The sequence below is a fragment of the Anolis carolinensis genome, chromosome 3, assembly GCF_035594765.1.
Source record: "Anolis carolinensis isolate JA03-04 chromosome 3, rAnoCar3.1.pri, whole genome shotgun sequence".
In the NCBI taxonomy this organism is placed as follows: Eukaryota; Metazoa; Chordata; class Lepidosauria; order Squamata; family Dactyloidae; genus Anolis; species Anolis carolinensis.
Genome location: NC_085843.1, coordinates 253,822,862 through 254,111,219, shown reverse-complemented (window position 1 = coordinate 254,111,219; position 288,358 = coordinate 253,822,862). Strand labels below are relative to the sequence as shown.

Genomic DNA, 288,358 nt, shown 5'->3' with positions numbered 1-288,358 from the left:
GGAGGGCTGAAGTTTGCCCATGCCTGCCTTGAACCGTCTCTGCCAAAGAGGGGCTGGTGCCTCACCCAACTACAACTCCCAGGATCCCATATCCTTGAGTCATAGCAGTTCAAGCGGTGTCAGATTGAATTAATTCTACAATATATATTGAGAGAACCCAAGTCTGCAAATTGGAGCTGGCCAGCTGCAGGAAAAAAGAGGGAAATCTTGGAGTGAAACAGACTGAAATTATTATCAGGTGGATGCAGCCAGTGTTTTATATACCCATAGTCCTTCCAGGCACCTACACTGAGCCTCCCATCTTTGCATTTCCAAAATACTCCAAAACCACCCCCAATAATAATAACAATAATAATAATAATAATAATAATAATAATAATAATAATAATAATAATAATAATAATAATAATAATGGCTTTTTTATATTCCACTCTGTCTCCCCAGGGGGACTCAGGGCAGATTCCAACATACAAAAAGGCAAACTTTCGATGCCTAAATAAAATAAACACCAACTAAATATTCCAGAATAACCCCACATGTGAATTTAAAATTAGAACCTAACATCAATAAATTAAACAAAACGTAATCAAACAAAATTATATAGCGACATATAACCTAAACATAAAACACCCACATTGATTTACAGAAGCCAACCAAAGTTCACAGATCATATGGGTTGATTGTGTGGCCAGTGGTGACTGCTGAGCCAATATGGCCTAACAAGGCCTGAATACGTACAACCATAGTTCTCAACCAGAGGTCTGCTAGGGATCTCTCATTATCTACCCATGGGTGGCTGAGACAGTGGGACCTTGAATTTCTGGTTGTTCAATGTCCACATATTTTTTCAGTGCACAAAATTATTTGAAATATTGTGTATAAAATTATCTCCAGGCAATGTAAATAAAACGTAAATGAATTCTGTGCTTAGACTTGGGCCCCATTTCTGAGATTTCTCGTGATGTACCTATAGGCCATACAGGTATTCCAAATCCTGCCTCCCAAGACATCTCATTCTATACATATATGTAATTCTAGGTATTCCAAAATCCCAAACACTTTCTGGTCCCAAGCATTCTGGATAAGGAATACTCAACCTGCAATTCTACCTTGTGTTCATACTATGTCTATTGCAGAGGTACAATGAAAGCGGCACTCAATCTCTATAACCAGCCTCTATCTGATTTTAGTCTGTTCTGTCTCATTTAAATCAGGGTGCATCTACACTGTCTAATTGATACAGCCTGACATCAATTTAACTGTCTCAATGCTGTGGGATTTTGGGATATGTGGTTTTACAAGGTCTTCTGCTTTTTTTTTTTTTTCAAAGGGTGCTTGTGCTTGAAACTACAACACCCATTATTCCATTGAGCCATGGTGATGTGAAACTGCATTCATTACACAGTGTAGATGCATTCTCTTTTATCATTAATGATAGTGATGTGGCTGTTAATGATGTATAGGAGCCAAAGTGGTGAGGCATCAGACTTTTGGAAATCGTAAAGTCTTCTTTCTTTTTGGTGCCTAGTTTTAGCTGCTCACAGGGGTCAGAACGGGTAAGTATACCTGGGTGGGATTTCCCCTGAGAGAGTGCCAGAGATCGCAGGGCATTTAGGAAATCCTCCTGCAGCCAGAGGTGATAATACCGGACTGGATGTCATTACTCAACTTCCTGTGTTGTTTTGTCATTTTTCTTAGGTGTCTCCCGACAAAGGACTCCGGCTGCTCAGAGTTAAAAGGCACTGTGCAGCTGTTCCATCTGCGTGTTTTTTCCTTAATAGGTTTTCTCCGCTAAGAAAAAAGAAGAAGAAACAAAGGAAGGGCTGCAAACTGAAAATATTATCACCTGGCATTCCATGAACAAGGCATTGTGATTGTACAGAAAAAGCCCAGTCTAGAAAGAAGCGTGGAGAACTCATTGAGGACAAAAAAGACACCTATTTATTTATTTATTGACTGCTCATTTTTCCAAGGACTTAAATGTAAAGCAAAAATTTTAAGTGCAGATGAAAACTGGGTACTAATAAAATAAAAGCACGGTGCCTTCCAGCATGAGGAACATAGATAGGGTTCCTGGCACCATCAATCAAAAGAGATTATTTGAAATTGCTGACCAAAAGGTAGGTGATTCGAATCCAGGGAGCAGGGTGAGCTCCCACTGTTAGCCCCAGCTTCTGCCAACCTAGCAGTTCGAAAACATGCACATGTGAGTAGATCAATAGGTACCGCTCCGGCGGGGAGGTAATGGCACTCCATGCAGTCATGCCGGCCACATGACCTTGGAGGTGTCTACGGACAACGGCAGCTCTTCAGCTTAGAAATGGAGATGAGCACCAACCCCCAGAATCGGACACGACTCGACTTAATGTCAGGGGAAAACCTTTACCTATTCTGGTTCAGTTCGTTTGGCATGGCATTTCTTTTCCTCATTAAAATTATTCTGTAACAAGGAAAAAAAATATAAGCAGCAAGGAAAAATAGGTAAACTACCAGTGCAATATGTTTGGGAATATAAAGTTTCTATAAAGTTTCATAAAGGAGCCAGGATATTTGCATAATTTTAAAAACTTTGATATGATAGAATATTGATAGAATATTCCTTATATAATTTACCCTATGCTTCTAAACTGAAGTGTCTATGGCAGGCATGGGCAAACTTGGGCCCTTCAGGGGTTTTGGACTCCAACTCCCACCATTCCTAACAGCCTCAGGCCCCTTCCTTTTCCCCCTCAGCCGCTTAAGCAGCTGAGGGGGGAAAGGAAAGGGCCTGAGGCTGTTAGGAATGGTGGGATTTGGAGTCCAAAACCCCTGGAGGGCCCAAGTTTGCCCATACCTGGTCTATGGTATATAGCTTTCTATTCTGTTGCCAGCAAATACAAGTAAAAATTATATGGCACCTTAAGGATGAAACAATTTTATTTGGCACAGAAAAACAACAGAGATCCTTGTGGCACATTAAAGGCTAACACATTTTATTTCAGCATACGCTTCCATGAGCTCAGGCAGCAATCCATGAAAACATATGCCAAATAAAATGCTATTATTCTGATATGTTGCAAGACTTTTACCTGTATTTGCTGTCAACAGAGTATCAAGGCTGCACTTCTGGAATGCGCAAGATATTTTAATGTAAGCTTACACGGTAAATTACATAGGGTGCATTTCTTGGTTAGACACAGCTGTTCGTTAACATGTATGGTCCAGTCCCAAAAATCATGTCTCTTGGCTAGGAATCTACACAATTTCTATTCAGGTGTGAATAACCATAATTTCAAGTGTAATAGGATGAAAGAGCCAAAGTGAAGCAGGACCACACTTACAAGGCATTCTTGTGTACATCTTACACAGAAGCAAGTGCTACTATATTGAGTGTGACTTGTTCACAAAGAAATGGAGATTTTAATGTGAGTAAGTGGATCTCCTTCCATTGTTGTTTACAGTACTTTAAAGGAGTAAGTCCCAGGCCCCTTCTACACAGACAGGAAGTGAAGACTCAGACAATCCTGTTCAAAGCAACTAATGTGGATTTTTTTTCATGTCAGGAGCGACTTGAGAAACTGCAAGTCGCTTTTGGTGTGAGAGAATTGGCCGTCTGCAAGGATGTTGCCCAGGGGACACCCAGATGTTTTTTGAAGTTTTCCATCCTTGTGGGAGGCTACTCTCATGTCCACTCGTGGAGCTGGAGCTGACAGAGGGAACTTATTCGCACTCTCCCTGGTTGGATTCGAACTGGCAACCTTCAGGTCAGCAACCCAACCTTCAAGTAGGCAGTGTTGCCGGCACAAGGCTTTAATCAATTACACCACCGGGGAACTCCTTTATGTTGATTATCTACCTTGAAATTCTGGCAGTGTAGTTATTTTTTCCCCTGAGTAAATATGCATGGGTTTGTGCTGTAAAGCTGCCAATTTTTATGGAAGTAGGAAGACTATGAAAGAGATATTTAATTCCTTCCCATCCCTTCCATGCTGTTTTCCCAATTTCTTATCATTTCTGTACCATTTCCCCACAATGCTGGCATTAACTGTAATCCAAGCATCCAGTCCTTAACACACACACACACACACACAACTCTTTTATTCATGGCAGGACTAACACTTGTTTGAGAAGAAATGATTTTGGTCAGCAAAAAGGAATGTTCAGTCTTTCTTCAGTCCAAGCTGAATCCCTCTTGGATCTGTTTAAACATTTTTAATAGATTCAGATATGGACCTCCAATGAAGTAAGTTATTTGGCCCCAATAGTCAAAGCAAAATGAATTGCAAGTAATGTCATCATCTTTTGAAAACTGTATAGCAGCAGCAAGAGACAGATTCAGATTGGCACTAGAGTGCCATGTGAAATGGAGGTCAATCCTTGGAATCATAGAGTTGGAAGAGACCTCATGGGCCATCCAGTCCAAACTCCTGCCAAGAAGCAGAAAAATCAGATTCAAAGCACCCCCTAAAGATGGCCATCCAGCCTCTGCTTAAAAGCCTCCAAAGAAAGAGCCTCCACCACACTCAAGGGCAGAGAGTTCCACTGCTGAACAGCTCTCACAGTGAGGAAGTTCTTCCTAATGTTCAGGTGGAATCTCCTTTTCTGTAGTTTGAAGCCATTGTTCCACGTCCTAGTCTCCAGGGCAGCAGAAAACGTGCTTGCTCCCTCCTCCCTATGACTTCCCCTCACATATTTATACATGGTCATTGTGTCACCTCTCAGCCTTAGTTGCCAGGATGCCATTTTCCTAATAAATATTCCTAACATTTGGAGCTGTGAGCTGTGAGTTTTCCTTCTCTTGGAGTAAATAGCATCTTCAAGAGCATTCTCCTTCAGACGACACCAAAAGGCTAAGGGTTACATTGCCACTAAGATGGCACCAGCTCAAATCAGGGGTCATATAACATAACTCTATGCAAAGGGATGCCCCATTGGACCATGGTAGTTCATAAGCCACCAACTGCTGGTCCCTCCTGAGTTTCCAGGGGAGAAAAGAAAAATAGTTGTAGTCAATGGGCACAAATACTGGAAAAAAATAATTGCCAATACCCTACACAAGATTGCACTGATGTACCAGATATTCAACCAAAATGAGGCAAGGGATTCTATTTATGGATTGCTGTGAGTTTTCTGGGCTGTGTGGCCATGTTCCAGAACAATTTCTCCTGAAGTTTTGCCCACATCTATGGCATCCTCAGAACAAAAGAACTCAGAAAACAGAGGAATACAGACAGGAAACAATCAGGGCCAGCTAATACCTCCCAAGAAAGGATTTCCCCAATCAGGAAGCAAACAGGCTTTGATGCTGCAAGGCTATTCAATGCTAATCAAGCTGGTCACGTGCAACATTTACACTTACCTCAAGCAGATAAGAGTTCTTTCTCCCAACCTGGACATTCCACAGATATAGAAACCCCACTTGACTAGTTTCCAACAAACCTCACAACCTCTGAGGATAACTGCCATAGATATGGGCGAAACATCGGGAGAGAATGCTTCTGGAACATATTTGGGAGCATGTTGAAGTCTCTTTCTTTGGACCTTTTTAATCAGAGGCTGGATGGCCATCTGTCGGGAATGCTTGGATTGTATTTTCCTATATGGCAAAGGGTTAGACTGGGTGGTTTTTGTGGTCTCTTTCACCTCTATGTATCTATGTCACTGTGCTCTCCCAAAAACAAAGGTTAAAATACATCAGATTTTGTAGCTGTCCTTTTTCATTGTCCCTCTTCTTAACCCCTCTTTCTATGCTGTGCTTATTGGGAAATTTCCATAATTATAAACAGATATGTGTTTGACTTCAAGTCATCCGTCAACTTATGGTGATCCCATGAATAGGGTTTCTAAGGCAAGGGATATTCAGAGCTGGTTTTGCCAGTTCATTCTTCTGAAATATAGACTTTGCTTGCTGATCTCCCATCCAATTACTAACCAGAGATTACCCCTTTTAGCTTCCAATATAGGGTGCTTAGGCTTTACAGATAAACATCTAAGATCACTATAAAGCAAAATGTATGCCTTGGGTAAGCAGTATTCTGCCTGGGTTGCTGAAAAAGAATATTGATTCACAGTAGATTGTTTTGTATTGAAAACAGATTTTGAGAAGCAGTGGCAGAGAAATATTCTGTGTATCCAACTCAATTGAGCCCATCTGACCACTTGCAAGGCATTTCTTCCACCTAGAATTCTTCTTCCCTTTCATTACTGTAAAATTGCTTTGAAACTCTTCCTTAATCAGCTCATGAACTAGCGGCCACGCTTCCTCTACTATACAGAAAAAAGTTACATTCATCCCTCATGTAATAAGCATTGAATGCATTCACATTTAGTAGCGTAAGATGCAAATTTGTGCTCTGCAAACAATGAGATCAGATATTCCCTTCCCATCTGCATTTCTAACAGCCTTTGCGTGCATTTCAAAAGTAGTATCTGCTGTCTGGCAGTTTCTGAATTCTGTTTAACTAGAAGGTGGTTTTAGATGCAGCTGCTCTCGTGGCATCACCTTGCCTTTTTCACTTAATTTTACATTGACTTTGCATCACTGCTTGTAATTCACTCTTGTTTTTTTAATCATTTCTTCTGGCTTCATCAAAAACAATCTATTAAAGCAGAAAAAGACATAAAGGGCACAGTATCTTTCCATTACTAGCATGAGATACTGTGTATCTGAACAAATCCTAACACAATATTGGTTCCACAAAGAAAGTGAACTGAAACTACGATTGCATTGAATTTTTAACACAAGAATTCACAGAGGTCAAATACCGTATCTCCTTTAGTTTGCTAATCCTCAAAACAGATGTTCTGTTTTTTCCCTTCTCAGGAAAAACTACTCAATGACTTTGTTACATCTGGCAAGTCTTCCTCCATCTTTTCTTACCCGTGTATATTCCTAGAAGCAACAACTACCAAGAAATAATTATCTACAGCTGAATCCTATACATATCTTATTCAGATGTCCCACTGTACCCAATGGGACTTATTCTACATAAGTGTATATGGGGCTGCAACACAATATTACAAAGAGACACATCTTTACTTGGTGTAATTAACTCCTGCTTGTCGGTTTAACCTATGATATAATAGTTACTGGTTATCTATCCACCTGTTTTTCCTCAAGGAAAAAAGTTCTTCTTGTGTCTTATTCAGATACATTAGTTTGTTGATCACACAGAAACATCAAAAACTGCTTTATACCAAATCAAAACATAGTTCTATCTGTTGTTGTTTATTTGTTCAGTCGCTTCCGACTCTTTGTGACCTCATAGACTCTCACACACCAGAGCTTCCTGTCAGCTGTCACCACCCCAGCTCCTTCAAGGTCAACCCAGTCACTTCAAGGATACCATCCATCATCTTGCCCTTGGTCAGCCTCTCTTCCTTTTTCCTTCCGTTTTCCCCAGCATCATTCTCTTCTCCAAGCTTATAATAATAATAATAATAATAATAATAATAATAATAATAATAATAATAATAATAATAATAACTTTATTTTTATACCCCGCCCCATCTCCCCGAAGGGACTCGGGGCGGCTTACATGGGGCCAGGCCCGATAAAACAAACAAAACAGTAACAAAGCAATAAAACAATTATCCCAGTAAAAAACATCAACATCAATAAAAACAATCATTAAAATCAACAAGCAGGCTACAGTGTTAAAAACAGGAGACTAATTCGTAGATCCCAGGCGAAATGCAGAGTGATACGAAATGGGAAAAGGAAATTTCACAGTTGGACAATAAAGTGCGGTATAAAATGGCAAGACAACAACAATGGGACTATTATGGAGTTGACAGATAGATCAATCCAGCAACAACTAAACATCGAAGGCCTTTTGAAACAGCCAGGTTTTTAAGCTCTTCCGGAAGGAGAGGAGGGTAGGGGCCTACCTGATCTCTCTAGGTAGAGAGTTCCAAAGCCGGGGGGCCACGACGGAGAAGGCCCTCTCTCTCGCCCCCACCAACTGTGACTGTGAGGGTGGTGGGAGCGAGAGAAGGGCCTCCCCCGACGAGCGAAGAGAACGTGTGGGTTCATAGAGGGAGATGCGGTCTCTAAGGTAGGTGGGTCCCAAACCGTTTAGGGCTTTGTAGGTAAGAACCTGCACCTTGAATTGGGCCTGGAAAGTAAATGGCAGCCAGTGAAGCTCCTTAAACAGAGGCGTTGAACGCGTCCTGTAATTCACTCCGGTTAGCTTTCCTGTCTTCTCATGATGTGGCCAAAATACTTCATCTTTGCCTCTAATATCCTTCCCTCCAGTGAGCAGCCGGGCATTATTTCCTGGAGGATGGACTGGTTGGATCTCCTTGCAGTCCAAGGCACGCTCAGAATTTTCCTCCAACACCAGAGTTCAAAAGCGTCTATCTTCCTTCGCTCAGCCTTCCTTATGGTCCAGCTCTCGCATCCATAGGTTGCTACAGGGAATACCATTGCTTTAACTATACAACCTTTCCTGCCAGTGTGATGTCTCTACTCTTCACTATTTATCTATGTTGATCATTGCTCTCCTTCCAAGACGTAAACATCTTCTGATTTCCTGGCTGCAGTCTGCGTCTGCATCTTTGCACCTAAGTTCTACCTAACTTAGTATTATCTGCAATAACTGGCAGGAACTGTATGTGGTTTCAGACAACAGTCTTTGCCAGACCAGTGTTGTTTGGTGAGTTCCATGTTACTGATACAGTAAATCCATTCTGGATTGTAGTCTGAACTTTAAAAGAGCTATCAAGAATACTGAATCTGTTTTTGGGATTCAGTTTAGAACATTGATGGTTTAATGTTTGGAATAAATTCCAGAGCAGATCCACTGCACCACTGACATGGAAACCATCACTACTACTCAAGGTGGCAAGAATGAACTCTGGAAGTGAAACTTTCTCCATCTGCTTCTGAGCTATTTCCCTTCCCCTGAAAATATTTGTGATTATGAATGTGTTAAAGCTTGCTGGGGACTCATTAGGTCACCCATTGAAACAGGTTCAAGCCTAATCATGAGAAGACAAAGCCCTTTGAGTAGGTAATTTTTTAACTAAATGAATGGAGCAAGAATAGTCCCAGATGAAACTTTTATTCATGGCAAAGATTGTTCTCCAATTTATTTGCTGTGGAAGGCTTCACTTACTGGATTGTTGGAGCCTCCGGTGGCATAGTGGGTTAAAGCCTCGTGACTTGAAGGTTGGGTTGCTGATCCAAAGGCAACCAGGTTTAAATCCAACCCGGGGGAGAGCGTGGATGAGCTCCTTCTATCAGCTCCAGCTCCATGCAGGGACATGAGAGAAGCCTCCCTCAAGGATGGTCAAAAAATCAAAACATCCAGTTATCCCCTGGGCAACATCCTTGCAGACAGCCAATTCTCTCATACCAGAAGTTACTTGCAGTTTCTCAAGTCGCTCCTGACACACACAAAAAATTGGATTGTTGTTCCCTGCCTTGCTTCAGCCATTAAATTGTCATGAATGTATACATGGTCAATGTCGTGAGCCAAGGTGATGGGTCGCACTGAGGGTGGGCTGAGGGGTAATTTTATCGTGGATGGTGGGTTGTCCATGTATGTGTATTTGTATATGTTTGTAATGTGTATTGTGGTTGTATTACAATTTTAAAATTAAAATCTATTATTTAAAAAAATGAATGTATACATGATCACTGAGGCCCCTTCTAGACTTCCATATAACCCAGATTATCAAAGCAGATAATCCACATTATCTGCTTTGAACTGGATTATATGAGTCTACAGTGCCATATAATCCAGTTCAAAGATGATAATCTGGATTTTATATAGCGGTGTAGAAGGGGCGTGAGAAGCTGCCTTGATCAAGGCAGGAAAAGAAAAGCCCCTATAGATATTACAAAGTGTTACAGCTTCACAAGTGTCATGTCAGACTGTCGTAATTTTCTGCCTGTCCTAAAACATACTTCGAGTCTGACACTCCACTTCCTTCTCCTACTCTGTAGTAGTGGGGAGCAAAATTTCATAGTCTTCTTGTACAATGTTTTATTTGCATGAACAAATGCTCTTTAGCAATAATTGGGCACTCACAAAAAGAATGCAAGTACACAAATAGTTATAAAAGCATTCATCAAGGTGGATGGGTCAAGGAATAAATGGGCCCAGAAACTTAATATTACAGCAAACTGCAATGGCGGCTCTAGGTTTAAAAGTGAGAAATAACAACCTACTATTGAATACTTAATGTATGGTTCCACTGGGACCATGCATTAAGTATTCACTGGGATACTCAAAGCACAGGACTATCCTGTTCTTGTTATCCAATAACAAAACAGATGAAACTTTTAATGCACCACTGCCCTGCTCATTCATTGATTCTTATGGGAGCTTCAGACAACGTCAACCTTCCTTTGAAGCCCTCATATTGATATTCCACTGCTGCTTGCATCTTTTTTCCTTTTGGCAGAAAAAATTCATTGAAGAGCAAAAAAGATAATATGGGTGAGCAGTGCTTTCTAATTGCTATTGCTAGGAGTTTTCCATCTAGAATCACAACCTAAAATCTAGATAGAGCTTCAGAAGGTGGCAATTTGAATAGCATTCCTATTGCCATTATTAATCTTCCCTTGGAAAATGTAGCCTGTGGTACACATTCAGTATCTCTCAGGGTCCTTTCTGTTTGGCTATAGAGACTACAATTGGTTTCCAACAGGCCTGGCCAGTATCCTGTGGAAACAATCCCTAGAAATCTAAGAAAAAAGCAAGGCTTGATGGCCAGCTGCCAGGCTGGCTAGAAGATTTTGGCAATCATGATTGAAAACATAACTTTTCTAAGTGGTAAACATGGATTGATAAGCAGTAAATCAAATGTATGTGGAGAGGGGAGGATGTGACAGAACCTTCAGCACTTTTCAACTCGATAGGATTGGACTGTTAATCAGCAACCAGACAGACAGACAGACAAGAGATAGATAGATAGATAGATAGATAGATAGATAGATAGATAGATAGATAGATAGATAGATAGATAGATAGATAGATAGATAGATAGATAGACAGACAGACAGACAGACAGACAGACAGACAGACAGACAGACAGACAGGCAGGCAGGCAGAAGGATGTGAGCTGGAAATATTCAAATCCTAAAGTACCTAAATGGAAATTTTAAATTTTGGCCTGATGGGAGTAGTCCTTACCATCATTATCTTTATCTCCTCCAGTCCTTTGCTACTACTAGTCCTGACTTGTCTCTTTCAGTCTTGTGTCCAGTCTTTACTCCTTGGCTTTGCTCCTGCCTAGCTTTGTATGTATTTCTGGCTCAGATTCAACAAACTCATTAGCTTTCAAGAACAACCTCATTTTCCTTGTATAAATGCATTTTTGCTCAGCCGTAGCACATTGCAAAAGTCTGGTTTCTACTGAATTAACAGCTAGCTAGCTGCAAAATGTAATGGAGCTGTTCCTTATAGCTGTTATCAGTCTTCACATTTTAACCATCGTCTTTGTTTTTGTTTTGTTTTTTAAAAAAAAGTGCCATTACAACATATTGAGATATACTCTGTTTTCAGTTCTGAATCATGTTATCCATTCTGCATGAAACCATGTGGAGGTAACAACTCTATCAAAGAGAATTAAGTGGGAAATTCAGATTTGAACTTCAGCCGATATGACTCTGAAGCTCTCACCATCTGCCTCCCTCTGGTGTTGAAATTGTACTTGCCACTTTCTTGCAAACCGAGAGCTTTCTGCTCTGTTTGACGCACTGTTCAAGATACATTTTAAAAAATCCATGAGGCTGCTGTCTCATTACTATGACCTTTGTAACTTCCTGCAACACAGGAGATAGTTGTATTCAAGCTTCCTGAGAAACTACCATCAAATGAAGACATGTTAAAGTGCAATTCCAGAACATTTGCTCTGAAGTAACTCCCAGTGTGTTCAGGGGAGGTTTGCTCTCTAGTAAATGCCTAAGAATATTGCCTTGTGCTGCTTTCTCACAGAAGCAGTTATATAACACTTGTTTGAAAGTTAGAAGAACTGATCAATAAGGTCTTTTTCAGTAGACTGGTATTTCCCCTGTGTTCACTATGTTATACTTTTATTTTATCCCCCCCCCCCCTAAAATCCTAGAGTTGGAAGAGATCACAGGAACCAGCCAGTTCAATCCCCTGCCGTGCAGGAATACACAATAAAAGCACCCTTGACAGATGCCCATTCAGCCTATGCTTTAAAACCTTCATAGAAGGAGACTCCACCATGCTCCCAGACAGTGTGTGCCATTGTCAAATAGCTCTACCATCAGGAAGTTCTTCCTAATACTTAGGTGGAATCCTTTTTCCTGCAATTTGAATCCATTGCTCTATGTCCTAGCCTCCAGTCTTAATGCACATTCATGATCAACCTTATACGAATTCATATACCTTATATCAGCCTTCCCCAATCTGGTGCTGTCCAGATGTGAGTGATTACAGGTTCCATCTTTCCCTGCACAGTCATTGCTAACTGGGGCTGATGGAGATGTGGTTGATCGCTATAGAAGGACACAAGGCTGAGGAAAACTGTTGAATCCATTCCCTTATATTTTCCTAGAAAAGAGATGAGAGGGCAAGCTGTGGTCACCAGGTGAAAACACCTAGTCTGTAAGATTGTTCATTATGCAGTCTCCAAGAATTCATCTGCCCTGGAAGCTAGGTTGCATCAACACTGTAAAATTAATGCAGTTTGACACAACCTTGGCAGACGCAGCTGTACTCTTTGGCAGAGAAGGCTAAAAGATCTTGTAAAACTGCAGCTCCCATGATTTTATAGCACCGAGACATGGCATTTAAAATGCTAAAACACTGCATTAATTCTACAATGTAGATCAGGCATAGGCAAACTTCTGCCTTCCAGGTGTTTTGGACTTCAACTCCCACAATTCCTAATAGCCTACCATCTGTTAGGAATTGTGGGAGTTGAAGTCCAAAACACCTGGAGGGCCAAAGTTTGCCCATGCTTGGTATAGATGCACCCCTAGAGTTAGGTTGTCAATTATTTTCTGGCTTATTATCTTGCTCTTGGTTCTGTAATTAATATGTATCAATAAGTGTGACTGTATAATCCAGTACACATACATAGTAAGCTCACTTTTTCAGTATGGATTACTTTGCAACCCAAATTCAACCATCCACACGCTATTACAAATGAGGAAGGCAATGTAAATTTAGTGGAAAAATCCACAGAAATTGTGTGTGTGTGACTAAGGAAACCATGTAGTTTGACTGGGGAGGGGCAACCCTTTTTAGTGGTTAAACTGGACATAAAGGTAAAGGCAAAGGTTTCCCCTGACGTTAAGTCCAGTCATGTCTGACTCTGGGGGTTGGTGCTCATCTCCATTTCTAAGCCAAAGAGCCGGCATTGTCCGTAGACACCTCCAAGGTCATGTGGCCGGCATGACTGCATGGAGCACTGTTACCTTCCCACCGGAGCGGTACCCATTGATCTACTCACATTGGCACGTTTTTGAACTGCTAGGTTGGCAGAAGCTGGAGCTAACAGTGGGCACTCACTCCACTCCCGGGATTTGAACCTGGGATCTTTCGGTCTGCAAGTTCAGCAGCTCAGTGCTTTAACACACTTCGCCACCGGGGCTCCCTGAGTAGCCCACTGTTTATTTATGGTCGCCTACAAATGGTAAATGTCCCATCTTCCCACCATGGTGAATTGGAAAGAAGTTTGACCAAGTTCATTGTCTTAATGGATTCCAAGTTATGGAAACCTGTTACAGATGTAGACCAGGCATGGACAAACTAAGGCCCGGGCAACGGATGCAGCCCCCTGGGTGCTTACCTCAGCCCTCCCTCATTTTCCCTGTCCTCTTGGCAGAAGCACATGGTGATTTCCTATGTCCTTATGCCAAAAAGATGGGGGAGGAGGGCACGTTACAGCTGAGAGCCCTTTGGAGCTCTCTGCCACTGTGTGTCTCATCCTCCTCCACCTAGTGTGTGCCCGGCCCCCTCCCTCCTGGTCCGGCCCTCCTGGCCAGCCCCACAATGCGGCCCCAGGGCAAAAGGTTTGCCCATGCCTGATGTAGACAGATATGCAAAGTGAGCACAAGGCAGCATTTCACAGTTTTAGCATCGAAAGATGTCCCATAGTTGTTTCCCCCATCTAGGATGTTTTCTTCTAAGGAGAGTTTTACCATTGCATTATTAGTTACTTCCAAATACTATAACTGGATGTTTACAGGAATGTAATCTAATAACAATCTAAAAAGAATGTAACCAGGATAATTATTGGGTAATGTTGCTGTGATCAACCAGTGACTTTAAAAAATCCACCAAACATATCATGGGGTACATGTAATTACTGTGAATGTTTTGAACAAATATGTCTACCATAAATATTCAAGAAGCAGGGAAAATGGGTTGCATTTGTTAGATAAATTATTAACTAGGAATTTTTAATTTGGTATTAAAATGTGCTAAGAACTGGGGAGTGTGTGATTGGAACATAGGTGAAAATATCAGTTTAATTTTTTGCTCGAAAATCAGATGGAAAATATTCCCTAAACAACTGAAGCATTTGACTCCATTTTAAAAATGCGTAAAAGGTATTTGGTAAACTATGCTTGCTAGTATAAATATGGACATCTGTAGCGAAAGCCTTCTCTAAGGGATGTTTTTACAAGAAGCTGGATTCAGCAACACAGCTGACGACATGCAGAAAGAGGTGAAGGCAGTACGATAAACAGAAGTTAGCTTTCTTTTACAGAACAGGTAGCCCCAGCGGCGAAATCTAGCAGCACTGCCAAGTCCATTGTAAAAAAGCTCAGTATCTGCAGGTGACAGAAATTAATTCCCTAAACACCATCACTATGAACAAATGAAACAATATAGCAAGATTTCTTGCAAGGCATCCCATCCCTGAGAGCTGGGCTTTTGAGGATGTGTTTAAAAAGGAAAGCTCTTCCCTGCCATGGAAATGTTATTTTGCAGCTTTATGGAACTAGTTGAAGATTATGAAATATTCTGCATATTAAGTTTGCTCTATAAACCAGCATGTTAAGTTGAAATGAGCCTGGAAGAGGCCTTGCAGTGTTATTTTTTAAAAGCTACCACATTAGCTTCGGAAAAGGGTAATTTGTTCTTGTTTCTCACTGACCACCTACAAGAGCTTGGAGGTAATAGGGAAAAAGTTACTGTCATTTTCTTTGCTCATTAGTTTTACATAAAGAGAGATATTATTACTTTTTGGCAGTAATGAAACAAAGTAGTGGCAATAGGTTTTAGAGGAGTGGGTCACAATACACTGGCCAACACACATTTTGGTGCTTCAAATATTAGATCTGGTTCTGGGTATATTTGATCACCTGATTCCAAAAATAGCACCAGTTTTCCCCTATGAGCTCTAGTTTTTGAGATACAGAACATATGCCATATACTAGTCTTCATCTGCTCACTCATAGAAAATCATGATAACAATATCTCAGAAACTAGAGCTGATACAGTCTTTCAAATGCAGTTTTCTGAATCGGTGCCCCCAAATAACCCCAGAAAAGACCTAAACCTAAGACACCAAGAAAAGGGGCTTTTTCGACTATGTATCCTTGTTGTATCACTGATTTTCAATTAGGTAAGATAGTAGGGAAGATATAACACTGAATACCATTGAATTTTCCAAGATCAGATTTCAATCTGGAACAGGAAAAGCTCACTTCCAAATTGCCAAAAACCACACGGTGACACTTTTGTGGGAGAGGCACAGGCCCTCCAGGGAGCAAGGGAGCAAATGAGTCTGGAGTGACATGGGACCGGCTTTGATGGAAAAGTAGAAGGCTTTGCTACTTTGCTCCTGTCATTGCAGGCATGGCTTGTAATTCAAAGAATTCAGTTCTGCTGTGACCACAGCTGCACAACTGGGCTGTATCTTCATGGTGACTGAAAATAGATTCTGTTCCCTCTGGTGTCAAATTGGTTCTGCAGCTGCATATCTGGTTCAGTGAAGGATAAACATTTCTTCTCATTTGCCCTTTACATTTTTTCCAGGACTAATGGCATTTTCAATACAAACAGATTTAAAATCTGTCAAATCAGAGGGTTATTTTTTAGGGTTGTTGTGTGTTTTCCGGGCTATATGGCCATGTTGCAGAGGCATTCTCCCCTGACATTTTGCCCACATCTATGGCAGGCATCCTCAGAAGTTGTGAGTCACAACCTAGTAGCAACAAACTTTTTGGCAGTAATGAAACAAAGTGGTGGCAGTAGGTGAGTCACAACCTCTGAGGATGCCTGCCATAGATGTGGGTGAAACGTCAGGAGAGAATGCTTCTGGAACATGGCCATACAGCCCGGAAAACACACAACAACCCTGTGATTCCGGCCATGAAAGCCTTCGACAACACGTTATTTTTTATGTTTCTGGTGGCCTTTTAGACCAAAATCAATATGTTTCAATGCTCTGGTCTAAAGATGTGACTATTGGGCTTCTCACGATGGGACAAATGTCTCAGGAGGTTGCATTGTTTGTTGCTACTAGTTTTAAGAGTTTGAAAAATATCCAAATTATGTTCATCTCTCAATTTTTTTAATTTCCAGTACCAACTGCAATATTTTATTCTCTCCCTCAAGTGAGTTGTTTTTCAATTAAACTGAATGGAACTAAACATTCTCATTTCCTCCTCTCTCTCTCCTCTCTCTAAAGATTTATTCAGGGTTGTAGTTTTTCAGAAGAATTAGTGCAAAATCAGTTTTGCACCATGGCAGTACAGTATAACTCTAAATAAAGTAAGTCAAAGAGGAGAAAATTTGCCCTTCCAACCATACAAAGACATCAAAAACCACACCCTGATTGATATCCTGTTATGGAGTTGTGACATCATAACCTAGCTTACCACCTTGTAACTTTTTTCCTGTTCACATTTATGATTGTGGCACTATTTCCACAATGTCAAATGCCCCCTAAAAGCCACTTAACATTCAGGAAGCTGCTGGAATGTCCAGAATTTGTGAACCCTTTTCTTTAGCAGAGAATAACCTTTACAACAAGAATCAAAAAAGCATTCCTATTTACATCAAAGAATATAGGGTAACTTGAACAGCAGGGATTCTACCCATTCTGCAAATATGGTAACTTTAGTGATCTTCACAAAATGGTCTCTTAATTCTACAATTGTACTATAAAACTAGAAGTTAAATTTTAAATTATTTCCCCTAATATTTGTATCTCTAACTGGCAGGCAGGAATAATAATATAGACTATTTGTGTTGTCGAAGGCTTTCATGGCCGGGATCACAGGGTTGTTGTATGTCTTTCGGGCTGTATGGCCATGTTCCAGAAGTATTCTCTCCTGACGTTTCGCCCACATTGGTGGCAGACATCTTCAGAGGTTGTGAGGTATGGATAAACTAGGCAAGGAAAGGAAAATATATATATATCTGTGGAGAGTCCAGGGTGTGGCAAGAGTCCTTTGTCACTGGGAAGCCAGCATTAATGTTTCAGTTAATTACCCTAATTAGCATTGGAAAGGTTTGTTTGTAATAAGCAACACTAAACAGTACTATGACCCTAATTTGTGGGGAGGAGGGGATTCCCTTCACTTAGACAAACTTGTGGTTGTGAGAAGCTCGGCCTCTCATTGAACATCGAGAAAACCAAAGTGTTCTTCCAGCCAATCCCTCTGTAATACCAGAAATAAAGATTAATGGTGTATATTAGAAAATGTTGGCCATTTCGGCTACCTTGGCAGCCACCTCTCCACAAAAGTCACCACTGACACTGAAATACAACACCGCCTGAGCTCTGCAAGTGTAGCATTCTTCCAAATAAAGCAGAGAGTGTTTGAGGATCGGGACATCCATAGGGACACCAAGGTGCCAATAAAGCTATTACTATCCCAACGTTGTTATATGCCCGTGAAATGTGGACAGTCTACAGACGTCGCACTCAACTCCTGGAATGATTCCACCAGCGTTGCCTTCGAAAAATCCTGCAACTTTCTTGGGAAGACAGGCGGACAAATGTCAGCATGTTGGAAGAAGCAAAGACCACCAGCATTGAAGCTATGCTCCTACGCCATCAACTCCACTGGACTGGCCACGTTGTTTGAATGCCTGATCACCATCTCCCAAAGCAGTTGCTCTACTCCGAACTCAAGAACAGGAAACAGAATGTTGGTGGGCAGGAAAAAAGATTTAAAGATGGGCTTAAAGCTAACCTCAAAACTGTAACATAGACACTGAGAACTGGGAAGCCCTGGCTCTTGAGTGTTCTGATTGGAGGTCAGCTGTGACCAGCAGTCCAGTGGAATTTGAAGAGGAATGAATGGAGGCCGAAAGGGAGAAACGTATCAAGAGGAAGGTGCATCAAACCAACCCTGGCCAGGACTGCCTTCCAACTGGAAACAGATGCCCTCACTGTGGAAGAACATGCAGGTCAAGAATAGGTCTCCACAGTGTAAATGCTCTGCCCTGCTGGATCTGTGACAACAAATCAAGCAACAGGGATTTTGGACTTCAACTTTCACAACTTCTAACAGTCAGTAGGCTGTTAGGAATTGTGGGAGTTGAAGTCCAAAACACCATGAGAGCCAAAGTTTGCCCATGCCTGGTGCAAACCCATTGCATTGAAGTTGCTCGCCTCTTTTTAAATACATAGCATGCATTTAATTGCTTTAATTTTAATGACACTTGTATTTTTAATTTCCCTAGTATGAAAAAAAAACATTTAGTTGCATCTGTTTTAGCTTCTGTGAGTCAAATGGAATCCCAGACTGAGAAAAGGGTAGGATACTAGTGAGAATAAGAATTGTCATAGTAGTAGTAAAGTCCAAAAGATGTCAGGGCATTAAAGGTTAAAATCAACATTTTAAAATTTGTCATGGAAATAAACACCAGACCTGTGAATACAGTACTTTGCTGCAAAGAGTCACATTTTATTGATTTCTTGTCTATACTATATTTCTTTCAGGGCATTCATGGTTTTTTTAGGTTTAAAAGTACAGATTAAGTTATAAAAGGTAAAGTACAGAGTGGACTCAGGTCAATGTTGGCCTCTTCTGGAGCATGTGAGATAAGCTCACAGGGCTAAGCTTTCTGACTTCAACCTTCCCCTCAGGGCAAAGGAGTCTTTAAGAAACCTCTTGAACGTTTGGGGAAATACAGGATGAGAGACCCAGGCCATTAGAGGTCAGCTGGACACAATTCTGTCTAATCCAGATACAGAGTGCATAAACACCGTAGAATTAATGCAGTTTGAAATACTTTAACTTCCATGACTGAATACTATGAAATCATGGGAGTTGTAATTTGGGAAGGCACCAGTACTCTTTAACAGAGAAGGCTAAAGACCCATAAAACGATGACTCCCATATTCCATAACACTGAAGCATGGCAGTTAAAGTGGTGTCAAACTTCATTACTTCTACAGTATAGATGCACCCATAGTGTTATGATTGAGCCTCGTGGCTCTGTTTCTGACAGGCGTGGGCGTAAGACTCCTCGAGAGTCGGATACTCTCGAGGAGCGAGAGAGAAAAAGACTGCGAGACATATTTGCAGCACCATCTGACGAAGAGTCTTTCGAAGGGTTCACGGAGAGAATGGAGGAAGGGCTGGTTAGCTCAGAGGAGGATGAGATGGATTGGACTCGGGTGAGGGAGGAATTGGGTGCCACTGGCCATGATGGGACAGAAGATGAATGGGGACCTTCAGGATTAGACCCATGGCTTAGCTGGAGGGATGGGACGGGATCCACAGCTGGAGATGCTGTTGGGCGTAGTCAGAGGTGTTCCAGCTCTGACGAGGAAAGTGATGAGGAAACGCCCGGGTTAAGGAGGACAGCTGACAGTGATGAAGATTTGTAACTGGCATAAAATGGGGCTTGGGAGCAATTGCAAATTGCGTCGGGCAAGGTAATCTGGGCAAACGCTTGGGATCCGTGTGTGTGTGGGACGCTTCCCTGAAGACTTGTGTGCTTTCCTGTGCTGAGACCTTGACCTTCCGTCGTCTTTCTGACGGACGCCATCTCCTGCTTTGAGAACCCGGACTGAACTGACCACGGCTTGTCTTCCCCCCTTCTTGGACTTGGAAAAACTACAAACGTCTGCTTCTGGCTTTGATCTTCGGAACGGAACTGGTCTACTCTACTGCTAAAATCCCTGGCTGCGTCTGCTCGTGTTGGAGATCCTGTCTGCTGTGTGTGTGTGTGGGAGCGACGCAAGTTACTCTAAACTCAGTGTTGGCAGCAGAGAGGAATCTGCTGCCAATTAGTTGCATTCCTTGTATCTTTTGTTCCTTGCCTTTCGTTTTGTTTATACCCAGGCTGAAGAAAGCAGTTTGTTTTTACCCGGATTAAACTCCGGTTTAATCCGGTTTACCTTTTGAACATTTACTTTTGTCCCTTTTTGCTCCTAAAGGCAAAAATTGCCTGGCCCTTGTGTTTTTACGGGCATTTTTGAGTTCTGTAATCTAATAAACTCTGTTACTTTGAATCTTGTGGCGTTCTGTCCTTGACAGATTGCCCGACGCCCATAAAAAGTTTATTGCAGCAATAAACCCGTCAGGAAGACGATGGATGAGTTAAGAGCCAAAGTAGACCAATTGCAAACGGCCTTTACCGTAAGCCAAACAGCTTTTGCTGTGAAAGGACATGTTTTGACTCCTGAACGCTTTGACGGAACCAGGTGCAAGTTGCCAACCTTTTTGGCACAAGTGGAGCTTTATTTTTCTCAGCTCAGTGCTCATGCTTTTCCTACTGACACTAGCAAGGTGGCTTTTATTTTGAGTTTGTTGACCGGTCCCGCAGGACAATGGGCCACTAATTTAATTTTGGGAAATGACCCAGTCAAGGACAATTTAAATAATTTCAAAAAATTGTTAACTGATACTTTTGGGGATCCTCTCCGCACGGAGAACGCTGGGTGGGCTCTGTATCGGTTGAAACAGGGAAAGGGGACTGTTTTGGATTACTTAAATAAGTTTAACCTGTATCGCCACCAGCTGGATTGGGGGGAAAATGCATTCATGCTTTTATTTACTGCCGGGTTAAGTGATATGCTCCAGGATGAATTAGCACGCTTGGAGCCGGCTGAAAGCTGGGACGCCTTAGTAGCTAAGGTGCTGCGTTTAGACGCAAGGTTCGAGGCTCGTAAACACTCAAAAGCAATGTGTGCGCCACCCATGCATGTAACCAGGGCACCTGTGGTGATGGGGGAAGAGCCCATGGAGCTTGGGGTCTTTAAAAAGCTGTCTACAGAGGAAAAGAGCCGTAGGAGGCAGCTGGGCTTGTGTTTGTACTGTGGGAATGCTGGGCATTTTGCCAAAAATTGTAATGTGAAACCTTCCCAGCTTTCGGGAAAAGGCCAGCCCTAGTGCGACGTGAGTCCAACGCACTAGGGCTCCTCAAGCAGTCAACTGAGGGGAGGAAGCATGTTTTCGTACCCATTACATTATCTGTTGGGGGAAGGGAACTTGTTTCTACTCTGGCACTGCTGGACTCAGGAGCTACAGTCTCCTATGTAGATATTGAGTTTGCTAAGAAGCATGGCATTCCTAAAGTGCGCAAGGCATGCGACGTGTGGGTGGAAGGAGCAGATGGGAGACTGCTGGAGACTGGGGTGGTTAACCAGGAAACCTCAGCAGTAACGTGGGAGGTGCAGGGAGTAACGGGAACGTTTGTGTGGGATATTACGAGCTTGCCTAGATATGATGTGATCCTGGGGATGGATTGGCTAGCTGTAGTAAACCCACAAGTGGATTGGGCAACACGTAAAGTGATCTTAAAGAGGCAGGATTGTTGCACTCTAAACGTTACTCATGCTGATATGGAGGGAGTGCCTGCTGAGTATGGGGAGTTCTCTGATGTATTTTGTAAAAGAGAAGCGGACAAATTACCACCGCACAGGCCATATGATTGCGCCATCAAGTTGGCAGAAGGTGCGAAACTGCCAGCAGGGAGGCTGTATGCCTTGACTGTACCGGAAAGGCAAGCTTTGCGGGAGTTTCTAGATGAAAATTTAGCCAAGGGGTTTATTCGCCCATCTAGTTCTCCAACTGCGGCACCAGTATTCTTTGTAGCCAAAAAGACTGGGGAACTTAGGCTGGTCTGCGACTATCGGATCCTAAACAAATACACCATTCGGGATAGGTACCCGCTCCCTTTAATCTCGGAACTGTTATCAAGGGTGCAAGGGGCTAAGGTCTTTACCAAGCTTGACCTGCGGGGGGCCTATAACCTAATCCGTATACGGGAAGGGGATGAATGGAAGACGGCATTTAACACGTGTTTCGGATGCCACGAGTTCCGAGTCATGCCTTTTGGGCTTTGTAATGCTCCTGCGGTCTTCCAGAGGTTCATGAACGATGTGTTCAGGGACCTAATTGACCAATTTTTAGTGATTTATTTGGATGATATCTTGATTTTTTCTAAGGACGAGAAAGAACATCGTCAACATGTCAAGCAGGTTCTGCACCGACTGCGGGCTAATGGGCTTTTCGCCAAAGCTTCCAAGTGCGTCTTTCATGTGCCTGAAGTGGAGTTCCTAGGTCATGTAGTGTCAGGTAGGGAACTTAAAATGGACCCACATAAGGTTGACGCCGTCAACTCATGGCAGGAGCTGAAGACTAAGAAGGATGTACAAAGGTTTTTAGGTTTTGCTAATTACTACCGGGAGTTTATTCCGAATTTTGCAAAGCTCACGGTACCTTTGACGCAGCTTCTGCGCAAGAAACAGCCATTTGTGTGGGGGCGGGAAGCTCACGAGGCGTTTCTACAACTTAAGTCTAGTTTTCAATCGGACAACATACTAACCCATCCTGATGTTGACAAACCGTTCGTGGTAGAAGCGGACGCTTCTAGCTACGCGTTGGGGGCTGTATTGTCTCAGAAGGATTCCTCAGGGACCTTGCGTCCCTGTGGATTTTACTCGCGGCAACTAACACCTTTCGAGCAGAACTATACCATATGGGAGAAGGAGTTGTTGGCGATTAAGGTGGCGTTTGAGGTGTGGCGGCACTGGCTTGAAGGGGCACAGCACCAGATCGTGGTCAGATCTGATCACAAGAACTTAGAGCACTTGCAAACAGCAAAGAAGTTAAACCAGCGTCAAATCCGATGGGCTTTGTTTTTCTCCAGGTTTAACTTCAAGGTGCAGTTCGTAGAGGGGAAGGCAAACTTGCGGGCCGATGCTTTATCCCGCAAGCCGGAGTTTAAGACCAATGAGCAGGTTGTATGTCAGACCATCTTGCCTACTGCCTCTCTGTGTGTTGTAGATAATGAGCTCGGGTTACATGATCAGATCCTTGAGGCTCAGAGGGATGATGTGTGGACACAGGAGCAACTGATGCTGCTCTCAGCAGGTAACCGTACCATACTGCCGCATCTACAAGATCAAGACGGAGTATTGGTACGCAGGGGGCAGGTCTACGTACCAGTGGGGGCCCTCAGGTTGGAGGTGATTAGAGCCCACCATGACGAACCCATGGCTGGGCACTTTGGCAGATTCAAGACCGTGCAGCTCATTACCAGGAGCTATTGGTGGCCAAAGATGCGGCAAGACATTCTGCGCTTTTGTGACAGCTGCGCCGTTTGTCAGCAGAGTAAGACGCCTGTTGGGCGCCCTAGAGGGTTGTTGTCGTCTTTACCTGTTCCGGACAGGCCATGGCAAATCATTTCCATGGATTTTATTTCAGATTTGCCTAAGTCTGGGGGTTATACTTGTATTTGGGTGGTGGTGGATTTATTTAGTAAACTGGCTCATTTTATTCCTTGTTCAACCATTCCGGCGGCCCCTACGTTGGCCTTACTATTTACTAAGCACATCTATCGTTTGCACGGAGCACCCGAGGTGATTATTTCAGATAGGGCTCCGCAATTTGTGTCACGCTTTTGGAAACATTTCCATGAGTGTTTGGGGACTAAGTTAAACGTTTCTTCAGCCTTTCATCCGCAAACGGATGGACAGTCGGAACGGGTTAATGGGCTCTTAGAGCAATATCTGCGTTGTTTTTGTTTAGATCAACCCACGGCTTGGGTGAAGTGGCTACCGGTGGCGGAATTTGCTTACAACAATGCGGTGCACACATCTAGTCAGCATACGCCGTTTGAGCTAACTTATGGTTTTCACCCACGGGGAGGTGTGGCGCCGTCGACCAATGTGGTCTCTTCGGACCCTGTGTACCGCTCTACGGAAATGGCGGCATTGCATGATGTTGCCCGTCGCTTACTGTTGGAAGCTAAGGCAACGCAGAAGACTCAGGCTGACCGCCACAGGCAGGCAGGGGAGGAGTTGGAAGAAGGGGATTTGGTGTGGTTATCTTCCAAACATATTAAACAGGCTGGGGGAAAGTTTGCGCCTCGGTATTTGGGTCCCTTTCCTATCGTTAAAAAGATTTCTTCTGTTGCGTTTCGTTTGCGTTTACCGTCTAGTTTAAAGGTCCATCCAGTCTTTCATCGTTCGCTGTTGAAACTTGATACCTCTAGTCGTCGTGGTGCTATAGCGGAGGGTATCACTGCCACTTCTCCGCCATCGGGGGAGGAGGCCTTTGTGAGAGGGGATAGTGTTATGATTGAGCCTCGTGGCTCTGTTTCTGACAGGCGTGGGCGTAAGACTCCTCGAGAGTCGGATACTCTCGAGGAGCGAGAGAGAAAAAGACTGCGAGACATATTTGCAGCACCATCTGACGAAGAGTCTTTCGAAGGGTTCACGGAGAGAATGGAGGAAGGGCTGGTTAGCTCAGAGGAGGATGAGATGGATTGGACTCGGGTGAGGGAGGAATTGGGTGCCACTGGCCATGATGGGACAGAAGATGAATGGGGACCTTCAGGATTAGACCCATGGCTTAGCTGGAGGGATGGGACGGGATCCACAGCTGGAGATGCTGTTGGGCGTAGTCAGAGGTGTTCCAGCTCTGACGAGGAAAGTGATGAGGAAACGCCCGGGTTAAGGAGGACAGCTGACAGTGATGAAGATTTGTAACTGGCATAAAATGGGGCTTGGGAGCAATTGCAAATTGCGTCGGGCAAGGTAATCTGGGCAAACGCTTGGGATCCGTGTGTGTGTGGGACGCTTCCCTGAAGACTTGTGTGCTTTCCTGTGCTGAGACCTTGACCTTCCGTCGTCTTTCTGACGGACGCCATCTCCTGCTTTGAGAACCCGGACTGAACTGACCACGGCTTGTCTTCCCCCCTTCTTGGACTTGGAAAAACTACAAACGTCTGCTTCTGGCTTTGATCTTCGGAACGGAACTGGTCTACTCTACTGCTAAAATCCCTGGCTGCGTCTGCTCGTGTTGGAGATCCTGTCTGCTGTGTGTGTGTGTGGGAGCGACGCAAGTTACTCTAAACTCAGTGTTGGCAGCAGAGAGGAATCTGCTGCCAATTAGTTGCATTCCTTGTATCTTTTGTTCCTTGCCTTTCGTTTTGTTTATACCCAGGCTGAAGAAAGCAGTTTGTTTTTACCCGGATTAAACTCCGGTTTAATCCGGTTTACCTTTTGAACATTTACTTTTGTCCCTTTTTGCTCCTAAAGGCAAAAATTGCCTGGCCCTTGTGTTTTTACGGGCATTTTTGAGTTCTGTAATCTAATAAACTCTGTTACTTTGAATCTTGTGGCGTTCTGTCCTTGACACATAGTGAGGTAATTGCCACAGGCATCAGATATTGGGGCAGCATTATCTGGGCTGTTCCACTGGACATCCCCTCCATCTTTTTTCTGGAAGGTAGTAGTTTGTACTGCAGATCAGCTAAATCAACTTGCTTAACTTTGTTGGCAGGGCCAAAGCCAGAAAAAAATTCTGGGATGGGGGAGTTGAAACTTTTTTTTAGCAAATCATGAAGAGTAGTTCCATAACGCAAAATAATTTAGAAATCAAGCTCCATCAATAAACTTCAGTGGACACTCAAAACAGATAAACTTCAGTGGACACTCATGTGGTTTTGGTTAACCAGTTAAAATTCATGAGTAAACCAGGTTTTTTAAAAAAAAACCTGAAATATTTAAGGGGGGGATTGAACCCCTAACTTGGCTACAGACCTGTTTGAGGGATATAATGCTAATGTACTGTGAGTCTTGGAACCAGAGTAATTTGTCAACTGGTTTGTTTCTGTTCTTGGAATGAAGACTACTGAGCAACATCTTGTCCTTTGCCTTCAGCAACAGGGCTAGTCTTGCTATTGTTAATCATCTTCGGTGCAAACTATTCCTCTGGATCACTGGTTCCCAATCTTAGGGCCTCCAAGTGATTTGGACTTCAACTCCCAGAAATCCCAGCCACCTTACCAGCTGTTAGAATCTGTGGGAGCCGAAGTCCAAAACACCTGGAAGCCCAAAGGTTGGGAACCACTGCTTTGGATGGCGATGAAGGAAAGAATTTGCTCTGTGCAACATCTGTTGATCTTTCCCCTAAAATTGACATTTATATAGTTTACATATAGTTTACGAAGTTGGTCCCTTACACAAAAAATGACTAACTTGGTTTGCAAGATATTTCTTTCTTCAAAATAAAGCTCAGCTTCAGGAAAGCAAATGTCTTCTTGGTCAGCAAAGAATCTGGAGTCCATTTCTAGGGAAAGGATTTGCATCATGCTGATGGAGAAGGAGAGCTAACTTCCCTTTAGTACTACTTGTAGCTTCTGATTTTATGTGTATAGTAACCTACTCAGACTTTATTATTATTTTTATAGCATTTTTACAGCTCTGTCTATAAACTAGTGTACCAGCAAACAGCAGTTTAGTATGAAGCTTTAGTGTCAAGTCCATGTGTCTTGGTAGCCATTCAGCTGGAATAGAGCTGCTGTCATTGTGCTGCAAACAGCTATCAAACTCCGCATAGTGGTGCCACATAAAGCTGTTTGTCCAACTATGAAATGGTTATACATGGAACGACAGGAGAGGAATGGAGATGAGTCGCCTGATACAGAAAGTATGTTACCTGTTATGGCAGAGATAGGAATCATGAAGTTTTCCAGATTTTGTTGGATTGCGGCTCTCAGTACTCTGAGCCAAAATAGCCAAGGCTGAGGGTGAGAAGAACAGCAGTTTCATAACATCTGGAAGGCTATATGAATCTTACTCTTGAAATAAAGACTTGCAATTTACCAACTTGTCACAGATAACATCATCTGAGCTCAACCTCACATCTTATACGTTAATTAAACCATATATTACAGTGAACAATGACGCATGTCCTTTAAGACCTAGGGCTGGAATTCATGCTCTCCATCACCAATGTATGACTTAGGGTGATGCATCCATAATTGATTTGTATTCATAATCCACATGTATTGCATAGTATAAGGCAATGGCTGCCATTCCTAGCTTCCAATGCATTTGATCTGCAAACTGTGTGTTTTTGTAAAGCAGAGTGCAGAATCAGGGAGACGCTCTTTCGTATTTAAAGCAACCTCTAGGATCATAAGCCACCCAGGGGGTGCGGTGACCTGTCACACTGTGCCCCGCACTGTCCCGCTTCCCTCTACTTCAGTCAAATGCTGCCACCTCGACCCATTTTTCCTTATGGAAAAAAAGAAAGTCTCCCATCGTATGCCACCAGCTTCTTTTTGGCAGTGGCAGGGATTTTCCAGTTCGGTCATGGAGCCACCCCAGAAGTACTTGTAACGGGTGTGATGGGAGCCATCGGTTTCCATGGCTGAACCTGAAAAACCCTATCACTGCCGCCAAACAGAAGCTTGTGTGAAGAGGTCCTAAGTCTTAGCCTGATTTTGCAGGACGCCACTGAGAAACCAAAATCCTTATTTTTCTTTTCTTTTTTTCTGTTACATGATCTAGAATTCAGGTATTTTCTTTATTGCTTTAAGTAACCTGATTTCTCAGAAATGCTTAATATTCTTGCCAGGCAAAAAAAAAAAAGCACATCAGTTTTAAATGTCAGGCAGCACCAAGTAATTTAGTTCATTTAAGCAATAAGCAAGTCATTGTTTCCCCATTTCATACATAGATATCCCCAGACAGAAACAAAGCAGACACTAATATGCTTTGGCAGTCCAAGATATTACCATTTTATTAGTAGAAGTCAAGGGCATTCTAGACAATACAGGAAAATTCTGCTAACAAAGTAAAACCTGTAAATAATGGGGAAAGAGGAACTTCTAAAAGGTTAATAGACATGATAGATCCCAAGTCAAGTAATGAAGTGTGATGCACGTTAATAGGACATATTTCAGAAATACTTTTTGTTTCTTCCATCAAAATCAATTTTCTTTTTAAGACTGATATCGAAATAAAGTTTAGAAATTATTTGTCTTCATCACACTATTTACACAAAAGTACACACTACGTACAAAGCAATTGAGAAAGCACTGACTAGAATTCGATCAAAAGTTTAAAGAGCAGCACAGTTTCTATTGATATCCCTTGTACCAACCATATACATTTTTGATCAAATTCTCATCAAATATCGCTTTTTTCTAATTGTCCTACAAACACATCTATTTAGACCCCCATAATATTTTGAATATATTATGTGCAATTCATACATATTTTATGCAAACTACTTTGTGCATATGCCCAGTATATTTATATATAGATAAATATAGGATCACAGCTTAACAATCCCAACTAGGTTTGAGGAAGCAAAGCCCTTTCCCTTAATCCAAATTACTGTTGCTAGAGTACAAGGTGCAGGTGGGCAACTTTCAGCTATGATTTTTATACTTTGATAACCTTCCCATAGAAGCACAAATTCAGCACATCTTCTCCAAACTGGCATAGATGGAAGGCCTAGTCAAGCTTGGAGGCTTAAAGGAAAATTGGATGCAGAAGTAACAGAATGGTTTCCGGTCTACCCAAGTCCAGGAACATCGTCCTGCTAATAAGTGGTGATAGGTTTCTATGAACTGACCTAGTTTACTGGGGCAGACAGAGCTCCCACCTCACTTACACTGTCCTTGTCCTCCGGCGGAAAAGCCACAATACCCTCAGCAGGTGGATTCTTGACATTAAAAGATCTTTGTCACTAACATTTTGTGCCCTTTGATATTACACTGAGTTGTACTCCAAAAATAAATGAGTATACTAGGAAATTATGATTCCATTCTTCTCAGGTTAAGCAAACCATGTTCAGGTCTGGATTAGACCAATATTTCTGTATCACCAATTTTATCTGATTGCTTACATTGATTTTCAGCTGGCTTTCAAAGCAGATAGCATTCTTATAGCCACCTAAACAAATGTATTGGAATGATTTCTGCAGGTAATTCAATATTAGCATGTAGTTCTGCCAATCTGAAGTTACGGGGAAATAACAAATTAGTTCAAAAAATGCCAAAAGCTATTTCCACCTCCAACCCACCCAGAAACATGAGAAGCTAGGTAGAAAAAGAAGGCACACTAAAGAGACAGAAACAATGAGCATTGATAGAATGATATATCAATTGATTTCCAGTCAGACACATCCTGAAAGGCTTAAACAACTTGACACCTTGTTTTCTAACGAGTTCAGATGTGGTCTTTCTCAACCGATGAAGACATAATAAAGACACACAAAACAAACTGCAATTCTAAGCATGTCTAGCTGTCTCTAGGATCCTGACATGTTTATTCCAGTTGTTAAGATACTGAATTGGATGATATACTGAGTTGTGTGCAATGGTTCTCGCTTATGTGTAGGATCTCTTCATTGGAATTTCTTCCCAGAAAATCATGAAAAGTAGTCTATTTATTATCTTATAAAATGTAATTAATTAGTATAGAGTTTGGAAAACTTACCTTTTTGGATTTCAGCTCCCAGAATTCGGCAGCCACTGTGAGCATCGGCTCAGATCAGAATTATCTAAATTTTGAGGCATTCAAGTAGCAAAGTTTGAACCCAAATCAACTTCGTTTCTTTACCTACAGACAACTCTAGCACAATGGGAGTGAATCAGTACACCCTTTCAAATAGAATATGAAAAATATGGAGGACCTAGAAACAAGAAATTTCTAGGTCCTCCAGGTAATTCTATGGCATGCTTCTGCCAGAGGTTACCATGGAGGACCTAGCAAATTACTAGAGAGAATACCTTTCTAGGAATTTTCTAGGTTCACTATCATGACTCTCGGGTAATTTCTAGCAGAAGCCATTCATTTTAGTTGGATTCATTGTTATCTATGGTTTCCCTTTAACACAGAAAGTTCAGGAACATATATCCTGCAAATATAAGGACTGCTCTGTAGTTACTTGTAAATGTGAATAACCAGTTGTTCCTGTAGCATAACAGCAAACTTTAGTGATGACTTCTCAACCCGCAAAGCAAGGGTGAACACCATACTTATTTTATAACATTGTGAGCTGCTCCCCGAGGATCTTTCCAAAGTAGGAAAATACGCAAGAAAATGGCAGAGGAGGTTCAGAGCATGTCAGTGTATAGTGATGCACACTGGAGCAAAAAATCACAGTTTGATACATAAACTGATGGAGTCTTTGCTGGTGATGATTGACCATGAAAGTGATATTGCAGCTGTGATGAACAGCTCACCGAAAACATCAACCTTGTGTGCAGAAGCTGTGAAGAAGAAGTAAAAAAACAAATGCCATGTTGGAGATAATGAGGAATGGGACTGGAGAAAAGGCTGCCACTGACAGAAGGCCTTGATAAAAAGCTAGATTGAGACCACAGTTGGAATGCTATATTCCGTTCTGGTCATCACACTTCAAAAAGGCTATTGCAGAGCTAGAAAAGGTGTAGAAAATGACAATTCAAATGATCAGCAGGCTGGAAAAACTCCCTGCAAAGGAAGGTTACAATACTCAGGCTTTTGTATTTCAGAAGAAGAAAAATGGGAGATACAACAGAAGTTATAAAATTATGCTTTGTGTGCAGCAGAGTTGGGCAAAGTATGCCACTATAGATGTTGTTGGCCTGAAGCTTCCAGGATTCCACACCACTGGCTATGATAGCAAGGGCTGATGGAATTTGCAGTCCTACAGTAATTGGAAGGCTAAATTTAGTTCACCTTGGTATAAAAGAAGCTGGAAGAAGTTTTTCTTTCATAGCATTGAAACACAAGATTGTTCAGTGAATCTATATGGTGTGGGACTGAGAATACATAAAAAGAATATCCAGTTAAAGTATGGAATTCACTTTTACAAGAGACTGATAGCTGACTGTCAGTCATAATGACTATATGCTCCATGATTAGAGGAAGCATAGCTTTGAATGCCACATGCTGGGAAACAATAGATTCATTATCCCTGTGTCTGGATTCTGAGCCTCCCATTAGCAACAGTTGGCCACTATAAGAAAATGGGACACTGAACAGCTTTGGCCCGATCCAAGCAGGACTCTGCTTAGGTTCTTGTTATGTTTTGCAAATGTTGGAAGTTGAACAGTAAGCTGCAGGGGGCTGTGGTATAAAATTGCAAGAAGGATTGGCTGATACGTGCTGATGAATAAGTGATGAAGGAGTTGCTTGCAATTAAAAACCTATAAATCCCTAAAGGAATTCAAATAAACAGTTGCTGTGGAGAAACGAGGGCTAAGGGTATCACAAATAAGTTTCATAATACAGCTGCTCATATTTCTCAACAACTTATTCTCTGCTTTATGCAGTAATTGATGCTTTCCCATTCCTGAAATTACATCAATTTGGCCACCTGTCCTCCTTGTGACCAGTTCAAATTTCCTCTCTGGGAACCTTCAGAAACAATTCAAAACTAATAAGACTGTGATTCAGTTTTGGTAGATCATCATCATCTTCTATATTCTGCCTTTCTCCCAAAACCAAGATTCAAGATTGTTTGCAAATTAAAACAATTAAAACACCCCAAAGGCCAACATTAAAATGAAATTAGACTATTCATTTTAAGATAATTTAAATTATACAATACTGAAAGAGTGGGTTTGTGGAATGCAGTTCCCAGGATCTCCAACTATTGTAGCCATGTGTCATCCAAAAGTGTACCTTCCTCCACCTTTGCTAAGTATTTTGAGGATTTTAACAATTTAAACATTGAAGGGGGTGTATATAAATACAAATAAAAATGAAATCCTGTAACACAGGTTATTTTAAAGTTATTTTCTATCAAAAAAGTAATAAATACTGACGTTATCGGTTCATATTTGGCCAGAAATTGAGACAACCTCTGAGGATGCCTGCCATAGATGTGGGCGAAACTTCAGGAGAGAATACTTCTAGAACATGGCCATACAGCCTGAAAAACATTCAACCCTGTGATCCCGTCCATGAAAGCCTTCGACAACACATGAGAATATTGACTGGCAGCTATCTGACAGCTTGATAGGACCTTTTCTCATGTCGCTGGAGGGTGGTCTTGGTGAGGGTCAAAGATCTGCCTGGTCAGCATAGTTGCCAAGAGGATTGCAATCTGTTTATTTCTTGGAGAAATACCTATTGCTATGTTATTTGTTCTGCTTTTCCCGTTGAATCATTCAGCTCTGAATGTATGCCAGTCCCCCTCCCTGTGCCAAAGTTAATGAATGAAGTATTTCTTAAAAATTACCTTTCCATAGCAACAAGGAAATTAGAAGTCTAAAACTATTCTTAAAAGGATCATCCAGGCCATTGCCAAATATTACTGGGCAAGTTGTTGTTTTTCAAAATTCTAACTTTCTAAGTTTGGTTTGCCATAACCAAAAAGGCATTTCCTTGTTCTTGGATTAATCTCGTAACTTGGACCTAAAGAGATTCGGAAAGAGCGGCATCTTCTCATAGACAGCAAAATGTTTGGGAAGCTGTCACAATCCGATTAAAATAAATGCTTGATTATATTTTGCATTATTCTTATTATCACGTTTATTGTCCATTGGAAACAAAGGAAATGCTCTTAGGATAAATCAGACCATTGGTTCATCTAGCTCAGCACCTTCTGTGCTCATAGCAGTAGCTCTCCAGCCCAATTTGGACAATAGTTGATCTTCTGCTTCAAATTTTGAGGTCAAGTAGCTATTTTGGCAGGATGAAAATTATCTCTAAATTCAGCTCTTTTCTATTATGTTGAATAGTTCTACGAAAGATATTGAACACAACTAGACAGAATCAGATCTAGTAATGACATAATTTAAACAAATACATTAACCTTTTGTGAAAAAAATAAGAATCACCAAAAACAATCACAAAATGAAAGACAAAATTATGTGAAAAAAACTGGAATTAAATTTGGCAAAACCCACATTCAATCAAATTGCTGTGTTCTACCATAAGCTTCACATAGCAGTTATTTCCTAACTTGCTTTTCAAGAAATAAAGTGAAAATAAAAGTTTAAATAGTTGTTAAATGTAAGTAGATCAAACTTCAATAAACTAAATCAATAAATGAAACTGGGTCATTTGACCAGAGAAATCTGAAAACATGTTCAACAGATTGGAAGGCAGCGGAACAGAGCTTCAAATTCTACATTACTGCTTGTTAGCCTGAGGTATGTTTCAATATACATGTCAAAAATAGCAAGATTTAGATATATATGTGCTCTTGGTCCCATTCCTTTAAATTTGAAGGCTCTAATAGCATGGGAAACAAAGTGAACCAGAAATACATTTGAGTTCAGCTTTAAAAAAATATTATTTCCAAGCAACCCAAATTCTGTAGTAATGATGTTTCAAAAGGAAAGCTAGAGGGAGGAAGCACTAGCTATTAATTTTAAAATATAATAATTGGGACAAGACAATATCAATGTAACCCTACAGGGATTGTTTGAAGAAAAACTGGGTCAGTACAAGATAGCCTGAGTAAATAGGAATTCTACAACGAAGCAACATACGGTAGCACAAGAGCATCAAGCCCTCTGGAAAAATTAGTCAACCCTTACAGAAGCTTCAGTGACACCAAAAGAGACCTTTTTTTGATAGAATCAAACAAAAAGGCAAAGTAAAAGTGGCATGTTTGCTTAGCTAATAGGGGTGACGAGCTGTCATTTGCGCTACATGAAGAATTGAGTGAGAAATGTTTGGTTAGCTTGAAACATATGCCAACTTATGTTTCTTTCAATCCATCAAACTCTGCTCTTATCTTACCTTCACACTTTAAATTGCATCATAGTATTTGTCTCTTATGGGTAGTTCTCTGGTAGATTCATTCTGTATTCCCAAATCTGAAATCCCATTAGGAGTACCCTTTCCAACTTCTTTTAAGTAGGAAAATATGAATAGACTTTAACCCTTTAGAATGAAAATTGCTTATTGTAGAAAACTATATGGCAGCCGTTACCAGAAGTTATAGTAGCTAAGATGGCAGCACCTCAGCCAGAAATTTCTGAAAGAAACGGATCTAACAGTCTAAACCCTTGAAAGCCACCATCTTTGCCAGGACTTCTTTGCTGCTGATACAATTAATTCAAGGCCAAAAAAAGTAGAGTCCTGCATATAATCTTACCAAAACTGGAAGAAATGGCTGACTCTGTTGCCAGCACCACACTGGACTCTGTCCAAGCATCAACCAGAATAGCAGCAGCTGCCCAGGCATCTGTTTGGCTCAGACATCATAATGTGAATGCAACTCCTTATTCTAATTTTACATTTTCTCCCTTTTTGTTTTGTTACGGAAACGGTGCTAAAGGGAGTCCTCTAAACTAGCAACATATGTAATGTTGCACTGTTTCCAGATGGAAGACAGTCCAGAAAATACAAATCAACAAATCTTCCTTTCGCTAGAGACAAGACTGGCAAGTCCTCCAGTGTCTAAACCAGATTCACCATAAGAACAGAGTCCATTCAATCTAAGGCATCCCAGGCAGCCATGAGGAATAGTCACAAATTCTGATAACTGTGAGAGAAAACAACAATGATTTCTTCATGCTTCAGAGTCCTCATCTCTGGGTATTACAACAGTAAATAGATATATAAGGATTCAGGAAAAAGCCATAAGACATGTTTCAGTCCTCATCAAACCTTCAGGCCAGTCAAGATAGATCATGAATCATCTCATGGATGCAGAAGTCAGAAAAAACATTCCACCATTAAAAAAAGAAAGAAAAAGATACTTTAGATATTTTCAATTTTATCCTTCTATGTTTCACACAGAACAGCCATCCTGTTATAGTGAATAATTTAGACAGAGATTCTGAAGACAGCAAGGCTCTGAACCTTGGTAAACATTTCTCCCCAATTGGCTTTGTGTTACTATTTCTTGGGCCAATATATATCACACAAGATTCTTGTGAGCTTAAAACAACAGCAGGGAGAAACCACATAGACTTCTTTGGAGAAAAGAGGGAATATAAACATAATATTTAACAGATACAGAAATAGCTTCTGACAAGGGAGTTCAGCTGGGGCAACTGCTCCATGCTTTTCCTAAAGGCTACTATCTGTGCACACCAAGAAAAGGCAGAAGGGAAACTATGAGCCAGGCAATTCATACCCAGCAACTCCCCAAATGACTACCGCTAGTCTGAGATCATTCTGTTTTGTGCCTTTTAATTTTAGCTCTATGTATTCCAAAGCTATTTAAATAATTTTAAGTATGCTGACCCGAAGGCCTTAAAAGCATGAAGCACATAAATAAAACATAACTGCTTAAATTTTTATTCTTTAATTGTTGCTCAATTTATTGCTTAGATTAAAATATATTTTAATAGATAATGGACATCACCCAATGGCATATTTCCTCTGGCCAAAATGGGTGACCCCCACCCTCCTGTAGCATTTCATGTATCATAAAAATCTCTTCTGGACGACTGGGAAACTGTTCAAGAATTTTTTTTCAGCATCATGAGCAGCTGGGGCGGGAGAAGAAAGTACAGATGCTATCACCACCCTTCACATTGGATTTAGCCTTAAATCAGCAGAATTTCCAGAGCATTTAGACGTAAATACAAATAATGTCTGGATCCCATTAATAAAAGAGGGAGGACACTTTGTCAATCACTGCCCTGTAGCGTGTGCAAAACTGAGCCTTTTATGACACTCTGAAATCCCTATGGTAAAACAGAGTGTCTAGTTTTCTCCAAATAGCATAGTTAGGTACAAAAAATAACACTTCAACAGAGTCCAGGTCCCTTTAAACTTTGCATTTTTATTACAATCTGCCCACTCCTCCAGGAAACAAACAGTGAACTTTTGTGACTTTTCTTTCATGGAAAAAAAGTTAAGTGACCCAGAGGAGGTGCGATGCTATATCAATGCCAAAAGAGAAAAGCATGTTTAAAACAAAAGGGCATCCAAAATCAGGGGAGGAGGAGGAGGGGAGGGAGTACAAGTATATTAGAAAAAAGGTACAAGTTAAAAAATCTATTTTCTGCTACTCTTTTTCAACAATTTTCACAGCCAAAGGATGAATTCAATACAAAAATGCATTTACAAGGTCACCTTCCAGAATAAAAGCCACTTTATAAAGACAATTCATTATGTCTGTATTTTTTAAAGTTATGATCGTTCTGACAGTATTTGTTGAAAGGAGTTATAGCTTCTGTTTTCACTGCTTCCGTGAAAAGAAACGACACTTTATACTCTGGCTTCGATACCAATTCACCAAAGATGCCAACTGATATCATTTCCACATTTAGTGAAGAACTGTACATCTTGCAACATTCCTACGTGTGACTAGGTATTTCAGATAGGAACCCTGAAGTACCACATGTGAAATGTAAGTAGGAGAACTGCATGCATGAAAAGTGTGTACAATACAGACCAGCGTTTCCAGTTTCAGAAATGGGTACTAATACTGCCCTCACCCATTGGGTTAAAATCTAAAAATCTAGTCTAACCATTCATCAGTATGAAGCTGGTATGAATGGCTTGAGAACTTCATGAGGACAAAGTGAGAGGGCAAGTCCGAAATGCCAAAATTTCAATTCCAGGCTTCTAAAACCTACAACTTATTTTTCCTTCTATGGTATATTTTGGTACTACAGCTAGGAAAGAGCTGCAAATGGTGATCATTCTTCTATAGCCACCAATAATCACTACTTGGTTTGCAGATACAGAACATTCAGATCTGCTTGCCTTTGAAGGATGGGTCTATCGTTTTATATTCTGGCTATCACGGCTCAAAATCAGAGAGTAGGGCAAGCAGAGAATAAGGGACCTCACCATGTCTGCAGGCTACGGCCATGAAATCAAGCTACAGTCCAGAACAAAAATTAAAGGATTCTCTCTACAGTGCTCCTGAATTAAGTAAAAAGCAATTGTCAAATGACAGAGTCATGTGAAACATCCCAACATAGCCAGGAAAACCTTCTAACCTGACCGCCAGATGGAAGAAATGTGTTAAGAGGCTTGCTTTTGCAGCCCCTGTGTTGGGAAACTATGGACAGGGAACCCTTGTCAGAGGGGTAAGAAACCACCATTATTTTTTTCCTTTTCTTTTCAGATTTTATTTGAAATCTAATTCCAAGTTGTCAAAGCTACAAAAAAGGGGAGTGAGGGGAACAAGAGTGTTTTCCCTCATAATTCACAACATTCTAAAACAAAATATCACTACTGCCAGCAGATCAGTTACACACATTTCCGATGAAGTTTCTAAACACAAAATCTTATCTTGGGAAGTAGCCACAATGAAGGTATTTGTACAATATAAAACAATTAGAGGTCTACCAATGCAGTTACTCATGAGTATACACGTGCATTCACAAAAAAAGATTAGGAATGCTTTTTGTTTTGTTAAACAGACTTTTCAGGCACAAAACCAAAACCGCATTTCCAGTAAGTGACAGCATCATAAAAATAAAAGAGTTTGTCAGTGTTTGCTTTTCTTTGATTTCTTGTGGGATCTGTGTGGAGAGCGGGACTGGGATCTGGATTTTTTTCCTGACTTTTTAGGTGACCTGGATCGTGATCTTCTTGATCTTTTGGGCGTCCTTGAGCCAGATGGTGACCTAGAAATAAATTATCTGGTGTCAGTAGATCATTTGATTTCTTTCAGCCAGTAACTATCAACATTCTTATTGATTTCAAGAGAGATTAAGTCATGCTGGGTTTTATATAACCTTTCCTAAATATAATCAACTGTACCATGGCACTCAAAAATATTTTTTAAAGATTAACAGAAATAAAGCATGAGCATTATCCATAACTATTACATTCATAGTCACATAGCCTCATGGGCCACCTTGTCTAACCCCCTGCTCAATGTTAAAGCACCCCCAGCAGTAGCCTCTTTTTGAAGACGTTCACCTCTTTAGGTAATGGATTCCCTTGCCAAACCCTATTACTCTCAAATGTTTCCTTGTAATGTTCAACAGAAATCTACTCTCCTGTGTCTTGAAACCATTAGACCCAACCCTAACTTAGGACACCAGAGAACAGGACTGCCCCATTCTCTCTGCGACAGTCTTTGAGGAATTCAAAGAGTGTAACAGACACTTCTCTCCTCTCCCCTCCCCATTTTCTCTTCACCAAGCTGAACAAAGCCTAGCTCCTTCAACCTTTCCTCATACATCGTATTCTCTGTACTTCTTACAATCCCCGTTGCCCTTCTCTCAACTTGCTCCAACTGGTCTACGGCCTTCTTAAAACAAGGCACCCAGAACACAGCACAGTACTCCTGCTAAATACTGACCAGTGTAGAAAAAGAGGGAAGAGGATATTACTTCCCTCAACGTGGAAACTATGCTTACATTATTTCAAGTTAAAATAGCATTCACCTTCTTTACTGCAGCATTACAATGCTGACCATTATAATGACCAATAATCCAAGGGTCCTTTTTGCATGTTACACTGCCGAGCCGAATATCCCCCACCCTAATACTTGTAGATTTGGTTTTGGTGGCCTAAATGTAGAATTTCCATTTGTTTCTATTTAATTTATTTTTCCTAGTTTATCTAGGCCCTTCTGAATTCTATCTTCCAACGTGTTAGCCACCACTCCTGGTTTTGCGTCACCTGCAAACTTAATAAGGACTTCCTCCATCCCATCATCTAAGTCACTGATAAAAATGTTGAATAGTAGAAGCCTTAGAACTGAACTCAACTTGAAACCTTATTCCAGTCTGAAGCACTAACATTGATGACCACTCTTTGAACAGTTTTCCAACCATTTATAGATCCATTTTCCTATCTATTCAACATTTAATCAATCTGAAAATCAGAATATTATGAGAATCCTTATCAAATGTCTTGCTGAAATCCAGAAAATTACATCCACAGCATTACCACTATGTACTAAATTAGTGAAATTATTAACAAAAAAGTTGTTCTTCACAAACCCTTGCTTGTTCCTACTGACCACTGCATTATCACAAGATAATTGCAGACAGACTCCTGTATAATCTATTCTAATATTTATTTCCTGGCAGTGAGGTCAGGCTGATTCTGTTACAATTTCTTGGATCTTTTGCTTTGCCTTTTTTGAAGAAAGGGACAATGTTGGCCTTCCTCCAGTCGTCTGACACCTCATTTATTCTCCATGATTTCTTGGAAAGATTTATTAGAGTCTAATTCAATATATCTCAGGAGTAAGCCCCCGCTGCTCACCAAACCCAGAAGTATATGAATATCTATTGTTCAGTGATGCTTTAGCTGTGAATTCCTGCACTGGCAGGGGATGCAGTAGATGATCCTTGGAAATTCCTTTTAACTCCAGATTTTTTGGATTTTGTGATAGTGTTTCAGGACAAGATGCTTATTTCATGTGTTTTAATCTTCCTTCCCCTAAATCATTTCACCCTTACAAATCCTTTTCACTTCCCACAATTTTATTTTTACATTAGTGTTTCTCAAACAACACATTTTTACCTTTGCTTTAAAAAACTGACCTTTCTTCATTTTAACTTTTCTTTCTGTTTTGCCATTCTAATTTTGTGTAGTGCCTAGTAATATTAGGACAGTGGTTAAAATCATTATTATGAATATAATAAAAAGCTCTCAAAGGTCCAAAACCTATTTTAATCATGCTAGAGGCTCTCAATTAATTGGAAACAAAAGTTCATGGACAAAAAAGGTTCCCTTTGGTCACAAAACAATTTTAAATCCCGTAAGGAATCATACCAGCCAAAAGAACAGGCACTTTCTGTCATTTCTAACTTTCCAATTACAGCTCCCCGCACCAACACTCTTCCAGAAGATCTCACAAACTCCAGAAATTATTTTCATAGTGTACAAAGGAGAATTGGTCAAAGTTGCCTCCCCACTTTCACCAGCACCAACAGAGTATACATCCAAGACAACTGCATGACCACCATGAAGTTTAATTTCCAATTAACTGGGAGTCCCTATCATAAGAAAAAGTTTATTTCTATATTCATTAAAATAGGTTCTGGATCTTTGAGATATCAAGAGATATTTATTATATTCATAATAATTAATTACACAGTTATATCTTGTCCTAATTCCTTCTAACTGCTAAGTTTGTACTTCTATTATCGTTCTCCAACACCCCTAATAATTAGAGGCTTTGATTCTTTACAAGGGATTTTTCACTTCTCTAAATTCTTTCTAGCTTCAATCACAGCATGGCTATTCTCTCCCATCACCAGTTCTGGAATAATTTTTTTTCTTCTTTTCTCATCTCAGGTACCTCCAAAAGTCACTGAACAGTGCTTGCACTTATGCACTTATCAGTGACATCTACTGGCAGATAACTTTGAAGACAAATCTATTTCAGCACAATATATGACTGACCACTTTTTTATTTAAAAAATCAACTAAAACTATCAATGAAGAGTTAACACAGCATTCAGAATATCTGCATTAGCCTGGTTTTTCAAGAAAATCGGCAATAGGATGTAAACCACATTTGGTATCCCCCCAAGAATTCAGTTCAATCCACAAATACTGCATATACTCATATATACAGCTATACACTATAGTTTTTAAAAAGGAACCCCAAGAAACCTGAGTCAACGAATCCATGAGTCAATGCAAGAACTGTACCTTCTTATAAAAAAAAAGGAACCATCTCTGAATAGAGTGGCAAAAGGCGACAGCTTAGAAACTAAAAGGAGCACTGGCCCTTTCTATTCTCTCTGCTTCTGGCCATTTTGAACATTTGGACAGAAATATGGCAGCTAGCCCCAAGAGAGTGCTGTTTCTTTATCTTATCGACATGTTATATCAAAATCCCTAATTTTGGCCCACAAACCTGCCCCCAACTTATACATGAGTTTGACTTATAGCAGAATCTACAAGACACTTCTAAATCACCTGCCAATGAATACAATTGAGCTTATAGTTGATCAAGCATGCAAAGAAGTGCACTAAAGCCTATCTTCCCCTAAAGAAATAAACATCTCAAAGTGTAACTATCAATCTGAATATAATGAACTCTTACACAAAAATAAAATGAATGTTGGGAAACAGGCTACTTTACCTTTTGGCTTTTTTACTGGCATCTCTGGGAGAATCTTTGTGAGAAGACCTGGATCGTGAGCTCTCTTTGTGTGATCTCTCAGATCGCTCTGAGCGTTCTGATTTTGGTGATGGCGATTTCGCTCGTCTGCTTCCGCTGCTCCGGGACGGGCTGGGCGACGTGCTGTGTCGCCGTTTCCTTTTGGAAGAACAGAAAACATGAACCTCTACACAAAGACATCCCTCATCTCATATCAAAAGAGTTCTTCGCCCATGTAAAAGTGCTTTAAGAAAATTCAACGTCTATAAATATTCAAAAAAGCCATTATGCAGATATTCACAGCAATCAGAATTGCTTTTGCTAAGCACCACAGAGAATCATTAGGCTTGTCTAAATACAATTTGGAATTAATTAACTGCCTACCAAAAATCAGGGAAAAAATCAGAATATATAAAGATTGATGGAAATATTTCAGGAGATCCCAACAGACTTTCATCATCACTAATAACAAATATTTAAATGTGATTTATTGAGGGACCAATGCTTTAAACGTGTAACAGTGGCATACATCCAGCTGCTACCCCTGAACAGGGCAGACCCACTGAATCAGTGGGGTTTACATAATCATTGTCTTACCATTAAGCAATTGATTAAATGGGACTAAGTCAATGAATTTAGCTCCCTGTTGTGCTTATTTTTAGGTTATGCTGTGGTTAAATGTATGAGTAAACAAAAAGTCCTTTTCACTGTTGTATCTTGACAAACAAAACCTTTACAAAGCAACTGCTTTAAAGATTTAAAGACATTATGTTTATTTTTCGCAGCTATACCAACTAGCTGATAATTGGTTCTAAATCCTAAAATTATTCACTGTTTAATATCATAAATTATGTCCAAATGACAAGAACTGTTCTAATCCTTTCTGCAAAAAAAATCATATTAGAGAATTTTAATTAGTACTATCGCTCTGGAAAAACTAATTTCTAAACATTCTATGCCAAAGACTCAAGTTCTGTATTTAAAATATAAAAACAAAACTGGTCAGAAAAAGAAATGAGTAAAGTATGTTATTTGCAAGGTTAAATGCAAAGAGAAAAAGGATAGGTCCCTTGCCTGAGATGCTTAAACTCTATTCTATGACTTTCATTTTATTTTTCATTTGTATTTTATTTCTCATTTCCATTTTCTCTCTCTCTCTTGTTCTCTCTCTACTGTGTATACATGGGATAGAACCAAGCTCTAGGGCACATCTCAGGCTAACAACCAGAACTATTGTAACATGGTGTCACCATTTCCCATCCTAGAGATGTGGCCAGAAAGATATCAAGGTTGATGATACTGGAAGGGGCAGCAAATCTATAAGGGACACCCTTTTATCAGGTCTCCAGTGTGGTCCATTTATCAACTTGATCAAAACTATATCTATGTGTTGTCAAAGGATTTCATGCCCAGAATCATAGGCTTGTTGTGAGTTTTCCAGGCTGTATGACCATGTTCCAGAAGCATCTGTCCCACAGTCAGGTCTGAAGCCAGGCTAAAATGTATCTAAGATAATCCATTTCATCCTGGAACTTTTAAATATTTACATTCTGACTTAGGAGAACACAGGAAAGGAAGTAGAAATAGAGATGCGATTGTTTCAGTTATTACACTTCTGGTCAGTTACAGGCTAAGCTGAAGAAGAGAATTATCTAATTTACTTAAATTCCATACCTCTCTTTCCTTGTTGGCGTACATTCTTCTTTTTCCTTTTTGTCTTTTGTTCTGCATTCAGATTTTTCCTTATCTTTCTTGTCTCTTTCCCTTTCCCTCTCCATTTCCTTTTCCTTCTCCTAGATTTAAAAGTAATTGAGAACTTTAGACAATTTAGAATTTACCTTACAGCAACAATTCCTTCAAACCTCAAGAGGCATTTCAACTCATGATCACCACCATCATCAGTACCATTCATATATTGCTTTCCCCCGCATGATTGCAACTCAAAGAGGCCTACTAATTAAAATGATCACATATAGTAGAAACACAAAAAAAATATTTCCCAACAGCTCCATACTGCCCATGGGTCATATAATTTCCCCCTGCTCTATATAGTGAAAAATACACCTCAGTAATACAGCTCATGATTTATATTCCGCAGATCTCACATTCAATCTTCAAGATTTCCAGGGAAGCTTTGAAAAAACTCCTGGTTGGAACTCCAAAGAATGTCTTGCTAGACCAATGATCAGTCTCAGTATAAGTAAGTTTTTATGCTTACTATACTTGTAAATTCAGAAACTATTCAGATATAAAGTATAATTCACTGCAACGTGCATATATGGGTATAAACCTCTTATTTCAATATTTGTCCACCACCCTCTGGTGTGGCTGTATGAAGACCAGAAACAATCTTCCATTTTTAAACTTGTTCCTTCTTAAATCCAAACCGATTCATATAAACTATATTTATTATTATTTATGTATGCATTTAAGTAGGAATCAACTGTAAATTGTTATCTAGTCTTATCAGATCATATTTTAGAATATGTCTAAATCTGAACAATTATCACCGCTCATGCAAGTTAGATTAAACTATAGTTTCTCATTAGGTCTACACAGGTCTCTTAATTAAATAAGCTGAAATTTCATTATGAACTACTATGAAAAATCCAAATAGTAGCACTCTTACCCTCTGGAGCAATTTGTCACGGTAGTGTTCAACCTGTTCTTGAAGACTCTGGCCTTGTTTTTTGGGCCTTTTTCCAGATTCCAGTTCATCTTGAAACTTCATTACCTTCAGCTATGAAGACATGCATGAAAAAAAAATATATTTAAAAAGAATAATAAGACAAATTTGTAATATCTGTAGGATTAGTTTTCAATTTCCTTTTTCAACTTTAAGGCATACAGCTCAGACATATTCCATAGAGTTCTCTTCAATGATTAATATTCAAAATAATGTATTGGTACAATTAATCCAGAACTACAGTTCTGCTTACACTGCAATCTAACATTCTTCATTAAGAGCGGGGCTGATAAAAAGCTTCTGGAAATTTTAGAGATTGTTTTTAAAATCTTATGTTAGAAAGAAGCCCATAAAATATGTGAATACAGTACAACATTAACATGTTGACAGATGTATTATTGACAACAGTTTCCTCCTGATTCATCACTAAACTATGGTTTTGCCATTACAAGAAAATGTCTTGGGCTTATCCACTTTTAATCTGGAATTATTTAAATAGTTTATTTTGTTTGTTTATCACCTTGAGATCTCTCATTTAAAAAGTAGTATATAAATATTTAAAACAATAAATCTATTTTAAAACACTAATCACTAAAATCTGCCATTCCTTCTATACTTTTAAGGGGAAAACAAAAATTAATATTTTAAAATCCTAACAGGAACATAACCATAAAAGCCTCTGCCAAAAAAATAGTGAGTTTGAGCAAAACCTAAATATTATAAATGAAAGCACTATGAAAATCTTAATGGTCAGTCTCAAACTCTATGAAATGCTTCATTTATGCAATCGATTTTTTGTACCAAGGGGGTTTTTTCCCCCTCTCTGACATACTCGCACAAAGACATACATACACCTACCTCAATCTCTCGGAGTTTGGCACGTTTTTCCTCACTCATTTCTGAGTACTTGCTTGAAGACTTTGAATCAGACATTTCTTCTCTGATAGGATTGGAATACATGTGATGCTCCTCTGATTTAGAACTCTGGGTATCATCCTCATCTTCACTCTCTTCCTCTTGGCTTTAAAAGATAAGTGTCCTCAAAATTATTCTCTGAATAAAGATTTGCTACATAGACAATAAAGGTGGAATGATCTTCTGAGGGTCATGTGTAGGCTGACTTTAAGGTCAAGGGCCTTATGTGTACACGTGTATTTACTCAAACTTGTAATATATACTCATATACATACATATGCACAAATCTTAACAGCTGGTAAAGTGACTGGGATTTCTGGGAGTTGTAGGCCAAAGTCTTGGGGACCCACAGGCTGAGAGCCACTGCACTACATTCTCTGCCCCATTGATACCATTCAGAATTACTAAAGGAGTGGCCTTTTTCACACTGGCCAGCTAAAAAATCTCCCCTCATGACTTTAGGACTTCTGTCCTCAAACATTTTTTTTGCATCCAATTCATTTCTATGTTGAATTTGCACTTAACGAGAGGGGAAATTTCAGCATACCTCTTGAAAAAAATTGTATACATATATAACCAAACCCCATACTTGGATTTGTCTCTGAAATCAGCAAAATTAGTATTTCATGGGCAACAGAAGCAGCAATAAAAGCTCTCAATCTGCTAAGAATAACAATGCAGCTCGCACATTATTTCAAGGGAGGAAATATGCAAGTTTCCACTGACATTTAGTGAAGCATGAAAATTTTACACTTCCATGTCATTTGTGAAATCATCTTTATTCTTCTATAATAAGCTTCAGTTCAAGTGGCCAATAAAAAAACCTCAAAAATTTCACTTCTTACTTCTGATTTTCCTCCTCTTCCGATTCTTCATGCTGGTCAAACAGTTCCCATTTAGATGTTGTTACCGCTAGGGAAATCAAAGGAAATGCAGTTATTAAAAAATTCAACCAATTGTCTCACAACATAATTTGAACTACTGTTTTATTAATATTTGGAATTGAATGTCAAGTTAAATACTGGGCTGAAAGAGTTTTAACAAAAGAAGTGATGTACTTTAAATACAACCCTAACCTTGTGATTCAAGTGCAGATTCATCCACTGCTTCCCACTTCGAAGGGGCAACTTTGAAAATTGGCTCATTCTTTTTAGACTCTTCAGTAGCATCCACTGTTGAAAAGATAATTTAAGCAATAATGTAAATTCCAAAATTATCTATGTTTATGCTTACTCAGTACACATAAAAAATCATCACATTTTCATGTGAAAAAAGCTGTTATATACAGAAAAATACCCTAAGTATATTTAATCAGAAAAAGTCCAAGTTACAGCTGTTACCCTGATCACATTCAGAAAAGTCAGACAAAAGATCCTTCCAAGGACTATTCGCTGCACTCAAACAAAATGATAAAAACCCACAGTAATGGGACTAGGATTTTTTAGTACACACAAGTAGAAACCATAATCTGGGTAAATTATCAACTGTCCTATCTGAATGCAACCTAAACCACACAATAAAGGTGCAAATGGCTTTAGAGGCCTGATCCAAAGTTTGCAAGACTTGGTTTTCATCATATTACAGCTACCTGGTGGAAAGTGTGTCACTGGATCAGATTTTTCTTTTTTAAATGTGATACCAGAAGAGTTTTGATGTGCATTCAATACAAGCACATATAAAAATAACTACTGTATTATGAAACCACAACATACTAAAAATGCAAAGTTTGCTTCTACAAGACAGAACGTGGACTAACTAGTAACAAACAACTGACATTACAGCTTTTCTCATTTCTAAGTGAAATGTATTTAAAGTACTGACTTTAAATACTAAACTATCATAACGCATACTGTGAAATTGTACAGGAGTCTAAAAACACACTACATTTAAATATATCTTACAAGGTACACCATCAAGATCATCATCAAGCGACTTAATAGGAACTCCATCAAGGTCATCAATGGGAGCAACATCGATAGGAATTCCATCCACATCTTCTAGAGGAGCACCATCAAGCTCTTCCTCAATAATGGGAGCTCCATCAAGATCATCAGGTACTTCCTGTAAGCAAACCATGCATTCTGAGAATACTTCATATTCTCGGGGGGGGGGGGGGGGGGTTGTTTAATACTTAGTTCCTCATAGTTTTCCCCATTCATACAAATGTCCAGAATCAACATTTATCTACTGGTTCTGCCAATTTCATAAATCTTGGAATCACATATAAGAAAGAAGGGAAGTAAGTTTATTACCAGTCAAAATACAATATGACTTGGGAATCTGTGCCTGATTTCCACAATCATTTAACCTCAGAAAAAGAGTTGATATTTCAGGCATATTGTACATGTTGGCATCAAAGTTATATCATACATGTCTATGTACAAAAAACTACTGTGGTCATGGATGCATTAATAAGTTAATATAAATTATGATAAGCAGCTGAAAATTCAAAATTGTTTAGAAGCTGCCAAAAACTACTTCTTTGCAACATTTGTAAAGCATTTTTCTCAAGTTCTGTAAATAGATGGAGAATATCTAGCAATGTCTGCACGTGCTGCACGCTTTCATATAGTTTGGAACATGGACCATAGATGATAAATTCAAAACATCTGGAGCCAATTCTGAATACTTGAAACAAACAAACATCCTTATAAAATAGTGCCTTTTAGTTCAACCAAAGCCACACAACATGGAAGAGATGAGAGGCTGCTCTGTAACATTCAGATACTTTAAAATCTCTCTCCTTCTCACTCACACACACCTGAATACTGATAAAGAGGCAATGCACGTGCTTCAGGTTCCAAGTAATTCCCAATACGTAACTGGCAAATGAGCTAGTTCAAAGGCAAAGGTATGGACAATGTTAACATTCATATTAGGAAAAAAACTGTTTATGTAACCTCACATCAAAGAGTAGTTTCATGTGGGAAGGAAATTAGCCCTGGAATCCAAAACTGCTAGTATAAGCAGCTGACATTTTAATTTTCCTTACCTCTAAGGCCCGAGGTTGTCCTGTTTGCTTCCACATCAATACTATCAATAACTGTCTCATCTCACACTTACCTCTGTTTCCTTTTCTTCAATAATATTTACAAGCCCCAAGAAAATATTCTGCAGTTTGATCAAAAATGGTTCTGGATAAATCGCCCAGTCTTCCCATGCTCTGAAGCATGTCATTACCCGTTGCTAAAAGTAGTAAACAATGCTAGTCATTTGTATTGAGAAGTACTTTAACAACAGAATACAAAGCGTGAGGCTATACATGTATTTTGCATTGTGCCCTTCAGCGATTATTTATACAGACTTATACTGGGTTCTGGTCTAAAACTATCTTTAGTAATAAAACCCATGCAGACTATAATCATAACTGAATGTAGACTGTACTAGTCATATCTTCTCAATGCAAGGGAAACAGTAGTACTGTTTCACTTCAGGAAATGTCAATGCAACTTTAATTCAACTTAATATAAAATGTAATTTAAAAGGCAGAGAAAAGGATCAAACAAACTTGATGCTGGAAATGTGAGAAATCAAGTAGGCTTGAATTTGAAAGAGTTATGCCTCATATGACAGAATATCGCAGTTACCTTAGGATCCTTTTTAGCTAAAGAGTGGGGCATAACTACTTCAACAAATAAATAAATAAACAAATAAATAAATAAATGCTGTAAATCCAATGCAAAAGTAGTATACTAAATAAATATATATAAGTATACTAAAATAATATACTAAATAAATTACACATGTGGATGGTCTGGCCAAAGTGTGGTTGTATGCAGGCTTTGGAAAATCAACGTGTGGCCCTTGAAGCCCTTTAGACCCTCCTCAAATGTTTTAAAATCTTGGTGCTAACTTTCAGGCAAAACCAGCTCTGAAAAGTTCCATGGCCACCAGAATGGTCAAAAGTGACATTACACCATTCCCAGAGTACTAAAATGTACCAGTGCAACTTGCCAGAGTGGCTAGGGAGTGGTCCCCACTTCCGTTTGAAAGAAAATCTTAATCCCAGTTGTTATTTGAAGGTACTTTATATACAACTACTTTTTAGTTTTCTTCATTTCGCTGGAGCCACTCACTACCTTCTGAAATAAGCCTGAACTCCTAAACTAACTAACTGGACTGAAGAAGAATTATTTCTGAGTTGGTATGTGCAGAATTGCATTGTTAGTCCAAGTATGTCCTGATGGTAACTTTTCCTATTTACAGTCCAGCCTCCCTCATTTATGACACATCATTGTAAAAAAATCTCTGAGATTGTACCTGACACTGATACAAGTATAGAGATTTTGGCACCTTATTTCTTATTTTCCCAGGACTTCTAACTGCAAAATATTTTATGCTGTTAATTCTCATTATGCTGCTTTATATTAAATGTTCTTCATGTTATATCTTTATGGGAACAATTTGGAAATGCTTACTGAAGGAAGTTCAGTCCAGGAGATCATTAAATATGTATGAATTATCCTCAGCCTACCCATATGTCCGAAACAAACACAAATATACACGTACCTTAAAGTTTTCAGATTGCAGATGGCCTTGTATTGTCCGGTAGGTTGCATTCAGATCAGAGAATATCTGACATAATTTTGACTCAAAACTGAAATGACAATTTTCATAAATTAAGTACTGCACAGTGGAAGTCAGAGGTTTTATACTAGAGCTACAAAAACAAGTCCCCAATTTTCTAGTAATAGAGAGACTCTGAGCCTATGGGGAGAACATCTGAAATTAAGTCTATGAATAAATCTTTACGTCTGTGAAATACTTATTAAAAATGAGAAAGTTTACTATTGTATTTTTAAAAGATGGAATATAAAGCAAACTAGTAAATTAAGATATATATTTGCACATTCATACACAAAACAATTAAGATGTAGCTCTTCAATGGTTCCTGACCATATGCTATAGTAGAGCAGAGCTTCTTAAACTTTTTATACTTTTGACTCCTTTCCAAATGAGAAACATGGACTATAAATCAAATGATTACTGATAATAAATCAGCATTTGCAAGGCTTGCTAAGCAGACTGGTTTTCCTTTTTTGTGGAGTACAGTTCTTCAAAGTCCACTGTAAATACTGTACATTGTTGCTAACAAGATTTGTGTAGCTGGATAGTGTTCAGAAACCTTTTAATGATGCCAAGTTTTTCATGACCTAAAAATTGAGCTAAGAAGATCCCATTTGGAGTTGGGACCCATAGTTTAAGAGGACAGTTACACAACTTAGAAACACATTTTCTGTCACTGTGCTATAAATATATCTCAGAGACTATAGTAGTTCCCAGTCTCCCAAGTAATACAGTCAATGTTTACTATATATAACGGTGTATTTAGGGGGGGGCCAAAATTATGGATTTTGATACGAGCCATGGATAAATTGAAAGTCACTCCAAAGAGAGGGGGAAATGACAGCACTACATCAGGGCCAGCTTCTCTTCGCTGCTGCTGTTGCTGCTGCCATTTTGTTAGCCGGGCATTCAAAAAGCTAGAAACAGTACTATCAGAGAGATTAAAAGTGAACAGACTAAGCTCTCGCCTTTGTCAGGAGCGGATTTCTGCTTCAAGAAGTCACCATATATCTTCTTTGTGACATCTCAGTGCCAGCAGGGGGCATTGGTGGACGCAGCTAGCTCGTAGGAAAAGACTGATAAGGGCAGTGTGGGTAGGGAGTGAGATTGGAAGGGAAGCAGGGAGGTTGGCCAAAACCACCATTTAGCATTTTGTTCTTGAGCTGCAGAGATCAGAGTAATAAAGCCAATTCCAAAGGACTTTTTTGAGTGGTCTACATTGCTAGCTAGATCCTGCAGGTAGTGACAGCCTTTTGCTTTCTACTCAGAAATTATTCCTTTTTTGATAAGAATTTCACTGACGCATGAATAAATTGACCCTGGTTTAATTTCTTGACTAAAATGTGTAGTGTTCCCTCACTTATAGCGGGGGTTACGTTCCACAACCACCCGCAATAAGTGAAAATCCGCAAAGTAAGGATACTATATTTATTTTAATATTTATACATTATTTTAGTAGTTATACACTATTTTAAGGCTTTATCAACCAATCGTATGTTGATAAATCGCCTCCTTCTCCTCCCGTTACCGCTTGGGCTCCTTTTCTCTCCCTTCGGCTTCTCCTTCCTCCCTTCCTTAGGCTGTAAATTATAATTTTTTATGATTTATAATATTCTTTTAGTTTATTGAAAAACTGTGAAAAAGTGAATGCGCAAAAAGTGAACAGTGAAGTAGTGAGGGAACACTGTACACATATCTTGAGAATATACAATAGGTCTGTAATTTCCTTCTTTTGAAAGAGTTTAAAACTTTGATACTTACAATTTTCTGTAATATGAAGCATTGGCAACTTTTGCAGATGAATTGTATAGCACATCAGAAACCAAATATAATCTTGCAATCTGCAAAGATAATGGAAGTATTATCTTATGATATTATCACAGATTGAAATACAAGACACATCAGTAGATACCACCATCTCAAAGGACAGAACACCAATGGAAAAAAATTAAACAGATTGTCTAGGATATTTTTTTTCTGCATCTATTTCTGTACTATTTTTGTTCATACAAAAGAAATTACACAGCAAGTGACTGAAATCTGGCAGCGTTTAAAACTTTGGAGGACAGAATAAAATGGAATTCCTACATTACAAGTCTAAATCTTACGTAATTTTTGCAACAAATGTAACTTTGGCAGAGAACTAAATTGTGCTTTTATAAAGGAAATTAATTGAATGCCAATGTGAATGAACAATGTGAAAAGTTATACAGAAATGTTATATGATACACAGAATATAGAGAGAAATCAATCCTACCTTTTTGGGAAGTGGAGTTTTCAAGATGGATAGCGACTCAGCAATGCAGTCTACAATTTCTTCTGCGGCTTCAGCATTATTAAGACAGAAAACCATTGCATCTCCAATATCATTCTTACGCGGTGTTAACCCACGCAGGATTTCCTCTAATTTGTCCCTCTGTCTAAAATTCCAGTTTCAAATTTTTAGAAAACTTAGCAACACCCTTTCTGCACATCTATAAGCGAGCCTTATTGTACATTATACTTTAGGAGGAAAATAATCTAGAACAATCTGCACTGTATGTTCATATTTTATCGAAACATACTAAAATTGACATTTTCTTCAATATTATGCCACATGTAACAAAAAAGGATCCTCAGAAATGCATTACTTAGCAGAAACATTGGTTTAAGATGCCTTTCAAAAAGAAAAAAAAACAAACAAACAAAAAGAGGGGACTAGCTCTTCAAATCCTGGAATTTCTGTATTAGCTCCTTTCTAGTAGAAGGCCACAGACAGGCAATTACAGGACTAAGGGAAAGATATTATATTGGGTTCTTCAAAGATGCTTACTCCTCCTTAAGTGCACCCTTCTTGCTTGGCTCCTCTACAAAGGCTTCGGGCTCTTGTTCTTCTGACATTCCATGGAGATAAGGATTTAAAGGAGGTGGTCTCCAAAATGAGCCATTTTTAAACATACGGAAATCTTCAGTCCTCCATTTGGTTGGAGCATCACCCTAACCAACACAAAAGAAAAGAATAGGAGAACAAGAGTTAAAAGAAACAATCCCTCCACAAAGAGAAGAAAACAAGGCTCCAGCAAAGAGCTAGAACTTGAGGAAGGGCAATGCAGTGTTGATTTCCTCTTGCTCTCCTTCCCAGGAGTACACAATGCCAACCCCAACACTCTTCTGGAGGAATGAGATAACTTGCATGTGGGGTTGCAACAGGTAGGAATTGGAAAAAGTCTTGTGTTCAGAAAGAGGTAGTGGGCAAAAATCCTACATCACTGAGTATGGCATAATAGTCCCATAGGTAGTTCCTCTCACAATCACCCCAACTTCTTGTGTTTCTGAATTCAATCGCTGGTGGAGCACAAAAGAATCAGAACACTTAAGAGCAATCTTCCCATAGCCAGATACTGACATAATCTTTGAGATTCACCAGAGACTTCCAGAGGTTTCAGAGAATGATGTCATCATTCTGTACCTAGCTAAGGGATCACAGAGTCTTCTTTGATCTTCCCTACTCTGTAACTCTGTAACAGCCACTGTCATGGAGAGGGAGCTATCGCAATGAAACAGTGGATCTTGCAGCAGGGAGGGCTTTTACCACCGCAGAAGAAGGACAAGAATGCCAATTTCTACAATGGCCAAAGGGACATACACATTATGCTGAAATTACACTTGCATATTTCACTAACAGGACATCAGCCAAAATATTTCAACATATACACAATAGAAATCAATTTTAGAATATTTCTTCACCTGTAGGATTGAATAAAGCTTCCACCTGTAGTATACATGGGCTGGAGTCTGATTCTCAAACAAAAACCTAGTAGTGGGAAAAGGAAAATGTGAAATTAAAATGCAAATATATTTAAATCTGCTGCTAAAACACTTCTTTCAGAATCTTCTCCAGCCAACCACCTTTCATGGTCAAGGAAAGATGCAAAAAAAACCTAGGTCTGAATAGTACCATTTTAAATTACTAAATGCTCACAAGAACATTCATGCATTTTTTTAAAAGAAACTAAAATACCTTCAAATAAAAAAAATAATATTCTTAGTAGAAAGTTAACCTAGAATTCTTTTCTTAAATATCTAATTTTCTGTATCTGGGGATTTTATTTTAGAACAGAAACACTCAATTATCTAAAAGACACAGTCTGGAGTAGTTCTACCTTATCTGCTGCTATTTGAAAACTATATCTACTTGTATATATCGTTTGATGCCATATGTATCACAGCATACCAATACCTGAGATGAATTACATACAACATGCAATACTGAACAGAAATAGGGAAACAAAAATAACCACCTGAACATTGGGTTGTTGATTTCTCTATTCATAATCATGGCTTCAAACATGGGTCCTTCACGCACCACAAATTCTATCATTCGATGTATCAGCGCAAGCAAATTCCTACAACAACAACACAGTTAAAGGAACATTGATTCAGACCTAACACTATACAAACTAAACTCCACCTAAGATATTAATAAATGAAGATTATTTTGCTGGACAGTGAGAAAGATTTGAACAATTTTGGAGCAGTGTTCTAACCATTAGAGAGAGTCAAAATTAAACTAATGATTGAGTCTTCAATGATAAACCCTGATGCAAGAAAGTTGTGTGGCCCACATCTTATCTATTTCAAATATAAAAATAATAAGTTTATTTTGTTTTGAGGTAAATGGAAAGCTATACAAATGGTGTATTAGCAACTTCCAGACTAAATTAACTTGTGGTCAAAATTATTAAATATTAATTACATATTAATTAAAATATTTTAGAAAAAAATTAACATTGGCAAAAAAAATTCCAATCCTGATGTACTGTTATCTGTCTACACAGATGAATATAATCAAAATACAGGGGCAGACAGGAAGCACTTGAGAGCAACCAAAGCAGCAGCACTGCTAATCGTTGTGTAAATAAGGTCCAGATCATAGTCAGTTCCTATAATGGGGAACCAGAGGATATTCTATTTCGTAGTAGAACAGAAATAATTGTACAGTGGGCTCTCTGGGTTCGTGAATTAAGTATCTGTGATTCCCACATACTACGGCTTGTCATGCTACAATGCTGGCAACATGAATGTAAACATTCATATTCATATCACCACCCCCTAATAAGATGGGCAATGATCATCCATGTTTTTTTTAAATCTGAGAAGGGTCCTGGAACTAATCCTCCTGGATATGGTGGGCTCACTGTAATTTTAAATTAGTACAGCATTAGGAAGAACACTTTCTCCAGGTGAAGATTAAAAATTGAGAAAAGGATGCTGCCATTAGTGACAACGCTCCATATAATTATAATTTATGAGCCACAAGCTATAACTGCTATGCACAGTTATACTTCTTTAGTGAATATAGTCAGCGAGAAAATTCACAATTAAGCATTTCAGATTGCATCAAAAGATCTAAGTCTATATAATAAGAAACTTTGAATCAAATGCTACAACGTAATTACAATGTAATTGATCTTATTTTAAAGTTTCTCACATTCTCAATATATTGACTTGCATTGTTGAACTTAAGGAAGCTAACAGGGAAAGTCTTTGTGGAGGGTCCTCCTGAACAATGTGGGATTAGACAGAAGTGGCATTGGGAAGGAGGAAATCATTAAAATTAGGCTAGTCGAATTCCCCTTAGGCTAGAAGATGCCTAACTCCATCATTGCTGTTCTTGAGGGACTCTCCAAACCCCAAAGGTTTTTTTTCTGAGACATAGTGATGATAGAAAGGAGGAGTGAATAAGCACTTTCCATTTGTGAACTTCCTTTAATTAACTTTTCTTAATAAGCAAGCCATTCACACCCCAATCCAGAGAAGTCCAAAACGAAGATGCATACAGAATGACTCTGTTTTTTTTTGTTGAACAGCAATATCTATACTCTTTTGCAAAGTGCAGTTCATACTTCCCAGAATTCAAACAGAAATATGCAATGCTATACAAGGAAGATGCTAAACAAAAGGTTTTTAAAACCCATGGTGCATGTGTTCTCTTATGCATATGAAAAGGGCCTCATTGGATTGGGGTGCTCAGCTAGATATCAAAACTGAGCTTGACAATAAGAATAATAGTAGATAATTTCCCCCTCTGCTGCTCTGCTTAGCATTCAAAAGGCTAAGCAAGAATTATATCCCAGTATAATTCTTTTACATTTTATACTCAAGCTTAATCTTTTTATGAATTTTTTGTGTGCATAACATTTCATTTTGTATAAACTACTTGCAGGCAAAGCATATCTGTTATCTGATAAAACATTGAAAGGACAACATCTTCCTACTCTACTGATCAATATAATTATTACTACATATATGACGCAAGCTATAACTACTAAAAATAGCTTACAACTAGTATATTTAGTTTAGTCCTTTTTTCTAGACGTACTGCTAAAAACATTCCAAATAAATCATGAATCATTTTATTCACTGCAGCTTTCTAGAAGTAGAAATAACAAAAGTACAGAAACTATATTTGAGAATATCAAAGCAAACCAGTTATTTGCCTTTGACTTTTAAAGTCTCTCACAATCCTCAAAATGCAGGTGAAGTATCACCTCTTTCCATATGTTGTTACTTATACCGCAAAACCATCTCAGGCTATTATGCCAAGTCAAATATGGAAAATTGCTAGGCCTTTTCATTAGTGTCACCCCAGTTGCCAAAAAGACCTTTTTTTTCGTGTCAGGAGCGACTTGAGTTGCTTCTGGAGTGAGAGAATTGGCCGTCTGCAAGGACGTTGCCCAGGGGACGCCCGGATGTTTTGATGTTTTTACCATCCTTGTGGGAGGCTTCTCTCATGTCCCCACATGGAGCTGGAGCTGATAGAGGGAGCTCATTCGCGCTCTCCCTGGGTGGGATTTGAACCTGGCAGTCTTTAGGTCAGCAACCCAACCTTCAAGTCCCATCTTCCCAAATATTTTAAATAGGTTTATTAAATAGGTTTATTAAGCCATTTCTTATTTACTTTCCTGATTATTCAGCTTAAAGATTTTACCTCTACTGTAATGATATGGCTTTAATATCTGTTGATTTTAGTTTTCTCCTTTTATTATTGTCCAGCACTGATTAAATGCTGCATTTTGTCTTACTGTGTTCTTATTATATTGTTGTTTGCTATTTGGTGTTTTCATTCCTTAACCTGGACAAGTAATATATATATTACAAGAAATCAAATTGGCAATTCAAAGAAATGTTCAAGTGTTTAATGAGAGCCAGCATGGCATCATAATTTAAGTGCTGGACTCACACTCTGTGAGATCAGGGTTTGACTTCCCATTTGGCTATGGAAACCCCACTGAGCAGCCTAGAGCAGCACACTATCTCAGCCTTGGAGAAAGATAATGGCAGCCTGCCTCTGAATAAAACTTGTTAACAAAACCTTGTGAAGGATTTGTCTTAAGTTACCATAAGTCAGAAACTACTTGAAAGCATCAAAGATTTAAGCCTATAATGAAGCACCATTTTGTTTGATTTTTATCCTTATTATTATACACTGGCATTGAACTTATACAGAATGTGGAAACCTCAATCAAAAAGTCCCACTTCTTAACTGACTTCTCACTTTTAATCCGCTTCTCCATGGAAGCGAGAAATCTCATCGTAACTGAATATTTTTTACGATTTCTTCATATTATTGAAATGGGGGCTGTACATTTTTAATTCAATGATATTTTCAAATAACAGTTACTGGTATGTTGCTACTTTCTACTCATAGATGCTTATAATGCTGCAGTGAGTAAAACCAGAATACAGCTTTCTGCAAAATGAAACAACAACACTGTTTTCAGTTTCAACAAAAACCTTAGTTTTCCAACATGTTCTACTGCCCACTTAAGCTCTCCCACATCACTACAACTATTCAACACTAGACGTTGAAATTCCTCTATGTTAATAACGTATATGGCATGGAAAAGACACCTGCTATCTTGAAAGCTTATATCTTTGCTACAAAAGTATTGTGAATGTTCATGACAAAAAGCAGTGTATTATGAAAGTATGATAGTTTAAAAATCTCAAACATTAAGCTGGCCAACAAAAAAGTCTTTCAGTTATAATAAAACCACATTAATTGGAGCCGATCGTACCAAAGTCTGGTCAAAAACTGTATACTTTCCCAATCCATCCCATGATGTTTTCCTGGTCCCCCGCTGCCGCAGACAGTTCAGCTGGTGTTGCTCACCAAGGCCAATGTCAAAGAGAATTTGGAATTCTTTGGTGCTCATTTATTTTAAACAATTGTTTGGGTTGCCATGTCTGAGAAGAGTTTATGCTTGGCTGAGCAAGGGTGTATCTAGTATGTATATTGTTCTAGCCCTACCTTTTACTAAATCTAGCTTGCCTTGCCTGTATTGGAAGACTACTAGGTTACATGGCTATCTATTCTGTTTTTATATCTGCAGGAAATCAAAAAGTTCTAATCTGCAGGTGGGGAATGAGTAATGTTACAACCATTGAACAAGAAATAAGACCTTTTATCATATCCTTAAAAATCTCAAGTTTGCCAGTGACTGACATTTGACACTTCCCATTAAAGCCCGACACAAAAGCAAAATTCCTGATCACCTGTGTATTAAATAGTCTTGACCATTTGTGTTCTAAATACACTGTGGGATACCACCCCACCACCCCAGTCTGTTTAGAATAGTGAAGCTAAATTAGTATAATCCCACTACAGAACTAAACTATAGGCACGTTGAACACCACACATAATGTTACATAACTATATTAGCCCTTATATGCACATACTAAAAGAGCTGCAGTTTAATCCACTTAAATTTTTCATTTAGCCTAAAACATTTGACAGTCAAGTGACTCACAGTTTATAAGGTAGAGAAGAAACACTAACATTCTCAATTCAGACCTAAAATGTATAAATCAACCATTGCTCAGTCAAACCTGAACTCTTCCTCAACATCACAATTTCTGTAAAATTCCAAAGGGGATATTTGCTATATTTAGAGCAGTAATAATAAAGAAAAACATGTACCTTTCTGTTGGGATAACCACTTTGACTATGGCTTGCGACAGAGTCTGTATATGAAGTCACATCAGATAATAAACATAGAATATGTGAGTATTGTTAACAAGTAACAAGCAAAAAAATACATATGCATTAAAAATTCTACACATCTATCACAAGTTTTGCAGGCAATCTCTGCTGCAAAGTCATACACTACGCAATTACATAAAGAGCAATGGCTGTGTGCAGTGAATCACAAAAGGTTCACTAATTTCAAATTACGAAAACATTCCTTTGAAATGTCCAAAGGAAGAATGCACATCAATGCACTACACAGGTACTATGCTGGTAACAATGCCCCCAATCAAGAAGGGCAGACAGATACACCTATGTATACAAAATGGCTTTACTAATTGAAAAGCAGTTTCTTTCTACTGCACTAAGGAGCTGTTTTCAAATTATCTCTTGAGTTTTGAAAACAGCCTCCCAGTGTAGCATCAAAAAAACTGCTTACGAAAACTAAAACCCCACTGGGCCCAGAAAAGCCCACTGCATGCATAATAAAAGGAGGGGCTTGCAATATGAAGGAGACTGGGAGGAATGTTTCCTCCAATTTCCTATTTTAATACTCCACAAGCTAACATTCATGACAGCTAAATCATGCTTAGGTGATAGAGCTATGCTTCTACTCCCCACGCCCTCCTTTCTGAAGAACAGATTTTCCCAGTTTGAACTACTGGCTTTAACCAAATGTAAGCACCGCCTATGCACTAACAGTGACTGTAGTGAAACTGAAGCAGGGTTCTCCTCTCAACCAGGATTTGTATCCAATTTGGGATCTTGGCTTCAGAACCTGACAGGGGAGGGCACCCCGTGTAGCTTTAACCACAATTAATATCCATGTCAACACAGAACTTAGCCATGGTTACAGCCAGTAGTAGTAATCTGAACTTCAAAAAGGGATATAGAAGGAAACCTGCAACCTGCTTCTGATTCAATCAGGAATGCCTTAGTTACACTATTCCTTACTTCCCATGTCTTGCAACCCTACATCATTTATGTTTGAGATACTTACCATTTACTGATATGCTAACTCATATCCTTTCAAATAACCTGATATTCTGGCAGCTATCCTCAACTATGGACTGAATGTCTAAAAGAGCTTTCTATCTAGAAACTACTTGTGAGCTCATTCTAGTGTTAGTTTATCTGCCTGTGTTTAAAATATATAATTTAAATAATTTAGTTATTGCAAATCTGGCAGCTAACAAATGGGGGACATAGAAGGAAAAAAAACCAGGGAGTGTGGAGGGGAAAAAATGATGGCCAGATTATGAAGTCCAATTAAAAACAAGGCCCATTTCTGTGGCCTTCCCAAGACAATATCTCAGGAAAAAATGCTCTTAAAGTAAGACAGGGAAGAATTTGGTTCATCTAAGAACTGGATAATGCAATACTATAAGACAGTTTTAAAGGCTACCATAGATTTAGCATTTATAGGATGAGGTATGGCCCTGAGCAACTTTTTACCTTCTCAAAATCCTCTTTGTTTTTGGGTGGTGGCAACATGGGTGCGTTGGGGTTCTTCAACCTCTCTCTGGGCTGAGCATTAAATGGCAGTCCGGAAGGAGGTGGTGGGAGAGTATGCTCCATCATCGAATGGGGAATGTATATAGGATGTGGAGGAATAGGGACAGCTTTTCCCCAGCCTAATTTCATTTCAAAAGACATGATCATCTTCCCTGCAAAATAAAAATTGCACTGGGTTAAAAGCAATGTATTTTAGAAAGTCTTTAGCTCTTGGGAAGTTTACTTCTGACACATACATCCACATCACAGAGAAACAATGTTGCCTTCTGGCAAAATGCAAATTCTCTCCCCAAATCCCATACTTCCAGATTCCATTAAGTGTATGCTTCTCCCACTTTAATGCAAAATTGAAAAAAAATGGCTAAACTCATACCATGTTCTTCCTACAATAATTAAAATACCCCAGGCCTAAAAGACCAATACACCACAATATTTAACAACATCTAAAAAGAAGGAATGTACGGTTTGCAATCTGGCAAGCTTTTGCATAACTAAAATGCTTACACTTCAATGATTGCATTGTTTTAAAAAATGACAATCATTGTCATTGTTCAAAGTGTAGGAAGACAATTGTGCTCCAAATTTTGCTGAAATATTCAACCATTTTTACCACTTATAAAATCTATAATACCATTTATAATCTATTACGAAGCCAAAGAAGAACAGATTTCAATTTTTTAAAAAACACCAAACCAAATATTATAAATATTAAAGCGTCTCTAAAGATGGCAATAGGTTTTTGAAAGAGAACACAGAAAATCATTTAAACATTCTTGCATCTATTGAAATTACCTTTTTTCCAAGACTTCTAATGCTTATCAAGCTTGCAATAAAAAGACATCCAGGAGGCATTCCAGTACCTCTCAAAATCTCACTGGTACATGTCATGACATAACTATAAATCTGAGGTGGGATGTGATGGCCCTCCACACAAGAAACTACAGCTCTCCACACTCCTCACAATTTGCTATGCTGGCTAGGACTCCAATTTAAGAACACTGGGAAGGCCACACATTTCCCACTGCTGCCCCATAATCATTCCTACCAATACAACATTAATAAGTACTTAGTAATTCCTTCATTTTGACAGAAAATTAAAATAGATTTTTAGATCGCTAGATGTAGCTTTTAAAAAGACATCTAATGGTCTAAATGCTGCTTGTTAGTCTCAACTAAAGTAGACCCACTGACTCAACTATTAAATGGCAAGTAAATACATAACTAAATCCTGTAGCATGAAGAGACTGTTTCAGAGGATTTAAATCAATCTGTTTCTGAAGCATCTCACATAACTGAATGGGTTTAGTGGATAACTGTAATTTTGGTTCAGTGAAGTCCTACCCTCTATCACACATGTGTCAAATGCAAGACCCACGAGCCAAATCCAGCTCACCCATTTTATTTGGCCCACAAGGTTTAAATACAAGAGTAACAAAGTTGCATGTATACAGTCTTACAATTACAAACAGCCCTTTGAAAGCAACTATAAGGCTGATGTGGCCCTCGGTGAAAATGAGTCTGACACCCCTGCTCTGTCACCTTGAATGCATTCCAAGGTGGACTTCCAGAATTCCTTTCATTAAGTTTGTATACACAAGAGGGGAAAAATGAGTTAGCCAATATATATTTATTCCATGAGGCCATGCCTGAGATTACCTAAAGTTCTCTCATATTAGCCTCACAGTTGGAAAACAGCCCAAGAACACAAACAGCTTCTCTGCTAAAAAAGGCATTGCTTTTCTCAATGCTCTTCCCAAGATGACAAGTGCTAAAGTTAACTGGAGTGACCTATTACCGTTTAAGTTCTTCAATGCACGTTCAGCATCTCTCCTGTTCATGAAGGCAACAAATCCACAATTCCTTTCCCTTGCCCTTTCTTCATCAGTTCTTGGCCACATAATTTTGACACTTGCTAGAGGTCCAAAGCGTCCAAATTCCTGACATAACATCTCTTCATTCATCTACAGGAAACAGAAAAATCAAAATGAGATATTTCTCGCAGTTGTACAACTATTTCCGATGGACTATGAATAAAACAGGAAAGCAACACATCACAGAGTTGGACAGGACTTCAACAACCATCCAGTCCTTTCCTTGCCAGTGCAGATATCCATCACTAAAATAGCTCTGACAGGTGACCAATTTAGTATTTGTTTAAAAACCTGCAACAATGAAGAATCTGTGATCTTCCAAAAGAATCTATTCCACGGTTAAATAACCTTTTACCACACTTATAATTTGAATCCCACTGTTTGGGTCTAACCCCTTGAAACAAAAAAAAAAGTTTGTTTAATTTTCCTCATCAAAGCACTTAAATTATTTAAAGAGAACTATCATATCACCACTCAACCTTCCCTTCTCCAGATTAAATATGAACAACTCCTAACTGTTTGAGTTTGATTTCTAGACCTTTTACCACCATGATCATCCTCATCAGGACACATTCCAACATGATAAGGAGTCTATACATGAGGAAGGAATACCTTAGAAATTCATATCTTAGACCTCTTCCACACATCTGAATAAAATTCCACATTATCTACTGTGAGCTGGGTTATATGGCAGTGTGGAGTCAGATAACACAGTTCAAAGCAGATATTGTGGGATTTTCTGCCTTGATATTCTGGAACAGTGGTTCCCAAACTTATTTGGTCTACCACCCCCTTTCCATAAAAAATATTACTCAGCACCCCCTGGAAAGGGGGGCATGGCTTAGAGGAGTGGGCGTGGTTCCTGCTCAAGAGAGCGGGGCTGTGCCTCTCCCCTAGTCCAATATGCAGGGCTGGGAGGGGGAGGGGAAGGGGGAGGTGGGAGGGGCCGCAAATGGGCGGAGTTATGAGCTCTGAGGCAGGGCAGAGCTTCTCTCCCTGTCCTGTGGCGCCTGCCAGGACACAGGGAGTGGGGCCTCTCCCCAAGTGCCTGATGGGGCTGAACCTCTATACCCCGCCCTCATGGTCTAACATGCGCCTCAGGGGAGGTTCTTGGGAAGAGGCCCCGCCCCTAGCCCCGCCCTTTAGTCCTAAAAGGCCTCTCAGGAGAGGTATAGAGGCTCAGCCCTGTCTTGGGCTCTTGGAAGGAGGCCCCGCCCCCTTCCCTAGCTCCGCCCTCTGCGTCCCAACAAGCGCCTCAGGAGAGGTATAGATTCTCAGACCGGTCTCGGGCTCTTGGGAAGAGGCCCGGCCCCTCACCTAGCCCCGCCCCCAATTGAACCTGTGGCCATCACCGCCCCCCTGGATCACTGCCGCACCTACCAGGGGGCGGTAGCGCCCATTTTTGGGAATCACTGTTCTGGCTGTGTGGAAGGACTCTCTGTATCATGGATTAGAACTAGCCATAAAACATACAAAGTAGACTGTAGCTACCGACACATTTAACTTGCAAGACATGCAGTGCTTTCTTTGTCTTCACATTTGTAAGTATTACCTGGGGATTAATGTTTCCAAGATACAAATTTGTTGTACTCGGATCTCCTACATCATGAGAACCTGGAGCATAGTCATCTAATACTAAAAACAGAGAAAACTAGATGTAATCCAAACAATACATTTTAAAATTATCCAAAACGTTAATTAAAAGTTATGAAACTATATTACCACCCGAAGATCTGTTTCTTCTTGAAGGTGCATCCACTAAGAAAGAGAAAGAATGTCTATTTAGTGCCAATGTTTTGCAGAATGAAAATTAACATACAAATAATGACAACTTACTGGAACGGCGCTGGCCATCTGAATCTGATTGAGGAGGCTCAAAGCGACTTAATCTCCCTTTTGTTTTATGCCTTTCATCACGCTCTTCTTGAATTCTATAGAATAAATTTCATAAAAGTGGTAACTGGCTGCAATTCTCATATCTCCAATTAAAATGTTTTGTCTTTTAAAAAGCCAACAACATACACACTAATATTAAACAAACATGCTTTAATAACAAAACAATCTTAAAATGGAATGTTAGATACAATAATCTCACCAATTTTCATTTTGCCAGTTAGAAATTTAGTTCCAGAGTGGAAACCACTTCAAACATTAGCATTGTTCAGAAGGTAGGGATTATGTTACCTAATTTCTTTTACTATGTAATCTCTTCAAAAGTGATCCAAATTGTAGCAGAAAACATGTGTTTAACAAGTCTTGAGCAGTGACTAGATAGATGTAGTACAATGATTGTCTAGAGGGCATGTAAATCTGAAAAGCCATCTGTTTTGAAGACGCTAGTATTAAATGCTTTTTCATGCCAAACAAGAAAGCATTGGCAATAAATACTCATGTTTGGCTTTCCTGTTAGACGTGAGTCAAATCCAATATGAGGTGTACAAAAATTGCATAGAATTCTAAATTAAATTATCTGAGTCCCAACTTGGATGAAGCTTTAAGTGTGCTTACTCTGAAAGGGCTTGTCACTGCCATAGTTGGTGCTTTACATAACCCAGCTATGGGGAATTCTGTAGTGTGGTTAGAGAACGGCTGCCCTGGTAGAATGTGCTAATATATGTAGAAGTGTGGCTTACTATCATTCTAGTTTGTATCAGGTATGGAAAGGTGGTATATTCAAGACAAAAAGGCAGGGAAAGCAAGCCAGTTGAAATAAAAGATGGGTCTGTTCTTCTGAAGGCCACTCTGTCTAAATGCAAAACAGACTGGAGTTTTGTATTTCCCAAGGTAGTGACCTTCTGACACTCTTTTTGCAGTTGTAACAGCTATGACCATACCAAACCACAGGGATCTCTTGCAGTGTAACCAAGACCTTAATGGTCTGAAGCCTATCTGCATAATACATATGAGATAATGGAAATTTGACAGTACAAGCATATTAAGCTTGAGACAAGGATTATGTCCTGCTTTAAACAGGTCCAGCCACTTTCACATACAGGCAGTCCCCAAGGTACAAACATCCAACTTACAAATAACTCCTAGTTAAGAAGAGGACTGAGACAAGAGTTAGTAAGAGAAATCTACCCCTCGGAAGGAACATTCACTCCTAGAAGAGTTATCATGGGGAAAAGAGGTCTCAATTGAAGCTTTATCTCTAATCCTTGTTTCCACAACAAGCCATTTTTTTAATCCAATCATCACAGAACCTATCTTGTTTGTACCTTGGGAAGCTGCCTGTACTGTGTTTCTGCAATCTACTTTTTTCTGCTCTGTTATATGAAAACTTTCTGAGAAATGTATTGGACCTGTCTGTGAATTGCTTTCTTGATCTCAATCATGAAGCAACAAATTATTCCATATATGCCATCTTCAAGAATGGTTCTAGTTCCAGGCAGCCAAGCAAAGGCATGCATGATCTGGGGAAAGCCTTGGGTTTGCTAAGAGCAGGTCATTAATTGATCGCTAGGAACCAGAGGATCATAACATGAAGTAGAGAATCTGAAAGTAACAAGAGCTATGGCCATACGGTGGTAAAATGGTGACGGCCCTGGAGATCAGCAGCATCAGAAAATAACCATGCAACAAACTTTATGTGCATGGAATCTACTGGGTTTCTTTTTTAGTTTCCAGAGAAAAATGTTTTGGTTGTGTAGCTGGAGACTAATCAAGTCCACTGTGGGGAACTCTCACTGTTTCTAAAGTAATTTAAAGTGTTACATTCAATGTATTCTATCTGTTGCTCCTTACATCAATCATAACACATCAGCTCTGGACAGCTCCAAAAGGGTACAAGAAATGAATGCTGCTACACCAGTTCTTAGACATCAAGTAGCCTAGGACAGCGCATCTTATGCTATCTGATGTGGGAGGTTAGCACTGTATTTGCGCCCATTGGCTACAATTGTTTGTCTTTCCTAGAAGCTCTCCAGGCCACAGGAATCAGCACTGATCCACAAACTACCAGTTCCAGTAGCACAGTACAACTACCCTTTCATGCAATCTACTGGATGGAACAAGGAATCTTTGCAATTTCTCTCTGAAACCATGGCATGGCTTTCTCATGAACCTGAGAATATGAGAAGCAAGATAAGCCATGATCTCCCAGTGTGGAGATAAGTGGATTAAATCATTGTGATCTATTTGATCAGCAACAGCTGGGACACTGCAGGGTAGCAAAAAAGGGAAAATCTTTTTTGAGGATAACAGACAAGAAAAACTGATAAAAGGGGAGTATGTCACAGAACAAACAGGTTTGTAGGAGAGAAAAGTGGTTGTATTTATTTATTTATTTATTTTTCAAGCTTATGTGCCACCACTCCCCTAGGGCTCGGAGCGGCTTACAAGAACCGGCTAAAATCAACAATTTTAAAAATATCTTAAAAACATCTTTAAAAAACATCTTAAAAACATCCTAAAAGCACCTTTTAAAACATCAACAACAGAACTCAAAAGCCTGTCGAAACAGATGTGTCTTACATGCCCTGCGGAAGGCCGACAAGTCCCGCAAGGCACAAACTTCAGGTGGCAATGTGTTCCAGAGAGATGGCGCCACTCCTGAAAAGGCTCTGCGTCTAGTTGTTGTTAGATGCAAGGTCTTAAAACTGGGGACTTCCAATAGGTCTTGGTCCTCAGAACGGAGGGATCTCTGGGGTTCGTAGGGAGTGAGGCGGTCCCTCAGGTACATCGGCCCTAGACCATGTAAGGCCTTGAAGGTAAGCACCACCACTTTGAAAGTGATCCGGTGACCACTTGTGCTAAGCTGAGCAGAAAAAACAACTGTTGGGCAGGGGGTAGAATAGGATGTAAATACAGACCAAAAATCCTATCAGCCAGCCTATTATGCTGGAATGGGTGCTGGATGCAATAGAAGGGTAATACAAAAAAGTGGAACAGCACAAAATACCATATTTTCTAAAAACAAAGGTATTCACTCCCAAGCAACCTCTCTCTATAGTGTTTTTATTTCCAAATGGGAAATCAAAAGCAAGGGCATGCTGGGAAGGCTATCTTGGAAAATCAGTAAGGTTTCCTAGGAACTTTTGAGGACCCACCTAGAAGCTATGCATTGCAAAAAAAGATGGCAGGGGATATAATAGTTTCCTCTTCAAGCAGCTTTCTTTACCTTCCTCTGCTTTACTGCTGAACAACTCTGAAAACCATTATCCCAGGATCACACAAATCCTGTCTGCTGGGAGACAGGAAGCAATACTGCTGCTTCCAAGTCCAAAGAATGCTTATGTACTCTTTTACTGTATATCTTTCTCCCAGTGCAAGATGCAAATGGGGAGTTAGAATATAGATTAAGTAAAATACAGTTGAAATAAAACACATTTAGGTAATAATTAAGTTATTGTTTTAAAAACAGCATGAAATTTACAAAAGCACTTCAAACAAAAACAAGCACAACATCTTTCTTTGATCAAAAAGTATTTATGCATCAATTAAGGCCAAAATTCTGTCTAAATAAGAATAATTAAGGCATTTGCATGTCAGCAGGAGAGCAAACAGGGTTTCTCCCACAAAGATTTCACAGCCTGAGAGTAACCATCACTCACATTCACTGTCCCTCTAAAGATAGCAGAACAGAAAGAAAAGAATTCCTTGAATAATTCAAAATCTGAGGCAGATTCTTATGGATAGGTATTATCTTGCAGATAACCAGGACCATAGTAATTATAAGGCTTTATAGGCCATGATCACTACTTTGAATTGCATCTAGAAATAGTCTTATAACCAGTTACCAGCCTTGATCAACATTCTGGCTTCCACATTTTTGACATGGTGAATTTCCAAATGTTTCCAAAAGCAGTCCCGGACAGAGTGTATTGACACCAACTGAGGTTTGGTTCTAGGATCCCTTGTGTATACCAAAATCCTTGGGTGTTCTATTATATGCCATGGTAATAAAATGGTATCCTTTCTATCAAATGGCAAAATCAAGGTTTGCTTTCAAGAATTTTGTTTTAAAAAAATTCAAGCTGAGTATAGTTGAATTTGTGGATACAGAATCCATGGATATGTAGAGCCAGCTGTAATTAAAGCATCTCTCGTCATGGCCAGGTGAAATATCACTAGGAACTGGATCACCTGATACATTAGTTTTAACTGTGCCTATATACTCCTAGCAAACACCAAAACCTGGGAATCCAAGTTCAGGTTTGAGTCCAAGGTCCCTTCCACACAGCTGAAAAAAATCCCACGTTATCTTTCAACTAGAATATATGGCAGTGTGGACTCAGATAACCCAGTTCAAATCCAATATTGTGGGATTTTTTGCCTTGATCGGTAAAGGTAAAGGTAAATGTTTTCCCCTGACGTTAAGTCCAGTCGTGACTGACTCTGGGGGTTGGTGCTCATATCCATTTCTAAGCCGAAGAGCCGGCGTTGTCCGTAGACACCTCCAAGGTCATGTGGCCGGCATGACTGCATGGAGCGACGTTACCTTCCCGCCAGAGCGGTACCTATTGATCTACTCACATTTGCATGTTTTCAAACTGCTAGGTTGGCAGGAGCTGGGGCTAACAGCGGGCTCTCATTCCGCCCCCAGGATTTGAACCTGGCACCTTTTGGTCCGCAAGTTCAGCAGCTCAGCGCTTTAACGCACTGTGCCTCCAGGGGCTCTTCTGCCTTGATATTCTGGGTTATATGGCTGTGTGGAAGGGCCCCAAGAATATCTCCAAGCTGCATACCCAAGACTACAAGGGGAATACATATAACCCCACCCAACACAGGCTGAATCCTTATTCACCAGTAGCACATCTAACCTGTCTTTATTAAGCTTCAATTTGTTCATCCTCATCCAGACTGTTTGTGAAACCAGACTCTAGTTTAATACCAAAACTGCTTTCTTGAAGTCAGACAGAAACAAAGAGAGTGCTAAGTATCATTAACACTGAACTTCAAAACTCCAGATGATGTGTCCCAGAGTGTACATGTATAAGTAATACACTAAACACAACAGGATTCAAATGATATCTTTCATTTCACTGAAATTATCAACTTTCAACACTCTACAAATAATATATAATTGAGACTGTTTGTTTTCCAAAATTATTTTGTTTATTCCTATACATTCTATCAACCTACATGGAGTAAAGTACTTACTGTTTTAATTCCTCTTTAAAAAGCTCCAGATTGCTTTTCTTCTTTTCTTTTTCCCCCTTCTTCAAAGGCTATAAACAAGATGAATAATATGTTGCTATGGCAATTTTATAATACAATTCTGACAGCAAGTTAATTTATCAAATTATCTACGGTTTTCTTAATGTTATTATAGAAAACAAATGTGGCATGAAAATGTAAACAGATAAGAACATGACAGCTCTGTCATAAATAGCTATGCAAGAAGCTTCATGTCATGGAATTACATAAGAAGCTCCATGTCACAGACATAGAGCACAGAATAATTTCAGGTGGAGACAAAACAACATTTCTATCAGTTACTTGTGCCTCAACTTCATTCAACTTAGTGTACCCTATTTTCCCTCCAAAAAGAAAAAAAGAAATCCTAGGATAATCCCAGAACCTAGCTTCATCTATTAGCTATAAAAAGCTGACTTCCTTTACTTTTCAACCAGGGATGGAGAATGCATAACTCTACAAATGCTGGAGTGTAAACTCCCAAACCCATCACCACAAATATATGTTGGCAAGACTGCTGGAGGTTACAGGACAACAATTTCCACCCATGGGCCACATGTACCCCATCCCTAATTATTTCAAATGTGTGAAAAAATAGTCAGCTCTCTAATGAAGATTATAATTTACAAACAATGATTTTAAGCAAACTCAAAATATTTTTCCCAGAAATATTCCTTAAAGTCCACCAAAATAGGTGTAAAGAAAGAGAAATACTAAGACAAGCCATATGGAAGATCAAGTTATGATTTGCAATTTTACATAAATTACGTTTTGAGGTTCCAATAAGGTTCTGGCCATACAATGGTTACCTGAATGGTGTACAAATGAACACATTACATTACCTCCCTTCCTGTCCCAACATGCCATAGAATTCCACTGGATGACCTACATGCTCTCCAGGAATTTGCTAAGTCCTCCAACACAACTCGATAATGACATTCATGGAAAGCATACCATAGAATCTTCTAGAGAATCTAGAAAATGCCTAGAGAAACCATTTTCCCTTGGTTGGGTAAGTGAAATGACAAATATATGTTCCATAGTTACAGGGAAAAAGAAACCAATACACTTTAAAAAGAGATCAATAGATTTTTTTAAAAAAACTACACTTACTGGCTTTTTGGTTTCTATCACTAGAAGGGATGGAGGCCTCTCATTAGAGGATGATGACTCTTTTGGTTGACTTTTTTGATCAGCAAAGCGTGATGAAAGTTTGTAGATTTTTCCTCGTTTTTCATCTGTGTCATGGTCTCCTGAAATACAGGGCAGTGGTTAACAGAACATACCAACAAGGAACCAAATGACTCCTTTAAATACACTAATGGTTGGATTTTACTCAGTGCACAGCTGTTAATTAATATCAAGATATTTTTAACTATAACTCTGCAATCTTTCATTGTGAGCAATGTTAGCCAGGGTCAGTGTAAGCATAGATCATAAACAAACATCATAAAGGCCTTTTCCCCTTCTTCCTCTCATTATGCCGGTAGACACTTCAATTCTTTTTCTCAAAATGGCAGAAAAAGTCTAATCTGAAACCTAGCAGCATAGAATCACAGAATAATACAGTTGGAAGAGATCACAAGGGCCATCCAGTTTCCCTTCCTGCTACACATAATCAAAGCAATCCTGAAAGATGGCCATCCAGCCTCTACTGAAAAACGTCCAGAGAAGGAGACTCCACCATACTCTGAGTCAACACAATCCACCATTGAATATCTCTTAAAGAGCATAACAGTCAATTAAAAATAGACCTAAAACATATATTCATGAATACATGGAAAACAGAGTAAAATCACCTTCCTATCTTTTGAACTAGAGCACCAGTAAGAAAACCGAAGATTCAAAAATGATATACTTAGGAATCATTTAAAGAAGAAATCATTTATCCTCTAAAATGTAGTGGCTAAGCTTACCTTTGGATGCATTAACAATGCCTCCTCTGACAAACGTCTTCACCTTACTGCCATCACTTCCTTCAAATGCTGCAAGGAATTCTTCATAAATTTCTGCAGCAGCCTTTTCATCCTCCTATACATCACAATGTTAAGCAAATTACGAGTATAAATTATCTATTTTCACATTCATTATATTAATTTTGTTGTATTTGTACCTTTCTGAAGTATAATTAAAGATAGCTCTACATTTTAGGATATTAAACATTTATTTTTAAACATTGCTTCATAAGTGCTTGGGTTCTAAGTTGGTCTTCTCTTTACATAAAGTGAAAGGCAATTCTCATTCATGTCTTTCACCAAATGCAGCCCTATCATAACATATACCTCACCACTCAGGAGCAGGAGACTATAGAGCAGTGGTTTTCAGCCTGTGGGTCACCGGGTGTTTTGGCCTACAACTCTCAGAAATACCAGCCAGTTTATCAGTTACTAGGATTTCTGGGAGTTTAAGACCAAAACATCTGCAGACCCACAGGTTGAGAACCACTGTTATAAAGAGAAAGCAATGGTGGAAACACAATTGTTAGGTTCATGATAAAGAAAAAAGGATCCAAGTTAAACTGAGGAATTCTAAAGATCAAAATAAACTTACCCAAGTTACTATCCTTAAATGCGTATAACTGAATGTACTCACAACTCAGAAACTTTACACCAAAACAACTGACCCAAAATTTGGGTCAATTTATACATGGGTCAATGTGATGCTTCCAATGTGATGCAATGTGAAGTTAATGTGGAGTCACCAGAAGATCAAGAACCCTTCTTTTTTGTATCCTTCTTGCATGGACACTCCACACCAATAAGAAATCCTCTTCAGTTTTTTGTGAACGAATTTATAATACCATTTTACTGTCAAAGGTCTAGTACAAACAATAAATAAAATATATCCAGCTGATTAAATGGGTTTCCAACAACATTACCTTTTTCTTCAACTCCTCCTGCTCCTTTTTGCTTAAAGTCCTCTTGGCAGCACTCATCTTGCCAATACTGAATGCTTTAAGTTTGTTTTCTAAAAGCGGCTACAAGACAAAAAAAAATCAACAGTTTGTAAAAATGTAATATGAAAGCACCCAAACAATAGTCACAGAAACCTTCAATCATACAATCTTTTAAGTGAAAGAATCTGTACAGGTCTGCTTACATTAACTATTACAAAGACCCCATCTTTCTTTAAACAACAATAAGCTCTCTTGGACATTGTATCGTAAGAACTACAGTATTTGGAATGCTGTTGAAAATTATTTCACCAGAAGAGGTCACCAAGAATGTTTCATCCAATATGAATTCTTCAGAAAGTTAAGATCTTTAAGAAAGCTCTGATCCAAACAAGTGTCCATAAAGCAAAAACAAGAACATGTTTTGTTTATTATAAGATCTGTTATAGAGCATCTTCCCCATGTAAGATCCATTTAATCAATTTTTGAAGCAAATTAAAATTGCTTTTGGTCAAGCATTTGAGATTATGCAAATATGCTTTAAAGGATACTTTATTGTCAGTGTAGCTGTCATTTGTTTTATCTTTTATATTTAAAATTTGCTAATAGCTGCAAATGTACTTTCAGCCATCTTTATTCTCTTTGAAAATAAGTATGTAGAGTTAGTGCAGCGATCTGAGCACCTGACTATGACTCTGAAGGCCAGAATTCATTTCCCTCAGCCCTGGAAACCCACTGAGTGACCTTGGTCAAATCACACTTGCTCAGTCTCAGAAGGCAAAGACAACTTGCCTCTGAACAAATCCTGTCAAGAAAACACTGTGACAGATTCACCTTACGTTCATTATTTGTCACAAATCACAAGAAACAATGTCAGATTACAGTGCCAATAAAGCAGCCACATATTAATGCTGGTTTCAATTAATCACATTCTGCAATTTTAATTACAAACTGGAGGCAGAAAAGGAATAGATTCCATAGTTTATCCTATGAAAATAGTTTCACCAATTGGTCTGATACTTGGCAATGCAAGAAAATGAGAATGATTCATGCCACCAGACTTGGAACAGCTCGAAAACAGTTTATTTAAAGGAGTATAAAGTTTGATTATTTTCAGAAATTTGACGGGCATTGTACATTTCTTCCTGTCACAATCTTTGCTAGATTTTGATTTGCCAGCTGATTTCTCCTTCAGCAATGTTACAGAAGGAGAATATTTATTAGTAAGCCGCCCCGCGGGGAGATGGTGGCGGGGTATATTATTATTATTATTATTATTATTATTATTATTATTATTATTATTATTATTATTATTATGTGATGTGTCCTAAGAGTGGCATATGGGATTTATGTCTCATGGGAAGCTGTATTTTGGCTCCTGACCCACACAAAGGTAGGCAGGACAGACAGAATGTCACAAGTCAAGAGGAAACATGAAAGCACATATAAATACACACACGTATATAAATGAAGTCAGGGTTCACATTTGTTCTACTGCTATGACACAGAAGAATGTGCTACACAACTGTCTCTTTGCATAATACTGTATATATTCTTATAGCTTCTAAGAAAATTATGTGTTTTGTGCTTTTAAGGCTTATGAACAAAGCAAACTTATGTCAATGAACAGCAGCTTTAAAATCTGTTACCAAAAACCCTGAAATATTTAATCAAGAAAAAAAACTCTCAATTATGGAACAGGCTGTATCACAGAACACTGAAGTTAACCAACATGCGTAAAATATGGCAAAATGCTACATAGGAAAAGATGAACCAACGTAACATTAATGTATATCTATAGATTTACAACTCAATTCCTCTGTGCAATACAACTCGTAAACAATTATCAATGTCAAATGGTCACAGGAAATGAGTTTCTTTTACTTAAGATTTTTATACATTCATTCTGAAACTTACATGAGGTTCTGGAGATGAAGTGGAACGGGTAGTGTCTGGAGGCCTGGCCTAAAAATAAATGGAAATACAAGAATTCGAATTCAGAAAATATTTACAGATTGTCAACATTTTATATACACAAAGATACAGATTTAATGTGGACTATTTCCCCTATTAACACAAAACACAAATGTTTAAGATTCCAGGAGTACAGTAGAGTCTCACTTATCCAAGCTAAACGGGCCAGCAAAAGCTTGGATAAGTGAATATCTTGGATAATAAGGAGGGATTAAGGAAAAGCCTATTAAACATCAAATTAGGTTATGATTTTACAAATTAAGCACCGAAACATCATGTTATACAACAAATTTGACAGAAAAAGTAGTTCAATACACAATAATGTTATGTTGTAATTACTGTATTTACGAATTTAGCACCAAAATATCATGATATATTGAAAACATTGACTACAAAAATGGCTTGGATAATCCAGAGGCTTGGATAAGCGAGGCTTGGATAAGTGAGACTCTACTGTATTTGGAGAATCAAAGTCATCATTCCATTAAGACTCCTAAATTACTAAAAAAAATCCCATTGGGTAACAAGGACAGCAGAGTTTAAATCAAGGATCCATCTTTTCCTATAAATTAGAAACAGAAGTTTGCTAGCTGACTTAATAATTTTAGCCACCATCACCAAATTTGCAAACAAAAAACATACAGCTCAAATAAACTCAAAGATCTTTCAATGACTACAATTTTGTAATAGCCAAAAATAGTTAGTAATTAACTAGAAAAAATCTGTATTATAAAACAAAAACATGTTGGAGACAAATGCTGCTGTTAACCCTAAATACTCATTTGTTTTGATGTAATTTTCAATATACAGAGAGTTGCCAAGTTACAAACAAGATAGGTTCTGTAGGTTTGTTTTTAAGTTGCATTTTTTTTTATAAGTCGGAACAGGTACATTTTTATGTGTACGTAGCTTCAGAGATAGATAGCTAAAGATTTGGATAGCATGGGAAAGGGTTAACACCGCTGTGGTGTCTGTTTTTCTGTCTGTGCCCCTGTTCCAAAGATTTCACCTCACTTTGTCCGTATAATAATTGGATTTTGAAACATTTGGCTTGTTGTGGAAACAAGTATTGGTGATAAAGCTTTGGCAGAGACACCTTTTCCACATGATAACTCATTCTGGAGTGGATTTCCCTTCGTAGGGGTAGATTTCTCTCACTTCCTGTTGCCTCACCCCCATTCTTAACTATGAGTCGTTTGGAAGTTGGATGTTTGTGACTATAAATGTACTATCACTCATGAAAGGCACATTTTCTTTTGCCTTATGATGTATAAGTACTTAGGGATCACAGAACATGATGCAATTGGACAATCAATGAATTCACTTGGCAGTATACAGAACATGGCAGCAAGTGCGGAGTGGGCAGATCAAAAGACAACCTGGCACTACCTGGAAGAATCCTCCACCTTATGTGACTGTGGAGCAGAACAAACAACTCCTCATATATATGCTTGCCCACAATGCCCTGCCTCATGAACGGAGGAGGAGTTGTTTAAAGCTACGGACAATGCAATTGCTGTTGCCCACTTTTGGTCTAAAACTATTTAGCTGTTTGTGATTCCTTTATTTTATCGCTTTTAAACGTATTTATTATGCAATGCTTTTGACATGAAATAAATAAATAAAGTGATACTTGAATTGTTAATTATATACTATCTCTGGGACTTTAGCATCCAGTTTACAAGTACTAATGATCAATGTCAAGAATAGTTAAAAAATCACTACACTTCCTCACAAATTTATGATTTGCATTAATATGAACTATAATCAAACAAATGATCATTGTTGTACTCTAGCTCCCATCAGTTTAAAACAGCACCATGACTAATCATTACAGATTACATGACTTGTTAAATATGTTCAGGCAACTCAAAAGTTACCCACGTAAAATTTGAAATATCCTTATCTTATGTGTGTCATCATGTATTTGGCAAAAGTGATATTCCACAATGACCATCAGATGGCTCCTTGAGTTGCCAAATCCATCAGTTTAATGACATCTGGTATTAACAAAAGCTCACTATCATTCTCAAAGAGATTTTTGTACATTTCATATAGATATGACACATCATTCAATGAATCAAGTACTGAAATACCTTTTTACTTTTTCCTAAAATTCTCATTTGCAACTTTCATATAGGAACGGTAAGTTTCTATTTAAATATGCAAAGCAGACACAGGTCCCTTCCACACTGCCCCTATATCCCAGGATCTGATCCCAGATTATCTGGCAGTGAAGAATCATATAATCCAGTTTAAAGCAGGTAATCTGGGATCAGATCCTGGAGTATAGCGCAATGTAGAAGGGGCCACAGATTCTGAAATGCTGTACTGTTTATTACTGTCCAGGTCTTTTAAGTTAAAATCTGGATTTTACTCTCTCTAGAAGCCTCCAGTGGCACAGCGGATTAAACCACTAAGTTGCTGAACTTACTGACTGAAAGGTTGGAAGTTTGAATCCAGGGAACAGCGTGAGTTCCCACTGTTAGCCTCAGCTTCCGCCAACATAGTTCAAAAACATGCAAATATGCGTAGATCAATAGGTACTGCCCTGGAAGGAAGATAATAGCGATCCATGCAGCCATGCTGGCCACATGACCTTAGCGGTGTCTACGGACAACGTCAGCTATTCAGTTTAGAAATGGAGATGAGCACCAACCCCCCTGAGTCAGACACGACTAGACTTAATGCCAGGGAAAACCTTTACCTTAGAAGAAGCTAAAAGGCAGCATTAAGATCACCACTGAAATTCATAATTTCCCTCTTTAACTTGGCTAATAACATTAATTCCATTCAATTATGTACTGCATGTCAAAGAGAGAGAGTATCTTACTGAAGTATTTTTATTCATCCTGTCTATGGTTGCATTGCCCCAGCAAAAAGCATTCATCCAAGTTGAAGAACCCTATTTCACCAAAATCCGGTCTCATCTAAGCCTCCAAACGAAGTGCAACAAGAATGGATATGACACAGAGTGTTTCAATGCGGGTTGCAAGACTCACATCCTTTGACCTGCATAATCACCTTTTATTCTGATGAAAAACCACTATGGGACACAGTCTCTAATATTTCAGGGAAATGTGTAGGAATCCAATTCAGCTTTACATCAAGACAGAATGTACTAATCTCATTTTCTTTTCTTGGTTTATTAAGCCACAACTAAGAATCACATCCATACACCCTTCCTTCTCTAGTCTGTATAATCAACTGACTTAGTTATGGTCAGAATAAACATTTTTTCAATTATGTTCAACATGTAAAAATGCAGCTTAATGGAAGTTTATCTAGAATCTAAAGCAAGGATCAAAACAGAGTTCCAACAGTATTTTATCTGCAAATTACTCTGTGATAGTAAACAAAAGCTTCTGTATGATTTCCTTCGCTTCTAAAAACAATTTTACAGAATTCCTCAATAAATTTGATGATTTGTATAGAGGGAGCACCATCAGACAGAACCATGAAATTGCTGTATTTCAGTATTCCAGCAAACCTGAACATATTTAAGATGGAAAAAGAAAACAAGGAAGTTATACAAGCTGTTACAGATTTAGAAGACAAGGCATGAGGCACTGTTCTTTCTCTAAATAAACAGTGGTTTACATGATGTGGACAAGTGCTAAAGACACAGCTTGAAAACTTTTGCACCTTCTCATTTTCCATTACACTTACACACTTGTTATTATTTCTCCACATGCTCATCAACAAATCAAAGTACATTAAGACTTTCTTTCCCCAAATACAAACCATCATACAGAGTAGCATGAGACTACTTCATGCATTTCTGTTCATCCAAACATAACCACAACATTTGGACTAGCACATGACGATATCTCTCTCAGAACTCTATATAGCAGTTCCATGCAACCACTCATGAAAAATCTGTGCCTGAATTTGCTTGTTCGCCTTGTCATCTTAACTTTTATCATATCTATTAAAATGCAATTGTATACTATAATATTTAGATAGATTCTTCACAAATCTGAGCTCTTGAGATGGAGATGCGCAAAGTATCTCATCGACAGGGAAAATATTTCTACACACAAACATCTATGCAAGGTATTAACCTAAAAGTGCACATAGACTGAAAAATATTTCTAAAGCAATAACTAGTGCATAGAAAACATGTGTGAAACTCAAGGCCTGTAGGCCAAATGCGACCCGCCATGTCATTTATGTGATCCTCCAGATGCTGGACTATAATTCCTGTATTCCTTATCATTAGGATAACTGGAGCTGACAAATGTTGTGACACAGTAATGTCTGGAAAGCTGCTATTCGTTTTATTCTCTCTCTCTAAAATAGAGGTAAACCTTCCATCATGTTTATACTCTCTTATAATAAATATGAGGACCTTTAGACTCTTTTTAGCACTTTACAATTCTGAGGTCGAATACTGCTGCTTTTGCTGTATTTTATTGTTTCTACTAGGGGGTACTGTGAATTTACAATATTGTGCCAACTGCTTATTGCCTATGTTTTGTTTTGCACTTATTGTATTTTGTATTCTGTGTCACACATTGAGTGTTTTGTGAGCCGCCCCCAGTCCTTCTGGGAGATGGTGGCGGGATATAAATAAAGTTATTGTTATTGTTATTATTATTATTATTATTATAAGTCCACGTTGAGACAGTGCTGAAAAGGGAATTCAAGAGTTTTGGGGGGGGGGGCAGGATTCACCTGGCATTTCTGGAACCATGAAGCACAAGGAGGACAGCAAGAAGTGCTTTCCCGAGAAGGGAGCGGGAGGTTAATAGATATTCTAAGGAAACTGCTTCAGCCTGAGCCTATTTGGTCCATTTCATGCTCCCCACCAGCCCGCCTCCTATGGCCACCGAAAAGGCTCTGCGGGAGGGGGGAGGGAGACCAGGCCGCAAAGCCAGCCTCCGCGTCCGCCTTCTCCTCCTCCTCGTTCTCGTTCTGACTCGGCGTGAGTCCCCACTGGAAACGCCAAGGCCTCTTTGCTCGCACTGTCCCGTTTCCCCCAACAAATCCCCTTTTTAAAAAGCGGCCTCACCTTCGCACTGGCCTTCTGCGAACCGCCTGGCGTCTTGTCCGCCATCTTGGCTCCCTCTCTCTTTTCCTCGCTCAAGGCGGAGAGTGGAGCGCCGAGTCCGCCGATTGAAGAGAGGAACCCAAGGCAGAGGAAGGAGGCGGAACAGGAGTGGCAAATCGAAGGCCGAGCTCGCGATGCTGGAAAGCAAGGCGACGGAACATGACGACGCGTCATCAGGCTTGGCTCCGCCCCCTACTGGCTGGAGGCGGGAGAGGGTTTCGGGCCTGCATTCTTTGGTCCCTGCAGGCTATGGCTTTTCTACACTGTGGAATGAAGGCGGTTTGGCGCTACTTTAACTACCATGGCGCAATTCTATGGGATCCTGGGATTCGTAGTTTGGTGAAGGTAACAGTATTGCCTGGCAGAGAAGGCTAAAGCCAGGCATGGGCAAACTTGGGCCCTCCAGGGGTTTTGGACTTCAACTCCCACAATTCCTAACAGCCGATAGGCTGTTAGGAATTGTGGGAGTTGAAGTCCAAAACCCCTGGAGGGCCCAAGTTTGCCCATGCCTGGAAGAACATGATTCAGAAAAAGAGAAATACAATTTGGATGTCTTTTTGAGAGGCATATTGTTTTTTCGTTCAGGCACTTCCGACTCTTCATGACCTCATGGACCAGCCCACGCCAGAGCTTCCTGTCAGCCGTCGCCACCCCCAGCTCCTTCAAGGTCAAGCCAGTCACTTCAAGGATACCGTCCATCCATCTTGCCCTTGGTCGGCCCCTTTTCCTTTTTCCTTCCATTTTCCCCACCGTCATTATCTTCTCCAAGCTTTCCTGTCTTCTCATGAGGTGGCCAAAGTACTTCATCTTTGCCTCTGATACCCTTCGCACCAGTGAGCAGCCGGGCATTATTTCCTGGAGTGTGGATTGGTTGGATCTTCCTTCAGTCCAAGGTGCTCCCAGAATTTTCCTCCAACACCACAGTTCAAAAGCGTCTATCTTCTTTCGCTCAGCCTTCCTTATGGTCCAGCTCTCGCATCTATAGGTTACTACAGGGAATACCATTGCTTTCACTATGCGGACCTTCGTTGCCAGTGTGATGTCTCTTCAGTATTTTATCAAGGTTGCCCATTGCTCTCCTCCCAAGAAGTAAAGGTCTTCTGATTTCCTGGCTGCAGTCAGCATCTGCAGTGATCTTCACGCATAGAAATCCAACATCTGTCACTGCCTCCATGTTTTCCCCCTCTATTTTCCAGTTATCAATCAGTCTGGTTGCCAAAGTCTTGGTTTTCTTGATGTTTAACTGCAACCCAGCTTTTGCACTGTCTTCTTTCACCTTGGTGATAAGGTTCCTCAGCTCCTCCTTGCTTTCATCCATCAGAGTAGTATCATCTGCATATCTAAGGTTGTTAATGTTTTTTCCAGCAATTTAAATTTCAACCTTGGATTCATCAAGCCCTGCACATTGCATGATGTGTCTTGTAAACAAGTTGAATAGGTTGGGTGAGGATACAGCAATGCCGTATTGCTTTCCCAATCTTGAACCAGTCTGTTGTTCCATGATCTGTTCTTATTATTGCTACTTGGTCGTTATACAGATTTCTCAGGAGACAGACAAGGTGATTTGGTATCCCGATACCACCAAGAACTTGCCACAATTTATTATGATCCACAAAGTCAAACGCTTTAGAATAGTCAATAAAACAAAAATACTGTCCATGTTCTTCTGAAACTCCCTAGCTTCCTCCATTATCAAGCAGATATTGGCAATTTGGTCTCTCGTTCCTCTGCCTTTTCTATATCCAACGTGTACATCTGGCAACTCTTACTCCATGTATAGCTGAAGTCTTTAGAGATATACGGGATTAAATACTGCAGCATTTGCTCTGCCTGTCTATGAAGCTTCGTACCACTAGAGGGTGTAGACAACACATGGTTTTCCTATAGGGAAAAAGCCATATGTCAGTGGGTCGTTGTGTGTTTTCCATGCTGTGTGGCCATGTTCCAGAAGTATTATCTCCTAACGTTTCGCCCACATCTATGGCAGGCATCCTCAGAGGTTATAAGGTACCTCACAACCTCTGATGATGCCTGCCATAGATGTGGGTGAAACATCAGGAGAGAATACTTATGGAATATGGCCATACAGCCCGGAAAACACACAACAACCCTGTGATTCCAGCCATGAAAGCCTTCAACAACACATATGTCAGTCGCTCTCTACCTTCCTAATGTCACGATCCCTTAATACAGCTCCTCATGTTGTGGTGACCCCCAACCATTAATATATATTTTTTGCTATTTCATAACTGTAATGTTGCTACTATTATGAATCATAATGTAAATATCTGATATGCAGGATATATTTTCATTCACTGGACCAAATTTGGCACAAATAACCAATACACCCAAATTTGAATACTGGTGGGGTTGGTGGGTGGAATAATTTTGTCATTTGGGAGTTGCATTTGCTGGGATTTATAGTTCACCTACAATCAAAGAGCATTCTGAACTCCACCTACGATGGAATTGAACTAATCAAGGATTCAAAAGGGGGGGGGGCAGCCAAAGTTAACAAGGAACGATGAATACAGCAAATATAAGAGTTCTAGGTAAGAACTGTTTTCTGTGTCTCACCATCTGCAACAATAGAAATTAGAGGACTGAAGGAAAATTTTGATGGGGTAAGATTTTTACTGGGGGGCCATATTCTTCCCCACCCTCTCTCTGTGCAGAGCTTGTTCTCCTGTGATTAGAATCAGTGGAGATTACAGTCCATCAACATTTGCAAAGAACGCAATCCCCACCCAATGCTCCTGGCAGAGGAAGAGTCACTTGCATAAATCCCAGCAAACCAAATTGCGTTTCCAGCAGGTTAACAGGTGTTCTGAAATCCTAGTTTAATCAAGCATCATGTTTGCATGTTACCATGCCATTGTCTCCTCAAAATAATGCACGGACAGGCTGTTTGGAAAGAAATGAGGTCAATAGGGCAACTCCCTGAGGCACCAGCCATGTAACTTTTAAGCCCTCCTGGCTCCTGCCTGAAACTTCCTCTCTTGCCTCTCTTTTCCTTTCCATTTGGTTCATTTTGTGTCATGTCTTTTAGATTATAAACCTAAGAGCATGGGCTATCCTGTTTTATACTTTTAAAGGGGCATTTTAATAGTTTTTAATGTCTTTATAGTTTAATTAATAATAACAACTTAATTTTTGTATCCACCTCCATCTCCCCAAGGGAATCAGAGCGACTTACATGAGGACAGGCCCGGTCAACATCATAGCATATAATCACATTAAAATGCATACACAGTATCATAAAACAGAATAAAAAACAACAATTATAACAACATAGCAGTTGTGATCGAATTAAAACAATCTTGAGCCAACAACCAATGAGCCTGTAATAAAATCCATTTTAAAATTACATTTAAAAAAATGTTTTTATTTATATTATCTTTGTTCGAATAGGTAAACTTCCTTGAATCCCAATTCTCTGAAAAAAAGAAGGGATCTTGTGCTTGAACACAATTAGATGCATGACAGTCTTAGCTCTGCTTGAACTGTAAGCTATTCTGGGAATTGTTTTTACTAAAGAGCAAGGTTAAAATCTTTGAAATCAGTCAGCCTGGGTTAATGAATTATTTTTTAATGTTGTTATTGCAGAATCCTTGCTTTGATAACCAGGAAATTGGGACACTGGTGATCACTTCTGGGTGGCCCCTCGCTCTTTTCGCTGCAAAACTGACTCACAGTCCCTCTTAGCCTCTGCTTTGCTCCTCTATTTTTGATCTGGTTCAAAGCCAAATGGGGCCCCAAGCAGACTCATATGTAGAAAACAAAGTGTTATGGACTCATTCAATCCATTGTGAATGCATGCAAAGAAGCAAGAAACTAAAGGACGGTAAAGCACAATATGGTTCTGCTTTGGCAAAGTGCCTTCAAGTTAAGATTTCTGGTTTAGGGAGATCAAGAGAATAAAAATGTCTGCATGAAGGAAAATCAGAATGAGCCCAGAGCCCAGGAAGCTTTCTGCTGTCCTCTTTGGCTGCAATCCATTCACTTGTACTCCACTTCATTAATCCTTTTTAATTATCCACCTCATTATCTAAAACCAACTGGTGCCCCAATGCTTCTGTGCATTCTCATAATCTGTGCCAAATTACAGACCAGAAATCACAGCATATGGCGAAGAAGAAGAGTGAGGCAGGAGGATAGCCGGAATCCAAAAGGTCATCTCTCCCTAACAATTGATTTCATATGGAAGCATATCCCTGAATTTGTGCTATTTATAACACAATGTGATGCAGCTGATTTCTTGGATACATCTGCAGCCAGGTCACAGTCATTGAGTGGTGACGCTATGCCAGGTCTCTGGAATGGATCGTGATCAAGCATTGCTGGAGACACTCACTTAGGCTATGGAGAAAAGAAACTAAATAACACTGTCATCCTGTTCTTGAATTTCACATATTTTGATCAAATGAAGCAAGCTGGTCAGGTTATACACATTTATCTGAAAAGTAAATGCCCTGGTCATAACTCTACAATTTCCCAACATGCTGCAAGAAGTAATTGTAGAGAAAATTGCTGCATTAAGTGTGACTCAGCCTCATCCATCAGAGACCAATGTGCCTCTTAGGTATGATTGAAGTCATGATCTAACAAATATAGAGAGGAAGGATCTTTGAGATTGTGGGCATCTCCACACCCATACCTATCCCAGTTACATAAATTTCCATCTTCTGCATTTCTTATTTCTCTTGTTTGAGTCTTCTATTGGGTCTAGAATATGAAATAATTTCCTGCCAGAGGTGTGTACCTAGATCAGGGTAGGCAAACATGGCCTTCCAGATGTTGCATCAAGCCAGCAGATCAGATAAAGTCAGCATATGATATGACTTAATGAGAGTCAGTGTAGCGGTTTGCTTGTAGGACTGGGAGGCCAGAGTATGTATCTCCATTCAACTATGAAGCCCCACTAGGTGATCTTGGGCAAGTCATATTCTCTCAGCCTCGGAGAAAGACAAAGAAAAAGCCCCTCTAAACAAAACATGACAAAAACCCTATGATAAGTTTGCCATAAGTCAGAAATGAATTGAAGGCACACAACAACAACAGAAACTGAAGCTGAGCAACATTTAGGGAGCCACAATTTGCCCCCAACCACAAACCCCTTGGCCTGGACTTTCAGCCCTATTGTTATAATGTAACACATTCTCAATTGAGAATCAAAACTGAACTCTCCTCCAATTTTTTTATGATGAAATGAGTCTATGTGAGGCAATGTGTGATGCAATGAGTCTTGGCCCACAAATCAAATCCTCCACGCGCCATGCCCATTCCTTGATCTCTGCAGGTGATGGGATGTTTAGCAGGTTCATGTTCACTCATGCTGTCTTATTAGTACAGTCAACAGAAATAACACAAAAGGATTGTGGAGTACGAGTACTTTAAAAAACTGACTATGTATCTTTTATGGATACATAATCAGTGTATCTTCCGCCAAAAGATTTATTCAGACCAACTTTTGGAATTGAAACTGGTCTGTTTTTGAAGCATGTTAAACCAATTGAATGCAACTGGCTGTCTCCTACTGCAATATCTTTATTTTATTTTTATTTATTTATAGTCAGCAAACTATCAAGACACTATATTAATACACACATCATGGTTAAAAATAAATATTGATTCAATGTTTTATTCAGGTTGGCCTCCATGAGATTTTGTGTTGGTGGGAGAAAAAAAGAGGGAGCTACTTGTCCAGGACTAGACATTTCAGAATGGTAGTATCATTTCAAAGCAGAAATCCCTATCTATACAGTAATCACGAGGAAGGCTATCTTTACATCCCTCTGCAACTATGGGTATATGCACTCTTTGTAATTATAGTACAGGTGTTTTGCATCCACTATAACAGTAACACCTCCGTCTTATGGTATCCTGGGATTTGTAGCTTTGTGTGGTATTGGAAATTCACACTCAGAGAGCACCAGTCTGCAAAGGGTAAACTGAAAAATTCTGTATTTCTACACCAATCTACAAATCCCAAGATTCCTCAGAATACAGAAATGACAAGGTGGTATCAGATAATTATAATTGTGCACTGGGATATATCTATGTTACCAGCAGATAATCACGATCCTACTGCTATTTTAAATAGTGCATTTAACCAAATCTGCTTTCTCTAAGTCCCCCATGTATTCCTCTCAATTCTAACTATTTAGCTAATAATAATAAAACTGCCCAAAATGACAACAATAATCAATAATCAGTCAAGTCTCACAATTTTATTAACAAATAGCAATGTCAAAGTTGCACCAGAAAAAAAGGCCTCAATCCTCTTGAAGTAGCTAATCTTTGGTGGAAAATAGGTTTTCCTGTAGGTAAAAAAAGAAAGACAGCATGGTTAATTTGTAAGTGATGTGTAATACCAGCTACCATCCAACAACAACTCATATAGAAATCTGTCATCTAATACTTGAAAATGGTTTGGTAAATAAAGTAATCTATGCAATGATCAGGTGACAAGAAATTCAGGTTTGAAAGGTATTATTGTTCAGACTTCTAAATATATGTTGGTCTGCATTGTGAATAATTTTGCTACTACTCTTCGATATTTAACTAGCTCTAATGATTTAACTAGCTCTAATAGCATGTTATGTGCCAACAATTTACTAGACAAGAAAGTATTTGTTTGGATGATGACATTAGATGAAAAAGTTAAAAACAAACATACAAAGGAGCAATTCATAGAGAGCAATCCTATGCATATTGACACAAAACTAAGTCCCATATCCAGATCAGTAGGATTTAGGTTAAAGGTAAAGGTTTTCCCCTGATGTTAGTCCCGTCAGGTCTGACTCTGGGGGTTTGTGCTCATCTCCATTTCTAAGCCGAAGAGCCGCCATTGTCCATAGACACCTCCAAGGTCATGTGGCCGGCATGACTGCATGGAGCACCGTTACCTTCCCGACGGAGCGGTACCTATTGATCTACTAACATTGGCATGTTTTCGAACTGCTAGGTTGGCAAAAGCTGGAGCAACAGCGGGCGCTCACTCCTCTCCCGGGATTTGAACCTGGGACCTTTCGGTCTGCAAGTTCAGCAGCTCAGTGCTTTAACACACTTCGCCACCGGGGCTCCAGTAGGACTTACAATGTATTAAAATGTTTAGCCTTAACAAGCTTAAGCAGTACTGGAAAGATCAATTTTTAAAGAAAGAGTTCTGAAGGCCATTCAGTTCCATATCCACCCAACACAATGGCAGCCATCAGACTGCAAGAATCTCCTGCTTCTGCTTACCTATGGGAAGTCAAAGGGGAGATGGTTCAGATACTGAAGAAACAATTGGTCTTAGCTCAGAGGAGTTAAGAATGGTATACTTAGAGTGCACCCTTTTTTTTCTTCCTTGAGAACCCATGGCAGCCAAATCTTCATTGCCTGAGTTGCATCATACATCCCTATTACTAAGCAGTCACAGTATCCCTTCTTGGAGCTTGAAGACTGCCAGAGGTCCATTTTAGGCTCAGAGCAAATAGCTAGCAAATTGTTCCCTGTAGCCTGTCAGCATGTAAGGCACACTTATGCACAGATATATCACTAACAGGACACCTCCTCATATTAGAATCATAGAGTTGGAAGAGACCACAGGGGCCATCCTGTTATGCAGAAACACACAATCAAAGCACCCCTGACAAATGGCCATCCAGCCTCTGCTTAAAACCTCCAGAGAAGGAGGCGCCACCACACTCTGAGGCAGCATATTCCACTGTCAAAGAGCTCTTGTAATTAGAAAATTCTTAATAATGTTTCAGTAGAATCTTCTTTCCTGCAATTTGAATCCATTGTTCCATGTCCTAGTCTCTGGCAGAGCAGAAAACAAGCTTGCCCCCTCCTCAATGTGACATCCTTTGAAATATTTAAACATGGCTATCATGCTCCCTCTCAGCCTTTCTCCAAGCTAAACATACCCATATCCCTCAGCCACTCCTCTTAGGGCTTGATTTCCAAACATTTGACCATTTTAGTTGCCCTTCTCTTGCCAATATTCTTCTTAAATGGTGGTGCCCAGATCTATCAAGATATCCATTGACAATATAAGGTGTTTTTTTCAGGTTATGCCACAAGATATACTGATAGTGATGTAATGGGCTATTCCTTTGATTTTTATTTTAAACAGGCTGGCACATCTTGCACAGATGTATTATTTGTTTGTTTGTTTATTTATATACCGCTCTTCTCCCCCAGATTTGGGTGAAGTCAAAGTGTTGCTGCTTTTTAGATGTCAAGGTTGCTGTGAGTACCCAAATATTAGCAAACACAAGGGAATGCTAACAATTCCAGAACATGGAAAGCCTGGCATTGTGGTGGGGATGAATGTCTCGTGTACATGACACATGACCTGCCTGATATGTAAGCTGAGCCGAAGCACCGGTATAGATATTATCTCACAGAATAGTAGATCTAAGTTGTAGATTTTGAAGTGTCATGCAAAATCCTCCTGTTTCACTGTAACCAAATTTCATCTCCAGTCAAATTGGCAATAAGATAATCTGTGCCCTGCCTAAACTGGTTACTGATCCAAGTAGAAAAATTGTTGTAGGAAAACAAGGTGTCAGGAGCAAGGCAGTCATTAGCATCATCTTGATCTACAATGCCAATTTGGCAAGAGGAGTAAAATAAAACTACAGTGCAAATGCTGTATCTGGTATTGGTTAACTTAGAGAAACTTAACTAATAAGTTGTTTTAAAAAGAACTAGAGCCCAGGAAATTTTCTTCTTTTAGGCTTTCGATACCATCGACCATGGTATCCTTCTGGGGAGGCTCTCTGGGATGGGGCTCGGTGGCACGGTTTTGCAGTGGCTCCAGTCCTTCCTGGAGATGGTGAAGCTGGGGGACACCTGCTCGGACCCCTGGCCATTGACCTGTGGGGTTCCGCAGGGGTCTATCTTATCCCCATGCTATTTAACATCTACATGAAACCACTGGGAGAGGTCATCCAGAGTTTTGGAGGGCGTTGCCATCTCTACGCAGATGACATGCAAATCCACTACTCGTTCCCATCTGATTCCAAGGAAGCCCCTCGGATGCTGAACCAGTGCCTGGCCGCTGTGGCGGACTGGATGAGGGGGAACAAGCTGAGAATAAATCCCGACAAGACAGAGGCCCTCCTGGTCAGTCGTGCGTTGGATCGGGGTATTGTGTGGCAACCTGTGCTGAACGAGGTTGCACTCCCCCTGAAATCACAGGTCCGCAGTTTGGGGGTCCTCCTGGATTCAGCGTTGATGCTTGAAGCACAGGTGTCGGCGGTGGCCGGGAGGGCCTTTGCACAACTCAAACTTGTGCGCCAACTGCGACCATACCTCGTGAAGTCTGACTTGATCACGGTGGTCCATGCCTTAGTTACCTCTAGACTGGACTACTGTAATGCGCTCTACGTGGGGCTTCCCTTGAAGACGACCCGGAAATTACAATTGGTCCAATGCTTGGCTGCCAGATTAATAACGGGGGCAAGTTACAGGGAGAGATCCACTCCCTTGTTTAAGGAGCTCCACTGGCTGCCGTTCATTTTCTGGGCCCAATTCAAGGTGCAGACCATCATTTATAAAGCCCTAAACGGTTTGGGACCCACCTACCTCCGTGACCGTATCTCCTACCATAAACCTGCCCGATCTTTGCGATCATCCGGGGAGGCCCTTTTGTCACTGCTATCTATATCCCAGGCCCGTCTTGTGAGTACAAGGGAGAGGGCCTTTTCCGCTGTGGCCCCCCGACTATGGAATTCACTACCTACTGAGATCAGGCATGCTCCCACTCTGTTAGCTTTTAGGAAAGACCTGAAAACATGGCTCTTCCGCTGTGCTTTCGGTGAGTAATTTCTGTTATATATTTCTGTATTGCTCCCCCCTCAACATCTACCCTCTAGATTGCCCCGCTTTCATGTGTCCCTGTCCACAGTGGAGTACTCCTCTGTTCCTCTCACTCCGAGTTTTATCCTTGTGCCCATGCGGCCTGCCCTGTTTTACTGTTTTCTGATTTTGTGATGTAATGTTTATTATCATCTATTGTATTGCTTTTAATTGTGCTATGGTATACTGTTTTCATATTTTATTATATTGTACTGTTCTGGGTGTGGCCCCATGTTAGCCGCCCCGAGTCCCCGTTGGGGAGATGGTGGCGGGGTATAAATAAAGTTTTATTATTATTATTAAATGGCAATTGGTGATTCCCATTTCAATGGGCTGCTCTTTCCAATTTAGATTTTAGCCTGCACTTCAAATAAGCTATCCACAGTGCTGAAGCTATTGGAGGAGAATGGTTCTGCACCTGAATAGCTACATTCAAATTCAAACTAAAACAGAGAACACAATTACCACTCCACTGACATGAAAACTACCAACTCCAGCTCCTGCAACAGAATAATTGGGGAGAATCTTCAGTTGTATTCCAAAAATGTCACTTTTCCAAACTGGAGGGGATATCAGACAAATTTATCTTGGAGGTCCTATGCATGCTACACATTACTTCCAAGGAGATGTAAGTTTAGCTGTTTGAGAGCCCTTGTAGTGTTAAAACTCAAACTGAGTGGGCAAGGTTCAAATCCCCGCCCAGTCATGATGTGGTCACAGTGTAACCTGTCTCACAACATTGTTGCTGTGTGTCGATATACATATTGTAGGAGGGAATAATGAAGATTACAGAGGTATGCAAATCTTGTTTTACTGTGACACCCTCAACTTTTTGCTGAATTCTTCTCATTTCCTTGAGCCATACACCACTGAATGACTTTTTTCTTTAAGTTAGAGGGCATCTATAACTTAGATGGCTTTGATGGCTGAAAGCAAGGAGGAGCTGAGGAGCCTCATAACCAAGGTGAAAGAAGAAAGTGCAAAAGCTGGGTTGCAGTTAAACATCAAGAAAACCAAGATTATGGCAACCAGACAGGTTGACAACTGGCAAATAGAGGGAGAAAACATGGAGGCAGTGACAGACTTCGTATTTCTAAGCACGAAAATTACTGCAGATGCAGACTGCAGCCAGGAAATCAGAAGATGTTTCCTTCTTGGGAGGAGAGCAATGACCAATCTCGATAAAATAATGAAGAGTAGAGACATCACACTGGCAATGAAGGTCCACATAGTTAAAGCAATGGTATTCTCCATAGTAACTTATGGATGGGAGAGTTGGATCATAAGGAAGGCTGAGTGAAGGAAGATAGATGCTTTTGAATTGTGGTGTTGGAGAAAAATCCTGAGAGCGCCTTGGACCACAAGAAGATCCAACCAGTCTATACTCCAGGAAATAATGCCCGGATGCTCACTGGAGGTAAGGATATTAGAGGCAAAGATGAAATATTTTGGCCTCATAATGAGAAGACAGGAAAGCTTGGAGAAAATAATGATGCTGTGGAAAACGGAAGAAAAAAGGAAGAGGGGCTGACCAAGGGCAAGATGGATGGATGATATCCTTAAAGTGACTGGCTTGACCTTGAAGGAACTGGGGGCGGTGATGGCCGACAGGGAGCTCTGGTGTGAACTGGTCCATGAGGTCATGAAGAGTCAGAAGCGACTGAAGGAATAAACAACAACATAACTTAGACAGTTTTCATGCTGCATTTATTTGTAAGCTGGAGCCAGATGAAGACAAGTAATCACCCCCCCACAAAACAAAGCCTATAGCTCCGCATCCAACTTCAGATTTTCCAAAAGCAATATCAGATAATGATATGCTATCATCTAAAGACCGAACAGAAGATTCCCTACTCTATAACCACATTTTATTTAACAATATTTTAAAATCTTGCGAATTAATACCATAAGGAACTACATGAATTATTCCAAGAGATCCCCATAGATGAATAGATCCACATGGACACATCTCAGAAATCATCTATTCTCTACCCACGATATCCTCTGTATGATGCCAACTCTGTGACAGCTGACGTTTTTCTTTTCACCCAGGCAGCAACAAAACTTTGGGCAAAATTGACATTCTAACAGGATATCTCCAGTTAAAAGACCCTTCAGAGTTTAGAAAAAACTGGGAGCCCTTCAAAAGGTTTTTAGAAGGAAAGATTATTTCAACGTGGGGGTTTCAAGTTTGACTATTATAAAATTTAATTTTCATCACTCTGTTTAACTTCCCTCTGAAAAAAGTCATGATGAAGAATCTTTTGGAACTATTTGATGTGACTTTCTTTTCTATAGTACATGTATTATGGCAGAATTCTTGAGATGTGAATGTTACGTTTGTGTTCAGCAAAGGTATTATGTGTGGTTCCTGATATTTTTTTCCTTTTCTTTCTTATCTTTCTTCCCTACTTTTCTTTACCTAAAATGTTCCCCCACTTTTTATGTAGTAAATTTTTTTCTTTATAATAAAAATATACATTAAAAAACGTTGGGCAACATTTATTGCTGGTACTCCAGTTGAGGATGTTTGTTTAATTTATTTTTACTTAATCTAAATTTAAGTATTGCTGTTTATATTTAACTAGCATATCTACCTGGCATTGCCCAAGTGTAGGAGGGGCCACTGTCTCCCCACACACACACACTCCCACACTTTCATCCCTTCTTTCTCCTTCTCCCTCCCTCCCTTCTCCTTTCCCTTCTCTTTCTATTTCTTTCCTTCCTCTCCCCTTTCTCCCTTCTCCAGCTCTGAGAGAACCTCACAATGTCTCCAAAGCAACATGGTTCATTTTGTGGCTCTTTCCTTTCTTCCTTTCTTCCCCTCATATACATGTCACTTTTCTTTCCCAGTGATATCACAGAGGGGCACTTCACCTAGCACAGCCAATCAAGTGACATCACAAGGTACCACTGAATTATCACCTAGCAACAGCCTTTGTTGTACAGAACAACAGACAGACACACTTTGACTTGCATGTGTGTGTGTATTTAACTGTATTATATTGTTAATATCCAAGATCTATATATGCCAACTATTTTAGGCAGTTCTTTGATGTTTGTGCTCTTTTTATTGTATGTATTTTGTACACAAGCTGTCTATTGTATAAGCATAAATAATAAACTCCTACCACAAATACATAATCCAGGCATCCTAAATGGTTGGTTATCTCAAGCACTGAGAGCTGCGGTGGCGCAATGGGTTAAACCCTTGTGCCACCTGAACTGCTGACTGAAAGATCTAAAGGTTAGCTGTTCAAATCCACGTGACGGGGTGAGTGCCCGTCTGTCAGCCCCAGCTTCCTATGTGGGGACATGAGAGAAGCCTCTTACAGGATGGTAACACATCCAGGCATTTCCTGAGCAACGTCTCTGTAGACTGCCAAATCTCTCACACCACAAGCAGCATGCAATATATTCTCAATTCGCTTCTGACATGATAAAAAAATCTCAAGCACTGAAACTCTCACTTTTGGGTCATATGGATATGCACCAAGGTATGTGAAAGACAAGAAAACTTACTTATGAAATTACATTCTATCCCTAATGTCCCAGAGAACACCATCCAAACTGATATGCAACCCTTTACAGTAAAATCCCATACAATGACTAACTCATAATGAATACAATTTTCAATGGAGTCATGACTCATCTAGCTACCAACCTCTGCCACTTTGTACTGATATGTAGCTACTTCGTTTTTGGAAATAACATATGCCTACAAGTTAATGGTATGTTATAGGAATTCACTTGGAACTTTTAAACATTACTAATTAGGGATCTTTTTGGTGGGAGCGAAACTTAAAACACTGCCAAAGAATCAAGAATAATGCCCTCGATCACTTTTGAGCTCATAAACTGTTAGAAGCATTACATCTGATATGTACATAGTTGGAACATTTCCACAACAAGGTCATTACATCGGTTGTGCAAGTAAGCTGAGCTAGCTGTCCTCCAGCTCATGTATATGACACATGATATGGGCACTTGGCAATCACAATGATTGCCTGGCAGGAACTCCTCTGATGCTGCAGCTGGAAAAAGTGCTCCTGCGGTCCCAGAAATCGCTGCCACCAATCATTACGATTGCCTGGTTCACACTTTAGATTTGTACACTGAATTTTTTTTTCCAAAATGCAGGCAAGGTCTTGTATTATTTTTCATTGGTAAATTATCATCATATTAAATAGAGGAGAGATAAAAACCTGCCAATTTAGCACCATAACTGGCCTGTGAATGTTTAACAGAAATGATTATTTAAAAGACAGAAAAAAGATCACATTCTCAAGGTATGCAATTAAAAGAGTAACATTTCTCCATTAGATTAAGGTGGGAACAAGAAGTGGTCAGTCTCCCAGTGTGGGGGGGATTAGACTACAGTTTCCAAGGTTCATAGCATCAGACTCTGCCTCTCTAAAGGGCATTTGGCAAAGAGTTCCAGAATTACACTTTGTCCATCTTGATGTACACTTACGCTAACCTAGCTTACAAGGCTATTTTAAGGGTTACTAAAATGTGTGTATGGAATAATTTGAGTATTTTAAAGTGCTGTATTATAAATGTCAAGTTTTATTATTTTCTCTATATGTAGCCAATTATTAATCTTCTCCATTGACAATAATTTATAATAGCTATTACTTTGTTGACTATCAAGCTCACCATGACAACTCCCTTTGAAAAGGAAATTGAACATCATCATTATTCTTATATCTGAAACATTAATTAACACTGTTTTGACATCCATACAGGCTCAATTAAAACACACACAAACACAGAAGCCATTCTACTGCCTAATCAGATTCCAAAGTTACAGCTACACTATGTTTTTTACAGGGTTTTCTAGGGTTGAAAGTGTGTGAGTTTTGGCCAGAATCACCCAGTGGGTTTCCATGGTGAAGCAGGGAACCAAACCCGGGTCTTTGGAGCCATGGCCCAATAGTCCAATATTCAAACCACTAAACCAGGACGACTCTCATATGAGGCACAAAAAGTAAGTTTTGTCCAATGAACCCTCAAGACTGACAGTTATTTTAGGTTTATTGGCTGGATTGATGGTTGTTTTATATTTTGTTATAATGTTCCTGTTTTATTCTGTTTTATGTTATTGTCTATGTACTTACTATGTACTATGTATGTATTTAGTACTGTATGTTATATTTTATATTTTAGCTATGTTGATTGGGCTCGTCCCCATGTAAGCCACCCTGTGTCCCTTCAGGGAGATGGAGGCAGGATAGCATTATCATCATCATCATCAAGACTTGATTTTTGTAATGCAGTGTCTCAAAACGTTAATCCTCAGACTACAACTCCTAAACACTCTGAGAGTTAAGAGTCTCAACAATTAGAGGACCTAAAGATGCCCACAAATGCTTCAGGGGATGGAAGGGATATTTTTTGGAGCTGTGGTAAGTGAAACCATGGATACAGAATCCATGGATAATAGCATCATATAGTGTACTAGAACGAGCACATTCAATCACATGAAACATCCCATTGTTTACGATAACATTCATTTTATTTCTTTTGGATATTTAATAAAGCAGTACAGCTTTATATTCACTAATCCTTTCAACTAATGGGGGCTTTAAAAGGGCTGCTTGTTTTGTTTTGTTTTTTAAGTGAACCAGTTCTTTGGGTTGTGTGTCATATGCCTGTGCAAAAGGAACCCAGTTCACTTCTAAAATGCAGTGTCGTGTTTTTGGGTTAACCTCTTCAATTCATTTCAAACACTGGATTTGTTTACTATGAGACAAAGCGGTGGGGGAGAAGTCATGTTAAGTAACTCCAAAGAATTGACCCATCACACCAGCGATACAGTACACCTGCTTCTTTATAAAACGCACCTGTCAACAACAAGAGAGGATTACAGTAATTCTTCTGGGTAACTTTTGATGTTCTGATTACATAATTGTATTGATTACATAACTGCACAGCTGATAATTCTGCAACCTAGAGTCATGAACACAATAGTCCTGATTTGGAAGAGCATTATTATTACCTGGTGTATAAACACAGGCCTGTTTTCCCTCACAGTGCTATGAACCATAGTTCAAACATACAGATACCTACCTGCCCACTTTGTAACCAAAAATACCACTGTCATTATTTCCACAATAAAGAGTTCACCCACAGATTAATTATCATGGTGCAGGAGAGATTCTGGCATAGCAGGCTGGACAATCACTTTTTTAAAAATCCAATTAAAACATTTTAATTGCTCTCTCTCTCTTGCCATGTCACTGTCTTGTTTGTTCAACACATCTCTATGGTTTGGTAGTGAAGTGTATATATGTGTGTTGTACCTTTGGGCTTGGAACTGAAGTGTCTATGTGTGTCTTGTCCCTTTGGATCTCTTTGTTTATGTCAGAAGAGCCCAATTCTCCTTGAGTCTTCCTATATTCAACAGACCTCATTTCCGAGAAAGTGTGGATAGGAAGTGAATTCTTAAAAGCTCATTTAATGCACGTTTGGAGGGTTTCCTTAATCTGAATTTTGTTAAGGACCCATGAACTGCCAAGCTGTATCTAATGTCAAAGGAAAGTATCTAATTCCTAACATCCTCCCTGCGCTGGCTATACAAATCCATGTCAAATTTGAAAAGCGAAGCAACACATAGACCTTGGGTGCATCTACACCAGGCATGGGCAAACAGTTTGCCCATGCCTGATCTACACTGTGGGGTTAATGCAGCTTGGAACCTCTTTAACCGCCAGGACTGAATGCCATGGAGTCCTGGGGGTGAGACCTCAGCGCTCTGGCACAGGAAACTAAAACCTTGTATGACTATGATTTCATAGGCAGTTAAATTGATTGTCATTTATGCATTTCAATATTACAGTACATATATATTGGTCATGACTTTATGGTTTTATGTTTTTATTTTTAATACTTCTTTGTTTCTCTTTTTGTATGTTTTGGGTTTTAAATTGTACGTTTTCATTTTATTGTTGAACATGGTGAGCTGCCTTGCATCTTTTTAAGAGAGAAAAAGTGGGATGATATTGGGGTGTTGTGTTGTTACTATGCCGTGTGCTAGCCACATTTTTTCCAGGATGTTTTGCCTGCATCTGTGGCTGGCATCTTCAGAAGATGATATTATTATTATTATTATTATTATTATTATTATTATTATTATTATTATTATTATTATTATTACAGTAGAGTCTCACTTATCCAAGCTAAACGGGCTGGCAGAAACTTGGATAAGCAAATATCTTGGATAATAAGAAGGGATTAAGGAAAAGCCTATTAAACATCAAATTAGGTTATGATTTTACAAATTAAGCATCAAAACATCATGTTTTACAACAAATTTGACAGAAAAAGTAGAATACGCAGTAATGTTATGTTATAATTACTGTATTTACGAATTTAGTACCAAAATATCATGATATATTGAAAACATTGACTACAAAAATGCCTTGGATAATCCAGAGGCTTGGATAAGCGAGGCTTGGATAAGTGAGACTCTACTGTATTATTATTGGAATATTATTATTGTTATTAAGAAAATATTTTTATTTTTGTTGTTGAGATGATATTGTTGTTATTAGGATGATACTATTATTATTGGGATGATATTATTATTATTACTATTATAATTTGACAAGCCAATAAAATCAAACTTTTTGTCATCATCAGAAATGAGAGTAGCACAGTTTAAATCAATTTATGCTAATTTTAAATATGTATTTATTTATATTTCCATCATGTCAATTTTTTAAAATAATACGAATGGTACATTACAGAGGCTACTGTAAAGTCTACACATTTCACGTCGTATTTGTGTAACACAGTGGTTCTCAACCTGGGGTCCCCAGATGTTTTTGGCCTTCAACTCCCAGAAATCCTAACAGGTGGTAAACTGGCTGAGATTTCTGGGAGTTGTAGGCCAAAAACATCTGGGGAACTCAGGTTGAGAACCGCTGGTGTAACAAGAGCCAACAAGTATTTTTCATCAAATATTATTTTAGGCCATTCTTATAGGTTTTTGCGCTGAATTCAGATCTGTGTTTATTGTTTCTCTATCACATGTAGTTTTTGTGATGAGTCTAATTGAATAATGAATGCATTTCCGCACTGATATCAATAGATACCAGCTTCTGCCAACCTAGCAGTTTGAAAACATACAAATGTGAGTAGATCAATAGGTACTGCTCTGGCGGGAAGGTAACAGAGCTCCATGGAGTCATGCTGGCCACATGACCTAGGAGGTGTCTATGGACAACGCCTCCTCTTGGGCTTAGAAATGAGCACTAATCCCCCAAGTCAGACCCGACTAGACTTAATGTCAGGGCAAAAGTTTTCCCTTTACTTATCAATAGAATCAAATTAACTACAAACCAACAAGTATTTTTCGTCAGGTATAATTTTAGGTCATTCTTATGTCTTGAGTTGGTTTAAACAGCTAATTTTAAAGTAGATATAACTGATTTTAGTGTTTGTGTATATTTATAGTTATCTTATGTCCCGGCACGGAATGTTTGCCGTATTTATGTTGTGCTCTGTCCTGAGTCCCCTTCGGGATGAGAAGGGCGAAATATAAATGTTTTAATTAATCAATAAATATATATAGATTTTTTTTGCACTGAATTCAGATCTGTGTTTATTTCTTCTGTATCACATGTAGTTTTCACGATGAGGCTAATCAAATAATGAATGCATTTACGCACCAATATCAGAGCCCTGGTGGCGAAGTGTGTTAAAGCACTGAGCTGCTGAACTTGCAGACCGAAAGGTCCCAGGTTCAAACCCTGGGAGCAGAGTGAGCGCCTGCTATTAGCTCCAGCTTCTGCCAACTTAGCAGTTCGAAAACATGCAAATGTGAGTAGATCAATAGGTACCGCTCCGGCTGGAAGGTAACTGCATTCCATGCAGTCATGCCGGCCACATGACCTTGGAGGTGTCTACAGACAATGCCGGTTCATCGGCTTAGAAATGGAGATGAGCACCAACCCCCAGAGTCGGTCATGACTGGACTTAACGTCAGGGGAAAACCTTTACCTTTACCTATCAGTAGAATCTAATTAATATCCGTGCGTAAACGCATTCATTATTTGATTAGCCTCATTGTGAAAATTACATGTGATACAGAGAAAAACAAATACGGATCTGAATTCAGCGCAAAAAAAAACTATTAAGAATAACCAAAAATTATATTTGATGAAAAAAAAAATACTTGTTGGCTTGTGTTTATTATTATTGGAATGATATTATGATCATTCTCGTCAGTGTAGAATAGAAAAAGGCGAAGGTCGTTGAATCAATACAAATCAATAGTAGACAGGAGTGGAGCAGGAGGCAGCCTTTCTTCCTGGGAGACAGAGAGGAAGAGAGGGAGGAGGACGTGGCTCAGCGCTTTGCGGAGGGAACAGATGGGGAGGGCGGGGCCCAGCAGCAGGGGGTCCCCGTCCGGCGGGAGACGCGGATCGAGGCCGCTTCAAGAGGGCCGACTGCGGGCGTGGGAGGCGGGGCGGCGTCCAGGGAGGAGGAGGAGGAGGAGGAGGAGTGGGAGGACACTTTGCCCGCAGAGCCCTGAAGAAACCCAAGCCTGGCGGGGCTTGAATGACAGCGATGCTCAGGTCTCCTCGCCGGTGCTGCAATGAATGAGGAGGGAGGAGGAGGAGGAAGACTAAGAGGAGGAGGCTTCTGCTGCTGCGGCGGCTGCTGTTCCGCTGAAGCACAAATCCACCGCATCTCCTCCTCCTCCTCCTGGCGGAGCTTACATCACAATCCCGGCTTGAGCTGCTGCTGCTGCTGCTGCGGAGGTGACTGCGGCCGCCGTCCTTTCTCGCGGGGGACGAGGATGGGCGAGGAGCTCCTCCGCACGGGCGACCCCTCTCCGGAGCCCCGGGCCCGCTCGCCCTCCGCCCTGGTGCGCCGCAAAGGAGGAGGAGGAAGGGGCGGCGGAGGCGGAGGAGGCGGGCGTGGGGCGCCGCTGCTCCGCTGGGACGAGGTTCCCGACGACTTCGTGGAGTGCTTCATCCTGTCGGGCTACCGGCGGCTCCACCTGACGGCGCAGGAGTGCCTGGCCTCGGTGGTGCAGCCCACCAACGAGACGCTCAACTTCTGGACCCACTTCATCCCGCTGCTGCTGTTCGCGGGGAAGTTCGGGCGGCTGCTGCTGCTCCGCGGGGCGGGCGGGGACCTGCCCTGGGGCCACCCGGCCCTGCGCCCGCTCTGGTGCTACGCCTCCGGGGTGCTGCTCACCTTCGCCATGAGCTGCACGGCCCATGTCTTCAGCTGCCTCTCGCTGCGCCTGCGCGCCGCCTTCTTCTACCTGGACTACGCCTCCATCAGCTACTACGGCTTTGCCAGCACCGTGGCTTACTACTACTACCTGCTGCCGGGGCTGAGCCTGCTGGAGCCGCGGACGCTGGGCCGGACCCTGCAGCAGCACCTGGGCTGGCAGGTGGACTGCCGGGGTGCCATCGCGGCCTACCGGGCCCTGGTGCTGCCCGTGGCCTTGGCCCTGGCCGTGGCCTGCACCGTGGCCTGCTGCAAGAGCCGGGCCGAGTGCTGCGCCTACCCCTTTGCCGTGCGCACCTTCGTCTTCGTCATGCCGCTCAGCATGGCCTGCCCCATCATGCTGGAGAGCCTCTTCTTCGACCTGCGGGACCGGGACCCCACCCTCTTTGTCCACTTCTACCGCCGCTACTTCTGGCTGGTGGTGGCCGCCTTCTTCAACGTCAGCAAGATCCCCGAGCGCATCCAGCCGGGCCGCTTCGACATCGTGGGCCACAGCCACCAGCTCTTCCACATCTTCACCTTCCTCAGCATCTACGACCAGATGTTCTACGTGGAGGAAGGGCTCCAGAACTTCCTCCGCCGGCCCCCGGAGGAGGCCTTGCCCACCTTGGCCGGCACCCTGGGCTACATGCTGGCCTTGATGCTGTGCCTGGCCCTGGTCGTCTGGCGCTTCCTCAACGCCCCGGGCGTCTGCAAGGAGGATTGACTCAGCCTTCTCCCCTTCGGAGGGGATGCGGTCCAGGTTCTAAAATAAAACATGGGTAGTTTGTTTTAAACCGTTGGCCTCCAGTGCAGAACTTCCCACGGTTGCTTCTTCCAAGGAAGGAAGGAAGGTGAGCTTGGAGTTGCCCCATCAAGCGCCGAACTCCTTGTAGGAAACTTGTAACAAAGGTCGGGGTTTCAGAAAAGGCGGTCAAGCCGTTGTACTGTACTCAATTCATTCTATTTATTGCTGCTTAGGATACAAAAAATAAGCCATTTAGAACTATTGCTTGAAATCTCCTACAAATTGATCCTGGGTGCATTATTTGATAGTAAGCCTCGTGGACTTATGTCCAGCTTACGTCCAGCTAATGTACTTAGGATCAGGGTTTCAGGGGAACAATATGCATGGACCACGTGAATGCTAGCTACTGATGTCAGACTGTCAGCTCTAGGAAATGTTGTTTCAATTAGCAATATACAGTAGACTTGCACTGATGAACAATTGCAATTTGAAATCAAATCCCGTATGTATTTCCTTGGCCTGTTATGCGCTCAAGAATGTGTCTTCTGCTAAAGCACTTGGAAGTCCTATGCACTGGAACTAGGCTTTTGACACAAGATCACTTTTGTGCATTTGTTGGTTGCATTAGTGATGTTGGCCTGAAGGCAAATGTAAATGTGAATTATGGGGGGGGGGGTTTCTTCGTGTCAGGAGCAACTTGAGAAACTGCAAGTCGCTTCTGGTGTGAGAGAATTGGTCGTCTGCAAGGACATTGCCCAGGGGACACCTGGATGTTTGATGTTTTACCATCCTGTGGAAGCCTTATCTCATGTCCCCACATGGGAAGCTGGAGCTGACAGACAGGAGCTCACCCTGCTCCCCAGATTTGAATCACCGACCTTTTGGTTAGCAGTCCTGCCAGCACAAGAGTTTAACCCATTGCACCACCGTGGCAAATTATAGTGAAGCCAGGTTATAATTTGATCAAAAGCTGCTGGTCAAGCAACAAAACAAAGCTTGTATAAGTGATGTAGCTGCAGACAGAGAGAGAGAGAGAGGGAAACCCTGCATCTTACAGGACATTTTGTACTGTGAATCGGACACCCGGTTGTAATTACGTCATTAGTGAAAGGTCAGTATTTGAATAGGTGACAGCACATAGGTTAAAAGGATAACTGCAGCGGGGCTGCTGTTTAGAACGAATGCAAAAGCCTGTTTGCCAGCATAGCTCTGCCTTGGATGGAGGCTCTGCAATTACATCAAAAGCCATCCCTGCTAGGAGAGAAACACTATGCTGACTCCTGAAGGAAGCTTTCTTTACATAGCATCCCAAAATGTGCACTGTTACCCCAGCGTAATGGACTGTTAATCTGGCATTAGGCACCAACAAGATTCAGACCAGAATTGTGGACACAGGGTTTTTAAAAAGTCCTGCCAAGCACAGGACCTCATCATCAGCAATATCAATTGATTTGCACTGTCCTTTATTCTGGAATAACAGCCACTGAGTTTTCACGCCCTTCTGATTTGTTTACACTAGGAGAGGGAATAAGTCGGAGTTTTATTGAGGGAGGATTTTCCAACAAACCTTGGCAAATTCTTACCCAAACAGGTTAGAGTGGCAGAGGTCTTGGCCTTGGCAGTTTTATAGAGAAGTTTGGTAACCTATGGACAACTCAGGGTCCTTGACAAACCCATGAAAAGCACTGGAATCCTTGCTCATGTTCACAATGACAATATCTCAGGACTACAATGTTGGTTCAGCTCTTCTGAATTCCGATGGTATTTAGAAGTCAATAGTAAACAAAACAAGACTCATAGTAGTATAGAAACGAAATTCAAAACTATATGGTGTTGAGAAAGTTGTGGATGCAGATATCACCATTTGGTTTAACTGTTTTTACTTCAAGGAGAAAAGGTGCTTTTAAAAGCCTAACAGATTGTAATCATTGTGACATAAGCTCTTATGCTCAAGGTGTGTGAAGTATTACCCTCATTTGGTGGATGGATCATACAATATTTATCATCATCTTTGTGCAGAGCTGGAGTGCAGATTTCTGCAAGGCTCAGAGGTATAAAGGATGAGCATAGAGACCAATCTCTGGGGACAACCCAAAAGATGTTGCAAAAGGTGAAGAACAAGTTGATCCATTCGCCTCTAACAAAAGTCAACCCAATACTTGTGATGGGGAAGCATTTTACACCTCATCTTAGGTCAAAGGGCTAGTAGGGCGGGCTGTGTGGGACACAGAGCTCTGTCCTTCAAGAGGACTGAATGATCAAAGGTAGCAGCTGCTGCTGCTCACTCCATGCCATTTATCATCCGCTGCCAGTGGCAACTGCCTCACTCTGCCGAATGGAATGGCCAGCCCTGACATTCTTAGTACCGGCGTTTGATGATAATGCACTCTTCTAGCTTTGCTTATTCAAACTGAAAGCCGAGTGGGCGAGAGAACATTGGGTCTAGTTGGGATCTAAATGAATATGGAATCAAACGGCTGCAATCTATTACACTGTGTAACACGATTTTTGTTCCTGGGCTATAAATGTCATTTCCTAATTGGTTCTATCATATAAACATGGAAAAGTTTATTAAACTGCTTTTTTTTGTGGGACACCATGCAGCACATTTTGCTATAGTTTTTCAATGAATATCTCATAGAATCTCCACCAATCCAACATAGTTTGTGTTGTGACAGCCACAAAAATGAAGTTTCTGAAGTATAACAATTACTTTCAAAGTACGTACTGCACAATTAAACATGAAATAACACTTTCAAACCAGGAACAGGAAAGAAATCACATTTTGTTACATAGTGTTATAGTTTGGCAGATTCCTAGTAGAAGAGGCTGGTTTTGAACTGTATCTTCTAATTGCCTCTAGGAGCCTGGTTACACAACTAGAGTTGTTGGGAGTCATCCAACCCTGTGCCTGAGTCTCATGTTCAAGTCAGAAGTAATATAGTAGGTTTCAAGGTCAGCAGGATGTCTTGAGAGATTTAGGCCATCAAAAGAAAAACCAGAAATAATCTTTTGGTGCTGTTTTGCACCAGATCGTTATAGCATCCTGATTCCTCTTTACTGCCATGATCCCATCCTATGGAAACCTGAGGTTTGTGGTTTAGTGAGGCACTACAGTTCCTCACCTGGGACTTCTGTGTTCTTCTCCCGAAGTGTAAATTTCAGAATTCCAATGCAACCATAGCACTATAATTGTACAATGTGGAAGCGCCTTTGGTGTCAAAACACACTTCTGTAAAAAATAAGGTCTTGAGTGCTTTGCTTTGGTCAGCATCTGTGGTGGTTGGATAATTCTGTGATTTGTAGTAAAAAAAAAAACCCTGCAGGACTCAAAAGAACTGCTGATAACAAGGAGTTTTAGGGTTCCCATATGGTTGAAGCTGAGTTGACAGCAATTAGCAACAAAACCACATGATGTATGTGTGATGTTGGGGGGTAGGGAGTCCTCGGGACATCCCTTCCAAGCTCATGGGTTTACAAACACTTGAACAGGGACATTGTTAGGTCATGTAATTGCGTTGTATGAGCTGATAAAGCAGCAGAGGCTGCAGCAAAATTGTTTAGAGCTTGCACCTAGGTATAGATGCCTTTTTGTTATGGGTACATTAACCATATTAGAGGAGAATGGCCTGTCTGCTCAAGACAAATGAGAGAAAAACATCCTTGTCCAAAACAACATCCATTATCACAAAAGCTTTGGGCAGAGGCTTCCTTTTCCTGCCAACAAAACCATTAGTCATCTACCTAGCAGATTCTGGGAAAGTTTGGGGTTTGGGTTCCAAATTCTCCAGCTAACATAGCCACTGGTTATGCAGGCTGTCAGATTATGGGAAGTTTAGTCCAAAAATATAACTTGAAACTCCAACAATTATCAGGACCTGACCTAGTCTTTTCCTCCAAAATCTCTATACATTTGGTTGCAGTATTTATAAAGCAATAAAAACTCATGCTTTCTAAAGGATTTTTTTGCCGCTTACCTGAAAAGTATTCTATTCCCTCAACAAAACATTCAGTGGTGACTCCATCACGAAGTTGCCAAACTAGCACTTATCAGATGTGTGTTTCTGTTAATTGAAGAGCAAGTTGGAACCAAGATTTTTCTCTTCCGCCTTAGGCATTTAATTAGCATCCTAAAATTTTGAAGATTGCATTAGGAACAATTACAATAGTTTGCATGGCTAGTGTGTTTCCCTTGCAAACTTTGGAGTGTTTCACAAAAATCTGGCAAACCTCATTTCTTTCATTTCACAATCTCGTGTCTCCAACATTTTATTGAATTCTCCTTCACAATTTCGTGATGATACCATGATTATGATTATGATGAAGAAAGTTATACTCCACCAAAGCATATATTACCATAAATCTGTATAAAAGACTTTGCCCCTGCAACACGTTAATAGGGTTACCCCAAATGATTTATATAAATGGCTCCAGTCCACAATCCTGTGTCTTTTTAGATTTTATTTCTGTTTGCCTGACAGAGGAAAAAAATATCAACACTGGGTTGACCTAAATAATATTTTTTAAACTATGAATGTAAGGACAGTGAAACATTTGGGAAGTGAAGCATTTGCCAATAATTTAGCCAAAGAAAGAATGTAATTCTGTATTATTTTTTACAACCTTTCTCTGTTCTTCTGGTGCCTCCTAATTTAATGTACTGTAGTAGTAAATAGGCATTAAGAGTCTCTTAATCCTCGAATGTGGATAGTCTGGAGGGCTTTTACAAAAAAAAAAATAGTGACTCTAATTACTGTTTCATATCAGATGTACAAATAGAGCCACTTTTTTTTCCTTAGGAAGAAAGCCTGGAGTGGTTCTGGCTTTTGAAAGTTGTTCAGTGACGAGCAGCTGATTTAATTCCTGACCAGACATTCTGTCAGTATTCATCTCATTTTTAGGTCTGGAAAGCAGACCGTATCTTTCGGAGGCAGGAGGAAGGGGTCAGACAAAGCCAGGATTGTAATCCAACTAGGTATGACAGATACATTACATAACAATGTGGCATCACCAGGATCTACAAGGAAACTAGAATGTGTAGTTCTGGTGGTATACCCATGATTGTCTTTATTGGAAATACATGGTGTAATTTATCAGTGGATTATTATTGATTTGAACTAAGAAATACCCAATCACCTCTTTGACCAAATTTCATAAGTAAACATGAGAGTACGCACTCCCTAAACAGTCATATTTAACAATGGTTTGTTTTGCTTCAACGTGTCTATGTTGTGTTTGAGAACATAAACCACAACTGTGTTACTTCACATGGCTTGCCATTAACTAGATCGTAAAACCATGGTTTGATGTTCCTGCCCAAACTATGGTTTGTGTGGACCATGGCTAAATGTTATGCTAGACAAATAAGGCTTAAGGACATTTCCCTTAGCTCAGAGTTGATTTCATTGTATATTTGGGTTCCAAACAGAGATTGGATAAGTTACTATTTTGGACCACAGTTTGCAGGATCCCACAGCAACCATAACAATTGGCCTTGTTGACTATATCATTCAGTGTTTTAGTCAAAGAAAGTATTTTTGGTCTTATTTGTATTGCAAGGCCATGATCCTTGTTAAGGTTCTATGTCTTAAGGTTCATTACTATATTTGAAGTGGGATTGATCAGGGAAATATATATTTACTGGAACAAATATATATCTACATGTTTTTCCAGTGCCTGAACAATTTTCTGTGATTTTGTAAACTTTTACATTCTTTTCTTGGCTACAGAAGGGTCTCTAAATGTGGAACTGCTGCCGGATTTAACCTGCATTGTATTCTACATATATTCTTAGTATACACACAATGGGCCTGACATTCGGCCTCCTAAAAATAAATGTTTCAGTGTAATGCAGCCAGAAAAAAACATAATTGTTTTAATGATTTCCTTCAAGTGACTCACCGAGCCTTCAGAATAAATTATTTATTTGAGATATTTCTTCAGGATATGCCTCTGGAGCATGTAGTTGACACATAAGAAATGCATGAGAAAATGGAAAAGCCAAGGCATTGAAACTCTCAAACCTAGGAGGAAGCTCAGAATCCAAGCTAAATTTAAAGAGAGCCTGCAAAGAGGATTATGCAATCAGTTTTTGTGTGCTTATCAGTTACAACATAAGGGGCATCTTGCGGGGCAATGTAAGGCCATAGCAAACAGTAAAAATACATTTGATATTTGGGCCATGTGATGTCTTCTATATATATCTCAATTACAGATAAAAGCTTGTGGTGCTCATGTGGTTCTAGCTATCCTTTCAGCCATTTACCTGATTGTTCTGCTCATTTCCAGACTTAACCATTTTTGCACCATTGGGTCATATTCAGGACACCATTTCTTCTTACTAAATATATTCCATGTGATTGAAGCTTGCTAACAAGCTTCAGTCTATTTAGAAATCATTTCTCAGATGAGGTTAGTACTTGTAGTTTAACTTTGTCTGATTTACTGGGTTTACTGAAAGACAAATAGATCCAACTGAATATTTTAAGCAGGACTTTTAAATAGGTTTCCTTACTTGTGACGTCCACTGATATATGTCTCTGCAGGATTTCTAGTATACAAGTATTTAAGTGCTCCGTTTAATGCTCTGAAGGGCAAACGTGTAGCAATGCCTGCAGAATTTGAAATTGGTCAGTTATACATAAATATGGGTCAACAGAAAACATAAACCTTCTGTAATACAGAGAAATAGAGTTGCTGATGTGTTTGTTTTGCAGTTAGTGGGGAAATCCTTTCTAAATTGAGAGCAAGAACTTGACCCTGGACTGCAAATACCAGGGGACTATTTGGTTTATCTGCAGGCATACATATGATTCAGACTGCCGTTTTGCCCATGAGCAGTATTTTGGGAGACAGATTTTTACAGGGCTTTGAATATTCTGCATTGTACATTTGTTGTGGTTTTGATCGTGTAAAAAAAGGTCACGTTATATTGGAAAGGCCATTGCTCATTTATATACTGACTTGCACATTTATATATATCAGTGGTTCTCAACCTTTGCATCCCCAGATGTTTTGGCCTTCAACTCCCAGAAATCATAACAGCTGGTAAACTAGTGGGATTTCTGGGAGTTGTAGGCCAAAAACACCTGAGGACCCACAAGGTGAGAACCACTGATATATACTAATAGCATAAAGGGTAGTCTGCACTCATCTTACATCATCCAAATATTCTGGACTACAGACCCATCAATTGACATACTGATGACAGATGATGGGTCTTGTATTCCAACATATCTGGAGTGCACCAGCTTGACAGCGCTGATGTGGCTGTTACCAACAAAGTATGTAATACATCTCTTTGTAGTGGAACAACTGTAGGTGTTATTCTTGAACATTACTGTGCACTCATGGAAAAGGCAGGTGTTGTGAATACTAAGTGAATCCTGCTAGATTTGATTCCTTCTCTGTCTCCATCACTCTCTTTCCTTTTATTTCATTTTAGTAGTGTTTGCTCCCCACAAGAGCCAAGTGTTTTCTACAGAGTACAAAATGTTTCATTTGCTTCAGAACATATACCTGTTGTGAATCTTTTGTTCCCAACAGACTAAAAATACAATTACCTGAGAACATTCCTTTATACTTCCGTATTTAACAGAGAAGTAAATGTGGGAGTAAAATAAAAGATAGACGACTACTCCCAGAAACCTGGCATTCCCTTACTGAGATTTGGACAGAAAATTGGGGTGGTGCCTGTATTTATGTGCCCAGTGGTTTGAGGTTTTTGAGAGTTGGTTTCTGGGAAAGAAATATCTATGGCCTCTTAAAAACGATAGGATCCAAGGATGCCCATTGAATGCCCCATATAAACTTCTGTTACTTATGGGAACATTGACAGTGATATCAATAATGCAGAACTTTCTGAGGGGTTCTGGAAGTTGTAGTCCAACAAAGAAACGTTTCCAGACTCTTTTCCAGATTCCATTAGGATCTACTGCATCCTAATGGATTACTGCCTGAAATCTATTGCAGATTGAACTGCATTACATGGTTAGTGCACTCATATAATGCAGTTTAGCTGCATTGAACTGGGCTATATGAGTCTACACTGGCCATATAATGCAACTCAATCTGTATTCTAATAGCAGGGTAGATGGGACCTAAAACACTCGTATTTGGAACAGATTCATTGGAATTGATGGGAATTACTTGTGAGTCATGAAAACATTTATCGTTTGCTTATATTGTAGAAAGGCTAACACCTTGGAATCTTAAGCAGCAGCAAAGAAGGGTTTAAATGCACCTTCTGGTTCTTCATGCAAAAAAACCTGCCAGACCAAATAAATTACCATTTTAAGTGTTAGTATTCTGGTCCTCTCTCAAACTCATTCTGTTTGCAGAGTAGGGAAGTCCTAGCCGAACTACTGATTTCTTGTAAAAGTATGACTTGGTTTGTTGTCGAAGGCTTTCATGGCCGGGATCACAGGGTTGTTGTATGTTTTCCAGGCTGTATGGCCATGTTCCAGAAGTATTCTCTCCTGACGTTTCGCCCATATCTATATGGCAGGCATCCTCAGAGGTTGTGAGGTATGGAGAAACCAAGCAAGGAAGGTTTATATATATCTGTGGAAAGTCCAGGGTGAAAGAAGAATTCTTGTCAGTTGGAGGTCAGTGTGAATGTTGTAGTTAATCACCTTAATTAGCATTGAATAGCTTCATCTCCTGGCTTCTTCCTGCCTGGGGGCATCCTTTGTTTAGAGTTGTTAGCTGCCCCTGGTTGATTCATGTGTTGGACTCAACAAAGACTTTATCAATATATGTAATGTTCCTGCCAGCACAATTGTGAGGAAATGTTGTATGGTGAAGCTAACTAAAACCATTTGGTTGCTGCCTACATGCCTTACAACCGCTGCATCATGCACAGAGTTAATACTTGTATCTGCACATTATAGCTGTCAGCATGACTGGAGTGTCAGTGTTGCTTGTGTCAGGCATCGTTTGTTGCTTTGACCAAACAAGCCAGTTCTCGCCTCCCTTTCACCTTTTCTGAGTATTTCTCTCTTGCTCCTTTTGTTAGTTCCTGTGTCAGAGCGGCAGCTAGTATGATAAGACATAGTTGTGGGTTCAGCTATAATGCAAGACCATAGCCAGTGAGCCAACAACAAACCATGATTCCTAATTCTGGTTTGACCCTGTCAAGCTATGGTTTGTTTGTGGGGATATTCAGAAGTACCACAACAAATCAGGATGACAGAAACTACAATCTATCTTAATCTTAGCATTCTGTTCAAATCTGACCCATTTTTCCAGAAATAGCGGAGTGGGATATTATGGAGAACAGGAGTTCTGTAATTTTCTCTTTATTGCTGTCTTTCCTTCTCCCTTTGGTATGTCTAAGACTGACAGTACACTAACCATATAATACTGTTCAAAGTGCATTATAGAGCGTGTAAATTCTGCTTATGTTACATACTTCACACAGAGAGAGACAAAGAGCATAAAAACAGACATCTGTTGAGCCTTTGGTTATCTTCCCACCAGATATAATGACAATGGGTGATGCCTTTAGGCTGCAATCCAGAAATAGTAAGGCAATCTGTTATTTCAAGCACAGGTTTAGTTTATGCAATGCAACCTGCAAATCCATGAGGAATACTTTCTCAGACTTCGTGTGCACATTTAAAACCATGGACAATAGCAAAGCCTATTATTGTCAATGGAACACATTTCGAAGGTACCGAGAAGAGGGTGTATATGGAAGCCCTAGGAGTGATTAAGTGAAACCGTGGATAAATGAAAATGTGTATATTAATTTCACAGATACAGAATTCATAGTGTACTCCCTGAAATAAGTAGTACAGACTCTCAGTTCACTGGAACTTAAGCAACTAGCAAAAAAATCAAAGAAATAATACATTAAATGAAAATTAATACAAATTCATATTAGCAGGAATGTAAGTTTAAGTTAAGTTTGTCATTATTTGTCTGAATTTGCTCTTAACTACTGCATCTCAATATTAATATCAAGTCAATTCAGAGTTTGTGGTATGGTATAGTATGAGACATAGTGTTCGGCCTATTTTAATAATAACTCTCAAGCAACCAGAAACTACATTCACCTAACTGGGTGCCAGTTAACTGAAAGTAGGTTGTATTTAACTTCACTGTGTCTAGATTGTTCTCTTACTTGGCATTTAGTTTCAATGTCTTCGCTGGAATTACATCTGAAATAATTAAGTTCTATTAACGTGCATAGGATTCAGCACTTAATCAACCAATGATACCAGGCACATATTTGGTGCTCCTTCGCCTCTGTTTTCCCACCTGTAAAACTGATGGATCTTGTGCTTATCTACCTCATCGGAAACCTTTGTAGGTTTGGTAGAATTTGCAAATCACTTTTAAAACGATGCACAATAAAGTGCTAAGGAACTCATGAAGCACTGAGTACTAAGAATGTCATTTTTTCCTAGTGGCTTGTTATCTCACAAATACTTGTATTGAAAACACAGGTAACTGTATAATAAAACATTGTGACTTAAGTAAACGATTCCTCTTTTAGTGGCAAAGGACTCCCTCCTTGGTGGACTGCTTCAAATACAGTAGAGTCTCACTTATCCAAGCTAAACGGGCCGGCAGAAGCTTGGATAAGCGAATATCTTGGATAATAAGGAGGGATTAAGGAAAAGCCTATTAACCATCAAATTAGGTTATGATTTTACAAATTAAGCACCAAAACATCATGTTCTACAACAAATTTGACAGAAAAAGTAGTTCAATACGCAGTCATGTTATGTTGTAATTACTATATTTACAAATTTAGCACCAAAATATCACAATATATTGAAAACATTGACTACAAAAATGGCTTGGATTATCCAGAGGCTTGGATAAGCGAGGCTTGGATGAGTGAGACTCTACTGTAAGTTAACTCATCAACTTGATCCCTGTCCTGATGTACATTGCCCTCCTTTTAAAATACCTTTTCTGAATGGTAAGAACAAGTGGTACAGCTGAATAGGTGAGAAGGACAACATGTTATGAGAACGGGAGGCTTACTTGAAGTGTGTTGTTAACAGGAGCTGGGAAGATTTAAAAGGCAGCTTGTGCTGCAGCCAATATAAATGAAGAATTTGGATTCGAGCCAGTTGATTCTCAGTAATCCCCACTGGGCTGTGAGAGGAAGTCCTGGTACTCTTCAGGCAATCATAACAAGCCCGATTTCCTAAATTAACCTTGTGGGACAAGGTATAAAGCCAGGCTTGCATTGTATGGTTATTATCATTTTCTACCTTGTTTATTGTTGTGTGTAATTTTTAACGAGCAGTATGGACCTGCAACTTTTTGTTGTGTTGTTTTTAAGAAAAGAAAGAAGATGCAGATCTCTTCCTTTTCCATATCTGTGTTCCCAATAGCTCGCTTGGAATGTCTCCCTTCAAAGCTGACATCAATGAGAGCTGTCCAATAGAGCCCATATAGAATGAAGGAGAGACTCTAGTGCAGGCATGGGCAAACTTTGACCTTCCAGGCATTTTGGACTTCAACTCCCACAATTCCTGGCCTCAGGGCCTTTCCTTTTCCCCCTCAGCCGCTTAAGCGGCTGAGGGGAGAAAAGGAAAGGCCCTGAGGCCAGGAATTGTGAGAGTTGAAGTCCAAAACACTTTGATGGCCGAAGTTTGCCATGCCTGCTCACAAATGTTTTCTTTTCTTTATAGGTCTCCTTTTCTTATAGGTCTTCCTCTAATGCATGGCTTCTTAAACTGTGGGTCCCAATGCAAATGGTGTGCCCTTAGTTCAGTGTTGGAATTTCAAAAAGATTGACAACTAGACAAAACAAGCAGTCCCTGGGTTATGACTGCATGGAGCACCGTTACTTTCCCGCCGGAGCGGTACCTATTGATCTACCCACATTTGCATGTTTCCGAACCGCTAAGTTGGCAAAAGCTGGGGCTAACAGCAGGAGTTTACCCTGCTCCCCAGACTCAAACCTCCAACCTTTCAGACAGCAGCTCAGCAATTTAACCCGCTGCGCCACTGGGAGCTCCTTGGATAGCATAGGGAAGGGTTAACACTTTTGTAATGTTTGTTTTGCTGTTTGTTCCCCTGTTCAGAAGATTTCACCTCACTTTCTGTCCCGGTGACAATTGGAATTTGAAAATTTTGGGCTGTCGTGGATACAAGGATTGGTGATAAAGCTTCAGTGGAGACACCTTTCCCCATTGATAACTCTTACAGGAATGAATTTCCCTTCCTAGGGGTAGATTTCCTGTTATTTCCTGTTGTCTCACTCCTGTTTTTAACTAGGAGTCGGATATAAGTCATATGTTTGTAACTCAGGGACAGCCTGTACACAAATATATTAACAACACTTTGCAGTGTTTACAGAGGACTCTATAGAAGATACTTCAGCTATTCTTCATAAAAAGGAAAATCAGTCAGCTGAGCAAGCCTTGCAAATGCTTATTGAGTTGTATACTTGTTATATAGACCTATATGCCTGGGGTTGTATAAAAATTTCTCAGGCAGAAAGGGTTTGCTAGTGGAAAAAGTTTAAAATGCCCTGTTCTAGAGGTTTTGGACTTCAACTCCCAAAAGCCAAAGCTGGCTTGGACAACAATCAGGAATTCTGGGTGCCTAAGTCCAAAATCTTTGGAGGACCAGCTTTTGTGAACTACTACGATAATGCTTCCTGATGCAGACATAAGCTACACACATCACTACCTAAATCTGCACAGCAATTCAGTTATCTGTCAGGATGGTATTTTGGTATTTTTTTGTTTCCTCGCCTGAAGTGCAACTCTCAGAGCCCGTACAGGAGTGCAACTGTGTCGACAATATAGTCCTCTCCCACATTTGCAGAGTCAGAAGGCAAAACACTTGCTTAGAAGTACCAGCATACCCATGCATTTATTTCCCTGTGTCATTTCAGAGAGCGAATGTGGGTCTACAAATAGTACGTGCAGATTGGCCGCCTATCACTTGGGGCAGAGAAGGCTTGAACTCTTTGTGGTTGAATTTGTGATGGCTTGTTGGGCAAAGTTTGAAACAATATACATCTCTGGAAGGTGTATATATCTCTCAAGGAGAGGCTGTTGTCTCTCAAGGAGAAGCTGTTGCACAGCTTGCTTGTCTCCCTCAAGAGAAATGAGAGCCCTCACCCTTCATGCAAGGAAAGAAAGTGTGTGGCACAAATATTGCAAATTTCTTGTGCATCCTCTGTTGCTGCTTCCAGGCAATGTATCCTGTGGGTTCAAGAGCAGTCACTGCTCCAGCAACCCCTTCCCATGGATTTGAGATCTTTTACATTTTTTCTGATTCTTTTCATTTGCCTCCTGGCAGGTTGTCAGAAAAGAGCAGGGAAGCAGGCCTATGTAAGCTGCAATGTGGGGGCTAAGATTGGAAAGCGCAAAGAGACACTTTCATTCAACCATCTTTAGGAGACTTACATCAGATGTAGCGGGATCTTTCTCTGTTCTAGCTGCTTTCCAACCTCTCTTGACTTTCAGATCTTGGAGGGAGTAATAATACTGTAAAGCCTGATCTCATCTGATTTCAGGAGCTAAGCAGGATCCCATTCTTGTATCAATATCCACCAAATGATAACAAGGTTCTGTGAATAGGACAAGGAAATAATCTTATCTGAAATCTCAGAGAGCTATCAGAAGTCAGAGTTGATCATACTGGCTTAGCTGAACCAATGGTCTACCTCAATAAGAGGCAGCTTCCTGCATTCCTGCGTACCATGCTCAGGTTTACTACTTTCTGTGGAATTTTCTTTTGCCTTGATGGGCTACACAGTATCCCATAGAGCTGTCAATGAAGGAGATAATCTATATGGTTTCCCTATATCCATATAGTGTATCCATATGGTACATCCCAGTGTGAATGTGTACATCAGGAATTTTAGCTGCAGTTGAGGGTTTATTGCTTGAAAAGGTCTGTAGAAGCATCTATGGGATATCTTTGTACCTGCAGTTGTGTTGAGTTCATGCTTAATATCATTGTTAATTTGAAGATCAAGTGCATGAAACAAAACAGAGTTCAAGTATGAACAAAACTGAGCAAAAGTGTTCATTTTAACCTTTGTTTTTGCTTGTTTGCATTCTGAAGGATTTGTTCTTTGTAAAGTCTTGGGTGCTAATTGTATTGTATAAATAAGTACTGTACCCATTTTTGGCAGAAAGGGTAAGTAAAAAGTTCTGAATAAAATTGTTTCTGAAATCAGCCTTTAGATCACTTGTGTGTATGAACTCTGTTGATAAATATTGCTGGACTGTTATTGGTGTAACATCCTCCCATTTTATTTACATTCATGTGAAAGTGATAGATTGAATCACACTCCTTGCACAAACTAATATATATGACACTGCAGCTTTTATTGGATTTTACAACATTTTTCAACATAAGCAAACAAATAGAAAAATCCACCATATGCTTCTAAGATTTGAAAAGAAATTGGGACATGTACGTTTCATGGGTGCACTATGAACTCTTAGAACAATGGTAGGTTTTCCCCTGACATTAAATCTAGTTAAGTCCGACTCTGGGGGTTGGTGCTCATCTCAATTTCTAAACCAAAGAGCTGGAGTTGTCTGTAGACACCTCCAAGGTCATGTGGCCAGCATGACTGCATGGAGCGTTATCTTCTCGCCGGAGTGGTACCTATTGATCTACTCACATTTGCATACTAGGTTGGCAGAAGCTGGGGCTAATAATGAGAGCTCACCCCGCTCCCCAGATTCAAACTGCGAACATTTCAGTCATCAAGTTCAGCAGCTCAGCAGTTTAACTCACTGCACCACCTGGGGGTTCCAGAAAAATCGTAGTACTGTTATAAATCAGCCATATAGGAAATGAAAGGTTTTGGACTTAGTGTCAGCTGGTTGGGAATTGTGCATAATCTGGTCAAAAACATGTCTTACTTTTGCCCGTCTGTTTCTGCCGTTCTCTATATTCCTACTGCCTACTCATCTGATGATGATGATAATTCATATTCTACCTTTTCTCCGACGTAGTACTTAAAACAAGTTACAGCAGTTCAAACAAGTGTAGCTAAAAAAGTTTAAAAGTACTTAAAGTACCAATAAAATCAAAACCAGATAAAACATAAAACAATAAAAACAAAATAAGAGGTTCAGAGTACATGACCAGATTCAAAACTTTCTCGGTATCTTTCATGGCACCAAAAGATCATCACATCTCCTAGACTTTTATGTCTTAGGTTCTTATCTATCACTTAGCAGATAATAACTGGTTTTCACTATCTCCACAACGTGAACTACCTAATTCAGCTGAAATAACAAGAGTTCCATTGATAATTAGTCTTCAGATGGGTACTGTAAAAACAATGTGTTTTGCAGAGTTGTATAAGATCCATTAACATAGTGATTTCTCGCATTTCAAATTGCTTTGTTACTAATTGTTCTTTATGCATAAGATTTCGCTTCTCCTCTTAAGGACAAATAAGGTGCTTATTTTGATTTCTGCCTTCCTCAAATGTTTACCCAGATTGGTTAATGAGTAGAACCACAAGTGTTCCCCTCTAGGCTTAGATGGTGCTAATGTTATTTGTTTTCCAGAGACCTGTGTTTGGAGTCTTCAGCAGCATTCTTATATGCAAAGCACATGATGACTTTGATTGATAAAAACTGAAGGGTTTGTTCATCTTTATTATTATTTCCATGGCCAGCACCCAAAAGGATATTTGTGCTGGCAGAATTGCTTCTATGAGCAGAGCCAGAAGGGAGTTGTTCACCCTCCTCCTGAATCCAGTTGCGCATCCAGAAAACTAGAGAAGAAGTCTTTTTTGGGTTGTATTGGCAGCTGGAGAAGAAGAAAGTTCTATCACATGTTGGCACCAATTAACTTGAGATTAGAGGTAGACCCATATTATTCACCTCTTCTAGCCCGCACAAAGGAGGAACTGCAGCATAAACATATTTCTATTACAGTTTTGTAATTTGTCTTAAACTATAACAATTCACAGAGCACTCCTCTTACCATTAGGTATTAACCAGTCATGTTTCCTGAGGCTAATTGCATTGAGCCACCTCATAGATGCATGCACCCGTTCTGACACAGCTTTACACTGCCTATGTAATATTACTATAGAAACTGAGATTAAAAGTAACATCCATTAGAAAATCATCATGGAGTGAGGAGAGAATCCTTTGAGTACCTCATATATTAAGATTAACTGTCATCCAGGCAGATGGGATATCGTAACCTGCCAAATGGGATATTGTAACCTACCTACATATTTACAACTCTGTCACCAGAAGAATTGTAAAATGTGTCCCTGAGGTCCAATCTCCTTTCAACAGACAAAAATGACGTGAACAAGTAAAGGTAAAGGTTTCCCCTTGACATTAAGTCTAGTTGTGTCTGACTCTGGGGGGTGGTGCTCATCTTCATTTCTAAGCCGAAGATCTGGTGTTGTCCGTAGACACCTCCTAGGTCATGTAGCCAGCATGACTACATGGAGTGCTGTTTCCTTCCCATCAAAGCAGTACCTATTGATCTACTCTTTCATGTTTTCGAACTGCGAGGTTGGCAGAAGCTAGAGCTAACAATGGGAGCTCACCTTGTCTTGTGGAGTCGAACCGCCGACCTTCCGGTCGACAAGTTCTACAGCTTAGCGGTTTAACCCGCTGTACTACCACGGTCACCTTGGACAAATTCCCCCAAAATATCAATATCTCTGTTGACTACTTTGGGGAAGGGGGCATACTAGCAAAACTGACAGCTATTGAAAATAAGCATTCCACCTGATGGGGTTTTGGCTATTACAAACTCTCAAACTGTCCCAGTTCGAATGGTTGGTCCCTCTGTTGTCCCACTTTCTCAACTACTTTCAAAATGCCCTGGTTTCTTTCTTGTCCCACTTTCCACCTGTGTTTTTGGCTGCAAGCAGGAGTGAGAGGGGGGTAAAGAGTTCTTGCCCTTCCTGTTAGGCTCATTTGTGGGTTTTTCCCAGACTTCCCTAAACTCTGTGCACAAATTAAAAGATCATGCCGTTAAATAATGGTTGTATATGTTCTTCCTTGTTAATAACTTTTGCCCTCTTGCTGCCTTACCATCCTTTTGACCAGCCTCTAATGTTGCTGACCCACACATCCTGCAGTTTTTACTTGTGAAATGTTGGAGGATATGTGATTGTGGGATACTCTTGATTCTGTACCCACAACTACCTCTGTGAACTATTCTGTGATGCCTCAATATTCTCAGTGAGATCAGAAAATTCCTTATATTAAGAAACCCTGCTTTATCTGCTTGGAGGAGGGCCGAATTCTCTTTTGCTGTTTTATCTGATCAGTTTATTCCCAGCATGACCTCAATATTCTGTACATCTCCTAAGATGTGTTTTAGTTTTTTCAAAATCAATCATCTTCTCAGAAAAAGAATTAGATAATCTACTTATATTACAGCCTTATGTATTTTTGAATAGAACATTGAATTTCTAAAACTCAGAAAATGATGATGAATGAGTATTTCCAACCCTCCTGAGTAAGACTTAAAAAACTTAGAGGTATGAAAACCATAAATCTAGGACTGAAATCTCCTATACTTTCAAAATAATTTGCTTTAATACTGCCCCAATTTTTCCATTTTAGAATCATTTAAAAATAATGGTTAGACCCTGTAGCTTTGTTCTTATGTTTATTCAAGCTAGGCATCCTGTACAGATTACTAGGATCCAATTTTTGTGGGTCAAGTGGAATCATAAGCTTGTGTTAATTAAGTTCTCCTTATCCCTCCTTTAGTAATTCTCTTCATCTCCCAATTATCAAGAAGGTGTGTTCCTCCTTCCTGACACTCATTTACTGCATACAGTGCTCTTTTAAGCATTGAAATTACATTGCGTATACAGTGCTTTAGTGCTTACTTCCTTCTTTGGGAGTAAACCCAGTAATAGGATTTACATCTGAGTAAAATAGGACAGCACTGTCATGATAATAGGCAAGGTGTGCCTGTTTTGTCAATGCATTATTAACTTGCATGATCATTGCATGGAATTAATATTGCATTAACAAAAAGTAGGCCACTACCTCAGATGGCATGGTATTGATCGCTGGATTATCTACTGGATGCACACATGAGCCAATACAGTGATGAAAGCAGGTGCAAAGGTTGTAGCTTTGGAGCCAGGTTTCTGTATTATTCAAAAAAGCTTCTATCACACCCTCCCTTTTTAAAAAGATTTAGGTTTCTAACTGCAAGCTAAAACAAATGCAATAAAATAAAAATATAGAAAGGAGAATACAAAACCTAGGGAGCAACTATTGAAACAACTGAACACAATTCAGCAATAACAATAGCTATTGTTATTGCTGAATTGTGTTCAGTTGTTTCAATAGTTGCTCCCTAACAATAGCTATTGTTATTGTGTGGTTTTGTTATTGGGTTGCCACCATCATTTCCGACTTATGGCAACCCTAAGATGAATGTATCAATAGGGATTTCTGGGAAGATTTATTCAGAAGGGCTTTGCCTTCCTCTAAGGCTGAAAGAGTCTGATTTGCCCAAGGTCACTCAATAGATTTCCATGGATTTGAACCCTGTTCTTTAGAGTCATAGTTAAATGCTCAAACCACTATGTCACACTGGCTCTCAAAAATGATTAAAAATACCAGGTTAAGAACAAACCAGTGCAGAAGCTTAAAAGCTACTTATGGCCCCAAAACACTCCCGAACAGGAAGGTTTTAGCCCTATAGTAGAAGACTGCTAAGAATAAAGACAAATCTCTCTCAAAGGGGAATTCCAGAGCCCAAGTACAGTGATTGAGGAACTTGTCACGCCATGTAATTATAGCACAATGGTTCCCCTTTAACTACCATGATAACATCCTAGCAAACCTGGGATTCATATTGTATTGAGGTACTAAAATTCTCTAGCTGAGATTCTAAGCCGCATTTACAATGCAAATCTCAGGAACTTGTGGGATGGAACTGTAGCCATGAAAATGGAATTCTATTACTATAATTGCATTGTGTAAAAGAGTCCTCTGAAAGTGCCAACTGAGCATATGTTTCTGGGACAGACACACAAGCAGTGTTCATTATGGATGTCTTGTGCATACATAATGACTGAAAGTGAATTTGGTGAGCATCAAGCTATCTGGGTAAATGAAGACCCTTTTTTTTCCAAAATGCATGGGAACAAAAATGTTTTGATTTCTGGTTTTTATTTTATTTATTTATTTTGGATTTTGGAATACTAACATATACACAATGAGATATCTTGAAGATGGGACCTAAGCCTAAGCATGAAATTAATTTCTGTTCCATATACCTTCAATTGCCTGAAGGTAATTGTATACAAAATATTTTACTAATTTTTGCATGAAATAATAATTTTGTAAATTGAACCACCAGAAGGAAATGTATCACTATTTTAGTCATCTATATGGGCATTGCTGGATTTAGGAGTATTTCAGTTTTAAGGATTTTAACTATTTGTTCTTAATAACATTAATGCTTAATTCTATTTCAATGTTTGTGTATTTTAAATTTTATTTCATTGGTTTGTATTTCGTTTCATTTGTAGAGAGAAAAAGCAGGGTACAAATTATTATTATTAATATTTCAGATTATGGAATTCCAAATTAGGAACATGACACCTGTACTTTATCATTTGTTTTGCATGGCAAAACTCAGGATACTTCTCATGCCATAATTTTCATTTACTGGGATACTTATGCAATACACTGCTGTTGCAAAAACTAGTATTATCAATATTGAGTTGTTCCTAAATTGTCAACACAGAGGAACCTGTTGTGCGTAATCCTTCCCATGTTACTATATCATTCAAGCAGTAACTTGCAATTACAGGCATTCCCTAAGTACAGACATTTTGAAATATTTGACCCATACAAATGACCTATAGTTAAGAATGAGGGTGAGATAACAAGAAGTGAGAGAAATTTAACCCTTGGAAGAGAAATCCACTCCTGAAAGAGTTATCATGGGCAAAAGGGGGTCTCCACTGAAGCTTTATCGCCAATCCTTGTTTCTACAACAAGCAAAATTTTTCAAAATCCAATTCTCATAGGGACAGAAAATTAGGTGAAATTTTCTGAACAGGGGCACAGACAGCAAAACAAACCTCACAGAGGTGTTAACCCTTCCCTATGCTATCCAAAACTGAAATATACATATATTTGGCTGGCGTTGTACTGAAAATGATACTTGTTCCGACTTTCATATAAATTCAACATAAGAACAAACCTACAGATTTATCTTGTTTGTAAATTGGGGACTGCCTGTATACAGAAAAAGGATCTCCATCTTCCTGATTAGAAAATGTCATGAAAAAGAGAATGGTGTTTCCCCAGAGAATTGAATATCTCATTAAAGGCATCAATAATAGCTTGTTCACCTTCGTCTCCATGTGTAACAAACCCACATGGTAAATTAAACCTTGAGTGTGGAATTACATAGTACAGAGAAGTGCTTTTGTGCATTCTGCTTTGTACAGCAAAATTAAGACTTTTGCTGCTGTTTACTTAGTTACTTTGTTACCACTAAGAAGTGTTTCCCAATTTGCTGCTTAGGGATATCTGCATAGTAAGTAAAACAAAGACATGGAGCAACGGATTCAAATTACAGAAAAAGAAGTTCTACTTCAACATTAAGAAGAAAGTCATGACAGCAAGAACTGACGGGAATATGCTGCCTTAAGGTGTGGTGGAGCCTTCTTCTCTGGAAGTTTTAAACAGAGGCTAGATGGCCATTAGCATGAGTGTTTTGGTTGTGTATTCCTTTGTTGAACAAGATAGGACTGGATAGCCCCTGTAGTCTCTTCCAGCTCCATGATTCTACAATTCCATGGAAGTACGGTCAAGTATGTTTGAAATCTAAATTTTATCAATTTTTCTTCTTTGAATATACCATACATTAAGCTTTTCTTTTCCTGTGCAAACTGTGATCCCCAGAATAAGCGGGAGGCGTGGGCCAGGGTGCATGGGCCACGGTGGGAAGGCCCAGCCAGCCTGGATAGGCCTTCTCCTTCGGGCCTAGATGGGCCTTCCCACTGTGGCGGAAAGGCCCAGGCCCAAAGGAGAAGGAGGCGGGGGGTGGCGCCATCCTCCTGGGGGCTCAACTGCGCCCCCGGGACGATGGCTCCACAGGAAAATGCCTCCCTCGCCTGGCAGTTGGACTGCCTCTGATCACACTGTGTCCAGTTCTGGGCACTGCAATTGAAGGGAGATGTTGACAAGTTGGAATGTGTCCAGAGGAAGGCGACTAAAATGATCAAGGGTCTGGAGAACAAGCCATATGAGGAGCGGCTTAAAGAGCAGGGCATGTTCTGCAGAAGAGAAGACTGAGAGGAGACATGATGAGGGCCATGTATCAATATGTGAGGGGAAGTCATAGGGAGGAGGGAGCAAGCTCGTTTTCTGCTGCCCTGGAGACTAGGATACAGAACAACAGCTTCAAACTACAGGAAAGGAGATTCCACCTGAACATTTGGAAAAACTTCCTAATTGTGAGTGCTGTTCAGCAATGGAACTCTCTGCTCCGGAGTGTGGTGGAGGCTTCTTCCTTGGAGGCTTTTAAGCAAGACTGGGTGACCATCTGTTGGTGGTGTTTTGAATGAGATTTTCCAAGACCCTATGCTTGGAAGGCCATCGACAACGAAGGATCACCGAAGTAAGTATTTTATGTGTAAAAAGCTAAGAAAAGCTATATACTTCAGGTGGTATATAGATGGGGTTTCCTTTTCAGTTGGTGTGACCTAATATGCAATGTATCTTGGTGCTTGTTTGAAAAGAAGTAGTCTGCCAAGCCAGACTTAGATGGATCTGATGTAGTTTTCACTTACAATCTAATCTGATCAAAATGAAACATTCATAGTGTTACCAGGTTTCATATGGACACCCTTTAAGATTTAATGTACCTGCCAAGCAATAAACTTTGCATTAAGAGAACTGAGGGCTGTGTGTTCTTAAGCACGATCAATAAAAAGGAACAGTTTGAGTTACACCTTTATAATAGCTACACATTATCCTGCTATGAATGGAATTCACATCTTGGCTTTTAAAAGTGCCTCTTTTCAAAGGAATGATCTTGGGTCCTAATCTAAGATAAATGAATTTGGGGATATCTGTGAAAGAAAAGTCATTTGTTCTTCATCTCCCCTGTATGCTGCCTTCCCTGGGGCCTTTCATACTAAAGAATTATGCAGACAGTTCACAAGTTATAAACAAAATAGGTTCTGTAGGTTTGTTCTTGAGTTGAATTTGTAAGTTGAAACAGGCATATTTTTAAGTGTAACCCCATCGGATTTATCAGTGGCTCCCAAACTGTGGTCTGTAAGAACTAAAATATGGTTTGTGACCTCACTGTTACTAAATGGTTAAAAAGAGAGCAACTGGTCTCACAAAACCCTCTTATAGTGCTGAGGCTTATTAAATATGGTTTCCTGTGGGTGAGCAGATAGCGACAACTGGATAGCATACGTTCTGAAACTGGAGCTGATGTGGTCTATCCAATGGAATTTTCTGAATCAGCACCACAAATAATCAAACTCAATCTAAATTTGACCAAAAACTGATTTGTAATCCTTTTGATACTAATATTGGAGAGTGGTCCCTGGTCAAAGTGGTCCCTGGAAAAAAAAAAGTTGGGAACCACTGTGAGATATAGATAGATAGATAGATATAGATAGATAGATAGATAGATAGATAGATAGATAGATAGATAGGGAATAAAGGGAGGGGTTAACAACCCTGTGCTGTTTGTTTTGCTGTCTGTGCCCCTGTTCAGAAGATTTCACCTCACTTTCTGTCCCTATGAGAATTGGATTTTGAACATTTTGATTTGTCGTGGACACAAGGATTGGTGGTAAAGCTTCAGCAGAGATACCTTTTCTCTATGACAACTCTTTTAGGGGTGTATTTCCCTTCCTAGGGGTAGATTTCTCTCACTTTCTATTGACTAGCTCTTATGAGTAGTTTGTAAGTCGGATGTTTGTAACTCAAGAACTGCCTGTAGTGTTATGATTCTACTTTAACTGCCATTGCCTGGAGTTTGTTTTTTAAGAAGAGATGTTTAAAATTCACAGCTGAAAGGCCATCAAATTAGAATCCCCAAAATTCCATATGTTGCCACCATGGTGGTTAAAGCACAATGATAATGCTATAACTGTGTAATGCAGTAGTTCTCAACCTGTGGGTCCCCAGATGTTTTAGCCTTCAACTCCCAGAAATTCTAATAGCTGGTAAATTGGCTGAATTCTGGGAGTTTTAGGCCAAAACACCTAGAGACCCACAAGTTGAGAACCACTGGTATAGTGTGAAAGGGCCCACAATATTCTGGAAGGGTCAGAAAGCCCTCCTGAAACATATGGCCTCAGGAGGGAATGGGGCTTAGAAAAGTAAGAAGCAGAATAGTAATTTATATTTCATTAATTTCATTCCTAGTTTCTAGAATCTTTGACGATGGATGGCTTATAAATATCTTAGTAAACTCAATTTGAGATTGATTTCTAATAAATTCAGTTTCTACCTCCTTCCCCCTACATCCATTTCCATGTTATTAAGGAGCACTCTTTGATCACTGAAAGAGAATTTTAAAGTGGCACAGATGGGTGGAGGAAAGAATTGTAAGCTTTTCTTCTATGAATTTCCTTAAAACAATTTATCTGCAAATACTAGGATATAGCTTTAAATGTTTTAAAAAGTAAATAATGCATTGTGTTGAACTAGATGTTTGATACCTAGAATTTCAACAAGTAGTTGAGTGCATAAAGAAGGGTGGTCTAGTATTTTTACAAGCTTAAATGCAGTATTGATGCTGAAGTACAAAAAGGCAGCGATGGAGAAACACAAGGCAGCTTCCCTGCAAAGGTTTCATTCTATGTTGCATTCATCGGGTCCCTACCAGGAGAAAGGTGAGATATACATTTTAAGCAACCAAGTATAGCTGTTTATATTTACCCTCTATGTAAGGTAAAGGTTTTCCCCTAACATTACATCTAGTCGTGTCCGACTTTGGGGAGTTGTGCTCATCTCCATTTCTAAACCAAAGAGCAGGCATTGTCCATAGACACCTCCAAGGTCATGTGGTCAATGTGACTGCATGGAGCACCGTTACCTTCCCGCTGGAGTGGTACCTATTGATCTACTCACATTTGCATGTTTTGAACTGCTAGGTTGGCAGAAGCTGGGGCTAACAGCAAGAGCTCACCCCACTCCGCGGGTTCAAATCACCAACCTCTTGATCAACAAGTTCAGCAGCTCAGCGGTTCAATCCACTGTGCCACCCAGGGCTCCATTTACCTAAACCATAGTTAATAAGAACTGTGTAGCAATGCATTTATAAATGATGAAATCAAAATAGAATATAACAAATGGTTTGATTGGCTTATTAAAAAAACAACATAAAATTGGAGCTAATCATGGTGAAAGGTAGTCATAAATATACATGTACATTTTTACATATTTGGGCAATGTATAAAAATATTTTCTTCAGCAGCTGCTTATTTGTCTGTTTCATGCAATTGACCTCTTTTTTTCAGTGGTTAACCTTATTCTCAAAATCTAATCTGCTTTTACTCACATACTTATAGAAAACAGATATATTGAACATATGCTGGATTAGTGGAACTTTCCATCTTCAAATAAAAAATTCCTGACATAATGACAGAGTATAAAAAAAGATTGGGATTCCAACAAGATCTGAACATTGGTAGTTGCCAGGTAAGTTTTGGAGATTACTGTTTTCTTCCTAGAAAAAAGGAGAACGAAAATCCCAAAAATTGTGCAGAAGAGGGAATGCAAACTACAACATGTTTTTTTCCCCCCACAATAAGTCAAGTGGGATTGTAAGCAACAGAAGAAAAAATGAGAAGGCATTAGAAACCACCAGATATCCCAAGGAAAAAGGCCTGAATATGTCACATTTTCGAGAGAGCTTTGATCAGAAATGTGTTCTAAAGTAGGTGATGATCAAAACACTTCATTGCAGGAGATATAGCCAGGAGACAGCATACATACCTGTTAAGATTTTTTTAAAAGTTGTGATGGAACACAGAACTTGCACAAATTGACAATACTAATGAAGGCACCTTTGGGTCAAAGCAGGACATGGAGCACATCTCTGTTGCATGCAATTCAGTCCCTCTGTTTCTGTTTAAACTAGACTGGGCAGTTTTCAGCCTGCCAGATCTTCAAGTATCTTTTTGGATTTACCTTCAGGCTTTGACAAATCAGCTTCACTCCAAACAGATGAGACAAACAAGCACTATCAGTATTTATTAATTTATGGTTTATCATCACTTACACTAGTGTGGTCCAACCCGCGGGCTGCGGGCCACATGCAGCCCACCAATTCATTTTTGTTGGGCCCTGCCCTTCTTACTGGAAAAAATATTTTAATTTAATATTTGGAGAAAAAAACATTTACTCTTCTTACTGCTTTAAGTTTTTAAAAAACAGCCATATAACAGCCATATTGAAGCCTCACATTCCTATACTAAAGTTTGATTGGCCCTCGGGTAACTAAAGGTTGGACCACACTGACTTACACGATGCTTTAAATGGTCAATGGGCAACTTTTGGCCTTCCAGTGGTTCCTGACTGCAATCCCAGTTACCATAGCCAGTGATAACACATGCTAGGAATTGTAGTCCAGGAATACCTGGAAAGGCAAAAGTTGCCCAATGTCATCTTAAAGCAGTGGTTCTCAACCTGGGGTCCCCAGATGTTTTTGGCTTTTAACTCCCAGAAATCCTAACAGTTGGTAAACTGGCTGGTATTTGTGGGAGTTGTAGGCCAAAGACATCTGGGCACCCCAGGTTGAGAACCACTGGCTTAAAGTATCTTGTAAGTCAGCGGTTCTCAACCTTTGGGTCCCCAGATGTTTTGGCCTTCAACTCCCAGAAATCCCAACAGCTGGTGAATTGGCTGGGATTTCTGGGAGTTGTAGGCCAAAACACTGGGGACCCACAGGTTGAGAATCCTTGTTGTAAGTGATGACAAGGCACGGGAACTATAGATTAAGAATTGTTAAATTCTCATAAAGTTTGTGCGTCTCATTTGTCTGGACTGAAGCTAATTTGCCAAAGTCTAAAGACAAGTCCAAAAAGACAGCTGAAGATAAGACTAGTGCAAAAGTATAAGGAAATCCCAGGGATATATGGTACCTATACACTGAAGAATCTAAAAATAGTAAGTGTTGATGCAGTAGCATATAATAGACAGTGTGAAATAAAATGTAGGACAATGTATATGTGAAAATAATATGTTGAAAGTATGCTGAAGGGGCCTGAGCCATACTACAATAGAAGTGTGCTTAAGATTGCAGTCATGCTGTTCTGATAAGTAGTCCCTTTTGAGCGAGGAGTACCACAATGAAGAAAGGAATTTGCAATAGATTAGATGGTTGTTTCTGTGGAAAGTGTTTTTAAATACACCATCATCATCACTCGTGGCCAATTATGATTGTCTTCCATGGATAGAGCCTTGGTGGTAGGTCTGTAAATGCATCCACGGTCAAGTTATGGGAGGCTGTGTTGAACATAGGTTGAAAGGATGAGCTCTGAGGTCAGTTGATGGAGCTAACCACTTCATCACATTGAGAGGAGACAGCATAGGATACAAGAGACAGTGATCCAGGTTCAAACCACTGTTTTCCATGGGATCCTATTGTTCTGCATCAAACCCCATAGGACACAACAGACTGCTGACGGTTAGGCAATGAAACAGGATGGGGAAACTTAGATGGTTCCCATCCCACCTGTATTTCAGTTGTAAAGATGGGAGAAAAGTGTGATAAGAGGTAAAAGCTCTAAACATGGCCCGTGTTCAGAGTTCCTTCTTCTCAGGACATTTCAGCCGCTTTTCAACCCTGGAACATGTGATGGCCTCAGGGCCTCTCCATGCTAGAAAAGAGGCTGAAGTATTCTACCAAGGGGAAATTTCTCAAGATGATGAGGTTGAATGCCGAAGTTCCCATATGCAAATATGGGGTTGCATATTTGATTAGGCTTTAGCTCTAGGCCATGAAATTCCTAATTCAAGGCTAACCGTGTTTGACTTAAATTAGAAAAGTAGTTAGTCAATACCTCACTCTGACTTTACAGTACTCACATAACCATAATTTAGTGCAGAAAAAGAAGCATGAACACACTTTTAATGTGTATGCTCTCCAAAATGCACAACATGGTCAAGCCTTCCTCAGTTGCAGTTTTTTATCTCTAAACTTCTTTCTGATCTCTCATTATTTCCTTTACCAAAATTTAGAAGGCAGATTTTTCTTTGAAAAAAAAACTAATCAAAAATGTCAAGGACTGCTTCTGAATGTATAAATAATCATGTGGTCTGCCTAGTTTAAAACATATTGAAAAGCAGAAGGACATTAATGCGTTGAACATAATTAAGAAAGGAACATTATTACAAAAAGGTATTTATAGTCTGGACGGGAGCAGTGGGAGGTGTTTCAAATCATCCACGAGGGGGAGAAAGAGGGCTACTCAGCTTGGTGCAGCCAGGCCAGGACTTTGCATGATGTTCAGGGAGGTCAAGTGACTTAGTTGTGAGCCATTTCTTGGCCGTCTTCCTGCTCCCAGGTTTCTCAAGGTCAATGACTGCTCCGCTTCTCAAAACATACACAGGCGATGGAGCTATTGCAGCAAATGCATCCAGATCTTATATCTTTGCTTGCTTTCTGAAAGGGAAAGCAGGTGAAGGTAGAAGATCTGGACACATTTGCTGTAGTAGCTGTGTTCAGGTGGGAACTGATTTTTGTTGCCGGATTCAGAGCTGCTGGGTCAAATTCAAGTCCTTTGCTTTAAAAGAGTGACATTGGATTTCCCTATGGGAAGTTTGAAAGGGTGGGTACTGAACTGAGCAGCATTATGGAGGTATGGCACAAAAATAATGCCTGTGAGAACAGCTGTTCCCTTTGATTTCATCATAGCTGATGATAAATTAAAAAGAAAAGCACTTGGGAAATGGAGGCTTCTTCGGCATGGATGGCTGAAAAGAGAAACTGGGTGTGAATCAGCAGCAGCTGGGCTATATAATCAGCCCCAGCAGCCCTGTATGTCTCATTTAAAACTAATTGATCTGATGCTTTCCCCCATGTAAACAACATGATAAAAACAGCTAAGTGCCTTAACAGCCAGAGCAAGAAAGAGGTGTCTGTCACCAATAATCCTCCAGTTCCAAAACTCTGTGGTCTCCGTCTAGGCGAGATAGAAGTAGGTGGTAACCGTTTTCTTATATTTTATTGATAAAGATACTTGTATGAGTGCATGCACACACAGACCTTTGTCAGAAATGCACAGATAATTTTCTTTCCATTAGGTACACCAGCCTAGAGCAAATCCCAATCCAATAATATGTCAGGGGAATTTGGATTTTGTGGAACTGACGCCCCTTCCACACAGCTCAATACAATCCCACATTTTCTTCTTTGAACTGGGATATATGACAGTGTGGGCTCGGATAACCCAGTTCAAAGCAGATATTATGGGGTTTTCTGCCTTGATATTCTGGGTTATATGGCTGTGTGGAAGGGCCCTGGGGCAATTCCATCACATCCTTGAGGCATTTTTGGATAAGAACCTAAAAGGACTGAGAGTTAGTATCAGCACCTTTTCCCTCCTTTTTTCCCTCCCTATTTCAGCTGGTAATTTCTATGAGTTTTATTCCAAACACCTACTGTTTCCAAGGTCTGGATGGTATTCCTCCATCCATGAAGAATTTTGCATGTGCTTGTGCACTAGATAGATATGTGGTCTGACTGTGGAGTTTCCAAGTATGTTTTCTTGCCAACTTCACCCAACATCCAGATCCCAACCAATTTTCATAAAGGGCCATTAGGGCTAATCCAATAGATTTTTCAGAGGTTGAAGTCCATTGTTCAAAGTGAGATTCACTTCCAAGTAAATGTGAATTAAACCTCTGAGCTGTCAAACTTGCTGACCAAAAGGTCGACAGTTCGAATCCAGGGAGTGGAGTAAGCTCCCACTATCAGCTTCAGCTTCTGCCAACCTAGCAGTTCGAAAACATGCAAATGTGAGTAGATCAATAGGTACCGTTCCAGGGGGGAAGGTAACGGCGCTCCATGCCGTCATTCCAGCCACATGACCTTGGAGGCGTCCTATGGATAATGCCAGCTCTTTGGCTTAGAAATGGAGATGAGCACCAACACCCAGAGTTGGACACGACTAGACTTGATGTCAGGGGAAAACCTTTACCGTTATCTAAATGTGGCTAGGATTTCAACCATATTGTGGAAATTAGCTGTGCAAAGGAGTCTTAAACATGCAGAGGAGTAAATATTACTCTCACTGTGACTGTGGGCTGTCAATGAAAACTTAAGTAAAGCATTCTAAATTTAAAATCCTAAAAATAGAGCACTGAAGATAGCACAAAGGATATCTCAGACAGAACAAGAATTCTCTGATGCTGAATAGACTGATGGGGTGTTTGTGAGTCATTACTTTAGACACATTGCAAGCAGCCTGTTTAAAACGGAGAACTTCCCTTTGTTAAAAATAGCAAGATTAAGGGCCCTTCTACACTGTGATATAATCCAGAATATCAAAGCAGATATAATCCAGCTCAAAGTACATAATCTGGATTTTATACAGCTGTGTAGAAGGGGTCTGATATAATGAAGCTGAACCTCACAAAGTACAACTCCAGCACAAAACTCCCTAGTTCTGTTGCTGTAGACGGAGGCTGAATTCACAGAGCAGGGTCCAAATGCCCTCTGTGCCTTTTATGTCTCTATAGGACATAATGTTCAATAGCTTACAAAACTAATATTCTGAAAGACATGAAGAATTCCACACATAGGGATGTCATGTGTCATTATGCATATTGTGGAGCCACAGTGGTGCAATGGGATAAACCCCTGTGCCGGCTGGACTGCTGACCTGAAGGTTGGGTTGCTGACCTGAAGGTTCCCAGTTCAAATCCACAAGATGGGGTGAGCTCCTGTCTGTGAGCTCTAACTTATAAGGACATGAAAGAAGCCTCCCAGCAGGATGGTAACACATCCAGGCATCCCCTGGGCAACATCTCTGTAGACGGCCCTTTCTCTCATACCAGAAGCGACTTGCAGTATGTTCTCAAGATGCTTCTGACACAATTTTTAAAATTATGTTTTTTTTCTCCTCCTGACAAACATGCAAGAAAAGCCCACTGCACTGGGATTTTGCAGTACCTGTAGGCTGTGATTTAAGGTCATTCCAGAGGTTGAGAGAAGGGCAAAGAGGAAATAGTTAAGACCCAAGGAAGGAGACATATTTAAGGTCCTTTTGGGAGTGGAGAGCCCATTGCTATAACAGATGTTTTCAGCCACAACCCCTTACCATTTGCCGTGCAGATTGATGTCTCTAGAGGTCACAAGCCAAAAAATTTAAAGGATAGAAATTCCTCACTTGAAGTTTAGTTTATTCCAGTTTGTCAGTATGTATTATAAATCCTGTTGGTTAAATTTTTGACTTTGTCTTTTGTGAGTGCTATTGTCTTTATCCTTATATTTTGCTAATTGCTGCTCACTCTATGAGAATTCTATTGCTCATTTCCCCCAGAGTATCTTTTTGCTCCTTCTCTTTTCTTCTACTAATATTCAAGGCATGTTCCTTTTGACTTTTGAAATTAAAATACCCAGGAACTTCCTTCAGCAGCTTTCTGTGTTCACATTCATTATGCCTGGGAATGGGACAGCATTTAACAGTACCCTGCTATTGCCAGCCTTACTTATTGAAACACTTGATTGGTTTTGACCAAATAATCAGATTGTCTTAATACCAAAAACACCTATATTTTCTTGTCATGATTTCTGAACCCTCAACTTAAACTGGAAATTCAATATATTCCATTCCAATTTCATATGGTGTTTAATACATAGGGTTGTCTGGTCTTCCAGAGCTATGCTCCCAAAATCTGATCTGAAAATTTGAAATTTTGAGTTAGCAAATAAGTAAAAAGCCTAGGCTGGAAGAAGCTTTGAGGAAAATATACATTTTTAATTTTAAAATGAGGAAAGGAAATTGGGATGGGATCTCCAGAAAATAGTCCTCTCTTACTCTACATATCACTTGGCTTCTGGTTCCTCACTTAGAGATTTAACCTTCTTGAAGACCCTGAGAGGGAAGCTGAATCCATTAAACATTGGGTCACACTCTGAGATCTGGCAAATATATTAGGAAAGGATTCACAGACTCGGATATGAGAATATGAGACTAGATCAAGACATATCAGATTCTGCTACAATTTATAATGCTTCAGCAATATCCTGTACATATATAGAAGCTGATGGTGAGTTTGCACGATCCTATCATTTTTCTCACTTCTAAGTAAAAGTGATTTCACATGCCAGTAAGGTAATGCTCAAGATCCTGCAAGGTAGACTCCAGCAATACATGGAGCGAGCATTGCCAGATATACAAGCTGGGTTTAGAAAAGGCAGAGGAACAAGAGACCAAACTGCCAATATCCACTGGATAATGGAGGAAAGTAGGGAGTTTCAGAAAAACATCTATTTCTGTTTTATTGACTATTCTAAAGCCTTTGACTGTGTGGATCATAGTAAATTGTGGCAAGTTCTTGGTGGTATGGGGATACCAAGTCACCTTGTCTGTCTCCTGAGGACTCTGTACAATGACCAAGTAGCAACAGTAAGAATAGACTACGGAACAAGAGACTGGTTCAAGATTGGGAAAGTAGTACGGCACCAGCAGGGATGTATACTTTCACCCTACCTATTCAACTTGTATCCAGAACACATGATGAATCCAAGGCTGGAGTTAAAATTGCTGGAAGAAACATTAACAACCTTAGATATGTAGATGATACCACTTTGATGGCTGAAAGCGAGGAGCTGAGGAGCTCTATAACAAAGGTGAAAGAAGAAAGTGCAAAAGCCGGGTTTCAGTTAAACATCAAGAAAATCAAGATTATGGCAACCGGACTGGCAGATAACTGGCAAATAGAGAGAGAAAATGTGGAGGCAGTGACAGACTTTGTATTTCTAGGCATGAAGATTACTGCAAATGCAGACTGCAGCCAGGAAATCAGAAGCAATGACCAACCTCGATAAAATAGTGAAAAGTAGAGACATCACACTGGCAATGAAGGTCCACATAGTGAAAGCAATGGTAGTAACCTATGGATGCGAGGCTGGACCATAAGAAACGCTAAGCAAAGGAAAATAGACACTACTGAACTGTGGCATTGGAGGAAAATTCTGAGAGTACTTTGGACTGCATGAAGATCCAACCAGCCCATACTCCAGGAGACAGTGCCTGACAGCTCGCTGGTGGGAAGGATATTGGAGGCAAAGATGAAGTACTTTGGTCACATAATGAGAAGACAGGAAAGCTTGGAGAAGAGAATGATGCTGGGGAAATAGAAGGAAAAAGGAAAAGGGGCCGATCAAGGGCAAGATGGATGGATGGGATCCTTGAAGGGACTGGCTTGACCTTGAAGGAGCTGGGGGTGGTGACAGCTGACAGGAAGCTCTAGTGTGAGTTGGTCCGTGAGGTCATGAAGAGTCGGAAGCGACTGAATGAATAAACAACAACAAAAAGTAAAAGTGTAATCTAAAAAAGGGACAGGGGACCTTTGGGCTTCCCAGTGATTTCGCCAAACACTCCGATCAGCTCCATCCATTATTCCTCATTTAGTCTTGCTGAAGCCTCTGGATGGCCAGGCATGCCAGAATCCAGCAGAATTCGCTCCATTCCAGTGAGTGCAACAGCAAGGCTAGCCGTTCAGAATATGGAAAAATCATATATCACATTGATGGAAACTTGGATCAAATACATTAAACTGGAGGTATCAAGATATTATCTAAATACAATTTTTAACTCAGATTCTTACAAGATCAATTAATAGCATGCCAAGAACATGAATCCTTTCCTCAGCCAACCCTAAGGAAATTATGTTTTCACTGGAAGCGATAAATGGTGACTCAGTGAAAGCAAAAAGATAATGAGTCATGTTTTACTCACAACATAGAATGATGGGCAGGAATCCTCCTTGGGCAGATTTATCTTCTGTCTTCAGATTCGTATTTTGGTTGTTCCAATCTACCAACACAAAGGGATATATACATCTGAAGTAGGGTTGTTATATGTCTTTCGGGCTGTATGGCCATGTTCCAGAAGTATTCTCTCCTGACGTTTCGCCCACATCTATGGCAGGCATCCTCAGAGGTTGCCTGCCATAGATGTGGGCGAAATGTCAGGAGAAAATACTTCTGGAACATGGCCACACAGCCCGAAAGACATACAACAACCCTGTGATCCCGGCCATGAAAGCTTTCGACAACACATCTGAAGTAGCTTCATGTTGTCACGGGCTCTCAGCAAAATGTCCTGTGTCTGTGAGCAGAGCTTTCTGGGACTACAACCTATAGAATCTCAATTAGCTAGGGGATTTTCAGAGTTACAGTCTCAAAAAGGTATTTTTCCATACTCCATAAATTCCATTCACTTACCTACAAGTTTTCCACTAGACTTAGCTGAGATCAGAAAGTTGCTAATCAGTAGGTTACCATTTAGATAGGGTGGAAATTATGTGTCCTGTTCCCATCCTGACTGAAAATGTTTTCATTGCCCTGGGATGACACTGTAACACAGACATTTCAGTAAATTAAATTAAATAACCCACATCATGTCATTTGGAAAATCTACAACAGATAAGGACCAAGATAAATAAATTACAACCAATGTACCTGGTTGTAAGACTGGTACTCACAATTTCACCTACCTGCATCTTACAAGGTATGCCCTCTCTAGGAATTTTCTAGGATCTTCCAGAATGACTCTGTAGTAACTGCCAGCAAAAGTCATTCATTTCAGTAGGAGTCACTATTATCCACAGTTCCTTTTTCCCTGTAGATTTTAGGGTCATACTGTATGCTTGTGTCTGACTGTCTCTAAGTTACAGGACTTGTCATGGTTATCAGGCACTATCCACACTGAATGCTATTGTTTGGGCAAAAGGCAGTGTAAATCCAGTTAATTGTGCAGTGATGCTACATGCTGATACTAGGCTTAGGTAAACTGGACTTATGTAAACTATTTTTAAACTAGGGTAGACTGCTAGCATCTTGTAATTAGTATAATAAAACACACTAATTTAAACAGTCACTGTCAATGTATGTCAGAAGTCTATTCCTTGATATTAAAAGTCCTGACTCCACAGAACTACCATAGAATCATAGAATTGAAAAAGACCTCATGGGCCATCCAGTCCAACCCCCTGCCAAGAAGCAGAAAATCGCATTCAAAGCATCCCCAACAGATGGCCATCCAGCCTCTGCTTAAAAGCTGCCAAAGAAGAAGCCTCTGCCACACTCTGTGGCAGAGAGTTCCACAGCTCAACAGCTCTCACAGTGAGGAGGTTCTTCCTGATGTTCCGGTGAAATCTCCTTTCCTATAGTTTGAAGCCATTGTTCCGCATCCTAGTCTCCCTATGACTTCCCCTCACATATTTATACATGACTATCATGTCTCCTCTCAGCCTTCTCTTCTGCAGGCTAAACATGCCCATCCCTCTTAAATATTAAATAATATTATGTAACAAAATTTTTAAAATGTTCTGTTTCTCCTTTGAAAGTGTTATTCCTGTTTAATTGTGCAGTACTTACTTTGAAAGTAGTTACTATACTCCGGAAACTTTTTGTGGCTGCCACAAACTATGTTGAATTGGTTGAAACTCTATGAGATAGTCATTGAAAAACTATAGCAAAATGTGCTGCAGGATGTCCTGCAAAAACAAAAAAAAATGCAGTTTAATAAATATTTCCATTTTTTAATGATAGAACCAATTGAGGAAATGACATTTATAGCCCAGGAACAAAAATCGTGTTGCATAGTATAATATGTTGCTAATGTGAGAGCATCACTATTTAAACCCTTGGAAACATTTGTTTGTGGTTAAGAATTTGGAAAGTCCAGTTTGATTGGCAGGTGGGGTTTCATAGAATCATAGAACTGGAAGAAACCCCGTGGGCCATCCAGTCCAACCCCCTGCCAAGAAGCAGGAAAACCGCATTCAAAGTACTCCCAATAGATGGTTTCCCCTTTTTTGCTCTGATTCTGACATTTTTTCTTACATGTATGTTTCTGACACAGTCTTGTCTTTTCCTGCCTCCTTTTCTTTATCACTGCCCGAAAAGCTAAGGGAATGGACAAGCTACTCTTGCCAGAGATCTGTCCAGATTGCTTGGAGAGGGCCTTTATAAATCAGACAAGGGCCAGCTGACATCAGACCAAAGATGTAGTTAATGCTATATTGAGTCCACTTATTGCTTATCTTGTCCTCTGCCCTTTGTACATTAGTTCAATTGGCTTCAGTTTTGTGCTGGATCTATAGTGTTATATTTTTCCGCACCATCCAGAACCACAGATGTTGTTCTTACTGTTTGGCCTTTTTTTGGATCAATAATATGTCTCCAAGGACTAGGAAAGGAGTTGTAGCAGTGATTGGAAGCCAAGAAAGAGTCAAGCTTGGCTTCTTCTCTACCCAAAGCCTTGTTAAAAAAACAGCAGTAGACAAACACATTATGGTCTTACTGGGCTGCCATGTTTCAGTGCCAGGTTTTACTCACTCAGATTTTTCTTGGGATAGAGTGATGTTAGCTCCACAAGATGGCCAACTCTAAGAAGGAACTCATGAGCTTTGTCACTATGGCTGAACCCAACTGAGAAATACAATACAGCAAATCAGGAAAGCACTTAATAAACAAGAACAAATCCAACTATACACTTAAAGGGTGTTTGCTTGATTTGTTCTATTAATTTTCTGAAAAATAAAACAAAGATGGTGAAAAGGAAGAATGCTTCACGCGAAACAAGCTCAAATGTATAAAAACTACAATCTTCTTTATGGTATTGTTCAGTTTTTAAGAACTGATCCATATGAAACAGGGATTTAACCTTTCCACACAGTATTTCATACACCCAGGTTATCATTTGGTGCTTTGTCTGTGTATCAGTTTTCTTGAATGTTCCAAGTTAAATGGTGGGTGTAGTCTAACCGGAATCAACAGCAAAACATTTTGATAAGGAGACAAGTTGCATTAAAAATCCTGCCCTGGTAGATGCTTTTCTTGTTGCATAGCAATAAACCAACCATTTTGAATGAATGAAGAGAAATGTGTTGACTCCCATCAGTCAGCAGGTGGGTCAGCTGATGCCTGTATGCAAGCAAAAATGAATATTGTCAGGCATGATATAAATAAAGCAATGAAGGTTTTGGCCTTTTTTCCCTCAGTTGCTGTGTATATTGCTGTGACAAAGTTAAAATCTGTAATATGGAAACAAACATGCTGGAATGAAGATAAGAGAAAATCTCTCCAATACATTTGCCACCTGAAGTAATTCCAGTCCCGAATGTTGAGAAACTAGCTGCAAACATCATGAAGCAATTAAAGACAATTCTTAGTTTGTGCTGCTTTGGGTGAATAAACTGGACTGGTGAAGTATTGCAAACAGAGTGCCTTGAACATGACATTTATAGTTCTCTTGTAGAAAGGTGTATAAAATAAACACTAGACCTCCAGAAATCTTTAGCTTTATCCTTGTGTCAATTCCAATCGATTTCAATAGAGGGAAAAAGTAAAATTTCAGGTATTATGGGCTGAATACAAAGGTTGCCTTCATCTAATGCAGTGCTTCCCAACCTTTTTTTTGACCAGGGACCACTTTGACCAGGGAGCACTCTCCAACATTAGTGCCAAAAGAGTTTAAATCAGGGGGCGGACGGGTTTTGTCAACTTTAGATTTGCTTTGGTTATTTGGGGTGCTGATTCAGAAAATTGTATTGAATAGACCACATCAGCTTTAGTTTCTGATACAGAACATATGCCATCCAGTAGTCACCATCTGCTCGCCCACAAAAAACTATATTTAATAAGTTTTGGCACTATAAGCAGGTTTTGCAAGACCAGTTGCTGTCGTTGCAATGGTGTAGTAATGATGAGGCCGTGGACCATATTTTAGTTCTTGGAGACACTGGTGGTCCATGGACCACAGGTTGGGAACCACTGATCTAAGGGAAGAAGCCTTCATCCTATGAAGGAAGATCTTATCAACAGAGAAAGGAGAAAATGCAGAACCGTTTTTCTTGTTCAAATGGGAACCATACATACTCTTTTCATTCAGCAACAGTATCTGGTCACCACCACTAAAATGATTCTTTTTCCTTTAAAAACCTCTTCATTCCATACATATTTTTCTAATATAAGCCTCTGACATTTTTATAGCTTTTAATAAACCAGCATTTATTTGACTGTGACTAACTTACTGCCACTTTTTCTGCACCTGTGATAGTAAGCCCAAAACCATATTGTATATCTGAAGTGGCCTCACAGTATATCGTTTGATCTTACTTTTTAATATGAAATCAGTGAAGAATGCACTGGGGTTTTCTTGAAATTTGTATATGCATGTTTGCAGTGTATCTACTGCATCACAATAAATATACAAATGAACAATGGCCTCTTCCTGAATAAAACTCCCTACTTTTATTAGTAGTAATATTTAAACAATTGACAATGTAGTAAGAGATGCTTTCTCTCTTAGTTGATGCTATAAAACATATGCAATCTGTTTGTGTTTCTATTGGATTCAACCAAAACCAAGCAAGAATTATTATACTGTAATCGTTAAACATGCTGTCTTTTTTGTTGAAACCATATGTGGTTTGTTTGCCTAAACATACATTTCATTTTCTTTCTTTTAAAAATATTCCCAGTGACCTTTGAAGGATCATCATTTTTCCCATTCCCCTTTCTGATTTTATTTGAGGAAAGTGCCCGTTTGGCTATATATATGGGTTGTCTGAAGTAACTGTTTTATATGAACATATCTCACTATTTATATGAATATATCACATCATTTCAAGAAACATTTCTGAGTTTTCTTTTCATCTACCATTCCCATCAAAATGTCCTTTCATATTGGAAATCAGAAAGCATCCCATAATCTGAATAACCTGCTGTTTATTATTTCACCTACTCCAATGATAAAGTAATGAAACAAAGGTAAGTTCTATTATACTGTAGTTCTACAAAATGGTATGTTTCACACGCCTCCCCGAAAAAATGTCACCAGATTATTAATGCACTCTTCTGTCACCAAATTGTGGATGATGTGCGATACATGGAATACCCTTTTTATGGGCTAGGCTAGTCTTAAACTAAACAAAGTACCTCTTTAATAGCAATGCTTGTTTACAATTTAATTGATATATGTGATAAGGAACGGACAAACATAGAATCAGCTGCCATGGCTATTCGATGCTATGTATGTGAAGCATTTTTATCCTCTTTCCTCCAAACAAGATCTCCAACCAATTTTCAGACCATATTTTTTAAAGAAAGGTACTAGTTTGTTGTTTATGATCTAAAAGATATGTCACAAACAGAAAAAGAAAAGGAGTGGTGGTGGGAACTCCAGCATCAGTTTTGACAGTTAAGGAGTAATTTCAGCTATGAAAAGCAGGTTTGAGATTGGTGTGCTACCCTCCTTCCAGTTGAAGACATGACCTGGGTTTGAAGGCAAATAACGGAAGTTTATTCATTCTGGCCAGATAGGATGTCAGTACAGAGTCTACACTCAAAAATAATAGAATTAAATAAATTCACATTTAATTTATCTCTGTTTGTATTTAATCAGGAGGGGGTCAATTTTTTGATAACACAGTGACTAGATCAGTGGATCCCAACTTTTGGCCTCCAGGTGTTTTGGACTTCAGCTCCCACAGTTTCTAACAGCTAGTAAGCTGGCTGCAATTTCTGGGAGTTGAAGTCCAAAATACCTGGTGACCCTATCTAGATGGATAGAACTAAATTGGGGCCTTTTCACACTACATAATTTAGCATTTTGCTACCACTTTAACTGCCATCTTACAAAATCTTGGGATTTGTAGTTCCATGAGCTATTTAGCTTTCTTTCCCAGTCTTCCATAGGATGTAGCCATGGCAAAATGTATACTGGAAAGAGAGCTATGCAGACTGACAGGTGGCTTCTATAAGGTGACAACTGAAAGATACCCACAGACATTGAATATTGTCTCCTGCTGTGCCTGATACAATGGGCTTTATGAGGACTGTGTGCCCCAAGCTGTTTTCTCTGAACAGTTTAACCAAAGGAAACTTTATGGATGCTCCGACATCTGAAATGTATTAGTGGTTACATGGATTCTTTTCAGAAACCTGATGTATGAAATCCTGTAAGAAAATTCACATATGAGAACCAAGACACTTGTAGCCAATCAATATCACAATGTAGACAACAGCGGAAACAAATAGGCAAAACGTATTAATGAGGAAGAACACACAAAACTAATATTTTTAGTTTTAAAAAAAGTCTGAAACTTATGTACCCAAGTTCAGAAGGCCTGAAAAAGAAGAAAACCCCCATATCAATCAATACTGTAATCTACAATGATGTATATGTGTACATGGCATGACAACAAATACTATGTAATCAATTATTCTAAAATCTGAATGTTTTTATCAAGCTTGCTCAGTATCTCAGATCTACTGTATATATCCTGTGTTCATACTTTTCCTTTCTACCTAAAGTACATTACAGGTGTGATAAATTCCAGCTTCGTCATACCATAATGCTCATGTGGTCATTTTAAGCCAGTTGTAGCTTCTCAATCTAACCTACTTCACAAGGTTGTTTTTAGGATTAAAAATTGGATTGGAAGGTGTTCAAAATGTGTAGCTTCTGGATATAAATGGAATGCAATTAATTAAGAAGGTATACAGTCATTAGAAAAAAGTGTTATGATTGCCAATAAAGCTGTAATTCCCTTGATTCCATAACAAAGAGCCATAGCAATTAAAGTGATGTCAAAAAAACATTCATTCTACAGTGTATGTAAAAACCTAGAGATTCCTAGAAAGGCCATATTAATCAAATTTGTAAAAGTTAAACCCACAAATGTGGAAACATACTGTAATCTTCCCAAAAGAGTCCACTATAGAAAGGTTAAAATAAAAATAAAATGTCAAGTATTTAAGAAACTCAAGGTGCAAATCAGAAGACTCTACAAATACTGAGAACTGCTACTAAATTATGCAAATGATACTGAACTAGAAGAACCAATCTTACAATAGAAGACTTCTTTGCATTGCTCTGGAACTTATAGAGGGAGTCAGGCTGTTAGTGATTTTAGAGGGAGAGAGAACAAAACCATAAAGGTTTTGTGGTTTCAGTTGCATATTTGTCCTTCTTTCGCTGCATTGCAGCTTTATGGTTCATGTTACATTTTGCAGGAACTCTAGCCAAGAGTTTCCCCAGTGAAATCAAGCAGCATCTAGTATAAACTTGGCCTTCAGTCCAGAATGAAGCAAAACGAAGCTTTTGGAGAGTTCGATACTAACGCTATCCAAAGTGAGACAACTGAAATTACTGCAGTGCTGACATGAAGTTCATTCTTCTATATTTTAAAAGCATTTTGAAATGAAAACAGGTATTGCAAACCAAAGCTCACAGTACATTAGGATCAAAAATATGCCATTAAAATGGTCATTTGGAATAGCATGGGGTATACAGAGGCTCAAGCTTTCAGTGTACCATCTCTGGACACGCGCCAGCTAACTTAAGTGCCAGTTTTCAAATTATAATCAGCCGTCCACGTTCATTAGAGAGCATGGGATCCCCTGAACATGAAAAACCAGGAACAAAATTTCTATTTCTTGTACCTGACAGAACAGCTCTCTGGGAATATCTAGGTCTTCCAGTATGACTCTATGGTTGACTTTCTCTGGAGGCTTACCATAGAATCACGTTGAAGGACTTAGACATTCCTAGATGTGTTTCCCTGGTGTGTAGCATTGGGATCTTTTAAAAGTCAGTGGGAAAAAGGTTCTAATAGGTCTGTGGCTGCAGTAAAGTTTTCTGTGTTTCTTCTTCTCCACATCCACAGTACAACTTTGCAGGGGAGTATACCCCAAAAAGGAAACTTTCCAAACTCTAGACAGAATACAGCAGGCTTGAGCAAACTTCAGCTCTCCAGGTGTTTTAGACTTTAACTCCAACAATTCCTAACAGCCTACCAGCTGTTTGCCCATGCATACATAGCTCTCCCTTCATTGTCCCGATCTTGTCTACAGCTCATCCCTTTTCAGCTTCCTACCACATAGGAAACACTGCATGAACACCAAGCACAAAGTAACTGCACGCAATAACATCCTGCAGAAACTTTCTGGCAGTGCATGGAGTGCAGACCCGTATTCGTAAGAATATCAATCCTGGCCTTGTCTTACTCAACTGCTGAGTATGCCTGCCCTGTTTGGCACAAGTCTGCCCATGCAAAGCAGGTGAACATAGCATTGAACGAAACATGTAGAATAATAACAGGATGTCTTAAATCTACACCTGTTGATAAACTCTCCTAGGTAGCTGGCATTGCCCCTGCCCCCCCGATGTGTGACGGAAAGTTGCTCCCAATTGTGAGAGAAATAAGGTTGAACAACGTGAAAGCCATCCACTGCATGGCTATCAGGCTCCTCCCAGTAGACTCAAATCAAGGAAAAGCTTCATAAGGACCACGTTCCTCCAGCTTCCTCTGGGCAGCTAAGCCAGGAAATCCCAGTTAGATGCCCCCCCCCCCCCCCCCATGAAAGTCTGCCTCCAGAGGCAAACCGAGAATGGGCAACTTGGAAGTCCCTGAACAGACTCAGAAGTGGAGTGGGCAGATCAAAAGGCAACCTAGCTAAATTAATCTTCCATCTTGTGCGACTGTGGAGCAGAGCAGACAACTCCGCATTTGTATGCTTGTCTGAAGTGTCCTACCTCATGTACAGAGGAAGAATTGTTTGAAGCTACTGATAATATGACAGCTCTTGACCATTTTTGGTCAAAAGATATTTAACCACTTGTGCTCCTTCTATTTTTTTATCAGTTTTATACTGATTCATGCAATGCTTTTGATTCGAAATAAATAAAAACTTCCTACCAAGATAGCCAAGATGTCCAACTGGTGTATCTGCAGTGCTTTTGTATCTGCATTTTATCAGCATAAGAGGGCGTTTGCCAAATCCTATAGCACGTCAATGAATTCTCTGTATACAATTGTACCCTATATGTTAGAAAACATGTATGATAGGTCTATTTTCTTCCATTGACTCAGTATCAAGTTTACATTTCTCATCTTTTGTTGATTTTTGCATCCATCATTCTGAAATATTTTCTCTATGTGTGGAGAGCCAAGTAGTTTAGGCACAATGCTTTGTTTAATCTAATAAGAAGCCTCAGTTAGAATCTGGCTGGTTTTATATTTAGCATTCCAATCCTATACTGGATTGAAATCAGTTTGCTTTCAACTTGGTATTCCTCCTGCTGTTACCATTAAGTGTGACAGGAAGAACATTTTATTTCTTGAATAAGGAAAAGACAATGGTAGAAGGATTTATTTCTTTATTTTGGAAGGTCTTTCTTTCTTTCTCTTTTTTTCTTTTTTGAGTAGGTTTTGGTTTTGCATCCTAATAGCACAGCATTTTAATGTACAAAAAACATTAGGGAAAACTTCCGGAGTGTGAGACCTGTTCGACAATGGAATCATCATCATCATCATCATCATCATCATCAGTGCTTCAGAGTTTGGTGGATACTCCTTTGCAGGTTTTTAAACAGAAGTGAATGGCCATCTGACAGAAGTGCTTTGATTCTTGCATAGCAAAAGGTTAAACTGGATGGCCCTTGGGATCTCTTCCAACTATAATTGAATGAATGAATTTTATTGTTATGGCCACAGATCAAGAGTATAAAACCTTAAAACTTTACAACATTAAAAACAGAATTTTTTTTAAAGTGTCAACATTAAAACCAAAATTCATAACATTAAAAGCATCAACTATATGATTCTATGATTATATGAAATCAACAACACCAATTTCAAAATGGTTATTCAGGAACTTTCAACAAGAAAAGCGATAAACACTTTGCTACAAACAGCACCAACATGTCTGCTGCTGGATAGCTATTTGTGCCAATTCATATCTCAGCATCTGTGTTTCATCTTAGAACAATACAAAAATTTGAAGTGAACATGACTGCATTTCTAATATGGAAGCAGTGCAAGAAAATGTGAATGAATGAATGCAACGTCCACTGAAAGAAAGGAGAACTATACATATTGCAGTCATACTTGTAATTAGCCATTTGAGAAGGTGTCCTCCTGGGTAGAAGCTATTAATAAATGTGTCACTGTGGTTTTCCTACTGTTGTTCATTTAATAGGCATGTTCATTGGAATTTAATGATAAGACAACACTTTAAGCAAACAAAGCAAATGCTTGGAGGAGAAGCATCATTCGTGAGAATATTGAGTTGTCGAAAGCTTTCATGGCCGGAATCACAGGGTTGCTGTGAGTTTTCCAGACTGAATGGCCATGTCCCCGAAGCATTCTCTCCTAAAGTTTCGCCCACATCTATGGCAGGGATCCTCGGAGGTTGTGAGGTCTGACAACCTCCGAGGATGCCTGCCATAGATCTGGGCAAAACGTCAGGAGAGAATGCTTCTGGAACATGGCCATACAGCCTGGAAACCTCATAGCAACCCAATGTTAATTTCCCTTCTAATATACAACAGTAATAAAATGTAATATAATAATATAATATAAAAGTATTGTATATTACTTTTCCACTTTCTCCTAAGGTGCAAGATTTTAATTTTAGCTGCCCTTGGGATAGTCTTGGAGTTAAAAATCCAGTGCCCCCCCCCCCCCCATACTCTGCTGGCTGAGTGGCTCTATAGAAGATAGACCAAAAATTCCATTTGTTTTGCTCCCAGATGGAACACATTAGCATTATTGTTTTAGCAATGCAATGCCTAGAAAATGGGAGGACCTGCTGTGTCTCAAGCTAGCTCAGGTATTGTAGCTTTCACCCACTCCAATTACATTTTCATTAGTATATGCCTCCTCATAACGCTGGTGTACTGGCAATCATCAAGTCAGATTTCAATGGAGATGAAAGTCTGTTATTTTAAAGTATCAAGAGAAGCTTGAGTCCACTTAAGAATTTTACCTTATATAAACACTGACAGGCCAAATAAAATATGTGGCATTTTATTCTCCTTTCTTGCGTTAGGACAAGAATCCCATAAATGTCGTAACATAAATTTCACAATAAATAGTAATATTATATCATAAAATGGAATAAAATTGTTTTCTTTCAGCTATCCTAACTTTTGTTTTCAGAGTACAGGCAATACCCAAGTTACAAACATCTGACTTACAAATTAAGTTAGTTAAGAATGGGGGTGAGACAACAAGAAGTAAGAGAAATCTATCCCTCGGAAAGAAAAATCACTCCTGGAAGAGTTATCATGGAGAAAAAGGGTCTCCGCTGCAGCTTTTCCCCCCAATACTTGTTTCCACAATGAGCCAAAATGTTAAAAATTCAATTTTCACTGGGACAGAAAGTGAGGCGAAGAAGGGCACAGACAACAAAACAAACACCACAGGAGTGCTAACTTTTCCCTATGGTTGCTTGTATATATATAGCCATATATGGCTGGAGCTACATTTAATAATGTACCTGTTCTGACTTTCAAACAAATTCAGCTTAAGAGCAAACTTAAAGAACCAACCTGGATATAGCATATTATTTGAGAACACAGAAATGCTGGACCACCATGTCAGACTACACAGAGAAGGCACTGAAATCCACATGCATGTGGACAATTTCAACAGAAAGGAGGAAACCATGAAAATTAACAAAGTCTGGCTACCAGTATTTAAAAAACTCTAAAATCAGGACAGTAAATAAAGAAAAATACCCAGAAAACAGGGAATTCCAGACAGAAAACAATCAGAGCCAGCTAACACCTCCCAACAATGGATTCCCCAGGCAGGAAGCAGCCAGGCTTTAAAGCTGCAAAGCCATTCAATGCTAATCAAGGTGGCCAATTGCAACATTCACACTTGCCTCAAACAGACAAGTGTTCTTTCTCCCACCCTGAACATTTCACAGATATATAAACCCCACTTGCCTAGTTTTCAACAGACCTCACAACCTCTAAGGATACCTGCCATAGATGTGGTCAGGAGAGAGTGCTTCTGGAACATGGCCGGTAAAACTCACAGCAAACTTCCTATCTTGTTCATAACCTAGTGACTGCCTGTATGCAATTCATGTACCAAAGGTATATACTATATTCTGTCCTAAAAACATTTTTCTCTTTTTTCCTCTGTCCTTTCTCTCTCCAAGGCCCTCTCTCTTCCTCTCCCCCAACATCCAACCACATCTGCTCAATTCCCGCTCCAATCCATCTTTCCTAGACTGCCTGCTTCCAGTTGACCTCTTAGGGCTAAACAACACAGGGTCTAAGAGATCAGATTGCTAGATTTTAAAAAAACCTGAAAAGCAATGTAGGGAGACTGTTGGGTTTAATGAGATAAGATAGCTCAGAGTTTTCTCTTTGTGTGGGTGAATTGTTTCCATCACACCATTTGCAAAACCTAATTTCTTCCCCTAGCGCTGATATTTATCATGGAAAAAAGGCGATGACTGTCGTAACAGAATTGCATCATCAAGTCTCTCTCAGTAAATGTCACAATGGGACTTAAGGCCGTCTTTAAGGTAGGGGTGAAAAATGCAGAAAACTAAAGATTTTGGGGGAAGTAATAATACTGGTGTTGCAGCGGGTTAAACCGCTGAGCTGTTGAACGTGCTGACCGAAAGGTTGGCGATTCGAATCCGGGGAGCGGGGTGAGCTCCCTCTGTTAGCCCCAGATTCTGTCAACCTAGCAGTTCGAAAACATGCAAATGTGAGTAGATCAGTAGGTACCATCCCGGCGGGAAGATAACAGTGCTCCATGCAATCATGCCGGCCACATGACCTTGGAGGTATCTACGGACAATGCCGGCTCTTCAGCTTAGAAATGGAGATGAACACCAACCTCCAGAGTTGGACTTAATGTCAGGGGAAAACCTTTACCTTTACCTAAGAGTACTGGCAATTTCCAGAATGGTCAATAGCAAGTTATGATGAAACTTACTGTCCAATATCTTGGAGGGTATATATGTTCATCTTTTGCCTTAAGATACATAAGCTACACACAATAAGGACTTCTTGAAGAAGATTTTAGTCTTCCAGGTGTTTTAGATTTCAGGTCCCAACCAGCTTGGTCAATGATCAAAAACTCTGGGAAAAGAAAGCTAAAATATCTGGAGGAACAAGGTGTCTGGTTGGAGTAGAAATAAGAAATAGAAATAAGAACAAGCTTGAGATCACTTCCATTTACTTTACACGTAGGAGACAAGCAACTCTCTTCTACACCCCCTTTTAGAAAGTGTTACAGCAATTAAATCTCAACAAAATCAGGAATTATTTCACTTTCAGTGGGAATACTGAATGAATGAGTATTTTATTTCAGTCAATGGCCAGCATTAGTGGAATACTCAGTCCTTATTCCTTCCAGGCTCTGTAAACGAGGGTGGTCCCCTCAAGAGAAAACAGAGCTTTGCTCTCTTGGGTTGTGGAAAATTTGCCCTGAAGTGCTCTCTGTAGATTATGTTCTGTGGATAATAAGAGGATGCCCTCCCACAACTCTGTAATTTCCACCCATTTTATGATTACTCAAAAAGGAACAGTAAACATTATTAAAACAAACAGCTACCCTTTCAATTTACATGGCTGACAGCAAATAATATCTCAGGAGTGACATACAATTAAAATGTACCACAGATCTCTGTAGAAGTCAAACATATTGAAAGGCTGAATTAACCAACAACATAATGATTTTTCAAGGGGGTCAAATCCACTATTATTTCAACCTAGAGTAGACTCATTAAATTGGGATGCGTCTATACTGTAGAATTAATGCAGCTTGGCACCATTCTAATTGCCATGGCTTGATGCTACAGGATCATGGGAGTTTTGAAAGGTTTGTTTTGCTTTTTCTGCCTAAGTGTTCTGGAGGCTGAACTACAAATTCTAGGATTCTGTAGCATTGAGCCTCAGAAGTTCAAGTGCTGTCAAATGGCATCAATTAGTGAGTGTATTAATAAGTATGAGTGTAGATGTGCCCGTAATTGTGACCAAAAAAAAAAACACATCCATTTATTTGTGTTAGTCTAAGCATAGCTAAAATTTAATTTATTCCAGGGAAAGGAATCATGCAGGCTTCCAGATGTTGTTGGACTACAAATCCCAGTATTCACACCATTAATAACACAGGCTAGAGCTGATGGAAGCTTCTGTCTAACAATATCTGCCTGTTATACCTGAAATACATTATTTCAGTAAGGACTATTGAACATATGCGTTATTTCAATAAGGACTATTGAACAAATGCCTACTTTAGTATGGTGAACACATACTTGGTGCACACTAAATATGTGTGCACCTAAATTACACAATGGAAATATACAATGTTGTATACCAACTCATGATTGCACAGTTTATAATTGTGACATTGTCTGACAGTTATATTCTCAGTGGAGAGCATTAGACATTCACAGGATGATGCAGGCAGTTTACTAAAGCAGCAGTGAAAGTCAGCTTTTGTGGCACAATAGTGGCCTAAACAATTAAAATATGAAACTTTCATTGTTTGTTTGCCTTGGGGATGCTTATTTGTCACTCCAGGTGACCATTAAAATGCTAATTACAAACATGTGAAGAGTTAAAGTAACAATAGTGTTCATGTTTATTTCTGGAAAGGGGAGCATTTCAGAACATTTTAGTTAAACTGGGTAATAGGAATGACTAATTCAGTTTTAACATACAACTAACCGTGACCAAATACAATGCCAAAAATGTTGCCCCACATTTCAAATACCTACTTGTACAATAGAAACAATCAAAATAATAGCTTAGAAAAAGTAAATGACTTCCCCGTTTTCTAGATCATCATGGACTAAATCAGCAAAATTTAATTATGCCTTGTAATTAAAAATGAAATATTCTGATACAAATATGCAGCATTCCAGAGTTCTATTTTACATGTGCAGAAAAGGTTTGGAAGTAGGAAAAGAAGCAATATACTGGCAGTATCAGAAATTCAAAGAATACCTCACAACCTCCGAGGATGCCTGCCACAGATGTGGGCGAAACATCAGGACAGAATGCTTCTGGAATATGGCCATGCAGCCCGGAAAACTCACAGCAACCCAATGTGACATATGCTGCCTCAGAATGCAGTGGGTTTTTAAGCAGAAGCTGGATTATTTGTTGGGTGCTTTGATTGTGTTTTTCTGCACAACAAGAGGTTGGACTGGATGACCATTGTGGTCTCTTCCAACTCTATGATTCTATGAGTACCAGCAAGCATTCTGATTAGTGTTGTTATTTGCAGGGTGGGTTTCTCTTTTGGTCAATAAATAGACCTCTGGACCAGATAAAATTATGACTTAATGTTTGTTAGCTATGGTCCTCCCAACTAAGTATGTTTAGGAGCTATGATTATCTACTGAGGAATATAGAAGATAGTATTTTATTATCCGTAAGTTCTCCCTGTTTCCACTAATGATATCTCGGAGCTGATCTACACTTGGGAAATAAAGCAGCTTAGTCTCAACTCAAAAGCTCACGCCACGTATTGATGTTTGCTCCATCCCAGAGCTGGGCCTATCTTTTTTCCTAGTCCAGCATTCTAACTCAAATTAAAACAAGCCCATTTTAATTTTTTTGGAAATATACCCTCCATGCCTCGTTTCTGAATCAGAATCAGCCTGGGGTGTATAGGAACCCCTGGATCTGTTTTCCCCTAGAATCAAAATAGATATCAAAATCAGTAATAGTACAGAACACTCTTGGGTAGTCAGTTCATAGCCCCAGAACAAAGTAGCTTACAGATATCTTGAACTGCTTTACTGCCCTGCGTGAAATTAATTTTCTCCCCGCTGCAAAAACTAGGCTTTTCCTCAGAGCTATGGTTCCTTCTAAAACCCATGTAAATATTTGAAATATTCTAAACATATTTTTAAAAGAAGCCTCTGCCAAATTCTTCTTAAGAGGCAAAATGGAATTCACATTTATCTGTGATATGACTACCAGAGCTTTGGACTGCAGCTATCATTTTGTCTATGTATCGGACATCTGGGAAGGGTTTCGGATTTTGTTACCACCAATAGCCATGCTATGCTGGTTGGGGAGAAATCCCAGATTTGTAATCTAAAATGCAACACTCTAAACTAGATCTTTTGACCTGCAACTTCCACTATATCCATACATCAGGCATATGGGTAGTAAAACAAAAAATAGAATTATAGGGTTGAGAAAGACCCCAGGAGCTATTCCATCCAACCCTCGCCATGCAAGAACACACAATCAAAGCACTCCTGACAGATGGCCATTCAGCCTCTGCTTAAAAACTGAAGAAGACTCCACCATGCTCAGAGGCAGCATATTCCACTGTTGGGCAGCTTTAACCATTAAGAAGTTCCTCCTAATGTTTCAGTGGAATCTCTTTTCCTGCCATTTTAATCCATTGCTCCATGTCCTCGACTCTTTGCTCCTCCAGATGTTTCAGACTTCAATTCCCAGAAGCCCTTGCCAGCTTGTCCAATAGCCAGAAATTCTGGGAGCTGAAGTCCAAAACATCTGGAAGACCACAGGTCTGAACAGCAAGTTTTCCCCTTCCTCAATATGACATCCTTCCAAATATTCAAACATGATTATCATATCTCCTCTCAACCTACTCTTCTTCAAGCTAAACAAGGCAAGCTCCCTAAGTTGCTCCTCACAGGGCATGATTTCCAGTCCTTTTACTACTGTATTTTGGTTGCTCTCCTTTGGGCATATCCCAGCTTATCAATATCCTTCTTGAACTGTAGTTCTGGGAACTGAACTCAGTAGCCCACCAAAGGGCTAATCAAAGTAGAATAGAGTAATACTATAACTTCCCTCCATTTAGTGAGTATACTTCTATTGACGTAGTTCACATTGGGGTTTTTTAATTGTCACATCACTGGACCTAAAATTGACAGATATCCAATAAATATCAAGATAGTTGGAATCTCCCATTACTACATCTCTCCTTTCTGAATGTGTGGTCATCTGTTCCAGGAAGACTCTAGAAACTAGTGTTTTGTCTGCTAAAATTGCCAAAATAAATTGGGTCATCTGCTGCTCCACCCCTGGCAACGAAGTATCTTTGGCTGGCCTTGGATTCATTCCTTTGGCTTCTTAGTAGTCATCCTCTATCTTGGGGAAGGCCACTGACTTCCACAAAATCATGTGTAAAGTGGTACTAAGAATTATAATAATTTAACAAAACTACGAATACATTTAACAACATTGTATTTAAAGAGGTACTGTTACTAATAACTATTAGTACCATAATAATAATAATAATAATAATAATAATAATAATAATAATAATAATAATAATAATAATAATAATAATAGAGTAACGACAAAGGTCCACCAAGGGAACGACAAAGGTACATCAAGGGAACTACTGACGGTACAGGGAAGCTGATGAAGAAACACAACCTACAAACTATCTACAGACCCACCAAGAAAATCCAACAAATGCTGCATTCCACAAAGAACAAGAGGAATCCTCTCACCTCTGCAGGATTCTACCATATACCGTGCAGCTGTGGACAAGTCTATATAGGGACCACCAAATGCAGCATTGTCCAAACACCAATCAAGGAGCATGAAAGGAACTCCAGACTAACTCAACCAGAGAAGTCGGCCATAGCAGAGCATTTGATGATCCAACCTGGACACAGCATATTATTTGAGAACACAGCAATGCTGGACCACTCTAACAACCACCATATTAGACTACACAGAGAAGTCATTGAAATCCACAAGCATGTGAACAATTTCAACAGAAAGGAGGAAATCAAGAAAATGAACAAAATCTGGCTACCGGTATTTTAAAAAACTCTAAAATCAGGACAGTAAATAAAAAAACCACTCAGAAAACAGAGGAGTTCCAAACAGGAAACAATCAGGGCCAGCTAACACCTCCCCACAAAGGATTCCCTCGGGCAAGAAGCAGCCAGACTTTGAAGCTTCAAGTCTATCACTCAGTGCTAATCAAAGTGGCCAACTGCAACATTCACACTTGCCTCAAACAGACAAGAGTTCTGTCTCCCAACCTGGATTTTCCACAGACATATAAATGCCACTTCCCTAGTTTCCAACAGACCTCACACCTCTGAGATTGCCTGCCATAGATGTGGGCAAAAACGTCTGGAGAGAATGCTTCTGGAAAACTCAGCCTGGAAAACTCACAGCAACCCAATAATAATAATACTGTGTTACCCCCTTCTCCTTACAGCTGGAGAAGGGCTATATTCTTTCTTTCTTTTTTAGCAAGAAGAATAGAGTGGTACTATGAAATTTTTGCGAGGAGAGACTAATCCATGTTTCCTGTTTTGCAGGAAGAGAAGATACCTCCTTTGCTTTTGTTGTGTGTCTTCACGTCCTTTGTGACTTAAGGCGACCCCTGTGACTCAGGGGTTTTTCCTGGGCTGAGAGTGTATGACCCGCCCAAGGTCTGCCAGGGGTTTTCCATGACAAGGGGGCAAATGGCTTGTACAGCAGGTATGGGCCAACTTCGAATTGTGAGAGTTGGTCCAAAACACCTGGAGGGCCAAAGTTTGCCCATGCCTGCTGTACAACAACAAACCTGTAATGCCTTAATGCAGCATTTCTCAACCTGGGGGTTGGTACCCCTGGGGGGGGGGGTCACAAGGGGAATTCAGAAGACCAGTATTTTCTGTTGGTCATGGGGGTCTGTGTGAGAAATTTGACCCAATTCGATCATTGGTGGGATTCAAGGGGCTCTTTGTAGGTGACCCATAAATCCCAGCAACTACAACTCCCAAATGTCAAGGTCTATTTTCCCCAAACTGCTTCAGTGTTCAAATTTGGGCATATTGAGTACTTGTGCTAAGTTTGGCCTAGATCCATTATTATTTGGAGTCCACAGTGCTCTCTGGATGTAGGTGAACTACAACTCCAAAAGTCAAGGTCAATGCCCACCAAACCCTTCCAGTATTTTCTGTTGGTCATGGGAGTTCTGTGTGCCAAGTTTGTTTCAGTTCCATTGTTGATGAAGTTCAGAATACTCTTTGATTGTCCCTCTCTCTCTCTCTCTCAGTCGCATAGTCGTTTCGGACTCTTCGTGACCTCATGGACCAGTCCACGCCAGAGCTCCCTGTCGGCCGTCACTGCCCCCAGTTCCTTCAAGGTCAAGCCAGTCACTTCAAGGATACTGTCCATCCATCTCGCCCTTGGTCGGCCTCTCTTCCTTTTTCCTTCCATTTTCCACAGCATCATGATCTTTTCCAAGCTTTCCTGTCTCCTCATGATGTGGCTAAAATACTTCAACTTTGCCTCTAATATCCTTCCCTCCAGTGAGCAGCCAGGCATTATTTCCTGGAGGATGGACTGGTTGGATCTTCTTGCGGTCCAAGGCACTCTCAGGATTTTCCTCCAGCACCAGAGTTCAAAAGCGTCTGTCTTCCTTCGCAAAGCCTTCATTTGATTGTAGATGAACTATAAATCCCAGCAACTACAACTCCCAAATGGCAAATTCAAACCTCCCTCCAACTCTACCAGTATTCACATTTGGGCCTATGGGGTATTTGTGCCAAATTTGGTCCAGTGAATGAAAATACAGTAAAGTCTCACTTATCCAACACTCGCTTATCCAATGTTCTGGATTATCCAATGCATTTTTGTAGTCAATGTTTTCAACACATCGTGATATTTTGGTGCTAAATTTGTAAATACAGTAATTACAACATAACATTACTGTGTATTGAACTACTTTTTCTGTCAAATTTGTTGTATAACATGATGTTTTGGTGCTTAATTTATAAAATCATAACCTATTTTGTTGTTTAATAGGCTTTTCCTTAATCTCTCCTTATTATCCAACATATTCGCTTATCCAACGTTCTGCCAGCCCGTTTACGTTGGATAAGTGAGACTCTACTGTACATCCTGCCTATCAGATATTTACATTACGATTAATAACAGAATATGACTGTGCTGAAGTTGCAACGAAAATAATGGTATGGCTGGGGGTCACCACAACTTGCGGACCAGTATGAAGGGGTGGCAGCATTGGGAAGGTTGAGAAGCACTCACTGGAGAGAGAGAGGCGGCGGGGCCAGCGCTTCTCTCCTCCCCTCGCTTTCGCCAACAAATGGGCTCTCCGCCCAGAGACACTCCTCCGAGGGGAGCCCCTTGATAAAGGTGCCTCCAAGCCCCGACCCCACGCCTTCGCCGCCCAGGAGCCCCGGCTGCCCGACTCCAAGGGCATCATGAGCGCCGCCCTGTCCTGCGCCTTTGCCTTGGGGCTCCTCCTGGCTTCAGCCGCCGCCCAGCGCGCCCACACCCCGCAGCAGCAGCAACAGCAGCAAAGACCCAGGTAACTGACCAGCCCCTGGTCCCCTTCCTGCGCCCCTTCTTGCCTTCCACTCCACCCCTGTGCGCCAAGCCCTGGCTCAAGAACTTTGCGCATCTCTGCGGGGTTTCCTCTCTTTGCGCCCATGCTGTGGCTCAGCGTTTTGGGACTCTTTTTATGACTTTTTCCCTCCCCGCCCGCCTTTGCTTTATGCCGCCCATAAAGTGCTGTGCCGAGGAGGAAAACCGTCCTGTCCCGTGGAAGAAAGAGGGGAAAGCCGCTTGGCAAAAGAGAGAGACAGAGACTAGCTGGAGGGAATGGGTGCCAAGCGTGGTGGGTGGGAGCGCTTTCCGGACTAAACGAGGATTGTTGGTGAATGCAAGGGATGGGCACCCCGCCCCACACGGGGAAACTGGGGAAGCTGGAGGGATTTGAGGTGAGGAGGAGGAGGAGGAGGAGGAGAGCATCTGAGTACACGCAGAGCACACTTCTCCCTCCACAATTGGCTCTCGCATCTCAGACTTCAGAGACTTAAAAGTTTCAGTCCCTGTGGCTTCTCTCTTATGCAAGAGTGCTCCTTTTTTGTTTCTGAAGAAGAGGGTTACTCATTTGGACTTATGTGAAGATCCTTCAGTCTGATAGTAAATTTATTGTGTTGTCGAAGGCTTTCATGGCCAGAATCACTGGATTGCTGTGAGTTTTCTGGGCTGTATAGCCATGTCCCATAAGCATTTTCTCCTGATGTTTCGCCTGCACCTGTGGTAGGCGTCTTTCAAGGTTGTGAAGGCTGTTGGAAACTATGCAAGTGGAGTTTATATATCTGTGGAAGGTCCAGTGGGAGAAAGAACTACTATAATTTTGCACAACTATAATTTTATTCTTTTGCCCCAAGATTGAAGCCCATTATGTTACCCTGGTGGCACAGTGTGTTAAAGAGCTGAGCTGCTGAACTTGTGGACCGAAAGGTGCCAGGTTCAAATCCCGGGAGTGGAATGAGCACCCGCTGTTAGCCCCAGCTCCTGCCAACCTAGCAGTTCGAAAACATGCAAATGTGAGTAGATCAATAGTAGATCCAGCGGGAAGGTAACGGCGCTCCATGCAGTCATGCCGGCCACATGACCTTGGAGGTGTCTATGGACAACGCCGACTCTTCAGCTTGGAAATGGAGATGAGCACCAACCTCTAGAGTCGGTCACGACTGGACTTAACGTCAGGGGAAAACCTTTACCTTTACCTATGTTACTCTTGCCTACTGTCTACGCTTTTATTGTGTGATATTGTGTGTATTTTATTGTATTTTATTGTTTATTGTATATTGCTGGGCTTGGTCCCCATGTAAGCCACCCCGAGTCCCCCTGGGGAGATGGGGCAGGATATAAGAATAAAGTTATTATTATATTATTATTGTCTGTTTGAGGCAGGTGTGAATGTTTCGGTTGGTCACCTAGATTAGCATTGATTCCCACAGACAGTAAACAGCCAAACCTTGAAACCAATTGAAACATTCACACCTGCCTCAAACAGACAAGAGTTCTTTCTCCCACCCTGGACCTTCCACAGATATATTAACCCCACTTGCATAGTTTCCAACAGACCTCACAACCTCTGAGGATGCCTGCCGTAGATGCAAGCAAAGCATCAGGAGAAAATGCTTATAGTAGCCATATAGCCCAAAAAACTCAGAGCAACCCAGTGAATTCATTAGTTTCTCTGTGAACCAAAGATTTCATCTAAACCCTGAAAATCTTTCTTTTTGGTGGGATCATATGCAATGGTTGGTGAGTTGCTTGGTGGTTTTGTTAAAAAATGTTCACATTCTGCTACTATGTCATACTGTTGATAACTCAATAAAAATGTTGGAAAGGAAATCAACCCAAGAGTGAAACTGTTCTGGAGAATGGAAGTGATTCATGCTTAAGTGACATCCAGATTTCATAGTTGCTCACCACATCAACACTGATTTTTGGAGTGAGGGAAGGCTAGGAGACATGGAGAGCCCACATTAGACAGATACTACAAAGCAGGGAATAAGCCACAGATCCCTGCTACATGCCATATTTAACTGGCCCATCCCAAAATATTTGCTGCTGAGAGCAGAGTAAAACGTGGTGCTTCCTTGCCAGTGAAGGGACAGACAATGGCTGAAGTAGAAGCTGAATGTTATATTGATAATCTCTTATCACCTTGGACCTGTTGACAATTGGAGGGTCCAATCAGGGTGTTAATAGTTACCAGGGAAGTTCAAATCCCTTTTCCCATTCATTATCATTGAGTGTGTCCTTAAATGTAAAGATTCAAGCAGAGTGACTATTTAGAAGTGACCTTCTTCAGTGTCTCTTACTGCCAAATAAACAGCCACAGGATGGATTGCAGGCTGACTTTATTATTCCTGGGAGGGTTCCACAACAACAGCTGCCTTAATATTTCTTCATGCTTGGGCATTTAGTATATGTTTGATTGATCATTTGTGATGAGGCTCAGCCACCTGGCCCTTAAATTTTGCTCTGCTCTTGGTACTGGGGGGGGGGGCATCACCACCACCACCACAACCTCCGTGTGACCCCTCCCAGGGTCCATCCGATTGAAGCAACAAGTAGGTGGGTAGTTTGTGTGACATATACAATAATAGTGGGATTCAGCTGTGGGATTTAGCAGTAATGGTGTGGAGACTGAAAGCCATGTGGTATAGTGACTTGGATCTTGGGCTATGATTCTGGAGACCACGGATGAAATCCCTGTTCAGCCATGGAAACCCATAGGGTGACCATGGGTAAGTCATACTTTCAGCCTCTGAGCAAAGATGAAACCCACTTTGAACAAATATATTTTTAAAAAAATCCATGATGGGTTTGCCATAAATGACTTGAAGGCACACAAGTGTGGAGAGTGCCATTGCTGCGGCCTCCCTGCATATGCTGTTGAGGCACTCATCTCACTGCCTAATAGCCTGGATGTTTACAACCATGATGTTCAATTTTAAACATGCATGTAGATATTCACCTGAAAATATCTGTTTATTTGCCATGTCTAATAGCATGGTTAAGTCATTTTAATTAAATAATGAATATAAAAGGTTCTTTACATAATAGGCAGGGAGGAGGGAGCAAGCTTGTTTTCTGCTGCCCTGCAGACTAGGACGCGGAACAATGGCTTCAAACTACAGGAAAGGAGATTCCACCTAAACATCAGGAAGAACTTCCTGACTGTGAGGGCTGTTCGGCAGTGGAACTCTCTCCCCCAGACTGTGGTGGAGGCTCCTTCTTGGGATGCTTTTAAGCAGAGGCTGGATGGCCATCTGTTGGGGGTGCTTTGAATGAGATTTCCTGCTTCTTGGCAGGGGGTTGGACTGGATGGCCCATGAGGTCTCTTTCAACTCTACTATTCTATGATTCTATGATTTTATAAATATAATTGAAACCCAGGTCTCAATGATCTGCATTACTCAGTTTTACTTCACAGTATGGAAGCAAAAGATACCAGCACCCAGCAGTTGAATTACCATCCCCACCTCTTGCCAACAGCAGGCATGAGGCATCCATGGAAAGCAAAACAAAGACATAATGGTAGACATAGGTGTATCCTGTGCTGGTGAGATGGTGAAAGGCTCCCAGTCTCAAACCTGGGCATCTCTCTCATTTTGTTACTATATGCCTTCAATTCATTTCCAATTTATGGTAACCTAATGTGACACCATCACAGGGTTGACTTGCTCATTGCTGCCCAGTCGGTTTCATGGTGACCCTAAAGCAAATCATAGGGTTTTCTGAGTCTGAGAGTTTATCACATATCCAAAGTCACCCAGTGGGTTTTCATGGCCAAGCAGGGATTTGAATCCTGGTTTCCAGAGTTGTAGTCCAAGTACACCATGCTCTAATTACTGTGTAACAATTAGAAACTCTTTTCAAGAACTAGATGCTTTCTGCATCCAATTCCTGCAACCAAACTGCAGCCTGAACTAACATTTTCACTCATTACCATTGCAGACAGAAGTAATAGTGGAAGTAGGACGTAATGTCTTTGATGTCTAGAGAACACAGGTATTATCGTCAGCTTTAAATGGAGGGCGTGAACAGCTTCTTCTGTTTCTGTTCTGGTGCTTAGCTGTTGAATTAACAAAGGACATGCTTGGAAGGGGATACATGGGACATCCAGTCTAACCCCTGCCATGAAGTCGATAGAACCGATGTAGTCGACAGAACTGTACCTGGTGGTTGATTGATATTATTAACTGTTTTAAAATTCTTGTTTTATCGTATTACTGTTCTATCTTTTGTATATTTTGTATTTATGCTGCTGTTTTTGCTCAATTATGCTGTACACTAAAAGGGCTTTTAAAACTCATATCCACCCCCAATCCCATCTAACCTCCCAAGAGCCTGCCCCTTACCCTTTCCCAAATACCTGTTGGCAGAAGGCTTGTGGAAGGCCAGCAGGAATGGGACCATCCTGGTCTCTCTTGGGAGGAGTGCCATAGTCTGAGAGCAGCCACTGAAAAGGCCCTCTCCCATGTTCCCACCATGTGCACTTGATCTGGTGGTGAGACCGAGAAAAGGCTCTCCTAAAAAGGAGTCTCCACCACACTCTGGGGCATTAAGTTCCATTACTGAACAGCTTTTACGGTCAGGAAGTGTTTCCTAATGTTCAGGGGGAATCTCCTTTCCTGTCATTTGAATACATTGCTTGGAGATTTTGTCTGCATGGCAGCAGAAAACAAGCCTGCTCCCTCTTCCTTATGACATTATTTCCCAAATTTATACATAACTATCATGTCTCCTCTCAACTTTCTCTTCTGCAAGCTAAACATACCCACTTCCAAGATGCTCCTCAGGGTATAGTCTCCAGACCTTTTATTGTTTTAGTTGCCCTCTGGACACCTTCCAGATTGTCAATATCTCTTTTAAACTGTGATGTTCAGCATTGGACACAGTGTTCCAAATGAGGTATAACCAAAGCAGAATAGAGAGGCACCATGACTTCCCTTGATCTAGACACTATACTCCCTTCAATGCAGCCCAAATTCCCATTGGCCCTTTTAGCTGCTGCATCACATTGTTGGCTCATGTTCAACTTGTTGTCTACTAAGACTCCAAGATCTTTTCCCCATGTATTGTTGTTGAGCCAAGCGTTTCCCATCCTGTATCTGTGATTTTCTTTCTTTCTTTCTTTCTTTCTTTCTTTCTTTCTTTCTTTCTTTCTTTCTTTCTTTCTTTCTTTCTTTCTCTTTCTTTCTTTCTTTCTTTCTTTCTTTCTTTCTTTCTCTCTTTCTCTCTCTCCCTCCCTCCCTCCCTCCCTCCCTCCCTCCCTCCCTCCCTCCCTCCTTCCTTCCTTCCTTCCTTCCTTCCTCCTTCCTTCCTTCCTTCCTTCCTTCCTTCCTTCCTTCCTTCCTTCCTTCCTTCCTTCCTTTTGGCCTAAGTGTCCCACATTCCCCCTTGTTGAAATTTATTTTGTTAGTTTTGGCCCAGCTCTCTAATCTGTTAAAGTCATTTTGAATTCTCATCCTGTATTCTGGAGTATTAGCTCTTCCTCCCAATTTAGTATCATCTGCAAACATTAAGTTTGCCTTTTAAACCTTCATCCAAGTCATTAATAAATATGTTGAACAGCACTATACCTAGAACAGAACACTGCAGCACCCCACTAGTCACTTCTTTCCAGGATGAAGAGAGACAATTGATCAGCATCACGTCACTCCCATCTAAGGATCCCATCACTTTCACTCCATTTACCAGGTCTCTTCTTTCTACATGTTTGGTCATCTGATCAAGGAAGGCTTTATCCAGGTCTTCAGATGGGCCTGGGATCTTCAGTAGATCCCCACAAGTATATCTTTTCCAGTTCTCGCTCTTTTAATTTTTATCCAGATATTCTCAACATGATTGCTAGGAGTCCAGCATCTATTTGCAGGTGTAAACATCCCTAAAGTACAATGCTACTCCACCCCCTTTCCTGTTTGGTCTATTTCTCTGAAATAAGTTATACCCTTCAGTACTACATTCCAATTATAGGATTCATCACACCAGGTTTCAGTTATGTCCATTACTTCATAACTGTTTTGTTGTGCTAAGAGTTCCAGTTCATCGTGTTTATTTGTCATGCTCTCTGCATTAGTACACTGTAGAGAAATCTAAGTCCATGGGACATTCCCCCTAGCTTAGTGATTCTTGATCTGGGGGTCGGGACCCATCGGGGAGTCGCGAGGCGGGTTCAGAGGGGTCGCCAAAGACCAGTATTTTCTGTTGGTCATGGAGGTTCTGTGTGGGAACTTTGGCCCAATTCTATCCTTGGTGGGGTTCAAGGGGCTCTTTGATTGTAGGTAAATTATAAATCACAGCAACTACAACTCCCAAATGTCAAGGTCTATTTCCCCCAAAACTCTACCAGTGTTCAAATTTGGGCATGTTGAGTATTTGTACCAAGTGTGGTCCAGGTCCATCATTGTTTGAGTCCACAGTGCTCTCTGGATGTAGGTGAATGACAACTCCAAAACTCAAGGTCAATGCCCACCAAACCCTTCCAGTATTTTCTGTTGCTTCTGTGTGCCAAGTTTGATTCAATTCCATTGTTGGTGGAATTCGGAATGTTCTTTGATTGTAGGTGAACTATAAATTCAGTGTTTTTGTCAATTCCATTGATAAATTACTCAGTCTTGATTAAGTGCAGACACTGGTGTTCCTGTGTGATTCCTTTTAGCTCTCTGAATTAAGTTTTATATTTATATCAATAAATGACAGTGTTTTGAAATAAGCGTTTTGTACAAAAGTCTTTTAAAAGAAGACTTTCTTATTGTTTACTCCCCAAAGCCACATATTGCAAAATGAAAACATCAAAGCAAGTTGTGGAAAAAAGTTGTAAGTGACAGAGCAAATCTGAGGTCATCTGTGGATTTAGAATGCCAAATTCCTGTAAAAGCAGCATAAATTTTATGACCTTCAATTTTGCAGGCCAGTGTAAAGGAAGGGATTCTCCAACCTATTATTATGTCTTGCTTTTATGCAAAATAAAGATAGTAACATAAGCAGAGCTATAGATGTGCAATTGCTGGTAATGTTCCATGAGTTTTAATATTCAAGTTGTTGGGTTGTGCACTGGGAGGAGAACTGGCATACATGTTTCTATATCTTTTTCATGAAATACTGAATGAATCTCTGTAACGGCTTCTCTGCTGTTTGAAGGGTTTTTTTTTTAATTTAAAAGCACCGTCTAAAGCCTAATGCAATGATACTTGAGTTGCTTCTCCTGTGACACAGTCTTCTTCCTATGTTGTTTCTTATGCTTTTGCTTTAAACACAAGCTTTAAATCCCCAAAATATGCACTGCACAAGTACAGCACACTGAGGGAGCAAATATAGTACAGTTTTGCAATTAAGGCTATAATTCAATTACCTGTCAGAGTGTAAAATCTTAGATTGGGAAACATTGAAGGAAGCCTCAAAACCTATCAGTCTTTCTAACTACTGTTACCACGAAGATCTGCATTCAGGGGCAATCCAAAAATGGGCAACTTGGAAGTCCCTGAACAGACTCAGAAGTGCAGTGGGCAGATCAAAAGACAACCTGGCAAAATGGCACGACCTAAAAGAATCCTCCACCTTGTGTGACTGTAGAGCAGAACAGACAACTCCGCATATGTATGCTTGTCCGCAATGTCCTGCCTCATGTACAGAGGAAGAATTGTTTGAGGCTACAGATAATGCAGTCGCTGTTGCCCGTTTCTGGTCAAAAGATATTTAGCCGCTTGTGCTCTTTCTATTTTTATCAGTTTTATACTAATTTATGCAATGCTTTTGATATGAAAAAAAATAAACGTACTGTTTCCTGGAAATAGATATTCTTATAGATGTTTTCATGTTTTATTAACAAGTAAACTTCATAGAATGCAATAAGACTTCCTTCCAGGTATGTGTGTATAGGGTTCTGTCTCAAAGCATTCTTTCCTTAAATCTATATCATACATTTTACATTGCCCATGAAGTCATTTGCACATGGCACAAAAGAAGTATAGATGAGCCATACTCTGTTCTTGATCCTAGACCAATGTTTCTACAATATTTACTTCCTAATTGTGTATTCCAATCACCTATGGTTAACAAGAAATCCTCCTTTGGTTTGTGATCATTTTCCTCCTGAACTCCAGCATAGTCTTTCATTGGGCATTAATCAACAGTTTTCCACATATGTCTCATGCTTCATTCTTGGAAATATTGTGAGTCACTGGATGAGTCTTGTCCAGTGAACTTGCCATGGCTACTAGACCTACCCATGTTGTGGGATTTTTGTCTGCTTTTATCACCAAATGATGACGCTTGCTCTCAGTTATGTAAAATTTTCCAGTTATGTCCATACCATCTCTCAGTTGTGATAAACAAGATACTGTATCTACCTTGTTCTTCCTTAATATTGCAGGTGTGTCTAAAAGTTAGTTTTTCCTTTCATATCAACAAAATACATAGAATGCTACATTTTAAATATGTTTGCTTGTTATTTTAAAACTTACTATAACAGTTTCTCACTATACAATATCTGGCTTTGAGAAGTTTCCAGAACTCTTTAGTTTGCACGAGTACAACTCAGAATGATGGTTTCTGTACTGGCGTTGGTTCCTAAGTAATTGGATGGTGGTTCCTGGCAGGTTTTCATCATAGAAAGAAACAGTTGTAACTAATGGGCACAAATATAGTGCAGGTTCCTGGCACATTGGAAAAAAATAACTGCCAGTCCCATCTGGCTGAGAAGAACTATCAATCATTTTCACCAAGTTAAAATAGCTACATATTACACAGCCCAACAAAAAAATATCTTGGTGTCTTCGTTTTAATGCCTGTTCTTGGGGCTATTGGAGGCACTAATTCAGAAAATTGCATTGGATAGACTGCATCATCTCTAGTTTCTTAGATATGGTCATCATGATTTTTTTTTTATGGGTGAGCAGATGAAGGCTGATAGATGACATTTTCTGTATCGCAAATATTAGAGCTAATAGGGGGAAACTGGTGTCATTTTTGGAATCAGCAGGTCAAATATATCCAGAAACAGGGCTAACATTTGAGGCACTAATATGTATATGTATGTATGTATGTATGTATGTATGTATGTATGTATGTATATTTGTACATTTATCCTTTCTTGCCGAGTCCTGTTTTCTGGCATTCCCAGTATCTCTTTTAGTCCACTTTAATCCATAACTGAAGGAAGCACTATGCTGCAGTTTACAAAGCAGTGTCCCAGAGCAGACACCAAAGTTCTTGGCAGTGGACAAAATGATGAATCATGAGTACACATCATCTCAGATTTGTATTCACACTGGATGCTAGCAACTGCAGCTTCTTTTTAAAAAGTGTTTAGCTCAGATGGCCCTTAAGCAAGCAATATATTGTGCAAGCAATATTTCTGCAGCCAGATCAAGGCCAATGGGATTTCAATAGTCAGTGTTGATGTTTTAATATTTTGCATAGTTATTTGTCATTCTCCATAAAGCAAAATTATGTTATGCAATACAAACAAAATTGTTGAAATGTAACATAATTAGGAAACAGAGCAGAATCAAATATTGAAGAAAATTACTGTAAACTGTGCTGAGACCTTTAGGTACAAGATGATGTACAAACACCTAAATAATTAAAAGGAAAAAAAAATATTGCCGTGGCTAAGCATTAAATCCAAAAGCAAGCAAAGTCTTTGAAGTGCTTTGAAACATTGGCTAAAGCTGCAGTACTATATCTATATATAAAATATGCTACCAGGAAACTGCATAACCATCTCAATAAGCTGGTTGCATATGCAAATATGCACTGTATATGTGATTGGCATACAAAATTTTGCCTGATACAGTATTAAATATTTCTGTTCACAGAAAAAAATGCTCAGTTTTTCCCAAGCAGAATGGACTTCAGTAATGAATATGAAATATATACATCACAGAGGCTCCTTATTTTGGGCAGTGCTGTTGCATAAAAATTTAAATAGATGCAGATATTTTAATTGCTTTTCATAGATGCTCTGTGTATTTTATTAATGATATTGTTATCTGAAATCTTAGGATTCGTCCCGACATGCCAGCTCCCATCAGTTCTAATTAAGACACACAGAGTTCAGTCAGAGATTGCGTTATTGCTTCAGTTGGCCAAGGAAGGTTGCCAGGAGAAGTTTCCTAGATTTGACATTGATATTATATAGACATTTGGAAATAATGGACTGTACTGTTCCATTATCTGGGAGGAGGCCAAAAAAGGGCGCTATGGGGGGTAGTTGAAGGAGGAAAACAATCTCCCCCATTTTCTTTGGTTATTCCCCCTCCTCACTTCCCAGTTCATAAACGAGGGTTGTTTCCATGAAGGTGACATGGGGGGGGGGGGATAACAGGAAAACAGGGGGAAATAGTTTTACTCCTTCAAACCCCCCTCCTCCCGTAAAATGGACTATCCTTCTCTGTCTAGTGCCCCCTTTTGGCCTCCGCCCGGATAATGGAACAGTACCTAATAAACATTACACTGGTTGGTACCAATTATGATCCATGATCTTATTGGTTCACAGTACATTCATTGTTATAATGTTTTAGAGTCCATGAATAGTGGAAAGTTTATGGTAGGGAATTTAATAAAAACTTTACTGGAGAAATCTTGAGTCTGTCTCTGTGTCCATACTATGTTTCCCCGAAAATAAGACAGGGTCTTATATTAATTTTTCCTCCCAAAGATGCGCTAGGTCTTATTTTCAGGGGATGTCTTATTTTTCCATGAAGAAGAATTCACATTTATTGTTGAACAAAAAAATGAACATTGATTATATACTACACAGTAGTTGTCATCACAAACCAGCATAACCAGAGAAACTGTGAATCCTATCAATAACATTACAGTCTGCAGGATTTTTCCCATGTACAACAATCTATGGTACATATGTTTACCAATCCTGCAGGCTGTAATGTTCTGTTTGGCGGGCATGCTTCCAAACAAAAACTTTGCAAGGTCTTACTTTCGGGGGAGGCCTTATATTTAGCAATTCAGCAAAACCTCTACTAGGTCTTATTTTCTGGGGATGTCTTATTTTAGGGGAAACAGGGTAGCAGCCGCCTTTCTGCCTTCGGGGGCTTATCGGAAAAGAGTAACAATTATCATTGATATCTATGGGAGAGGAGTGGTTCTGAGAAGATGAGATTTCCTTAATGAGACCGTAGATAGCAGGACTAAGATGATGGGTTTAGAATTCCTCTGGACAGAATCCATTGTACTCTCATGAGACTTGTATTTCGTCTGAGTGAATCTGTATTCCAGTCTCAAAACTGAGTCTAGGGACTTGGCTATAAAAGAAATTCTGGTACTTTGGACTATTTATGTGGTGGTGGGAAAAGGAAAAGTTGGTGTGCCTTCCAAAGCCAAGAGCTCATTTTTCCGAGCCCCGACTTTTTGGGATCTCAATTTCAGATAACATAACAACTTTCTGCTCGGCATTGGTAATGCTTTTTCAACAGTAAAGCTTTCTTTTGATTCCCAGGTCCTTTAAATGTGGTGGAATTCTTACTGGAGCATCAGGCTTTATTGGGAGTGAAGGATTTCCAGGAGTCTATCCCCCAAACACCAAATGTACTTGGAAGATCACAGTAAGAACTTTGGCATCAAAAACACATTAAAGAGAATAATATGCATTTTCCTCTGTGGATGGTGGTTGGAATTATTTGTTGGATGTCTGTGATAATAAATTGGTAGCATATTAGTAGTGTGTGTGCAAAAAAACCAAAATAAAGAATGTAATCTATACTTGTATATAGACTGCTGGATCTATGACTTCTTATTTTAGGCATTTATTTTAGAATATGTGCTTCCATCCCATCCCTAAGACAGCTACCCTTTTCAAACCTGGGGGTTCATCTACATGGCATTAAAATCTGGACTTTTTCTATTTTGGCTCTTGACTGTCCCCATGATATTTATTCACTTCCAGCAGGTATTGCAGGTGAAAGATTAATCCAGTCCAGCCCTATGTTAGGAAAAGTTGGGGGTTGCTCTGGAGTTCGCTTGGAGTTCCAGGAAATTCCTGCTGCTTTGCAGCAATGTGGATAGCAGGATTGGGTCCAATTTCAATGATTTGCTATCATCCTGTTTTCTCTTCATTCATCTCCAGAGGCAAAGAGGGATGGATTGTGCCTCTGTCACCACTGTTGCTCCTAGCCAGCTGCAAAGTGCCTTTATTTTGCTAACTATAGATGCAGGTCATACAGCATTTTATATTACAGCCTTGGCACAGCAGTTGACCTGTTGTACTACCAAAACTGTTACAGTTACTGTCCCTCATATAGTAATTTGTAGCACACAAAAAACAAAGCATTACATAGCAATGGTTTGGAAATTGTTCCCTTTTTGATGGTCCTCGGTGATTTAGAATGAGTAATCTAAGAAAACGCATTCTGGTGGATAAAAAGAAGCTATAAAAATAGCATTCAAGTTCATCATCGTTCTGTAAGTAGATAATTTGCAGAATTCCATTCCACTACTGGTGAGAAGAAGCATGCTTTGGAAAGTTAGTTATATTAACTACAATAAGCAATGTTACATTTTAGCTCCTTTCACTAATTTTCACAGACCATTAAACACTCCTTAACCAGTTTGGGGATAGAATAGCTGTCTACAGTAATACAAGGACAGGGCTGTAATTCTGTTACTTGTACACTTAAGATTGTGGGTGTAACTTAATTCACAGAAAAAAGGACTGGGAGTGTGAATCCATACATTCATGAAGAGCAATGGTTTCTAACTTTTTTTTTGACCAGGGACCACTTTGACCAGGGACCACTATCCAACATTAGTACCAAAAAGGTTACAAATCAGTTTTTGGTCAACTTTAGATTCAGTTTAATTATTTGAGGTACTGATTCAGAAAACTGCATTGGATAGACCACATCAGCTCTAGTTTCTGCTACAGAACATGTGCCATCCAGTAGTCGCCATCTGCTTGCCCACAGAAAATCGTATTTAATAATCTAGAGCTGATGTGGTCTATCCAATGCAATAGTCAGCTCTGTGGAAAAGAGTGGAAATAAAATAAAATAAATAAAGAAATAAAGGGGAAGGAGGTTCGCGGACCAGATTTTTGTTCTCGCGGCCCACTTCTGGCCCGCAGCCCACAGGTTGAGAACCACTGATGAAGAGGAATGAGGACCTAGAACAGTTTTGTTGGCTGTCAAAGAAGACAACTGTAGTATAGGTTTTCAAATATTAAACTCACTGGCATTTGTCTGTCCACACAAATTTAAACATCAGGGCATGGACAGATGAGATTGAAATTATTACCCAGACAGAATATGAATCTCATTAAATTAATCCATTGAGCCAAGCTATCATCCTCTTGACTCAAATGGATGAAGAATTTGATCCTGAATAACTAAATTCAAACATCTGAAAAATAGTTTAACTTCTGGTTATTTGAGTAAAGTTTGGTAGCACAGAGAGAACATTTTCTTTTCCTTCTTTGGGAATACCTTAAGCAAATACTTGCATGAGAGATACTGCCACAAAAACTGCAGAGCCCTTCCGCACTGACAAAAATAAATCTTTGTATGTATTCAATAATGGCATTTTTGAAACTAAGCCAACATCTGTTCATGCAAATTGTCCATGCAAAAAAAGTGTGGTGGGGGAGAATCTGGCATTCTGCAAAGTATTTTAGCTGTTGGAAGTGTTTGTTCCTACTCTCTCTATATCATGGAAAGACAATATGTTGCTCTCCTGGTAGTATTGGATTGCAGTTTTCCAATAGTCCTACCCAATTCTGGAGTTGTGGTGAAATCACATCTGGAAGGCCATGCATTGCCTTTCTGATTTACACAGAGAGCAAATGGGAAGACAGAGGTTTTGTTTAGTTTTATTAATATATTTGGTTGTTTTGTTTGTTTTGTTTTAAAAGCAAGCAGCATGGGACAGAGAACTGAACTGCATGTGAGGGTTCATCTACACTGTATAATTTATGCCATTTGACATCACTTTAGCTGTCGTAGTTCAATGCTATGGAATCGTGGGAGTTGTAGTCTTCTTAGCCCAAGAGTGCAGGTGCCTCACCAAAATACAGCTCCCATGATTTCATAGCATTGAGATGTGGAAGTTAAAGTGATGCCAAACTGCATTAATCCTACAGTGCAGTTGCCCCCTACATCAAGACTTTGTGTCTGATTCTTTGGGGAGAAATGAGTACCTCTTTCTGGGCATATGGTGAATATTTAGCACTCAGTGTTTTACTAAGGAGCAAAGAAATAAGGGCAAGGAGAGGAACCTAAAAATTAGGCAATCTTTTCCATGGAAAGGAATGAATTGGGTTACTTGCTCTCTAGAGAAAGGGTGGAGGAGAAAAAGAAATCCAGCTGATTTATCATTTTTTCTTGTTTTCTCCTTTGTGGCTGTGAAGAAAGAGACAGGCACTGAGCATTGATCTAAAAATTTGCTATAACCGTTTTTATTGCTTACTGTGATGCATATATCATATGAAAGAAGACATCGCTATCTAGGTCAGCTTATCCCAGTCTGGTGCCCTCCAGATGTTTTGAACTATAGCTTCAAACACCTCAAAAATGCATGTTGGAGATGATGTTAGTACTTTTTGGAAGATACTAGGTTGAAAGAGGCTGATCTTAAAGAGCTTAAATTCCCTACTGGGGCCACACAAAAAGGTTTAGAGCAAGCCAGAGTAGATGTATGAGCAACTTACTGTATGCAAGTTTGGGCAGAAAGATGAAACATACTATATGAATAAGTATGTTTATGCTGCCTTTCTAGCTACCAAGGCCCTACAAGAGATCAAAAGCCAAGAAAGTAAACAGAAAAAACAACCAAATCTATTATTGAAAATACTAAAAGGAAGAGTGCTACTAAAAATATTCAAATGGCCAAACTGAAAATATGTCTTGATTTCCTAAAATAGTAGGAATGGGAATTGAACACAAATTCATTACTTGTGCCGACATATGAGTCATGTTACACACTGTATCATTAGTATAGTGGAGGCATATATGTTTTAATGTTTCTTTATCATGCAGAAAGAGGACTTTTTCAAGTATGTGTCTAAGCAAAAACTAAGCTTTTGAAAGGACTGCTAAAATATGCTGTAAATCAATTGGAATATGTTGCTATGTGAAAATAGTGCTAAGAACCTTTAAAAGTTCCTGTTAAGATCACAACAGAATAAAAGGTAAATGGTATCATTGAGTAATGAATATTGTGTTGATGTAAAGATGGGAGCAGGGAGGAATTTAATTTCTCATTTGTATAAAATGGAAGGACTGGTATTTGGATGGGGTTTTAATATGAGAACAATTGGAGCTTCAGAAGACTTTGATACTCACTTTGTAAAAGACAGCACTTAAAATATATAAAGGCTAAGATTTATACCCTAGAAATGCCTCAGAAACAGTGACCCTTAAGATGTATTTTTCTTTGTCTCTGCAGGTTCCTGAAGGAAAAGTAGTTCTCCTTTCTTTTAGATTTATAGACTTGGAAAGTGACAACCTTTGCAGATACGATTTTGTGGATGTTTACAGTGGACACACAAATGGCCAGCGACTTGGCAGGTTCTGTGGCACACTGAAACCTGGTGCGCTTGTGGCCAACAGCAACAAAATGTTGGTACAAATGGTTTCAGATGCCAATACAGCTGGAAATGGCTTCGTGGCAAAATTTTCTGCAACAGTTCCACATCACAGAGGTATTTTGCAGATCCTTAAAATTTACAATCAGAAGCGTATTAAGGTCTACACTTCCATATAGAATCTTTAAAAGGAGATTTAACTAGGAATTAAGTTCATTTAGTATCCACTCAATATCTAACTGAGGGTCAAGCAACCAAAAACTACATTTATCCAGATTCTACCAATTCTGGGGCCCCTGGTGGCACAGTGTGGCATCAGTTTTTGGTCAACTTTAGATTTGGTTTTGATTATTTGGGGTACTGATTCAGGTAATTGCATTGGATAGACCACATCAGCTCTAGTTTCTGATACAGAACATATGCCATCCAGTAGTTGCCATCTGCTCAGCCACAGAAAACCATATTTAATAATCTAGAGCTGATGTGGTCTATCCAATGCACTTTTCTGAATCAGCACCCCAAATAACCCCAGGAACAGGCCTAAAAACAAAGACACCAAGGCGCCCCCGCTTCCAGGCACCACATTGAACAGCTTTGCTGGGGGGGGGGGGGGGGGGGGGAGAGAAGCAGCAGCAGTAAGGAGACTTGGTGCCGCGCTTTTCATGGGTAGTCAGCTTCACCCCTCCCGACATCCCCATTGCCTCAGCAGTATAAGAGGATATTGCAAGACCAGTGTCTCTCATTGCAATGGTGTAGTAATAGTAAGGCTGCAGACCATATTTTAGTTCTTGAAGACAACCGGTGGTCCTTGGACCACAGGTTGGCAACCACTGTGCCAAATAAACATTCTTAGTCTTTAAGATGAAACAAACATTTTCGGACTTTATCATAGACATTGACTACAATTGCTCTGCCATTGATGCATATCGGATTGAGCACCTTCAATATTGCACCTCTCTTCAATTCTGCCAACTCAACAATTTGTTTATGACTTATCTAGTACAGTTGGGTTTGGAAAAATGTATGTAATTGGTTCGATTCACTGTATACCTTATTTAAAAAGTGTGGGCAATCCAGTTACATGGAACTGTGCTTTGGGAAATAGCAGCATATTGTATATTTTTAGGAGATCAATACTGTGGTGGAAGACTAGATAAGCCTTCTGGATCCTTTAAAACACCCAACTGGCCTGACCGCGATTACCCAGCAGGAGTAACCTGTTCATGGCACATTGTGGCTCCAAAGAATCAGGTAAGTTGCATGCAAAATCTCACTTTTCTTTCCATATTTTCTTTTGTATGTAAAATTCCACCAGTTTTAGCTCTTTTGTAGCTATAACATCCCCAAAAAAGGTTTCTAGCATTCACCTGTTTCACCCTCATTTCTGTATAAAGTCACAATCTTACCAATGGCTTCTTGTGTGATTTGTAACTTGTATTATATAATAACAACAACAACAACAATAATAATAATAATAACAACAACAACAACAATAATAATAATAATAATAACAACAACAACAACAACAAAAACTTTATTTTTATACCCCATCTCCATATCACCAAAGGGACTCGGGGCGGCTTACATGGGGCCAAGACAAAATAATAACAGACATTGTAAAAACACATCGAAATAAAACAAATCAATAAAACATAAACAGTAGATGCTCACTCTGATTTGGGCAATGAAAACAACTCTGCTTTTACTTAGCAAATGTTTTATTTGATTGGCTGAGTCTTCTATTTGTCATTTATCATAATTTGTCATATTTGTCTTAATGGTACCAACTGTAACATGATCTGAGTTTCATAGGAGATACTGGTAGAAATAGTTGTCTGTTGCTATTATATCCAGAATTCCTTTTGCACATTACAGGTTTACAATTACACAATAAGTTTGTCCCTTAGTACTGGTAATCTTCTGTATGGGCCTTCTATGTATATCCTGTTGTCATCAAAATCCATTAAAAAAATACAGCTAGGATACAATTACGTTTTGTTTCCTAACTTTAAAATCAAACCAGTAACAACAGTTTTCTTTTTTAATTCAAAAGTATGTCTTAGAAAAATCGTATTCTTGTCTAAGACACCTTGTTCTGAGTAATCTTCCTTCACATCTTTCTGTTTTCTCTATCTTATCATATGTACAGGAGTAGCATCCTTTCTTTGTGAACATTATTTTCTGCTGATTTATTTTAGAATATTTTACAAAATAAAATATTGTTTTGATCATAGAAAAAGGTTTAATGCACATGAACCATTTCTGAGCACTAAAGTAAATTACAAACAAGTAACATCAGTTTAAGATAGAGTTATATATTTTCTCTTCAAATATATTCAGTGTTAATTCGGTTTACGTCAGGTACAAAACACAGCATTGTCTAAATATTGCCAGTCTTGACAGTTCCCTTTGCTCTTCATACTTTCAGGTTCTAATGTACTAATCTATTTACTCTTTGTAGTACTGAGCATGTTACCATTTCATTTCTTCGGACTGAGCCATGTTGGCTACTTTCATATCCATTTGACATTCACTGTATACTGGTCTTGCTAGCATGCCTTTTCCTGCTATGGCAGGGTACTCAATCTTTGCTCTGTCTTTTTTGTTGTTGCCTAGGTTTCTGCTCCCTAAACTATATTATGGCAGGAGACACATAGTGATTGAATACCTTAATCTTCAAGCATATTTGGTAGGTTGGTTGCTTTTCATATCTACATTTAACTTTCTGAAACCTTTTCCATGCCACTTTGAGTTGCCTTTTAATCTGCTTCTCATGATCATAATCCTCCAAATGAAAGCACTGGCAAAGATAAATATATTCTTCTGATCCTTAATTTCCCCCACTCTTCTCATTACCCCTCCTGCATTGATCAGGATAACATTTTCTTGAACTGGGAGATGTGCATCAGCTTAGACTTTTCCTGGAATCATTTTTAATCCACATTCCTTCCTTTCTGTATCCACATGATTTAACCATTTATGGAAAGCCGGTGATTTAATTTAACATGATAAATTAGCACTTGATTGCTCTCAAATGTGTCTGAAAATCTATTCCAGCTCTCCTTGAATTGTATCTTCCCATTATTCTTCTCATCTTTTACTCTTTATTCTCAAGAATCTGTCTTCATTATGTGGCTGTGGACACCAGAGCAGACTTATTTTCAGTATACTTCAGTAATGCCTCTTGTGAAGAATTCTATACTAATGAATCAAGGTCTCACCTTATCTCATGAGCATTTATTGTGCTTTTATTTTACTTGGGGAGAATCTGACAATAAGGTGATTCAAGAGAAAATCTTATTTTAGCAGTCTGTTTTAATCTACAGAGTTATTGAATCCTGCTCTTAGTCGCTATAAATAAAGAGGAGAGTTTAAAAGCATTTTAATCTTAATATGAAGCTCAAGTATCGTTTGGGAAGCCCTTGGTCCCCTTTAAGTCTTGGGATGCAGTCTTGGTACAGGTAGCATCTACACTAGGCATGGACAAACTTCGGCCCTCCAGGTGTTTTGGAGTTGAAGTCTGCTCTGGGCTGAAGTTTGCCCATGCCTGATCTACATAGTAGGGGCACTGTGAGCACAATAGCAATATTTGTGTGTGTGCGTGCGTGCGTGTATGTATGTATGTATGTATGTATGTATGTATGTATATATATATTGTATGTGTGTTTTGATCAACTTCCAATGAATGACCTGGAGATTCTCAGACAAAACACTTCTAGGAATATGGTCAATTGTTGACAGATGTTGACTTTGAAGTTGTGCTAGAAAACCTAAAGATTCACAGAGGAGTTCTATCAGGTTAAAAAATCATGTTTTTATTTGTGGTTTTTCCACTTTTGCAGTGGCCTTGTGCCCCTAACTCTGTTGAAAGTGAAGGGCTGACTGCATGTTTGAATGTTACATCCACATCTGTCTTCCCAGTAGCTTTCTTGGCCACTATCTCCCACGTGATGCATTTTAAGAAGTGTTAGAAGTAATTGCATAAGCAGTTTCAACACTGTAGGAATAAGATACTCTGACAAATTATTTTCACATGCACAGTCATGGAAGTAATCCCAAAATCACAATCACAAAATAGCCCAGTAGCCCTGGCCATTAGTTTTGCAAGAAACCTGACTGTTATGCTTTTATTTTCCTTTGCCTTGTACATATAGTTCATTTCCTATAGTTTCTTCTTTCTCTTATTTGCTTATATTTACATTTTTGTGATACACTGAACTACATTTTCAAACTGTCTTCTTGCTAATATTGTTGCTTTAATATGTACTAAAACTTAAAAGAACTGCAAATATCAAGGCAGGACTTGATCTTAGCGCTGAGTACATCTGAAGCCATAATACATCGCATACTCACTCATTCATTGAAACACTGTACAAACATATTTTAGGATCTCCCTTTTTTTAGCATTCCTAAGAAGAGGATTAAATGCATGGGCTAAACTAGCTAGCCTTTGAAGATCTTTGTGGTTTTTAAGCTTGACTTGAAAAGAAGTAGGCTATAACATATTTTAATTTTGAAGCAATGTTCTTATGGATAATTAGCTACAAAAATGTTTTCATTAGATTCTTAATCCTTTTCCTGCAGCTAATAGAGTTAAAGTTTGAAAAATTTGATGTGGAGAGAGATAACTACTGCAGATATGACTATGTGGCCGTCTTTAATGGTGGAGAGATTAATGATGCTAGGAGAATTGGAAAATACTGTGGAGACAGTCCACCAGCGTAAGTAATGGTATTAGTTTTATTTAAAAAGGTGTTTGCAGGGTTGGGTGCGGGACAATGAAGCAACTGCTATTTCAATATCATCCTTCTGGATTCACTCAGCAGAACTTTATTAATCATCAGTGATCGTTTATGTATTTATATTGGACTTTTGTTGTCTTAACCTTCACTGTAACAGAAAACCTGTATAATAAAGTGCTGTTTCATTAGTGTTAAATACTACCCTGGCTATAAATTGGTTCAATATATTTCAAGAATCTTCAGTATGCTTGTGCGTTGCACAAATTTAGAGGGTTATTGTATGTATTGATTACTGATATTGATATAGATAAATGTATGAGGGTTTATAGCACAACTGTTATTTTTCTTGCCAACTGCTGTATATGCTTAAGTATAAGCCAAGTTTTCCAGCCCTTTTTAGGGCTGAAAAGTCCCCCTCAGCTTATACTCTAGTGAGGGTCCTGATCGGCTTATATTCGGGTCGGCTTATACTCGAGTATATAGGTAATCAGAGGTGGACAGTCTTATCTTTTAAAAGTCTTATTATTATCTTGCAGTTTTATGTAAATATTCAAAGACATTTAACCTACTGATGCCTCAATTAATGTAATTGTATTGGTATCTATTTTTATTTTTGAAATTTACAAGTAGCTGCTGAATTTTCCATCCTTGTCTTATACTCAAGTCATTAAGTTTTCCCAGTTTTCTGTGGTAAAATTAGGTGCTTGGGTTTTGGGTTAGCTTATACTCGAGTATATAAATTTAAATAAATTAGTCCTTTTTATTAATTAAGGCCAAAGACTAGTAGGTCCCAGTACAAAGATAAGTGACCTAGTTGCCTTGGTAACAGATCAAAGTACACAATACATGATAGATATGAAGCTGCACACTTCGCTGTACAGACGTCCCTTCACATCAGTGGTTTGAGTTTTATGGATCTGATTATTCAAAGACATGATTGAAAGTGCCCTCCCTACATTATGTAGGTCCTCCTGTGTAATTCTATGATCATGCTGGAGGACCTAGAGATTTCTAGAGAGACGATTTCTCTAGGAATCTCTAAGTCCTTGGCCAGCTTCTAGCAGACATTGACCATGCTGGAGTGCATAGAAATGTTTAGAGAAGTGTTCTCTCAGGTTAAAAAAGAACAATTTCTTTATTTGTGGTTTTTCACTTTTATGAGAGACCTCTGCCCCTAACCCCACTGAATGTGGAGGCCTAACTGTATGGCGTTGGATTGATTGCCTGTGCCTTGTTATTTTTTAATACATCTCAGTGTTTCTGTGTCTCAGCATATAACACCACTTCTTTCATGTATGGGTATCCATTCCTGAGTGACCCTTGTGACTCATCTATCCATGCAGTACTAGAGCAGGTAAAGAAAGAAAAGACAGCATAACATCTGATTCCTATTTCAACCAATTATGTGTTCTTTATAGTCTTCTGAAGTAATATCTCACGGAAGGAGGACCATAAAAGTTAACGGGACAGTCTGTCTCAGTCTTCCTGAAATCGGAACCCTCTGTTGCACTATAGTGTTTTGTAGATAGAACCAAACTTCTAGTTCAGTCGATATTTATGCTAAATTGCAAGTGACTCTATTTCAGTCTTGGAAATGTGCAGGAGGCATATGTTAAAGAAACATAATAAATGTTGGTTTTGACTACAAAAGATGCTTATATGTGGAGCTGTGCTATGCGGCCCTACCAGGTGAATTTCTATCTGCTGTGCTATACACCAAGTTGTGAGTCAATAGTGGAGGACTTTCCCCAAGTGCTACTGGGGCTTAACATCTATTTGGTGAAGAGATATAATCACTCTATCAGCATAGTTCTCTCTCAGAAGTGTAAAGTGGATTTCGAGAGGGCAAGAAGTAGGAGAAAGCATGGTAAAATCACCTAGTGGTATGAGTAACATAGAGAAGAAGAAGGAAATAAAGCTGATTATATGTGGGGAACATTAACAAGGGAAACGGCCAAGGATTATATAAGGAAAGATCAAGAAAGAGATCAGTTATGAATCACAGAATCATAGAATTGGAAGAGACTACAACTTCCATCCAGTCCAATCCTGACATGCAGGAACCTAGAAACAAAGCATCCCCGGCAGATGGCCATCCAGCAGAGATGCAGATTTGCAGAGAATTTTTATCTTAACTGCTAGTGCAAATGTATAAAGATTTCAGTTGATGAAACCTAGCAGAGAATTTCAGAATTAAATCTGAAGGTTGTATAACTCTATTCATAAAGCTAAACATATGCATAAATGTTTCCAGTTTTGTAGAGCTAATTTAAGGCAAATTGTACACAAGTCAGTTTGTGAACTAGTGGGTATGTGTTGTGTAATGCTCCAGTTTAGAACTCCTTATTTTCTCCATCCCTATCTGAATGTTACTATGCTTCTAAGAGCCTAAGTAAATATTTGCGTTGACAAAGATTTCTTCAGGACTTGTGAAGCTCACTTCATTTTGCATACCCAAGTACATACTTGGTAACAGGAAACTTTATGTTCTATATGAAAAGAAATTTTATTAAAAAGGAAGATCTAGTTCAAGTTGATTCAAAATATTTGCATATGTAATACGTTGCAAACTGCACTGTGTTACAAAATCTGTTGGTTGCAAATAAGTCAACTAACAGAGGTTGTGTTACTCTCTTTCAGGCCTATTACCTCTGAGAGAAATGAGCTGCTTGTTCAGTTTTTTTCTGATTTAAGTTTAACTGCTGATGGCTTTATTGGGCACTACAAATTCAGACCCAAGAAATTACCCACAACCACATCACCAGCCACCACCACGCTGTCTCCTGCCACCACAAGTGAGTATAAAGCCTCTATATAACTGCTTTAGTGGAAAAAATAGCTTGAGTAAAAACTTTAGTATCACTGACTTCTCTGCTATAATCTTCTTACTCTAATTAAGGGTCTGGAAGAGTATTTCTTTTGGATTAAAAAGAAGTAGCAGATCCTTCAATCCTGAATATTTATGTTCAGAGTAATACCAGATTGTCTATATCCCCATATTTTGAACATTACCCTTTTCTGTGCAAACTGAATATTGCAAAGGTCTACATATAGATTTTCAGAAAATGAACATACAAATATTTATTTATTTCCATCATTTCTACCCTGCCCTTCTCACCCGAGCTGCCCAACAGCTCTGAGAGATTTGCAAGACCAGCAATCTTTCTATCTAAGTACACTCACTACTTGTTTTATGCCTGATTACTTCTATGAGGAAGTCCGTTCGTAAAATATTTTCTGCTTCTTATGAAAGAGATACAGAGATGGGGCTCAAAAATGTCACTTACGCCTCCATGAACCCAAGGCTTGATCAGCATCAGATACTAAATGCCTCTTTTAGGGCTAGAGTTGGTGCAGAATGTGGCCAACTGCTAAGAGTAAAACACACTAATATATTTTAACCCCCCCCCCCCATTGACATAAATTCTTTCTTTAGTGTTATGAGTTTTACATTTGGGAATGCTCGTTCTCTCTGTACATTTTAATCACATAAATATAAATATACAAACAATCAAGAAGAGTGCAAGTCCTCTGTGGCTTCTGAAACACTGTCTTCACTGACTCTTATTTTCTGGATCTTTTTGCGGAAAGCTTTGAAGCCTACAGTTGCCCTGTGCCAGCAAAAATGCAAGCGGACTGGAACTCTTGAGAGCAATTACTGTTCAAGTAACTTTGGTAAGAACAACAAAGTGATATTTTTCTCCTTCTTCAACCAGTGACTTAAGGATTTATGTTTAGTTTTAGGGGAGGGCCAGGCCATTTTGTAAACTGCCCATTAGTGCACAAAGGGATTCTTTGAGATCATGCAACCTGCATCTCTTATACTGGTGTCTATGACTCAGTTATATTCCTTGAAATGTTTTGATGAGAAGACAGTGTGAATGTGTGTCAGAAGAAAGGGTCTCCAGTCTAAACACAAATGACTGAACAGAAGGAGAACTGTTGCTCTATGAAAGTGTTGATTCAGGAATTATTCAGGGATCTTTCATGAAACGGCCTGTATGTCTTGTACACAGTGATAAATATATTTTAAGTATTACTTTACTTCTCAATCCATAATACCATTTGTAGATATTTCTCTGTCATGTAGAAGTTGTTACCTCCAGATTGGATTATTGCAATGCACTCTATGTGGGGCTGCCCCTGAAGACGGCCTGGAAACTACAACTGGTCCAGCGCTCGGCAGCCAGATTACTAACTGGAGCGAATTACAGGATGCGGTCTACCTCCCTGTTTAAGGAGCTCCATTGGCTGCCGTTTATTTTCTGTGCTCAATTCAAGGTGCTGGTTATTACCTACAAAGTCCTAAACTGTTTGGGACCCACCTACCTTCGTGACCACATTTCCCCCTATGAACCTACACGGTCTCTCCATTCATCTGGGGAGGCCCTCCTCTCGCTCCCGCCACCTTCACAATTGCGGTTGGTGGGGACGAGGGAGAAAGCCTTCTCTGTGGTGGCCCCCCGACTCTGGAACTCACTCCCTAGAGAGATTAGGCAAGCCCTCACCCTTTTAATTTTCAGAAAGACCTTAAAAACCTGGCTATGCCAACAAGCCTTTGGTGAATAATTTTTGCCCCTGTAAGGCTTGTCCTGGTGGTATATATCTGTTGCACTTTATTCTATTCCTGCAATTGGAGTAGTTGCCATGTTTATCTCATTTTTAGTCACTTATTTGTGATCATATTCTTGGGTACCTTTCTTGACTTCATTCCTCAATATATGCACTTTATGGCCCAGTTATTTTTATGCATTTCCATGTTTTTATTCCATCTATGTTTTATTGATCTGTTATTGATATGTTTTTATTGACTGGTTTTATTTGATGTGTTTTACTGTGTCTGTTATGTTCGGGCTTAGCCCCATGTAAGCTGCCCCGAGTACGTTCGGGGAGATGGTGGCGGGGTATAAAAAGTAAAAGGTAAAGGTTTCCCCTGACATTAAGTCCAGTAATGTCTGACTCATCTCCATTTCTAAGCCGAAGAGCCGGCGTTGTCCGTAGACACCTCCAAGGTCATGTGGCCGGCATGACTGCATGGAGCGCCGTTACCTTCCTGCCGGAGCGGTACCTATTGATCTACTCACATTGGCATGTTTTCGAACTGCTAGGTTGGCAGGAGCTGGAGCTAACAGCGGCCGCTCCCGCCGCTCATGGGGTTTGAACCTGGGACCTTTCGGTCTCCAGCTCAGTGCTTTAACGCACTTAGCCACCGGGGCTCCTGGGTATAAAAATAAAGTTATTATTATATTATTGTTAATTATGAGGTCTTTTTTCTTCCACATTATGTATGATGATACATTATTTACAATATCACAGTACAGTAACCAATCACAGTCTATAATTTTGCATTATCTCATCCACTGTATCTATTATTCATGATTCCAACTGAAGATTATGGAGGTCAGCAGCAGTTATGTAGCTGGCTGCTTCCTGGACATCTCCCCCAACCAGACTCAAGGAGTAAATGGCTATGGGAACAGATGTTGGGCACTTGGAAATTGGCAGAAGCTGAATGATATGCAAGGAAATATTGAATTCTTCCTGCAACTATGTCCATAAAAGGACATAGGCGCTTTCCCATCAATGTACGTGTCACAAACAGACTTCTGGCTGCTGTGTATAAACTGCATTTTTGATGTATTAATCATTTATTTTCTCTCCTAGTAATAACTGGATCTGTTATCACAACTAACATCAAGGGTGGAAGCTTGCATGCTACAATATCAATTATTAATGTATATAAAGAAGGAAATTTAGCAATCCAGCAAGCAGGCAAAAATCTGAGTGCCAAAATTACTGTTGTCTGTAAACAATGTCCTCTTATCAGAAGAGGTAAGTGAGTAGTTAATACTATTTTGTATTTTACACATTAGTCTCATTTTATCATTGCTCTTCCCATTTTCATAATTAGTTTGCCCAAGAGCCAGAATGAAGATTGCTCGGTTGCAGATCAAAATGTCAAGGCAGACTTAACCTAATGATGAATGCTAAAAAAAAAATGCACAGGTTTTGCTCATTTAGAATTTCCTGCCTAAAAACATTTTCACTTATTCAAATTTATGTAATTCGATATTGAAATACAGTAGAGTCTCACTTATCCAAGCCTCTGGATAATCCAAGCCATTTTTGTAGTCAATGTTTTCAATATATTGTGATATTTTGGTGCTAAATTCGTAAATACAGTAATTACAACATAACATTACTGCGTATTGAACTACTTTTTCTGTCAAATTTGTTGTATAACATGAGGTTTTGGTGCTTAATTTGTAAAATCATAACCTAATTTGATGTTTAATAGGCTTTTCCTTAATCTCTCCTTATTATCCAAGATATTCGCTTATCCAAGCTTCTGCCGGCCCGTTTAGCTTGGATAAGTGAGACTCTACTGTATGTTAAAGAGGAGATAGGTTGATTAGTTACATTCCTCCCATATAAAGCTATCCTGAAACAAGCCCTATTATACCAACAACATCATAGCCATTTTCATCTGAAATATATAATGTGGGGAAAATATGCTGATTTCATGAAATCTATATTTATCGATTGTATGTTGGGACTTGTTCTGACTGTAATAAGTAAACATTAATGGAAAGGAAACCCACAAACATATTCCAGTATTTTCCAGACTACAGCAGCAATTGTTTTTAACATTTTCTTTTCTCCTTCTTAACAGGTTTAAATTATGTTATCATGGGCCAAGTAGAAGAAGATGGAAAAGGTAAAATTCTGCCCAGCAGCTTTACTATGACGTTCAAGACAAAGAACCAAAAGATCTTGAATATCTTAAAAAATAAACAATGCTGAAATGTGATATTTTTCAACTGTGCCTGGTCATCTTTCTTCAAAAAATTCCTTTATACAAGCAAAATTGAAGACGTATTTTTCTGAGAAGGCCATGTACTCACTGGAGTTTTCTAGCCATGTAACTTCCATTGACTTATATTCCCAATGCCACAAGACAAATACCTTGAGTGCCAATTTTATATTTCAAAAGGTTCAGTTATGCCAGTAAACAGGAAAAATTTCAGATATTAAGCTCTTAATTTATACTTGTCTCAGAGGATTTTTAAAAAATTGACTCATGCAGTAATACAAGTGCAATATTTATATCCATTTTTAGTGTTCTTGATTCATTACCTTATCTCTACACTTATTCAAAACGTCTAGAAAACGCATGATGTAACTACTAGTTATGTAGCAAGAATTAAGAGGCATTAAACCAGAATTAACATCAGTGTTCTCTGAATACTGTTTCAGATAATATAGTAATCAGTATTCTGTTTTGCTTTAGTTCAATATTATTCTTACTCTGCTGTCAGGATAACGATACATAAGTGTAAAAAATATAGAGTACATAATATGGAGACACTAAATATTACATGAATTGTTTAACTCCTTTCTCACCATTTTTTAGATCTAAGGGCTACTCAAGAACACAAACATACATGTCTGCACTTCAGTGAAATATACAACTACTTATTTAAAGATCATCACAGCATGGCTATGACTTACAAACAATAATTCTGGGAATAGCTGGATGATTTTAGTTTTATCGCAGTCCTAGTTCTCTCTCCTTTGAGCCTTCTCAGACCACACTTTCATTTAACATCAATTTAAAGGTAATTCAAGAGTTTTGGAGAATTCTAGGGTGTGAAAATCCTAGCCTAGGCTCATATTCAATTCAATAAGATTTACAAGATGGTTAGAACTTTGGGCAAGTTGGATTTTTTATCATCTCTAGTCAGAATCCTCAAATGTGACCACGACATATAAGAGGTAATAAATGATTTACAGTTTTGGACACTCTTGAGATAGACTGATCTAAGATAATTTAAAATGTATAAACATGCCAACTAATAGGTCTTCACTTACATTCACTTCTTATAGGACTGTTCTAAAAAGTAATATAATAAGAAAAACACTGTTAGAATAAAGGGATAGAATTAGGAGAGTTACAGTGATGGAACTGGATATGCAAACTCCAGGTTAAGATGCCCTTGGATGGGAAACTCCCACAGTTTTGCCTGGATGACTGAAGATCAAAGCTTATTATGCTCACAAATCTCTTAGCTCTCTGGACAAAGAGAAGAAACATATGAAATAAATATTAACTGTGACTTGGAGGCAGCAGTTCAGAAATGCTAATAAAAATAAATTATTGATGTATTAATCCGGAAATCGTACATGAAAATTTACTTTAGAGACATAATATCTGCAAGGGTGACCTCAGTGCCATGAAATGGTTCATTAAGCGGGAAGTCATCAAGTGCTGTCACGCCTTATTGGATTCTGCATTCTATATAAAGAAATTCTGAATCCTGCAGCAAAACACATTCTACCCATGCCTCCTGCTAAGCTTCTATTTCACTTGTTTTGATATATTTATTGCATTTACTTGGTCTTGTAGAAAGATATTGGCAAGGAAATAAAATTTCAAAACATACACATCTCTTCTGAGAAAAAAAGAGATTCCAAAATAAATTATTTGTAACCATTCCTTTCCCCTCCCAAAAATTACAAAGTTGCACAAGATAAACATACTAGATAAGATCTTCAATTTATTCAAGAGATAACATTGAAATGTAGATTTTGTCATTTATTTCTGTAAGAAAAATAAAAGCGCAGTTTACAGTATGGCTACACAGTAAAATGAGAATGGAAAATAAGAAAATAGTACTACAAAATAATCTTTATACATTTAACAAGGAAGGTTGCAAAACCATACAGCTCTATCTGGTACATATGGTAGGAAAAGTAATGATATTCCTGAATAACAGTATGCCTTATCCACTAGGTCCACATAAGCCAGGCTTTTCACCAGCTATTTTATTTTCTAGTCTTGAAAATAGCTATTCTAAAGTTTTAACTAATAAAATATAACACGGTATAAAGCATTCATACAATGTAAACAAAATCCTGGATTTCCCTTGCAATCTTAACAATGCAATCAACTTCCTTTCTTAGAAACTAACACTGAGTTACATATATGTCCCATAATACACAAAATATATTAGTTTACACCCAAAAATTGTTATAATAAATGTCCTCAAAAGGAGGAATGTTGACTTAATCCCACCTTTATTTCAGACACTGTTATCAATTACAACTACTTAGATGACCAGCACCTTTTAGCCTTAAATTTTGCAAGTTAACATTTAAACTAAACATTATCAGTGCCTACATATTTACATCCTATGAAATCAATCCACAGTCTGCAGTGAACCCAATTGCTCTGCAAGCAGGCACACAGCCAGCTCTCCTTTTTGGCTTGGTCAATGGGGAATTCACGGAAACTCTGTTCTACTCTGGTGCAACAGGTGAGTTCAAGGGATTGGTGTCCTTTGTGAAATCACTTATACAACTATAAGATCTAGTATAAATGTGGAGTTTGTTTCCAAAAGGTACCAAATCCAAAAAAATTAAAAAATGAGCACATTGTTATCTAGGTGCAGCTCAAAACAATCAAAATGTATTAAACCACTTTGGTACAGGGCTTAGAAAACTGCATTTTATAGAAAATAATCTATCTCCTCAGCACGTATTTTCTATTTTATTAAAATTTGTTCAGATGGATTTGGTACCTTTTGGAAACAAGCTACACCATAAATAAGCTATACCATAAATATACAGGATCGTGCGCAATGCCTAACTATGCATTGTATTGTAGCAATTCTTCCTCAAAGTTAAAAAGACAGGTTTTCACACAATGCATCAGATCTAAACTTATATGCTTAGTATAGATTTTCTGTACTCACCACATTCTCCTGCTGCTCTGGTGAAATTGCTGGTAATTACACAATTTACAATATAAATAAACAAACCACCTGGCATATCCAGAAGCCAAAGCAAAATACATTCAATATAGGAGGAATGAAGGGGAGGTGGATCTGTATTCACAAAGGATTGCCTACAAATATGAAGATCTCACTCTATGTTTGTCAGATTTTCAATTATATCAATGCAACTAAGCTTATTGCATCTTAAATGTGATGCATAACTAACTGGTTTGGGATCATAACTTCTATGCTTATACAGTATATGCATACCAGCAAAACAATTTCATGTGTAGAAATATTTCAACATGATAGCAAAGTATTATTTTGTAACTTCCTACCCATTTTTACAAATAAGGATAAGTATCTATATTCATTAATTCTGTGAATGTTGAATTAATTGCAATTAATATTTCTGAAGTGTTTATTTTTAGATAAGAATGCTTAAATTTCAACATTCATGTTGGAAATTTGTGTCAAAGAATCCACATGAAAGCAACTAATTTTAAGTAAATTCAAATGATATGAAGGTAAATGACAAGATTCATATTACCTATTAGAAAGTTTACGCAATTTCTGTTTTTACATAAGGATGAGATTATAGATTCGGTTTCAAACTGCTATAGTCTTTGGTATCATTCAGTGGCACTCAGTACAAAAAATATTAAGAAATGTTTATAATAGCAATATGGCTTTTCACTTTTTGCTGGTCTCCTCTAAGTGTTTTAGAAGATGTTATGACTTGGAACTTTACTTATGCGTTTTAATATTACAGTATCTTGCTGGTGCTTACTCTTCTGTTGGTTTTGAACCAAATGCTAACTCCTATATGTTGTGGAAGGGGATTTCATTAACTATTCCTTTCTCAATATTGCAGGGGGTGTTATTAATGAGCTTTGTGAAAATACACATTTATGCTTAGCAGACCATAAACTGGTTGAAAATACTGTATTATTAAAAGTTTCTTAAAGAATACGAAAAGAGTACGCTTTTTTCACAACTGAATTTTGCTGCAGCTGATGCAATCACATTTTTAACGGTACTGAACAATTACCTTTTTAAAATCTGAACTGGTAACGAAAAGATTGGAATGAAAAGATCTAGGTTTGGCCATAATCTTAGTTTCTTTGATAAAATATGGCATATTTTGAAGTCCGGAAGCCAAGTAAGTCTCTCATTTCATTTCGAAATTTTGATAAGTCTTGCCGTAGTTCATTGAGGTTTTCTACAGTCGCCTGATCAGTACTTTGCATTCTCTGTCTCATAGAAGTCAGGTAGCGATGCACTAAGCAACACATCACCTTTTGGTAATTCTCATCCCTCTTTTGCTTCAGATTTTTCCACTCCTTTAAGTAAATAATAACAGTGACATATTAGCTATGATGTGCAAATGGGTACAAAATTTTCCCAGTTAGAAAGCATGTGTTTCTTTGTAAAAGAAAAGTGGGCATGATGGCCCTGCCAACATTATGTTTTTCTGATATCATTAATTTAGCTGGAGGTATTTAAACATGTTTAATTCTCCTTTGAAAATCAAAGGAACTATTGTGTTCCACTTCCCAAAAAAACTATGTAATTCTAGCAGAGTTTGCTACAATGAAGTGGCCACCAGTGAAACCGTGTGGAGGGGCTGTGTGTCTAAATTGCTGTCAAATCCCAAGAAGTATGGGAGCCATATGGCATTTATTTGTGGTCCTCTGAAATCCCAACAGAGGACAATATGGCCCACCCCCAGCTAGTAAGCACCAGTCTATGCTCTAAAAATGCTAACACATATCAGGAACTAATTCATAACTGAATGCCTCTTAGAACGTATTAAACTGATGCAGAAATGAATAGATGTATAACTGTTGAGCAAGCAGTTATACCACCATTTAAGATATGCAGGTTAAGTACCACAAATGTAATTTAATAAGCAGCAATACAATGTTGGTAACAAATATTTTATATCTATGAGAATTTGTTTCATTATCACAATGCACTTAATATATCAGTGTCTTACCTTTAAGCTATTTTGCCGCTTAACTTTACCAGATGATGTATGGGAACAGATCCACTTACTGAGGCTATTAAATAGATAGCAAATAGTCTTGGGAGAGGGAATGATATTAAAAGGTGGAGGTAGTGTGCATTTGTCATCAAAATAGCTAAGCCATAGCTTGGCACGAGCAAATTTCCATTCTTTATCTTCATGATTCTGAATTATTGAAAAAAAAATAAAGTTCAGACGTTCTGATAAACCATGACTATGTAGTTCAACATTTGGTTAAAGTTAATAATAAGGAAATTTTACATCACAAGCTACTGTCTCACATCTAATCTTCATTATCTCCATACTGGTCTCACTCTTTTCAGAAAGATGGAAACTGCGGGCAGAGGGCAGGGAAGTGAGGGCAAGGAGAGATGACCAACAGCAAACACAAAAATCATATTTTTTTTATAGTGCCAGAGCTTCCCAATACTGAAATTGTTATTTTGTATTGAATCAAAGGTAAATGAAAGTGGTTCTCTAGGTGCTGAATTACAACTCCCAGCAGCCCTAGCCAGAGCAACTGGCAATGAAAAGCCAAGAGCGCTGTAGTCCTAAACATATAAGAGACAACAGTTGCCCATCCCTGGCTTCAGTTATTAATAATAAAGATTGAGAAATGGAATGATGCAAGAATGTATTAGTATATTCACTGAAAATGTCAGTCATGTCAGTTCAGAGGCACTCTGGGCATGGATGATCTCAGAAGATCATCAAACATGAAAGCACACACACATGAATTCTCCTTGCATGTCACCAATGCATCTCTAAAGCTGCTGTTGAAAAAATCAAGAAACCGCTAGAAACAGGGGTTAAGAATGTTCTGTTCCAGGTCATGTGAAATGTATTCCCCTTGAGCACCAGCAGTTACATGTGACTATTTGTGTACACAACTGAATGGATTATACATTTCTAAATGTATTGCCTTCACAATATGATTGTTTTTTAAAATACTAAACAGAAAGTCATCTTAATAGAGCTTCTTAAAAACACATTTTAGTCCTGAATGATAAAGAAAGCCTTTGGTGGGCTCTTGTACTATGACTGCTCTTTAGAGTGTACACCAAATTCTCTATTGAACCAAATGGGTGAGTGGCATTAGATGTAACTCAAAACACAGTATTCATTACGTCAAAGCCCACAGACAGCAAATTAACTCCTGAAGACACCAACATTACTACATACTAATTTGGATTACTGATAGCAAAAGTACACAAAATATCCATGCTTGTGTTGAATAAACTTGACTAGGAATTTGCAGGAAACCTAGAGGAAAGATCTACAAACTTCATTCCTCTCAGTATTATCTGTGTATTATGGCACATGAAAGAATGGGACAAGCTGATACACCATGCAATAGACAGGAGAGCCTTAGCAACATCTCCATTTTATGATCTATCATGATGCATGAATGTACGTATATTCCTATATCATAAAACCAAGTTAACTAGGGTAAATTATGTCAAGTCCGTGTTCACTTCTTAAATACTATTAAGATTAGAATTATTGGGGCAGTAGGTCTACTATAAAGAATCAAGAGTCAAGTTTATGCTGAAACAGAATAAATATTGTTTTAAAAATACTTACTGCTATCAGTTGAAAGCTTTTATGAAGCATCGCCACGAGGAGCTTGGTGAGGACAATCACAACTACAACATTATATGTGCCAACAATAACAGCACCCACAAAGGACTGCAATTCTTCACCATAGCTAAATCTGGTGACAAATACAGCTACATGTGCAAGTGAAAATATATACCAGAACAGGGCAAAGCAAGTTCCAATAAACCTGAAAGAAACAAGGGAAACCAATTTAGAAAGATATGCAAGAAAAATATTAGCATGCATTCCAGGCCAGATCAATGCATTCTTCATGACAGAAAAATTGTTTGGTATCAACGATGTTTGTCATACCACTTTGAAAAAATGTATTCCACTTTTATTCAGTTTAATGTCTGAGCTCTATAATTTTATAGCAATTAATTCCTTTCATAGACCAATTGCATCCATAAAAATCTTTGTATTAACTCAGTGTTGAGTCAGACAATGTTATTCACTGAACAAACTTTCAGTTGATTCTCTAAATAGAACTGCAATGATAACAAACCATAATGCTACCTCTTCTCCCATAAGGTGAAACTACATTATAAAACCAAACAGCTAGTTTTTATTGTTACCACCTCAGACAATGCTTTGAAACTCACGAATGGAAAGTGTCGTTGCTTTGTCGCTCACAGAAGATTCCAGCACAGTCCTTCTCTTCATTCACAGTGAAACCTTTATCATAGAGTTGAGTCAACCCAATTGTGAATGAAAACAACACAAGAAGAAACATCCCAAGAAATTTTCCAAAGTCTTGCAACATCTGCCCCATTGAAATCTGTAGAACATATTCATGTTATTAAATGTAAATTTTCAAGATGGAGCAAATCGTAAGTGTATATTAGAAAGGTATACAAAAACACTATCACAGGAAAAAACAGATAATTCTGGCCAAATTCAAGGCAATAAAAGAGTCTAGCTACAGAGTCATTACAGTTATATGTGAACTGCCAGAAAACCTTAAATGAACATTATTTTTATAATATACATATATCTTGCTTCTAGATAGAATACAATAAACTCTAGTCTTATATATTGTACTTCTGAGTAAATACGCAAAGGACAGGATTGTGAAACGAATAAGATATTTTAAGCTTTCTATTTTAAATACAAGGTGTCCCAAAAATTTACACATCCTTTAACAGCTAATAGTTGCCATGGTGATTATTTGAAAGCTAAATAAACATACATTTATATTGTAGAATAAATGTTATAATAAATATGTATTAAGTTTCAAATTCCATTTTAAATTACAATTCTATGCAAGGAGTTCAAATTATCATAGCTGTGCAGAGATACTGCTCACATTGTTAAAGCACACAATTGCAAACTCACTTAAAGTTTCTCTCGTAATTTTGTAATACCTTTTTACTATTGGAACCTTCAATCCTGTTAGAAGATGTATACATTTTTGAAATAAAATTGCAAAATAATAATAATTCCAAAATTATAAGATGTTAAAAGGCTATATACATTTTGGGTCACCCTGCATATAACACTGAAATGAAAGATAATGAGAAGTAATATAGCATAGGAGCAATTCATTAGAAGTAATACCCATAAGAATATTACATAAATAATAAAGTAGCAAATATCTTTCTCCAGTTATTAGAGTTTTCTGTATGCAAGTGCTAATCCGGTTAAAGGTAACTACAATATAGATTTATTTAATTATTTAGATCAATGATGCACATTCAGTGTGTTCATAGATAATCACAGATAATAACTTATCTATATAGATTTATTTTGTAAAGATGGCTATTATAAAAAAAACCAACCTTCTCAAATATACACTATAGTTAATAAAACTATTTGTATATCACTGTTTTACTAAAATGAATCCAGAGTTCAACAAATGTTAACAATTTGCTAATAAACAAGTAACTGATAAAATATTTTACTAATAGTTTTTCAAACAAAGGTTGAAGATTGAACCATACAATCAATCTGGTAATTTTGTATGCAAATAAGATCATGTTATAATAATCTGCCTATCATTTCATTGATGAAGTGTAGTCTACAGGCATTTTAAGGTTATGACCTACTTTTGGGAAACAGCATGTGGGTTTTTGCTAGATTATTGCTTAATCTATGGTTGTTAGCAAGTGCATCTAAAGCTTCAGTGTGTCACTGAATGAGGTGCCTGTTGCTTGTTTACCTATCCTGGAATGCTGCCTTCACTACAGAGAAGTCTAATAAAAATACATGTTATAAATGCAATGCATAAATAAATAAATAAATAAATAATATGTTATACAAAGAACCGCTTCAAAATTAACATAAACTTCTAACAGTCAATATGTTTCACTACAAAGTATTATTGAGCGTTTTTTTTTAAAGTTTAATATAATTTTGTTAAATTGAATATGATTAGGATGGAAAGAAATATAGATAAATGCTGCAGCTCCATTTCCCAAAGAGTTTTATATTTTTGTCTTTTTGCTTGTGCATCCCATTCATTCTTTAGCGCTAATGAGAGAAAAGGCAGGATCTCTTCTTTGTTTATAACAAAAAATCAATATGGTTCTTTGGACAATCCGAACATATTCATATACTGTACACGACAGGCAGTACCCAAGTTAAAAATATCCAACTCATAGTTAAGAATGGGGGTGAAACAGGAAGTGAGAGAAATCTATCAATCGGAAGAGAAATTCACTCCTGAAATCATGGGGAAATGGTGTCTCTACTGAATCATTATCTACAATCATTTCCACTACAAACCAAATTGTTCAAAATCCAGTTATCACAGAGACAGAAAGTGTGGTGACAGTCAAACAAACACCACAGGAATGTTAACTCTTTCCTATGCTATCCAAAGCTCCCGCCCCCCATATATATATTTGGCTGGAGTTGCACTTAAAAATGTACCTTTTCCAATTTACATACACATTCAACTTTAGAATAAACCTACAGTCTATCTTGTTCGTAATTTAGGGACTGCCTGTATTTTATGTCAGCTTCTTTAGTTTACAGTTGTCATAAAGGAAACCAACTACAAATGAAGACTCCAAATTCTTTTTATAATAACTGCTTATACAAATAGAGTGTGTTGCTAATGTTTTTGTACCAAGTAACTGTGAAAGATGTATAAGGCAAAATCCCTTTAAGGCTGCTGCACACATTATTAATCACATGCTGTTTCATCAATTTTAGTTTCTGGTTTCTAGTCCAATGAAGCAGACAGTCTCAGTAAAACTGCATAACCCAACATTCACCCGCAAGAGCTACTGTATCACTGCAATCAATTATTTAGATGCATTTAATTATTAACATAGTGCTAAGAGATGGAGGAATTCAAACAATAAACACAGTCATTTTGCATATACTATATAACAACTGACCTGAAGTGGACCGAGGACAGAGCTTGTTGTATACATGAAGAAAAGTCGAAGATAACTAAGAACATTCGCAAAAGCAAAAAGACCTTCTGCCACAAGTGTAGGATGGAAGGCATCCCAATCTTTCCTCTCAGCAAAATCATGGAACTAGAGTTTTGAAAAGAAATTGAAGTCACTTTAATTTTACAGAGACACTACTGAGTGACACTTCTCGTAAATCAATAGTACACCAGCTCAATTCAGATGATTCTCCAGTTTTGAATAAACCACAGCAAACCTTGAGGGTCACTCATGTCACTTTGTGAACTTCGTTGTGTTTGAGAGGCAAATATTGCAAGACGTTTCGAATTTTTGTGGAAACGTATATTTTTTATGTCATAAAAGAGAATTAGCAGCTTTTAATTTGACTCGGAGCAACTTACTTGGGGACCAAGCCCAGTAAAAACAGCAATAAAATATATCAGCATAAAATACTTTGAATTTACAATGGATAAGTAACACATAAAAACAAAATGAATATACTCATAATAAATATCAGATAGGTGGAAAGGGAGCACTGAAAATATCAGCTGTATACACACATACAAGAAATTCCCTTCATATAAATTTGAGGGGATTTTAAACCTCCTCTTGCCTGTGCTTTGACCCTGACAATTCCTCATCCTCATCAATGCTCTCCCACCTGCTGTTTGACTAGAGACAAATGCTACCCTAGACTCTAAGGACTTCATCAGATTACACTGGGAAGTGTTCAGAAGTGTTCAGAAAAAGAGAGTTCAGTCTAGCTCCTTTTTGTAATAAAATGGAGTTTTCCCCTACCTTTTAATCACACTGTTTAGTGCACTCAGTTGTCTTCCATATTTTTCAATGAAAAGGTTTCCACATTGCAGACATTTGGCCCCGCCCACCATCCCTCTCGGTGCTTTTTGGTACTTCAACTCCCACAATTCCCAACAGCAGGGAGGGAGGGAGAGAAAAGAGATGGGAGGGAAACCCATTTGGAATGGCAACAGCACTGGCCCTCCCAACACAGGACACATACAAATCATGGAAGGGAGAAATAACGATATTCTAAAAGGCTATTTTGGTTTTTTTGGAAAGTAGCATCATTATGAGGTAGCTTACAACCAAACCTTCCTGCTTGGGGAGCAAAAGAAAATTGCCCAAAAATGTTTATTTTGACTCCTCCCCCAATTTCTCTTTCCACAAATTGGGTAATCCTAACCTGAAAGCAACGAGTGCTACTTCATTAGAAATTTGGTAAAACATCCGGAGTTTTGAGAAAAATCTATTTCCTCACCTCTTCCTGATAAGTTGGGGGAAAATGCTGCCTTCAACGTTTAAAAGACTCAAAAACTGTACCTTAACCAAAACAAATGTGATGAACCCAGTTGAATACCAGATTTTAAGTATAGAACTCAGTAGAAGTTAAAGTATAGAACTCAGTAGAGCTAAAAAGAAAAATTCCGCGAAGGTCCCTCCCTCATCTTTGCCATTTGAGAAAATGCTGTGAAGTGAAACTGAGTCCTTGTCTTTACTTGTGCAACAACTCAGTCCTCACCCCCTACTTTATTCATATCCCTTATTTGGAATATACCTTATTTAGGTATATTGGAATGTTTAAGTTATGTGATGAAGTGGTAAAAGCCAAGACAAAATGCTGCTTCATAAGAGGGGGCAACTTTTATTGAGACTATTGCATGAAGGAAAGAGTTAAAACCAGCCACAAGCATATCAAAGATATACCAGATTTGGACTCATGACTACCCTTTATAATACATATACACAAGCACCTACAGACACACTCTATATGTGCAGTTTGACCATCAGATTATTAAAACCGTAAATGAACAACTAAAAACTCACAGAAAATATGAAATATGTGTAGGTGTTCTAGGGGAGATTTCTAGCTCTTGAAAAAAACCCCACTTATACCTTGTATTTTTCCTAAATGGAATTTACATTGCTCTTCTTCTCCTCTAGTCAATTTTATCCTCACAATTCTCTGAGATAGGGTTTCTTGCTGCTATGTGCCTTCAAGTCATTTCTGACTTATGGCTACTCTCACCTGAAGCTATCACAATGTTTTGTTGATAGGATTTCTCCTGAGGGGTATGTGTGCCATGGCCTTCCTCTGCATTGAGAGTGCGAACTTGCCCATGGTTTGCCAACATTTTCCTTGCCCAAGAAGTGATTCAAACTCTGGGCTTCCAGTGTCCTAGTCCAATGCCCAAACCACTGCATCACATCGGTCTCTGCAGTACTCAGTCTCACTAGCATCATCTGGTATTCATTAGGGTTTCATGTACAAATTGCAGTCACAAGTGTATAAAATAGGAATGTAAATGACAAATTTATTGAGAGGAAAATCAATAAACACAACATAAAGCACTCTATTAATGGGTAGCATATACAAACTAATAAGAACTGCACTTTCAGCTACTCCTAGCAAATTAGCCAGGTTTTCTTTAAAAAGGCTTTTTTCTTTAGCAAATAATGTGGAAGAGAGATCCAGGCTAATGCAAAACCTCCCTATGTGTTGCATAAATATATCACATAAATCACCAGGCTCATCTGGTATTCATCATGGTTTCATGTAAAATTGCAAAGCCTTGGTTTAAAGGATTTTGTCACATACAGCATGCCTGTTAATGAAGAAGGGTGGCGGGGGCTGAAATCAGATTACCAGCTGGCTTTTCAGCTGTGCTTCCCCTCATCTAAAATGTCAGTAAGTTAATGATAAAAGGTCAGTACTTCCTATTGCTAATAATCTGCCTACATCATTTTCAAGGTTATACTCTCATAGTATTCTCTCCAAAAATAAATAAAACATTCTATATTTTAAATGTGCAGCAAATGTGGTCATTAAATGCTGCTGTGACCATAACCCATTAGTTTAGAAACAGACTCCTTTAGAGCACAGCTTTCCAAACATTTCATGTTGGTGACACACTTTTTGGTCAGGCATCATTTTGTGACACAGTCATTTAGTCTTATAAGCAAACCAGAGGTTAAACTAGCCTCTTATAAGCAAGAGGGACACATAAATAAATTGTAACAACGAAATATATAGGGATACAACATATCTTGTGAAAATCTTGCATTTATATTTTTTTAAAGATGTGATTCGTAACATAATAACATCATTTCCAAGATTGTTGTCATTTGTCGTTACTTTTGCATGAAACACGACCACACTGCAGCCAACGCGCTAATGTGTCACGACACACTCTTTGGAAAGCTCTGCTTTAGAGAAAGTACCTCTTAATACAATGTTCAGGCAAGTACAACCCAAACCTAAATAAATACAGACTCAACTTAATGCTTATCCTTCTGTCTTATTCCTAGGGATAAATACAAAGGGAGTACGTTATATCTATCATAAGACTTGACTGCTTTCTCTTACATTTTTGGAGGGGGCGGGGAACCAGTGATTTTACACTTGTGTCAACAATCTACAGAGTTGATGCTTACCTTGTTATGTGCAACTACTTTTAGGGCAAAAGTTGCCAAATAGAGTGAATTCATTACAAAACTAAGCTGATTTCGGGATTCATCCAAAAAATTTTCTAAGCCCTCATACCAAAGTCTTTTAACATCTGACCATACCATTCCTGTGAGTCAGAAAGAGAATATAATCAATATAAAATAATGTTGCACAAAGAAGCATTTTCTATCTGTCTATTTTGTAAACTTCTTCCAAGTTTATATGAGAAATGTGGCCTAAATCCAATTGTTAGCCCCCAACTATGGTATACTTGCTGACTCAACAGAACTTATGTTAAACATTGAGCTAAGAAGAATTACCTACCAGTATTCTTCTGTCGCTAGTAATATTAAAAGATACTGCCCTGAATTCTCCTTTCAGTTCCTAGTACAGATCATCATTCAGTTCAGTTTACTTACATATTGATCCACCATTTGACAATACAGTAGAGTCTCACTTATCCAATCTTCTGGATTATCCAAGCTATTTTTGTAGTCAATGTTTTCAATATATCGTTATATTTTGGTGCTAAATTTGTAAATACAGTAATTACAACATAACATTACTGCATATTGAACTGCTTTTTCTGTCAAATTTGTTGTAAAACATGATGTTTTGGTGCTTAATTTGTAAAATCATAACCTAATTTGATGTTTAATAGGCTTTTCCTTAATCCCTCCTTATTATCCAAGATATTCGCTTATCCAAGCTTCTGCCGGCCCGTTTAGCTTGGAAAAGTAGACTCTACTGTAGTTTAAATGGATCAAACCATGAACAGTTTCAAACATTTCTAGACAATTACCACTGAAATGACAATTCTTCAAGCGTATCAGGGCAAGGCTGGGGGTACACTTTTCATAGTACCTCTTACATTTTATTTTAGGCTACATTTTAATTTAATTTTGATTACATGTTTGTGCTGTAATATTATTTTTCATTATTTTAAGATTATTAGGAGCCAACATGAGTCCCATTTTTGACAGAAAGTTTTGATATAAAACCATTAAAGATACCAGTAATACTAGAAACATACATTATTCCAAACAAGTGAGAAATTAAAGCATAAATTTAAAGTATTATTGAAATACCTTATTTCCCATAACATGAAAGGGATATTTTGTATTTTTATTTGTACCTAGAAAATCATACCAATGAAGGATGGTTTTTAAAAAGCAAAACTGAAAAGTAATTGTCTGTGCTCCCTCTGCTGGTTCTGTCCACAGCTAATCCACAAATCATGTCTGGAAATTCAGAGATTCAGACATTTGCAAGAACAGAGATTTGTGTAAAATGTAGATGATTAGCCTCCATTTGTTCCAGTAACCTCCCCCTCCCCAACACACACAACCTAATTTCCATAGGGATTTAGTAGCCTTTTTTTTCAAAAACAGGCTGGAAATTGAACACAAATAAATGGATATATTGGCCAAATCACAAGATTACTGAAAGTACAGTAAAGACACACACACAGCTTTCTGCTGTCCCACAATTTACAGTCTTTTATGAATTTGTCCTGAGAATTACTTCACGCAACAAAATTTCCTGCATGTATAGTATATATACTTCACTAGACAAATGCATATGTTTATTTTATTGTCGTAGAGAGAGAAATAATTTGCTGATTCTCTTTCTCTCTCTCATGAACTTCTTGGTCCTTGAAGTCATCATAAGAGATCCCAGTGATACTACATTGGCCTGCAGTCTATTTGAAAGCCATTCAGAATAGAGGTTTCAGTGTATTAGTTCTTCTCCTGTGGAATACCTGTCATGAGCTGTCATATTGATTTTCTTCTGACATCATTTGAACATGGTTTTATTCAAAGAAACTCTCCTGACTAAATTATTACTCATGGTTTTACTGATGTAATTGTTTTATTTTAAATATGTTTCTCTTGCTATTTCAATGTTTTAACTGTGTGCAATCTTTATAGCCATAAACCATTACAATGTAGTTCACAGCTGTACAAAATACATATACAAGCATATATTTTTATACCCTTGTTAGTTACAACTACAGTGACATAGTTTCTTTACTGTATTTATATCTGATTCCACCCCTCCCCTCCCCCAAAAAAACCCAACAAATTACAATTTGAGTCTGGTAGAGGCTCAGCTGAAGAGTTTCCAAGGCATCGCAGATCAAGGTGCTGGGAAATTATGTCTGCAGTGCTTTCCTGATCACAGGACATGTCCAGAACGTGTTTAATGGCTCTAACTACATCATAATCAATCAATCACATCTACATAAATGTAAATCTCGTACATGATATCCTAAACCTGGTAAAATTAAATATTATTTCCAGAAACTGTTCAGAACTGTAACAATAATTTTGTACCAGTCTTATACTTACCAATGAGCCAGAGTATCAAAAGGTAGTCTATTCTCTCCAATGCTGGACCCATTGTGTTTTTTTTATCTTCATTGTAGACAACCGAGTACAAGTTAAGTAATAGCAGAAAAGTGAAATATGATGCTCCGTGAATAATGAACTTCATAAAAGGAGTGTGAATTATTCGGCCTATTCGAGATTTGGGGGCCAATAAATAACAGAAAGATAGTAGTGGCCAAAAGAGGCCAACCGTTAAGACAGTCAAAATCTTCTTGAATGTGTGCTTGCGACGGTAACCAGCCATTTGTCCAAACCAAACAGTATTAAGAAATTGTTGGCAATTAGACTGAGAAACAAACTGCAACAGGAAAAGAAGTTCATGTTAATAAAAGTTGCCAATGAAGGCTCAAGCTCTGTTGAAATCCATAAAGACAGACAGAAATAATTGGCTTGCGGTGTGAAGTAATATGAAATATACTTATAAATAAAGCTTAAATTTTGAATGTAAAAACTGGGGTGGTAATAGAACTTTATAAGTTACCTAAAACTCTTAAATTCACTTCAATTATTTAATATTTTATGTTTTTGCTAGCGGAACAGCAATTCGGTTAAAATCAAAACTTAAATGTAATCTTATCAATGGCTACCCCATTCCACTATATCTCAGTGACATCACCTGGAATTCTGTATTTACAACAGTAACTAAAATGCACACCTCTTATTTACATGAAGAACTATGTTCCCAGAGATATTTAGGATACCAGAACACTGCCTTGTCTATAATCTAGCAAAGAAATTTGGCCTTTCTTCCAACAATAGGAACATCAGAATCCACCACAAATTCTGGTGAATGATAGTCAGATATTTTTAAAAAAATCAGAATGCTGAAAAAGAAACTCTGAAAGTGATTAAGTGAAGAGCTACTATTAAAAATAACAATCTTTACTTTACTCGATTTTTTTCCTTCAATCTACCAATGTAACTTAGGTACAACTGCAGTACCATTGCATATTACCAACCAAAGAAACAATGACATTCATTTTGCATCATTTTTGCAATAAATTAATGGAAAAGACATACCTCCTTTTGATTATACCTAATAGCAAGCTTTAATCGACTCAAGTTCATTCTTTCTTCTAACAATCCCCTTTTATCCACATGCTCATCACTTGCCGTATGGTTTAGAATAACTTCAAGTTCCCGGGAATTCCGTGCCTGGGCAAGCAAATCTTTAGCAAAAGTTTTACATTGCTGGGCTAACTCATCATAATCATTTCTAGGAAATACAGAAGGTGACAAATACAAACATATGTTTGATACTAACATCAGGTTGAAAGAATAAGGATCTTTCCTGGATCTAGAACAAATGCTAGACTTCACCGATTTAAAAACCAAAGCTATTTAAATAGATTTAAGCCAATTTCTTATTATGTGATCCATATATCAATGGCATATACTAATGTTGTTGCTCTAATCTTTCCTACACACTGATTTAATACTAAATATTTGGATTTATGTACTACACACTATCTTAAATATGCAGTGTTAAAGACTCTGAAGTAGCACAAAAAAAAAGCACAAATGATCTCAATGTAGGTCAGAAAACACTGTAGTCAAGTAAAGGACGTTTAAACTTCCCCATTCCTTTCACTACTAGGTTTCTTAAATCTTCCTCAATGCAAATGAGGGCCACATACAGTTATTTGTATGTTAAAGAGACAGCATCAAATACATGACTAGTATATCGTGGACAATTCAAAACCCAATGAATTTCTAGTTCACAGAAACAGACATATACAACTGATTGTATAGAACAGTGAAATGGAGATAGATACAGCTCAGGCATGGTTTAGCATCCATTGATTTTAACTAAAAGCTAAACATTTGCCTCAAAGCCAATGGATCCTAAAACAGGTTAGTTGAGATTGGATTCCAAGCTGTGTGGTGCAACAAACATAGTATGGGACATTTATTGTTTGTTGGAATAATATGATCTATTCTTTATATTTATAGCTCCTGATGTTTAACGTCACATTATTCATAGTGGTCACCATCAATATCTCATGCACATCCCAGCAGGGTACTGTACTTTACATGATGGATTTAGTGCAGTATTTACAGGGCAACAATTGCATTTGGTAACAAACAATGGCACAGAAAAAAAAACCTTGAAAACTTGTTACGCCCTAGTGTAGATTCTACCATTGAAATCTCAACTGTCATATATCTATGGAATTAATTCACAGGGTTCTAAATATATGCTCTAAATTCTGAATTTAAAACCAGAGGAGGGTGATAATTTACATGTCAATAGAATTGTGAAATCTGCTCCAATTTTCAATCAAACTTTTCAAGTAGCTATCCAAGGTATTAAGTCTATTATGGGGGATAGGGATAAGCACCTTGGATAAATCCTTTAAAGTACAACCTGAAATTGATTTAGCATTCCATTAATAAGGAAATAAACAGCTGCTAATGAAGATTAAACAATCTTGAGTATTTGCAATTAATGCTTGTTTCTTAACAATAATTTTGATTTTGTTGTCCTACTGACTCATAATATGTATTAAATTTATTAAATGTAGAAAAAGAAAAGTGTATTTCAAGGTCAAGTTTTAATCTATACCTGAATTCAACTTCTACGAGACTGAGTTCTCTTAAATCAGCACTAAGTTCAAAAGCTCTCAGAATTGGATCCTCTTCTGTCAGCATTATCAAAGCAGGACTGGCCAAACATCGATAAATATCAAGACGGAATCTATAATGAAAATGTTGAAGAACTCATCTTTAGAAAATCAGTTTTGATTACGATCAGAGTTTTAAAGCTCATGGTTCGCTTGTAATTCACTTAACTTCCACACAGACAAAAGACATATAACACTAGAAGCATAAGGATAAACATCTTTTTAGATGTTTAAACAGAGGTTGGATTATTATTATTATTATTTAATCATTTCTATCCTGCTTTTCTCCCGTGGGTGGGATTCATACAAATACATCAGACAGCAATATATGGTCAATTAAAACATCATATCCCGATATAAAAACCCAATTAACATATCAAATAAAACAATTTTAAAACTTACAACAAGCACCATTTAAAGATACCCATAGCCTCCGGCCACTGAAGTTATTTGTCATAACCATGTCTTAGAGTGCTTTCGTTTTTTAATCCTGCATGGCAGAGAGTTGGTTTGGATGATCCTTACAGGCCTTTCCTACTCTATGATCCTATCTACACGTCCTAGCAAATAACTGAAATTACGTTTTCCTCCAGCCTGAAGAAAAAATATTGATGGAATTGCCCTACGAGTTATCATGCCTAGTAAGTAATGCTTAAGATGGAATGCAACACAATTTACAAATCAAACTGTAAGCTATAAATTACTTCAACTAATAATTTCAAAAGAATACACACTTAGCAAAAAGCTGTAGTGAACACAAGGAACATGGTCATTATATTGAAAGCCAGACCCCCAAACTGCAAATATAACAACTAGATATATATCCCATGCAGTAAGTTGGTTGCTATGCTAGTTGCTATTTGTAATCCTACTGTTATTAATAACGGTGTCCCGTACAACTGGTTTCCTGCTGAGACTGTAATAAGTCATTTACCAAAAAGTAGGATTAATTGCCATTAATATGGCTTACTTCTGATTAGAATGTCAGCCTTTAGGATAGAAGATTCTCCTTAGTCTTATTTCTATCCTGCCCTACCAAATTTCCAATCTCCCCCTCCCCCTTTTTTGTGCTGCATTCTAATATCACATGATAACAACATGCAATAGGAACAGAACAGAGACCTCTTTGCTCCTTCATGTTGCCCAATATCCTAAAGCACCAAATATGTTCTACTTTAGCCACGGACTGTTTTTCATATCAAGACAACTGGCTGTCTACTCACTCCCATTCTAAGCACTGCCTTATAGCAGTGGTTTTCAACCTGTGAGCCCCAGATGTTTTGACCTTCACCTCCCAGAAATCCTAACAGCTGGTAAACTGGCTAGGATTTTGAGGGGTTGTAGGACCCACGGGTTGAGAACCACTTATAGGCAAAAAATGACGAAGTGGTACACAACAGCAAAAGCTCCTACTGAGTTCAACATACTTAAATATTTACTGAGATAAATTACTTAGAAAAATCACATTCCCATTCTCGATTCAGCAAATAATAATAATAATATAATAACTTTATTTGTATATCCCACCCCATCTCCCCGAAGGAACTCAGGGTGGCTCACATGAGGACCAAGCCCAAACACAGCATAAAATACAATATCAAAATGCATTTAAAACATGTAAACATATAAAATCAGGCATATAAAATACAATAAAAACATACTCAATCAACCAATAACCAAGGTGCAGTTAGCATATTCAAGATTGGAGTGAGGCAATAGAATTTATATATGTGAAATATCTTGCAACCTCTAGAGCTGGGCCAGAATAAAGTGCAATGGTTGGGTATAGGACAGCGTCAATTGTGCCGATGCACTGAATACCACTCACTCACTATTTTAATAAGTTCATCAAAACATATAAAGCAGAAATGTTTGTACAAGTCTACCTATACACATATAGCAATATATTCTGTCTATTTAAGTGTCATTTGAATTTCTATCTTACATTGAAGTAGGGGTGAAATTTCATGCATGAATAAAGAGCTAATTACAGTAACCTGGAGTGCCGTAAGCTATCTTTTTTGTTCTTGGCTGTACACAGTGTGCATTCACAGCCCACAGCATGTGGCTTTGGTAATGACACATCCTGTTTTAACAGCATAGTAAGGATTTCATAGTTATTACGGTGAGCAGCTAAAATAACAGGTGCCACATCCATGGTTGTTGAGTATTCTGGATTTTGAATACGTTCCATTAATTTCTGCAAAAAGAAAATAAATGAAACTTTATGAATTGTCCATTCAGAATTGAAATCTTAAAACAGCAGTTCAAATTATAAACATTCTACTTCTGGAGGTCTCGTATTTTTAAATTCAAAAGCATCTGAACTGAATGTACTTTTTGGAGAGAAAAAAAGAACTCAGTGAGTGAATTTTGTCTTACAATACTATTTAAAGGAGGCATCCCACTTAGAACAACATCGTGAAAAGGCCAAGGTCAGTATCTGTCTAGATACATTTAATGAGCAATTCAGTAGTTGCTCTCAATCAGTTAATTAGTGTAGGTAGAGGTTCAATAAACACATCCTTTTCCACATCTTATAACAGAAGGGGGTATAATCTATTGGTCTGAAGGTCCACATGTGATATCAGGTGATGCGTTGCGGCTACATGGGCATGCATAGGTGCAAAGAAGCCCACACATGAAAATCTTCCCTTCCATCCAGGATTTCAGGACATAGGGATGTGGAGATTTAAATGTCATCTAAATTCTTCTAAAATCATAGAACAAGATCAAATAATGATTTAAATTAGTGCTCCTCGAAGTTGCGGCCAATGGACTGGTGCTAGTTCCCAAGCCATCAGTTGCTGGCACCTGGAGAACTTCCAGAAAAAGAAGAAACAACTATAGGAAACAGGAACAAATATGGTACTGGACCCTAGTGGGTGGGGAATGCTGGGTCTTCATAGCAGAAAGTTTAAGAAGCACTGCTTTAGGTCACATCCAACTTGTTTCCTCCCAATGTTGGTAGAAGTGGAGAAATAGCTATTTTAGCAATGTAATAATTTGGAGGAGGCAATGATAAAAGCTCTCCCTCTATCCCAATCCAGAATTAATACTATTACTATACAAGTTTACTATTTATTTAGCATATTTATACCCCCAACGTTTATTTAAAATGTCTCCCAAGGTAGCTTGCAAATTGTTAAATTAACAATTCTTTGACACCAGACTTGCAATTTAAAAAGATATGAAACAGAAAGAAAAGGAAAAGGCAGTGGGGGGGAGAGTTAAATCCAGCCAAAGCTAACTACATTTGTACACAAACTACACAAAGCTCTCTTCTGAAGCAATAGTAATTGAAATGATGCAAAAATATAAACAGTCTCTCAATATACATGTAGTTTTTTCAATAGAAAATATGATTACTCTCTGAAATTTAATGAAAATAGGAACAAGCTCTATTCTCTCTATAATATATGCATCCAGATCATGGTTGGCTTAATCTAGGCCAGTCTAAGTACCCAGGTATATGGGATATCAATATTTTAAAACCTTTATCATTTTCAGCAAGAGTGGACTATTACAGCTTCCATCACCTAGCCAGAATTGTCAAAGATGTAGTTTGACCTCAGGAAGGCCTTTCTTTCCCATCCTTGCTTCAAGAATACAGGCCAAAAGAAAACTTTCTACAATCAAGAAAGTCGTCAACTTGCACTCAAACATTTCAGTGTCTAACCCATGATCCCATACATACTTAACATTGAAATTTGGATACAGCATCTGTTCATGTAGATAAAATCAATACTAACAACAATTGTTGGTCTACTGGTTCGTTTCGGTCGATGATTAAGTAGTATATCCACAGCTCCCACAACTTCTGAGTCAATTGCCACCAAGAGCGCATCTGTGGACTAAAAATATGAAAGGAATAACAATGAACTACATACAATTAAACACCCATTTTTAAATTTAAAAAGAAGGAATTATTATTTTCTCCTAAGACTTTAAAAAATAAATGAATTTTCACAGTACCTGGCAACCATAGTCCAGAAGAAGCTGTAGTATATCTAGATTCTCATTTTCAATAGTTATTGTAACAGCATTTCTTCCTAGGACATCTACACAATTTATGTTCATATCACCAGCGCAATTCTCTTCCAAAAGTTTCTTCACCATGTAATAATCACCTAAACCAGTAATGCATAAAGACCTGTTGTACTATTTTGGGATATCTTCATTTGTAAATAGTTTTAACATATGAGATATTTATCAAATAAATTACTTTTTATTTTAATAACCCCACAATCAAACTTTTAATTCACCATCCCTTATATTCTTAGTGCTATACTCAGGGCCACAGCTACTTCAGCTGTTTGTTTCAGAGAAGGAAAATTATTTTTTCAGAAGATATTTATGAAAACTGCATGTATCATCTGAGGTGAACAAACATGTTTCAATATCCTAAACACATTACCTAGTAGTTTGTCAAAATATTCAGTTCTAATATTCCAACAGACACTTAAGGGATACTCAATCTGTATTGCTATTTGCTCATCAGTCATTTTCCATATACTATATTATAGTTTCAGTTTTGTAATTGGTGACTTGTGATTTTACAAATGAGTGTGTTGTGGTTTTAACTGTTTTATGTAGATTTATACAAAAATAATAATGATGGGGTCAAGAGCTAGTGTGTTGTAGTGGTTTGAGCACTGGACTATGGCTGCACACATACACCCAAGAATTAGTGCACTTTGGACACCACTTTAATTGCCATGGCTTCATGCTATGAAATCATGGGAATCATAGTTTTACAAGGTCTTTGGCTTTCTCTGCCAAAGAGTACTAATGACTCACTGAACGACATCTCCCATGATTCCATAGCTTGGAGCCATGGCAGTTAGAGTAGTGTCAATCTACATTAATTTGACAGTATTGATACATTCTCTGGAGAACAGATTTCTCATTTCAGCAGGGAAACAACCTTGGGGATGTTTCGACAATGTAGAATTAATGCAACTTGACACAACTTTAAGTGCCATGACAGAGAAGGTTAAAGACCTTGTAAAGGAATGACAATTAAAGTGGTGTCAAACTGAATAAATCTTACTGTGTCAAACACAAAGTTGGAATTCCTTCTCCACCACTGAAACCTTAGACAAGTCACACTCCCTCGATGCGCATCTACTCGCAGGAACACCTCAGCAAGCGAGAGTCCAAAAGTGGCAGGATAAACCCTGGTACCTCAATCAGAGGCTGATTGAGAAACTCCCTCCTGGGCACACAGAAGACTAAGCGACTTGAAAGGTGCTGAACAGACTGCGCTCTGGTACCATGAGATGCAAAGCCAATCTTCAGAAATGGGGCTTCAAAGCAGAGTCCATGACATGCGAGTATGGAGAAGAGCAAACCGCAGACCATCTACTACAATGCGGTCTGAGCTCTGCTACATGCACAATGGAGGACCGCCTTACAGCGGCACCAGAGGTACTCGAAGTGGCCAGCTTCTGGTCAAAGGAAATTTAGTACAATGCCAAGTTTTTAACTTTGTGGTTTTTATACATTACTAGCTGTGCCCTGCCACGCGTTGCTGTGGCCAATTGGAATTGCAGTGAATAGCCTTGCTGCTTGAAAGCCTGGCCATTTTCTACATAGGGTATGCTTGCTGGGCCAGGTTGAATGAGATGGAGTAGCCTCGTGGTTTCCAAAGTCTGCCTTTGAAGCTGAAAGGCTGTTCAGTGTTAATCAAGATGGGCCACAAAGGGGTTGATAAATGTGTGGAATAACGTGCAGTGTGGTAGAAAGAACTGTTGTCTGGTTGAGGCAGATGTTGCCATGGATCTCCTTGATTAGCATTGAATAGGCATGCAGCTTCAAGGTCTGCCTGGTTAGTAGTTGGAAGAATCCTTTACTGGGACGTGTTAGCTGGGTGTGATTATTTAAGTTGTTTAGCATTGAATGGTCTTGTAGCTTCCAAGCCTGGCTGCTTCCTGCGTGAGGGAATCCTTTGTTGGGAGGTGTTAGCTGGGCCTGGTTGTTTCCTGTGTGGAATTCCCTTGTGTTCTGAGTGTTGTTGTTTATTTAGTGTCCTGATTTTAGAGATTATATTGTTGTGTATTGTTATTAGAGCACAGTAATTATTATACATTATATTGCTAATGTTATATGATTTGCCTGGAACAGAATTATATGAGGCCCCTTCTACACAATGGTTTAAAATTCACACTGAAGTGGTGTTTTTTTTTTTGGTTTTTTTTTTTTTGCTGTGGCCTAGTCGGCAGCCTGGCTTTGAAGCTGCAAGGCTGTTTAGTGTCAATCAAGGTGGGTCACAAAGGGGTACATTCCGGTTTTTGGGGGTTTTTTGGCCCCATGGAGGTTAGGGATGTGCAGATTGTTTGTAAGAACGCAGAGACGTGGATGAGGGGTTGTGTTGTCAAGGTTGAGAGGCCTTTAGTTTTGTTGTTTTGCCCAGTGGAGCGATGCCATTCTCCTTTTATATATATAGATATGTGTATTCTCAATTCGCTTCTGCCACAATAAATAAATAAAATTGAACTTCATAGTCTCACACTGATATGGCAATAGGGGTTGTGCAAGAGCAGACATGGGCAAACTTAAGCTCTCCCTCCAGGTGTTTTGAAATCCAAAACACCTGGAGGACGGAAGTTTGCCCATGGCTGTGCAAGAGTGATTAGAATGTGAAAGGATGGGTGTTTTATTTTGTAATTCTATATATATGTAGTGGTTGGGGGTGGCCTTTAATTTCGCTGTACCTACCATGTACAACGACGATAAAGTTATTCCATTCTCGGAGACACACAAGAGACTCCTTCACATATGTGAAAGGAGGTCGCATTGAGGAGGGGGCAAGCTTGGAGACTAGATCTGGGAGTGAAAGATTGAAAGGGAAGGAAAAAAGATTCTACCCGAACATTAGGAAGCCCTTTACAGTTCAGGTCCAGCCTATTTGTGTGACCGGGTCTCCCCCTATGAACCAACTCGGGCCTTAAGGTCTTCTTGGGGGGGGGGGGAGGCTTTTCATGGTTCCTCACAAGCACAGCTGGTGGGAAGGAGAGCAAAGGTCTTCACGGTGGTGGCCCCCTCATTTTGGAATGCTCTGCCTAAAGAAATCAGGCAGGCGTCCTCCCTAACTAACTTTAGAAAAGAACTAAAAACCTGGATGTGGAAGCTGGCTTTTGAAAACAGTTGAATACTTTTTATTATGATGGTGATCTATCAATCTTGTCAATACCATTTGGTTTTACCTGGTTTTGCCTTCAAAGTGAAGTATGTTTTTAAACCCAGTAAAAAATTTTAACTTGTGTATTTATTTATTGTGATATCATTTTTAAAAAAAGTTGTTTATGATTATTGGTTATATATGATGTCTTGTCTTTTTAGTTTCTGCTTATGTATGTATTGTGATTTGATTCAAGTCCTTATTGGGGGGGGGGGGGGGGGTGGTATAACTAAAGTTTATTATTGGGTTATTGTGAATTTTCCGGGCTGAATAGCCATGTTCCAGAAGCATTATCTCCTGACATTTCACCCACATCTATGGCAGGCATCCTCAGGGGTTGTGAAGTTTGTTGGAAAACTAGGCTCACAACAAACCTCACAACCTCTGAGGATGCCTGCCATAGATGTGGGTGAAATGTCAGGACAGAATATGTCAGGAACATGGCCATTCAGCCCAGAAAACTCACCGTAACCCAGTGATTCCGGCCATGAAAGACTTCAACACCACAATGTTTATTATTATCATTATCATCATTATTATTATTTGATACACAAGAGCACCAGTACACAGGAAGCAAGATCACTATACTGACTGTTGTATTGGATCACACGTCGGACACTTCCCAAATGTCTAGGACTATGTTGTGAAACATCAGGAGAGAATACTTCAGGAACATGGCCATTCAGCCTGGAAAACTCACAGCAACACAGTAATTCCAGCCATGAATGCCTTTGACAACACAAAGATGATGATGATGGCTTTTACAAGTGCAGCATTTTTCCGAATGAAGCAGAGAGTGTTTGATGATCGGGACATCCGTAGAGATACCAAGGTGCTTAGCCATTGTCCTCCCAACCCTGCATATAGCCTGCGAAACATGGACGGTCTACAGACGTCACACTCAACTCCTAGAGCGTTTCCATCAGCGTTGCCTCAGAAAAATCTCTTGGGAAGACAGGCGGACAAATGTCAGCGTGCTTGAGGAAGCAAAGACCACCAGCATTGAAGCGATGCTCCTACGCCATCAACTCCACTAGACTGGCCACTTTGTCAGAATGCCCGATCACCGTCTCCCAAAGCACTTACTCTACTCCGAACTCAAGAACGGGAAATGTAATGTTGGTGGGCAGGAAAAGAGATTTAAAGATGAGCTTAAAGCCAACCTTAAAAACTGTGGCATAAACGGGCCGGCAGAATGTTGGATAAGCGAATGTGTTGGATAATAACTCATTTCTCCGAAACCGGAGTCAATGCGTGGAGTATATGGATCAAGTCTCTGACAGATCTTCCCTCCTATGTGGGGTACCCCAAGGTGCAATTCTCTCCCCTCTTCTCTTCAACATCTACGTTAGACCCCTTGCTAGTTTGGCTCGGAGTTTCGGCCTAGATTGCTATCAATATGCGGATGACACCCAACTCCTTCTGCGCTTGGAGCCTGGAGCAACGTGAATACCAGACAATTTCACCTTATGTCTGGAGGCTCTGTCGAACTGGCTACGTGCTAGTAGACTGAAGGTGAACCCAGCGAAGACTGAGATTCTTTGGCATGGCCGCTCGACTGGTCTGACCCATTTGCTACCCACCTTCAATGGTGCTGCCCTATCTCCTTCGCCTACCGTTAAGAGCCTGGGTGTCGTTTTGGATTCGCAGCTGACAATGGAAGCTCAGGTCGCTGCTGCTAGCAAACAGGCCTTTTTCCATCTACGACAAGCGAGGCAACTGGCACCCTATCTATCTGATGAAGCTCTGGCAACAGTCATCCATGCCATGGTCACGTCTAGGCTGAACTATTGCAACGCCCTGTATGTTGGCCTTCCGATGTCCATGACCCGAAAACTCCGTGTAGAGAAGTTATGTGTAAAACAGAGATTATTGATATGATTTTATTTATTTGTTTGTTAAAGAAAAAAGAGTTATATACTAGCAAGGAAAAGCCTAACATGGAAACTAGCTGGAAGCAGCATTTGGTAGGTTGCCATGGTAACACAGCCTCCCTTGGGAGAAAAGGGGCGTGGCTAAGATGACAGTTGGAGCATATTCCCTTTTAAAAGTTCAGTTGCTGTGAGGGTTTTAAAAGGAGTGGCTGTTAGGGGTTTGAGAAGAAGAGTTGCGGTTAGGTTTTGGAAAGATTAGGAGCTGTGGAAATCAGCTAAGGACGGCAGCTTATGGTCACTCAGGGGAAAGGCTGGGAATATAAGCTGACCAGGGGAGTTTAGTATACTGTTTTGAAGAGAAGTTATTTAAGAAATATCCATTCAAGAAAGACTACATTGTAACTTAAGATCCGGAACGTTTACTGATTGAAACCATACGCTTATGTACCAAAAATAAACTTGAATTTTGTTATTGTTCATAAAGATAAGTCTCCTTGCCTCTCTGTAAGCCTGTTACCTCACGTTGGTGGCAGTTACCGTACCTATCTATATAAGTCACCGTACTTTCCTATATAAGTTACCATCTTTATTCATTTAAACCCATCAGTTCTGTTATCCTTCCTTATCCACTAAATCCTCCCTGTCATACATTCACACATCCTCCACCCCTCCCTCTCATATGCGCGCACAGTTCTCCTCAGTTGGAGGCAGTGGTGGGATTCAGAAAAAGATTCCTTCCCTGCCTCACCTCTCTTCAATTGGTGCCAAGCGGTGGGATACGTTTTAACATCTCAAACTAAGTGCCTTAAGACCACATAGGAAGAAATCGTGAGGTAAAAGTTAAGAAAAATGGCTACTAGACTACAAAAGAAATTAGCAGGAGAGGCTAGTGAATACCAAGGAGATAGTTCGGACTCTGAGCAAACCCCTGAGACAAGGGAAACCCTTAAATATAAAATTGAATTGAGAAAATTAGAATTGGAGGATAAACAAAGAGAAAGAGAAAGGGAGGATAAGCAAAGAGAGAGAGAATGGGAGGAAAAACGATGGGAAATAGAACAAGAGAAGGAATTGAAAAGAATGCAACTGCAGAAGGATAAAGAAATAGAACTGAAACGAATGGAATTACAAAAAGCCAGTCAGACTGAGGAAAAGGAGAGAGAGTTGAGAATGAGGGAATTGGAATTGGGAAAAGAGAAATTGGCACTGTCTCAACCACACATTATTAACCAAGAAGGGAATGGTAGGACTGAAGCGTCTGATCTACTTCTGAAGAGATTCCCAAAGTTTAATAAAGATGATGATGTGGAAAAGTTTTTGATTTCTTTTGAGAGGTGCTGCAGAGATTTTGAAATTGATGAGGGAAAATGGATGCTTTATTTAAGACCCCAAATTTGTGGGAAATTGTTAGAAATATATGGTGATGTACCTGAAGAGTCACACAGAGATTATAATTTCTTTAAAAAGCAGGTACAACAGAAATTGCAACTCACACCTGAGTTTTATCGTTTAAAATTCAGATCTCTGAGGAAAGAAAAGCACCAAAGCTTCGCACAAGTAGCTTCAAAACAGGCTCAATTATTTGATAGTTGGCTCAGAACCTCAGAAGTGGAAACTTTTCAACAGCTGAGGGAATTAATTAAGTTGGAACAACTGTTTCAATTAGTGCCCTCAGATTATCGGTGGTTAGTTCAAGACAGAAAGCCATCAACTGCCAATGAAGCGGCTTCAATGACAGACCAATTAATCACTCTGAGGGAAGGATTTAGGAACGATGAGGGACTAAGTGAGAGAAGGCAGTATAAACCGCCATTTTACAATTATCAAACACACACACAATACAAAAAGACGCCTGCCATAGAAAACACCGCCTACAGGAGGCCTGAGGTAATTAATCAGACCAAACCTGAGGTAAAAGCAAGGTGCTATCAGTGTGGGAAGTCTGATCATCTAAAATACCAATGTCCTCTTTTAAGAAGAGATAAAACATCCTTCTTTATGAATAAAGAGCCCAAAGAAAATACTCTTAATGGTGATATTAAGTTGCTAAGCAGTACTGAGACTGTCCCTAAGGAGAAACAATGTTTATTTATTTTATCCGATGATTTTTCTGAAGATTATTTTGAGCCTATCACTATTGTGAACCAACAAAAACAAGGTTGGAGGGATACAGGATCCCAGGTGTGTGTTATCCACCCAAAATCGGTACCTCAGAAATATCAAAAGCCCACCTCTGAGATAAATCTAAAGGGTTTGGGACCAGCTGTACCAGCTGAGGTAGTATCTCTCCCAATTGAATACAATGGATGGAAAGGGATCTGGGACTTTGCAATTAGCTCAGATATCCCTCATGAATGTTTAATCGGCAATGACCTAGCTAGACAAGTTAAGAACTGGAAAAAGTTGTGTGAGGAGAAGGAAGATTACAACAGAAGCCCTATTCAGGAAGCAGTGTGCTTACCTATTCAACCGGAATCTGAACAGGGTCCAGAATCCAGTTCCACCATTACCGAAATTGTTAGTAAAACAGGGGGAGTTCAAGAAATTAAACAAGCTCAGGAGGAAGATGAATCCCTGAAGCCTTTGTTTAAGCAAGCTGAAAGTTTACCAGAATCAGCAGGAGAACTACCCAATAAATTTGTCACAAAAGATGGTGTGTTTTACAGAGAAAGCAAAAGTGTGGAATCAGAAGAAAGGTCAGAAATACATAGTCAGAGTTTCACTGAAATTGAAAGGCAAGCGCAGGTGGCTGAGAAACTGAAGGAGCAACAGGCTGCGGAGTACAAGAAGCAAGCAGATGAAGCCTTAGTGGCCTCCATGAGACGGACGTATCAAGAGCTACACGTTGATCAGAAAAAGGAGGAGAAAAAACTTCAAAACCTGGAAGGGAAGAAGTGGGAACAGGCAGAGCGGCTGGGCATGGGCTTGGTGTCCAGGAGCTCTATTTCTCACTCTGTCCTCTCTGAGATGCAAGTGATAGAACAAGAAACGCCAGTGACTACAAAGTCCACACGGTCCCAGCTAGATCTCTTTGAAGACATCGGAAGCTTCACATCTGGACCACCAAAGTACAAAGATAATCCTTTTTCATTAGGCGATGCCTTCAGCTCACAGTGGGAGACAGACAACTCCTCTTGGGAAATGGACAAAGGGGAAGAGGAGGCAGACATTGCCATCTCCAGCATCCGGCCTATTGGTGACAGACCCATTAACAGAAGAGAGACAGAGAGCAAGATATCAGTAGTGGAGTCCAATGAAGCTCAGCAGAAGTTTGCAGGGGCCAAAGTCATCTCATCTGATATGTTCTTTGGACGGGAAGCTGATACAGTTCCAGTGGCTGAATATTTGACCGATCTTCAGTCAACAATGAGAGTGACAAGAGACATCGCACAAGAACATCTAGCTGTAGCCCAGCAGAGACAGAAGAGCTACTATGACAGGTCAGCCAAACCAAGAAGCAAGCGGAGGTTATTTTCCGATGGAGAGAGTGGTAAAGACCCTGACGTGATGGGGATTGGTAGTTTTAACCATCAACAGTTTACTTTCAAGATTCTACAAAAATGTTTGGACAATGTTTCGCAGGACTTCTTAAATGACTCTTGGAAGTTTCGCAAAAAAACATTTTGGGACAGAGAGAGTTCATTGTGTTGCTGGGAAGGACGAGTGTAATTATCCCCAACAACATGTTAACCTCTGGAATGCTCCGCAGAGTGAAACATCGATGAACTGTGCCAGGTGGCATGAAGAAGATCCCTATGAAATGTACTGAGTATCGGAAGATGTTTAGTCCAGTGTATAAATAAAGACTTGGGGAATAACCCTGAATGAAAATTAAACTGTTACAAATATGATTTATGGAAAATGTATTTTTAAAATGTCTTTTGATTTGAGGTTGTGAATCTTAACAATGGGAAAGATGACCAATACGTTTATGGTTTGTATGTTGAATGGAGACAATGTCAAAGGAACTAACAATAAATTATTAAGATGGAGTTTAACCTTACAGGATTTTGTTTATGACATTATACACATTACAGGTAAAAAGAACGTGGTAGCGGATGCACTATCTAGGGTAACTTGAATGATGAAGGTTTGTATTTTATGATTTATGTATTGTATCTAACTTTGTGTTTTATTTCAGGAATACTGTTGTGTATGTATATATGTATTTATTAATTATTTTTGCCCATTCTAGGCATAGAAAAGGCAAAAATAATCTTTCTAAGGGGGGAGGTGTAGAGAAGTTATGTGTAAAACAGAGATTATTGATATGATTTTATTTATTTGTTTGTTAAAGAAAAAAGAGTTATATACTAGCAAGGAAAAGCCTAACATGGAAACTAGCTGGAAGCAGCATTTGGTAGGTTGCCATGGTAACACAGCCTCCCTTGGGAGAAAAGGGGCGTGGCTAAGATGACAGTTGGAGCATATTCCCTTTTAAAAGTTCAGTTGCTGTGAGGGTTTTAAAAGGAGTGGCTGTTAGGGGTTTGAGAAGAAGAGTTGCGGTTAGGTTTTGGAAAGATTAGGAGCTGTGGAAATCAGCTAAGGACGGCAGCTTATGGTCACTCAGGGGAAAGGCTGGGAATATAAGCTGACCAGGGGAGTTTAGTATACTGTTTTGAAGAGAAGTTATTTAAGAAATATCCATTCAAGAAAGACTACATTGTAACTTAAGATCCGGAACGTTTACTGATTGAAACCATACGCTTATGTACCAAAAATAAACTTGAATTTTGTTATTGTTCATAAAGATAAGTCTCCTTGCCTCTCTGTAAGCCTGTTACCTCACGTTGGTGGCAGTTACCGTACCTATCTATATAAGTCACCGTACTTTCCTATATAAGTTACCATCTTTATTCATTTAAACCCATCAGTTCTGTTATCCTTCCTTATCCACTAAATCCTCCCTGTCATACATTCACACATCCTCCACCCCTCCCTCTCATATGCGCGCACAGTTCTCCTCAGTTGGAGGCAGTGGTGGGATTCAGAAAAAGATTCCTTCCCTGCCTCACCTCTCTTCACTCCGTATTGTTCAGAATGCGGCAGCCAGGCTACTCACAAGAACACCCATGAAATGCCATATAACACCAGTGCTGCAGCATCTGCATTGGCTTCCAACTGATTACCGTGGTCTATATAAGATGCTAGTTCTGACCTTTAAAATTCTTTACGGCCAGGGCCCAACATACCTTAGGGACCGTCTCTCCTTCTCCCATCATCGGAGGTCACAACAACCATCTCAACGCAACTTACTTTACATACCGGGTCCTAGAGAAGTGCACTTGGAAAGGACCAGACGCAGAGCTTTTTCTATTTCTGTCCCTGCCTTATGGAATGCCTTGCCACCCTATATGAGAGCCATGCGTGAGTTAGGGCCTTTTACCCTAGCACTTAAAACCTGGCTCTTTACTAGAGCTTTTAATCTATGTTAATTTTATCAATATTTGTATGTATGTATTTTTATCCTTTACAATTTTATCTTGTAAATCGCCTAGAGCATCTTGGATGGAGGGCGATTAATAAGTAATTCAATGATGATGATGATGATGATAAGGAGGGATTAAGGAAAAGCCTATTAAACATCAAATTAGGTTATGATCTTACAAATTAAGCACCAAAACATCATGTTATACAAAAAAATTGACAGAAAAAGTAGTTCAATACACAGTAATGCTATGAAGTAATTACTGTATTTACAAATTTAGCACCAAAATATCACGATGTATTGAAAACATTGACTACAAAAATGCGTTGGATAATCCAGAACGTTGGATAAGCGAGTGTTGGATAAGTGAGACTACTGTATTATTATTAGAACTTCCTGACTGTATGAGCTGTTCAACAGTGGAACTCACTGCCTCGTAGTGTGGTGGAGGCTCCTTCTTTGGGGGCTTTGGGGCAGAGGCTGGATCATGGCTATCTGTCGGGGGTGCTTTGATTGTGCTGTGGGGTTGGCCTGGATGGTGGCCCTCCGGGATTCAATACATCTTGCCAAGAAAACCCCACCAGAGCTCCATCTCCAGGAAATGTAACGCCACGCAGAAGCCAAGCCATGGTGATGGGAATAACGAGGGGGATGTGGACAGAGGGCAGGTGCGCCGTGGCCTTGGACGGGGCCTGCCAGGCGCGGCGAGGCCTCGGGCCTACCTACCTTTGTCGCAGGCCAGGAGGAAGAGCTTCTCGTCCAGGGTGGTCTCCTCCTTCACCTGCCGGACGTCCTTCAGCGCCAGCAGCTTGTTCGGGGAGGCCGAGGCCGACGGGTCCGCGCTCTGGTACAGGGCCGCCATGGTGCCGGGCAGAGGCCCATCGGGGGAGAAGAAGACCTCGCCAAGGGGCCTCCTCCGCCTCGCCTCTCCCTCAGCAACAGCCACGAAGGGCGTCGCCGAAATGCGACGGAAAACGCCAACGACGTTGGAGCTGTCAAAGCAAGAGCGGAGGCTCAGGCCGCCGCCGCTGCTGCCACTACGCATGCGCGGAAGGACCCCTTCAGCCCTTTCTGCATCTTACGCAAGAGCGCCTCAGCTTCTGGTTTTGGAGGGAGATTTCCTTCACCTGGTCCTCACTTTGTCTCATTGGCAGCCGTGGTGTTTCCATTTCTAATACTGTTAGGGTGGCTAGATTAGACAGATTCAGGCATGGGCCAACTTCGGCCCTCCAGGTGTTTTGGGCTTCAACTTCCACATACCTTCCAATGGATGACATACAGCCTTCTTGCGATTGCACTGGTGTGGCTTTGTTGCTTGTTTTTATAGTTTATACTAGCTGTACCCGGCCACACGTTGCTGTGGCGAAGTATGGTGGTATGGGAAATAAAGTATTGAGGAATTGGTGGTAGTTAAGGTAAAGGGTCCCCTGGGCTGAGTGGGTTGCTTAGGAGACCAAGTGAGCGGAGCTTAGCCTTCTAACTGGCAGCAATTGGATAAAAACAATTATTCCTCTCCCTCTAATTAGGACTTTATTTTTCTTTTCTTTTTGTTGTATCAACCTAGAGGCATGGATGAGGGGTTGTGCTGTCAATTTTCGAGGTTGTGAGGTGTTTACTTTTGTTGTTTTGTCCGCTGCCGTGATGCCATCACTCTTTTATATATATAGATTTGTACTGTGTTTGTAATTTTAATTGTTTTTATGTCTCCCTTTCTTTCTTCTCCTCCCATAATCCGTTACTGCCATTTATGCAGACTAAGTTCAATGTGCCAAACTAGTTTACACTCAGTTAACTCAGCAGGAGAGAGAAGTGAGGAAGGGTGCAATTTTACACTTCCCAGTAGACTTGGGCAAAAGCAAACTGCTGCAGCCTTTCTCCGCTTGTGTGATCTTTCTCAAGAACTGCTTTTGCCGTCTTGATTATGTGAGGGAATATGAAATAAAGACTCCATATTGCAATGAGTTCACTGGAAAGGGTTGCTATGGCGACAGCTGCTTGGCTGAGCTAGCCAGCATTCTGATTGGTTGCTGCCTCTGGCTTGGCAGAAGCAGACCAACGGTTTTTCTAACTGACATTACAATTTCATATCTTGCTCTTCTGGAGAGTGGAGAAAAGAAGCTGACAGGAATTTTTGATCAGGAATGTAATGGCTGTGGTGCTTTCCAAAGTTTGACTATTTAAAGAAGAGATGAGGCATATTTAAAAGGACTGTTGCATATTGTTGCCCTATATATGTGTTTGAACTCTTGAACCTGAATAAAGGGCATAGGAACACCACTCTCAATCTAATCCACCCTCTCATTTTTGGCAGTTGTAAGTGCTGCAAACACTTGTCTGTAACTCATTGATCAGTAAGCCCCACCATAATGTTATTGTTTTATTCAAGCCTACATGACAGCCTTCTTACACAGCAGAGTTTATTTTGATTTAAAGATGGTGATAAAGCTTCCGTTTACATTTATATTTTACATAACCCCGCAACATATAACATTCTGATGTTGCTTGGCCAAATGTGTCCCAGTTTTCATCTGAAATGTTAAAAGTATGGGCAGCAGCAGCAATATATGGATATAGACAAGCACTTGTGGGAATGGCAGCAACTCCTATGCCAGTTAGAGTTGACATGTTACTCAATTACCTGGGTTTTATCTGGATTCTAGGACTCTAGGATTCATCTTTCTCCCATATCAATTGACACAATCAGCTAGCCTGGAAACAGTCTTTTTACTCTCACATACCTTACCTGCTTATTGCTTTTTCTCTTACAAGGTTGTTTCTATTTTAATCTCTCTCTGCACCATGGTGTTTCCATTTCTCATTCCACCGGTTCTTTCATGACTGATAGTAGAGTCTCACTTATCCAACATTCACTTATCCAACGTTCTGGATTATCCAATGCAGTCTGCCTTTTAGTAGTCAATGTTTTTGTAGTCAATATTTTCAATACAATGTGATATTTTGGTGCTAAATTCGTAAATACAGTAATTACTACATAGCATTACTGCGTATTGAACTACTTTTTCTGTCAAATTTGTTGTATAACATGGATTTCGAACTCTGGCTCCTTCTCTTCTCCATCTTGGCTTAATTTCAGCTCTGCATTTGAACATTTACTTGCTACTTTAAGCTGCTGTGTTTGAAAGAATAAAATAAATATCTGCATGGAATTTCATATGTAGACTCAGCAAAATAATTACTGGTGTGTTTTTCTTTACCAGATTGGATTACTTACTTTTTAAACATTTGTATTCTTTTTCTCGTATTTTGAAACGGCTTGTGCAGAGATGGAGCATATTAGTATTAGTCTTAAGTTATGCATAGGATAATTTGTTTCCAACATGATATCATTCTTACCAGATGCACAGGTATATCGCCTGTTACAGAATATGAATGAGAAGGGTTCTCCATTATGAAAGTAAGGAGTGACTCCTCTGGACCATGTTATCAGGGCACTTGGTGGGTGCCTGAATTCTTGTTTTTGTTTTTGCACATACATAGTACAACATGAAATAAGGTTTGTATGCACAGCTAGGATGCAAAGAGATAACTTGGTCTGTTGCAACTTAAAAAATGAAGGAAGAATCTTTTACGTGTTTTTAGCTTTGTATAATATTTTTATTAAGTATTTAATTGATGTAACTGTGTTGTTTGATTTTATTGAATTCTGTTTTGGGCATTGAATTTTGCCATCTCCCGTAAGCCGCCTTGAGTCCCTTCGGGTGAGAAAGGCGGGGTAAAAATGTTGTAAATAAATAAATAAGAATCTAGCAGCCCTATTAAAACTGATTAATCTCATGGATTTCAACTTGCTTGCTCGAATATACTGATGAAATTAATACGAAACATCAAGTATATTGACATTTACATACTGCTTATTGATGATGCATTAGAATGGTTTTAGCTGGGGCTGTACATGACAAGTAACAGTACTTCTTTGTCTTGGATCTGAACAGATATAAGAGGCATGTGTAACAGTCAGTGGGATTCCAATATAGCACGGTGCTTAGAAATACTCTGTACAGTAGTGCGAGCTGACAGTTTCTAAACTACCGTATTTGCAAATGACATTTGATACACAGGTCTTTTGGCAAGCTAAGTGCATATGTCAGTATTATACATATGATTACAGAGGAGTAGATTTAGCATCTATCTATATATATTTATATTTTACACACCATATTTGTTTGATACAGTGCAGGAAATCCATATTGTCCATCTCATTATCTGAAACACGTGCAAGCTGTTACATAAATTCTTCCTCCTGTGACTTTATGACTGTCAATCCCCCAGTCTCAGGTTTTATATCTGAAATTTCAGAGAATGGGAAGCTATCGTCTGGATATCCCTGAATTGAATGGAAGAAAAAGTGGAGGCAGGACAAGTGCAGAAAGTCCATAATGAACTTGGTACTTTTAAGATTAATTATGATGAATTAAAATTGAGTGCCTAAATTCACTTTCAGAATATGAGCCTTTTTAATAATCTACTGTAAATAAATGAATTAAAGTATATTTCCTATAAAATTCAACAACAGAAAATTCACATCAATTAAAAACATATAAAAGGAGGCCTCAGACTGGAGTCAACATTTCTCTTTATTGCTTTATTATATGACATGTTCTGAAATGCAAATATTTACCCTCATTGCAAGGCTTATTACATATACATTTTCTTTCAATTATTGCCATTGTTATATTTGTGCTTATTTAGTTTTTATCTAGACCATAAGCCATAATAATATGTTGTGTTTTTCCTTAGTGAATAGTTCTTTGATATTACCAGTATCTACAGCAAAATCTCAATAGGGGATGCTCATATTTCACTTTCTGTAAATAAGTAGCGTTTCTGACTAGAATACCAGGTGCAACCACTATTAATTGGCCACCTTTGAACAGATTAATTGACTAAGGACACAATCCCCGAGTCAAGACTGAATGGTTGAGAGGTTATGGTAGAAGCACCACTATTGCTAGAACTGAATTTGCTCTGATAAAATCATTGCAGTTCTCTAACTTGTCCCGGCATAAAGAAGATACAGAATTGCCCTGTAAACTTAATAAAAACTGCATACTTTCATAATCAAGCGATATCTGAGACATAGAATAATTTACAAATTGATAAAATGTTACACTTGGGCTAGAATAACTGTATTGCATCCCATTCTTTGACCTGCAAAAGGGACTGCAGATGGGCCCAAAGGATTACATAATACATATACCATCTTCTCCAGAGCAAATTCCCTTCATTCTTCCATCTTCCTCTACTAGTCTCATCCATTATTAAGGCTTACTGTCATCACTAGGCCTTTGTGAAGCCAGCTTCCAACTCCAGTTTCTAAGCCCTGATTAACTACAACCTTTGATTAGAATCAAATCATGATTAACAAGGGTTCTGACCTAGCTGTTAACCATGGGAAGGCAAACAGTGGATGGGTGTGGGGAAACTATGCCAGAGAAGAAGGAGATTTCAAATAGGGGAAGCCACAACTTGCATCTCATATCCAAAGGACAAAGTGTGTTACAGCTTTCCTTTTTTTAAAAAAAAATCTTTTTAATTTTCAAATACAGCAGCACACCATAAACAAAACAACCTCATAAGTAATTTCCTTGCCTTGTAATGCCAGAAAATGAAATTTGCCCTGAACAATAAAATAGTGCATTCTTGATATTTAATCAACTAAAACCTTCATTGGGTAACTCACTAGCTAAATCAATTAAGAGTAAAAGTTCTTACAGAGGAAGCAGTCACATTCATGTAGTGGAACTTAATGGAAAATATGCTTAAGATTTACGGGGTTCAATTTGCAGTCAAATATTAACAGAAATTTAGATAGTCCCTTACACAATAAGGCAATGTGACCTTTTGGTCAACATAATAGTGCTCGAATGGAACAGTATCAGACTTTGAAGATGTTTATTGTATACATGTTAATAACCCAGAAAAATAAAATTTTGATTTCACAGCAGTTCCTAAAATAATGCAGATCATGTTTGCATTAAGAAAACAGTATATATCATACTTATTTTAAAGGGCTATTTAACATAGTAACTTTAGCTATGCTCATTGTGGTGTTTAGTAATATTAGCTCGCAAGTTACTAGTATAATATAAAATGTTTCAGATAAAACCTTAAATATAAACAATTATTTTTAAATAATCTCTCTATACATCTTCACATTTGTATATGTATAAATTATCTCTTTTTCACAGCTAATAAATGTAGTTAGTCTGTAAACAATGAGGCATTCATTGTGTTTATCATGGCAGATAATATGGGAAAAAATCTTCTTTATTTTATTTTGTTCAGTCCTCTTCCCATCAAACATGCAAATACTGTCATAACCATTTTTGGCTTTACTTCTACCAAGTCATCTGGTAGGGCATATATACAAGCACCAATTTTCCGAGCAACTGAAATAGCATATCTTGAAGAAAGAAAGGAAAAGACACATATTATTAATAAGGCATCATTTGAAGATTAAAATTATGTAGTACTTATTTTCTATATAATTTTTGAAGTAGCATACAATATGAAGTACTCCAATCAGATGTCACTAAGATTGTATAAAATAATGTTTAAATACAGTAAAAGACTATACTTTCAATGAACAAGGCAAGGGCTAGTCTTAACACACTTCCAGAAGGGCACTCAAGGCACCATGTTGATGTCCCATTGGAAAGAATTCCAAAAGTTCTAGAAGTCTTGGATTTTGTAGAAGCAACCTAGATTCCACATAAAATTGTGTTTTCAGCAGTATGCTATCAGATTGTAATTATTGGGGAATTCATATGCATGATCTGGTCAATAGCAAATGCATAGTTTTATTTATAAATTGCCTGAAATATTATATACACTAACATAACCTAAGTAATAATGCAGTCCCCATAGTCAAATGAAATGTAAAAAAAATGGAACAGGAAAATAAGCAAATTCAAATAATTTTCATAATGTTTTATCGATGTTACAGAGATAGAAGTGGAAAAGGATTCTGCAGCTATCATATCCTGGCTTGCTCTTTTTGGTAGCTTGGGAGATGAATTCTTTATGCTAAAGTTTATAGACTATCTTCCAGAGCAGCCGTATGAAGAACATAATAATCTGATTTTAAAGCACCAATGTATGAATATGTGTGGCCAAATCTCCCCCTCCCCCATTTTGTATATCAGCCAAATCTGATAAAAAATACTCCAGGAAGAAAACAGTACTGAAGATATACTGAATATGTACTGAAGATGCTGAAACCCAATAGCCCAGAGGACTTCTCTTATTGATTTACTGCAGATAATATACACTGAAATTATAGTAAAGAAAATATAGCCTATTTGAAAACTCAATTAGTCAATATTTCTTTTTGTCAATGTTTTAATAAACTGTAAAGCTATATTCATATATAGTTTTCAATATACTGGATTAAGTGCTGCATCATTATTATGATGGGGAATGGTATACTACTAGCACAATGTACATGCCACACATGTAAATCCAATTAGCAATAAAGAGCCTGAAATCAGCAGAATTCCCACATTTGCAATTGTAAAATATACTACATGAGTTTGCTTAAAACATCAGATATGATCTAGCATAGGAAAATCGGACAAAACATAGCAACAATGGTCAGGATGCACTAAAAAGGATTGGGTGTATCTTCTGACATAGACGGAAATATCTCTGTCGACTAAAGCCAGTTATGGCCACCTGGCATGTGTTTGAGAGATGAGAGAGCATTTCATTAGTTATATAAATGGAAATGAAGATATAAACAAACAGAAGAGCAAGCATATATCTATCAGCTGACAAAAAAGACAAATAATCCAGTAACACCTTTGAAGACACTTGTAGCATAAACTTTGAGGGATATGGAAACAATTTAGGCCATTAGACATTGCATCAGACAAGGTGAACTGTCTTCGTGAAAAAATATCCTAGAAGATTCATTTTACTAGTTAATTCTCAAAGATTTCTTTGTCATGTTTATGCTTTAAAAAGTAATATGTCCATCTTTTTCAATACAGCTGAAAACAAATCCATTAATCTGAGAATGGTCTATCCTATAAAAATGTAGGCCATAGGAAATGCTAGCCTTCGGATTTCTACTACACTGTCTTGTTCGTGATGTAATCGTTATTGCTCTAATACCTGTACAACAAGTCAACTGCACCTTGCATTTGATCAGTAAAACATTATGTTTGATAAAGGAAGAAAATGTGCCAAAGTGACATACTTAGCATTATTCAGCTTGTCTGTTTCAGTAAAATTGTCCCTCTTGACCATTTCTGGACGAACTGCTTTTGGTGCAATGGCATCTATTAAATCTAGTACAGGTAAACTAGTGCTTATGGATCTGTCCTGAAAAGAGAAGTGTTCAAATGTCTCATTAGTTATTTATTACTGTTGTTACGAATAACAAAATGTTTTCCCTTAACACACAAATCAGTGTTTTTAATCTACTTTTGATTTTTCTCATTGGCATATAAATCACAGTGACAGAATGAGTCTATTGCTGAAAAGTGAATTAACATAACACTGTATGTGCTGCAATGAGAATTGTGAAAGCCCCTACCACGGAATGTTCTTTTTTTTTTTTTTTTTTGAAAACTGATGATTTCTATCTTCCTTCTTTTTATTTCATTCAGATGTTGTCAAAGATGAATATTTCCATCACAAGGTATGTGATAAAAATAAATGTCTTGCATCTGCATTTCCATATGTTTTTATTTTGGTCCTGTTGACTTTCATATGTAATTAGGATTTTCTTCTGCTTGTTTATAAATGGAATAATCTGTTTATTTCTGGAAACCCAATACTACTTTGAACTTGTCCTGAGCTTTAGATTTTGTTTCTAGGATACTGAAATGTACTTCCTCCTTGTCTTAAAATAGCAGGTGCCATTACTGTAGTCACCTTCCAACAGCTACAGCAAATGGGAAGTTCTCAATCGTAATATTAAGCAACCAGTAGGAGGTGCCATAGAATAATGTAACCAAATTTGTTCCTTGAGAATATTATTTCTGTTCAGTTTATTAAAGTTATGAGTTTCATATTTGTTCAAATGCTAAGTGCTACCAGGTACATTGTGCACCTAAACCCAAGTTAATGTGTCTGGGATTTCAATTTTCCCATTATTTTTGACACAATTTATTGTTAAATCTCAAACAAGCATGACTCGTTTTCTGTTTAGAGAAAGTTCAAGGTTGTTTACTATGTTTAATTTTTCCTATCATGTGACGATCTTATGTTTTTTTCTCCCTTCTATTTAAACAAAGCAATAAAAATGAAAGCTCAAGGGTCCTTGCCAAATGTAACCTTAAATACATACACAATCACACATCTATATGACAATATTATTTTAACATGTTTCTTTAGAAATGATAGAAACTTATGATGCCTAACTATCATGTTTTATTTGCAGTCCACAAAAGCTTATCCCAGAATTGTTAGTGTTTGTTAATGCCACAAGATTCTGTTTTTGCTGCAACAGACTAACATGAATTTTTTCAAAACCCACCATATTTTAAAATACAATAGAGCCCCGGTTATCCAAGATAAAGGGGTGGGCACTCTGCACTTGCCCTATAAGCCTTATATATCACCTGTCACATCAGCACTTTTAATCTTGTACCCATTACTCTGGCCCGGCCCAGTTCTATTGTGTTTTAGCGTATTGTTTATTGCTTGTTCTTTATACTGTTTTAATTGTTTTTAATTTGCCCTTTGTTTTGTATTGTTATATTGTGTGTTGAGGCCTTGGCCTTTGTAAGCCGCATCGAGTCCTTCGGGAGATGCTAGCGGGGTACAAATAAAGTTTAATAATAATAATAATAATAATAAAATAATAACTGAATGGCTCGGATAGGGCGAGGTCTCACTGAGGGACGTCCCTCCGCGAGACCGCACCCCTTGGGAAGTGCCTCGCCATCGCTCCTGGCTAGGCCGCACTTCCTGAGGTCGCCCAGTGCACCACTCTGGCTGCCTATCAGTCCAAGGCAGGGAGGCTGCCATGGTTCCCGGGACATGCCCAGGTTGCAGACACCTCCATGCCTCTCTCTCTCTCTCTCTCTCTCACACACACACACACACACACACAGAACCATCGGGTGGACGGTTCTGGGGAAGGCAAGAGGAAGGCCTGGGGCCTACTCTGCCTCAGAGGCGGCCAAACTGGGGGGTCGAGCTCAGTCACAGCTTCTCTCTCCCCCCTTCCTTCTTTCCTCCTGTCGAGGCGCCGCACCTTTTGTCCTTGGGGTGTCCATCCTGCCTCTTTCTTTCTTTCATCCCTGCGCAAGGCCTCCCCCCTTGGGAAGCGCCTCGCCGTCGCTGCTAGACAGCTATCGCGGGGCGCTTCCTCCTCCCTCTCCCTCTCCTCTCGAACTCAAGAGGAGAGGGAGAGGGAGAAGCACTCTCGGTGGTGCCTCATATAATACAGAGCCTCGGTTAACCAGAGCTCAGTTAACCGGGGCTCTACTGTAGTAGTATCTTTTTGAGGACATGCATAATCTTACACATGGTCTTCACTGCTCAAAACAGTATTGAAGGAAGGACTACTATAGTCTGTTATAAATCCAATCTCACAAAAGGTAATTGGATTCATTTCCATTTCCCACTTTTTTCCTCTAGATCATTTCTTTATTACCTTGAAGCTAGTTATTGAAGTGGTCTTATTTGCATTTGCAAGAGTTTGATTCACCCATTTAATAATTATGTCATCATTCACTTTCTCCCCCTCTCCAAGGTCTGATAGTACGTTCAGTGTGTATCTGCAATGGAAAGACAAAAACTGTATTCTTATAGTTTATTAAAATAAATTTAAAGTACAGATTTTAGCCAATTAAAACTGTAGAAGTTATAACTGCACTGGAAATGGAGAGCATAGACAATTCGACACAGAGAAAAACAAGATATGCCTTTACTGAATTTGACTTAATAACACTAGTACAGGATAGAGATTCAAACAGAAGAAAATCAAAGTACCATTCAACTCAACTGCTGGGTGACAAATAGACCAGAGAAAAATTTAGTTCCATCCCTATTTCCATCTTCTCTTTTGTAAACTCATCATAATTTTATTTCTTTAGGTCAGAAAAAAAGAATGTGTTAATGTTTGCAAGTTGGCTTAAGGTTGATAAATCCCCCAACCATCAAGTTAAAGATTTCCCTTGAATGTTCATGATGCTTCTTCCCATTCTAAACTGAACAATTTACCATTTCTCTTAGGGATTACCATGATTGTCCTTCAGCCTCTCAAAGTCCACAACCATGGCTGTGCTTATTGTGTACATAGCCCACAAATAATATGTGGCTCTCCCAGTGAGTCTACAATACCCCTTGAACCCATCATGTATTTTAACTTCATGTTTTATCTCATTAACTGAAAAATACCATGTTCTCCCATGTTTTATCCCATATATGTATGTGTGTAAAGTGTTCACATTTTTAAGGAAAACAGAAGTGCCTTCCCAAAAAAGAAGTAACTGTAGTTCAGAACATAATGATTTTTTTTCATATTCTTTAGGCCCTAAGTATAAACTTCCAAAGGCACATTTACTTTCTGAATCAAATATTCCACTTTCCTACTTCAGGGCTAATAAGCTCTGACATTTTAAACTGTGCAATCCTCACAACACAACACTTCATACACTGAGATGTTTAGGGTCGGCTCCCTGCACTAGCAGGTAAAGCTGTATCTACACTGCAGAATTAATGCAGTTTAATATGGCCTGAACTGCCATAACTCAGTGTTTGGTACCATGGGAGCGTAATATGGCTCTTCTCTGCCAAATAGTGCCGGTACTTCATCAAACTGCAGCTCCCATGATTCCATAGCATTGAGCCATGGCAGTTCAGGCAGTGTTAAACTGATTTTTCAGAGCTACTGTGGTGCTTTAGTGCTTGGGAAGTGGATTAGTGCTTGGGAAGTGGATTAGTGTTTGGGAAGTGGAAGATCCAGGTTCAAGTCTCCACAAAGCCACAAAACTCACTTGATAACATGAGTCGGACACACTCTTTCAATCTGAGCAACCTCACATTATTATTCAAAAGGTACAAGTGGGGAGAAGCATATATGCTGACTTGATCTTATTCAAGAAATGGAAAAAAGCAAATAAATAAGTAGTTAAAGCTGCAAGTACAGTAGAGTCTCACTTATCCAAGCCTTGCTTATCCAAGCCTCTGGATTATCCCAGCCATTTTTGTAGTCAATGTTTTCAATATATCATGATATTTTGGTGCTAAATTCGTAAATACAGTAATTACAACATAACATTACTGCGTATTGAACTACTTTTTCTGTCAAATTTGTTGTATAACATGATGTTTTGGTGCTTAATTTGTAAAATCATAACCTAATTTGCTGTTTAATAGGCTTTTCCTTAATCCCTCCTTATTATCCAAGATATTCGCTTATCCAAGCTTCTGCCGGCCCATTTAGCTTGGATAAGTGAGACTCTACTGTAACTATAAATGAAATTTGTAGTCTCGATTCATAGAACCTATTTTGATCTGTAAGAATTGTGTTTTGAGAGCTGTGATAAAACCTCACCTTCTCATTAACTGCCACACCAGGGCTAAGGTCAATGTTGGGTTGCCTTCATTGAGGTCCTGTCCACCAATGCCAACCAATGAGAATCTGGCCTGCTTCTTTCCCAGTTCCACTGCATAGTTACAGTTTTCAATCTAAAAGTAATTTGTTTATAGAAATTACAAACACATTTGAAATATTTTATTAAAATAATGTTTTGGAAAGAGCAAATCAGCCACAATACATGCATAGCAAGAACATCCTACAGTAAACGAGTAAACATCACCTACATTATTATAGCTTGAAAGTATTTTGAACAAAATGTTTTCTGTCATTTTCAGTAAGGCACCCGCTGTTTAGTTTGTCACCTCTACGCAGGCACACAAAGCTGTAGCAAGATGAACTTTATTTATTGCATTTATTGCAGACATGCTGATGCAATCTGAGAACATCTGTTTCTCCAGCCCTCCTTCATCATTCTCCCAATGTCAAAACTGCTACCAAAAAAACACATAAAGCTAGATCAGTGATTTCCAACTTGTGGTCCATGGACCACCAGTGGTCCCCAAGAACTAAAATATGGTCTGCAGACTCACAGTTACTACACCGGTGCAATGAGAGCGACTGGTCTCTTGACACCCTCTTATTTAATTATTATTTATTTATTTACAGTATTTATATTCCGCCCTTCTCATCCCGAAGGGGACTCAGGGCGGATCACATTGTACACATATAAGGCAAACATTCAATGCCATATAACATAGAACAGGGACAAAGACAGGCGCAGAGGCAATTCAAACCTTCTCCAGCCGAGGCAATGGAGATGTCGATAGGGGAGAGGCTGACTACACACGAAAGGTGCAACAACAAGCCTCTTGACTGCTGCTTCTCCTCCTCCTTCCCTCTTAGCGGAGCTGTTCCATGTGGTGCCTGGAAGCGGGGGCGCCTTGGTTTCTTTGTTTTTAGGCCTATTCCCGGGGTTATATGGGGTGCTGATTCAGAAAATTGCATTAGATAGACCACATCAGCTCCATATTATTAAATATGGTTTTCTGTGGGTGAGCAGATGGCGACTACTGGATGGCATATGTTCTGTATCAAAAACAAGAGCTGATGTGGTTTATCCAATGCAATTTTCTGAATCAGCACCCCAGATAACCAACCGAATCTAAAGTTGACCAAAAACTGATTTGTAACTCTTTTGGTACTAATGTTGGAGAGTGGTCCCTTGTCAAAGTGGTCCCTGGTTTAAAAAAGGTTGGGACACAAAAGAAAAGGACAGCAGACATAAAAAGACTTTATAAAAGGAGCTTGTCAGACACTTTCTTAAATATATTTTTAAATATTCCACTTGCATATACTGTATATACTTATTATTTTTCTCTATTATTATTGGTATTATTACATTTATTATTTTTCTCTATTATTGTTGCTACTGTTACATTTATTTTGCCCTATTTTTATTATTAATAATAATACATTTATTATTTCACTCTGATCTTATTATTATTATTATTATTGCATTTATTCTTTTACTCTATTATTACATGCATTATTTTCCTGTATTTATTATTATTATTATTATTATTATTATTATTATTACATGTATTATTTTACTCTATTATTATTAAAAGTATACATAAGCACATTTACATTGAAGAAGATGAGAATAATGATTTGATCTGAGTTGGACAGTCTTATCTTAAATTTGAGCTTTATGTAAATGTTCAAAAACATTTAACTTACTGATGCCTCAATTAATGCAATTTTATTGGTATCTATTTTTATTTCTGAAATTTACCACCCTCGTCTTATACTGGAGTCAATGTTTTCCCAGTTTTTTTGTGGTAAAATTAGGTACCTTGGCTTATATTCGGGTCGGCTTATACTCGAGTATATACAGTAACAATATCACATAATTTCAAATGCCTTAGCATTGCTAAACACTTGGCCATCCTGATTGGGGCTGATGGGATTTCCATTCCAGAAATTACTGAAAGCCCTTTTTACATTAGGGTTGATAAACATACATTTTCTATAGGCTTTTCCTAATCCTTATTCTTCACTCAATTACTCCACATGATACTCTAATTTTCAGGGGTTCTATTCCAAAGTGTCTATTTGGTTACTGCGATCTCTCTCTCTACCACATGCATCCACAGTGTAACCCTGATAATAATGTACTTTAAGCAGAGGTTATAATGGTACACCAACCCAATTTATGTAACTATAACTTAAGTAAATGATTAAGTGGCTACTGTAAATTCCAATATAGATTTTTTTTACCTACCTTTTTCATGTGACCCCCAAGAGCAGCATATGGTGGTTTGTTAACATGATTCCATTCTACTGGTACACGGATCATTTCATACAGCTGGAAGATTACTAAAGCATCTGAAAGGTCACTGGTCAGAGTGTAGAGAAAAGGTGGAAAAAATACATTTACAAGACCATCAGTCCATGGATATAGTCAGCAGTATGCTCAGTAAATTATTCTCAGGTTGAGTATCTAGCCCTTCTATATTTTCTCATTTCATTATTTACTTCGCATTACTCTCATGGATTAATAACAATGCTTCAAATTACTGTTCTATCATCAACCAATAAAAGACAAAATCTTATAGATTACACAAACAATAGAGAACCCATCAATCTGTTTAAGCACAGCCAACTGTGAGAGATGATGGGAGATGAAATCAAACTACTTCTGGCAGACCACATATATTTTCTATCTGTGAGTTATACTGCAAGTATTATTGCCACCCTTGATATACAATTCAAGAGGTATTTCAGCCAGGCTAGAAGGAATATACAACCCTAAGATTCCAATCTGCTTCCATAATTGCCAACTCTGTATTAACAAAGTGCATCCCAGAATACAGTTTAATATCATAACAGTTTATGGAGAATACTGAATTCACATCACCAAAATATGACTCTGCCCAAAATCCTTACCTAGTCCTTTCTGCGAGAAAATATGGTAATCCCATCCCTTTCTTCTTACCAGATCTATCCATCAGAAATTTGCACTGGTGCGTTAACACCTAGCAACTCATATGGCTTATGTGATGTTGCACAAAAGGGTGATGTTTCACAATAGTGGTGCTATGTTGACATATCAGTATTGATTGTAGGAGCTCTGTATTTAAGGCTTGCCAGAAGAATACAACATTTTAACACCACAGTAGTAAATTGGTGCTTCTCAAGAGCTTTTAATAAAAGATTATTGCACCCTACATCAGTCAAAAGGACAAATTGGCAAGAATACTGTACAAATTACCTGTACAAATGGTTAATGTAAGGGGTTACACCCAATGAATTCATCCAGTTTCTAAATGTGCGCTCTTCCTTACTTTCGCCTATAGCAAAAAGATGCAGAATATATTAGAACACACATTTGAATATCTGATATTTAATTGCCATTAGTCTGATAATATAAAAGAATATCTTCTCCCGAGGAGTGATCTGACAAACTGTCAACTATCACACCTGACTTGAAAAGCTGTCAAAAGTTGGATGGCAGGGTAAAAATGGAGAAAGGTTCAAAAGGCATGGTCCTTACCAAAGGATGTACATCCTTATGCTACAAAGGGATGCAGACACGCTAGTATACAAAGAAAAACAAAACTTTACTATTAGGTGGTAGGGAATGAAAGGGAGTAGATGGCAAGGAGAGAGAAAAAATAAAATGAAACCAAATGCAAGTGACTTAATTATATTCCAACCCTACTCCAAAAAGCTTGGGATATAAATGTGGGGTAATCCTTTTTCCTAAAATAACTATTTTGACTGAGAGAATGAGTGAGTTGTGGAAGGTTACCTGATGAATTGCATACTGAATATAAGTACTCTGAATCTGAGCTATTTAATCCAGTATACTAAATGATGGCTCAATATTAGATATTTACTAATACAGTTTTGTCAATGCCATGGTAATTTCATCTAACTACTTGTGTTTGTGTGGTTTAATTTAATTAAGCTCTATACTACATATTTCTATCTCGCTTCTCTTCATAATATATTGCTTGTTATTATGTAGTATCTCACAGAAATAGTGGCAGGGCCACCTGACAACTAACATAACAGAAACCAGCTAGTTGAAAGAATGCAGAACACATGTAGGTTAGCATTCTATTGGAATAAACTGGAATAAACCCATTAAAACTAACATTGTGTAAAAATATAGATAAATCTATTAAATTCAGTGGGTTCACTCTAGTCAAGACTAAAAGGGAATTTAGGCCATTTAGTGTTAAAACAGAAACTAATTAATGTATGACCAAACTACATGAGCAGTATTCCTAGCTATTCTCTTCTAGGCAAAACTGACTACAGTGAAAACAATGTTGTACAAAGTATCTGGCACATTCCCACAAAAAAATGAGACTCCCTGGATGAAAACATGTTCTTAATCAATAAAATTAAGTTTGAATATTCTGTTATGGACTAAATTATGTAGTACAAATTGGGCATCTCTTATCTGAAATGCTCCAAAAACCAAAAATGTCCATATGTGTGGTTGAGATAGTGACACCTTTGCTTTCTAAAGATTCAGTGTATACATACAAACTTTGTTTCCTGCACAAAAGTACTGTATTACAAATTACCTTCAAGCTATGTGTGTAATGCGTACATAAAAATAAATGAATTTCATATTTAGATTTTGGTCTTATCTCCAAAATAGGATACGTACATGCAAAATCCAATAAAATACAAAACACATCTGGACCCAGGCATTTCAGATAATGAACACTCAAGTTGCATGTGATTTTCACAGCACTGAACTATTCCTGCCATTTTGGCTAATGACATCTTGTTTAAAATCTCTCATCTATACGTGCAGCAGAAAAAGTTAGGAATTGCATGATAGAGATCTGAGGTGGAAAAGTTGGTTGCACCATTTCAAATGGGAGGTAAGGAATCACATTCTTTAATGCTCCACGAAGATTATAGCTAAGGAACATAGCCTTTTCACAATTTCCTCTGAAACTACAATGATGTATTCCTTTATTATTTTGGCCTTTTCAGTCATTCGTGCTTCATGGCAAATTAATTTATCTATACTATCACATATTAACTTTCTAACTTTATTTTTTAAATAAATCTGCCAAATTAATAGAGCTATATATGTCTGCTCAGAAAGAAGACACACATAATTTAATGGTGCTTACTCTTACTCTCAGGTACGTAAGGACAGCAGTGTAATCTAAATCAATGACATCTGAATGTGTATCAATCCAACATAAATTTCATTTTCAGCATAATTTAATCATTTTGATGTATTGTCGAAGGCTTTCATGGTTGGAATCACTGGGTTGCTGTGAGGTTTCTTGGCTGTAGGGCCAGGTTCCACTAGCATTCTCACCTAACATTTCACCTGCATTTGTGGCTGGCATCTTTAGAGGTTCTGAAGATTCCAGCCACAGATGCAGCCAAAACATTAGGAGGGAATGCTACTGAAACACAGCCATACAGCCCAGAAAATTCACAGCAACCTAGTTAATCTTTTTGGGTTTTTTTGAGATGGGAAGCAAAATAAGGCAGTTTTTATATGCAGGTATATGCACTGTATATATGCAGATCTCTATAAAAACTATACTTATGGCAGAATGGTTGGTGCTACTCAAATTCAGACATATTTTCCACCTACTGTATTTACTCATGAGAAAAAAACTGATAAAAATTGGACTACTAATGCCCCAACAGCCATAATGTATGTTCAACAATTAAAAGAGTTTTTTAACATTTATATGAGATAGAAATGTCTAATTGAAATATGTTTTGAACATTTTAAGACAACTAGCAAATGCTTCCAGCAAGCTTATTACAGAAAGCATAGAAATATACTAAAGGAAATATTCATAGATGCTAAAGGAAATATTCAGCTATTTCATTCACACTGAGAATTAAAATGGCATGCTGAACAATGCCAGAAAAATGTCCACTCTAGATAAATAGGAACAATAGCGTGCAAGTTGAAAAGAATACAATTTTGACTAAAAGGAGCTGTGGAACTAAAAATAACACGCTATATTTAATATGCCAGTCTAAATAACATTCTTTGTTATAAAGACACATTAGAATTCTTAGACTTTTCATACAGTTGAAAACTGGCCAGCATTTCCTTGCCTTCTCCATCCCCACTCTTTTTCCCTGACTCGGTTACATTATCCAGAATATACCTTCTGGGAACATATGTTATGTTTTATGTGTCAGATGAGAAAAATAATGGGGAAATCACAGAAACTGGGCCGTGTGTACAACATGCCCTATGGCATCTCTCTTCTGTGACCATTAAACCATGCTGAGAGAATATGCAAGAAGGAGCATGGGTTTCTAATCAACATGACAAATCCCCCCCTCTCTTTTAAGTTAGCAGAGTGGGTATGATATAAATGCCTAAGTAGCTTCAGGCAGAATTTTCCTTGTGACATTTCTTATGACAGCAAAAATCTCTGCCCTTCACTAATATAAATACTAACATGGGAGTAACAGTCTGGATTGTGAAAGAGTTCCTTAAATGTCTTTAGTATTTGATGGGTAACTCACAATTTCATAATAAGTGAAAAATTGTGAAATCTCAAATACTCTCACCTCCAAGGTTGTTCATGCTTTGTATTGTCAACGGATCTTATTTACACTAACGATATAGACAGAGAAAGAGGCTATAGTAGAACTGTCTTGCAGAGCCATGGAATTTGAGTATGTCCAGAAACCAGAGGAATCCAAATCCTAGAGCAGGTGGTTATGGCCACTTATTTGGGAGATAAAGAATGTATGAACCACCATGGCCAAATCAATTCTCCTTAAGAAGAGGCGCAACTGGAGCTCAGAAAGCACTGCTAGCCACAAGGCCTTCAGATAGAGCCTTCAAAGGGAGCTCTCTAATTATGGAGCTTTCTGAGAAAGGTTTGTATGACATCTTTTGTCAGCCACACATGTTTGATTTTGCCAGATACTTAAGGACTTTAAAGTTTCTATTACCTCTGTGGGCCATATTGTAAAAGGGAACTTTATATTTCTGTCTTTTAAGCTTATTATATCAAGACTATGTATAATGTTGTGAACTCTCTGTAGGTCCTTCTGAGGGCCAACAGGAAGTATATGAAGATTCCTATAACAGTTTCCATTGAGGTCAATATATGAATATTTCTATAAATCAATGTCATTTTATTGGGTTTAATCCAGAGTTACACTCAGCAGACGTGCAACTAGTGCTGGATGAATCAGGCAAAATTTGACACACCCTACTTCATGCTCCTGCAATTACTGAAAAGCTGTCCAAGAAGACTGCAGGGCCCTTCAAAACAATGTGGAAGACAGTACTTCGGACTAAGAGGGTTAAAACGAAATTGATGAAATTCACCACCCCGTTCCCTTTCTTTAGAGCAAAGATGGGCAACTAGGGGGCTAAAATTAGTCCCCAGGAGAATTTAGAAGGTCACACCATTCATTGCAATCATCCCTATTTTAGCTATTGGGCCATAATATATTTAGGATCAACAATTAAACGAGTTTTTAACATTTATCTAATATTAAAATGTTGATCAGATTTTTAGGACATTCGATTTTATACTCAGGAGAGACCTTTTTTGTCAAAAAGTAACCAGAAATCACTTCTGGTTTGCTTCATGAGTGCAGATTGGTCCAGGAGATGAAAGCATTGCAAAAATGCCACTTAGAGGGCATTTGAGGGCACCTTGGGGCAATTTTAAATCCTTACATGCAGCATGGGAGCTATATTTGGCCCCACCAACACCACTTATAGAGAGATGCCTCAACTTGAGTCTAGTTCCCCTGGTGTAGGAAAGGAGGCCTTCTTTTCTTATAGTGGCACATTTGGACCCAATCCATTATATTGGAAAGAATTTTCATCGAATTAGAAAGTCTCTATCCATTTTCTTGACTATTTTCCATTGTAAGACCCCAAACCATAGTTCCCACGACAACCTAATGATCTGTGTAAGCATAGGTCAAGCTGGCATTTATGTAAGGTTCTTTGAATGAATGAATGATTAATATTATTTTTGTTGTAATGTTTTTTCCTCAATTGTCACGGCATATTAAAAGAAAGATAGCAGTATAATCAATGCAGGAAGACAAATAGGAATAAAGCAGTCAGAATAATAAAGGGAAGCTTGGGAGAGAAGGGAGATAAACACATTTACAAGCTAAAGAAAAATACTAAATACAGTACCTACATTAGGAGGGGTCAAATCTGCATTTCATGAAGAAAAATAGGAAAATTATGAATTGTCAGATTATGACAGCTCACCTAAGAAACAACTATTAAGAAATGAATGTATTCACCATTCATATAATATTATTTTAAATAAACTACTGCCACAAAATAGAGCCGTTGAGGTCCAAACTAGATGAGATGCTGGGAGATTTGTGATTAGATCTCCTTCCCACCTTTATCACAATTCTTATCCTCCCCACCCACATACTATCAAAACAGCCTTGAACTGTATTTCAGGAGGAAATGATTTGGCCTTTTCTCCCATTCTGTTTTATCTAAAGTGTCTCCTGTGGTGTAGAGGAATACTTCCTAATTAGGCTTTTATCACACATTGAACTGCCTCATTCACTGGATTTTATGAAGGCTCCATGTAACAGTGTCTTCTATTCATAGCCCTCCTTTTTCCCCACCATCCTTTTCCTTCTCACAGAACATTAAACTGGAAAAGATAGAACAGCAGCATAGCACATTCTAAATACTAGTATTAGGAGCCCTCAATCGGGAAATGTTTATAGATACCATGCAGGTAAGGAGGTTTCCCTTATGAAATAAACAGCAGCTTCATGGCAGCAATTTAGATCCGAATATAATGAGGTGGAAGACTGGTTAAATAACCACCACTTTTTGTGTTCCCTGAACCAAGTCTAGCCTGCTCTAAAAGCAGGAGAAATAGTCAACAGGTCCCCCACTGCTGTCTAATTTGGACCAGAGGCGAGGCAAAGCACTGCCAATATCATGTTTCAGCTGAAGTACACTTCTGCAGATAGTTCAATCTGTATAATTATAAATACTTATATAATTTTAAAGGGTATGTTTTATGACTACATTGGATGTGCCTTGCATTTAATGTACATATGTTAATGCAAAAATTCAGCGGCTAGGGAAGAGTCATTATTGGCATCATAACAAGTAGAGAAGCTGACTTTAACCCTTGCCTTCCTTGCTGCGGTCTTGAGAAAACGAACACTGTAAAGCTATTTACATGGGGCAGGGATCACCCACTGGCCCCAAACAGGTCATGCATAGAGAAAGGGAAGGAATGTAATGTAATAATTGATCAATTAGTGCTGGGCAGTTTCTTTTCATTTTTCTTGAATGCTGGCCAGATCTCAACTCTAAATACTTAGCTACTGTGTGTTTAAATAATGGAAAAATTCCTCTTTGAGAGACTGGCCAAAGATTTAGTACAGACAAAAAAAAAAGCCCACTCTACAAAATTAATTAACCTAGACATTTTGCTATCATTAGATGTAGTGATAGTTCTTGGTTTAGATGGCTTGGAAACTGAATTATTTCTTTAAAAAAAAGATAAGAATACAATAGGAAACCGACCCTAGTAAACAAATTGTACTTTCATGATCAGAGGGTAGTGTATTTATGAATATGAATTACTGCCATGATTATTATCATTATTTACATCATATTTATTTATTTATTTATTTAACCTTTCACCTTCATCTTTCACCTTGGTCTTTCTCTCCATTTTTACTACAACAACTAGGTGTGGCATGTTAGGCTGAGAGACAAAGAGTTGTCACTGTTGCATGATTTGAATTTAGGCCTTCTAAGTCCTAATCCATCACTCTTAAAACTGTATAAGGGCTAGTTGTGTTTTTGTCTCCAGTTTGTTAAGTGTCATAGAAGCATAGTCAGTCACTGTTAAAAGCATAATGCTTAACTACTAGACAGACCCATGGATCTATTCCAGCATGGTTTTATTTAGGTCTATTTTTACATCACACAGCAGTACTTAGCTGGAGTCTAATTCTCTGTCAAAGTGTCTTTGAAGGAGAATGTCAAGGAAATTCTGAATCGACCTATTGGTTGGACATTATTCGGGTTCTAACAGATGTATAAAAAGAATCACTCTCCTATGTGTGTATATGTGTGTGTTTGCAAACATGTGACTTCATAGCTGTAGGGTCAATTGTGTGGCATCAATTTATTAAAAATGCCCAAATGTATTTGTAATTTCCTAATGACAAATAAAACATGTAGATGGAACTCACCTTCTAGTAAATTGACATCATAAGAAGAACTTTCAGGCTTTTGCAGTGCAGGGTAGGTGTTAAAGAGATTTGCAACAAAGGCCATGTTAAGTTTGGGGTTGCCTGCAACCACATCTGTTGGAGTCACAAACTGTTTGCAGCCCAATTTGTCTGCTTGTTGAAGCATATATTCGGCCCTCTTCAAGTCATTTTGCTCCTAGAAAAAATATAACTCGTGCTTCTTAGAAAAAAATATAATATTTTTATATGACTATGTAAAACTATATTAGATTTAAAATATAGTTCTATATTCTGGGATTAAATGGGGATCATATAGTCCCAATTAAACCCAGAACAGCCAGATTTAGCCTGTTTACTTAAGCAAATTGTTGTTGTTTGGTACAAGTATATTTTGCAAATACACTTACATCAAGGCCTGAATGATCAATGTCAATGGCAGCCTCGCCATTGTTGCCTCCTTTGGGTGCAATTTGATTGAGCAGATGAAAGTAGGCCTTTGAGTCCTGGAAAAAACAATGCAAAGCATTAGTCCAGACCGGCCAGTGACATTTTGGTACAGCAGGAGGTGTGGGGACAAGTAAAAGCTTACATTTTCTTCTTTTATCATGTGCTCTTATTTGTCCTATAGGTCTATGTAGTTTTGTGCATACAACTGATTGGGGAAGAGATTTTCCCAGGGTGGGAAAGAAAAAGTAGATTTCTCTCTCGTATACCTTGTGCGCAGGACCGTAGCCAGAAAAAAAATTTTTGGGGGGAGGGGTTGAAAATTTCGGGGGGGGGGGTTGAACCCCTGGCACCCCCCACCCCCGCTATAAATCGGTCAATATCTGTTTGAGATAGTGCCTGGAGGGACTCCTAATGTTTTGCGTCTCATAGATTTAGTAAACCAGGTTTTTTTTATAACCTGAAAAATTTCGGGGGGGGGGGGGGGTTGAACCCCTAACCCCCCCCCCCCCTCGCCTGCTTGTGCGTATAAAAGAAGCCGCTTTGCCACTTCCTTTGCAGTGTTGTTACTGCTTCCTTCCCACTCACACTATATTCACTTAGTATTGTCCCAGCATTAAGCATGCTTTTGTTTCTTGTATTCTGTCTAAATTTTGGTGGTGTGGCATAAGGACTGGATCTGTGTGGGGTAACAGGACCAGAGTGCTTTGATGATCTTCCCCATTATGGGGTCCCCTAATGGGGTCTTTGGATATGACAGTAAGGTTGAGACCCAGTTTGAGGACAGAATGGCACGTCTCACCATTAGATGACAAGGAAGTAAATGGGCTGTCCAGCCATGCGGATTCCACAGTTAACACTCTAGTTTTCCCCTAGCAATTTGGCCAGAGGCAAAAGATTTCAAATAACAGTGAAGTTTTTGATCCATATCAGACCAACCCTATGCAGCTGTTATGAATAAAGTTTCTGTACCCAAAAAAGCTATTGATGAATCCATTTCCTCTCTGTGAGATGACCTCATACCTAGAGCAGCAAATCTCACAACAGACCCCAATATTCACAGCCACATGCATAAAAAGGAGACTCCTGCGGGCACCAGTTGCAATAGCAGGAACATGGCCACATAGCCTGAAAAACTCACAGCAACCCGATTACAGAATTACTTAACATGGTAGTCCAACATAACCCAACCAGAAAACAAAAGTAAGCTATTTCTGTACTGAAATGCTTCGAACTAAAGGAACAATAACAGAATTAATATTAGAAATCTACCTGATTCAAAGAAAACAGTGAGTACAAAGGATGAGTATGCCATGCTTCCGTTTTTAGTCATATCCAGTTGATTTGTTATGCAGTAACAATATCAAGCAGGGGAATATTCTGTAGTAGAGCAACCTTCACATCAACAGCCTTGCTGACTCACTGCAGCACAAGCAGAGAATTTGCAACGAGGATTTATTTATTTTTCCTCACATTAACTTCAACAGGACAGAAAAAATTACCCTGTTTCCAGGGCTGCTGTACCCTAGGGCCAACACAAGGATATGTTGGAGGGTTAAGTCCTGCAGGTTGACGTGTGCGGCTGGAAACACTCCTGCATCATAAACAGTAATAGATCATCTAAGCTGTTTCATCTGGTTTCTTGGAAAGATAGGATTGTTCCTTTAACCATTTATTGGCACAGAATATTTACATGAATTAATTACATCTTTTATATTTTGATCATGGGTGGCAATGTTGTTCCAAAAAGGATACTTTCATCAGGGTTTACTGCAGGTAAACAAGATTCCTGGAATGGTCTGGGTCCGTTTAGTTCAAAAATTTCAAATAAAAATAATTGGTTTGATTTTATTAGGGAGTTAGATCAAGATATACCTTAATGTCTTGACTAAAGTTGCTTATTTTCTTCCATCCAGCATTATTCAGATGATAGTTAACCCAGCGTAGCAGGAGCTCTTCTGGAGATAGTTTTATTAATTGTTCTAATTCTTCCTCATCACTTAGCAAACCAATAAGAGCTATAAAATAATTAACAAAAATGATTACAGTCATTTTTATTATTTAATGTCTTCTTTTTCTCAAGTTACAGAAAGTACACATGAAGATATGCTTCATCACAGATTTCAGATATCAGAATTCCTGATGGTACTTAATTTCTTACCTTCATTTCTGGATATTTCTATATCAGCAAAAAGCCCGACTTTAATAATTTGCCACAACAATCCTAACACCAAATGTGGTTTGCCATCCTTTAGATCTTGTGATCCAATATTGACTACAGTACAACCAATAGCTGATGCAGAATTCAGCGCAAGATCTAGGTTTTCCTAGAAGAAAAAGGAAAATGCAAGCAGTTGGAATTTGGGATTTGTTTTATCACTGAAGAGCAACAACTATCATTTCAAAACATATAACTCTATGAAAGAGATGTAGAACAAACTGACAAGGGATATATATTGCATTAGAGCAGTGGTTCTCAACCTGTGGGTCCCCAGGTGTTTTGGCCTACAACTCCCAGAAATCCCAGCCAGTTTACCAACTGTTAGGATTTCTGGGAGTTGAAGGCCAAAACATCTGGGTATCCACAGGTTGAGAACCACTGCATTAGAACTTTTAACAAGATGATGTGGGATGAAATTTTTGTCAAGGTCCTTAGACCTTGATAATAGTGCATGAGTCTTTCCATAATGTTCAATCTTTTACCCTGAAACGCCTGTGATGCTCAAAACATCAGAAAGCCATTGCTATTCTTACCATCTAGACTTCTTTCTTTCTTTCTTTCTTTCTTTCTTTCTATATATATATATATATATATATATATATATATATATATATACATACAGTAGAGTCTCACTTACCCAACACTCGCTTATCCAACGTTCTGGATTACCCAACACATTTTTGTAGTCAATGTTTTCAATACATCGTGATATTTTGGTGCTAAATTCGTAAATACAGTAATTACTACATAGCATTACTGTGTATTGTACTACTTTTTCTGTCAAATTGTTGTATAACATGATGTTTTGGTGCTTAATTTGTAAAATCATAACCTAATTTGAAGTTTAATAGGCTTTTCCTTAATCTCTCCATATTATCCAACATATTCGCTTATTCAATGTTCTGACGGCCCGTTTACGTTGGATAAGCGAGACTCTACTGTGTATGTGTATATATATATACACACACACACACACACACACACACATATACATACAGGTAACTGCCAGATGGCATTCATAGTTGGTATTTCCAGGTGGATGACTCCTTCAACCAGAGCCATTGGGCCAAGTGTGCTACCCACTTTAAGTGGCACAGAGTGAAGGACAACACTTGATAGCCCAACACTATTGGGAAGAGAGAAGAGCATATGAATTGTAAAATTAATGCATTAGGATGACTATCCCAACACACTTCGATAGAAATATTGTGCCCCATCTTGACGCCCACATAGCGAGTGGGTTGAAAGATAATGGCATTATTATCAAGTATGTAAAAGTGCATATTTGTATACTGCTGATATAAAAAGAACCAAGCTGAATCTGAACACACAGAAGGAAAAAGCAGCTTGGTCAAAGAAGCAAACATTATACTGGAGAAAAATTATAATAGCTAAGCTGGCCAGAATAGGAGGGAAAGAAAATAAGGGCTTAATAAATATTTGAATATATGTTGAAAGGAGAGATAACAGAAGAACATCCCAGTAATGCCTTCACAGAAGGTCATTAAGTCTAATAACCCAGGCAGACAGGTTATGTAATGTTATGAAATTGTATTAATAGCAACGTAAATCATCGGTTTATAGATGTCTTATTGTAGGTTATTTAGTTAATTGTGCACACAATTTTATGAGCTTCTGAGATCATTGGTCATTTCACTAGGGTGTGTGAGCAATTATTTGAGATAGTAATATAATCTAGCTGAGGAAGGAAGTGAAACTGTGTCTGTGTTGTAAACTATACCCATAAAATACTAGGGCACTCATACAATATCAAACCATTCTACAGTTGCAAGGACTATCAATGCCTTATTTGGGAGATTTATTATTAGATTCCTCCAGGTTTCTCCATAAATGTAATATCTCTGTAACAAAAGTGCTACTGGAGTACTGCAAACGACTTTGCAAACAAAACAGGCAGAAAGCACTCTGCAGCTTTCCATCATCGCAGTTTCACTTACATTACATGTCAAGTGGTGCTTTTTATAGGGAATAAAGTAACACAGGTACATACTGTATAAGAACTCCAAACAACTAGGTATTTAATCAGAACACTTCATTATTGTTACTGTTAATTTTCCAATATTGTTTTTTCTTTATTTTTAACAAACTTTTGATTTAGATTTAAGAACTCAAATTCGGGTTGTACTGTACTTACAGATATTGTGAATGGGGTAAGCTTCTTCTTATTAATAACTCTTTCATCAATTGTGTCTGGTTGGGATAGGTTAATCATTTTGCTGGGGAAGTAAAGGTCAGTATTTAACCATATATTTCTGAAAATAGTTATCAGATGAATATAAAAGATAAATGCATCTTTTAACAATTAAAAAGATCTTGACAAGAAAACAATACTGTACAGTGGAATGTAATGTTCAATGGATATTGTGCCTTCCAAATATTCAGGCATTTGCACAACAGTCTACATATAAGGAAAGTGAAACTTCCCTTCGTGACTGATGGAATTATCAGAACTACCAGGGTACTTTCAACGCACACAAAAAGTTGAAACTAATCCACTGAGAGTTTGTTGACATATCCATGTTCAACTTCAGTGACTGTACAATAAATAAATGTTGTGCATCACTGAACAAGCCCTTCGAGATTCATAATCTATGACAGATCTTCTGAAGCACCACTCTCAAAACTCAAATACAGTGCTTTTAGTGGTGAGAGCTTCAACATTCAGCTGACAATCATCTAGGGTTCCCAGACATGTAAATCAACATGTAAATGTTCCAGTATTTAATACAATGTATTCTAATAACTAAAATTAACTCCACTTCTTCCTAGAAAAAAACAAGGTCATGAAATTTGTCTCCTTTCTTTCGTGTCAGAAGCAACCTGAATTGCTTCTGGAGTGAGAGAATTGGCCGTCTGCAAGGACGTTGCCCAGAGGACGCCTGGATGTTTTGATGTTTTACCATCCTTGTGAGAGGCTTCTCTCATGTCCCCGCATGAAGCAGGAGCTGATAGAGGGAGCTTTCCCGGGGTGGGATTCAAACCTGGCAGCCTTCAGGTCAGCAACCCAACCTTCAAGTCACAAGGCTTTTATCCCCTAGCAACAGATGCCAAACAAAACTGCCAAAACGCTCCAAAGTACTGATGGACTGCGCGAAAGAAAGAGCTGTAATTTTTCATTTAGTATAATCTGACTATCATTTAGAGATGCAGTTCATGGAATTTGAGTATTTTACTAAAAAATAGAATCTATCAGATTACACCAAAGGCCAGCAGATCTTAAGGTGACCACCAAAACAGAATACTTTGCACACTTTTTATTCATGAAATATAGTGAATTCCAAAATTCAATAATTCAAGTTATATTGAAGAACCGGTTTATTCACAATAAATATGTTATATCTAAATATGTAATGCACATGAGCTTTGCTGAAGCAGAAAAGGGTCCAAAAACCCACTTCCCAAATTGGTCTATTGCAGTGGTTCTCAACCTGTGGGTCCCCAGGTGTTTTGGCCTACAACTCTCAGAAATCCCTTCCAGTTTACCAGCTGTTAGGATTTCTGGTAGTTGAAGGCCAAAACATCTGAGGACCCACAAGTTGAGAACCACTGGTCTATTGGCTGCTATTTAGGAGCCCAGTATAAATAAAACCAGCATTTCATTAATGTTGTTTTCCATAAACTGGTATTCACTGGCATATTGATTCTAAACAGTGAGGTTCCATATACAGGCAATCTCCAAGTTACAAACTTACAAACAACTCATAGTTAAGAACAGAGGTGAGGCAACAGGAAGTGAGGGAAATCTATCTCTAGGAAGGGAAAGTCACTTCTGAAAGAATGATCAAGGGGGAAAGGCATCTCAACTGAAGCTTGCTCACCAATCCTTGTTTCCACAATAAGCCAATTTTTTCAAAATCCAATTGTCACAGGAGCAGAAAGTGAGGTGAAATCTTCTGAACAGGTACACAGACGACATAACAAACACTGCAGGGGTGTTAATCCTTCTCTGCCCTATCCAAAGCTAATGAATATATGTTTTTGGCTGGAGGTACACTGTAAGAATATTTTGGTTCCAACTTACAAACAAATGCAACTTAAGAGTAAACCTACAGAACCCTATCTTGTTCCTAACATGGAGACTGCCTGTATACATTAGCAAATCTATCCTTCATGATTTCATCTATTTTATTGTAGTATAGACTTTACCACTTCTGATGGTAGCAATCTACAAAAATAATTAGCTTTCCAAGTACAATTCTTTGCTGCTCAGGAATTTGAGGGTGTGTATCTCTCATGTGTGTAAAGGGTACCCTAGTCAATATGTTCAACACACTTATATGTATAAACCTGTATATGCAAACATTCTTGACACTGCAGGTAGGTGTACAAATAAATGAGATAAATACCAGCGATTCAGAAAACACATGGACTTTTAAATTATTACTGAAAATCACTTTTAAGAGCAAACTATGGTAGTGTCTATGGCAATACAGCTAAAATGATACCAATAAGGGAGAAAAAAACACCTAGAAGCATAAAACAAAACAAAAACTAAGTCTCCAAATATAGTTCAATAAGGACTGAGTGTGCTCTCGGATGAAGACATGCTGAATGCATGGAAGAACAGAAAAGGGTTGAATGGTTTGCTATACAGGGAAAGCTGGAAAAAACTAAACAAGTATGCCCTGCTTTCCAGGAGGAATCATAACATTTTGTTGAAAGACTCATTGTTACACTTGATTAAAGAGTATGTGAAAACATGCTAACATCTCAGAATGAAGACACTATTTGGTTTAATTCCTTCCTACTAACTTAAAGAATTAAAACGTTTAAGATTCCTACTGAATTCAGTGAGACTCAACAGTGTTTGACTTTAGCTGGATTGCACCAAATGTGTTTCAATATGGCAATTCAGCAGTCAATTTGCTTTTCTAGTTAACATTTTAAAATATAAAAGGGACACTGAACATACCAAAGGAGGATGCCATCAGCAAGTGACTTGAAAAGGCTATCATCTGATGGATTCATAGGGAGAAGGTGTTTGCAGTCAGGGTCATCTTTAAGAGTTTTATTTATCCAGTTAACAAATGCAACCTTTTCTTCCTCTGCAAAAGAAATAAAAAGAAACACAAAACAAAAGGTTAACTTAATCTTAAAGGCTGAACAAATATCACAAAATATAATTACAGAACTGGAAAGAACTCAGTGGATCAACAAATCCAAGCCCCGTCCTTCAAAAATAGTGATGTTTGTGTTTGAACTCATACATTTAAATTAAGGCACATCAAAAGGGCATTAGAAATGTTATGACCTCCTGATTGAGAAACCTTGATATATAGACCCTTTCAAACTCTTCTCCATTACCATATGTTAAGCACTATATGTTAAGCACAGTTGCATCTTCAAGTAGGAAAATTTAGGTACGCTTTATGCGGGAGGCTAATTTAACTAATTTACAACATCATAAAACTGCCAGCAAAACACGAGGAAAGGAATGAGGAAGTACAGCCACTAGTGGACAATGAAGCAACAGCTCCTCCTGTGGCCAGAATCGTGAAGCTGGAAAAAAAAATGTTAAATGCCTCTGTGTCTGTCTATATATGTTGTTTGTCTGTTGGCATTGAATGTTTGCCATACATGTGTTCATTGTAATCCGCCCTGAGTCCCCTTCAGGGTGAGAAGGGCGGAATATAAATACTGTAAATAAATATACTACTAGTACAATCTAATCCATGCAAATCTAAGCTACATATATTTTCAAACATGACCTTGGTAACTAGAGGTTGGCTTTCTTTGGATAAAGTTTTAATAATACAAGACTGGCTACTTCCCCAAGATTCAGTCTTTTTTATGATTCGAATAAACTGAGAGCAAGGTTTATACTGTAATTACACAAATAATACCATGCAGTAAGGAGTGCTGGCTCTCACAATGCAGTGAGAACCAGTAGTGATTTGTAGCATATCTATAGCACATTTGTAGGATATCTGTAGTCTTTCTAGTATGTTTCCTCTCTAATTCTCTAAATGAACCAGCAAATGTAGTAGGATGGTACTATATAACTCGAGAACCAGTGTTCAAATCCCAACTCAGCCATGGAAACTCGCTAGTTAAATTTGAACAACTCATGTTCACTCAGTCACAGAGGAAGGCAAACCTTAGGAAACTGTAAGCTGGAGGCGACTTGAAGGCAACTAATAACAAAAACAACAGGGTGTATATATTTCTGAATATTAGATTCTAAAGAATTTTTACTGCGAACTACGTAAGGCTGTAAAATTAATAATTTAAACATTATTTTATCTGCACTGTTTGTTCTAGTAAACGCATCAGATTTAGCAGGCAAAATAGTAAAAAAAATTGAAGTCAACATTTTAATCATAGAGATACAGTAATGTTATTGGAATAAATGCAAATATAAGATTATTGTTTTATAGATTATTCTTCTTTGAACAAAGGATTGATTATTTACCTGAATACGAATGCTGGGTCCCTTCACTAGAAATTGATGATGTTCCTCCGATTGCAGTAATTCCCTTTTTTTTATTTATGGATTTTCGGAATGATTTGCTAATATCTTTACTCTTCAGTTCCTGAATAACCTGGAATAAAAGAGTGAATTATTCAAATACAGTTCCTGAATGCTAGGTATATTACACTCAATAGCCTAGTGCAAAACTTTGCACCCTCCCATTCCTTTATTTCCCTTCCAAATAATTATCCCAACCACTAGATCTTAAAATCTGTCTTACAGAATGAGCTAAGAAAAAATGCAAAAAAAAAAAAAAAGAAGAAGAAGAAGAAGAAGAAGGGGCAAAAACAATTGATAGCAAAGCGGAATTGATAGCAAAAGCGGAATTGTACAGAGAAAATTGATAGCAAAGCGGAATTGTACATTTAAATAATACAGGAAGACATCACTAATGCAGCAATATTACACTGATTAATAAAATATTTTTCCCAATAAGATACATAGATGAAACATAACCATCTTTAGAATTTGCTCCCTCTTATGTTTTTTAATGCAAATAAGTTTAGGTCATTTCACATTGTTATTATCACTAGACTGAACTCACATAATAGCTAATCAGCTATTTAGCCATTAAGCCTTTTTCTCATTCAGACATTACTGAAGATTGCTAATTACAGATCGCATGAATATTCTCCCATCATCCCATATAATTATAGCTCTTCCTATCTGGAGAAAGTTGAGAGACACTGGATAGCTCCATCTTGTATTAGGCTACATTACTAATTCATTATTATTCTTTAAAAGATGTGACATTTGAAATGCTTTTAAATACCGCAAATCAGCTCGGAGGTACTTCCAGATGAGGCTTTTAGCATGCAAATACTCTGCCTCACGCACTGGATTTTATGGAACGTCCAGGTGGCTGTTCTATGAATTGTATCTCTCTTGCATGTTTATACTGCTTCCCCCCATTTTTTTCTTTCCACAAAAATTTTGTTAATATCAAATAGAGTAGAATTTATGATGAGAGTTTGTGCTAGGGCCAAGATCTTACTGTCACTGCCAAACACCATTATGCCATGAGTAGAAATCTATGTGAAGACAGGAAGAACACAGCTTTGAGGACAGGAAGGAAGAAAGAAGCTGAGAGCTTAAAGTCACTTATTCCTCAAATTTCCGATTCCTAGGGAGGTCCAGATCCAAACCAATATTATTTGAAAAACACCACAGAGTCAGAAATTTCATTCTCTTGTCCTACTACCTTTCCTTACCTCCACGAAAGCAGAAAGAGTATAACAATTTATCTGGTTCATGAACACTATGCCCTTAATTGTGGCCCCAGCACCCTCCACCCGAAGTTACTTAAATTTCCTATCACCTGACAAAAAGAAACATTAATGGCAGGACTCAACCATAAAGTTTCAATAGCTGTCAGAAGAATATTTTCATAGCTAAAGTGTGTGTGTAGATCAACCGCAACCATTCCTGGAGGTGTCTGGCCCTCTCCATGATATCATTCCAGTAGCAGGTGAAGAGTCTTTGTTTAATGGGTCTTTAGGAACTAGCTTTGAGGGTTAAGAGTCTCTTTTTTATGGTTAAATTTTATCTAAGGTTTAATCATATTATTAACAATTGATTTCATCAAGTGCATATACACACTAAAAAGCCATCACATAGTCATATAGTAAGGTAAAGCAGGGCCATAACCAAGAAATTTTTTGGGGTGAAACATTTTTATAGCGAATCATGAAGAGTAGTTCCATAACGCAAAATAATTTAGAAATCAGGCTCCATCGATAAACTTCAGTGGACACTCAAAACAAATAAACTTCAGTGGACACTCATGGGGATTTGGTTAACCAATTCATGAGTAAACCAGGTTTTTTAAAATACCTGAACAATTTCGGGGGGGGGGGGTTGAACCCCTAACCTTCCCCCCTTGGCTACAGCCCTGAGGTAAAGGTTTTTCCCTGACATTAAGTCTAGTCCTCTCCGACTCTCAATTTCTAAGCCAAAGAACCGTCGTTGTCCGTACATGCCTCCAAGGTCATGTGACCAGCATGACTGCATGGAGTGCCATTACCTTCCCGCCGGAGCGGTACCTACTACTCACGTTTGCATGTTTTAGAAGTAAAGCATAAATTTACAATTCTTGTGACAGCATCTTATCATTCTATTTAATTGACTCCCTGTTGTCACTCCAGGATAACTAAATAAAGACTAGAAACCAACCTTAACTATATACTTTGTTTTATAGGACTTTTCCATTTGTATTTGTTAACTTTATAAAATAAACCAGAAATATTAAAAAGTTTTTATTTAATTGTCAAAACTGTTAATACCCGATCCCTTTTTTATTTTTTCAGATTCAATAAAAATTGTATCCAATTGTTCTGGAAGTTCTGGTAAGCAGCTGTTACTGCATTTTGGAAGAAATGTCTTTTTTCCCTATACTTCTGTCAGCTAAACCCGTAGAAATACCTCTGGTTTGAGTGATACTTTTTTTAGCACTTCGGTTCTTTAATTGTTTTAAGTCTGAGCATATCATTTTCAAATATAAATAAATAAATATCTTTATATCTCAACCATTCTTCCTCTTTGAGGGATAAGAGATTTTAAGAATGTGCTGCACTTTAAACTTTATGCTCTATGTAGTGAGCTTCTTAAAATGTCCACTGCTTTTAGTGTACATCTGTATCTCCCTCTATTTCATGCTCCAGCTGCATTTAAAAGGTTCTTTGGAAATCTTGGATGGCCTCACATAAAAGATTCCTGCAACAACAAATTTTGGCATGAGCTTTGATACCTAAGAAACTAAGAATTTTATAAGACGCATTTCATTAAAGGATATTCTGTTTATTCTTTAAAAAGTTACTAATTAAACTTTTAAATTATTATTTTAGGGCATATTGAGAGAAACTCCCTGCTTACTTAATTAAATGCAGCAGCAGCACTGCAAGCAGCACACCAAGGCAGGGGTTGGAGCCATATAGCTATTCCTTTAGTAGCATAGCAAAGAAATCAGTACTACTCACATTCCTTGTGTGCAGATACATTACATGAAGATAATACACCACATAGAGATGTGCTATATAAGAGAAAGCTACAGTATGTAACACAATAAGCTCTGAAAAGTATAGTTTAGTAATGACCTCATATTTCATTTATAACCTACTAGTACTAAACAGGTCACTCCAGGTAAACACAGAGCTTGAGAGAGTAGTATACTTACTGATACAAATTCTTCAAAGTTGATTTTACCATCCTTGTTGTTATCTGTTACTGCGATGATTTTTTCTACAATTTCTCGGACTTTATAGCCAGGTAGAGGAAGGCTTGCTTCTTTGAAAAGATCTTGAAGTTCATAATCGCTGACATAGCCACTATTGTCAATATCTGTAAATATAATATGTAATGTTGTCATTATCCACTTAATTACTTTTATTTACCAACTTTATTGTGTGAACACTCACAACTGAATTCAGTGCGGTTTCTGTGCAAATGTATACATTTACAGCTGCTGTCAAAGACAGAACGCCACAAGATAAAAGATAACAAAGTTTATTGGAGTTACAGAACCAAAAATGCCCGTAAAAGACAAGGGCTAGGCAAACACTGGCCTTAAAAGTAAAAAGAGACAAGAAAAACGTTCAAAAGATAAACCGGATTAAACCGGAGTTTAATCCGGGTTAAATCAAAACAGCTTGCTTCAGCCTGGGAATAAACAAACAGAAGCTGGTGAACAAAAAGTTCAAAGGAATGCAACTAATTGGCAGCAGATGCTTCTCTGCTGCCAAGAGCTATGTTTGAGTAACTTAGAGGTTACTCCTCCACACAGCAGGCAAATTCCCGATACAAACACAGCAGACGAGGGCAGAAGCAGTCAGCGAAGTCCCAATCCGTTCCGAAGGTCGTAAGGCCGATGCAGACGTTTGTAGTTCACCAGTTCCAACGATAGACACAGGTAGGAGAATCCGAGGCCGTAGTCAGTCAGTCCAGAGTAAGCAGATGGCGTCCGTCAAGAAGACTACGGAAGGTCAAAGGTAGTCAGCAAACGAATCACACCCGTCTTCAGGAAAACTTCCCACACAGATCCCAAGCGTTCGTCCAGATTACCTTGCCCAACGCCATTTGCTATTGCTCCCAAACCCCATTTTATGCCAGTTACAAGTCCTCATCGCTATCAGCTGTTCTCCTTAGCCCGGGCGTTTCCTCATCACTTTCCTCATCAGAACTGGAACACCTTTGACTACGCCCCGCAGCATCCCCAGCTGTGGATCCCGTCCCATCCCTCCAGCTTGTCCACAGGTCTAATCCTGAAGGTCCCCAATCGCCTTCCATACTATCATTGCCAGTGGCACCCAAATCCTCCCTTACACGAGTCCATTCCATGTCATCCTCTTCCGAGCTAACCATCTCTTCCTCCATTCTCTCAGTAAACCCCTCAAAAGAATCCTCGTCAGATGGTTCTGCAAAGATATCTTGCAGCCGCTTCCTTTCTCGCTCCTCGAGAGTATCTGACTCTCGAGGAGTCTTACGCCCACGTCTCCCAGTAGTAGAGCCATGAGGCTCAACCATAACAGCTGCATTGTTATTAGTTTGCATAGGTAGAGAGATGGCTTTGTCTTTATATTTCTCATTCTACATACATTTAAATAAGAGCACATCAAAAGGGCTTTTATGCAATTTAACTTACTATAATTCAATCCCTCTCAATTAAATACTAAAATTCTTATGCATTAATAGTTTCAAGACCCCTAATAATAAATGAAACAGAACTTAATAGTCAACTAATTCTTGCAATGTCCCTGCATCAATATTTCCAAATGAACATGTACACAAAAGTAATCAAAGATATAGCATTCCTTTAAATCAAATATTTAACTTCTTTATATTCAAATTTCGAAGGCTTTCATGGCCGGAATCACTGGGTTGCTGTGAATTTTCCAGGCTGTATGGCTGTGTTCCGGAAGGATTCTCTCCTGATGTTTCACCCACATCTATGGCAGGCATCCTCAGTGGTTGTGAGGTCTGCTGGAAACTAGGCAAGTGAGGTTTATATATCTATGGAATGTCCAGGATGAGAGAAAGAACTCTTGTTTGTTTGAGGAAAGTGAGGATGTTACAATTGGCCACCTTGATTAGCAGCTTCAATTCAGCTATTCAGATTTTCTTAAAATATTGATAATATCAATTCTCCTATAACAAAATACTCTCCACTGATTATCAGTACTCAGTTACTCTTGTTAATTTATTTGCCATAGTTTATTTTGGAGCTTGACTGTCTTAAGTCTTTTTACCCTTGATTATTCAATCAAGCCCAGACCATAGTTTCAGATAATCCTTGAAAATATGATAGCAAAAATGAGAAAAAATAATTTTATTCTAGAATTCCCTGAGCCTCCTTCCCCAGCCAGGATGGCCGTGGATTCTGTGAATTCTAGTCCGGACTCAGTTTTTTAACATACAGTTATTATTACCACCAAAGAAAACCATAATGTATACAGTATTTGTATTTTAAACTGTATTGAAATACTTTTGATTTAAGCCGCTTTGAGTCTCCTTTGTGGAAAGAAAAAGCAGGGTATCAAAAAACATCATCATCAGAACAATTTTTTTAAAGTCCATAACTATCCCCGTATTTCCTTCTTGGACTTTTCAGCCCTATAACACCTCTGTTAAATATCTTAAATCCAGGAAGTTGAGATGACATATTAAAGTGATTATATCCTGAAACACATTTACTGGAACATTATGACTTTTCTCAACATCATTCTGTTTGTGTCTCTGCTTGTTCCCAATGTTTTGTCAATTCTGAAGCAAACTTAGGGAAATAAAACACCACAGTTCATTCATAGCCCTTTGCTTTCAAGTTCTTGCAGATAAACAGTAAAAATGGAACAGCTTGAGAGGACCTTAGTTGAGCTTTTCAATCCTGGCTTCTGCAAATATTTTTACAAGGGACAAACAGAAAGTTCTTTTTCTTGTACAGAGGAGCTTCAGCTCCCCTGGTGTCAGATAAAACCGACAGCTCTCTAATCCTGCAGGTGGGTTGTGTAGGCAGAAAGGCTGATTGAACCTTAGCTGACTCCCATAGCTTTTGTGAGGCTTAGAAGAGGTCATATCTGTAAGTTTTTAGCTCCTGTATGCTGAAGACATTGCTCTCTGCAAATGTGATGCAGGAGTAGCAGCTGTACTGCCTGCTTTAGGCATCTGTTTGCTTGCGTCATCCGCCTGCATCATATTTTTAAATCAAACACATACTATGAAAAGACTATAAACTTACTGCATACTTCATTATGCTAAGAAAACATTTTTTCATTGTTTCCCCATGACACTCTCAAAGCCAGGGCAGTGTATAACAATATATAAACAAGAGTTGTTACATGGCATTTTGCCTCGATGATTACCAAGAATTAAAGGGCTGGATTTGAAAATTGTAACATTAAGCACATTGGCCATGACTCAAGAAGCTGCACATGGTGTTCCACACATGTACAAATTATTCCTTCCAGCAGTGGTATCTACATAAAAGTCCCAAAAATATTAGCAACCCATAAGATGCAAGAAAATCCTGCTGGAAGACAAGTCAATTTCTGATAAGAATGGGCATGTGAAAATACTTTGTACTCATGGTCCTTTATGGCTTATGACACTGGCCATTAAAGGGGGAGCAGGCAGGAACCTTTTTCCTAGACTCCTTAAGACACATGTAGTTTATGCAGACCACACCAATTTCTGGGATTCTTGGTTTGAGATATGATGGGTTTGCCGATGATGCTGCCTCTCTCTTCATGCATCTACTGAGCTCAGAATACTATAGGTGCATCTGCATTGTAGAATGAATGCTGTTTGATACCACTTTTACTGCCATATGGTAGCTCAATGCTATGAAATCATGAAGAGTTATATAGTGGGACACCAGCCTTGTTTCATAGAGAAGGCGAGAAGACCTTGTAAAACAATATCTCCCATGATTCCATAGCATTGGGCTATGGTAGTTAAAGTGGTGTCAAATTGCATTCTTTCTACTACAGTTAGATGTACCATTAGTAAAAATATGTAGACTGTATATATTCTATAGCACAAGCACAGCTAGCAATCTTATATTGCTATTTGAGTCATGGCCCATTCCACAGTTACAGTTGAAATCATCTATTTCTCTACAAGGGATATAAGTTGCATATCCATTATGCAAAACTTTCTTAATATGTGGCCTGATGTAAGCTCACAGTTTCCAATCTTTTAATCAGAGATACACGTATTAATGGTTAACTAGAACATTGTTCCCACGATCCTATTCCCTGTGTGTATATATAGACAGATAAGTGTATACACACACACACACACACACACATTATTGCTTTATTTTTCAGGATATATACATGCTATTGCCTTTTGGCTTCCAGACAGAGAGGCACTTCATTACCCAAACTTGCGATCAGAGAGATGGCCAAATCATTCGTTTGTACTAATGATCACTGATGGCAGTTTTATATTTTTCCCAGCTTAGGTATCTTTGTTCCTGCCTAGCAATACTTTCAGATAGGTTAGTATTCTATACTGACAGTGGAGAGCTGGAAGTTTCTGCAGAGTAGAAAAATAACCTGTCTCTGTAACACATGTTATCTCTCACCAATTCCTTAAGATCAGCTTTCACTCAAGTATATGCTTTCAGAATAATTATTACTTGCTATCTGCTATATTTGCAAATGGCCATCATAGACTAGTGCAAAAAGATAACGAAATCAGAAAATTGAGCTCTAAAACATACAAGGATTACAGGCTCAACACTACATTTTTTTTAGTTTTAAGGTGACAGGGAGCAAGCCATTATAACCTTAACTGCACCTTCTGACTGAACATAACACATTAAAGTTATTTATTAACAGTACTTTCTACAACACAAGTCACTATCACAAAGTTCAGCTCCTTTGAATTTTACATGAAGTACTATGTGAGGCATGGGCTAAATTATCCATCCACTACTTTAATTGCTTTAAAACTAACTGCTTTAAAATATAGTTTCTGGTTCAGTTACAAATATTCCAGGAGCTCAAGTTCCTTCATAAAAATATGTGATGTGTCCTGTAACCTATATCTTAATGTGGCTGCAAATTGCTGACAAGAAACAAAATTGAAACCATGGAACCAAACATAGTGGCTCAAGCTGCTTTTATAGCCCAAGAAAAATGGTATGGGCGATACAAAGGTTAGTATCATTCTACAAAAATGCCATAACTATTATACTATGTCACCTTATGCTGAGGAATTATAGTGTCAACATAAAAGCAAATACAATTAAATACATAAGCTGTTTTCTTCTCTCAGCTATAAAACCCACCCTGAAATATTACTGTGACAACATTTAAGAATCATAGAATAATAGAGTTGGAAGAGACCTCATGGGCCATCCAGCCCAATCCCCTGCCAAGAAGCAGGAAATCGCATTCAAAGCACCCCCGACAGATGGCCATCCGGCCTCTGCTTAAAAGCCTTCAAAGAAGGAGCCTCTACCACACTCCGGGGGAGAGAGTTCCACAGCCGAACAGCTCACACAGTTAGGAAGTTCCTCCTGATGTTCAGGTGGAATCTCCTTTCCTGTAGTTTAAAGCCATTGTCCCGCATCCTAGTCTCCAGGGCAGCTGAAGAAAAGCTTGCTCCCTCCTCCCTATGACTTCCCCTCACATATTTATACATGGCTAACAGCAAAAGCTTTGGAAAATGTTAGGTTTCTTCTGGATATATGTTTGTTTCAGAAATATGAACAACCTTCAAAATATATAGAAGAGCTAATACTAAGTGGATAGTGTAATTATATGGCTTAGGCTGAAGACAAGCTCTTTTCTTATGGTGTTTTATTTCCTCCTGGTCTGATTTTTATTGTTAGACTGGCTTGTTTGGTAAATGTCTACTTCCTTATGCTTAGCATCTGTGGGCAGCATTTGGCCCCCAAGGCCATTAGTATAGGTTCCTGGACATCCACATTTTAAATGCTCTCAAATGCACTCTAAAGGGTAGCCATGTTTGAAGCCCCCCTTGGTCATCAGAAGTCAAAAACAATTTTTGCAAACCTTTCCACAAATATTTGTGCACACAGGGAAAATGTAGGCCTGAGAGACACCTTTTTTGAAACTGGAAGTGAACAGGAAATACATGTCCTGCCATTTAAAAAGCATCCCCTTAGCTTTAAAAGGTTTCAAAGCATGATGAAAATGCCCCCATGTCTCTCTAGATGGCATTTTGCTTTTGTTTTTTTGGTGGAAAGGTACTAAACCCCTCTTCAAATTATCCTAGGGAGCTCATGCATTCCCCAACCTTCCACAGTTGTCTGCCCCTGGCCTAAAGAAAAAAATGAGTTGGAACATTCTTTTTGGTTCAATTGCACTAGTTATGATGAGATCCAGTCTACCAGGGTCCTGGAGATTGCATTATTGAATGTGACTTTACTATGAGAGCTGTTCACTTAAACATGCTAAAACTGGGGAGGAGGTTGTGAATGTACCCCAACAGCCCCAAGTATCTGAAATTAAATTAAATTTCAGTATATTGAGGAGAAAGGTCTGTCACTGTTGAAATTATTGAAACCAGTTACAAAGCTACTTGGAGCAGGAACCCTGATAAGTCGAATATGGTTACAGAGTACTTTTCAGAACTTGGCACTCGCTGCACAAGAGTCTAGAGATGTTGGAAGATGGGACATACATGCCACCATCTCTCTATCCCCAGTTTTAGTGCATTCAGGTGAATGTCTGAATAGGGCTATTAGTATCTGTGAAGTAGTCCTCCATGCATCTATAGTTGGGCCAGTATATTGTAACCATAAGGAGAAACTTCTGCATTCCTATTTTGGAATGGGTGGACAAAGAAAGGACTTTGCACTTTGGATTTACTGCATAAAATCCTGATTTGTACTATGCATATCCTAAATCCCTACATAAATATATAAATACTGTGCGTTGGAGGAAGAAAACCTTTGGATCCATCCCAGTATATTTTAAATGCATCTCTGCATTGGCAAGTAGTAGTAGTAATAATAATACTAAATCAGTGAGATTATATATATGAATCAGTCATCATACTGTGCCTTTTACAGTACAAAGTCCTATTGAATTGGTAATTCCTTGTGTAAAATCATCAAGGTGACTAGAGATCTGAAATCACTGAGAGCTACCCAATGGTATTTTGGGAACCAAGACAATGTGGTGGGATATGGGTATGGCAGAGAATGTGTAATCTTCCTTTTAATTGTGTATCTGTTTGTCTCTCGGATGAAGTTTGCAACAATTTAGCAAACTTACCTATTTTACTAAATGCTTCCTTTAATTCCTCCAGTTCCTCACGAGATATTGTTGTTACGTTGTTTTCCATCTTCTGATTGCCACACCAGCTGTTTTCAGTTCTTTAAATCTGAAATTAAAGAGAGCATGTTACAAAGTATGCTAAAGAAAATATGCAATACTTTCACTGGGATTCAAGGATGAAGAGTATGTTGTTCTCCAGTTGTTGGACTGCTGTGCCCAATGATTCTTCAGCACTGGTAATTTGTACCTAGGATTGATGGGCACTGCAGTCTAAGCGGCATATGGAAGGCCAATTGTTTCCCATGCCTGTTTTATGGCATTGATTAGCCTGTCTTTGTGGAAAATATTACTCTGAAAATATCTGATTCCTCAAGGTCAAATATATCGTTCTGAATATTATACAAAGATAATCTCAGTTTCTAGTGCTAAAACCTTTTTACACCCGTTATAGTCACTATACAAATACAATCGCAAATGAATCACAGGATTTTTTTTATCACTGTCCAAAGTCTGATAAAATAACACTCTTAAATTCAAAACATTTTTGGGAATGTTGTATGTATAAAATGACCATTAAGACCACAATGACTCCTACTTGGTCAACCTTTGTTTTTCTGAATTTAGCAAAGCCTTTAGAAGTATCCATGACAACAGCCTGAAGATGGCCAAAATTACCTGATTTCTCTGGTTCAAGCCTTTGAAGAATCACTGACACCGAAGATTCCCAGTTTACAATTCATCTTGTCATGTACTTCAATACCCTATTGAATGTATATAGTTTAAAAAATCTTTCTGTCATAGTGGTGTTCTGACCTGATACTACCTCCTTTTTTTGTAAATTTGCCGTTTATCTTTTGTTTTGCTGTTCGTTGAGAGTAGCCTAGCTTTTGTTTCCTATGTCAAAATGCCATCACGTTTCAAGTGATTGTATCTATAGTGTGATTTTTGTTTACATAGTGTAAATTTGATCATTATTGAATTTTTGCAAAATGATTTCTAGTTATTTTCTTCCTATAAACCCAGCTTTTCAGGGAAGGCACAGTAGAAATAAAGTACCATAACACAGTACAATATTTTGGAGATAAGTAATCAAGTTTGACAGATTATATCTATACAGAACATACAGGGTTTATGTATGCTCATTTCAATATAACGCATACAGTCTTTACAAATCATCTATTCAGATTACAGAAGGTACTCTCACCTTCCCTTTACACATGTTGAATATCTCCCAATAGTGACCTTCCCAAATTACCACAAGTTACACCACCATGATCTTGTTGCTGGTGAAGAGAGCTGCTCTTTTATGTCCTGTTCTCAAGTATAACCCAGCTCCCAATAGCCTGACAAAGAGGGGCAAGATAAGATTGAAGTCTCCCTCTTCACAAACAACTCTCATAACAATATTATATTAGTATACATATTAGGGAACATGAGGTATTCTTGGTTAGAGTAGAGAGGGCTGTCCTGGATGAGGAACATAAAAGGGAACTCAAGTACCAAACACTGGAGGAAGACATTTGGAGGATTTGGACACAAAGGGTGAAGGATCATTCTGGAGTTTGAGGTACAGAATCAATTAAAATTCCCCCCATTATCAGAGACAATGAAGAACAGATGGTGCCACCATGAATGATTTGGGTTCTTGAACTGTATGATCATAATACAATTGGCCTTAGGGAATCCCAAGCCACACCTTTCCTTAGCGTCATGCAGGGCTTTAAATTTTACTGTGGATTTCTTTGCCTGACAGACAAATCTGGAAATCTATTTTTATGCAAGTGCATAAATGTATTCCATTCTTATAATAGGGGGCAACTGAAAGAGAAATAAAGAACTCGGCATTTGCTTTTATTACTGCAATTCTACCCGAAAGAGGTAAAATTACATTTCCCCTTTTTTCTAAGTCTCTTTCAATTTCTTTCCAGAGTTTTTCATAGTTGTTTTGAAATCATAAGCAGATGTTCTTTATAATTATAACTCCCAAATATTTAAACCCCTTTTTCCATTTCAGAATTTGAAAGTGCATGGAATTCATTACCCCTGTCTGAGATGATACTTTAGTCGACAAATTTGTTTTGCCACAATTTACTTTAAACCTGGAGAATGTTCCAAATGTTGTTGTTTTTTCAGGAGAGCCCGTGGGTTTTGTGTTATTATCACAAGATCATCTGCATAAACTCCCAGCTTGTACAGTTCTTTTTTTTTTAACCCTCCCCTATACAACATTTTCTAATATCTCTCAGCAGGGTTTCCAGCATCAAAATAAAAAGTGAAAGTGAGACAGGTCATTCTTATTTGCTGTCCTTTTAGGTTTTAATCTATCACGTTGCACTGACACTTACTAAAATCAGGGCCCTTTGAACTGAGTCCATTCTCTATATCCCTATTTACTTACTCTTTGAGACAGTTTTCCTGTCTCAACCTATTGGAAAGCCACTTCCCATGTTTGCTTTCAGATTCACAAATCTTTTGTTTAAAGTATAATCATTTTGCATTCTGTTTTTAGACTGTAAACAATAAATACTGTTGTGAAGTAAAATAATATTTTCTCAAGTTTATCAATTTTTTATTCAATTTTCCCCCAGCAAGCTCACCTTGCTGTTAGGAGGCAGTCTACATTTTTAATCATTCATATTATTTTTGTCCATGCAGCAATGGGATGCTCCACTTATTTCCTCATCATGCACGCAAATGTTAAGTGGGGGTGCACTAATATTCATATACTGATATGCAATATTCACACACATACATTATCTAAGAGAAATATCAACTTAACCTTTTAAGTTCAACTCTAGAAAGAATGTCCACGACTAACTCTTCCCCCCAACAAAACAACAACAACAATAATCCTGGCACATTGGGGAAAAAATGTCGGTCCACACATCTGTTAGACTGCAATAAATATAGCTAGAAGATTTATTCTCTGCTTAACCAGAATCTAATTTGTCAGCAATGTTGACAATTAACAGTTGTGGACGCTTATGCTCAAAGTGCTTGAAGAATAATAATGGCATTGTGTTCACACTCTGAAGGTGTTTCCCTTAAGTTATGGGCAGCTCTACAAGACCCTTGAGATACAAGGTATGCAGAACCATTGTGCTACAAGGAAAACTGGAATGACGTGAGGCAGGGAGGTTATACGTTGACACAAAATTCTATTGCTAATATCATTATGTAGGTTGAGACAGAGTCCTATCACTATTATCACAATGTAGCTTGGCACAGAGTCATAACACTAATTATTAAGGGGAAAAGGTGATTATTTGTCCTTAACAATATCAGCAAATAGATGGTAATTGTGTATCCTATCTTGGTTCCAGGAGCTTCAGTACATAAGTAAATAGTTATTCATTATACTTATACACAGGTTACAGGGGAAAGAGTTATTTATTACATCTGTAACACCTTTCTACCCAGGAACGAACAGTAATGTGCGTTCCCTCCTCATTTTACCTTTCTAAAAAACCTATTAGATAGATTATGCTGAACATTGGCTATCACTGAGCATTAATCACTGTATGTCCCAATTATAACCCAACAAACTAACCCAAAAACCACACTACCAAACAAAACAAGGAAGAACCCAAGTCTGTTGATTAGTCTAAGCTTGTTTTTTTAATCTACCTAGAATCATAGAATCATAGAATCATAGAATCATAGAATAGTAGAGTTGGAAGAGACCTCAAGGGCCATCTAGTCCAACCCCCCGCTAAGAAGCAGGAAATCGCATTCAAAGCACCCCCGACAGATGGCCATCCAGCCTCTGCTTAAAAGCTTCCAAAGAAGGTGCCTCCACCACATTCCGGGGGAGAGAGTTCCACTGCCGAACAGCCCTCACAGTGAGGAAGTTCTTCCTGATGTTCAGGTGGAATCTCCTTTCCTGTAGTTTGAAGCCATTGTTCCGTGTCCTAGTCTGCAGGGCAGCAGAAAATAAGCTTGCTCCCTCCTCCCTATGACTTCCCCTCACATATTTGTACATGGCTATCATGTCTCCTCTCAGCCTTCTCTTCTGCAGGCTAAACATGCCCAGCTCTTTAAGCCTCTCCTCATAGGGCTTGTTCTCCAGACCCTTAATCATTTTAGTTGCCCTCCTCTGGACGCTTTCCAGCTTGTCAGCATCTCCCTTCATCTGCGGTGCCCAAAACTGGACACAGTATTCCAGGTGTGGTCTGACCAAGGCAGAATAGAGGGGGAGCATGACTTCCCTGGATCTAGACGTTATTCCCCTATTGATGCAGGCCAAAATCCCATTGGCTTTTTTAGCTGCCGCATCACATTGTAGGCTCATGTTTAACTTGTTGTCCACGAGGACTCCAAGATCTTTTTCGCACACACTGCTGTCAAGCCAGGCGTCCCCCATTCTGTTTCCATTTTTTCTGCCGAAGTGAAGTATTTTGCATTTGTCCCTGTTGAACTTCATTTTGTTAGTTTCGGCCCATCTCTCTAGTCTGTCAAGATCGTTTTGAATTCTGCTCCTGTCTTCTGGAGTGTTAGCTATCCCTCCGAGTTTTGTGTCATCTGCAAACTTGATGATCGTGCCTTCTAACCCTTCGTCTAAGTCGTTAATAAAGATGTTGAACAGAACCGGGCCCAGGACGGAGCCCTGCGGCACTCCACTTGTCACTTCTTTCCATGATGAAGACGACGCATTGGTGAGCACCCTTTGGGTTCGTTCGCTTAGCCAATTACAGATCCACCTAACCGTAGTTTTGTCTAGCCCACATTTTACTAGTTTGTTTGCCAGAAGGTCGTGGGGGACTTTGTCGAAGGCCTTACTGAAATCTAGATATGCTACATCCACGGCATTCCCTGTATCGACCCAACTCGTAACTCTATCGAAAAAAGAGATCAGATTAGTCTGGCATGACTTGTTTTTGGTAAATCCGTGTTGACTATTAGCAATGACCGCATTTGTTTCTAAGTGTTTGCAGACCACTTCCTTAATGATCTTTTCCAGAATCTTGCCTGGTATTGATGTGAGGCTGACCGGACGGTAATTGTTTGGGTCGTTCTTTTTTCCCTTCTTGAAGATAGGGACCACATTCGCCCTCCTCCAATCTGCTGGGACTTCTCCTGTTCTCCAAGAACTCTCGAAGATGATTGCCAGTGGTTCTGAAATAACTTCCGCTAGTTCCTTCAATACTCTTGGATGTAGCTGATCTGGCCCTGGGGACATGAATTCGTTTAGAGTGGCCAGGTGTTCCTGGACAACTTGTTTCCCTATTTGGGCTACCTGGATATGACAAGTAAATTACACTTAAAGACTCATGATTGGTTCTTTCAAAATCTATATATATAAATGAGTAATGGTGTCCTCCCCTCCCACTAAACAACAAAAGTACAAGCCCCAGAAGCTAGAAATTTGGCAGCACAATCCACCATCCTTGCCGCTAGGTTCCGACAACAAAAAGAAAAGAAAAATAAAGTCCTAATTAGAGGGAGAGGAATAATTGTTTTTAGCCAATTGCTGCCAGTTAGAAGGCTAAGCTCCGCCCACTTGGTCTCCTAGCAACCTACTCAGCCCAGGGAACAGACGGAATTAGGCCTCTTCCACACTGCCTATAAAATACAGATTATCTTATTTGAACTGGATTATATGGCAGTGTAGACTCAAGGCCCTTCCACATAGCTATATAACCAATTTATAATCTTGACACGAAAAAAATAAAAAAAATCTTATATTATCCGCTTTGAACTGGATTATCTTGAGTCCACACTGCCATATAATCCACTTCAGTGTGCATTTTATTCAGCTGTGTAGAAGGAGCCTCATATAATCCAGTTCTAAGCAGATAATATAAGATTATAAATATACAGTAGAGTCTCACTTATCCAACATAAACACCCCAGCAGAACATTGGATAACTGATTATGTTGGATAATAAGAAGGGATTCAGGAAAAGCCTATTAAACATCACATTCCCTCACGACCCTATCTGCTACCACGCTGCCATCCATGTCTATGCCAGACATCCTCAGAGATTATGAGATCTGTTTGAAAACAGACAAGTGGGATGTTTATTTCTATCTCACCAATGATATCCAGGATGGGACAACTCGTATCTGTCTGAGGCGACTGTGAATGTTCCACTTGGCCACCTTGATTACCATTGAATGCCCTTGCATCTTCAAAGTCTGCCTACTTCCTGCTTCGGAGAGGAATCCTTTGTTGGGAGATGTTAGCTGGCCCTCAGTACATCACGTCTGGAATTCCCTGATTGCTCAGTACTGTTCTTTAGTTAACTGTCCTGATTTCACAGGTTTTTTTAATACTGGGAGCCACATTTTGTTCATTCCAGGCAGGCAGGCACCATCCAGGCTTTGAAGCTACAAGGCTATTCAGTGCCAATTCCAACATTCACACTTGCCTAAAGCAGATAAGAGTTCTTTCTTCCACCCTGGTCATTCTACAGATATATAAACCCCACTTGCTTTCGTTACAACACATTTCACAACCTCTGAGGATGCCTGCCATTCACGCAGGCGAAACATCAGGAGAGAATACATTTGGAACATGACCAGGCAGACCACAGAACTCAGAACCCAATACAAAGAGAAACAAAAATAATAAAATAAATACAAAAAACAAATAAAAAACAAAATAAATTAATACAATTAAAAAACATAAATAAAAATAATATAATCAAATAATAAAATATAATACATACAAATAATAAAATAAAATAATAAAAACACAAATAATAATAAAAGAATAAAAATAAAATAAATACAAATAATACAATAAAAATAATAAAAAACACTAAAAATAATTTAAAAGACTAAAAAATTAATACAATAAAATACTATAATAACAGAAAATAACTAAAAATAATACAAGAAAATAATAAAATATAATAAATAAAAAAGATAAGTTACAATAAAATTAATTAAAAAATACAAATAACGTCAAATAAAAATTCCACAACAATTTTTAACCAATACCACCACCAATTTGCCACAGCAACGTGTGGCTGGGCACAGCTAGTAGTTTTATAAATGTTTTACCATGCTCATTCGTGAATGAACTGAACATAATGTAACAATGTTCTAAGAATGAATAAATGGTGTCTCACTACCCTCCAAACCTTACCAAACAAACAAATTTGTAAATCAGGATAACACATCTGATTATGTGTACCATAGTCTACAGCTAACAACATGACATATTTATTAGTCTTTCAGATGCTACAATATTTTTTTGTGTGTTTCTGCTGTAAAAGACAATAATGGCTGCCTAACTGGAAATTCAGAAATAAATGTACTAGTACAAGAAAAAGAAAAGAACAATTTACAAACAAGAGAAAGTATAAATAAGCAATCAGTTGAAAGTGACTCAGCCAACTTAGCAAGCAGATCCTGTAGCTCACGTTTAAATGACATGAGCCGCCAAAATTTAGGACAGCTGTCCTGTGACTACATCTCTAATAGATGCAGACGGCAATAAATTATTCCACATTTGTGACATTATTACTGGACTTCTCTCACCTGCACTACATTGCAAGAAAGCGCCATAAATGGATGCCAGTTTCTTCATAAAATTGTGCTCAGTTTCTAGCTCCTTAGCTTCTGAAAACTGGCTGTGTGAGCCAGCAAAGCTTGCAAGAATAATCAGTTCAAGCCTTGCCAAAGCAGGACGAGACCATACAAGCTAATTCTAAAGATTAGCACAGCAGATCAAGATACATTGGTGTTTACTCTGGTATTTAGTTTCTCGTTAGTGAAATCTAAAGTAGAATTATCAGGAGCAAATTTGTACTGTCACTGCTAATACTGTGCCAGTTCTGAAAAAAGATGAGCATCCTTTTTAATCATTTTTAAAGAAATACTGCCATGCCTAATTCATGAGATATAGGTTACTTTCACAACTAAAAATAGAAGTCCATGTCCTTGGCTACAAAGGATAATTTGCCTGCCTGCTGCAGGAGTTAGGTGAATCTAGCCAGGAGCATAAAAGTCAGGTACAGAGCATGGTGAAGTTTCTTTTTTGGACTGAAACTCACAGAATACCCCAGTTTGCAGGGCCTCATTTGTGGAATTATATTTGCGGACCAGAAAAAGACAGCTTCCATGCATAACTTTCCTGCATTTTCCCAGGAGTTTTCCCTCAGGGTTTTCCTTAACACAGAAAACCCTGCAAAAGAAGAAATGGTGCACAAAATGTTTTGAAAGCAGCTCCACTGGTTGCCGACACGTTTCCGGACCCAATTCAAAGTGCAGGTTATTACCCATAAAGCCCTATATGGTTCGGGTCCAACATATCTTCAAGACCTCATCTTCTATGAACCGGCATGGGCTCTGAGATGCCGGATAGGCCCTCCTCTCAGTCCCACCTCTTGGTGGGGATGAGAGAGAAGGCCTTCTCGGTGGTGGCCCCCAGCTTTGGAATGCCCTCCCGAGGGAGATCAGATTAGCCTCTCCAAGTTTTTGAACACATTTGAAAACATGGCTCCTTGAAAACAGGCCTTTGACCTTGTTTAGGAATCCTTAATTATTATATCTAAGGACTTTACTGATTGCACTTATGGAACTGATTTTAATGATGGTTTATTTTACATTTGCAGCCATTGTTGCATTTGATTGAATTTTAACTAATAGGGTTTCATGATGTTATATTTGCTATTGCTGTTGTGTGATTGTTTACGCACTTGTCTGCATTTTGTATGTTGTGCTATTGAGTGCTTTTGTGAGCCGCCCCGAGTCCCTTTGGAGAGATGGTAACAGGGTATAAATAAAATTATTATTTTATTATGACACAACAAACAAGATAGATATGCTGGATTTCATATCACAAAATCACAAGTTGAACACTTCCCAAGTGTCTAGGACTGTGTGATATATTTTCGGATGATGCGCGCTGATCCCAGCAGGGTGGCCTTTTGCAGTTGGCAGATCGTAATTTTGTCAATGTCTATTGTTTCCAAATGCCGGCTGAGATCTTTTGGCACGGCACCCAGTGTGCCAATCACCACCGGGACCATCTGCACTGGTTTCTGCCAGAGTCTTTGAAGTTCAGTCTTGAGGTCCTGATAGCGGCTGAGTTTTTCCTGTTGTTTTTCGTCAATGCGACTGTCACCTGGGATGGCAACATCAATGATCCAAACCTTTTTCTTTTCCACAACTGTGATGACTGGTGTGTTGTGTTCCAGAACTTTGTCAGTCTGGATTCAGAAGTCCCACAGTATCTTTGCATGTTCATTTTCCAATACTTTTGCAGGTTTGTGATCCCACCAGTTCTTTGCTGCTGGGAGGTGGTACTTGAGGCATAAGTTCCAATGAATCATTTGGGCCACATAGTTGTGCCTCTGTTTGTAGTCTGTCTGTGCGATTTTCTTACAGCAGCTGAGGATATCATCAATGGTTTCGTCAGCTTCCTTGCACAATCTGCATTTTGGGTCATCAGCTGATTTTTCGATCTTGGCCTTAATTGCATTAGTTCTGATGGTGTAATGCCTCATGGGCCTTGTAGTCCTGCTCCCAGTGCCACCGTGGCTGATGAAGATGAAAACATGGGGTTTTCGCCGGCTCAGCAAGAGCCGGAATCTTTCCAGATGCCTGATGTTGATGTTTTTGCCCAAGAACCCATTAAAACAGACCTTGAGCAGCTCTCACCCCCTTTTGCTAGGAAACAGTCCTATGCTGCGGGCAGGGGAGTGAAGGAGCAGGTTCGCAGGAGTTTGAGAATTGCAGCTAAACAAGACACTGATTAGCCATGTTCCCCTGGGAAAATCTAGGGAGTCTCACATCTGGAGAGAGCTGTGTTTCGTTTCCTGTTCTCTAGGGAAAGAGAACGCTGGACACCTGCTTGGCAGGAAAACGAGACCCAGTTAAATGTGCCTGGCACGGTAGGTTCCGTGCGGAGTCAACAGAGCAGCTCCAGGAGTGATTTTGTCTTTCCAGCCTTGTGTGGACTTCGCAAAGTCCGCAACCCCAGTCTCCTTGCCAAGTATTCAAGAATTGCCTTGCCTTGTTCCTAGCCACGGACCTTGTTCATAGAATCAAGTTTGTTTCCAGCCTTGTTGTGGATTTACCTTGGACCTTGAAAGACTCTGGACATTTCCCCACACTATTGCTTGGCAATAGTGCGTGTTTCGGTTTGTTGGATTCTACTTTGAACTCTAATATCATTTATTGGACAAAACATTTCTGGACTATATTTGACCTCATCTGATAGGTCTGCTTCTGGACTATATTTTCTACTTGTTTTTATTATTCTTACATATTTCCTTAATAAAGATATTAGATAGTTATTGGCCTCTGTGTTCGGTTCTTAGTGCTCCGTTGCCTTGGGCGTGACAGATGGCTTGCTCCTGGGCTGCAAGGATCAGGCCTTCTGTCTCCTTCTTCAGGGTCCCATTCGTGAGCCATAGCCAGGTCTTCTCCTTATCAGCTTTTCCTTCAATTTTGTCAAGGAACTTTCCATGCAATGTTTTGTTGTGCCAGCTGTCAGCTCTAGTTTGTAGTGCGGTTTTCTTGTACTGGTTTTTTGTCTGCTGTGCTTTGAGGAGTTTCTGATTTTTGACTTCAATCAAAGCAGGTTCTTCACTTTGCTTTACATATTCTGCCAGGGCATGTTCTTCTTCTTTGACTGCTTGTTTTACTTGTAAGAGTCCTCTGCCCCCTGATCTTCTAGGCAGATATAGCCAGTCAACATCACTGCGGGGGATGCAGTGAATGATGAATGGTCATGAGTTTTCTTGTTTTCCTGTCCAAATTGTCCAGTTCCATCTGTGTCCAGTTTATGATGCCAGCAGTATATCTTATGACAGGTATGGCCCAGGTGTTTATGGCCTTGATCAGGGGTCCCCAAACTAAGGCTCGGGGGCCGGATGTGACCCTCCAAAGTCATTTACCTGGCTCTCGCCCTCAGTTTTAGACTTAGGCTCGCCCAAAGTCTGAAATGACTTGAAGGCACACAACAACAGCAACAATCCTAATTAACTTGACTATCTCATTGGCCAGAAGCAGGCCCATTGAAATCCTCATAGGTTTATGTTAGTTCAAATTATTTTCATTTTTAAATATTGTATTGTTCTTTTGTTGTTGTTGTTGTTGTTGTTTTTGCACAACAAATAAGACATGTGCAGTGTGCATAGGAATTTGTTAATATTTTTTTTCAAATGCTAATTTGGCCCCCTCAACAGTCTGAAGGATTGTGGACCGGCCCTATGCTAAAAAAGTTTGAGGATCCCTGGCCTTGATGGTGTTGCCTCCATTGAGCGTGCTTTTGAGAATTTTTCTGACCCTTTGTGTGTATTCTTTACTGACCACAGTCTTCACATTATTCACAAATTTATTATTATTATTAGTAGTAGTAGTAGTAGTATGCATTTACTTCTGCTTTAGGCGGTCAGGTGGACACAATTTCACCTTTTTAGAAAAGTTTCAGGATTTAAGTGATGTAAAAATACTCTGTGCTATTGGTCTGCTATTGTAATTTTCCACATACATATATTCATTTTACGTTGAATGTGTAGAGCCATGGACATTTTAAGAGTTTAGTCACTTTATTATTTCAGCAGATTAAATGCAGGTTAATACTAAGTTTATCACATTCGACCCATGATTTTATATGCATGAAAGGAACAGCCATCACAGAATAGATTACCATTCTCTCCCAGCCTCAAGCGATGGGCCTCAAGTATTCATCCATAAAACAGCTACCCAAATTCATCAACAGTATCAGTTTCTCACTTTGCTTAGCCTTCTACATGACTGAAAAGGATCTCAGCACACATGTTCTTTGTATTACATTCTGCTTCAGTAAGAAGAAAAAGAAAAAAACTACAGTAGGGGGAAAAAGCTGGAGGCCGTAAAATAAAGTTTTCTCTGAGTTACTACTGAGCAATGCTAGTAGAGGCATCAATGTTTTCAGCTTGCCTACATACAGGCAGTCCCTGAGTTACAAGCATCTGACTTACAAATGACTCTTAGTTAAGAACAAGGGTGAGACAACAAGAAGTGAGAGAAACCTACCTCTCGGAAGGGAAATTTACTCCTGGAAGTGTCATCATGGGGAAGATGCACTGCAGCTTTATCACTAAACCTTGTTTCTACAACAAGCCACCTTTTTCAAAATCCAATTACCATATCACAGGGACAGAAAACGAGATGAAATCTTCTGAACAGGGGCACAGGCAGCAAAACAAACATCACAGTAGTGTTAACTCTTCCCTATGCTAGCCAAAGCTAAACGGGCCGGCAGAAGCTTGGATAAGCGAATATCTTGGATAACAAGGAGGGATTAAGGAAAAGCCTATTAAACATCAAATTAGGTTATGATTTTACAAATTAAACACCAAAACACCATGTTATACAACAAATTTGACAGAAAACGTAGTTCAATACGCAGTAATGTTATGTTGTAATTACTGTATTTACGAATTTGGCACCAAAATATCACGATATTTTGAAAACATTGACTACAAAAATGGCTTGGATAATCCAGAAGCTTGGATAAGCGAGGCTTGGATAAGTGAGACTCTACTGTATATGGATAATGACATCCTATTGGTGTTTTGATGTGTGTCACACTTTGTTGTGTGTGTGTGTGTGTGTGTGTATATATATATATATATATATGCATTTGGCTGGAGTTATACTTTAAAATGTGCCTGTTCCGACTCACATACAAATTCAACTTAAGAACTAACCTTTAGAACCTATCTTGTTTGTAAATTGGAGACTGCCTATATTTCTATCCAAAGAATTTTGTTTTCAGTTTCTTACTGTTTTGCTGGACTGTGTGTCTTTCTGACTTAGATCTCCCTGGAGAATTTTATTACCCTGTTTCCCCTAAAATAAGACATCCCCAGAAAATAAGACCTAGTAGAAGTTTTGCTGAATTACTAAATATAAGGCCTCCCCCAAAAGTAAGATCTAGCAAAGTTTTTGTTTGGATGCATGCCCGTCGAACAGAACACCAGAGCATGCAGGATCGGTAAATGTACATACCATAGATTGTTGTACATAGAAATAATGGTAGTAACAAGAAATTTTTGATAGGATTCACAGTTTGTCTGGTTATGCTGTATGTTTTCAAGGGGGAAAGCTAACAAAATGAAGTTCAACTAACAAAATGAAGTTCAACCGGGACAAATGCAAGATACTTCACTTCGGCAGAAAAAATGGAATGCAAAGATACAGAATGGGGGACACCTGGCTTGACAGCAGTACATGTGAAAAAGACCTTGGGGTCCTTGTGGACAACAAGTTAAACATGAGCCAGCAATGTGATGCGGCCGCTAAGAAAGCCAACGGGATTCTGGCCTGCATCAATAGGGGTATAGTGTCTAGATCCAGGGAAGTCATGCTCCCCCTCTATTCTGCCTTGGTCAGACCACACCTGGAATACTGCGTCCAATTCTGGGCACCACAGTTGAAGGGAGATGTTGACAAGCTGGAAAGCGTCCAGAGGAGGGCAACTAAAATGATCAAAGGTCTGGAGAACAAGCCCTATGAGGAGCGGCTTAAAGAACTGGGCATGCAGTTCTTTAGCCTGCAGAAGAGAAGGCTGAGAGGAGACATGATAGCCATGTACAAATATATGAAGGGAAGTCATAGGGAGGAGGGAGCAAGCTTGTTTTCTGCTGCCCTGCAGACTAGGACACGGAACAATGGCTTCAAACTACAGGAAAGGAGATTCCACCTGAACATCAGGAAGAACTTCCTCACTGTGAGGGCTGTTCGGCAGTGGAACTCTCTCCCCTGGACTGTGGTGGAGGCTCCTTCTTTGGAGGCTTTTAAACAGAGGCTGGATGGCCATCTGTCGGGGGTGCTATGAATGCGATTTCCTGCTTCTTGGCAGGGGGTTGGACTGGATGGCCCATGAGGTCTCTTCCAACTCTACTATTCTATGATTCTATGATTCTATGTGATGACAATTACTGTACAGTACACAATAAATGTTCAAATTTTTTGTTCAACAATAAATGTGAATTCTTCTTCATGGAAAAATAAGACATCCCTGAAAATAAGACCTAGCACATCTTTGGGAGCAAAAATTAACATAAGACACTGTCTTATTTTCGGGGAAACACGGTATATTCTTTTAGCTTGAAAACCATGCTCAACTTTCATTTATATGGATATTTGCAGGCACCATTTCCACCTGAAGGTTTTCAAAATGGCTTAAAGAACAAAAAGTGTTTTTAAATAAAACAACCCCATAACTATTGGAACAAACACATTGAAAAGGAGCAGCACAATTGTTTAGCCTTAATGGCAAACCTAAGGAGCCAGAAAAAAAAAATAATTCAATGCCTCACCTGATAATCCTAACAGGAAGTCAAATTTATAAAGCTCTAAAGTCTCCCATTTTCATCTGAAAACTCATTTCTTATCCTTATCCCTTCCCTCTTACATTTCAGACTGAACCATTCTAGGGTCTGCCCTTCAATTTAGGGCTAGTTTCACTGCAATTTCTGTACAATCTGAAAAAGCAATTATATAATCTGAGAAATTATGTAGTTTCCTTACCCGCCAGCTTTTCTCTTCCTTTGATGGTTCAGAAAAAATTGTGCAGAAAGAAACATTCCCACTCACCTGAACCCACACATCTATTCCGAAACCTAGATTTAAATTTTTCACTTATTTCGGCTAAATCAAGAATAGGCGTCTTGGGGCCATTCAGCTATTGATGATTGGATCTTATGAGAATTTAACATTATACAGGATGACCACAGATTTCTCATCCCTGAACTATATAATATGGTCTACATATGCAGCAGAAAACTAGGCTCAGAGAAGAAGCCTAAGGTAGGGATACATACGATTTATGAGAAAAAAAGATATTCTACTAGAAGGTGCTATTTTGAATGCTTCCTCACATTTTTTAAAAGACACATGATGAAAGGGGGGGGGGGAGAGACATAGAAAGAAAAGTGATAGTACAGTCCACTCCATGCCCAACTAATTTTCTACTTTCAGTTTCCTAGCACAGGGATCTTTCCAAAATGCCACCCAGTTATCTCCAGCTGGAAATGATACCTTCTGACATAGGATTGCATCTGGTCATTTCATGTTGTTCCTAGACAGAGGCGGTCCAACCATAAGGCGAAATAGGCATTTGCCTGTGGCGCCATCGTCCCGGGGGCACAATCGTCCTGGGAGGAGGGCACCACTCTCCACCTCCTTCTCTTTCGGGCCTTCCAGCGACCGCGCTGGGCCTTCCGGCCGGCACAAACCCACCTTCGCACCACGCAAGCCCACCTTTGGGGCCTTCAGAGATTGTGAGGTCTGTAGGAACTTGGAAGCTAGGTATGTGGGGTTTATATATCTGTAGAAGGTCCAGGGTGGGAGAAAGAACTTTTCTTTGAAGCAGGTGTGAATGTTGTAATTAATCACCTTGATTAGCATTTAATGGCCCTGTGGCTTCAAGGCCTGGCTTCTTCTTGCCTGGGAGAATCTTTTTTTGGGAGGAGTTAGCTGTCCCTGATTGTTTACTGTCTGGATTTCTTCTGTTTTCAGAGTGTTGTTCTTTATTTATTGTCCTGATTTTAGAGGGTTTTTTTTAATACTGAGGGCTATCTGGGTTATCTAAGTCCACACTGCCCTATATCCCTGTTCAATGTTTAGTGCTAAATTTGCAAATATAGTAATTCCTACATAACATTACCATGTATTGAACTGCTTTTTCTATTGATTTGTTGTAAAACATGATGTTTTGGTGCTTAATTTTTAAAATAATAATGTAATTTGATGTTTTATAGGCTTTTCCTTTATACTTCCTTATTATCCAACATTTTCGCTTATCCAACGCTTTTATTTTTTAGTGATTGGTTTGGGGGGGGGGGCGCCAAAATTCTGTTCACCTACACTTGAAAAATACCTAGGGCCGGCTCTGTTCCTAGACTAGGATCAAGATAAAGTCTCAACTATAACTCCTTAAGCTTTCCCCCGGAAAACATACAACCCTCTTTTCCTCTTGAGTTCTTTCCTCTTTCACTTTCTCTTTATCTGTGAGGTGTGTGTGTATGAGACATTAAACAGAGGACAGATGGTAAATTGTAAGCAAATACAGTATGTAGTTCTACCCTGAGCAGTAGCACTCCTGAATGCAGATATGTAGTTGCCTGATTAAATTCTGCTCCAAACAATCAATTCCCTACATACATAAAATTAGTATGTGAGGGACTAGGCTGAGCCCTGTGAGATTCCACTTGCAGTTAAGAACACCCCAGGCTCAGATCTACCTTTCAATGAGAAACAAGCCTTCATTTCCCTACGAACTAAAAATAAAGCAGCCAAAACTCACTTAAATAAACTATGAATCAATCAGCTGTTTTAAAGACTTTCCAGAAACTAGTAACACAATCATTGGTATGATATCATAAAGATTTCAATTTGAGACAAATCTTACACTTAAATGCAGAAATAAAATAAAATGGTGTCACATTTGCATACAAACATCTAAAATACTGTAAAAACTAGTATTATTACAGTGGAATATAGCCTTCTGTTACCCTGCTAATTCCTGGCACAACTCTACATGGTTCAAAAGATTATTAGCTTAGATGATTAAGATACAAGACTTCAACCAAGACAGGATTGTCCGTCATGGAAATGTTTTTTTTAACTTTCCTCCCACTGAATTGATGTCCCTTTCTTAGGTCTAAACGACAATGTAACCAAAATGGCAATCTATTAAATTAATGTATTGCTGAAGGCTTTCATGGCCAGGATAACAGGGTTGTTGTATGTATGTTCTAGAAGTATTCTCTCCTGACGTTTCGCCCACATCTATGGCAGGCATCCTCAGAGGTTGTGAAGTATGGAGAAACTAAGCAAGGAAGGTTTATATATATCTGTGGGAAGTTCAGGGTGAGGGAGGAACACTTGTCAGTTGGAGGCCAGCCTAAATGTTGCAGATAATCACCCTAATTTGCATTGAATGGCTACATCTACTAGCTACTTTCTGCCTGGGGGCATTCTTTGTTAACTGCCCCTAGTTCCCATGTCTCAGAGTGTTGCTTCTTATTTACTGTTCTGATTTTTGAGTTTTTTAATACTGGTAGCCAGATTTTGTTCATTTTCATGGTTTACTCCTTTCTGTTAAAGTTATCCAAATGTTTGTGAATTTCAATGGCTTCTCTGTGTAGTCTGACATGATAGTTGTTGGAGTGGTCAAGCATTTCTGTATTCTCAAATAATATACTGTGTCCAGGTTAATGTATCTTCTCATTTGGAATGAATAAAGGATTTTATTAAAGGAGTCCCAAATGAGTTTAAACACTGTTTAGTTAAAATATTTATGTTTACATTTTGGTGTTGGCCTTAAGTAGGCAACTATGATACTTGTATGTCCTGGGTCCTTCCAAAGGCCAGACTGCCAAAAATGCTCCACCAAAAGGCAGGGAAAAAAGAAAAGGAAAAGCCGTACACAAAGGGTGTTGCAATAAATTTTTAAAAGTGGGTTCCTCACTCCTTGAGTTTTGCATAAGAGGCAATTAGTTTTTGGCTAGGAAAATTCTGGAGATTCTACTTATCTTGATGTAGAAACTTGTCCTATTGATTTTAATGGAATTCATTTCCATTATGAGTATGTTCAGGATAGTAATTCCTTCCCCCCTCCCCTCCAATACAGCTATAAGGAGTTTGTATCCAAGATCGGTATTTCTAGTTTAAAACTATGGTAATTTTTAAACATGGCCCATATTTTGATATGCTGCCAACCTAAACTTGATATTATATGCAAATATTAATGTAATATTTCTATTTTTGCTATTGAAATAGCCACAATGAGAATGGATAATGATCAGGACTTTCTTTTCAATGAAAAATCACTCGTACGTTGCTATTTTCCATAGCTGGACATTTCATTATAAACATACCAACAGCTTTAATATTTGAGATTGTCACTGGAACCTGAGCAGATTAATTGCTTATGTACATTTAAACCCACATTTGGTTTGGCCAACACAGAGATGGAGCCAAGCAGCTCAGTAGCTCAAGGGGGACCAAACGAGAACCCGTCTACACTGGCATATAATCCAGATAATAAAATCAGAGAATCCACATTATCTGCTTTGAACTGTATTATATGAGTCTACACTGCCATATAATCCAGTTCAAAGCAGATGATCTGGATTTTATATGGCACTGTAGAAGGGGACTGAGCCATCACTGTGAGAGATTACACAATAGGTTTTGCCTGTTTTCACCTCTGCACTTTCTCCTTCCACACTTTTTTTTGGGCGGGGGGGGGGGGGTCTATAGTGATGACTTGGATATGCACTGTCCAAAACCTCTTCAAAAATTGAATCATAGTTTGCTGAGGTCGTCCTGTATTTTGAAAGCCAACACTTCTCCTCACTGAATATTCAGAATTACAGCGCTATACTGTAAAATACAATTTCACACATACACTATAACTCCTTAAAAGAATTAGGACAGAGAAAGGAAAAATTTACACTTTTCCTCCCAAGTATATCGTGGAGTTAAGAATAAACCCACTCAAAGGCTCGAATAAAATATTGTGGCTGGTGCTGGGAATAGTTTTAATTAGATCTCACTTTTCCACCATGACAGGCTCCTAAAGCACGTTACCATTAATCTACAATGAACTGAGAACCAATACTGCAACCCATAGGCTATAGTAGAAGTATTTATATTAGTCTCCTCTGAAGTATGGCCATTGATTATGTCACCCAGTTTCTTGCTTCAGGGGAAGGGCAGGACAACTGAAATAAGGCCATGTTGCTGAAACCCTACAGGGACCACAAGAACTGCCACAAATGCTAAAACAAAACCAAAAAAAAATCTGAAATAGAAATTGCAGAAATTCTGTTTTGTTTTGACAAGCATGTATTTTCTGTATTCAGAAGGTGAATTGTCGCCCTTAGAGGGCCGCCTTTGAACCTTATTAAACTAGAAGTAGAATCCTGCTTCAATATTCATTTCCTCCACACCAAATACATCAGGCTAGTTAAGAGTGCCCTGGACAGGTATACATGCCTCTGTCCTTCAACAGAAGCAAATAAACAGAGACTTAGTATTAATCTCTAAGGCCCCATCCACACAGCTGTAGAAAATCCACATTGAACTGGATAATATGGCAGTGTGGACTCAGATAATCTAGTTCAAAGCCGATACGTTGGATTATTTGCCTTTATATTCTGGGTTATATGGCTGAGCTAGATTCAGTTTGAAAGTTTGTAGTGTACACTTTTGCAAAAACTGTGATGTTAGATCCATTATAGGCTCATTACTCAAACTGTTTACATCAGGGGTCCCCAAACTTTTTAAACAGGGGGCCAGTTCACGATCCTTCGGACCGTTGAAGGGCTGGACTATAGTTGGCCACTGAGCAATAATAATGACGACGACAACAACAACAACAACAACAACAACAACAAAAAGAGGGTTGGAAGAGACCCTTTGGGCTATTGAGTTCAATCCCCTTCTTCCTTTGTGCACCGAAAGCACAAGCAAAGCACCCCTGACAGATGGCCACCCAGCCTCAATGTTAATAATAATAATAATAATAATAATAATAAATCATGATCTGCCAACTGCAAAAGGCCACCCTACTGGGATCTGCACACATCATCCAAAAATACATCACACCGTCCTAGACACTTGGGAAGTGTTCGACTTGTGATTTTGTGATATGAAATCCAGCATATCTATCTTGTTTGCTGTGACATAATGAAATAATAATAATAATAATAATAATAATAATAAAGAGGGTTGGAAGAGACCCCTTGGGCCATTGAGTCCAATCCCTTTCTGCCTTTGTGCACCAAAAGCACAAGCAAAGCACCCCTGACAGATGGCCACCCAGCCTCAATGTTAATAATAATAATAATAATAATAATAATAATAATAATAAAGAGGGTTGGAAGAGAAGAAGAGACCCCTTGGGTCATTTAGCCCAACCCCCTTTTGCCCTTGTGCCGTGGGGGCCGGATAAATGGCTTCAATGGGCCGCATCCGGCCCCTGGGCCTTAGTTTGGGGACCCCTGGTTTACATCTGTATCATTGCTTGAGAATATTATTTTTGGACTATAACACCATACTGAATGTTTTCCTAACTCTGATCTGTAAAGATCTTAATTGTTAAAAAATTAAGAGCAAATAAAAGCAAAATGGATGGTATCTGTGCTTGCTTTCATATATCACACATTGGCCTCTAGCTTTGTGAGAATTAGAAGTCTGACTTGGTCTGTAGACTTCCATTATTAGTTGGCACATGGCCTAATTAATATGTTGGCTCCTTTTCAGTATTTTCATTTATTTGCTGACGGAAACCTTCCATATTAAAAAGCCAACGACAACACATTTTAAAAATGTTTTATGTGGATTAAGATTTCCTGACTAACTAGATCATTCTAGAAAATTCCTATCATCAGAAGTAGCTGGTGAATCCACTGTACTAGATTTTTGGATCTATTGTTGGTGTTATGACTGTTATACAAGAGCCACCCAAGCAGTGGGTCCTATTCCCAAAGAGCATTGGCTATGAGAGATCTTCTATACAACCCAGAATAGGTTGATAGAGGACAAACAGGAGAACAAAATGGATTCATCGCCCTCATGGCCAGAGATACACCAGATAGGCCAGCTGCTTCTGTCTAAAACTGGACTACTTAAACAACAACAATAACCAGGACAAGTCAAATCCTCATACCTATACTCCTGTCACAAAACCTAATCAGACAGGAAAGCTTTTGCTCATGGAAGCATGCATGCATCTATCACATTCTATCACATACACCAACCCATTCATATGATTGTTAATTAACATCCCAGAAATTGGCAAGCTAGACCTGCAAATGCAAGAATACATGTTGTAAATACATTTACAAGCTATGAGGCACATCTGGGACATTTACAGGGCAAGCATTTACATATGGTTCAGATCACATCTGTCTCTTCTAAGTGAGCAAAAAGAGCAGCTCCTCCTCAAATGATTCCTAGATCTATCACCATATGATTCAAAGTATGGGACAGACAATAAGGAATGGGATAAATATAAATACCTCAGGAAAATAAGCTGTAGAAAAACACTTCTGAACAAGGTTACCCTGTTTCCCCTAAAATAAGACATCCCTAGAAAATAAGACCTAGTAGAGGTTTTGCTGAAGTACTAAATATAAGGCCTCCCCTGAAAGTAAGACCTAGCATGCCCGCCGAACAGAACACCAGAGCATGCAGGATCGGTAAATGTACGTACCATAGAGTGTTGTATATGGAAATAATGGTAGTAGAAAGAAATTCTTGATAGGATTCACAGTTTGTCTGGTTATGCTGGTTTGTGATGACAACTACTGTACAGTATATAATAAATGTTCATTTTTTTGTTCAACAATAAATGTGAATTCTTCTTCATGGAAAAATAAGACATCCCCTGAAAATAAGACCTAGAGCATCTTTGGGAGCAAAAATTAATATAAGACACTGTCTTATTTTCGGGGAAACACGGTAGTTACTTTGGGTATTAATTTTGTCTGTCATGTTTATACAGTACTTGCATGAATGTGAATTGGACCCCTTTTCAAGAGATGGTACACAAAATATTTTTGCATTCATAAAGTAAAATAATAAAGTTGCTAGTAACTAACCACACATTCCTGACAATTCATAACTAGAATAATTTTGAGGAATGCAGCATTGCATGCTTTCCTTATCACTGAATGTTGCACAGTCTGTTGTAATGTGGGAGACTCTTCTCTTTACAAATGATGCTGTGCTACAGTCCCCTGCTAGCAGAGACAAGGAGAGCCGTAGAAACAGTACACGCAGACCTCTTGGGGATGCAGGACCTCATGTTACTCTCTCTTGACCTACTTTGCAAAACAACAGTACTGGCATTGATAGACCGTGGTCAAAAAACTGCCATAGGCGGTGCACAAAGAGATCATCGCAGAAAAGTAGAGGAACGAGATACAAAAGAAGCGTGCATGTCTCTGTGTCGGGAGAGAGAACATCTGTGGCTTATAATGGAGCTTGAAGCTTCCAGCAAGAAACCATATCTATAAATGTACGGCTATTAGGAAAATTGCAGGCTAACATTTCTAAACAGTGTGATTTTGATGAAGAATACATTTGGCAGCAAAATTAAAGGATCCCAGAAGCTGTGATAAAGCAGCCTGCGATAAATAGGGGAAATGTTAATCACAGGAAAGGGTGCGTAAAAGCAATCCAGAAAAGGTTGATACTTACAAAGAGAAATTAGACACTGAGTACAAATAAAAATCTGAATTTAATGGGAGTGAGTCAAAATTGGGACTGAAAAAATTAAAAGGATTGAATTAGTCAGCTGTGCACATAATTGCACATATGTTAGCCTATCTGAAAAATCCTCAATGTAGAGCATGTGTGTTTGTTTTCTGGCTGAAAAGCCTTTAACTTGTACTATACTCCTAGAAAGTAGTTGAACTTCTCCAACTAATTACTTCATTGCAGAAATAACATAAGAACACTGTCTCCCATTATTACTCGGGGGGGGGGGGGGGGGAATGCACTGTCCCAGACACAGAATGTTTTGAACTTAATGTTTAAGACCAGTTTATGGGATACCAAGAATTGAATATGAACCAGAATACAATAGAATTCCATCAATTCTGTTTCAAATGTTAGGGTTTAGAATGGGGCAAGGCAAAAATTATTATTATTGTCCTGGATTTTGTATTCTGTTGATGTGTTTTATTGTTTTATGTAGTTATGTTTTTAACTGATTGTTCTGTGTTTTAACTTGTGTTGTTGGGCTTGAGCCCATGTGAGCCACCCCGAGTCCCTTCGGGGAGATGGAGGTGGGATACAAAAATAAAGTTGTTGTTGTTGTTGTTGTTGTATTATTATTATTATTATTATTATTATTATTATTATTATTATTATTATTAAATGCTCTGACAATATGCAGAATGCATTTATGACCAAGGTGGCTGATCAAGCAACCCAAGCAGAAGCATGTGATCCAAGAAGAGGGTCAAAATCCTTTGCAGCGTCAGACAGATTACACTATGTAACACTATTTTTGTTCCTGGGTTTTAAATGTCATTTCCTAATTGGTTATATCATTAAAACATGGAAAAGGTTGATAAAACTTCAAAAACTTTGTTTTTATGGGACATCCTGAGGCACATCTTGCTATAATTTTTCAATGAATATCTCATCTAGTCTCAACCAATTTAACGTAAGTTTGTGGAAGCCACAAAAATGAAGTATCTGGAGTGTATAACAACTACTTCCATAGGAGGTACTGCAGAATTAAAGAGGAAATAACACTTTCAAACCAGGAACAGGTTTGTTTTTTAAAAAAAATTGTTACATGATGTTATTGCTAACTCTTGCATCACATGATGCAGCAATCACTTAGGTCTGGAACAATCTGTCAGTTTCACTTTCTTCCACATTCAGATATTTGTAACTGGAAGTTTTTTCCACCCTGTTTTTGAAATAACATGTGATTTGTGGAAAATCCTTTTAAAAAAAATAAAAAGGGGGAAATCTCAACCATCAGCATTAACTAGATTTAGTAATGCAGCTATTCTTGGTAGAGAATCATCATGTACCGTGGCTGTACAGTGTTATACAGTGTTATAATGATTGTGATTTTTAATGCCTTTTAAATTTATTTGTGTTTTTGTATTTGATATTATTGTATGTTGGTTTTATATCTGTAAGCCGCCCCGAGTCCCTCTGGGGAGATGGTGGCGGGGTACAAAAATAAAATTATATTATTATTATTATTATTATTATTAAACATGAGGAACCTGGGGAGGGGGGGAGGAAGCAATGCCTATTCAGCACCAAAATCATGATTAAATATGCAAGGATTCAAAATCACAATTTTAAAGCACTCTAGTTAGATTTGCAAAGAGGTGAATTTTACTTTTGCGTTCATTTAATTTTTTAAAGCCTTCAACATTTATGAAGAAAGTTCTTATCAAAAACCTAAATGGGAAAGTTCTCATTCATTTCTACTTACGGCAGCATAATGAATTCAACTAGCTCTGAGTGCTTTTTCTTCCTCACTGAATAAACTTTGCCGGTTCACTTAGAATTAAGTGCTCCCTCATCAGATGCTTTTATGTCCAAATGGGTGTGACCCAGAGACATTTATTTGAGGAACTAAACACTGCCTATTCTCTAGTCCCTGGGTTTCAAAGACAACAAACAACGGAATAGTTTTGTTCGTTTGTTTTTTTCAGTCACTTGACTCTTGGGGTAAAGACATCTTCATGATCTCTCCCTTGCGATCATACCTCGACACCTTTTGAAGCCTGAAGCCCAAGTCAAAAACTTCTAGGCTATTTACTAATTACAGTAGAGTCTCACTTATCCAACATAAACGGGCCGGCAGAACGTTGGATAACCGAATATGTTGGATAATAAGGAGAGATTAAGAAAAAGCCTATTAAACATCAAATTAGGTTATGATTTTACAAATTAAACACCAAAACATCATGTTATACAACAAATTTGACAGAAAAAGCAGTTCAATACACAGTAATGTTATGTTGTAATTACTGTATTTACAAATTTAGCACCAAAATATCATGATATATTGAAAACATTGACTACAAAATGCGTTGGATAATCCAGAATGTTGGATAAGCGAGTGTTGGATAAGTGAGACTCTACTGTATCCCACTCTCCCCCAAGAAATTATGTGTAATTTTCAACTAGTTTTTTGTTTAAAAAATCACAATATTGTGCAACAGATTTTCTGGAGAACCTGGCCCAAAGCTCAACCATGGAATTTTCTGGCTCAGAGAGGATTTGCCAGTTATTTATTACAATATTTATATCCCGCCCTTCTCACCCAACAGGGGACTCAGGGCGGCTTACAATAAAACACACATATAAAAACTGTACAATACACTATAAATCAGTTTAAAAAATTAACTTACATAAAACATTCATAAAACGCATTATAAAATACAGATAGTTATTCTGATCAGCCCTGCTTAGTTCACCTTAAGTAATATCTGCACTACTTCTGCTTTTATGCTATACATACACACTTCTGTGCATGTCTTTTAAGTCACTTGTAGACTTATGGTAATCCCTTGAATGTCACAGGTTCACTTAGGTAAGGAATATTCAGAGTTTGTTTTGCCAGTTCCAACCTCTGCAGTATAGTCTATAGCAGGGCTTCTCACACTTTTCAACTCAGGACCCCCTTTGGCCTGAGAAATCTGTATGTCACCCCATATATATATATATATATATATATATATATATATATAAACAGGTATAATAATCAAACATTTACTAATAGTAAATTAGCATCTGCAAGGCTGGCTAAACAGGCTGATTTTCCTTTTTTATGAAGTGTAGCTAAAGCATCTTTTACAGAGTTGACTGTAAATGCTGCATAACATATTCAGGTAAATGATTAAAATAGCCACTAGGTGGCGTTCAGAAAAACTTTGCAGAACCCTAACATTAAGCTAACATTGAGCCCATTTGGGGTGGGGATCCACAGTTTAAGAAGCAGTGGTCTATAGCAGCTGGTATTCATTGACAGTCCTCTATCCAGTTATTACAACCAGGGCTGACCTTAGCTTCCAAGATCAGATGAGATCTGATGCCTTCAATATACCTAGAAGTAAATCCCATCTAACTCAGTGGGGCTTACGTACAAGGATGCCACAGTATGTGAATGCTCATAAGTTTCTATTAGAAGTCCTTATATATCTCCTTCCTACACACAGTAACCCTCTCAAGGTCATCTGGGAGGAGGTATGATGGTGGAACTGGTTTAAATCTGCAGGGCAAATATACACTTAGAATTAACTGGAAAAGCGTACATTAATATCAGAAACAGATGACGACTCTGAATAGAACATTCAAAGTAAACACTGCCCTTCTGATGAATATAGATATGAAAAAATGATTATAGACATTCCTCAGTATATCAAAAGGTAGTTACATTAATTTAGAAAAACTGATTTTGTCAGTGTGACAGATTTATATTCTCAATGCTGTTGGTGGATAAGAATAATGCTGTATCAGGATTAATATTAAGGAGGAAAGAATCCGCCATCAAAACCACAAGAACACATTTAAGGTTATAAATTATTTATCCCTGAGACTTTATATAACTGCCAACTATTCTTAAGTTGCAGAAATGCTTCACGTCTGTTCTGTTCAGAAACATGTACATAGCCACAATAAATCATACATACGGAAATGCCAGAAAAGTATGCAGTAGGAAGCAGACATGATTTTAAAGGTTTGTTGCGATTTACAGGAAAGGTCACTGTGGGTCAAAAACGGTTTAATGAACCAATGTTTAAACAATATAATGAATACCCAAGAGGCACTACTCACTCAGAAAGCATGCAGCACATTGGGAGTAGATGCCTGTTTTTTCAATGTTTACTATAAATATATTGCTTTCGATCAAAAGTTAACTGAAGGAAAGTTTCCTGTTCCTTCCACTGTTTTCAACCTCGCCCAGAAGCCTCCATTAGAGTTTGTAGCTTTTACTGTCAATCCCAGCTCAAATTCCCAGGGCCCACACACATTATTATTATTATGTATATATATTTATACCTCACTTTTTCTTTGCCAAAGGAGACTCAAAGTAGCAAATACTAAAAACCATAACAATTTGTGAACTAAAACCTAACACGTATGAATATAGAAAAATTAAAAATGCGCAGTAAAAACCAACAAAACAATTAGTGCTTCCAATTGAGTCTGAAGACCCAAACAAGGTGTGAAAAGTCTGTAGCACTTGACATGTATCCACCATGCTATAATCCTATTACACACAACCACTGAACTCAGTGGACCTTCCTAATAATCATGTATAGGCCTAAGTGGCGTTTTCAGTGAGTCCTGCATGGCAATAAGAAAAATATTATTGAGTTATCAGCAGCAGAAAATAATACCAAATGAGTAGTAATGCTAGCAATATGTTAAATAAGGTACAGGAGGCAAACTGGCAGGTTCTACTATTGTTTGCATTCTGGCAGGTTCTACTATTGTTTGCATTTCTCCGCACAAAAACAGCACTGTGGTCAGAGTAAAGTTGATCATTTATCTAACTAATGCTTCAATTAACAGTATCAGTCACACTGTGAATTAAAAAAAAAACAATTAAGCCAAAAAGTCACTGATCAAGATAATTCTTAGTTAATTTAGGAAGGATCAAAATAAGTGCCATGATGTATATAAATCTTTTTCAAAGCCTGGCTGAATGAATTTGCAACGTTAGCAGTCAAATATGACACATAAAATGTATTTTCACTGTTTTAAATTATATTAAAAGTCAAACCCTTAATTAAGGTAAGCATCTACAACATGTTTCTAAGAATCCAAATGATCAGAATCTAAGCACCAATCCAGGGTCAAAGTTCTGGAAAGTCTTTTGTGTGTACAATAGCCCCAAAATTCCCCAGTCAAGATAACTACCATTGTAGGAGCTGAATTATAAAAAGCAATGTCTCCTAACTTTGTTATGCTATTACGTATAGACAATGGGGACATAATCATATTTCAGCAGGTGATTTAGGTAGGGCACAAAGTTATTAGTAGTTACTTCTGACTGCTAATCCTGCATGTCATGAATTTCAATTGTCCCTTATTGTTCTTCTGAAAACCTGCCAACACTGTTGTTGAGACCAGTGCAGACTTCATGGAACAATATGATCATTCTCAATAATTCTTCATGGCCCATCCTCCTTCAAATTCCTTCATTCTCATTCGTACCATGTAGCCAATTTACCGGCTGAAAACTTTTTGTAATTTTTCTATTTATATCATGGTCTTTCCCCCCCCTTTTTTGGATGGACGGTTTTGTTTCAGGGCTCTGACCAACAGCATAATTTGGTTTTAACTACATGAATAAAAATGTGTGTTATAGGAAAACAAGCACCAGCTATTGCTCTAAACAACTTCCTTTCACTTTATTGTTGCAAGGTCCAAGAGAAACAGAGGTGACAGTTTGTTCTGAGCAGATAAAAACAAGCAGCTGATCAAAGGTGAGTTACCTATTCAGTCAGGTAGGCTCTCAATCAAATTGCCATATATGGACACAACAGGTATTAGTCACGTTGGTATCAAGAATGCCACAGTGCCCATACAGCAAAGACATTTTAATCACGACCTGTGTGAATACATGCGTTTGCTAGTTCCCTTGTGAACTTTTACATTTTATTGCCTTCATTCCTCCTTGGCCATGCCTCGATAAACTTCCCTATTCTCCTCTGTTAACCAGTACTATGACACTGAACACAACACATTTTAGTAAGCTTTCTGAGTGTGGTTGCTATTCTCCTAAATGGACGGCAGCTCTTACCTATATTTCTTTGACTAAATTATACTGCTTGGAGTGGTTATCTAAAAAATGTCAGCTATAAAACATTTTAACTTCATGGATGATATTAAAATAAGCAATACTTACAATTTACACTTTTGTACACATATCCTCTTTCTACAGTTAAGTGAAATTTGTTCAATTTCACATAAACTCATTTTCAATCTGAGCAGACTACAATACAAATAGCTATTGAATCCCATGGGGGAGAAGGGTACAAGATGGTTGGCTTGGATGCAAATATGCAAATTATTATTGTTCCAGAATTAGTACACAGTTAAATGTTATATACGTCTGTCTATATGTTCGCAACTTAGCCACTTGTTTCTGTTTTATTATTTTTGCACACATTTTAGGAAGAGGAGTATATAGCATTTTTCCTGCTCTGCAGTACTTAATAGTCTTCTTGGCTTTGCCACATACTGGACAGGAGATATATGCTGTATATATTCTGGAGATATATATAAATGATATGTCCTTGGGTGCATCTGCACTGTAGAATTAATGCAGTTTGACTCCACTTTAACTGCCATGACTCAAAGCTACAGAACCCTAGGCGTTGCAGTTTGGTTAGGCACTAGAACTCTCTAGCAGAGAAAGATACAGACCTTGTAAAACTACAGATCCCAGAATGTCATTGCACAGAGCCATGGAGTTAAAGTGTGTTAAACTGCATTAATTCTACAATGTAGATACACCTATTGAAATATTTCAGAAGGACTACATACCCAGCAAAGAAAATCAGCAACAGGTAGTTCGAAAGCCCAGCCTGAGTTTTTCATAATTACTGTACCTGTATTTATATAGCATGCTTTGAATTTTGTTAGAGCAGTATATGGAAATAAAAAAGGTTGTAGAAAATTTCTTATTGAACTACCTCAGTGTTAAAAATCAGCCGAGGCACAGAGCGTTTCTTGCCATGATAGGTTAACCAGCAATTTGCATCCAGACCTAAACTGTGATGAAGTAGGGCTAAGAAAGAATTCAGATCCTCTCCAGACACATCACAAACTTCCATTACTTTTGGGGGGCAATTCACCTTCAAATGGTATCGACTCTCACGATGTGCTATCAGCTAACATTTGGAACATTACCTGGATAAGTTCTAGCAATATGTTAGATAGGATTTAAATTCTGCAGAAAACAATAGGGATATCTGAGAATTTCCAGCATGCATTAATACTGGTGAACTCCAGTCAGTGGCACGACATTAATTTTTCATTCTGTTCCCTTCCTATCTGACACAATAAGCCTCAAGGTAGGTCCTGAGGTTATACATTGCTAATTTGCTCTTCAAGTATCAGACATGGCAAAGAAAGAAGAAGGGGAGAAAAGATAATGTCGTGCTTGAAAGCCTTGAAATGTCCCAGTTCTTTCACATTATCTCAGAAACATTTTTTTATCTTTGAAAGCATGAATAAATATACTTGAATCCACTGAGACCATGCATATTTTGTGAAAGCAAAAGAAAATGTCTGGGAGGTAACCACTTATTGAATGAAAGTGAATTGATAATCTCTCTATCCAAAGATTATATGATACCCTTGAGAAACAGGACTAAAAAATTGCTATCGTCATCCATAATCCTAAATATATGGATCAAGGAACAAATACTTTCAATTCAATGGAGCTTTCGTCTAATTAAGAATATTAAAGATTGTGCTGTTCATTCCAACAAAACCCTAAAAAAACTGCCCTAATACTGAGAAAACTAGCACCAATATTAGCATATGTGCTGAGCAATGTATTTCAGTCTTGCCTTCATGTGCATGATAACAAGCAATGTCTGCAAATTATGTTAAATTCAAAATACAGTAGACTCTCTGTTAACCAGTGATTGCTGGATGCCGGATAAATGTAGCTTCCAATTGCTTGAGAGTTACTTTTAAAAATAGGCCTAACTAATACTATACCCTATGCTATATCATAAACTCTATTGATTTGCTATTAATATAGTTAGAAACAAATAAAAACATAAAGTGACACTGTTGTTGAAGGCTTTTGTGGCCGGAATCACTGGGTTGCTGTGAGTTTTCCAGGCTGTAGGGCCATGTTCCAGAAGCATTCTCTCCTGATGTTTTGTCCACATCTATGGCAGGCATCCTCAGAGGCTGTGAGGTCTGTTGGAAACTAGGCAAGTGAGATTTATATATCTGGAATGTCCAGGGTTGGAGAAAGAACTCTTGTCTACTTGAGGCAAGTGTGAATGTTGCAATTGGACAGCTTGGTTAACATTGAATGGCCTTGCAGCTTTAAAGTCTGGCTGCTTCATGTCTGGGGGATGGTTTCTTGGGAGGTGTTACCTGGTCCTGATTGTTTCTTGTCTGGAAATCCTGTGGTTTTTTTTCAGTGTTGCTCTTTAGTTACGGTCCTGATTTTAAAGTTTTTAAATACTGATAGCCAGATTTTGTTCATTTTCATGGTTTCCTCCTTTCTGTTGAAATTGTCCACATGCTTGTGGATTTCAATGGCTTCTCTGCGTAGTCTGCTTGAGGCAAGTGTGAATGTTGCAACTGGCCACCTTGAAAGGAAAATCTGGCTACCAGTAGTTTGTTGTTTTTTTAAAAAAAAACCCAACTAAAATCAGAGCAGTAAATAAAGAACAACCCTAAAAAAACAGAGGAATTCCAGACATGAAACAATCAGGGCCAGCTAACACCTCCTAACAAAGAATTTCCCTAGACAGGAAGCAGCCGGTCTTTGATGCTGCAAGGACATTCAACATTAATCAGGGTGGACAACTGCAACATTCACACTTTCCTCCATCAGAGAAGAGTTTTTTTCTCCCAGCCTGGACATTCCACAGATATATAAACCTCACTTGCCTTGTTTCCAACAGACCTCACAACCTCTGAGGATACCTGCCATAGATGTAGGTGAAACGTCCAGAGAGAATGCTTCTAGAACATGGCCATACAGCTTGGAAAACTTAACGTGACACTGTTTTACTATTTTTTTTTAATTTAAAGTAGTATTTTTTATTTTTTATTTTTTGCTGGTCACTTGAGAATTCTGGTTGCTTGAGTTTTGGTTAAAGTCTACTGTATAAAGATTGTAATTTTCCATTGGAAATTAAAAGTCTAGATTCACACCGATCCTCATTCACTCATTCACCAGATAACTTGCTTAAGAAAACACAAGACCGAGGACAGGGAATATATTTTGTTGTCATATATTAGCACAGTTATGGATGCAGTCATGCAAGGAAGAGGTGCCTCGCAGGTTTCTTACTTTCTCTTATTTACTGAGAAAATAAGAATTCTTGCTTCCTTCCTTCTGCAGTTGCGGCAGTTTAAAACAGCACTGAGTGAAAGGCACAAGAGACACATCTACATTGTAGAATCAATGCGGTTTGATGCCAAGTGAACTGCCATGGTGCAAAGCTATGGAATCCTGGCAGTTACGACACCACTTGGAAGTGTCCTGGCTCAATGGAATGGAATTGTAGGATTTGTAGGGTGCATCTACACTAGGCATGGGCAAACATGGGCCCTCCAGGTGTTTTGGACTTCAACTCCCACAATCCCTAACAGCCTACCGACTGTAAAGACTTTCTATATATAGCCCAGACTTCAATATCAATGTCAAAAATACGTAGTATGATTTTATATAGGATTTGTGTTACATTAGAACAGTAAAGACAATGATCACTGAAGTAAAATAAACATTAAATATTAAATAACCAAAAAAAAATAAAATAAGGTGTAAAAAATAAGTCCAAAGCCCCTGGAGGGCCAAAGTTGGTCCATGCCTGGTCTACACTGCACAATCAATGCAGTTCGACACCACTTGAGCAGCCTTGGCTCAATGCCAATGGAATCCTAGGAGTTGTAGTTTGCTGTGGCACCAGCACTCTTAGGCAGAGGAGGCAAAATGTATTTATTATTTTATTTATTTACAGCATTTTTACCCCGCCTTTCTCACCGAGAGGATTCAAGGCGGCTTACATAAATTGGCAAAATTCAATGCACTAAAACAACAGCTTATACAAATCAAAATAACAATACAGAATAAAAACATATAATATCATACAAAATTTAAAAACATGTATAGGTTTGAGTCCATTCATCCGAGATCCTCATGCATAAATCTTAATCCCGACCATGTCAGTTATTTTACTTATTCATTAAATGCTTGTGTGCATAACCATGTCTTTAAGGTTTTCCCAAAGCCCAGAAGAGTTGGGGCTTGTCGAATGTTACTGGGGAGGGCAAAAGACCTTGTCAAACTACAAATCCTTGGATTCCCTGTGGCAGCCCAGCATGGACGCACCCCTTGTGAAACTACCACTCCCAAGATCCCATGGCGTTCGAAGCAGGGTCAAGCTGTATTAATTCTACATCCCTTGTTAAACTACAGCTTTCCATACTGCATTCATTCTACAGTACAGATAGATGCACCCAAGGTAACGAAGCAAAACGCAGAAAAGTTTCCAAGCATCTGAAAAAAATACACCTGTCATCATGATCAGGCTTCTTCCCTTGCTTTGAGGGAAGGAAGGGGTGATACAGGGGGGAAATAAAGGTACCTGTGACCCAGCAGGGGCTGGCTGGCTGGCTCCCTTCACCTGCCTTTGCTGCTTTTGCTCTTGCTGCAACCAGAGAAGGGTCTCTTGCTGTGGCTCCGGCTGCAGGCGGGGCTCCACTGAGAGCAGCGAAGAGCAGGCAGACAGGGCACCTGCAGCCGGCCGCATCGCTGAGTGACAGCCGCAAAGAGTCAATCTCCGTGGATTATCGCGGAGGGGAGGCGGGCTCAGAAACCCTCTCTCTGCAGCTGGGAAAGGGGAGGGGGGAGACATCACCAGGGGCTTCCCTTTGAAGCATCAAAAGAAATCCCATCTATTCTGCAATCAATTTACATGATGGTGCATCTACACACTGTAGATTCAACGCAGTTTGAAATGCCACTTGAACTGCCCTGCATGGCTCAATGCTATGTATAGATTGAGTTGCTGTGAGTTTTTCGGGCTGTAGGGCCATGTTCCAGAAGCATTCTCTCCTGACGTTTCGCCCAAATCTATGGCAGGCACCCTCAGAGGTTGTAAG

General features: G+C 38.9%; 7 protein-coding genes and 1 long non-coding RNA gene across 13 annotated transcripts; 5 read left to right on the top strand and 3 right to left on the bottom strand.

The window, feature by feature from the left end:
- Positions 1-35,852: 35,852 nt before the first annotated feature.
- On the bottom strand, positions 35,853-78,854 carry u2surp (U2 snRNP associated SURP domain containing). 3 transcript variants are annotated; one of them, XM_008106201.3, is made up of 27 exons: positions 78,704-78,854; positions 73,633-73,680; positions 71,701-71,799; positions 70,739-70,853; positions 69,936-70,075; positions 68,787-68,854; positions 63,522-63,616; positions 63,408-63,443; positions 63,238-63,320; positions 61,610-61,775; positions 59,755-59,966; positions 58,252-58,295; positions 53,570-53,674; positions 53,016-53,082; positions 52,102-52,265; positions 51,547-51,709; positions 51,051-51,130; positions 49,233-49,320; positions 47,787-47,909; positions 46,625-46,784; positions 45,800-45,895; positions 45,569-45,635; positions 44,667-44,829; positions 43,752-43,862; positions 42,797-42,915; positions 41,105-41,281; positions 35,853-37,673 (listed from the first exon to the last, which is right to left on the bottom strand). In XM_008106201.3, the coding sequence occupies exons 1-27, from the start codon at positions 78,746-78,748 to the stop codon at positions 37,535-37,537; spliced, it is 2,973 nt and encodes a 990-aa protein (XP_008104408.2). In that variant the 5' UTR covers positions 78,749-78,854; the 3' UTR covers positions 35,853-37,534. The 3 variants fall into 3 exon arrangements, with proteins under 3 accessions (XP_008104408.2, XP_016847561.1, XP_062832710.1); XM_016992072.2 differs by having other exon boundaries at positions 63,411-63,443; XM_062976640.1 differs by lacking the exons at positions 58,252-58,295; positions 61,610-61,775; positions 63,238-63,320; ... (6 more) ...; positions 73,633-73,680; positions 78,704-78,854 and having other exon boundaries at positions 59,755-59,893.
- On the top strand, positions 78,854-96,404 carry LOC134297859 (uncharacterized). Of its 2 annotated transcripts, XR_010004735.1 has the most exons (3): positions 78,854-79,087; positions 79,328-93,584; positions 93,897-96,404. XR_010004735.1 is itself a non-coding variant. In XM_062976642.1 (2 exons), the coding sequence occupies exon 2, from the start codon at positions 87,644-87,646 to the stop codon at positions 88,559-88,561; it is 918 nt and encodes a 305-aa protein (XP_062832712.1). In that variant the 5' UTR covers positions 78,854-79,087; positions 79,328-87,643; the 3' UTR covers positions 88,562-96,404. The 2 variants fall into 2 exon arrangements, 1 of the variants encoding a protein (XP_062832712.1); XM_062976642.1 differs by having other exon boundaries at positions 79,328-96,404.
- Positions 96,405-97,837: 1,433 nt separating this feature from the next.
- On the top strand, positions 97,838-105,247 carry paqr9 (progestin and adipoQ receptor family member 9). Its single transcript, XM_062976641.1, has one exon. It carries the CDS (start codon positions 98,199-98,201, stop codon positions 99,549-99,551), a length of 1,353 nt encoding a protein of 450 aa, XP_062832711.1. The 5' UTR covers positions 97,838-98,198; the 3' UTR covers positions 99,552-105,247.
- Positions 105,248-152,589: 47,342 nt separating this feature from the next.
- On the top strand, positions 152,590-179,950 carry pcolce2 (procollagen C-endopeptidase enhancer 2). The gene is made up of 9 exons (XM_062976639.1): positions 152,590-152,854; positions 164,321-164,426; positions 168,259-168,514; positions 169,524-169,648; positions 172,982-173,118; positions 175,780-175,934; positions 176,731-176,814; positions 178,804-178,971; positions 179,813-179,950. Exons 1-9 carry the CDS (start codon positions 152,748-152,750, stop codon positions 179,941-179,943), a joined length of 1,269 nt encoding a protein of 422 aa, XP_062832709.1. The 5' UTR covers positions 152,590-152,747; the 3' UTR covers positions 179,944-179,950.
- Positions 179,951-181,677: 1,727 nt separating this feature from the next.
- trpc1 (transient receptor potential cation channel subfamily C member 1) lies at positions 181,678-213,926 on the bottom strand. Of its 2 annotated transcripts, none has more exons than XM_008106204.3 (13): positions 213,597-213,926; positions 202,361-202,515; positions 202,138-202,239; positions 200,377-200,585; positions 198,328-198,459; positions 196,782-196,977; positions 195,723-196,059; positions 193,359-193,498; positions 189,888-190,031; positions 187,146-187,321; positions 186,529-186,730; positions 184,915-185,109; positions 181,678-184,258 (listed from the first exon to the last, which is right to left on the bottom strand). In XM_008106204.3, exons 1-13 carry the CDS (start codon positions 213,913-213,915, stop codon positions 184,031-184,033), a joined length of 2,535 nt encoding a protein of 844 aa, XP_008104411.1. In that variant the 5' UTR covers positions 213,916-213,926; the 3' UTR covers positions 181,678-184,030. The 2 variants fall into 2 exon arrangements, with proteins under 2 accessions (XP_008104411.1, XP_003218295.2); XM_003218247.4 differs by having other exon boundaries at positions 200,383-200,585.
- On the top strand, positions 209,251-212,197 carry LOC134297855 (ADP-ribosylation factor GTPase-activating protein 2-like). The gene has a single exon (XM_062976638.1). The coding sequence runs from the start codon at positions 209,441-209,443 to the stop codon at positions 211,109-211,111; it is 1,671 nt and encodes a 556-aa protein (XP_062832708.1). The 5' UTR covers positions 209,251-209,440; the 3' UTR covers positions 211,112-212,197.
- Positions 213,927-214,013: 87 nt separating the features above from the next.
- Positions 214,014-257,582, top strand: LOC134297856 (uncharacterized). Its single transcript, XR_010004733.1, has 4 exons — positions 214,014-217,276; positions 221,504-221,535; positions 247,100-247,138; positions 255,662-257,582. It is a non-coding gene; the product is annotated as an uncharacterized LOC134297856 (long non-coding RNA).
- On the bottom strand, positions 217,448-288,009 carry pls1 (plastin 1). Of its 2 annotated transcripts, none has more exons than XM_008106205.2 (16): positions 287,842-288,009; positions 255,035-255,143; positions 247,966-248,129; positions 244,734-244,863; positions 243,234-243,366; positions 240,456-240,537; positions 238,241-238,406; positions 237,955-238,097; positions 236,043-236,138; positions 235,636-235,831; positions 228,665-228,743; positions 227,675-227,789; positions 225,406-225,539; positions 223,501-223,624; positions 221,092-221,216; positions 217,448-219,294 (listed from the first exon to the last, which is right to left on the bottom strand). In XM_008106205.2, the coding sequence occupies exons 2-16, from the start codon at positions 255,102-255,104 to the stop codon at positions 219,159-219,161; spliced, it is 1,893 nt and encodes a 630-aa protein (XP_008104412.1). In that variant the 5' UTR covers positions 255,105-255,143; positions 287,842-288,009; the 3' UTR covers positions 217,448-219,158. The 2 variants fall into 2 exon arrangements, with proteins under 2 accessions (XP_008104412.1, XP_003218297.1); XM_003218249.3 differs by lacking the exon at positions 287,842-288,009 and adding an exon at positions 262,526-262,639.
- Positions 288,010-288,358: the final 349 nt, after the last annotated feature.

What these genes read in the sequence shown, in the direction of transcription:
- u2surp (XM_008106201.3), bottom strand. Translation starts at nt 78,748, where the DNA reads ATGGCGGACAAGACGCCAGGCGGTTCGCAGAAGGCCAGTGCGAAG. An exon ending in AGCTTTATTCAATCCTACAG is followed by an intron (nt 52,266 to 53,015) that starts GTGAAGAAATAT and finishes TGTGTTGGTTAG; the next exon opens with GGTGATGCTCCAACCAAATG. An exon ending in GCTTCATATTACAGAAAATT is followed by an intron (nt 49,321 to 51,050) that starts GTAAGTATCAAA and finishes TTGTCATTTCAG; the next exon opens with TTTTGAGTCAAAATTATGTC.
- LOC134297859 (XM_062976642.1), top strand. Translation starts at nt 87,644, where the DNA reads ATGCTATTTAACATCTACATGAAACCACTGGGAGAGGTCATCCAGAGT.
- paqr9 (XM_062976641.1), top strand. Translation starts at nt 98,199, where the DNA reads ATGAATGAGGAGGGAGGAGGAGGAGGAAGACTAAGAGGAGGAGGCTTC.
- pcolce2 (XM_062976639.1), top strand. Translation starts at nt 152,748, where the DNA reads ATGAGCGCCGCCCTGTCCTGCGCCTTTGCCTTGGGGCTCCTCCTGGCT. An exon ending in AATGTACTTGGAAGATCACA is followed by an intron (nt 164,427 to 168,258) that starts GTAAGAACTTTG and finishes TTGTCTCTGCAG; the next exon opens with GTTCCTGAAGGAAAAGTAGT. An exon ending in TTGTGGCTCCAAAGAATCAG is followed by an intron (nt 169,649 to 172,981) that starts GTAAGTTGCATG and finishes CTTTTCCTGCAG; the next exon opens with CTAATAGAGTTAAAGTTTGA.
- LOC134297855 (XM_062976638.1), top strand. Translation starts at nt 209,441, where the DNA reads ATGAATAAAGAGCCCAAAGAAAATACTCTTAATGGTGATATTAAGTTG.
- trpc1 (XM_008106204.3), bottom strand. Translation starts at nt 213,915, where the DNA reads ATGCGTAGTGGCAGCAGCGGCGGCGGCCTGAGCCTCCGCTCTTGCTTT. An exon ending in CCTCCTGGCCTGCGACAAAG is followed by an intron (nt 202,516 to 213,596) that starts GTAGGTAGGCCC and finishes TTACTGGTTTAG; the next exon opens with GTGATTATTACATGGTGAAG. An exon ending in AAAGCTTTCAACTGATAGCA is followed by an intron (nt 185,110 to 186,528) that starts GTAAGTATTTTT and finishes TCAATAATTCAG; the next exon opens with AATCATGAAGATAAAGAATG.
- pls1 (XM_008106205.2), bottom strand. Translation starts at nt 255,104, where the DNA reads ATGGAAAACAACGTAACAACAATATCTCGTGAGGAACTGGAGGAATTA. An exon ending in TGATGTCAATTTACTAGAAG is followed by an intron (nt 228,744 to 235,635) that starts GTGAGTTCCATC and finishes TTTTTGCTATAG; the next exon opens with GCGAAAGTAAGGAAGAGCGC. An exon ending in GACAAGCTGAATAATGCTAA is followed by an intron (nt 219,295 to 221,091) that starts GTATGTCACTTT and finishes TCTTTCTTCAAG; the next exon opens with ATATGCTATTTCAGTTGCTC.